This window comes from Haemorhous mexicanus, chromosome 25 (assembly GCF_027477595.1).
Source record: "Haemorhous mexicanus isolate bHaeMex1 chromosome 25, bHaeMex1.pri, whole genome shotgun sequence".
Taxonomy (NCBI): domain Eukaryota; kingdom Metazoa; phylum Chordata; class Aves; order Passeriformes; family Fringillidae; genus Haemorhous; species Haemorhous mexicanus.
Window position 1 is genome coordinate 6,421,317 of NC_082365.1, and position 211,553 is coordinate 6,632,869.

Below are 211,553 nucleotides of genomic sequence, written 5' to 3' on the forward strand. Positions count from 1 at the left end.
GGTCAGTGGGATGGTGCTTTGTCTGTGGATTGTGTTTCCTCTTCACAGCAACTTGTTACAAACTTTGACACAACTGAAGGGCTCTCGATGTTTTAAAGGGAACTGGAGTTCAGCTGGTTTGAATCCCATTCCAGGAATAAGTAGGGTCCCTAACAGAACAGATAAGTTGAATTTCAGGTAAAAGTCAGTGGCCAAGTATGGTTAAAGATGAGGCTTCTTCACATACACTCTTTTCTTAAAAATAACTCCTTGAAAAGTCAGATTTATAAGGGACGAACAGACCCCTTCAGAGCAGCAGTTCACCGTGTTAATGTGAATTTATCTCATAGTGTTAATGTGAATTTGTAGTGTACACTGAGCAGTCTGAGTCTGCACTCTTGTTACACAGACAAGAGCAGCTGCTGTTACCTACAGTCCTTTGTACACTTTTGGATAAAAACAATTTTAAGAGGGAATTAGGAACAAAAAGGTCAGGGTGGAAATGGAGATCAGACACCTCAGCAAACTTGTAGGAGTAATTCTCTGCTGTGAGAATTTATCCAGTTTTCTTGAGTGAGGAAGATAAATCTTGAGAAAAACAAGACGGAGGCTCAAAGTAAAAGACCCCAGGCAGAGAATGGAGAGGTTATAGGCACAATTTCCTCAGCTTGCAGAGAGCAGTGGGCACCCAAGGGTCATCCAAAGGGCTGCAGTTTGCAGATGTTCCAGGTGTTTCCTTGCCCCCATTGCCCATCTCAGGGACAGGGACATACTGGGGGAATGCCAGTCACAGTCATTTCAGAGGCCAATACTTCCTGGTAGACATGAGCACATCAGTGCTTCTAAAAAGCAGATTAGGATAAAGTTCAACTTTCTCTGTCTTGTCCTCTTCAAGGAAGCCAATGTGCCCGTGGGAGAGGCTGTACCTGGAGCTCTTCCAGCCTGGAAGGTGGGCAAACCTGTGTCCCATGAGACGTGCCTGGAACCACACCAGCCTTAGCCCACAGGAGACGCAAGGACCTAAAGCAAACATAATTTCCAAAGGTTTTGCTTCTATGCAGTGAAAGCAATGCCCCCACAGCAGGCAATGGGCCCACTGTGCCCTGGATGTAACTGTACCTCAGGTGCCTTCAAAAGGGCTCATTGTACAAAGGAGCAGCCAAGGCAGGAAGATGCACCAGGAGGACAGCAAGCTTTCCTGTACTTTAATGTACTTTCCAAATGGGAATAGAATTCCCTAATTTTTACTTTAGATTAATCAGATTTTTGAGTTCAGATTCTCAGTCCCTTGATACCACAGAAGCCAGGTGAACTCTGCTCAGGGTTTCCTATCATGCCCCTCCATAGCTAAACATCTTTCCTGTGGAGGAGAGAGCTGGGGCACAAATTGCTGAGCTTGTACTGGAACAGATTTAAGCCAGAAAGTGCAAGTGACACATCCCAAAGGATCACATTTACACACCTTTATGCACCTTTAGAGTCAGCAAAACACAGAAGGTCCCATTTAATACAGTAGAAGAGATAAAACATCTGCTTCAAAAACCAGAGAAGTACTGACACTCAGGAGATGCTGAAATCATTCTGATAGACTTGAAAATATGTCCCAGTTATGAGAACTTAGCATCCAAAAGGGCAGCCTTATGTAATGTGCTTTACTTAGCAATCCTCTGACATGGGCATTCCCAATAAACCAGTGCAAGGATTTGTAAGCCTGAGTATTCCCTTGCCTCTGACAGCCTCATAAAGATTAGTTCATATCAGACATGTGAGAGTCTCCACTGGAAACCCACCAACACTGTGTCTGAGCTGACCTGAGCATTCAAATTCTAATTTCATCCCAAATCAGCAGGTGGTTATTGGTTGTCTCAAAATGGCATTTGTCAGGAATGAAAATTCTTTGCCAAAATAAGCCATTCAGTGTTATTTACGGCACAGACAGATTCTGTTACTCTCCCATAGAGTATTATGCTCAAACACTGTTGACTCAGCCAGCCCTGGCCCTCTCCCCTTTTATGTTTGAATGCAGCCATTAAATTGTCTTTTAGAAGTTGCACTGAGGACACAAAACCCCCCTCACTTCTCCATTAAATGAGTACAAAACACAGAAATGACCCATGAGTGCATGAACACTGAGAGCTCTGAGCGTTTGCTGTGACAGACTAAACACAGAGTCCCTCTGTGCTCTTCTCAAGCTTCGTGCTCAACGTGGAGTCCCTAAGAAGTGGCCATGGACACCAGAGGCAGTTGTACCCATTGTCACAATTGTCACATCCCTGACAGCCTTCTGACCCCAGCATACTGTGTTGACAGAGTGTCCCATGTAGACACCACAGCATTGTTTCAGATCCAAGCACAAGGTCCACACCAACCCAGGATGCAGCTAGTGGCAGAGCACCTCTCTGAGGGGACAAAGATCTGGTTTTGCTGACATTTGCCACCCCTCAAGCAGCCATCCAGTGTGACACATCACAATCCCTTCAGACACCTGAGCTTGTACAATGCACTGTCCCTTTAAAGGCCACACTCCTGCCGGGAGCCCTGGAAGTCTTGGCTATGGAGAGGCTGATCCAGGGGAGATCAGCCCAGCAGCTGAGTGACCTGTCCATAGCCAGGAGCTCAGCACACACCTGGACATGAAGTGAAAGATACTGAAATAGAGAAACTCTTGCAGGGAAAGTGCAGGGGATCCTTCCCCTCCATTACCCTCTCCCAGGGAGGAAAGCCAAACTTCCCTCCCAGCTGTCCTACAGCCTTGGACCAAAGGGCTGGGAGATCTGTGAGGCAGAGAAGTTACTGTAAGGGCTGGGTGTTGGGTAGCTGTTCCCTGGTGGAAGGGGCAGCCCCAGCAGAGGCAGGACAGGAATCTTACTGACCAGGTAAACTCAACCCAACATGTGAAGTGGGTGAGCAGAGAGGGATGGTGACAGGCTCCATCACCTGTCCCCATCAATGGTCCTGTGATCATCAAAGGCCAGGGAAAAAGTCAGGTCCAAGGTCAGCCTGGAAAGATCAAACAACAATTCAAGAAAACCTGAAAACTGGTGCAACTGCAGCAAAGCACAGGAAGGAGGTAAAGGCTCAGGCCTGAGTTTAAACAGAGCCCTTGGCCCTGGGCAGAGGTGTAGGAAGGGATCTCAAGTGAGGTTGCTCAGGGCAATTAGACCCTAATTAGTGCCCTCATAGCCCTATCCCTGGATTCCAGGAGAACATTTCTGTGACACATCAGCTCACCCAAGTCTTGCACAACTGGGGCTCTCAGCACCAGACTTCAAACTCAGCTCCCTCCCTTCCCACTCTCCGTAAACTCTCCTGCCCCTGTGGTGGTTCTGCTCTCCTGCTGGTTTCCAGGCCTGGATGGTGTCTCTATCCCATCTGCCAGTCTGTGCCCTCAGGAACACTGGTGTGCCCATGTGCCCTCCCTGTCCATGGCTGCAGGCAAGGGCAAGAGCAGAGCCCTGGGAGGAGGCAGGGAGCAGGCAGGGAAGGCACCCAGCAATGGACAGACAGTCAAGCAAAGAGGGATTTACCTCCCTCTTCTCTCACTCCCCAGCATGTGACAGGAAAAACTGTACCATTTCATGAATGTGCAATTCCCTAGTTTGGAACTGAAGAGGAAAGTCCTTTTTTGTTGGGAGTTTCTGTTCTGAGAAACCCAAACAGAGATGTTACTCCTTCCATGCTCTCTCAGTCTCTAGAAAGAATCTATGAGATCCCACTGTCTTGACTTTCAAAAGACTTTCAAAAGACCATTGCAAGACTTTTCCCAAGGAATTTAATTTGATTCCTGTGCATATGCAGTGAATTGACCAATGCTCTCCAGCACAAAAGTCCTCATATAGGTTCATCCCTGCAGGTGCAGCTTCTACCCTGCTTTCACAATAATGCTGACTTTCTAAAGTGTCACAGGCAGCAATCCTTATGTTTGGGATCAAAGTTGCAGCAAAGAAGATCTCAGGAGTCTCTGCCAAAGTAGTTCTTTTCTAGGGCTGTGCTGTGAAGCTGAACCAGCTGCGAACCCAACCACAGGAGTCTCCTGCCAGTTATTTCTCTGCCCCAGGGATGAGCCAAGCCCAGAACTGGAGATGCCCGGGAAGATCATGGTCAGATGGCCATGTGGCCTGGCCCAGGCAGCAGGAGAAAATGAAGCCACTTCAAGGCTCTGAAGATGCAAAACTTCATTGTTCAAGTCACCTCAGTTTGAAGCATCCAGACCCAAGAGGTACCGAGTACCTGGAGCCTTCCCTAACATATCTGGGTTCATCTGGATGCACATCTCTTGGTGCCTGCATGCTAGGAAAACCACTGGGATACATCTTGGTGCTAAGGGATACCTGTATTTGATCCTGAGTGAATGAAAACATTCTGTGTTAAAATAAATCACCTTCCCCTCCTTTAATGTCTCACACTGACCTTTGTCAGCTGAGTTTGCAACTGCCTGGGGAAAGCAGAGCCTCTAAGAACAGGCTGATGATCTCGTGTCTGCAGCCCAGTTTACAAACTGTCTTTGGCAGTTTCCAGGAGTTGGTTTTCCTGGATTGCTTTGGTGACCCACAGACACACACACTCCGTGTTTTCCACCCCCAGGCATGTCCTGCTGTTCCCAGACAGACAGGCAGGCTCTGGGCTGGGGAGGGACAAGTGAGCAGGTCACTTTTCAGGTGATGGATGGATGGGGAATGGATAGGTGGATGGATGGATCATTGAAAGGAGCAGGATAATGTCAAGGGTGCTGATCCATCCTGGTCAGACTGGGAGAAGGGAGGAAAGGAGGGGTGGGTGTCAGAGAGGGATCCTGTGTCAGAGCTGTGATGGATGAGGGAGATCTGTGTTCTGGGAAGGGTGGCTGGGGCAGACAATGCCAGTGCCAGGAGCTGAGCAGGAGGAAACCAGACCCACGCAAAGGCCCTGATTAACCCTGCATTGAGACAGACCTGGGCTGCTGCTCTGGGGCAAACTGAAGGGCAAGCAAATTGCTCAAAGTTTGAGCATTTCCAAATCCAGTAGGTCCTTGTCAATCTCTTGGACTGACAGACTGAGTGTCCCAGATGGCTCGGGGCTGTGTGTGACCATGACAGTGAATGGGTCATGCTCTCATTCATGAGCTATTCAGCTTCATTCAGCTTATTTTTCACACATCTCTCATTTTACATTCACCGCTCACTCCTCTCTTTGCACCCAGTTTGAAGGCCTAACCAGAGCAAAGTTTCTTTCCCCACAGTGACCACAGAGGGGCTGAGCTGTCCAGACAGCCCTCAGTGGAGAGGAGAAGGAGAGAAGCCTCACATGTTTCAAACCAGCTGACCTGTACTCCTCAGTTCCACTACCAGTCTGGACTCCCCCTGGCTCCTCAGGCCAGCTGGGTCACACTGACAGTTGCCCAATCCTTGCTGGAAGCAGGAATGCACTGGTGAGATGCTCTCCTGGCTACCCTTCCCACCCCTTTCATGGCAATATTGAGGGACTTGGATCCCACTCCAAGCTGGCAGCAGAGCAGAGAGCGAGTGGCTGATGCAGGAAGGTCAATCCAGCAGAGAACAAGATTCTCAGCAACCCAGAGGAAAACTCTAAGGAGTTCTAAAAAGCAGGGAGCAATCCAATTAACCATAAACTGCTGCTCTCACCTTCTGCAGGTATATGAAGACAAAATTTCTAGGCTTTGTGCATGTTTGTCTTTCAAAGCACAATTTTAGCTCTCTGTCCGATAAATCTACACTAAAAATCCACCTTTCTCTTCCTGATGTTGTATTTTCCCATTTATCCATCATCTTCTAAGTGGCTATCTGATACTCCAGGTGCCTTTCTTGTCCCTGTTCTCCCTCTTTATTTATTCTGTTGGACAATTTTTATCTCCTTTGCAGCTTATGAATATACACCTCATTGATAAGGACATTGAGATCTGCAGTTTGTCTTCTCTGGAATGGTTCTGGCCTCCTTCCTGACTCTCTAGGTATGCCTGCAAATATAGCACAAGTGCATCGCTCACTGCTGACCACAGCCTTGAGAAATAAACTTCCTTAAACAACAAGCCACAGCCGTCTGCGGCAGAAGCCAAGACTCACTGGCCTTGCCACATGCCACAAAGGTCACCAGCCCCAAACTGCCCCAGCAGACAGGACAGAATGCCAGAAGCAAAGGACATATAACTCTAATGACTGTCAGCTTAACCATGTCAGCTGATTGCTGAGCTCAGCCAGAGGGGGAAAAGAGAAGATTGGTCCCAGTTTAACTTTAGAAGTCTCAAGGAATTGGGACCCTTTTCAACACAAGTGGTTTTAGCAATTCCTTAAATGTTTCACTCAGGAAAGGTTCTTTAACCCTCAGCTCTGTGGTGTATCAGTCAAACCATCCACAGGTCCCAGAGCTGGTCAGAGGATGGCAGGAAAGCTGGGAGTCTCCACAGAGCAGCTGAGGCCTGTAGGATTTATTTATCTGCTGTAATTCTTGAAAAGGGTTTATTATTTGCCACTTTGCATTGTCCTAAACATTGTTTCTAGACATGCAAGGACAGAGCACTCCTACCAGGCTCAGGGTCAAACAAAGTCACACAATCACAGAATCATGGAGTCATTTAGGTTTGAAAACACCTCAAAGATCATTGAGTCCAACATTCTCCCAGCATTGCCATGTTCACCACTAGACCTTGCCCCCAAGTGTGCCCACATTTTTTTGGACACTTCCAGGGATGGTGACTCCACCACTGCCCTTGGCAGCCTGGTCAGGCCTAGTGAACCTGAAAGACACCTGGCCTGGCAGGTGACAGAGAGATGCAGCTGATAGCCACTGAACCATGGAGCTGGCAGTGACCGGGGGCTCTGGAGGTCCCCAGTCCATCCTCCCACTCAGAGCAGGACTATCTGGAACACCAGACTGGAGCAGCCAAGGCTTTTCCACTGAGTCTCAGAAAACACCCCAAACTCTCACAAGGATGGAGATTCCCCCTCTCTTGTGACCAGTACCAGGCCTGCAGCAGCTTCCTGGAAAGGCCTTTTCCTAGTACTCAACCTGAACCTCCTGAGATGGAACTTGTGGCAATTTGGAAGCACAAAGAAGGGTTTGTCCCTCTGCCCCCTCTGTGACCACCCTTGCTCTGCTGGTCACATGTCTTTGGATTTAGCCCAGTGTGCAGAACTTTATGATGGGCACACAGAACTGGTTCATCTTCAAGCTGGCACCCACCCAAGGACATCTCCTGTCCAGGTGGAATGGTTGTGCTAACTTTGAGCAGTGAACATGAAATGATAGTGAAGTTTCTGTGAACAAGTACCAGGGCAAAACTGCAGAAACTTGCTTTGTTAAATGTGTGGAAATGGATAAAGGGCTAAAAGGAGGCAAAAAAAAAAAAATAATACAAGAGAGCTCAAGGTGAAGGTTGGAGTGACAGTGCCTGTCAGCAAAGGCATGACATGAAGAAGGGCAAGCACTGCAGAAAGGAGAACTCCTGAGCTGAAAACCATCCTGACAAATCACATCCCATAAGGCAGTTTGGAGATGGAAGCTTCTAAACCTCAGCATGCCATATTCAGGGATTTAGGATTCCTGGCAACATTTCTCTTCTAATGATTTTGCTTACCAGAAAGTCTGTCATTAAGGCCCTGTGAGGAATTGCTGTCATGCTGCAGTCTGGTATCAGCTATCATTAATAACTGAGGAGTCCTGGCTTACGAAAGGAACACATTTGGGTGTGCTCAGAGAAGATCCATGTTGTTTCATCTGCATTCAGTGGGAAGGAAACCATGAGTGATCGGGCTCCTTTGACCTTGTACAGGTGCTCTGAAAATGCCATTCCTGACAGAGAATTGAGTCTATTGCTACACTCAGGGGCCTGACTCTGATCCTCAAGTTTTTTGTCACAGTACAAAGTCAACTTAAGTATAAGACCGCAGTTCAGGTGTTTCATCCCTGAACTGGGGCAGATTTTCATCTCTCTGGTCCATTTTCACATCTCTGTTGAAATCTGCTGGTTTCCTTTATTTCCACATTCCATAGCTTCCTGAGGCTTCAGTCTGAGACTGACTTAAGTGGAGAAACTCACAAATGAGAGACCCAAGCATAGGGACCTCCACACCAAATGCAGATGGAAAAAAATAATAGGTTATTTTTATTTCTACTATGACCTTGATTTCCCCCAAGGTACTCCTTTCACATCTTCCTCACACCTACAGATTCTGTCATGTTTCTTGTCCTGATGAGTCTGAGAAGGGAAGTTTTGCCAGCTTTTATGCCTTTTCCAACCTGGTCTGTTTGCAAAGCCTGGTTAAGTAATTAAGTAAGAATTGAAAAATATCAACCTAGGTAGGACAGCACATATTGCTTAAGACAAGCAGTGAAAAAATCTAGACCAAAAAAAGAAGATGAAATGGGCTGACTCTGCAGCGCTGAGAGTGAGAATATGTGAAGCCTCCATTTTAAATCATAATGATGGCAAAAATGGTGATGACAAAGATGACTGGAGAACAGAAGACACAGGAATGGAAATCACCATGAGAGTGTGGATGGAAAACTCCAAGTGCAACTCCAGCACGAGCTGGTAAGTATTGCTGTTAGGGAAATATCCCAATTTCTGAGGCCTCCACCACAATCCAGAAAACACAGTTGAAAACCAAGTTTCTCCAGCAGGTGGAGGTGGCACCATGGGCTGCTCAGGTAGTGGAGGGCAAGTTGTATTAAAATAGAGTGAATAAGGTTACTTTGTTCAGCCCACAAAAGAGAGAAGGGTGATAAAAATATTAAATATCTTACAAAGGTAAATAACAAAAGGGGACACAAGGTAAGAGAAGGACAAAGAAAATAACTGTCCATAAAGAGGAATATCAGGAGACTTTTAACCACCAGATGTGGTTAGCCCAGCCTCCTGGTTGGAATACCAAGGTGGAATATCTGACAGAGTTACCCCAGATTTATTTTATAATGGGAACTTGGTGTCACAGCTTTCTGCCAGTCAAATTCAGAGGCCTTTTCTAAGGTCAGGAGATCTGGGAGGACAAATGGCCAGGAGAGACTGAGCTCAGAAACTCTTGGCTGCAGTAAATGCCAGATGGGGGTGACTTGCTATACAGCTATTTTGGCAATTTGTTGTCCTGACCCTAGGACATTCTCTTTCAATTGCCAGCCTACAGTGAACTGTGTGCACAGTACGATGACCCCCACGTCCCAGCCCAGCATCAGGGCCATGGGGAGAGCTCTGGGTACCCCAGGGCACTCATTTGTGTGAACAAGGCAGTGTCACAGCAGTCTTACAGGCTGCCAACACCCTGCCAGAGAAGCCCTTGGAACAGGAGGTCTCAATTCTTACCCGCTGTAAGACCTTTAGACAGAAATCCCAGATGGGTGTTTCATCCAAACAGAAATACACCTTTTGTGTGTGTCTGTTCTCTGCTGTGATGGTTCTTCCATCACTTGTGTGTGGGTGCCTCTGACAGCATTTCATGGGACCTGCTGGGGGCTCTGGGACCTCAGAATCACCACAGCTTCCTGGGGTTCCTGACACCGCTGACTTGTGATGGAGAGTGTGGGAAGCTGTGACCAGGGAGTGTCCCCTCCTCCCCCCTGTACACCCAGCTGACAGGAGAGCTCCTGCCCCAGCACCCTGCACCCAGGGGCTGTGTCCATAAATTAACTCACAGCCAGCTTTAACACCTCCACAGAGTTATGCCCCAAAGCTTTCAGTCCCAGAAGCTTGGAAGGGGTCAGTGCCTCTGCATGTCCAAGCAGGTGTTGATAATAAGGAAATGCCCCCCCGCGGTGAGAGGAATTTTAGAAGCTGTGAGGAGAGGTCGCAGGCACAGGGAGGACAGTGCAGGTGGCTGCACCCACTAACTGCCCTGGGCACTTGGCCTCAAGGACAGAGCTCTCTCTGCAAACAGATCCCTGGCAGAGCCTGTGCCAAACACAGCTGCTACAACAGTCTTTGGGCCATGCCTTATGGTTAGGAGCAGTCTGCTGCAGCAAAAAATCCCCAGGCTCTCCCGAGGAGGTGGGAAACGCCGAGCTCTTGCATTGTTTCACTTTCTTGAAGCAAAGGCTAGAAAAATCTTTCTTCAGATTTCAGAAGAAAACACACAAGACACAACCATTCTGCCGTCCACAATCTCTTTTGTAGCTACAGAGAGCACACAGAAGCTCCCAGTCCTTACCCCATGTTTGGTGAGATGCACTGAATAATTTGGTTGTGAATCAAAGTCTCAGTGCCACCTTTCATAAAGAAAATTCTGCATGGAAACAGCAGAAAGCAAGCCAAATAAAAGTATCTTCATACACATAAATGATGTTTTCTCACACTCCACCATTCCCCAGAGGTGAGGAATTGCCTTGCTTTGATTACTCTGGATGAAGCAGCTGAAGGGTGAGGTGCTAAGACCAGCACCATGCTAAGGCAGCACTGGCACAGCCCCATCACCACCTGCAGCATTTGGCTGTTTGTGCTGACTTCCTGTGAGTACTTGGGGTAACCCCTGAGTTCCCAGCATGCCCATTCCAAATGAAATCTTCCAGCAGAGCCTTTATTCCTGCCAGCGCCAGAATCCACCTCCCTTTCATGCCCCATTCCCTTCACGAGATTGCAGGAAAGGTGCTGACCAGGAAAAATTTCTTCACTGAGAGGGTGATCAAGCGCTGGCACACCTGCTTGGGGCAGTGGTGGAGTCACCATCCAGAAAACAAGTGGACGTGGAGTTTGGGGATATGGGTTAGTGGTGGCTTGTGCAGAGCTGCATTAATGGTTGCACTGGATGATCTTGGAGGTCTTTTTGGCATCAATGATTCTGTGATCCTGTGGCTCATGGTCACAGGACCCTCAGCCTGAGTACTGCTGTTCCTTAGAAGATGCCACTCCTGCTCCTGGCTTTTTCTTTGCACTGACATGGCCATAAGGTGCTCTCCAGGTCTCCTATTTTCAACAGTGTAGGACAGTTAACTCCATGTTAAAGTTAAGGATTGACCCTGTAGAGGAAACCCTGGAGCGGGGAAGATGTGAGCCCATCCCAGTCTCCCAGAACAGGCCATTGAAGCAGGTCTCTGTTCCTGTGTCCTACAGTCTGTGTGAGGAGGGCCTCCCCTGAACCATCAATTACAGCACACAGTTCCACTGAGCCAGTCTCCCAGCAGTCTTGGCAAACTGCCCTTCCTCCCACTTCTCCTTCATTAGGCTGCTCCTCCCTTGCTTGGTCTTTAATTAGCTTGTCATCAGCAACTTGGCCTGGACTGAATACCCTGCATTGTCCCAAATGAAACTGTGTAAGACAGATGGGACACCAAAGCAGCAAGAGAAGGCAGCAAGAAGAATTACAAAGCCATCAATACGTGTCTGATTGCAGGGACAGGCTTGCCAGGAGCAGCAGTAAGATTTCATCTGGCCTGGGCAAACTGGGGATGTTCAAACTGTAGATTGGCTGAGACCCAGCAACCTCATTTCAGCAAACCCAACAGAAGTCCAGCACAGGGAGAGACAAACCCCAGCAAAACCAGTGGCCTTAAGGGTTGAGGCTCTTTATTGTGGCATTGAAGTTGTCAAGAAAATTAATCCACAAACACCAGAGGTTTATGTCCAAAATGGAGACAGAGGAGTGCTGTAACCTTATTCAAATAAAGGGAGAGGCCATGGTGCATTTCCCCTGGGGTCTCTCAAATTTTTAGAGGATGCAGCCTCCTAATTTCCCAGCCACATTTCCCTCTCTCTTTCCCCATTGGCTGAGGTACTTAAGAGGTACAGACTTCCCAAATTGCCTCATATAGACCCCTTCTAAAATATATCCCCCCCCTTTTCTTTTCCTGTAGGATTTATGGTTCCTCTCATTGCTTCTTTCATCTCTCAGTATCTAGCTTTACTCACAGTTTGTTTATAAGGGCAGATCCCTCTCATTCCTTTCAAAGTGAAGTGCTCAACTAACCCACCTGGTTTGGAGCAGCTTCACAAGGAAGCATCATGCCCTCGACTACCTTTTTTTCCTAGCTCAGAAGCCACTGGTGGCCTCAGATCCCCTTTTCCCTGCATTCTGCAGGAGTTTTGTTCTCTGTGTGCCACACACAGAGCTCACAGACACTCCTGGCACCGCTGCAGAGCCTGGAGCTAGCACACAGGAGGGGACAGGGCAGCAGCAGTGTGGAAGGGGAGAGCAGCCCAGCAAACTGGCACCTGTTGTCAGGCAGAAGCCAAGGCTTGTGTCAGCCTACTGAAAATGTTTTCCCCTCGACCTTGGAGACCTTTCCCATCACACTTTATGAGGCAGACTGCTCCCATTAAGTGCCACTTGATCCTCTGCTAATGCAGCAGTTATGAAAGGCCGATAGCACTTGTCACTAGGATAAACACCTTCTGAGTGGGAGAAGCTGTGGGGAAAGGGTACATACACCCTCCCCTCTGCTCCCTCACGTCCCTTCCCTGTCTGTCCATCACCACTGGCACAGCCCCTGGTTTGGAGCAGGAAAGCTGAGCCTGGCTGCAGCACTGCCCTGTCTCTGCTGCCAGGGCATGAATGATTACACGGAGAGGGGCTGCTTGGGTTGGTCAGACATTATCCTGCAAGAGAGGGGTTCAGGACACAGACTGGGTGTGAACTGTCCCTTCAATCCTGTAGATCACACAAGCTCAGCCAGCTGTGATGGGGATAGGTCCTGCTGAGGCCATACCTGTCCAGTCAGGGTTCAGAGCCCTCTGCAGCTTCAGCGTGCTCATGAAAAAAGGTTCAAGGTGTGCCAGGGAAGGTTGGAGATTAGGAGGAATTTCTTCACAGAAAGGGTTATTAAACATTGCAAGGGGATGCCAAGAGAGCTTTAAAGTCCCCAGCCCTAGGAACAACTGGATGTGGCACTCAGTGCTCTGGGCTGGTTGATAAGGTGGGAGATGGGCATAGCTTGGGCTCAATGATCTCAAAGGTCTTTTTCAACCTAAGTGATTCTGTGATTTAGTCTCAGGGGAAGCATCAACACACCTTCCCTGCTGGAATGCTCCTTGGCACTGCCCACAGCCTTCACAGGCTAGGCTTTTAGGTAACCTGAGCAGGATCTCCAAGGGGCTGGCACTAATGGGGGGTAGGTGGGCACTACTGCCCTGCAGAACTTGCCCAAAGAAGAGCTTGAGGGCCAGGGCAGCCTGCTCAGAATACAAACAAGCTGCTAATCATGTTCTGCCAGCCAGCCCCTCCAGCTCTTCAGCACGCTCACACGAGTGACCAGCACCAAGGGATTTTGTCAGCCCTTTGAGAAGGGTGACTACCTTGATTCTTCTACCCCAGAACAGAACTGGACACACACAGAATGTGGCTCATCATCCCTGTGGAGAGACCCCCAGAAAAGGGACTGACTTTGGAAGAAATAGCACACGTGAGCAGATTTTAGTGAATTGAAAGGTTTTCAGCATCTGCACGGAAATATTTGTCAAAGGAGAAGAAAAAGCAATCAAATGAAGTCCCTTTCTTTTCCAGAAGCTCTGGTGCTCCAGTCCTGACTCTCTGAACTCCTGAGTCTCAGGGAGCAAGAGAGCTGTCAGCCAGCAGAAGTATCTGAGGTGTTTCCAGTAGCTGTGATGGATGGAGATGGTGGCAGCATTGTTTAGGCTGTGGGTTACCAGGGTGAGGAGTGCTCAAGGTGTACACATTTTCCTTCTCCCTGTCTGACAAGGGCTGCATGGGTTGAGATTGCTTTGGGGCAAACAGGAGGTGAGTTGGCAGAGACACTTTAGTATTATCTGCTCCGGGTTTGAAATAAATCCCTTCTGGACCAGACATCTACAGATGGGGGTTCTGCTGGTCACTAATCCCTGTGCAATGCCTTGAATCATGACTGTATCACAAAACAGAAACACAGAAGGGAAGGAACTTCTGAAGTCTCAAATCCAAGCCCAAACTCCTCAAGAGTTCTACCTGCTCAGGCATTTTTGGCTCTTGTGGGAGCAAACATTAAAAACAGCAGTGGTTTGTAGGATCACAGCTCTCTGCACCAATAAGAGCTGGATATTGTGAACACAGTGGTGATCCTTGTTCCTGGGACACCCTGCAGAGCTGGGACCACTCCTAGGGACTATCTGGTCATTCCTGTATTACCCATCATGAGCATTCCCCCTGGGAAGGAGCTGTGAAATCTGTCTATTGCAGCAAGATCAATTTTCAGGAGAATTTCCCCTATTATCTAGCAGAAATGGAGGCAGTGAAAGAGACTCTCTCTCTCTTTGAATGTCTCCTGTCTTTCCACAGGAGACATTTCTGCCCATCTCACAAATGGCTGAGTGGCTCCCCCCCCCCCCCCCCCCCCAGCTTTCCCTATCATGGAAAAGACAAATTACACAGCTCTGGGAGATCAGACCATTGAAATAAAAAGGAAGTGACATCATCTTAGCCCTCAGGAGAGGTGTTCTGATGTGTGACTGCCCTCCGTGTGGTGATAACGAGGTATAATTTATATGGGTAGAAATCCCTCTTCCCACTCTAACAATGTTTTGTTTGCTTTGTCCTGAATATTGAACCCACTCGTGCCCTGGAAATGATGGTTCAGAACACATGTGCAGAGTTCCTAACCCTGGGCAATGACAAGAAGTTTCATCAGCTCAAATAAATATCCCTGCCTCACCAGGACAGGCCCTCATGCTTCAAATGTCTCACTTCCCTACCTGCCAACATTGGAACTCCATAAATAGGGCCAGCTGGAGGGGAGCTGGGATGTTCACTGCCACCCACGAGATACCTGTGAGGCCAGGCCATGCTTAGAGGAAGCTCAGGGAGTAAAGAGCACAGCACCAGGCAGGAGAGGTCCCCGAGGCTGGAGCAGCCTGGCGGATCACTGAGCAATCCAGAGCTCCCTCTGGACCAGGCTGGCTCTGAGCATTTCACTGCTCTCACAGCACCTCTGCACTGCTCCAACACCTGCAGCAAGGTTCCAGTGGAGACTCCACATCCTTGCAGCAGACTGTGGTTCAGGACATGCTCAGAACATTCAGTGCAGTGCTTGGTGACATTGGTGTCAGTCTTTCCATCCCTGAAAGTGCATTCTGAAGCAGGACGTGACCATCTCCTGCCAGCACCTTCCCATAACCCACCAGTATCTTCCAGTGCAGCACCAGATACCTGCTGGCACAGCAGCTCCCACCCCCTTTCCCGGCACAAAGCCTGCTCTCAGAGGTTTGTGATTCCCAGCACTATAGGTCCTCCACAGGAAGGGCAAGCACAACCCTCCACAGATGTTCTTCACTTCTACAGCCATGGGCTGAATCTTGCTCTGCACTACATCCCCCTCCCTGCATTACACAGCCCTCTGTCACTGAGCCCAGAACAGCAGTGGAAGGAAATGGGACTTTTGGCTCACTCCTAGTGCTCCTGAGCCCATCTGTTCCACAGGGCCAGAACCACCCAGCACAGCATCAGTGATGTGGAAGCACTCACTGGTGATGTGTCCCATCCTAACAGGTCATTCCTGACAAAAAACACCACTTGGAACCAACACTTGAAATAATCCTGCCCAAAGAGAAAGCCAACACAGCAGAAATACAGAGCAGGTTCTGTGTCCAGGCTTTGTCTTCCCTTCCAAGGAGAAAGGTCTTTGACAAGTTGGGAATAACCTCAATCCAATCAGGGCCTGCATGCTGGAGAAGCTGTTAATTGCCTCTTGAGGTTTTCTGTCAGCAACATTATCCTGTCCTGCCCTGCCCAGCCTGGCCAGAGACTGTCCTGGTCAGTGGCTGCAGTGGGACATGGAGAAGGGGAAGGTGAAATATGATATGAGAAATAAACCCTACAGCAGCAAGCAATGCTAATAAAAAAAATCGTGAGAGAAACAGCATTCCAAGGAGGGGGGAATGCTGGGGGAGAAAAAGCATGGACCTCTCTCTTGACAAAGGTCCAGATAATTTTGAAAGGACCCAAGAAATTATATTTTAATGTCTATTTTTAATACAACCTACATGTGTGCTGAGAGCACTGCCTGCCACACCGCTATCTTGTTACTTCCCAAATTAGCAGCAAAAATATTAATTTAGACAGGAGGGAATAATTTTTAACAAAAGTGTCACTGCCTTCTGGGGAAGATGTCTGACCTGGAAAGATCATGTCCAGGGAAACCCCACACTGCAGACAGTCTCTTGGGACTAGGAGCCCTACAGCTGGAAACAACAGTTTGGGGTAGTTTAGCACAGCTGGGTGACTGATGATGATGTCAGATGAGTGTAACAGATCACTTTAATACAACATAAATATAAGTTTGTCACTACAGCTGACAACAAAAGGTGTGGAGATAAAAATGACCAGTGTATTACTGGGAGCCACCTGCATGTCTGTGTTTGCTTTTCTGCTTTACATTTTATTTCATCCAAGCAATGCAGAAATGAAAGGCTTGTACTCATTCCCTGTCCCTTTTCCAAGGGCTGCAGAAGCCCCCAGCCCTCTCTGGGCTGAGCCCTACAGGAGACAACCAGTTACTGTAGCTGGAGCTTCCCTGGCTCTCCACCTCCCTGAGGTCAGCCCTGCAGGGAGAGGCGAAACTCCCACCCGCACTGCTGGATCCACAGGGAGGATCCATCTGTGGCCCCCAAATTAAAGGATGATGGCAGAGCTGAGAAAGTACAACATTAAATTGCACTGAGGGAACCTGCCCACTTAGTAACATTTTGTGTTCTCTTGTGTGCCAGAGGAAATGAGCATATACTTTACTTGCACTGAAGTCACTTCCTCCAAATACAGCTGAGTCACTTCTCCAAGTCTCTGCTAAGGTTTCTGGATAGCATCCTGCTCCAAGGGGGCAAATACAGGTGGGATCTTATAACTACAGTGCCCTCCCAGTCCTACCAAACAGAGAAATTAATCCTGCCTAGGGGTCTCCCCAGGAATTCTTTTATCCTTTCTGAAACAGAGCAGCTGTTTAACAGCAACTCAGCATGGCAGGTCAGAAGATTATGAATTCTGTATCCACTTGGGAATTTTTAGGGAAACAAAATCCTAACTGTGCAAACTGGAAGAAGGCTGAGACATGTGGTCCAATATTGCTCTGAGCAACCCTTCCAAACCACAGGGTCTTGGCTACAAACTGCCCTGAAGGCAGTGACCTCTATTAGCAAAGACTTCCTTGGTCTCACGTGTAGAATTTCCCCCCATTGTTCCTTCTGTTGGGACATGTGAATGAATCTCTTGTTTTACTTTGTTTGTGTGCATGGCTTTTGCTTTACCTAGTTACTGATTTATCTCAACCAGATGTCTTGCTTTCACTCCTCTGACTCTCCGCCCATCACACTGTGAAGGAGTGAGAGAGTGTGGGGCGGCCTTGGTTAAACCAGAACACCCACTGGGAGGCAGGAGGGGTCCCTGACCATCAGCCCAACATCTCCAAGCTGGCCAGGTTTAAGGAGCAGTCACAGCATGAAGTGTACTGGGGTGGCTGCAGCCCCCCTGCACAACCTTAGAAGGCAAAACCAAGCCCCAGAAGGCCTCATGCCAAAAATACACTTAGGCACATTTGTTCATGTAATTCCATCAAAAGTCTTGGAGAAACTTATTTTTGGCTGAATCAGGTGTTGCAGAAAAGGCTGCCAAAGGCAGTGATTCTCTGCCGAGTAAGGAGGAGCCAGACTTCCCAGGACACCCACACAGAACAGGAGTGGATGCAGCACAGAGCAGTCCCCAGAGGCTGCAGCCACTCAGCCTCACAAATAGGATCCATCACAGCCATCCTGATTCTATTCCTTCCCCTTTTTCCTCACATCACACACATGGCAGGGGGAGGACAGCAGGGAGGGTAGCACTGGAACTTCACAGACATCTCTACACCCAAGGAGCTGGAAGCATCCCCGCTGTGGGCACTGCTCTACACCCCTGGCTTGGAAGATGAAAGTATTTTGGGTCTGGCTTTGCCAAGTCTCCACCTGCCTCAGTTCCATCAGAGCACAATACCCTACCCCTTCCCATGGCAGCTCCCTCCCAGGAGGGTGAAGCTTTTGTTTGGTTCACAGCAGGACTGCGCCACCACACAGGATCCCAGGCTCCAGAGAAGAGCATCGGCTCTTGAAAAATACCTCAGGCCACAGAGAAAATCAGGCAGGGGGAAGCAGTGTGGGCCAGAGCACTGCTCTGGGGTGCAGCCACTCTCTCCTTTAGTCTTAGCACTGCAGAAGGCTTGGCTGAACCCAGAGGAGGTCCTATTCCTCAGCCATCCCATTTCACAGAATCACAGAATCACAGAATCACTGAGGCTGAAAAAAACCCCTGAGATCATTGGGTCTAACCTGTGACCAACGCGCACCTTGTCAACAAGACCATGGCACTGTGTGTCACTCCTCTTCTGTGAAGAAATTCTTCCTAATGTCCAATCTGAGCCTTCCCCGGCACAAGGTTTGTGACTGGCAGTGGTCTCCTGTCTAGGGGCAGAAATGATTAAACACAGCACAGGTGGAGAAGCAGGAGTCCCCTCTTTGGGGGTCAGCCATGTGTGGGTTGGTTCCCCATCACCAGCCCAGAGCCATCCCACCACCAACTGTGAGTGTCCTCCCCATCATACCTTCATGGCTGCACAGCTGTGCCCCACAAGAACCAGCTCCAAATACCATTGTCCAGAGTTACCCTTCATGGCTGGACATTAATGGCTGTTCTCTGACTGTCCATGCCATGGGGGGTCATGCTGGACACAGGGTCCTACACAACGCCAGCCTGCATGTGCATGGCCCAAGGGCACACACTGAAACTGGATCTCCCAGGTTATCAGAGCCCAGCCTGCTGGGCAGCCGCATCTTCTGTCAGCTCCCACGCACACAGCAGCTGCTCCTGCCTGGGACTGACACTATTTGTTCATTAATGTGTGCTCAAAAATCTCCATGAGGCTTTTTAAGACCATCAGGTCTTTCAGGGTGAGAGAAGCCCTCAAGAACTGACTGTCACAAGCAGCTCTTGTGACCCTCACGAGCTCTTCAGCCACCCTCACAGAGCCCCTCCCTGTGCTGTGGTACCATTTGACTGAGGAAACTGGGGCACAGCACCACAAACCACTTCCTTGGAGCTGGACGGGAGCTGAAAGCATAAAGAGAAGAAGAACTGCCATTTTTGGGTCCAACCACCCATCCTGCACAAGGAGGAGAGCCCCACAGGTTGGCCCAATGCCCAGGCACCCTGGAGTCTTCTCTTGTTAGCTTACAATTCCCAAAGCATTTCATTTCATAGGCAATAGAAAGACCAAATAATCTTGTTGCAGGTGAAGAATGAAATTTCTTCCCCCAGAATTATAGGATGCTTTTTATAATGGCAGGATGTATTTCTAGAATATTTACAAGTCAATGTATTTGTTCACAATTTAAAATAAACAGCCCTTTAAATATGTGCCAGCTGCTGTGACCCTTGGCGCCGGGCTGGAAGGAGGTTTGTAGTGTTGTCACCAACACCCTTGTCCAGAGAGAACAAGGACAAGCTGTTCCTGTGAGTCCTCAGTTACTGCTGTTGCTAACAAAAATGCCACCTGTCCTTCAGATTGACACCAGCAAGGCCTAATTACGTGGGTAAGGGGAAGGAACAGGGCAGGATATTAACAGCTGATGCACTTCCCCTCTTTTACACATTCCCTCTCCCTCTGTGCCACATGAATTGTGTTCGGCGTCTATTCCCAGAGCACTGACCATGGAAGGTTCCTCTGAGGCACCTCTCACCTAAGTGCTGCCAGCAAAGTGGGAGGCAGAAATCAGGAATGAACAGCCCCACGGTGTCAGTGGGAGTCCCAAGGTCTCCAAGGCCTCTTCCCAGACCCTGTGTGAGTCACAGACCCTTACAGGGTGGTGTCAGTGGCTAAAATCAACACAAATTACTGGGAATTCAGGGCAGGATCTCTATAGGGTTCAAAACCCATTGCTGGTGAGATTTTTGAAGGGACCTGCATTCAGCACACACAGAAATTCAGGAAACATGACCACATCTGTTGGGTGTGTGCAGTGGTGCACTTAGGAATGAGGACAAGACTGAGCAACAGGTAGGAAGAAATAAAGCAGCAAATCCTGCTCCCTTCAGGCAAACCCACTTTTCCCACTGCTGCTTGGCTTTAAACACAGCAACATCCAGGAGATAACTGAGCCTGCTGCATCCCAGTTATCTGGGACAGACAAAAAGGCAGCTTTGCCAGGGGGAAAGTCAGCAAGGAAACAGGAAACAGTCTCCTGGAAGTGTGTGTGAGATCTCCCACTCATCACTGCAAGGAAGTGTACACACAACTCACTCTCCCATCCAAGAATTCTGAAACCAGCCTCTTGGAAAAGGCACTTGAATTGAAATGCAACTTTCAAACTCATCCTGTATTGGGTCAGTCTATTTATAAGGCTCTCAGCCAAAAAACCTGATCCCTGGATGTGGTCTATCCGCTGCCTGGGCCATTCCTTTACTTCCTTCAAGGGCATTTCTAGTGTCTTGTCACCAGTCTAGGCTGCTTCCTCCAAGTGTCTTCTGTAGCCCCACAAGAAGCAGTGGTATGGACCTCTGGGCTGCAAAAGACACAGAAGAACACACTGCTGTGACAACAGGCATGTCAGATATAAAAACATCTCCTCACCAGCCAGGAGAAAGTCAGTCACAGTAAATCCCTGTGGCCATGGGCTTTTAAACCTGAAAAAACTCAGCTGTGTCACAGCACTGAGTATCCCATGAGCAGGCCCAGGATTCTGCTCTGAAGGGAGAGCTCTAATTTAGAACCAAAGAGCTTCTTCCGCTCAGCAACACTGGAGTAGGAGGAAGGAATTAGAAGTCCTTGGTGCATTTCATACCCAGAATTTTTCTCATGGAATGTTTCCTTGGATCAGTCCAGCTGACTTAGACCACTATCTTATACAGACTCCAGTGAGCCGGGGTAGAATGCAGCCATGGCAGGGCCAGGATTTTAAATGTTACAGCAATGGGCTGAGAAAACTCTTTAGAATATTTATGAGACTATGTAAAAGAACATGCAATGATAGAACAAAGGTGAATGGCTTCAAACTGAAAAAGAGTAGGTTTAGATGAAGTAATAGAAAAAAAATCTTCCCTGTGAGGATGGGGAGGCCCTGGCACAGGGTGCCCAGAGAAGCTGTGGCTGCCCCATCCCTGGAGGTGTCCAAGGCCAGGCTGGATGGGGCTTGGAGCAACCTGAGCTAGTGGATAGTATCCCTGCCCAGGGCATGGGGTGGGGTGAGATGAGTTTTGAGGTCCCTCCCAACTGAAACCACCCCATGATTTTATGACTCTATGGAAGCACTTTTGCATCAGTATTTCCTATGCCAGGGGCATGGAACAGTGTGGGACATTTTAAAACCTAGCAGTCTCCACAACTCAGACATTCTACAACCCCTGAAACAAGCAATCTCAATTATTTACTCATTTCTAGAAAGCTAAAACGATTGGAGAGATAGAACAATCTGCCAAACAGACATTTACCCTCTGATCTACACCTATTTCTGACTGAATGTATCTCACCTTATTATTTTCAGTTTTATTTTCATCAAAGGAGCAAACTCTGTCAGGACTGGAAACATCCTCCCACGAGGGGTCCATGGCAGGTGGGTTCAGGAAGGACATCGAGGGGCTGGAGAGAGTCCAGAGCTGGGAATAGAGCTGGGGATGGAGCTTTGGAAGGGACTGGAGCACCAGGAGCAGCTCAGTGAGCTGGGAAAGGGGCTCAGCCTGGAGGAAAGAAGGCCTGGGGGGACCTTCTGGCTCTGCACAACTCCTGACAGGAGGGGGCAGCCAAGGTGGAGGTTGGCCTCTGCTCCCAGGGAACAGGACAGGAGGAAACAGTATGAAATTGTGCCAGGAAAAGTTCAGGTTGGACATCCAAAGGAATTTCTCCATGAAAAGGGTGGTCAGGCATTGGAAGGGACTGCCCAGGGACTCCAGATGGTGGAGTCCCCATTCCTGGAGGTGTCCAAGGAACGCCTGGACATGGCACTGAGTGCTCTGGACTGGATGACAAGGTGGGGGTCAGGCACAGGTTGGACACGATGATCTAGAGGTCTTTCCCAACCTATTTGATTTTGTGGTTCTATTTCTAGAAGTTAAACCAGGGGCTTGGGTCTCTTCTTTTTCCATCAAGGGATTTTTTTTACCTGAAAAAAATTAGGTCCTGACTTTATCCAGCATCACCGACCACGTAAATCTGCACCAGGTAAAGCAGCAAAGTGCCAGAGAAGCAGGTTTAACACAGCTGAGATTTTTCAGGGTTAAAAGTCCATGGCCACAGGGATTTTCTGTGACTGCCTTTTCCTTGAGAGGAAAGCTAATGTCTCTAGAAACAATTTGATGGGTGAAGGTATGGGTGTTAAAGCCTTTGAAATGCGTCTTATTGTATCTACTAACTTTGGACAGGAGTTTTGTTGCAGAGCCCAGACAGCTTGGCTTCTAAAAGAGACAAGTGTCTACACAAGCCTGAACTTTGGGGTAAAATAACGGGTTCAAAGGCGTTCATGTGCTAGGCGGTTCGGGAAGGCTGTACCTTCCCAGTACCTCGGCCAATGGGGAGAGGAAGAGGCAACATGCGGCCGGGACTTTGGGATAAAAGGAGGCTGTGCCCTCCAAAACCTCGGGAGAGGGAGTTTTGTGGGCGTGTGCCCCGGTGAACTCTCTGCCTTTATGCGAATAAAGGTGCAGGACTCCTCTCTCTCCTTTTTGGACATAAATCTCTGGCGTTTGTGGAATTTTCCTGACACCCTCAATCCCTCCAGCTCTGAATGGAACCTCCTGGGAGCTGCCACCGGAGCAAAGCCAAGGCTTGGGAGTATTTGCACACCTGAAGTGTGCAGACACAGAAAGCGGGGCAAACCCGAGGTACTACAAGAACCACATCTGAGGAATGTTCTCTGGGCAAACACCAGACCCTGTGGCCTTGGAAAGTCACAATGTTCCTCTTGGCACAAGGACCAGGCTTTTAAAATGAGTCACAAGTTTCAAATACAAGAGGTTCCCAGCAAGACTGAAGCCTTTGAAATTGAAAGATCGCTGATATCATCTGTAACCACAAATCAGCCAAAAAAAGAAGGAAGGGCACCACTGCGGCCCGAGCTTTTCCCTCTGATAGACACAGGACCACCGTTGGTGTGAGGGGAGAGCAGAGCCATGACGGGAGAGTGGGGTGTGAGAGGGAAACAGAGACTGCGAGAGAAGAGGGGCCGTGAGGGGAGAGCGGGGCCTTTCGTGGGGCGTGAGAGCTGGGAGTGAGGGGAGAACGGGGATGTGAGGTGAGAAGCGGCTGAGAAGGAGCGGGGCTGTTCCGCGCCTCAGCCCCAGGACGGGCGCTGCCCCGGGAAGCCAGGCGGGAGCTGCGCGGGCCACGTCCGCCGAAGGCCCCTCCGGCAGCGGCAGCTGCAACGGCAATGACAACGGCCAGCTCCGCCACCGCGTCCGCCCAGCTCCGCGGGACAGGGGCCGCCCTCAGCACCGGCCGGGCTGCCTGCCCGCCGATTGGTCAGCGGAGCTGTCCGTCACAGGGCGTCATGCTCCAAGTGAGCACGCGGGGAGGGCCTGGCCAAGGCCTGCAGGGCGGGGCCGCGCTCGGGCTGGAGCGAGGGGCAGGTAAGGGGTAGATGTGGGCTGGGTATGTCCGGGGGCTGAGGGGTGTTGGGCCTTGCTCCTGCTCCTGCTCCGCTCCCCGCACTCGGGACGGGACGGGACCGTGTGGGGCTGTGCAGGACCCGGGGCTTGCGGGGCGGCGGTGGCCTGCACTGCCGGAGGCATCCCGGGCGGGACCGGGCGGTGAAAGCCCCTGGAGGGCTGAAGGGGCATCCCGGCGGGAACTGAGCGGTCTGGCCCTGCCCTGGGTTCGGGTAGGGGTCGGGGTCGGGGGGGATGGTTCGAGCACAGGTCCGGGGAGGGAAACGGGCTGGAGTCTTAGAAGTGCTTCATGTGACGTTCAGGGAAACATCTCAGAATGGTTTAAGTGGGAAGGGACCAAAAAGTCCCAACCCCTGCTAGGGGCAAGGACTAATTCCACGAGACCAGGCTGCTCCAAGCCCCGTGCAGCCTGGCCTTGGACACTTACAGAGATGGGGAGGTTAAAGATGAGGTGATTACTGGGCAATCCCAGGGAGAAAAGGGGTGGTTGTGTGCAGCCATGCTCTGGACAGCCTTTTGTGGGGGCTCATCCTGGGAGCTGCCACACTCACAGCCCCCGGGAACTTCACCTCAACCATGCACACTCTCTGCTGTGCTTACTGCGCTGGCGGATTTTGGTCCAGATGCAGCTGGTTTTGCCTGCATGGCTGCTGTGGCCTGGGCTGGTGGTCTGGAAAAAACAGCTCTAAGGCATGTGTGCATGTATCCCTTTGCTGTCAAATATATTGGAGATAAATATACCTTGATTATCCTTTGTGTGGTTGAGGATGTTCTGCAGTTCATGGTGCGTGAACTCTGTCCAGGTTCTAAGTTTTTGTTTATGGTATAATAGATCACGTGTTTTCCCCTCCTATTTTTAAAAGTGGCATTTATGAGTTGTTCAGATATTCTAAACTCAGCTGAGAGTTGGGCACTGCAAGTGCAGCAATGGTACATGCCCCATTGTTGTGTTAAAAATTCAGACAAAAGTCCAGACCCACTTAAAATGGGGAACATGCACTGGGCAGCTCAGATCAGTCCTGTTCCCCAGATCTGTGATGAAGATCTGAACCCCTGATGTACAGGGGAGTCTCGCTGGAAAGGATCATCATTTGAGATTTTTGAAGCTGTGGTGCAAAACCTTAATAAATCATGGGATAGGTGATAGGACTGGAATGCATTTTGGAGGTCTGGCAGTTTGTTAGAAGTTGATGGTGTTTTGTTTAGATAAAGAGGAAAGTAACTTGGTGTTTGTAATGCATTATGTGAATTTAAGGTGTTGACATAAGATAAAGCAAAGGGGACGGAATATTGCAATGGAATCAGGTCAGGTGATGGAGTACAAGTACAAGTACCTGGAGTAAGCTGTGGGATTACCTGGGAGTTGATTAATGAAGGTGTAAATTCCCTTCCCTTTCCTCTGCTGAAACAGCTCTTCCTTGCTGTCCCAAGGTCCCCCAACACCTGCTCCACCTTTTCTCTCTGAGGCTGAATGCCAGCCTGACCAAGGCAAACTTGCCTTTTGTGGCACAGGGAATAAATTCATATTCTTATGGATTTATGGAAGCACACATCTCTGGAACAACTTTATCCACACACGTGAGGGTTGGAAGGAGATAATCTTTAGGGTCCCTTCCAGCCCAAACCATTTTGTGATACGTAGCAAAAGGCTTTAATAAATTCACCAAGCTACCAGCTTGAAGTAATTTTAAAATCAGTATTTACTGAACAGATATCTTGAGATAAAGGAGGTTTAGGAATTGATTTGGAATACTTAGGAATATTCCACCCCTCTCCCATAGCTTCTGACAGGAAAATACATAATTCCCTTCAGCAGCAAGACTTTGAGTGTCAGAAGATGAATGATTTACCACTCATCACAGTGCAGTAGGGAGGCCCCAGTGTACTGCTTTAGGTCACTCTTGCACCTAGTTCTGCATCTTTTAGTGAGAAAAACTGTCAGCACAAAAATATCTGTATCTGGGCTCCGGGGTAGTCAGAGATGAACAGGAGGTTTTCTGCAAGTCCAGTTGTAAGGAAACCAGCAATACTTTTGCAGGGCTGGTGTAATTTAGATGTGGGGTTGTACAGGGTGGAAGCTCTTCTGACAGGAGCGTTGTTGGGATCTGTGTGGTTTCCAAGAGTTTCTGGCTGGCATCAGCTGCGATTCAGGAACAAATTTCTGCATCCTGGGCAAAACAGAGGCAAATGGGCAAAAAAAAAAAAATCTCTTGACTACCTCGTTGTGGCTGCATTCAGCTGAGATGCTCTATCTTGGATGTGAATTTTGTTTCCTCAGGCTCCCAGGATGTTCGCCCAGAGCTCCCGGAACTCTGTGAGCCCTGTGCTGCTGCTGGTGCTGCTGGGCTGTGTCGTGTGTCCCCCAGCACAGGCCAGCAAGGTGGGTGACACCGAGCCATGTGTGGGGCACAGCAGAGGTGGGGTGTGAGGGGACAGAGATGTGTTCCCTCCTTCACATGGCTCCTGTGTCCTGCAGAGCTCTGAGGACATTCGCTGCAAGTGCATCTGCCCCCCATACCGCAACATCAGCGGGCACATCTACAACAAGAATGTGTCCCAGAAGGACTGGTGAGTGAGTGAGCAGCCTCAGGGTCGATCTGTGACAGCCAAGCTCTGGAGTTCCCAGCTGATGCTGAGGAACAGACTCCCTGCTTGTATGTTTGCAGAGGGAGCTGCTTTGGTGGGTGATGTTCAACCCTGGCCAGGGATTTTTTTTAAAACAGAAATTGAGGAATCTGGGATGATACGTGAACCCACCGCTCTTGGCAGATGTAGGGTGTGCCCTCCAATCCTTTCCACCTGGACCAGATCCCTGCCAAAGGTGCTGGGACAACCTATCCCAGCTAGGCTGTGAGGGGAACTCTTAACACCAGATCAGTGTTATCAGCCTGGCCAGAAAGCTGGGACACAAAGTCACCCCAGTGTCCTTACACAGAGCACTGGTTTCACCTTGTGCTGCTGCTGATTGTGGTTGGTTTGTGCTGCAGCAACTGTCTGCACGTGGTGGAGCCCATGCCAGTGCCTGGGAATGACGTGGAGGCCTATTGCCTGCTCTGCGAGTGCAAGTACGAGGAGCGCAGCACCACCACCATCAAGGTACCTGAGCTCAGGCCCCTGCCCGTGTCCTGCCCCCTGCTGTGCCACACAAGCCCAGGGTGACTGCACTCACTGCCTGTGCCCTGCCCCTTGCCCTGCCACAGCACTGCCAGCACTGCCACACTGGGAAGTTCCTGGAGAAGAGCCCAGAAAGTTTTCTTTCAGAAAGGAAACTGTCACAGCGAGTACATGGTGGCAATGCCAGGGGCTCACTCTACAACTCTCTGAAAGAAGGCTGTAGCCAGGTGGGAGTTGGCCTCTTCTCCCAGGCAGCTAGTTACAGGACAAAAACACATGGTCTTAAGCTGCACCAGGGGAGGTTTAGGTTGGACATTAGGAAGAATTTCTTCACAAAAAGGGCATTGGATACTGGAAGAGGCTGCCCAGGGAGTCACTGTCCCTACAGGTGTTCAAGGAACAACTGGATGTGACACTGAGTGCTCTGGGCGGGGTGATAGGGTGGGGATTGGTCACAGGTTGGACTCCATGATCTCAGACATCTTCTCCAATCTCACTCAGTGATTCAGGGATTCTGTGACTTCTGTGATTTCTGTGATTCCCTGTCTGAGACAGGAGCATTCCTGGTAGTGAGGTGCTGTGTGGGAGCCAGTCTTCTTGCTGGGGATGTGGACAAGTGTGACAAGAGTGCCAAGCATCTCTAACCAGGGCCTCATCATGTTGTCCCTTATGTGCAGAACGTGCCCTCAGCTGGCACAGTGAGAGCGTCAGCACAGTTTGTGCAGTGATGGCACAACCTCGGCCTCCTGGCAAGAGCAAGACACTCTTGTGAGCAAAATGAGAACAAGAGATCACACATCAGAGGCAGCTGCAAAGGACCTTCCTGACCTCTGTGGTGCTTATCTCCACTGCTTATCCTTTCCCCCTGTGCTGTCCTCAACTGCAGGTGATCATCATTATCTACCTGTCGGTGGTGGGGGCCCTGCTGCTCTACATGGCGTTCCTGGTGCTCGTGGACCCCCTGATCCGCAAGCCAGACCCCTACACCCAGCCCCTGCACAATGAGGAGGACAGCGAGGTGAGGGGGCAGGGGGTGCAGACAGGGGGACAGGAGAATGGGGGACAGGGAAACAGTGACCTCCTGCTTGTCTCCTCTGATCCACTGAGGGACCAGCACTGCTGCTTTGGGGGCACTTACACAGGTGAACATTTAGATCTCTGCACGTCATGCAGAAGCACAAGGAATATTCAGAGTTCTGTGTAACGACCCCAAGGTAAGCCCTGCCCTCAGAAGCAGAGGGGACTTTGTAGCAGCTGGTCTGAATTTGGTTTGTCCATCTAGAGGGGAAAAAAAAGTCAAACAGATCCCGTTTGTGCAGTGTCCCGGGTGGAGTTTTGTGGTGCTGAGCTTCCAGGGAAGGATGAGCTTAAGTGTTAGCTAAAACATCTTTTAGACACTTAAAACACCAGCCTATGAGGTGCTGTTTGATCCTGCTCTGGGGCTGGGCCCTGGGCTGTATCCAGGCTGTTGTTCCTTGTGCTCCTCTGTTGCAGTTCACCCAGAGCACAATTTCATTCAAACACCATCTTTTTGTGGGACGCTGGTGTACAAACCATGCAAAATGATTAAGACCCAGTAGCAAAGGAAGAGCCACTCTCTCCCTCTTTCTCTTTTTGTCACACACCAGTTTTGGGGGAGGAAGAATTTCTTGCTGCGTAAAATTCATGCAGTTGCAGCACTGGGTTAAATTGTCCTATTTGTACTTTGTTGTGAGTATAAACTATTTGGTCCAATTCTGTCACACTCGGATGTGAGGAGCAGCTGCTCCAGTGTCCACAGTCCATCCATTGGCTCCCTCTGCTGACAAAAGAGGTCCTGCAGGAGGAGATGAATTGTATCCCAAAGTCTGGGGTTTGCACCTCTGCAGCAGTAATTCAGATCCAGATTTAGGTGCACATGGTAAATGCCTGGTGTTAAATGAGGTTTATCTCACTCCAGTATGTTGGACTAAGTCCTCTGGGACTTAGTTCCTGTGCCACGATGGATCTCCATCCATCGTCAGCCTGGTTTTAGTGGGGGGATGTGATTCACCTTGGCACTGTGGCTCCTTGAAGACTCCAAGAGTGGGTTTCCAGCAGAGCTCTATGCCTCGTGCAGTTCCTCTGCTGGGAACTTCTATCTGGAGTTGTGGGTGATCCCCAAGAGCAAGGACTTGGGGGCTGGTGTTGAGGAGCTCTGAAAATGAGGTTTTTCATCAGAACAACTCAAACCTTGAACTGCTCTCTCAGGTGCAGTTTCTCCCCAGGTCAGCTGCCTCCCTCTGTGCTCAGGCTGGGCACTGCCTGGTTTTCAGCCCCATTTCCTTTCCTTGCAGGACACTCACTCCTTGGCCACAGTGCCCACCCTGGCTGGTGCCAGGGCCAACACAGTGCTGGAGCGGGTAGAGGGGGCGCAGCAGCGCTGGAAGCGGCAGGTGCAGGAGCAGAGGAAGACAGTGTTCGACCGGCACAAGATGCTGAGCTAGGCCCTGCTGGGCCCTGCTGCATCAGGACACCCCAGCGTTGGAATGCAACCTCCAGCCCTCCCTGATTCACCATCTCCAGAGGGAGCAGCAGCCCCAAAGGCTTCTCTGGTCGTGTCCCCTGCCCTTCCCCTGCCCAGCCACGCTCGCCCCTGGGCTCTGGCTGCCACGTGGAGCTCAGCTGAACATGAGACTCCATAAGCCCATCCCAGCAGGGACAGGGGCTAGGAGCAGAGCACTGCGAGCTGACTGAGTCCTCCTAGGATAAAAATAGTGGGAGAATTTTGATGTGGGATAAATTATGTGATGTTTGTCCAGAATGCAGCAGCCACCTCCTCCTCCTCCAGTGTGCACTGATGGCCCTTGTGCATTGTGGTGCTGAGCGACACAGGAACAGCACAGGAACAATGGGGAGGGGGTTTCTGCCAGTGTACACTGGTGCTTCTGCTTATCCTGATGTAAATGGAGAGATTTCCATACCTCTGAAATCTGTCCAGGTTTACACCAGCATAACTGAGACTGCAGCTTGCTTCTGGGCATGTGAATATCACAAAACTTGTTAGTACCTACATCAGTAAGAGTCCAACAGGTAAAAAGCTGATTTACATTTCTATCTTTTTGCTCTTTACCAGTAGATAAAAACTTATTGGGGTGAAACCTCTTGATTTGTACCCACACTGGTGACCCTTGGTGTTCTCCCACAGTGGGAAGCAGCATTTGTGTCCAAGAGAACTGGGGCAAAGGCTCTCCTGGAGCACTGGAAACACCTGTCAGGGCCCTGGGAAGTGGACACTTGTGCCACTCAGAACACTCCAAGAGCTCTGACTTGGGCTGTGTGGAAGAAGCTGCTGTGTATTGATCCCACTGAGAACATGTGGAGTTTATGGTGTAGCACCTCCATATTAAATACAAAGATCTACTACCTGAGTGGCTTTTTTTCAGGGGAAAAACCCCATCATGCCAGGTCTGGGGCTCTCCATCTGCCTGCCAGTGCCCAGCAGGTGAGCTGATGCCACCTCAAACCAGAGGTGTGGTTATGGTGCTGCAGGAGTAGCACTGCTCCCTGCTGACAGTGACTGTCCTGCTTCAGGAGAGCCAGACTTGGAACATGGGCAGACCAGAGTCCTGCTTGGCACAGGTTAGTGAGTTCTCTGGGCTATCTTATGGGAATGCTGAGCACACTGGAATTCTTCCTTTGCAGGAAGCTGAGAAATTGTTGCTAAAAGCCTAACTGGGAGAGGTGCCAGTCACTGCCCTGCATGCTGGGTCCCGCAGCTGCTAGTGGAGCATCCAGCCCTCCAAGCTGACCCTGCCAGATGAACCCAAACAGCAACTTTTGGGATCCTTTGCGTACCCCAGTTACCCTTCAGCATCTCAGTGCGCTAAAAAGGACCCAGAGCTTCACATTATGCCGAGGTCACATTTTCCTTGACTTATCTTTGTTCCCTGGTGCTCAATTCTCTTGTCTTCCTCGCCTTTCTAGAAGCCCCATCTTGCCTGTCCTTCCCGCTCCGTGTGAACCTCGCAAAAACACGAGGTGAGGTCCCTGGGAATTGGTTTTTTCCCTTCGAGGGCGGGAACAAGCAGCGCTGGTGGGAGGCGCTGCCCGGGGCCGGGCCGATGGGTCCATCTGGTGGCCACTGCCCTCGATCAGCACCGGGAAATGAAATGGCCGGGCACCAGTGGGAGCTTGCTGCTGCCACGAACCTGCTGAGTCTGCACGATGAAGGGTTTGGTGAGCAGCACCCCCAGACTATCCCCTGACCCCTCCAGGAGCAGCTAGGAAATGGAATCAGAGAGGAGCGAACTAGAAATCGAGAGTTTTGGAAAAAGTTAGAAAATTTACAGGAGGTAAGGTGTGAAGAGGCTCCAAAAAATACCACTACCTGATTTAATTATTTGGTTTGTTAATTAGCTGATCAGTTTTGTACATCATCCTCCCTGGAAGGAAAGGTTTTCTACTGCTCAGCCTTGAATTCCCAAGCCCCTTCCCCTTCCTGTGCTCCCTCCAGGCCTGGCTCCTTGGGGCATCTCCCAGCAGGTGTACATTCTGATGGGCCGTGCTCCTAGACCCATCCTCCACAGCCAACAGCAATGGTTCCCATCTCTCCAGACATGGAGAAGTGAGAATCAGTAACTTAATTTCTTATCCAAAAAGGCAATGTGAAAAATAAAGGAAACAAATCCAGCTGCTTTGACATCCTGCCACAGGTGTTGTGCTCAAGTGCCTGCTGTGGTCCAGATGTCAATGCTCTGGATGATGAGCCACTCACTCTGGTCCTGGGTCACCCGGATCCTCACACACTCCACAGGCCCAGGCAGGACCCTCTCCAGGCCCTGCTGCTCCAGGGTCCCCATCCTGAAGGAGCCCACAGGGATGTAGGAGGAGCAGTCCCGGCTGCGGTCCCGGTGTTGGCCCAGCTCCAGCAGCCCTGCGCGCAGGAAATCGCCCGGGCGCTCCACGGAGCCCGTGCGCACGCGGACACGGCTGACTCGGGCTGGCTGCTGGAACACGATGGAAAAAGTACTGCCAGCTGCTGGGTCTTTGCCCCAAAAGTACCCCTGTGCCAAGCTGTAGGCCTTGAGGGGCTCATAGTTCTCAAAGATGGACATGCTGGTGAACAGGGATGCCGGAGGGTTGTCTGGGAGGTCCAAGGCATCGGCCTGGAAGTCCTCATCCTTCAGCCGGTTGACAGTGCCCTGGAAGGAGGAGTAGAGGCCCATGTGCTGGAAGAGGGATGGCTTGAAGCGGATCACGTCCTTCTGGGTAAGCAGCTGGCGGAAGTGGACCAGCAGCCAGTCACAGGGCATTTCCTGGTAGAAGAGGAGGAGGAAGTGAGCCAGGCGAGGAAGGTCACTGGAGCGGTAGAGTTTTCCGATGTAGCCCAGCTTGGAGAATTCGAGGGTGGCCCAGTTGGAGCCCTCCTGGGAAGCCAGTGCCCTGCGGATGGCTGTCAGGAAGGACCTGGCGCTCCACACATCGTCCTCAATCATCAGGTAGTAGGAAGAGAGGTTGGCGGCGAAGGCGAGCAGGAAGGCATAGTCCACATTCTGCTTGGAGCGGAACTTCACCCGCTCCTCTGCATCGTTGAAGTTCCTCTTCAGGCCTTCCAGGGTGGGGTAGAACTCAGGGGGAGCGTGGATGAGCAGGAGCTGGCCCAGGAGGATATGGCGAGTAAACTTCTGGGCGATGGTGGTGGCAACGCGCACATTCCAGCCAGGATCGGTGTCAGCCAGGTGCACCACCACCACCATCTCCTGCAGCTCCTCCTCCGTGGACTGGCTGAACAGGGACTGGAGTGTGGCCAGGAGGTAGAAACCACGTGGCCTCTGCACGGATGCCATTCCTACTGCCAGGAATTCTGCAAGGCAAAGGAAAGGCATGAACAGGTAGAGGGGTGACCTGGGATCACCACAGTAAAGTTCTTCCCTTCAGGATGTAACGAAAGGGCTCCAAAAACCTCTTCCCAAGGCCAGCCTGCAGGGTCAGTGCTGTTTGTAACCCCATGTCTAAGGCCGGTGTCTCCTTCCTGAAGCTGAAGCCTTCAGCATCTCAGGAGAGGCCCAAAATTGGCCCAAATGGCAGCAAGAGGCAGGCTGAGGAGGCAGGGGCTCCACTGAAGAAATATTCCTGAAAAACACCTTAAAAAAGCCAAATCTAGGCAAGTAACAGTGCAGAGAGAGAGTCTGTAGGGCAGGAATGGCTTATTGGTATGGCTCCACATCCTGGAAGCATTCCCCATTCCACACCTCATGGAGATGCACCCACACTGGGATCAGGCACCTTGTGTCCTCCCCTTGGCCCAGCAGTGGCTGCCTTGATTCAGCCTCTCTTGCTGATGGTTGGGACAACACCATCCCTGTGCTGGTTCCTGTGAGGCTGGTTCCATCCTCACAGGTTGCTCTGGGCTCCTTCCCACAAGGAATGCATGGGAATTGCTTCTTGTGCACCTGTCCAAGAGCTTGGCCCACTCCTCCCACACTGTGGGGTTGTCCCAGTGGTCCAGCTCACCATCTCCACTGGAACCTCAACCCCAGGGAGATGGGATCTCAGCAACCCCCAAAGAGAGGTCTGGGAAGCCCAAAACACCTGCAGTCACCCAGTCCCAAGGTGCAGAAACTTGGATCCTGCATGGAGCATGTGGAGCTTCCCCAACTCTTCCATCCCCAGAGTGAGCAGTGAAGGCTGTGGAGGTTGTGGGCAGGTCCCCACCCAAAAAGACAGGACACAGCCCCTCCCTGCCCCAGCAGCACTCAGGGGGCAGGTCCGTGCTGGCATGTGCACCCGTGCACACCCAGATGTGCATACCCAGAGGGTCCAGGACCACTCACTTTTTCGGGGAGCCAGGGAGCCAGCGAGGAGCTGATAGGAGATATTGTGCAGAGCAGAGAGCTCAGCTGTGTCCCTCAGGATGTGCTGGGCTCCCTCCGGTTGCAGCAGCTGCAGGATCATGTCAGGAGCCAGGCCCCTGAGCTGCACCTGCATGGGAGCCACAGGCAACAGGTCACACCCCAGAGCACCATGCAGCAAGGGGGGATGACAAGAGGGAGACCCAGAAGCGAAGGGGAGCCCCTATCCTGCCCTCCCAACTCCTGAATTCATGGGGGTCCCTCTCCCCAGGGCAACCCAAGGGAGAGGAAAAGGCAGGGGGGTGTTGGGGTGACATGGGGCAGGGAAGAGAGCAGAGCTGAGGTTGGGGTTCATGTGGGGCAGGAAGGGATACAGGATGCTCCACTAGCCTCTCCAGTGGGATGTCTCTGGTTGGGGACTCACCTCCAGGGGATCCTGTTCCTGCTGGCTGCCCCCATGGAGGAGGAGGAGGAGGAGGAGGAGGAAGGAAGCAGCAAGCAGAACCGTGAGGGAACGTTTCAGGGAGCATCGCATGGCCCCTGCTGGCTGAGGCCTGGGGAGAGGGGACATGTCAGGGCACAGCCTGGGGAAAGCTATCACCCCCTGGACGGGACAGTGGGGCAGCACCCGGATATACCCCTGGGACTGACCCCCTGCCCCGAGCACCCACCCAGAGGTGCACACCTGTGAGCAGCCATGGAGCATCAGGGGACACTTGTGCACTGTCCCCTTTGGGCAGGCAGGGACAGGGACACTCCAACCTAACCAGGACAAAATCAGCCAGGTACAAAATCCCCCCAAACCAGCCTCAGGACACCTCGGCTGCCCGGGGACACCCCAAGCAGCACCCTGGATCTGGAAGCAGAAGAAATGCAGGTGACAGGGCCTCAGAAAAAACTTTCAAGTCATGGGGACACCCCACGAGCAGTCACCAACACCCCAGGATGTGTCACCAAGCCCTGGGAAACACTCAGGTCTCAAATGGGCCCAGGCTGTTCTTCCAGCACTGTAAGGAGGAAGCTGCTCCCCACCTTCCTCCAGGTAGGCCCCAGCTCGCCCTGTCCCAGCCCTGTCCCCTGCTTGGTAGGACAAAGAAAAGTGTTCCTAAGGAGACAGGAACGCTTCAAGCCTTGAAGCAAGTTGCAGTAAACTTGAGATAATGTACATTGTAGCAGAGGTGTGGCAGGAGGCTAAAAGGCTCCTGTGTTTGCCTGAGTTTTTTTCCATTATAAATATGACAATGCTGCCCTGGAAGAGAAGCAGCTGAGCATGGGCAAGTGCCCAGCCCGATGGGGCAGACACCCAGAGCCCCATCCAAGCTGTTTACAGTGACTTGGCTTGGTCAAAGCAGCTTTGAATGCAAACGTGGAGGGAAAGCCCTCCTAAGCCCTCCCAAACCAAGGCGGGGCTTCCCAGGACAGCGCCCTGAACACTTTCCTGCCCCAACCACTGCTGTGCAGGGGATGCTCTGAGCCTACCCACAGGTCCCACAGATAGGAGCACAGCACCTCTGGGGCCGCTGCCCTGAAGTGTGTGCTGGGCTTATTTTAAGAGAACCCTCGTTTCTGCACTCAGGAGTCCTTTGGAGGGGCTGTCAGTTCTCCAAGAAGCTGGTGCCTAGCAGGTGCCCCGATCCGATCCGCAGGCACTTCGCCCTTGAAGCACTGACCCCGCCCAGGGACACGGCTGCTCCCTTGGAGACAAACACTCGGAGCCAGAGCCGCGCTCACCCGCAGGGCAGGGCTGACCGGCAGCAGAGGCAGCAGAGATAACCAGCTCCTGGAGCTGCTTAATCTCTCTGTCCAGGTCCCAGCAGAGAGTGTGGCCTCTCGACTCCTTCAGCTCTGGAGACATGAGGGACCTCACCAGCTCAGGGAGGAGCAGCATTAGGGATCTGTCTGAGCCACAGGGACATCACACCCTGATGCCACCCTGGACGTGGATTTCCAAGCCCGGACCTCCAAGATCTACAACCAGGGCCACGGAGTGAGCTAGGAAGGGCGACGCCTGGCCGCATGCCAGGCTGGGCACTTGGCCACTCTGGGTGGCCAAAGGTTTTTCTGGCTGCTGGGGAATGTCGGGCTGCTACGGCCCATCCTGCATAGAAAACAAGATGCTGCTGAGCACCCTCAGCTCTCACAGGCAGCAGCTTCACCCAAGGAGCAGGCAGCTCATGGGGAACAGGGGTCACCAGCACAGAACAGAAAGTAACAAGTGTAGCCCCGTAACTAGCCCCCTAATTGGGCTTTGGATTCCTGCCTCCATGGAGGAACAAAGCAGCCCAGGTAAGCGGGCACAACCAGGGGTGCAGCATCCTCCTGCTCCAGCTCAAAGTGCCTCCAGAGAGTACACCTGTCCCCACACTCTGCTCCAAGCACCTCATGCACCTTCCCCACAGCACCCCACTGCAGATGTCCCCAAAAGCCACCCTGCTGTGGGGACATTAGCCAGGAGGAGCTGAGAGCCACTTGCTTGGAGCCAAACTCCTCCCCAGCCTCAGTCCAGGGCAGGGGGAAGGAACAGTCCATTCCCAGCCTCAGTCCCACGGGGCTCCGAGGAAGCTCCCGGTGTGCAGGCAGCTCCAGCTGCTTCCGCCGGCACTGGGGAGAGCAGGGCTGGTTGCACAAAGAGAAAACAACAGCCAGGGCTCCCTTCCCACTGCCAGAAGTGCCCTTCTATGCTGCAGGAAACTGAGGCACAGACAAAGGCTGTGTCACCCAACAGGGTAAACACCAGCTCTCCTGCAGCACAGCTCAGTACCCCGCCCTGAGGGTCCCTGGGGTGGAAAGGACTGGGATGGAACCCAGCACGGAGTCGGGGACACTGCAAATTGTGGTAGCACGACGTCCCCCACGGGCAATTTGCGGCCATTCCGGGCTGTGGGGGATGGGGGCTCCTGGGCCCCCTGGGAGTCAGGCCAGGGTCTGGCCCCACTGTACCTGAGTGTCTCTGCTGCAGGCGTTGTCCCACAGGAACAAAGGAGGGGAAATGCCCTGTTCTAGTGGCACACAGCTCCGGGGGCCAAAGCTTTCCGTAAACTCAGGTGTCCCACAGTACAGGGAGGTCCCCGCAGGGAGGGACACTTACACCGATCCTGTCCCCACCGCTGACAGCTGGGGAACCCCCAGCCCAGCCCCCTGCCCTCACTCCCGGTCCCCAGGCACCCGCTCCCACGGCAGCAGGAGACGGCTCCTCGCCAGAGTCTCAGCCCCGCTCTGCACGCACCCACCGAGGGCAGAGACTCACGGGTGCGCAGCAGCCTCGCCTCTCCGGGGTGCTCGGCCCTGGAAACTTCCCCAGGCTGACCGGACTCCGGATTCTCGCTCGGCAAAGCCCCACCCCGAGTCCTTGCCTGCCTCCCGCAGAGGAGGAGCGTCCGCCGGCGGCCTCTGTCCCAGGAGCTTCGGAGAGCCGGCCAGGTCGGCGGGGACCCATGTGGGACGGGCCGGGGTCCCCAGCCCGCCGTGGGACCTGCGGCAGCCTCACCGACGGGCAGCCCAGGATGGCATCAGCTGTGTCCCACCAACCCCATCCTCGCAGGCAGCTCCAGTCCCCCGGGCAGCAGCAACCCCCGCTGGGGGCTCTTGCCAAGCCCCAGCATCCCAAACTCTGGCACGAACCTGACACTTCACCGAGCCAGGAGCTGGTGACACGGAGCTGGCACAGCTTTTTCCGCATTTATTTTCCAGCTCTTGTGCTGAGGTGGCAAAAACCTCTGGGGCTGCAGAGCCAGAACAGCATGCTGGGCACCCTGGGCCAGGGCAGAACCTGGATCCCACCCGGGATGTAGCCCCAGGACACCACAGCTTCCCCACACACTCCAGGTCCTCACTGGAGCATTGGGCATCGCAGCTGGCCTGGGAATGAAGCCCATTCTGAAGCCCTTTCATCCCAGTGAACCAATGTGGGCCACATAGGGCCCTTCCATGGCCCGGTTTGTTCCCAGCTCCTCCAACCTCCAAGCCTTTTCTCCCACTGCTTCCTTCCTCCAGACCCAGAGCAGGAACGTGGCTCTGGAGCATCCACAAGTCATCAATGACAGCTCCCAACCAGATCAGCTTCTTCCCACAGCAGCCCAATAGAGGGGAAACCCCTTCCCTTCCCTTCCCTTCCCTTCCCTTCCCTTCCCTTCCCTTCCCTTCCCTTCCCTTCCCTTCCCTTCCCTTCCCTTCCCTTCCCTTCCCTTCCCTTCCCTTCCCTTCCCTTCCCTTCCCTTCCCTTCCCTTCCCTTCCCGAACCTTCCCTTCCCTTCCCGAACCTTCCCTTCCCTTCCCGAACCTTCCCTTCCCTTCCCGAACCTTCCCTTCCCTTCCCGAACCTTCCCTTCCCTTCCCGAACCTTCCCTTCCCTTCCCTTCCCTTCCCTTCCCTTCCCTTCCCTTCCCTTCCCTTCCCTTCCCTTCCCTTCCCTTCCCTTCCCTTCCCTTCCCTTCCCTTCCCTTCCCTTCCCTTCCCTTCCCTTCCCTTCCCTTCCCTTCCCTTCCCTTCCCTTCCCTTCCCTTCCCTTCCCTTCCCTTCCCTTCCCTTCCCTTCCCTTCCCTTCCCTTCCCTTCCCTTCCCTTCCCTTCCCTTCCCGAACCTTCCCTTCCCTTCCCTTCCCGAACCTTCCCTTCCCGAACCTTCCCTTCCCGAACCTTCCCTTCCCCAAACCTTCCCTTCCCCAAACCTTCCCTTCCCCAAACCTTCCCTTCCCCAAACCTTCCCAAAGCTTTCCCGAAACCTTCCCTTCCCCCTGTTTATTCACACAGAAGTGTGGATCCCACTTTCTTTCTCTCTTTGCTGGCCTGGACCTCTCCTACCTTCAGGGAGACCTCGCATCTCTTACCAGGCTCCATCTTCTACAAATCCCCCATGACAACTTCCAGCCCCAGCTGCTCCCATGGGAGCACATGGAGCTTGGAACACCTCTGAGAGAGAGAGAAAGTAGAGCAGGAAGCAGGTGATGGTGCTGGGAAGGCGGAAGAGACATCCCCAGGCTCCCGGATCCGCTGGCTTTTGCTTTTCCTACGTTGTATGGGTTTAAATCCTTACATTCCTATGGTGCGGTAGCAGTGGCTCTGTCCCAGTGGGGTCCTAGTGGGGTCCCAGGGGCTCAGTGGGGATACCCCACCTGCACTGGAGCAAAGACAGTCTGGGATTCCCACCTGGGCAGGGGCTGGAGGACTCCAGGAGGGCCAAGGCAGGTGGGATGGTGCAGCCCAGCAGAGCTTTGCTGCTAGTGGCCCAGGGTGGGAAGGACTGTGGGGCTTGCAGCAGCTGCAGGAGGGGGAAGGCTTTTCTCACAGCTGCCCCTGACCCCCACCCCTGCACAGGAAGGAAATCTGGTCCTTCCTGCCCCCGCAGAAAGGAAGAGGGGGAGGGCTGTGACACCCAGCGCAGCCCTGGGTCCCCAATGCTCGGGGTGTAGCAGCCCTGCCAATAGAACAGCCAGCACTGCCAAGGGGAGCAGGAGAGCCACCAAATTCCATGTTGGTCCTCGCAGGCTGCTTCAGGGTGCAGTGCTAGGGCAGGATTTGACCCTCTCCAGGGACATCCACAAGCAAGCCTGGAGCAGGAAAGGAATCCAGCTAGGACACAGCTCTTGGTGCTCAGGCAAACATCCTGGGTCCTCTTGCCCTCAAAGCAAGTGCCACAAGCCCAGCCTGAGCCACTTCATCCAGTCCCCACTTTGTGCCTTGGATCATGTCCCAAATGGTTTTTGGGTGCTGAAAAAGGGTCCCTCCACCTGCCACCCTGTGAGGGCCAGAGCATAGCCCCAGTGCCCGGGAACCAACCAGAGCCTGGCACCAAAGGCTGCTCTCAAACCTCCCTCTGGCCCCAAACCCAAATATGCTCTGCTCACCAAAATATTTGACCAGGGGAAACAGGGAGGTGGCTGGAATGAGGTAAAAGGCACATTTTTGCTTGCTTTTAGAATAAGCTGAAGAAGAAAGAGAAGCCCCAGGTGCAAAGGCTGCTCTGAGAGGGCCCTGTGGCTGCACAGGTACACCCAGCTCAGAGGGCCAGGGTGGACCAGTTCTCCCAGTTGAGGCCAGAGCGGAGGGACTGGGATGGGACAGGCACAAGGGAATCCACAGCAGGGCCTAGCCCCCTTCCCCAAGCCCCCAGGCCTTGCCTTATCCAGCTCAGCTCCTGTTGGACACCAGATCCCTGACAAGGACAGGAGCAGGGTGAGGGTGGTTACCAGGTCTTCCTGTCTCCCCTAGGAAACCAGAGAGCCAGGTAGGATCAGTTTACAGCCCTTCCATTATTCAGGAGCAGGACAAAGCAAAGGTAGAACAGGGCCTCACACAGCAGGGAGAGCAGAGGGACAGCCACCATGATGCTGATCTGAGGCTCCATTTCCACACCACCGAGGGCCCCTCTGAGCTGTGTCCTATAGAAATGGGTGACACCAAACCACAGCCCCACTCCTGTCGGTGCACTCACTGCATCCCACCCTGGAGGACACTGAAGAGGACTTTTCTGGCAATCAAGCTTCAAGAGAGGCTGGGCTCAGGGTCCAGGATGGAAATCCCCTGCTTGGGGCTGAGCTTTGGTGTCAATCCCTCAGCGAGCAAACCTCAGCCCAGAGTTCAGGGTCTGATGCTCTGGGTAAGGACCAAGGGGAACACCTGCACCTGCAGCTCTACACAGAGGCAGAATCCCCTCTCCACAGCATCCCTGCCACTTCCCATCCTCCCAACATGGATCAGAACAGGTTCCCAATCCTGTCAGCGCTGCTGATCAGCACAGCTCCAGCAGCACGATCACCAGGAGCTTTGTAAAGGAAAAGACTGAGAATTGTTCTTGTACATTTTATACATTACAGCCTACAAAAAGCCTGGTCTGGGAGGGGCACCTCTGGCTTAGGGGCATCTGTATCTAAATATCCATATTTGAATTCAGCAAGTCTGTTGGTAGCAGGAAACATCCCATCCACCTGCTTCCTGCTGTCACAGCCTGTGCCGCCCGCTCCGGCTGCACCGCTCGGGATCAGCCAGGGAATTCTGCCAAGAGCTGCCAAGCACCTTTGCCCCCCGGATTTGCCATATGTCTGATCAGAAAGTATTCCTGCTTTGCCAGATGGCAGGAAAACACAGCCCTAGGAGCTGATCTGTAACTCTGGATAGGAGCCAGAGCAGGGCCCAGGCTGCCGTTCCCAGTCCCACTCAGCCTGAGCAGCTCCCCACAGCTAAGGGCACAGACTCACACGGACACCAGCCTGCTCCATGCTCCTGCCATCAGCCTGAGCCAGGAACCAAACCCTTCTGCTCTCACCCTCCAGATCCTGCATCAACAGCAATCACCAGGCACATAGCCATGGCATCATCATGAGGGAGTTTTCAGGGAACGTAGCAGGAAACAGCCAGAAGCACAGCCAGAACCAGGCTCTGAGTAAGCTGCCACCTCCCTCCAAGACAACCACAAATTGCAGCCTGACCAAGTTTTACTGCCTGAGCTCACCACCTGTCCCCGAGTTCAGCGGTGTTTAACTCCACAGCAAAAGGCAGATTGCTGTCCCCCACTGCCCTGGAGCAGCTTCCGTGTGGATGGAGCCCCTGCAGCCCTTCCACACAGCTCCAGCCCCGACCCTGTCCTGCCTCTCCTGCGCCACAACCTCGACACAGCCCAGGCTCTGCTGTCATGGCAGCCCCAGGTGCACAGGCCAACACATTTTTCTTGCCTTTTATCTCTAATAAACCAACTTCACTTCAAAACTTACCTGTGGCATCAACAGAAGTTCAGCAGTGGTAGAAAGGGGAACTGTGAGGCAGAAGCTGTCCCAAATGTGTTTGAAGTCAACATGAAGAGTCTCCAACAGAGATCCAAGGTCGGGGCAGATGTCCTGAGTGGTGATTTACGGAGTGGCAAGAAACTCCTTCTGGGCAGCTACACCAGGGTCATGTGGTGTTACAGAATCACTGGATATTCTGAGCTGGAAGGGACCCACCAAGAGCTCAGAGACCACCAAGTCCAAACCGAGATGGCAGAACTCCCTCTCCTTTGGGAGCTTCACTGAACATTCTACAAGGACAAGTATTGTTCCTCCTGCTTGGGACCAGATATGGTCTGCAGTAGGACGGAGGAGCTGATATCTGATAAGCAGCAAAGCTCAGTCCAGGGTCTGATCTGCACAGCTGCTCCCCTGCCCTGCAGCACCTCCTCTGCACCTCCCCAGGAAGCCACGTGTTCAATTAAACCTCCAGCCAGGTTCCTTCTGGTCAGACCACACTTATGACAGGCCCAGCCCCTGCACCCCTCACTTCCCAGTCAGCCCAGAACCACAAGAAGTTTCATAGTTGCTTCTTCCTCATATAAGCAGATCAGTGGTTGCTTGGGGGCTTTCAACAGAAACGATTTCCACACTTCTCTTTGAAAAGACAGAGTCGAGTCCTTCATCACTTCATCACTGCTTCAGTTATTTTAGTTTGTCCCCTCCTCTCCCTCCCTGTTTATGTTCCCTGTAAAGCACCTTCTGGTTTTATAAGTTTAGATCTTCCTTTCAAAGTAAAACACCAGTGTGAGAACTTAAGTGCCTTTACATACTTTTGCCTTACAACTCCTCTTTCAAGTAATTCCTCTGCTTGATCATTTATGCCTTTTTCTTTTCTTAAACTGGTATCTGCTGGGCTGGGAATTAAGATTATTGTTGATCACTGCTGGCTTGCTCACTGCTTCTCAGGCACTGAAATATCACACTGTGCATGAACACAATCCTGCTGCAGTAAAACAAACATGGATTTTGTTTGTTGATTATTTCTGGAAAGCAAAAAGGAAAGTTCTTGGAAAGCAAAACCTCCTACTTCTTCCTGAACAAGAGAACACAAGACCACTTTGATTAGCACCAAAAGGATTTTAAATGAACAGTTCCAGGGAGCTCCTTTCAAATCATAAAATGTCAATTTTACATAAAAGTGTGTTTACAAATAGTTTCTGCTTTACACTCAGCTCTGCTCATTACTGACCAGAAGTTATATACATACAAACTAGCTCAGCAGCTTCAACCACTTGCAAGGAGACTGCAGAATTTATTTCAGAAATAAAAATAGGATTTCCTGGTTCCTAGAAATTCTCTTCAGCCTGCCAGATTCAGTCCCCTGTGGGCTCCTGCAGCCTCAGGAGAGCACTAAGCCTTTGGGGAGAAGGGGTACTGTGGGTGCCACCAGTCCAGGAGCCTGACACTGTGCACAGGGTCCAGTACCACCTGCACCCCCTGCTCCATGCGTGGCTTCTTCCCGTTGCGCACGGGTGTGTCCTGGAACACCAGGCGCACGCGGTGGTGCCGCATATCCGTGCTCACCGAGATGGAGAACTGTAAGAGAGGAGACCAGAGCTGCTTCAGAGAGTCACAGTGACCAAGAGAGCTCTCAACACAACACTTCTAGACTTTATAAATTCCTCTGAATTGTACAAGGTGTTTCACAGTCACATTCTCATTCTCATCCAAACCAGCTGTCTAGCTGGCAGCCCCAAATAATCATGCTGGAAACTGGAAGGGTTGTAAAAGAACACTGGAACTGCCTGGGCAGTGGTGGTGTCACCATCCCTTGCAGTGTTCCAAAGGCCTGCGGATGTGGCACTTGGGACATGGGTCAGGGGTGGACAGGACAGTGCTGGGACTTGATTTAAAGGTCTTTTCTAATCTAGGCAATTTTATGACTCTGATTCTAAGTTAACCTGGAAACGCATGGCTGTGAGGAGAAGTCTGGAACTCACTGCCCAACTCCTAAGTGAGGCCAGACTGAACCTCTCCTGAGCACTGGCCACTTCTGAAACCCTGAGTCCCAATCAGGGACCAAACACACAATCAAAGAGTTTGCTCATGTGGGATTTTCCTCTTAGAATTTACTGCCATAAAGAAATATTCCTGTGAGGTGAGGGGCAGACTTCCACCTGTACTGCTCCCTGTCTCCTGTACCTGCTGCAGTTCTGGTAAGTGACCTGCGGCCAGACACAGTGTAACCACAGCTCCTGGCAGATTCTCTACATCCTCTCTATTCACTGCACCAAACAGGGGAAATGGAGAAGTTAAACTGAGATTCTGAGCACTTCCTCTCTTAATTAACCATATGATTCCCAGAACTGGTTTGCTGATAGAGCACTAGGATTTATACAGCCCAAAATAGGCACTGGGTGGGATTCTTGGGGTCACCCTGTGCAGGGCCAGGAGTAGGGGACCCTGTGGGTCTCTTCCAACACAGGAGACTCCAGGTGCCCTCTCATGTCCTTACAGGAACCTCATCTGCAAAGCCTGGCAGCTTTCTCCCACTCACCAAGGTGAAGGTCATGCCCATGACAATTGGCACGAAGATGAAGTTGAAGGTGGTGATCTGCAGCAGGCAGCAATCCTGATCTGGGTTTGTGTGCACTTCCTCATACTGGATTGGGGGCTGGAGACCTTTGCAACACTTGCTCTTAAATCTGGGAGACTTGAAAGAAAGAGAGGCTGATTTAGCAAAGCAGGAACCTCTCTGGGTTTGGCTGCTCCTCCCCAGTGTGGCCTGGCATGGTCTCTCCTCCTCCTCAGGTATTTGGGCAAAGTGTCACAATAACAACAAAATGCCATAACTCAGGATGGGCAAATTTCAGACCCATTTCTTTAGAGGGGAAAGCTGCACAATTCCCAAGGTTGCCTGAAATTACTGGCTTCTCCCAACACCCACTACTGGAGGTTTTCCCTGGCATTGCTGGCCGTCTTCACTTCTCTGAGAAATCTTGGCAATGGCATAACAAGACGTTTCAGATTTTGGTCAACATTGCGACCACTGCAGCCAGACAGTCTGGTTTTTGGTAATAATCAGTAGTGATGATCCACATCTTATAGCAGAGAAAGGATACCAAAGGAAGAAATAAAAATGTGGCATTCTAAATGTCTTGGTAACACAGACTGAAAACTGAGTGTAGCTCCACAATGTGCTTTAGTTAACCATGGGAATCTGTTTGCATTTATTCTCTGAATAGACAAAAAGTTTTCACTTCCCTTCTACCCCCCAGAAAAATAATTTCTGCTTCAAACAAAAGTCACAGCTGATCTGGTTCTTTCATACCTGCTTTTTGAACTTGAAGTTGAATTCCCACATTGCTTCTTGTCTGTTCCCTACAATCTTTTTGCACCAGAAAAGCAGACACTGAGGTGGAAAAAAGAAACACAAAATTATGAAACCCTTAGAAGCACCACTTTAAGTAAGTTTTAACAGATCATAAAGGCTTCCAATTGAAAACACAATTACATAGGAGCAATTAGGAGCCACTTATTCAAATTAATTATATTTAAAGAATACTCTCAGCACTGTAGATCTCCCAGTTTCAAGCTGGCCAACTCCTCATACAACATGTAGCCACTGATGTGCCAAAACAAGCAAAATCCTGATGTGCCATTTGTCCCTTTCCTAGGACAGGTATGAGTGGTGCAGATTCACCCATTCCCTCCATCCACCAGCAACTCCCATTAAACTGGGTTCCAAACAAGGTTAAAGCAAGAAACAACAGAGAACAGAATAAGGACTGAGAAGGAAAGGATCCAGAAGGAAATACAAAGACCACTACATGAGCTATGAGGTGATGAAGAAGTTCCTAAATCATTGTGGTGTCAAATGGAGACCTTGACCTTGCCATTACCAGCACTGTCATCATTTTGAGTCCAAAACCATTGCCAGGACAGCACAGTCTGACCAACCTTTTGTCTCTTTTCAAAAGAAAATGAGAAACCAGCCTCAAACAGCCTCAGAAGTCACCAGCACTGCTCTCTCATGCAGACATACACCAGGGCTGCTCCAATTTCACTTGGTTATCATTGTGTGGGCCACAGGCTCCAGCCCAGGAGCTTGTTCTAGAGCAGAAGGCTCAGAAAAACTGTAGGAGGGAAATCCCTGCCAACCAGTCACAGTGCAAGCCACCAGCCTTCAACAGCCAAGGAAAGAACCTGGCAAGTCAGTCCAACCATCACACAAAGCTTTTCCACACCACAGATGCCAGCCCACCACAGCTGGTCTTATCTTTAATCTGGTCTTATCTGTCAGCAGGTAAAGGAGGAATAATGTGGGTAAAGAGAACTCCCTGAGACTCCACAGTCTCTCCTGAAGAGAGAAGGCCTAACTGGGTTACAGGGCAAAGCACACATTTAACGTCATTCCAGGATGGAGTGATCCTAACAAAACGAAGCCAGAGCCAGCCTCCACAACAGGGGCTCTGAAGAGACCAAGGGGGATACAAGACCCTCTACTTCAACTCTGAGTCACATCCATAAACAAGTCCTTAAAAGACCTTTTTTCTCCACAATCCTTGTGAGGTGAACAACAAAGCTCTGTGGAGTAAAGCTCAGAAACATGTGTGGAATAACCTCCACCTGGGAGGAAGCAGCCCTCAAGTTTTTTTCCAATAAAAATATTCTCCAGATCTTTTAAGTCAGATGAGCAGCAGATGCTGCTGAGTTTAACTCCACTGTCAGTGGCGTTTGTAGTTCACCTGCAGAGGCAGCCTGGTCTAGCAACCTGTTTGGTCATGGCAAGTAGTGAAGCACAAAAGGTCAGTACCTCCTAAGGGGCAGAGGATGTCGTCCTCGGGTCAGCCGTCCTGCCCTTCAGACGCGCCGTGCGGGGCCGCTCCGCCCAAAATAATGGGGTGTCTTTAAAGGGCAAACACCTCTGCTGACACCATAACGGCTCCAGTGTCCCACACAAGCTAGGCTAGGGAAAGAAAAAAGGAAATTAAAGAGGAAAAGCTAGGTTGGATCACACCCGGGGCTGGGCTCTCCTCTAGCCACATGCAGTTTAGGTAGGCATTGCCGTTAGTGTCAGCAACCCACAAAGGTACAACCAAAGCCCGGGAAAGCCAGAACGTGGGGAGGCAGTGCCAGGTCCTCCTCCAAACCCTCTGTGCTGAGGGATTTGTGTGCACAGTCACACAAGCGGAGCTCAGAGTCCTGCAGTGCAGTAGTACAGCAAGACCACACTCAGGGTGGCTCTTTCATGCTGCAAGGGGTTAGGTCAAACTTCTACTGCTCTGACAAAGTCTCATCCCCATTTAATTTCCTTTTTTAAAAGCTGAACAATGAAAGACTGCACTTAAAGGATCCTCCTCCAACTGTTAGTACAGGAGAAGCACTAGCAGTGGGCACCAAAGCCGTTATGATGTCACCAGGAATCCTCCCGAAATGTTGACCCTGCCAGCACCGCCTCGGGGTTCCAGCTCCTACAGCCACGAGCAGTGGGAGCTTGGGCTCAGGACTACTGGAATTTCCTCAAAGTGTCTTGCTTTTTCAGTTGCTAAGAATGAAGATCCCTAGCCTGGGGATTCAGGAAGAGAACAAGGAGCTCTGGAGATAAGACCACACACAGAGCCATGTGTATTTTTTCCTGTGCTGCAGCACCACCTCCTGTGTGCTGCTGGATGCTCCCCAAGCCTATGACAACGAGAGTAAGGAAGAAAGGTGGAATGTCATGTACAGATCATGAGGCTCCTCTATTTCGAATAGAAAAGAAAGAACAACTCCTCAACAAAAACCACTTCAGTTTGGCTCCAAAAAACTCTTCCAACAGGTTTTTGACCTAGGATTTGGAGGGTGGAGAATTCACATTGTTGCTTAAGCTGCTCACAGATTATCAGCCAGTTGCAAGTTAAAACCAAACAAGAGACACAAAAGCATTTCAGAGTTAACGGTCAACAGCAATTAAAAAGGAATGATATGCAAGTGCTCCAAGCTGGGATAGCACAGGAAATTACCTGCCCACACCACAGACAAACCCTTCACAGCCCAACACAAGTGCAGCCCAGTCCCAGAGCAGACACTGGCTCTGCACATTTGCCATGCTCACCCCAGCATCACCATCCTGCCTCACTCACACACCAGACCATGGATGACCTGCAGGAAAGCAGGGTGACACAGCTCCTGGCATCAGTGTCACTCCTGAGCTCTCCAGAGGCCTGTTACAGAGAGAAGATGTACTCTGGCAGACAGTATCAGAATAAAGCAAAACACATAAAAGCTGATCCTACGCAGCCTTGATCAGAGGAAGGGAAGCTGCAAACATCCCTGTCAGTTCTGATATCCAGTGATACCAGGGTCCTTTTGCTGGTTAAAATGGTGTAGTGCAGGACTTAAGCAGAAGTTACTCTTTGGAGTAACTCTTCAGGTACAAGTAACCAGCCCACTTTTACAAATCCCACTGAGAATACCCATCCTACACCAGCTTCACTGGTGACCATCTCCATATCATCTGTTTTTCATCTAGAAAGAAAAAATCAAACCAAACAGAAACAGCAACACCTCAGACAAATCCCAGCTCCTGAGTGATGCCACTTACTCTGGAATTCTTTAAAGTGCTGGGAGTACTGTCTGGGATGGCAGGGTTCCTGGAGAGGCGGGCGGCGAAGGGCTCGTACATGTGGAACAGGGAGCGGATGACGCAGGCGCGCAGGCAGTGCAGCTTCTCCATGGACTCGGGGCGCAGGCGCAGGGGCAGGTACGCGTCCAGGCTGTAGTGCCTGCACAACCCACAGCAATGTGTCAGCTCCAGGGCACAGCAGGGCAGGGATAGAGCCGTGTTGGGGGAAAACTCCACACACACATCTGACTGACCACAGGACTCTGGTCAGCTCTGAGGGCTGTCAGGGGGTTGTGCTGCTGACAGGACACCACATGGCAGCCTCCAAGCCCTGACCTGCACCAGGCAGGCTTCCAGCCCACACATCTACTACAATTCCCAATAATTTCTAGTTTGCCCAGAGACCAGCTGGGGATGTAGCTGCAGGCTGCACAAAGAGCTGCAGGTTGCTACAGGTTCCCAGGGTCTCTCCCAGCTGAGCTGATTGCAGCTCTCAGCACTGTCTGAGCAGCCTGAACACCTGAACTCAAGGGCCGTTACTTGATCACATTCCAAAGGAGCCTTTGTTAGGGAATGTCACACTAAAAACCAGGGGCAAGGATGACCACAACCACTCTCTGTGCCCCTGCTGCTTGTGCCATCTGGGCAACAGGTACACCTGTGTAAAGAAAATGTTCTCTCCTGAAGGAATATCTCAGTGCATGTACTGGGACAGATGGATTTGTATCAAGTTTTGACTATCACTTTGCCCTCCTTGCTTTCACTTACTCCTGTCACTGTACAGCTCCAAAATTCCCAAATTACAGGGAGGTGGCTGTGATTAGAGCTCGAGGCAGGGCAAGTTGTCCATCAGTGATGTTTGCATTTCAGCACCGACCTTGCCATACACACTTGGAGAGGTTGATATATACAACTGTTGGGCCATGGCAAGCAGAAAAGGACAAAAAACTCTGAGATTTTACAGGGAACATACAGGAATACACCCCAAAGATCCATTTCCATACCCAAAGCAGATGTGATATTAGAATCTTATGATGGTTTGGGTTGGAAGGGACCTTAAAGCTCAGTTCATTCCACCCCCTGCCATGGGCAGGGGCACCTTCCACTATCCCAGGGTGCTCCAACCTGGCCTCGGGACACTACCAGGGATGGGACAGCCAGTTTCTCTGGGCAATCTGTGCCAGGACCTCACTGCCTTCACAGTCAAGAATTTTTTCCTAACATCCAATCTAACCCTGCCTTCTGCCCTCAGTTTAAAACCATTACTCCTTGTCCTGTCACCACCCACCCATATAAAAAGTCCCTCTGCCTCCCTTTTATAAGCCCTCTTAAGGTACTGGAAGGTCACCGGGATGTTTTCCCCAAGCCTTCTCTTCTCCATGCTGAACAACCCCAGCTCTCCCAGCTTGTCCTTGAGGGATGAGAATATTCCACAAGAGAGGCCCACACCACCACGTCAAGGTGCAAACACAGGGCCCAGGCCTACAGGGAATTATTCCCTTATTTCCAGCTCTGCAGAGAACTGCTCTCCACTGAAACCTCCCACAACCAGTTTTAAAACCCCCTAGAGTCTCACCTTCTGTAGAGCCTGGTCCAAAAGGCAGCAGTGCAAGTGACAGTCCAGGCTTTCTTGCAGATCAGAGAGAACCGGACGATGTCCTCAGGGCGGATGTAGGAAGCCAGGAGCAGCCAGATGTCGATGGGATATTCCTCTCCTCCTCCCCCTTCGGCATCTTCTAAAGGCAACGAGGGTGGATTAGTGCAGGACATCACATCTGCACCAACTCCCACCCAGAGACACGTGCTGCACACTGGCAGCACACGTGTGCCCCTGACACACACAGGGAAAGCCCAAGCCCCAGTATGCACAGCCTCAGTGGCCCTGCTCCCCGTTCCCCATCAGTGTCCACACAGCCAGACACCTCCCCTAGGCTGGACACCTGCCAATGTCATCCCTGCTGCACAAGTGGGAAAAATGGCAGATTCATAGAGGAATTCAGGCTGAAAGGGTTCTCTGGAGGTTTCTAATCAAGCAGCTCAGCTCCAAGCATACAGAATTACGTAATTTTGTTCAGCATCTAGTCCAAGTGAGTGCTGTGTGCAAGGATGAAAACCAGAAAGCCTTTCTGGACCCTGTTTTGATACTAGACCCTGGCACAACTGAAATATCACACTGTAGTTGAGAAATAAAAATTGGATGTCAAATAAAGAGGCAACTTCAAGTAAAGGAGGGCCAAGTTAGTGCATTTTTAATGAAAAGGGCACATTCAACAGGTGACTGAAATAGTTTCACACATGAAGACCCTGATCACTGGTACTGCCAGGCTTGTCAGGTCTTTGTTCCAGTGGTCACAATATTTTGGTAGGAGCTCTGTCAGGGAGGGAAGTTCTGTTCTGCATCTGGAAATCAGCTTCTTTTCTTAAATCTCCTTATTTCATTAAAACTTCTTGGATAGAACTTTTAATGCAATTCAGATGGAGAGAATGGCCTGTTCCTCTTAGAGGTGTCAGAACTGCTCAGCCAGAACTGAGGGCTCATGCTCCTTTCATTCCTGGAGTGTTCTATAGTTTACACCACATTTTTTTTCACAGACATTGCTCCAACTTTAGGAGTAAAAAATACTTTTAAAGTAGGTGAACAATACTGAGCATTAGGAAGGTTAAGAACAGAGAAGGAAAACACAACTTGTGCACTGTGCTAATAGGAAAAGCTGCTGTGAGGTTTCTGGCATAGAAGAGGTGTTTGGGAACTTGAGGGTGCTAGATCTAACCCTGAGACAGCAGGTTAATACAAAGGGCAGTTCTTTATCCTCATGTGATACTTGCCAAAGAAAGCTCTGGATGTGATCACTTCCCCACAGCACTTCAGTTTTATGGCAGGCACACCCACAATGGGCTGCTACACCAATTTTGCTGGGTCAGCTCTGGCCCAAGAAGCCATCAAACTCTACACTGCCGAACTCAGAGGGCAGCCAGAAGTATCACTGTTCTATCAACGTTTTTTCCTCCCTAAACATGTAGCAGAAACAAGACAAGGCTGTGGTAGAACAGAATACTGTCTTCCCAGACTCATAGCTCCAGACAGTCAGATATTATTTTGCCAGGATTCTGAAGGATGCCTTAATAAAAGAGATTAACCTCTTTTTACTCCCTTCCCAGAGGAAGTGCTGTCCACCCTCAGTCTGGGGTAGATGGATGATCACGTGCTACATAAATTGCTACTAAGCTCAAGAAAACTGGTTAAAATTTGCTTCTCAACCTGAAAGCAACCTGTTACTAGAAACTTCTGCAGGGTTCCCCAGTCCAGCAGAGCTGTTTGATGCTTCCACTGCATTGCCAATTGATTTCTATGGAGTTGCACAAAGTGCAAATGCTGAAGGATACATCTCCCTTGAAATAATATATTAAGGTGCTACCAGGATCAAATGCACTTCCTTGCTGGAAAAAGAGTCCTTTAAACCCATTTATAACAAACTGCAGCCTTGGAAACACTGAAAACAGAGCTTGTGTTTTGCCAACAAATGCATCATGGACAGCAGCATTTCAACCCCAAAGCAAACCCGCTGCCACCAACCCATATTCAGTGAAGCAACACATCCAGTGGTGGAGTTGCACAACTTTGGAATAGCAGTGTTTGTTTTCCAAGGCTGAGGGATATTTGTTAAAAGCAAGGAGCTCTCAGGCTCTGATTTCATGCCCCAGGCTCTGCCTTTGTGCAAATACAGCTCCTGTGACCAAGTGCCAGCAGATTTACAAGTGACTTAACTCTTGGCATTTCTTTGTGCACACACAAATTCCAGAATGCTCCAAGAGCCCTATGACCATCCTCTAGATCCTCAGCATGAGCATCCCCCACGCTGGACACGCAGCAGGAGCCCACAGAGCCCCAGGATGGCAGGTGACCACACCTTTGTGCCTTTTGCTCTTCTTTTTCCTCGAGGCAGCCCTCCCGTTGATGCTCTCCTTGGTATCCATCTCATCACTGCTGTCACAGGACTCTCCTGACACAGAGAGAACTTCCTCAGTAGGGACACAGGAAGCTTCCAAACCGCACAGAGATTTTACTGGAATGAAAAATGACAGTAAGTACAACAGCAGAGAGGAAAAGGTGATCCAAGTTCAGGAGATGCCTCAGTGGAACCACTGCCTTAAAGCTTTCTGGTGAGTGACACAAGCAAGCAAATCCTGAGCTCAAGGATTACCTTGTCAGAGAAAGATTAGCAGGGGTGAGTGAATGGGAAACATAATTATTCAGCTGTTTGTTTTAAGTAATGAACAATGAGGATGATTACCAGCATATTATGCAGATCCCATTGGTTTAGCTGAAGCTATTTACAACTCCAAAAAAAACAACAGGCTTTTTCTAAGGGGTAACTGGTTTCCCAGAACAGCAGAGTTGCCTTGCATGGCCATGTTCAGCCTGGAGCCAGCACCTGCTTTGGAACTGTTTTATGAACATGGAGAAGACTCACTCCCTTTGCAGCAGGACAACCTCCCTGTGGCTGATGACACAATCCCCTGGGGCTGGAACTCAGTGTCAAGTGCACAGGAGTTCCACTTACCCTGGGATTTAGTGAAGGGGAAGGCTCTGGCCTAGTGAGGAAAACAGCCAGTTGAGTCAGCTGGAGCTTGGGGCTGGCTTTTTCCTGTATCTGGGGACAAGTTTAGACATATCTCTGTTCAGGAATATTATTTTTAAAACTCGATCTGTAAACTGAGGGCTCATTAGGGCAGAAAAATCCACATCAGAGTCAGTAATGACAGTCTTGGAAAAAGAAAGGTGTGGTCCTGCATTACAGCTGTGTGAGGCACTGGCACAGAGACCAGCACTGCCACAGCAGCACAAAGGCTAAAAAACAGGCTGCGAAATTCATTCAAGAGCTGAATTTCAACCCAGCAAACTGGGTGAAGTATTCTTCACCCAGTTTGCTGGATTGAACATGACCAGTGAAGTCAGAGGAGGCTTACAGTTTTCAAGCTTTTCTACTCAGCACAAACTGAAGCCCAGGAAAGTTTTATACATCCCAGTTCCAGTCACTGCAGTCACCAGAGCCTCTTAAGAGCAAAATGTGCTGTTTGAATCACAGAGACAGAGTAGCAGAAAAACAAACAACAACAACAAGAAACTGAACATAAACTCAGGTGAAAAATATTCTCATTTCTAACGACCAAACAAGGTTTTAAAACAAAAAGACACCAGATGGAAAGACAGTCTTCAGACAGGGCTTGATTGTACCCACTGACCAGACACACCTCAGTGCTTTGCTAAACCAGTTCTACCTCGCTTTGCAGTTTGTTCTGTAAACTGGATGCTTTCCTGGCACCATATATTCATGGCAGCTGTTTCCCCCTCTGGCCTCTCCCTGCGACCTTTCATAGGTAAAAAGAGAGTGGAATAGGTGGCAACACAAAAGACAGTGAGTTAAGACATCAAATACAGCCAAGCAAGAGAGGACAAAACTGACAGGGACTCAGAGCGGAGTTCAGAAGAAGAGTCCACCCCACTCTGCGAAGGAAAAGTCAACCTCTGAGTCAACAGCATGAGTCCACTGAGCAGTGAATGGCTGCACTGCAATCTTGCAGAGACACCCTCTCTTCATCCCACTGTTGCAATCCTCCCATCCTGGGCACTAGAATGGGGAAGAAAGAAGCCCAGAAAAATTCCCCCTGTCCGTAACTCCCTGTAGGTGAAGCTCCCATGGGAGTCGTGCTGTGGGAGGCGCGCTGTGGGAGGCGCCCCGCCCACTGCAGCCACACCCAGCACGGGCTTTACTATGAGCCGAGTTTCTGGAGGGCAGCAAGACCAAAGGTTGGAGCTCCTGTCCCCACAAGTGGCACCCCGAGACGCACAGATAAGACTGCAGCACGGTCATGGCTGGGCCAGATAAGGCTGGAGCACAGCCCCGGGGAGGGGGAGGAGAGACCCGAGAATCCCTGAAGTCTGAAGGGAAACCCCTGAGACTGCACTGCAAAGACCTGGGAAAGTGGTGGGCACAGAACTGCTGTGACCTGGAGGCACCAGGATGAGGTGAGCCAGAAACACAGCAGGAAAGGGGATAAACTGGATGAAGCAGATGATACTGGGGGCAGGGAGAACAGAACACCAGCAGTTTGCCAGCATGATGCTGAAGTGCTGGACTTTGCCTCAAGGAGACAACACAGATGGGTGAACAGGAGCCGGACTGGGAGGAGGGAAGCTCCAAACAAAGGAGGCCACAAAAGAGGGAGGTGCCCTGATCTTAAAAGCTTGAGAAGTAGCAGCTGAAGAGGATGCATACTGCCTCCAACAATGCAAGGTTTCAGCAGCAAACCAAGAGTTTCCCTTTATGAAAAGTTCAGTCATCACTGTCAACACAACATCCACCTCCAACACCTGTGACAGCTACATTTAAAAGGCCAAAACATCAACATTTCTCAAGCAAGTGGGGTGTGCTAGCTCAGAAAGTTCCCATACAAGGAGGAAGCAGATAACAAAATACTGCACTACCTTTCCAGGAAAACTCCTTCTTTGCAAAGTTCACCAAAAAAACAGCAACAGCTTCCTCGCAGCACACGTTTGACAGACGTATCACAACTTTACTCCCCCAGCAAAGAAGTTTACCTGCTAATAAAGTTATCTACAGTTTTACATGTGGCAATAGAGTAATAAAGATTTTTATAATGCTCTTTTCTGCTTCAAGCAGGAGATGACACCCAAGCCTTTCCATTTCAGGCACTATCAAAGACTCAGCAAGTCTTGCAGAAGGCTTTCTGCAAAACCTCCGAAGTCCTTAACATCTGGTTGTCTACAGAGTAGCAAGGGCTCATTTTCAGCACTAAAGGACAACACATTTTCTCAGTTTAAGGAACAGGAGCTTCCCATGTCATGCAGAGCAAAACCTGAAGGCAGTGTGGGGAAGGCTGGGGCCCCAGGGCAGACTCACCTTCCTGCTGCACTGCGTTGGCCACAGCCTTCTTCACCCGTCCAGACTTCACGATAGCTGGGTCGGAGTTGGCATAATCTGCCACCGTCACTGCAGAGAGGGGGAAACAAGGGTCACAGCGATTAGGGATTATGGGGAGGGGACGAAAGGGCTAAGAGTCACGATGACTAAAGGGAACAGTCCCCAGAGGAGCAGCGGCTCGAGGAGGAGTTGCACAAGCAGGAAAATGAGCCTCAGCAGAGACGTGCAGGCCAGGAGTCCCCAGAAAGTCTCTACTCAGACCATCGGTCTACCAGGCTCAGGGGACCTACGCCGCGCCCAGCACAATTCTCCTTCTCCCACCACCTCAGCCAGTGATAATTCCATTCTCCCTTATACAGCCCAACTCAAGCCTGGCTGATCCTCTAGTCTCAGGCTCCTCCTCCACAGGCAAAGAGGTCTTATTGCCACATATCCCCGCTGGAGGATCCCTCCTGGACGCAGCTCTCTACCTGCACAAACCTGAGAGGGCCCAGCTCATTCCTAGGTGAGACTGGACAGTCCTCCTTCCCCTCATCCCCCCCATCCAGGCCAAGCCCAGGCCTTTTAACTACTTCCTCCCTCAGGCTCTAATGCGGGCCCAGGCCTCCTCTCCGGCGTGCATCAGCAGGGCCAAGCTCGGCCCGGCTCACCTCAGGCCCGCCTTCCCTCACAGTCCCCGCTCCCCTCATCAGCCCCGGCCCCCTCAGCCGCGGCCCAGGCCCTGCCCCGCTGGTCCGGCCCGGCCCGGCTCTCACCCCGCTCGGAGCACACGTCGTCGGCGCGGAATTTGAGGCGTTTGCGGGCGCCCCTGCGGGGCATGGCGGCGGCGGCGGGGCGGCCGCGCGGGGCCATGTCCGGCCGGGCCCCGCGGGGACAGCGGGGACAGCGCCACAGCGCCCGCCCCGCGACGCGTCACCGCCGCGACACCGCGCGCCGCTCTGACGTCACCGGGGCTGTGACATAACACCGCAGTCCTCCCAGTGCTGAGGGGATGCTCGCGCAGCCCTCCCAGTAACGGGCGCCCCTGAGGGGATTCCCCTTCTCCCAATGCTGAGGGTCCCTGAGGGTTTCTCCCTCCCCCCGCAGTCTTATCAGTTACAAGAGCACTTCAGGAGATTCCCTCCGTTCAAATTCAGGAGATTTCCCCCCAGTAAAGGGGATCCCTGGTAATGAAGATCTGTGAAGTAATTGCCCCTCCCGTACTGGGGATGTTTGAGAGATTGCCTCCTCCCAGTTCTTCATTAGCAGGGGCCCTGAGGGGCTTCCAGGCTGCCCCAGTCCGCCCACTAATGGGGATCCTAAGGAGATTCTGTCCAGCACTGCGGGTCTTTGAGGTAACTGCCCCCTCCCAGTAACCAGGGCGCTTGAGGGGATCCCCCACACACCAGTCCTCCCAGTACTCAGGGTGAGGTGAGGAGCACCCCCTTCCCCCCAGTCACAAAGCACCACCTTCCCTTCGCTGAGGTGAAGGGCACCCCCTTCCTCCCAGTCACAAAGGCCTTTAAGGATGCTGACTCCCCAGTGCTCCCAGTAATGAGGGCCTCTGAGTAAGTGGGTCCCCAGTTCTCCCAGAACATTCATCTCTGAGGGAATTGCCCTCAGGTCCTCCCTGTAACAACAGCCCCTGAGGTAACTTTGCTCTCCAGTCATCCCAGTAATGAGGGGCTCTTGGATGATAGCCCTTCCCAGTCATCCCCGTAAGGGGGGACTCTGAGATAATTGCCCTTTCCAGTCATCCCAGTGAAGGAGGGCTCTGAGGGGATTCCCTCCATCCTCCCAGCAGGGAGAGTCTCTGAGGCAATTGGCCCCCCAGTAAAAGGGTTCTATAGTGATTGCAGGACCCCCTAGCACTCCCAGTAAGGAGGAACTGTGAGGTGATTGCCCTAATGCAACCCCTTTTGGAAACCATGGAACTTTTAAATAATAATTTTAGTTAATAGTTTTAATTAACTTTTGAATTAAGTGCTTTAATTAATCATAACCTATATATAAATTATAAACAATGTGTTATTTCTAAATTACCCTTTTCCAGCATTTAGCAAAGTTGCCATGAGCCACTTCTGTAGGACCACAGATTGGGAAAAGTACTGAAATTGAAGTTTTGATAAACTAAGTCTGATATGCTTCAATGAACAGAGCCTGGGAGAGAAGAACATATTGGTGAGGTTGGACATCTGGAATCTTGAATTTATGAACTACAAGGACATTTTGCAGAAACCTGAAGATAAAGAAGAGGCGAACAAAGACTCCATCTATGTGTTAAAAGTTCCTACTTTCCAAAGATACTAAAAAGACTAAAAAGATGGACTAATTAACATAAGAAGTGAGAAATCAGTAACTGGTGGAGGATAGAATACTATTAAATGAAAGAGAATTATAAGAGAATTATGGAATTTAGACCAAATGAAGTTTTTTTTTTGTTTGGTTGGTTTTTTGGGGGGTTTTTGGGTTTGTTTGTTTGTTTTTGTTTGGGTTTTTTGTTTTGGTTTTTTTTATGGTTTTTTTTTTTTTTTTTTTGTTGTTGTTTTTTTTCTTCTAAAAATGTATAAACATGTGGACAGGTTTTGTATTTCTGTCTGTGTGGAGGCTGGAACTCTGTTGGCCACACACCCTGGCCAAGGATAAAGTAATGCCACTGACATTAAAAAACAGTGTTGGTGGGGTTTATCCTGATGATTTCAGAGGATTTGGAACACTCCCAGGAGACACCCACTGAGCAGTGCCCAAGCACACCCCATACCACAGGCTCCCAGTGCCACCCACAGCTCTGTGGTGGGAGCTGTGATGGGTGGCCAGCAGCTGTAAACTGCATTTGCTATTTTTTAGAGCTGAAATGAGTGCTCAGAGCTTGCTAAAGGAGTGATGCCACCCCATGGGGCAGGAATTGGTTCCAGGGGATCTGCAAAGGGAAATCGTGACTGGCAGCCCAGGGGCTGATGGTGATTTTGGGGCCTGTGTCCCCCTGAGGGCTTGTGCCCTGCTCACAAGGGGATTTGGGCACTGCCAGGAGATGGCTGGGAGTCCTGCCCAGTCCTGGAGTAAACTGGGCAGGCTGGTGGAATCCTGCTCCCCTCCTTTGGGGTTTACACAGCAACCAAAGAGCCCAGCCCTGCCCCATTCTCCCTCAATGACTCTGAACACTCCAGACTGCTGCATTCCCACTTGTGCCCCTTTCCTACAAGATTTCAGGAGAGGATTGGAAGGACAGTGAGATGTTTTCACAGCTGTGGTGTCAGCTCTTGGGCCTCCTCAGGGCAGGATAAAGCATGGAATATGGACAAATCCAAGAAATCCACATTCCTTCTGCTTCCCAGGGATGGCCAGGAGCTGGTATGTCCATAACCTCTCTGCCTGACCCTATTTCTCTTGGTGTTTCTTAAATACACAAAGAGCATTTTCTCAGCAAGGAACATATTTGATTGAGAAAACTTTTGATCATCCCAGGCAGGAAAGGCCATTCCTTGACAGAAAGGCTACTCCTAATCCATCTGCTCTTAAGGAAATGGGTACAAATTAATGTGGACGGCAGTCAATAAATCAGATCCTGGTGCTCCTGCTGCACCCACCTCTTTACTTGAAAACGTTTTCCTTGGATTATCCAATTCATCATAGTTATTTGAGAACTGTATTACAGTATTATTTTTAAAAAGTGAAGCTTGTCTTGGCTTAGAAAACTCTGGCATGTGGAAAAGAGATGAAATGTTCTTGGGATAGAAGGCAGTTGTTCCTGAGTCTGGCTGGCGGGAGGATCTAGCACACTCCCTCCTCTGGTGGGTTGGAGGCATTTATGTGAGACCTGCCCAGGGTCCTCCAGGAAAAATCCTGAGGATGAGCTCGATGTCCTTCCTGGAGAGAGGAAGGTGCTGCTCTGTGATGATGCTACTGATCCCAGTTGTTCCCAGGGGGGTCACAGAAAGGAGCTCCTCGTTGGTAGGCTGGGTGAGGACTGCTGGGGGATCGCAAAGGCTGTGCCAGGGGCTGTGCTTCCAAGGGACCCCAAATGAATTGTTTGGGAAGGATAGCTCTGTGCAGGGCAGGATGATGAAGCAGAGTGGGCTTTTGGCTGCTGCCGCGGAAGTTCATGGGCGCCCTCTGTCCCAAATCCCATTTATGATGCTGAAGACATCCTTGAGGGGAGCCCGGGGTGACACATCTCATCCCGCCAGGGCTCAGAACTGAGCCTTGCAGGGTGAGGAGGGGGCTGGGGCAGAGTCCGGGGATCACTCCCTGGCTCCATCGCTGCTCCCCACATGGTGGGGGGAGGGGAGGGGGCACCCAGAGCTTCGGACACCCCAGAGTCCAGGTCTGCTCCTGCCTCCCTCCCTTCGGGGTTGGACAAGACCCCTGGGGAGTCCTGCCCCTGTGGGGACCTATAAACCCAGAAGAGGTTCCGGCCGCCAGGAGAGTTCTATGCCCATTCCAGGGGGATTGCTGTGTCTCCCCCAGGGAGGAACCTTCCCCACAAGAGAGTTTCCTCTTCCCACGGGGGCATTTCTGCCCCACCTCAGAGTCTTCTGTCCTCCCGGGGGAATTCCTGCTCCTAAGGAGGTTTCTGCCCTCCAGGAGAGCTCCCCTGGGGGGATTCCTGTCGCTCCTGAAAGTCTTGTGACGCCCAAAAGGGGGGGTTCCTCCCCTTTCCAGGGGGACCCTGTCCCCAGGTAGGTTCCTGTCCACAGGAGGACCCCCGGTCCCGCCCTGACCCCCGACCTCCGACCCCCTCCCCTAGGGGCGTGGCCGCTCGGGGGCGTGTCGAGGGCGTGGCCAGGCGGGGACGGTGACGCAGTAGGCGGGGCAGGGCGGGGCGGCAGCGGCGGCAGCGGCGGCTTCCAGCGACTTCGGCGGGCGGTGAGTGCGGGCGGGGCCGCGCTGCCCACGGGGGATGCTCAGCCCCGCGCGGGGCCGCCCGGGGCGAGCTCTGTCCCCGTGACCCCCGTGGGGCCGCCGGAAGGTGCTCCGGTCCCCCCTTCCCCCGGTGGGGCCGGATCCGGAGGGCTCTGCCCGTGTTGCCTTCCCCGGGGAAGCTCTGCTGCCACCCGGGAGGATGCTCGGCCCCCCGTCGTGGGTATGCTCAGCCACCCGGTGGGGCTGGACTCGGCGGGCTCTGCCCTTTTTGCCACCTCCCGGGGCTGCTCTGCCCTCTTCCCCCCCCACCCTCCTACTGGGGATGCTCCCCATTGCCCCCCGCGCGGGGCCGCAGTAGGATGTTCAGCCTGCCGTGCACCGGGGGATGCTCTGTCCCCCCGGAAGGGGCTGACTCGCTCCGGTGGTGCTTCATCTCCCACCCCGTTACCCCTTGGAGGGGTGTCTGAGTCAGGGTGTGCTGAGCTCCCTCATTTCCCTTGGGTTGAGTCTGAGCTGGGGAGTGTCATTCTCGCCCCGAGCTGGGTTGGAGGGGGGACTTGCTCTGGCCTGGGTTTACCCGCAGACCGAGCATTTGAGCTAGGGTTGCTCCCCTCAGTGCACTGGCCCCGTACCGAGAGCCGGGGAGATATGCTACTCCATCCCCACTGGGTGTGCAGGCAGGGGGGTGAAGGGTCGGCACGTCCCTCGAGGCCGCATGGTATGGGGGGCAGGGAGGAGGCAGTGATTCCTCAACGCGGGAGAGGGGGCATTGATTTTCAGCTGCTCTCTGCATCTGGCAGCCCCCCATATGCTCCCAAGCTGTCCCTTTGCATCCCCTCCCCTAGACTCTACCTCACACGGAGGGGAGGGCAGGAATGCGGGTGAGCCTCGTCCTCCCATGGCCTTCTCCTAGTCCTCTGATTTCCCAGCGCTGTCTCCTCCCGCCTTCCTCGGTGCTGCCTCCAGCCCCGGAGCATTCACCCAGCGCCGAGCTCTGTGTCAGCCCCACTGAGCATCTGCCTGGCTCTGAGCTCTGGCCTCGACTGGCTTGTGGGGATGCTGCCACACACATGCTCCTGGAGCTCAGCACCAGATGAATGCCTTCCAAGCTGGGCCAGCTCGGAACTGGGAAGATGGTCATGGGATCAGGTTCAGCCAAAACATTGGCCTGTGTGCTTGGGGCCGGACCAGCAGAGCATCCGGCCAGCTTGGCTAGCTCCAGCTGTCCCACGCTACTTCCCAGCCTCTGTTAGCTGTGTTCACGGGGATGCTGCAAGCTGCCTCCAGACAGCACTGTTTGCTCCTGAATAACCAGCCTTGAAGGGCTTGTTTATCCCCTCAATTGCATCATTAGGGCAGCAATTGGCTTAGGGAACTGGGTTTTGTTAAAGCTGTGCAAACCCTTCTGGGGGGGCCCTGGTTTTGGCCAACTCAGGATTGGCAAAGTGTTCATTTTAGCTCATTTGCCACCATCTGCTGGATGCTTTAATAAGGTTCTCCTGGTGGGTTTAATACCACCAAGCCACTGTGTTAGCAGGAGCTGGTCCAGAGGCAAGCGTGAGCTAGAGTTTGGGACCTGGATGAATGTGCCTGTGTGGCTTGGGAGTTTCTTGGTTGTGGTGCTGCCCACACAGCAGGAGGTGGAAAGTTGGGTGTCGTTGTGTCTCTGATGATCAGTCTGAGAGTCTCAGGTACCTGTGCCCTTGGGGCCATCATGGTGTGCTGCTCCCTGCATGTGCTGGTTGGGGAACAGGACTGATCCCTAGGGACTTCCCTGGAGATTTGTCAGGGAGCCATCAGCTCAGGTCCCTGCTGCCATCTTCCTGGCACCCTGTGGTGCTCAGGTGCCTTGCCAGCTTCAGTGCTTGCTCCTCCTGCAGCTCTTTCCCAGGAGTCAGACCAGAGGCTGTCTGAGACCAGTATCACCAGCGCGAGGGCAGGGGTGCCTCTGAACTGGCAGGTTCTTGAGACACCAGTGGTGGGACTGATGGACAGATCTTGCTTTCTGGAGTGGCCAGCTTGGCAAATGTGGGATTAAACATCTCATCTCTGTGCAACTTTGTGTCTTTGTGGTGAGTGGCTCTTGCTCTGTACCGGTCCAGCTGAGCTTGGCAGCAGCTCCAGTGCAGATACAGAGGGACTGGACAGCTGGAGATTTGTGTTCCTGTTTCAGCTGTCTTAGAAGACACCAGGGCTAAAACCCCCACTGAAACCCTTCTCATCTGCATCTTTAGAGGGACGTTTTTGCAAGTCTTGTCCTTTGGGGCAGCTTCCACTGGGGGCTGGGAATGAGAACAGGGATGAAGACGAGGCTGAGTGAGTGTGAGTTGGTGGGTCCCACTGTGCTGGGTGAGGATATGGAGGTCCTGAGTCAGTGCTGGGAAAGAGCCTGAGACTGTGCTGTAGCTGGAAGTTCACACTGGAGCTGAGAGAGTCATTCTTGGAGCCTCAGAGGGAGCTGAACTTGAATTGGGACCCAACTGGGAATACCTTTGGAGGCCTCCACTCTGTGCAACATGGAGAGGCATTGACATGAGTGTCCTTCCTCTGCCTGGGGAGTGCCATTTCAGGGTTTCCAGCAAAGCAGAAAGATACTGTATTATTTATCTAACCTTGAAACCTTAATTCACAATTAATTTCCTCCTAAAGAATGCTTTGGTGAGCCAGAGGTTTCCCAGATGGCTCCCAAAACTGAGCTGTGAGATCTCTGAATATTAACTGGAAGAGAAGGTTGTTGGATCCACTGCCCAGCTGCCCTCCTAGAGAGGTGTGAATGACAGAATGACAGCACCTTCCTTACAGATGATTTCTGGGACATTCCAGGCACCAGGTGTGGATGACAGACCTGACCGAGGCTGAGGGCTCTGCTGTGGGCCCTGCAGGTGGATCCAAGCCTTGGCCAGGCTCCTGGGGGATGTGGTTGGGAGTTTTCAGTGCTTAAAGGCCTCCTCTGTGAGCAGATGAAAGGCTTGGAGGTGGGTGCCTGTGTGGGTGTGCTCACACGGGCTGGCATTTAGCAGGGAGGGGGGAAAATATCACATGGAACAACTGCAGTGTTGGGGGACAGGTCTGTGCTTGGGCCCATCTGGAGCAGAAATTGTGGGAAATTATTCCAGGCTCTTTGCTAAAAGAAGTTGTACTCGTATAATTGGATTTTATTTCTGTTTGTTGTGTGGTCAAGCAGGTTGAAACCCGTGTGGGGACAGTGTAAAAGCCTTGAGTTCATTTGTAGGGTGAGGATCTCCTGAGGAATCAGGCTGAGAAAGCTGGGACAGTTCAGCCTGGAGAGGAGGAGGTTGTGTGGAGACCCCACAGCCCCTTCCATGGTGTGAAGGGGCTACAAACTGGAGAGGGACTCTGCGTAAGGAAATGGAGTGACAGGACAGGAGGGTTCACACTGAAAGAAGAGAGGTTTAGATTAGGTATTGGGAAGGAATTGCTCCCTATGAGGGTGGGGAGGCCCTGGCACACCACCTGGTTCCCCAGAGAAGCTGTGGCTGCCCCTGAATCCCTGGAAGTGTCCATGTCCAGACTGGACAGGGCTTGTTTAGTAGGGGTTAGTAGGAGGTGTTCCTGCCCATGTCAGGAGGTTGGAATGAGCTGACCTTTAAGGTCCCTTCCAGCCCAAGCCATGCTGTGATTCTGTGGTTTTATGAATGAAGTAGCTGCTCATCTCTCTCATTTTTGTGCAAAACTTGCTGCCTCTCAGCCCTGGGCAGCACTGGCAGTGCAGTGATTCCTGCCCCACAGGAGGATCTGGGAGCTGGGTGTCAAACCTTCTCCAAAAGCCGCTGCCCAGGAGGGGACTGACCCTGTGTCCTCCGCATTGCCCTTCCTTAGCTGAATCTTCACCCTGATGTTATAAGCAGCTCGTGGGTTGCTGTCTCCAGCTCTGTAATCCTGCAGGACTGACAAGGCTGGAATTTTTCTGAAATGCAGATTAATTTTTTTTATGCTCCTGGTTTTCAGTTCCTGCCGTGCTTCTCTTAGCAAGTGTGAGGAGGTGCCGGCTGGGTGCCTGCCTTTAATTGCATCCAAACATGAAAAAAAGAAGAAAACAAGTGGCAAATGAGAGCTTGTTTCCCCATCCTCCTGTCTGTGTCGAGCGGTTTCCAGGAGAGGGCAGTTCCCGGGGATTTTTGCTGCATGGTGCCTCTTCCATGCAGCTCCTGCCATGTCCAGCCCCTGGTGTCGCTGGTCCCGGAGGCAGAGCCGTGCCGGGGAACGTGGGCACCTCCTCCGTGGAGCGGCGAGACGTTGGCAGCGGGGCCGAGAGCTTTAAATAACGGGCGCAGGGAAGGAAGGAGGCTCCTCTTGCCCTGACTCCACATCCCGCCTTCCAGAGAGGGCAGCATCCCTCGCCAGGGCAGGATGACACAGCAGGGAAAGGGCCCCCTCCTGGAATTGCTGCCCATACGGCAGGTGCATGCATTTAAACTTCTCATTTCCACCTCTTCCTGGTGGAAATTCGTGGTGGAATTTTCTCTGCAATTCCAAATTCCCTCCTGGCCACATCAAGATGTGATGTGCTGGCACGGGGCAAACACTCTGCAGCTGTGGGGTGCCCAGGACATCCATAGCCCAGAGGAAGGAGCTGGGCTGAACATGGGATGCCTGGTGCCTGGGAGAAGGGGATGTCTGGTGCCAGCCCAACTCTCACCTTTTCAGAGTCTCATTAGTGCAGAGCATCCTCACATGGATTTTCTCCTGCCAAGGCCTGGCCTTTCTGGTTCGAGAGTTGGGAAGGTGTTTATAGCCTCACTGTGGCATTAACACAGGTGTCATAAAGCTGATGGCTCTGGATCATGAGTTAAATAGGCTTGGTGGTGGTGCCTAGAACTGCTCCCCATGCAGACATTCCCAGTGCCAGGGGCTGCGGGCACAGAGGGGAAAGATGGGCTTGTACAAAATCCATAATCCACTTAATCTACCCTGTAATTCATTGTCTGGCAGCTATAACTAAGTAGATCTGGGCTTCTTTCAAGCAGCAGCCCCAAACTGTTTTCCAGGAAAGGGTCAAAAAATGTCCAGAGGTTATTTTTGGTTGTGACTGATTTATTCACACGCTGATCAGCCAGGAGAGGAGTTATTCTGGTCCCACACTGCCCCACATAACACCAAGTGCTGTGTGTAGGTGTGGTTTCCCTGGGAGACATTGGGGGATGACACTCCTGTTTGTGGATGGAGCTCTCAGGAACCACCTTGGACCTTCTGTGTCCTATGAGCACACTCGGGGTCCTCAAATAAGGCCAGAGCCAGGGGACATGGGCTCTGTGCCCTCTCACCCTCTGTCCCTGGGGATGGACCTGAGCCCTGTGTCCTGGGGTGGTGGAAGGCTCTGTGCCTTACAATTCCTGCTCCATCCTGAGCAGTGCCCAGCTCAGTTGGGGTCTCCCTGAGTGACACCTGGATTTGGGGAGTGCAGGGAGTTGTTTCAGGGCTCTTTTGGGCATGGTGTTGTTTCAAGGCTCAGGAAGGGTCTTGCTGTCTGGGATGGTTTCTCTGCAGGATGTAGTGGCTCTGGTGCTCCTGGATTTTTCCCTCCTGTGTTTGCTTTCCCTGGCATGCTGTGAAGCTGAGCTCCTACTCTTGAGAAGGGGTGGTGGGAGTGAAGTGTGAGGGTGGCACAGCCAAATCCTGCTTTTCTCCTGTATCTGCAGAAGAGAATGTTTCTCTGGGGCATTTTGGTGTGGCCACAGCTGGTTTCTGGCTATGGATTGGGATCTGCCAGGATGGGAATCACTGGGATGTAGTGCTGCTGGAGCCTTTGCCATCCCAGTGTGCTGGTGATGTGTCTCCCACTCGGCTGAGGATGGAATCACTCTTGGCTGTGTGCCTGTGCAGAGATGCTGGCAGCAGTAGAGGTCCTGGAGCATCAGTGAAGGCAATGTGTGGCCTGGGTGCACCACTGGGTGGGCAAAGGGGACCCGATCCCCACATCTCCTGCAGCCAGGGTTGTATCTGCCAGCAGTTTGGCCTAAAGCAGGGTGGGGAGGGTTGAGGAGGCCATGTGGGGGTAGAGGAGCAGAAAACCAAAGCATCGGAAGGACCCATGGGGGTGTTGACCAACCCAAATTTTCAAGCATTGCTGCTTGGAAAACGTGGCTGTGCTAGAGAGTGGATGGGTGGAAGTTCTGGAGATTCCCAAGTCTCTGTGGAGAGCTGCTGTCCCTGTTCCTCCCCAGCATCACAGCACCTGGAAGCAGATGTGCCTTTACTGGGACGTGGGGTGGAGTCTCAGGTCACTGCCAGCGTCCCTTGGAGAGCCTCCTCCCAGAACCCTTTTGGGGGCTTGGGCTCTGCATGCACCATGTGCTCAGTAACATGGCTTTACTCATTTTAATCCATCAGATTTTAATTAGAGCCAGAAGGCTCATCTCTCCTGACCTGAGCTGTCTTTCCTTTGATCCCAAATCCAGAAAGGGTTTGCTGTGCTGCTCTTATCTATCTGACATCCAGATGTGCTACCCAGAGAGCATCTTGTGTTTTGGAGAGAGAATCTTCTCCCCAGCATCAAAACCGGGATGATAATCACTTGATTACAGCCTACACTTTGGGCTGCCATATTAAAAAAAAGAGCATTTTTTCCTGCTTTTGATCATCTGCTTCTAGTTCATTTAGTTAGCAGACTTTCACAGTGGCCATTTTTGGAGTTGGCAGCCAGAGCATTCCTGCAAGCAGAAGTGGCTTTTGTTACATGTGTCCTTCATGTTTACACATTTATGGAGAAATTTTGTCCCTTAAACTGAGGCTGCCATGAGCCCCAGCACTGCTGAGCTCTCTGGGAGCACCAGTGTGGCTTTAAAATCACACATTGTCAATAAATCTCGTTCTGAGTGCCCTGCAGCAAATGGCATCAGCCTGCACGGGGAGAGCTCTCCCACACGTCCTCCTGCTGCCTAAAAATACCAGTACTTGAATTCTCCAATGACTTGGCTACTGCACAGCCTCCATTCCTGCCTGAGATCCTGCTCAGGGCTCAGTGCAGGACATCTGCTGTGCTCCCAAAGGTCACACTCTGCCCTCCAGATCTGGCCTTTAGGTAATGCAGCAGCTGCATCATTTTGGGGGTAAAGGACCATTACCTTTACTCTCCGTGCTGTGAAGTGTGATCGTGATCAGGGGTGTGGGATCCAGGAGGGAAATGATGGCACCTTCTCTGGTGGCCACTGAGGGCTCATCTTATTGAGGAAAGGATGAGTTCTGGGGACTTCATGTTGCATCAAGCAAAATACCCTCAAAACCCTCTGTCAACTCTCTGTGTGTCCTGGGAATCTGTTCCATCCTCTTTGTAAATAACAGTTTATCTTTTCACATCTGGCTTTGAGATGTGGAATATAGAAAAGGTGGCCAGCTGTTTTGCTTTGAGAGCCAAGTCTCTGTTCACTGGGTGAATGCAGAGGGCTTGCTGGTGTTTCCAGTTCACACAGGGCACTGGGCAGACTGGTGTGCAGGCAGCAGGCTCTTGTCTCCAGCAGCTTTCAGCCTCCTGACCCTGCTGGCTTGTGGTAGAGCAGGGAGAGCTCATCACTTGAACTATGAATGAAGCCAAGGGCTGATCACATGCTATGATCTTGGGGGAAAAGTGACAAACTGGCCTTGTGGCACCGACAGGGATTTGGGAGCAGAGCTGGGTGTGATGGATGTGCAAACTGAAGTTCAGCGCAGCTGGAAGGTGCTGAGCTGTAAAACAGGAATGATGCTCTAAAGGGATGTGTTTCTTTAGGAGATCTTGGATTGAAGGTATTTGGATTTTCCTGTCTTCATCTCCATGTGATTGCCCTGTTTGCTGCTGGGAAGTTCATGAGGGAGCTGGAATCCAGCCGTGTAGGAGCAGGGGCTCAAGGAACACAGTCACAGGGCTGGCTGCTCCCTGGGAGCCCTACACCCTACTGCAACATGGTCAGGCCATGGACACAGGCATTGATAGTTCCCCCAGTCTTGCAAAGAAAATAGTGTTTATTTTCGAGGCTGGAAAGGTGAGGAAACTAGTCACCAGCCCCACCAGCTAGCAGACTCTGGCTGCTTGATTTCCTCCATTCTCTACTGCAACTTGAAGGAAATCCAACCACTGGAGATGCCAGGGAGGGGCTGTCACTGCCCTGGCCTGGGGACAAGTGTAGTGACCCATCAGGAAGAGCTGTCAGACGAAGGTGTGTCAGGTCCTCCATCACTCAGTGCCTGGACTTTCTCCTTCCAAGGACTCTTGACTCCTCATGGGCTGCCCTGCGGTGCCTCAAATTGCCAAAACCCTGGTGTGGGGAAGGAAGCAGAAGAATTTTCCCATGCTGCTGCTTGCATCTGGAGCTGTCTCTCTTTTCTCTTGGTGCAGGTGGAGAGGAGAGTGACATTGGTCAGCTCCTGTGTGGTCACTCTTGAGCTGGACATTTGTCTGAATGTGTTCTCCCAAAAGTGGGAGAATTTGCAGGATTTATCCCCTAATCATAGAATCAAAGACTCATAGAATCATTAAGGCTGGAAAAGACTTCCAAGATCATCGAGTCCAACTTTTGACTTAATACTACCGTGGCCACTAAACCATGATCAGAAGCTGCTTGTGAGCCCCCAGTTTAACCAGTCCCTGAGGCAGCTGGGACCTCATTGTTTCCTTTTGCCCCTGTCTGTCCCCCTGGCATGAATTGAGGCTTATTATTCTGATGCAGCTGCTGAGTGGAGTGCTTTTGGTGGTACCCAAAACATCTGGAAATATGAGAGGACTTCCAGGCCCAGGGCAGGTGCTGATGATGCCAATAACCAGAGCAGGCTGGCAGGGGAGAGCTGGTCCAGACTGGTGGTGGGAGGAGAATGCTGAAGGTGATGGTGGCAACTGGGATGGCTTTACTGCCTCTATGTTTTCCTCTGAAGGAGACAAGTCTGGGTTTGGAAGAGTCCAACCTCCGTGCAGGCACAGCTCCCAACTCCCTGCTGCCCTCGACCTTACTCTGGGAGCAAATGTGTGAGGTTTTACTCTCACTTCTTGCTTCCCAAAAAGTGAATCTTGTCAGATTCAGAGGGCTCTAGCCACACCGTGGCTGTGAATGTCGGGCAGAGCAAGGCTGGGCTGGGGGAGCCGGGGCCGTGCCTGGGGTTCTGCGGGGGGAGGATGGAGCCGTGTGTCCACAAACGCAGCTCTTGGGAGGCGCTGGAGGCAGACGCCAGGAGAGGGGGCTGCCGCCGGAGATTCGAGCGGCTCCTGCTCCAGAATTCCCGGCACGGCTGCTGCAATTCCGGAGGGATCGGCGGGGTGGGAGTAGGACGGGCTTTGTGTCCGCGCCGGGAGCGCGGGGACAGCGCGGCTCCGGCCCGAGCTCCGGCGGGGATGGAGCTGCCGTGGCTGGAGCGGGAGCGGGCGGTCCCGCAGTGCTGCGTGACGGTGACGGTGACAGTGACACAGCCCCGACACTGCCCTCCCTCTCGGCAGCGCCGGGGCCGTGCGAGGCCGCGGCCGCCCGGCTCAGGGTGGTCTTTGGGGCTCACAGAGACGGGTGTCCCCTCCTGGGTGGTGCCAGCTGCTGTTTCACTCGGGATGCTGGCGGTGCTGTGGCACCGCAGGAGTGTCCCTGTTCCTGTCCTCGAGCAGGCACAGCAGAGAAGAGGTGACGGGAGGGCGGGATCAGCGCCTCTGGGAGGATGTTTCAAAAGCTGGGGGGGTTTTACTGTGTCTCTTTGGGACTCGCTTGTCAGGGGTGGGGGATATCCCGGGGCTGCTGTCACCTGCAGTGCTGTCACCCTCCTGACAGACACGGCCTCTCAGGACCCCAAATTCCTCACAGGTCACCCCAGGCACAGCTCTGGAGGTCAGCCCACCTCTGAAAGCACGTGGCTTTCAGAGCCATTCTCTGGTGGTTACTCCCCCACTTGTTCTCTGTCTGTTCAGCTTCCCCCATCATATCCGTGTTCTCATCACTCATTATTTCTCTCCAGGTGAAGGCTTTTTAATAACAGCTGACATTTCAGCCATTTTTGAGTAATTTCCTTTCTTCTACTCCAATTTTCTTCATCTTCTTCATAACTAGGAAGCCTTTCTTTGTCCTTGGCCAGAGGGGAGATGTCTGTTATTGCCTCTGTTATCATATTCCAGGAGGTTTGATCGGGTTAATGAAAATCCTTCTGGTTTTTTTTTTTTTTTTTTTTTTTTTTTTTTTTTTTTTTGTGTGTGTGTGTGTCACTTCCACTCCCATCTTCTTTACCCTGTTTTTTTAAGGAAATTAAACCAAAAGCCTTGTTCCATTGTGGCCTTTACTCTCCCCCTGCTTGCTCTTGAGTGTGTTGGTCTTTGATGGGGTGGAGAGCTCAGAATGCTCAAAGGTTTGTGATGGTTGTTATAGAGGACAGAGCCAAGGAACACCCCAGAGGGACGTGGGACACGAGGCCAGTGGTGTAGGACCTGGGCTCATTGCCCAGAGAACAGGGCTGTGAATCCAGCCAGGAATATGAAGGACAGCAGGGCTGTATCCCCCAGCCCATGAGCTGGGATAACAGGCCACAGCACCGGACTATTTGTGCTGCACAGCAGCTTTTCCTGAGCTCAGGAAGGGATTCAAAGGAGGATCTAGCCTCACAAATGCAGGGTTAGCCTGGGATTCGGGAGGCCTAGGCTGTGTTTGCAGGTGCAGACTCAAACGTGGCTGTGCTTGAGGGCTTTTCCTGCAGCAGCAGGAGCTGCAACTGCTTTAAGCTGGTCTCCTGGAGTGTAAACTGCAGTGACAGGGGAGCCAGAGGAGATTTTCTGCTCCTGCCCATGTTACATCAGGGAGAAGCAGTAGAGCTTTCCCAGTGGCTGCTGCAAAATCTAGTTCCTTTGGTAGTAATGTGGGTATTGAAGCAGTGCTGGTGAGGGAAATCTTGGGAGTCCTGGGAGAAGCACAATGTGGAGTCAGGAGCTCAGGTGTGTCAGTGGAAAAGGACCAAGGTGCTTGTTGGGGTGTCCTTCGAGCTTGTTACCCTTTGCAGCAAAGGATGGCGCACCTCTTGTGTGTGTCCCCTCCTGTCCCAGCCCAGCCTGGGGACAGGGATCACCCCTTCCAGCTCAGAATATTCTGTGAGTCTGTGCCAGGCTGGGGAGGAGAGTTAGCTGGGAATTCGTGCAGCCTGGAGAAGCTCTGCTCACACCTCACTGCGAGGGAGCAACATGTCTGCCTGGCAGTTCAGCTAGGGACTCCTCTCCTGTGCAGGTGAGTCCCTGCTCCTTGGCACCAAATCTGCTGTGGAGCTGCACTCTGAAGGTTTCCCCCTTCCTTCACTTTGCATTTACCTCTGGTGTTTATTATAGCAGCCTGTTCTGCTGATTTCTCTTCAACCAGGCCTGGCTTAGCCCCAGGCCCTTGCCCAGTCATACTGCTGGAGGAGATTGGATTTGCCATTCCCACCTCCTGGTCCCTGGTCCCTAGTCCCTGGTCCCTGGTCCCTGCCTGGTCCCACCTCCCTGGTCCCTGGTCCCCACCGTGGTCCCTCCCAAGGTGGGGAGCCTACTGGGTGACACCCAGCACAAGGGCACTTGTAGTCTGGCAGTGGGTCCTTACCAGGTCCCCACAGGGTCCCTTCTGCTGGGGGACCCCCAAACTTGTGATCTCAATAGAGGGGGATGCACAGAGGTGGCTCCACATCCCAGCTCATCCCATGTCCTTTTCACCTTGCTTGTGCTCTACTGAGCACAAAGGCCTGGTGGGAAGACAGGCCCATGGTCACACATGAAGCAGCTCTTTGGGCATGGTTTGGAGCAAGGTTTTGTGTCCAGATGTGAGAGAGACCTGGATAAACAGAAAAGGCCTTGGCAGTGACCCCTACTTGTGCAGGTGCTTCCTCTTTACAGGAAGCATTATGGGCTTCCTTTGTTCTCTCCAACCTCTCTTGTGATGGTGGTGAGTTGGGCTCTGTAATTGAGGAGATCTGAATAATCCACTGAGGAAGCTGCTAATTTGAAGACATGTCTGTAATAATTAAATCATTATCTGGAGGGAAGAGAGAGCAGATACCAAAACGGGGCTAATTAAAATCCAAACCCAGGATGACTTGGGCTCTGGGCCAGAGCAGAGCAGAGTCTGTGGGGATGTCTTCATGTGTAATTGCTTTTCAGAGCATCAGTCCCCACCAGAAAACCCATCTGTTTCCCCTCAGGAGACTCAGACTGACCCAGAAACCCTCTTGCCTTGCCCTGTCCCATGTTCCCCCGACCAGACACAGCTGGAGGAGGCCACATACTTTGCAAAGGGCAGAGGAAATGGTGAGACCTAGTTTGGGAGAGTGTTTGGTTCTTGAGCTTCAGGAACTAGATTCCACCTTATCTCATTTCAGCCCTCAGAACTGGCTGATGCTTTTCAGAAATCCCTGAGAGCAAGGAGCAAGGTGGGCTTGGATCCATCCCTGCTCTATGCATGGAAGGATTTGAACTTGCAAAGGTGCAGAAGGGACCCAGTGCCTGGGAGGAAGGTGGCTTTGGCTGTAGGGAGAGATGAATCCTGTTCAGGTTCACTCCACATCTGGGGTGGAAGCACCCTGGAGAGGCTGTATGGCTGTAAGGATGCAGAACACTGCTGGATGTGAGCCCAGCCCTGGAGCTCCCTGTCGGCTCTCCGCAGGTCCATGCGGGTGAAGGTGGCTCTGCTGAGCTGAAGGATGGTGACCAACAACTGTGGTTGTGATGTTGGAGGGGGGAAAGGGCCTTTGGACAGCACCTCATGCTGTGCCATGGGGGTGGGAGATCTGCAGGGTGGGTGTTAATGTACATTCCCAGAGCTTCTGGGAGTGCTTAGCCTGTCAAGCCCAGAGTCCACCACGTTTTCAGAGTCCACCATGCTCTTCATCAGGGCCAAGCACTTTGCAAAGGGCAAGGCACAAAAATCCCACATACCAGTTGGATGCAGGGTAAATTCCATCCTTCTGAGTGCCTGCACTGGGTGCATTCCCAGGGAGCTGCTGCTGCTGTGTCTGCATGGGCTGAAGGTCCTCTCATGGTGGTGGCAAGGTCTGGAATTGCTGTATTTTGGCAGGGCACTGATTGTAGCTGTCCAAATCAGAGCTGGTGAAGATTAATTGGTGCATTTACCCAGAGGAGACAAGGTCAGGGGGCTCTATCAGGTATTCACATGTGAGCATGATTCAGTAAATGTCCCTGGATCAGCATGACAGGAGAAGGTCACCTCAGGTGGGCTGGTGCCTGCAGGCAGCTCTGAACTTGGGGAGGTGGGAGGAGGGCACAGGAGGCTGGGCTGGGAGCCACTTCTGCTTGGGTGAGCATCCCACCAGTCCTGATATGTGCTGGTTTTTCTGCCTGTGCTGCCCTGGGGGGGCTGCAGCTCTGCAGCAGCACAGCCTGGCACTGCTGAGTGCTGGGCTCAGGGAGGGCCTGAACCTCCCCAGCCAGTACTGCTGGAGCTGGGCTCTGCCTGCTGCCACATCTGCAGGAACAGGCACTGGGGGGGTGTGCGAGGTCCAAAAGTGTGTTGTAAAAGAGCCAGAAATTTAAACCTGTCTGTAGAAATGGTCACTAAACCCTCTGGGAAGCGTTGGCTCAGCTGCTGTTCTTGGGTCGTGTGTGGAGAGAGATTCCCAAGCCCCACCTGTGTCCTTTTGCCTTGTGAGCTTTGATATGCTCTTGGCTTTTAACAGAGAGCACACAACATCCTCAGCTCAGGCAGCAGATGTTTTCCAAGGCATTGGGATGTCCCCTTTCCTTCATCTCCCCCCCTCAAGGGAGTTTAAGGTGTCCTGGCCCTCATGTTTTTGAGTGTCCACAGGAGCAAACAGGGGGACCAGGTAGAAAACCACCCCACCTGCAGCTCTTCCCACCAGCGGTGCACCAGTATAATCACCCACATTTCATTCCTTTGAAAGCCTGCTGAGCTGCAGATGTGTCCCTCCTCTCCTGGTGATGTCTCATGGATTGGCCAAATCCTGCTCTAACCTCCTGAGGTGGTTCAGGGGATTGTTCCTGGGGCTGGGTTGGACAGGGATTGGAGCAACCTGGGATAGTGGAGGGTGTCCCTTGGCAGGGGTGGAACAGAATTGGTTTAAATGTCCCTTCCAACCCAAACCAGTCTGGGATCCTGTGAACTCAGTGTATGCAAAAGCCCCCAAAGTACTGGGGGTGGCAGAGTGCCATTCCCAGGGGCTTTGGGCCAAAGGGTGAAATTGGTTCAGTGTTTTTTGGGTTCCCTTTGGGGGTGATGGGTGGAAGCAGGGGTCGGGCTCGATGATGCCATGGTTGGGGCTCCCCTTTGGGTGAGCTGCGATGGCCATGGGAGCCTGTGGGTAGCACAGTGAGGACAAGGGCCGAGCTCCTGGGGCTCCGGTGCCAGGCAGGGCGGTCCATGGGGACACCAAGGATGCTGCAGTAGCTGGGCTCCATGGAGCTGACATTTTGAGAGGAAACAAGTTAAAAATTGAGTTGAACTAGTGCCTGGTGCTGGATTTTGAGGTGATATGTGCCCAGATGAGAGCTCTGCTGCCATGGGGGAGGGCTGCCACCCCTCTGCAAACCACCACACTCTCCACACTTTCTCGAGCAATTTGGTGTTGCTTCAGTTGGAAGGGAAGCAATACCCTTCCCTTTCTCTGTTTTCTCCAATCCCCAAACAAGGGGAGCAGTGGTGGGACATGGTGCTTCCTCTGGTCCCTCCCTCTGCTCATTCCATGCTGGGTGAAGCCCTCAGGGGCTCTGCTTAGAGCTCCCTTCTGGATCCAACACAGCTCTTCACATTCATGCAAACCTTGATTTATTCTTCCTGATCTTTTCCAGTACTTGGGATTTCTGGAGGGAACTGAACTTTTATATCCCGTATATCTTCCTTGTGGCCTATATCCAGGAGGAATGAGCTCCAGATGGAGCTTTTCCTTGGCAGGCTATTTTTGAGGTGCTTTTTGTGGTTCCTCTGATGCTTAATCAGGGCTGAGCTAATCCTACAATTCTCCTAAAGAGGAACAGCTTGAATTTTCCTTCTAAAGCACAGCATCTCCAAGCCCTACGCCTGGCTGGTGCCATGAGTGGGCACATCCTCCCCTGTGTCAGGAGTTGGGATGTGCAGGGCAGAGACTCCCCCAGAAAGTCCTTCTTGCACGAAACAACACTTAAAATGCCAGACAGGAGTAGGATGAGTCCTTCCTGCAGCACTGTGGCTTTGGCTGTGCCAGGTGTACTGGGTGTGCCGAGTGTGCCAGGTGGGCTTTGGCTGGGGCTCATTTTGGGGGCTCACTTTGCACCTGAAGGGTGTGGGTTGAAGATGTGACCCTGCTTGGTGTGGATTTAGACAGAGCAGACAGGGCTCCAGTGCCTGAGCCTTGCCCCCCGCCACCCTGTAATGTCGCTGTCCTCAGCTGTCTCCGCACGGCTGCTCCTGCCGGGCCCTGTAGCTGTCAGGGCTGCGGTGCCGGAGCTGACACCGCCCTGGGCCCTCCCTTCACGGGCACCCTGGGAACAGCACCAGGGCCGTTCCAGCCTGGACTGGGGGGCTGCTTATCTCCATCTCTGCCTGCTCCTTGCTGGGATTCATCCACCCATTCCAAACCAGCCACGGTGCCAAAGGAGCCTGGCTTGGCAAGGGAGGGCTGTGATTATCCATGGTGTGAGGGTGCTTGGGAGGAGGAGCAGTTTTCAGTCAGGCAGGGATTTAACCCCACAGTCCTGCCTTGTCCTACATGGAGCTGAGCACCCACATGTCCCAGGAGGGGTGGAGATGCTTGTGGTAAATCCTGTGAGATTTCCTTGCCAAAAGTTGCAGAGCTGTCCCAGTGCTGGATCTGCTCATGCTCAAAGCCTGTTTGTCCAGAACCGAGAGTTCCACTGATGTTCCACTGCCCACCTCTGGATCTGGGCAAAAGCTCTTCAGGAACTGGCTGTGCTGTCAGCAAAGGGATCAAGTAATTGCTAAAGCCCCTTAGCACAGGAAAGGAGCAACAGAAGGGATGAAAACAAGGGGGAATCTTCCCCACTCCCCATCACCTGAGTTACTGAAACCATCCCAGTCACCTCTGCTTGGGGTCATCCAGTGCCCAAGCCATGATGTCACCACTCTTCTGGAACAGGATGGACTGAAACCTTCCGTGCTTTGGGAGGGTGGAGGAAAGGGGAGCCCTGCCTGGATTGTCTGCAGGTGGCATGGGGAGCACAAGGGGAATTTGGGGCACAGTCTCGCTGCTGTTGCCTCTGTTTGTGTGCTGACATGGTTGGTGGTGTATTGCTGAGCTCTGGAGGCCTCCCCAGGGCCAGGGTCATGCTCCAGGACCATTGGTGTTGGTTGTGGTGCCTGCAAAACCCCAAAGTGTGGTGCAGGGATGTGTTCCTGAGCCTGCTGTGGTCCAACCTGAGGCCAGTAGCACTGGACACATCCCTGGTCTGGCCATTGTGGCTCTGAACACCCTCTAACGCTTCCTAAATTTCACTGAAAGCCCCATCTGCTTCTTCTCTGACTCCAAACTCCCTCCCTGGGCTCTTCCTCAACCCCACCCATAATTTAGAGTCTGGTTAGGGATAGTTGGCCAGGGTGGCCAGGGCTTGGAGCATTCTGGCCTTGTGGACAGTGTCCCTGCCTGTGGCAGGGGTGGAACTGGTTGAGCTTTTAGGGTCCTTTCCAAAATGAACCATTCCATGATTCCTTGGTGGCAGAATGCTGGAGACCTGCTTAAGCAGGGCAGGGAGTGGGATTTCACCGTGAGCCTCAGGGAGCTCACTGAGCCCCTTTCCCTTTCTACCGGGCACGGAGTTGGTGGCTGAATTTTATGCTGGGAATTGGGCAGATGTGCAGCTGATGTGCAGGACTGGTTGTCACTGCTGAGGCTCCTGGCAGGGAGGACCTGCTGAGAGTGTGGAAGGGACTCCAGTGGGATGAGTGGTGAGGGGGAAACCCTGGATCTTGGGCAGACCAGGCATGGCAGCTCCTCAGGTGCACGTGGGGTTTGCCTTGGGGTTTCTCTACAAGCACAGCCTCCCCTGTACCCTGGGCTGGGCACAGGCTGGGTGTGGGTGCCAGGGCTGGGTGAGTGGAGAGGCACCTCCACAGCGTTTGGCAGGGCTCGGGTGTACCCGTGGCGCAGATTTCCTCAGCCCCCCTCGGAGCTGGTGACTCTTCCCTCGTCGCTGAATAAATTAGCACCACAAGTGCTCACGGGGTGTGACTAAAGCAGGGCAGCGCTGCTTTGGCAGCGAGGGGGAGGCCCCCGGCTCCAGCCCGGCAGGCTCCCAGATGAGATAACTCCTCAGCAGAAGTGCCATGGGGGCGGGAGGGATGTACCCGTGGCAAAACCTCCCGTGAAATCATGGAAAATCACCAGCCATGCCTCTGTGTCTCAGCAAGGATTGAAGCTGTGCCCTGCTCGTGGGGAGACTGAGGCACAAAGTCTCACTTTCCCAAAGGTAAGGGGACTTTGCAGTGATGCTCTTTCTGTGACAAGCACAGGATTTTCTCTCAATGGTTGTGGATCACTTCCCTGTGCCTTGTTCTCTGTCAGAGGAGTCTGCATCCACCTTGGGCTGGAAACCAGGCCGATTGCTGGGATGGATCCCAATGCTGCGTTCCCTGGCAGAGTCAGGGGCTGGTTCACCTCGATGTGCTGCTTCTGTAGGGAATGCATTTCCTTCTGCTGCGGTTTGAAGTAACCTTCCTTGAGAGAGAAATCAAAGACTCTCAACACCTCAACACGAGGACTGACTTCTTCCAAAGCACCAGAACAGCTGCCTGGGGAGGGCGTGGAGTCTCCCTCCCTGGAGACATGCCAGACTCACCTGCAAGTGTCCCTGTGTCACCTGCTTGGGGTTTGACCCTGTCTTGAGAGGGCTTTGGACTAGATGGTCTTCAGAGGTCCCTTCCAACCCAACTATTCTCGGCTTCTGGGATTCTATGGCTTCAGCCTAACAGAGCAAAGGATAGGGGGTTTGGTTGCAAACTTATGTAGCAGAAGGATGGATGAGCCATAGGACACACAGCAGAACAGCAGCTGGAAAAGGAAATGGTTGTAACTGGAATTTGTGTTGGTTTGGTGGCTGCTGAAACCCCTCCTTGTCCCTGTGGATGGATCTGAGTGCAGACCACGTCCTGGAAGAGGGATGTGAGCTTGGTCTCATGGATCAGGTGCATCCGTCTCCTCCCTTCCAAGGCACATGGTGTTTTTCCAACCTCTTGTGCACCAAAGGAACTGGGATTTCCACAGCTCTGTCTTCAGTGATGCTGCTGGGTGCAGGTGACTGGATTCAGGTGTGATTACAGGATTTGGGTGTTTGGTTTGTGTTTTTGCTGGTTTAGGTGACCCCCTCGTGCCAACTGGGGCAGCTGTGCCGAAGAGTGAAATCCAGCTCGTGTTCCAGCACCACAGTCTTGTGCTTCTCTAGAACACTCCCTGTGCTTCCACACAGCCCCTGGGATCCTCAGGGCTTCAGCAGCCTCCTCAGACCTGGTGGTCCTCCTTGGAATACCCTGAGATCCCACCTTTCCCTGGGGCCAGGGCAGGACATGTGGCCCGCTTTGGAAACAGGGAAACTGAGTCAGGACCCACAACACGTCCCAAGGTGACAAAGTGCTGTAGATTCCTGTGTGGCTGTGTGACTGTGTTTGGGTGCCAGCCCTGGGGCTTCAGCTCCCTCTTCCCCCCCAGGGCCTGGCGCAGATTTTGGCTCCTTGTCTGACAAGGTTTTGCTGAGGAACAATTGTGTCTCTGCACAATGAGGAGCAGGTGGCTGTCTGAAAATACCCTCTGGAAGTGGTGTGTAATGCCTCCCCTCCCACTGGGAAGTATAAATACCAGTGCAATGCTAGCATTTACTGCTCCCTGCAAAGAAACTGTCAGATCTGGACATTTTTCCTTGTGGATTATCCTCTGGCTTAGCAACTTGAGTGAGCAAGGGTTGAGGTGGGAACTGCTTCATGGTTTTGGAGCAAGTCTTTGGGGCAGAAGTGTGTCCTTTATGGTAAGATATTGGGAGTAGCTGCCTTTTATTGCTTGCAATGTCCCCTGTCCCCACTCTTTAGGGGCACCCAGGGCTTCCCAACACCTGAGACAGCTCCAAACCCTGGAGACGATGCCTGAATGTCCTGTTCTACCACTGCTGCATCTCCAGCAAGGGACAAGTTGGACATTGTCCCACTGGGGGCAAAGGACACACTGCTGCAAGTGTGGGGACCCCGGGAGACCTCCCAGACCTGTATGAGAGAGGAAGCACCTGTGTCTTTCCTCAGGTCTTCACCACGTTCCTAGCCTCGACCTCAAAAAATCCATCTCACCTTTTGGAACAGGAATCCAATCCTCTGCTGCTGAAAAATGGCACCTTATTTCCAGCCAGAATGCCTCATTTCCCTTGTTATCCCTGGGTGTCCTGGCCACGGGCAGCCCCTGGCAGCAGCCAGGGACCATCTGTGCAGTTCCCTGCCAGCGGCGGGGCTGCCTTAGGGGATTTGGGAGCACTGTTACCATATGGGCCCCATGGAAAACTGCATCTTCCTTGTCCTTCTCAGGGGACTGGAGGTCCCAAGAGGCCACAATGTATCCTGGGAATAAATGAGGGGACCTGGGAGAAAAGCTGGGATGAGGCTGTATCTTTTCCCAACCTCTAATTACCACATCTCTCACTGAGGGTTGGAGAAATGGGCTCTGTGGCTTGGTAGGGATGATGAGGAGGTTCCCACTCTGCCATCCCACTGCTCAGAGGGTCACTACTGACCTTCCCTGGAGTAGGCAAGGGTGGGTTGGTGGCTCAATATGTCGTGGCTGCTTCCAAGTGGTATCTGACTTCAGTGAGGGTGGGCAGGACTTGTGCTGGGATGTGGCTCTGTCTGCAGGGGCAGTGTTTAGGATGAGCTTGCTGGGAATGCCAGGATGTGACACTTGCAGCCTGTCCTGGGGTCACAAGTTCCTGAAAGGTAAAACTAACAGCAAAAGGGCATCAGACTCTGGTCCCTCCTGGATCTGGCAGAGACGGGTCAGTGTGGGAGGTCAGTTTGGGTGCTGGACCCCGAGTTTGGCTGGTTGGGCAGAGGGGAGGCTGTTCCTGTGCCAGGGAGCTGGGAGTCAGCGGTGCTGATGTGGGCTCTGCCACCCCGACTCTGTGCTTCCAAGGCCAAGCTGGGAAACTGAGAAGGATTTTCCAGGAGCAGAAAAGATCAGAGTGACATTTTTATGGGATGATCAATCTCTGAGAGCTTGTTACCTCCAAGGAGTGCATTAAAGCCTCTTTGCTAGCTGCCTGCTGGGTGATGGTCCTGCTGACAGAGCCACCAAGGCTTTTCTTTTCCTCTTGTCAGGGCTGGGCTGGGAGTGGAGCTCTTCAGAGAGGAAACACAAGGCTGTCTCTATTCTGTGTGTATGAGTAAAGCTGTGGGTGCTTCTCGCCCTCGTTGGGAAGGGAAAGCCAGGGTGCTCCCTGGGACCCAGCATCCCACGGGCAGCCTGACTCACTGCTGAGCTGTGCTGAGCAAATCATCAGCTCCAGGGCAAAAACCCCTTCTGCTCCCCATCAGCTGCTCCACATCTAGGCACCTTTGTGAGGAAGTGGCCTCACTGAACAGGTAGCATGTGATGGTGCTGTTTTCCATCCCCAGAAGTGGGGAAAGCATTGTTTTGGGGTGGAGGGGGGAGGGATAGTAAAGCAGGCACGTTTTCCATGGCAAGAAAGCTGCTCCCAGCAAGCCTGTGCCTGGCAGCCCCACGGGACTAAAAATACCCAACAAGGGCTGGAGTTGTGCAGTGTGTGCTTGCTCAGCTCCCAGCTGTCTCCTTGCAGCCTCTACCCAATGATTATCCCAGCACTTAAGGCCCTCTAAAGCCAGGCAGGAGCATTTAGGGAGTTCTCCCAGTGACCTGGGAAAGGTTGAGATTTACAGGCACTAATTTGGAGCGAGCTCAGGCCCCTCTGACCTCCAGCAGCAAAGAGCTGCTCTGGGTGTGCCCTTGCTGCTGCTGCAGTCACAGCAGAGTGGGGGGGGTTCTGGGCTGTCACCCACCCTGACGTCCCCAAGGTCCTTCAAAGTGACTGCTGGCATGTGTGGATTTGCCTGGGAGCTGCTGAGCTTTGCTGGGTAGGGACAGAGCCTGGGTGTGCCCCCTTCAGCTGGGCTTCCTGGGAGAGGCACCTGGGAATGGATGAGGTCCTCTTGCTTTTGGAGCATGGAGAAAAGCCCAAGGTTTGAGGTGGGACACAAATGAGGGGAGTTGGCCCTGGAAAGGAACATCCTGAACATTCCTGCTCGTGTGCATATCCCTGGCTGCATGGATGTTGCTGTATCCTTGTCCCTGTGTGCACATCCCTGCACACTCACCTGTGCCTGTTGCTTACTGAACTCACTTCCTGCTCCACAGGCCTTCAAGACAGCAGGGATGAAACCCAGCCTGCTCCTGACTCCTTCATGTGCCATTCCAAATAAACCCTTTGCATCTGCCCTGACTCTGGGTGTTGGCCCTTCCCAGAGTCTGGGCTACTCCTGGGACTCGTGGTGTTGCTGTGAAAGCTGCAGTGATTGAATCCAGAAATTATCGCTCACAAATCCATGGAGTAGGAGGGTTTCTGTGCTTGTTAGAGGAATGGATCCATGATGGGGATGCTGGAGGCAGCTCAGTGTCTGTCCATGGATGTGGATGGTCCCACTGCAGTGCAGGGAATTTTCCACTCTTGGATTTTGCCATGATTCCAGCCAGGATGAGCGCACAGGACTGGATTGTGTCCAGAGCCACACTCAGGGGTGGCAGAGCATCCCCCTGGATTTCCCTGCCAGGGACCCTCTGGCAGAGGGATTCTCAGAGTGCCACAGCATCCTGGGAGGCACAGAGAGCCCCAAGAGCCCTGGGCTGGCTGTTCCCACCAGTCTGAGGGTCTCAGGCCAGGCCAGGGGGGCTTTGACTGCTCTCAGGGGTGGTGGGAGGTCTCACCCTGCTCATAGGGCTGCTCCAGCTGCAGGGGTTTGTAGCAGCTGCCTTACACCTCTGTTTGCGTCCTTGGTGGTCCAGGACGAGTCAGTGTAGGCACCCCCAGACCCTAGGCACAGAGGAGCTCAGGCTCACCAACGTTGCCTTGTCCAGGAGAGTTTGATGCTTCACTGAGCATCCACAGGGGCAGGGCACAGAGGCTTTTGGGGACCAATGGAATGGGGTGAGTCCACCCTGGACCAGCTGTGTAAGATCCCTGTGATTGTGTGATTCTGTGATCACCCTCTCCAGGCTGAGGGACCGGCCTTGCTCATCTCCCCATCTCCCTGCACAAGCACACAGGAATAACAGGATGTGACTGTGGGCAGGAGCAGGTTTGCAGTGAAACAAAACCCCCCCAGAACAACCCATGCACCATGGGGGAAGCAGAAGGAAAATCAGCTCTTGGATGTAAATCTGTGCCTCTTCCTGCACTGTGTGGGTCCAGCCCCATGGGGGTGTGGGAGGCTGCCATAGCCCTGATGGAATTGGAATCTGCAGAGTCTCATCATGGTAAGGGTGTCTCTCCTTTGCAGCTGGAATACATTTCCATCCCATCATCGCTCAGGTCAGATTTATGTCTTGGTCATTCCCTGCAGCATTTCCCTTCCCTAAGGGCTTGCAGGGCTCTTCCCTCTGTGCCTTGATTAATATCTCTTAATTCATCTCCTAATTTCTCCCGGTTCCCAACCAGCAGCTGGCTGGGGCCGTGCCCATGGGGCTCATTTTGCCATTCAAGTCATGCTCAGGAGCTGCCAGACTTTGCCCAGCCTGGGTGTTCCTTCTCCATGCTCGTCCCTCAGGCAGAGGCACAGCAGAGGAGGGGGCATGCAAGTCACCTCATTTAGGCTCTGCACCCAAATTAACAGGCCTTAGCCCTGGGGTAGGACTGGTTTCTGCTCTTCTTGGTCCTGGATCTCCCTGGAGTCTAGGACCTCTTAACCCCAGGAAAGCTGGCAGGGAGCCACATGCCTGTGGGTACCCCTGGGGCTGTTCATTAGGGGCTGTAGAACTGGAAAGCATTTTCCCTGCTTAATTACAGGGATGAGGCTCATGTCCAACTCAACCCAAGGAGAGCAGGGGCTGGAATGGTTCCTCACTCCATGCCTTTTGCTCCACCAGCCTTGTTTTTGTGGGATCCCTCTGGGATGGTGTCCTGGTTTAGGGCAAATGGGGGAGAAAACCTCCAAAAGGGACTCTCCAGAAAGCAAACTCACACAGACCCTCCTCCCACCCGGTTTGGGAAGAATTTCCTTGTAGAGAAGTGGAAAGAATCTGTTTATTTAACAGGCAAAGCACTCCCCAGCACATAAAATGAACAATACCAGGTGACAAAACTCATTGGCCGCTCTGAAGAGATGACAAAGTCTCTCCTGTGGGTGCTCGCTCTGTTAGTAATCCCTCCAGCACTGGGAAAGGCTGCTGCCCAGAGCAGGTCCTGGCAGGTCACAAAGTGCAAGCTCTCAGTACTCCCCAAGTCGCAGTCCAGAGCAGGTTTGAACAGTTCCAAGAAAAGGGAAAGAAAAAAAAAACAGTCCAGGGAAAACTCTGCCTCATCCAGCTAAACCAACTAAAAAGCAAATGAGCGCTCTGTTCTGCTCCGTCAGTGCCCAGACACCACAGTGGAGTTCTGAGTTCCAGCAGCCTGTGGACAGGACAGTGTTACATGTCCACAACAGGTTTTATCCCACTTGAGGATCCCACCAGTGAAGGGAGGGGAGGGCACCACCTGTGGGACAGCCCTGTCCTCTGTCCCCTGAAGCTGGCTCTCAGCATCATGCAGGATGCACAGTGAGGGACTGCTGCTTTTGCCAGAGCCTCTCTATTTTTAGAGAGTTTTTTGTGTCAAACTTCTCTTCAGCTGATGAGCCAATGTCATCCAAAGAGCAGAATTCTGATTCCCCTGCCCTGGCAGTGTCTGGTGTGACAAAGGCACCTCCTCACAAGTGCCACCTTTCATCAGGGCAGGTCCCTGCTCTGTCACTGAGCTGTTGGGCACAAGAGCTTTCATCCCAGCCCAAAGGGCCAGAACAGGCTGCTCTGGCCCAGGCCTGTGCGCAGGTCCTTTTTATCCATGTGTGTGGGGGAGAGTTTGAAGGGGAAGTGACACAGAATCACAGCTGGTTTGGGCTGGAAGGGGCCTTAAGGCTCATCCTGTCCCACCCCCTGCCATGGGCAGGGACACCTCCCACTTTCCCAGGTTGCTCCAAGCCCTGTCCAGCCTGGCCTTAGACCCTTCCAGGGATCCAGGGGCAGCCACAGCTTTAGATGCATCCACAGACTCAGAATATTCAGACCTGTCCTTGAGCATTTCATCTGCAAAGTTTAAAACTGGAGCAGGGCCTGCACTGGAAGCAGCTCTAGACCAGCACTCCTCACCCTGGGCCTGCCATATTGTGTTTTGCTGCTCAGCTTGAGCCCAGCTTATGGTTTGTCCCCTGGCACAGATGGTGACCAGGGTGGGCAGGTCCCCACAGTGGCTGGGGTGGCAGTGTCACACTCACCCTTGCTGCTGGGGACCCTCACCCAGCTGCAGAGGGCTGAAGTTTCCCCCAGGACTGTGAATCCCCACCTGGCACCTTGTCTGGGATGATTTAAGGAAGGTGGGGCTGTGGGCTCCAGCATCAGCCCTGGGCTGGGTTCTCAGGTCCAGCCATGCTTTAATCCAGCCTATATATTGCCCAAATGTCAGCTCTGCCTCTTCCCTCCAGCCTCTCATCAGTGGTGCTTGTGCTTGGGCAGGAATCTGGGGATGCTGCTGCCTTCATCCCCTGGGAGAAGTTTGACCGAGAGAGGATGTGCTGGAATTCAGTTGTCACTGAACAGCTGGGCCCAGCACATCTGTCTAGAGGAGGGGGGAACATTAATCCAATCATTCACCTCATTTGTTGCTGTGACTTCCTGCCAGGTTTGGGCTAAACTCAGGTTGGAGCCTGATTTTCTGCAAATTCCCTGAGGCTGGGGAACAGTGAGGCCACAGGAGTTCCAGCCAGGACTTCCACAGAGGGCATGGGATCCTGGCCCAGGATATGTGAATGCCAAAGACAGTTGCATGATTTTGGGTGCCAGGGTTGCTGTATCCTGCAGCTTGGTACCATCTTGGATTTGGTGTAGTGGCACAGGAGGTACAGCCTGGCACAGCCCATTCACGTGGGTGCTGAGCCCACCTGGTGCAGCTCTCAAGGGTTTGATGGGGGGAAGAGGGGGCTGGGCAGGTCTCTCGGCATTTTGGGGCCAGCAGGAGGGATCTGATCTCTGTCCCCTCTGCCGCAGGTGACTGCTGGGTGTTTGAAGAACTGTGATGCTCAAAGGAGACACGCTTCCACGTCAGCAGTGACACCTTATCCAGCTTTAGGGAAAACAGCCCATCCTCACCAGAGCCCCCCTCAGCACGCCCAGGCAGCCCAAGCATTCCCTGGACACCCTCCCTGTGGCTTGGGCTCTCCACTGGGACAAATCCTCAAGGGTCATTTTGCCCACCTCTGAACAGCCTGTGGGTGACAGACACTGCAGCCCCTTGGAAAGGCATCAGGGAGGTGACACACAGGACCCCAGAGAGGTGACACACGGGACCCAGGAGAGGTGACTCACAGGACCCAGGAGAGCTGGTAGCAGGAGCCGGCAGTGACGAGCAGCGAGCGGGGCGCTGGTGACTGTGAGGACCCTGTTGGTGCCCAGGACATCCCTGCACCCTGCTGGAATGATGCCAGCTGCTGCTTAGCCTGCAGGAGGAAGGGATGGGGAGTCCCCCTCCTTGAACACCCCACTGTCCCCTTCCGTGCTGGCTCCCCTGGCTCCCGGGAGCCCGCAGTGATGTGACCTGCGCTCAGCACACCCTCAGCCCCGTCGGGACCCTCCCCCAGCCAGCCCAGCCATGATGTGCGAGGTGATGCCCACCATCAGCGAGGGGGACCCGCTGGGCCCCCCCCAGGGCTCGGAGGCGGACGCGGACTTCGAGCAGCTGATGGTGAACATGCTGGACGAGAGGGACAAGCTGCTGGACACCCTGCGGGAGACGCGCGAGACGCTCGCTGTCACCCAGAGCCGCCTGCAGGAGACGCTCCGGGAGCGGGACCAGCTCCAGAGGCAGCTGAACTCGGCACTCCCGCAGGTGAGGACCTGCCCGGGCACACGAGCAGAGCCTGCCCTGAGGCACTCGATGGGGGATTGGATGTGGGGTTTAGCTCAGGGCCCTGTGGGGGTGGCTTGCTGTGGCAGTGGTGATGCTGCCATGAGTGTTGCACCTCATGTCGACAGTAAATCCTTTAGGTTCTCTGAGGCCAATCCACAACCAGCTGGGATATCTCTCCTTCTCCTCTGTACCCTTGCTGGTCTTTGAGGAGGGGTAGGAGTGCAATCCCCCTGTCCACAGGGGAATGGATTTGGAGAAGGGGCAAAACCTCCCCAAGGACACCCCAGGGTGAGAGCAAGGCAGATGGAGAGCCTTTTGCTTCCTATGGGGACAGTCAGTCTGCTGGGGGACAGGACCTGGGGAGCAGATAGCTCATTCTGGGCAGCAGATCTGGCTTTCTGCCTCCAGTCAACTTCTTGGGATGTTAGGAAGTGCCTAGCCCACACTGGCACTTTAGATGGGGACATTAGCCATTCATCACTCTCCTTCCTCGCTGTGCAGAGCAGCCCCACTGCTGCCCCTTCCCTCCGCAGAAGGGCTCCTTTCCATCAACCCCATTTCCCAGTGGGGCAATGGGACTTTATGTCTCAGTCTTGGTCCTGAGAGGGGACACTAGAGGCAGAGCTGGTGCAGGGTGGGGACTGGGACATCTCAGGGAGCAGAAAGGCAGAGGACAGAGGCTGCCAGAGGTCCATGCTCTGTGAGCAGCCCGGGGCTTGGGGAATCAGGGCTTGCCTTGGGGCTTCTGCTGGTGCTCTGCGCCTGGTTTCTCCACTTGCAGGACCCTCTCCTGGTACTCCAGCTTTGGTTTTGATTTCCACAAAGATATTCAGTCTAGAAGAGATGAGGTGGATGAATCCAGTGTCACAGGGTTGTGCAGGATGAGTCTGAGCTGCCCACCATCCCTGTGGGGTCTTTTGGGATAGCACAATGTCCCAGGGCCCAGACTTGGGGTAACAGGGATTTTGGGGGGCTGTTGCTCTGCTCTATTGTGGGTATGGTGTGGGAGGAGCCCAACAGCCAAGGGAAGCAGGAGGCTTCAAATGTTTGCATCTGTTCTAACTCTGCAGTGCTGAAACCTGAGATCCTCCTTGTCTGGGTGTTGGGGTTTGGAGCACCTCGGAGAGATGGGAAATGGGTCAAAAATACTGGCATGAGCTAGGACAGAGCTTGGGCTGTTGGCTGGCCAGCTGTCTGCATCCTTACCTTGTCTGGATGGAGGAAAGCAGCTTGGGAGCAGCTGCTCCATACACAGAGCTGGGCTGGTCCTGGCTCTGCCCAAGATGCTGAGAGCAAAACTCCCAACAGTGCTTCCCAGGAGTTCCTGGGGTCCCTATGCATGAGCCCACCTTCCTGAAAGAGTTGCTGAGACGTACCCAGGTGTTGGGTGCATCCAGTCTCACCACCACCTCCCTGTGCTGAGGGATCAGTCCCTCTGCTCCCCGTCCTGGAGAGAGCAAGCCAGGTCACCCTGACGCTCTGCCCGCCCCACCGCAGCATCCCGGATTAAGGGATGCGCGGATTTAGCCTCAGCTCCCGCTCCAGGGACGGGCCTCGGAGCCTCGGGGTGTGCTTGGAGCAATCTGGGTCAGCACTCAGGGACACGCTGGCAGCGCTGTGCCCGCGACCCCCTGCGTGCCTGGCTGGGGCCGCCCTCGACTCCTCTGGTCCCGGGATGTGACTGGGTCGGCTCCCATGGGGAATCCCCCGGAGCTTCTGCTGCCTCCCGCGGTCCCTGCGCGGGCAGGGGGCTCCACGCCCGGGCACGGTGGCCCCCGGTGCCCCCCGTGCTCTCCCCCGGACATGAGGGCTCGGCATGAACACGGGAAGCAAATCCAGAGGCTCTCACCTGCCCAATGGGATTAATGCCAGCATGTGCATGTACCAGGTAAGTGGGACCAGGATGTGCGGGTCTCTCCCCAGGGCACTGGGGAGCATCCTATAGGTCTGTCCCATCCTCTTCCTCCTTCTCTGTGAGCTCTTTTACCCAGGAGCGCCCTGCAATGTCTCAGACCCCATTGGGAATGGGATGCAAGCTGGATTTCTGGAAGAACCCCTTTTTTGAGGGCAGGACTGGGCACTCAGGCTCATCAGTAGTGTCCCCTGGGTGCAGCCAGGCTGGGGGTTGCTCTGCCTGCTGAGGCTGGGACGGGTGGCATCTGGGGATGTGGCACTCTGCACCTTCTCAGGGTACAATGGCAGCTGGATGCTGCTGTGTCGGCATGGGATCCAAAGGCACAGGCTGGGAATGTGCATCTGGTGCAGATCCAGGCGTGGGGCAGGCAGGGGATGTGCCTGTCCAGGGCAAACCCCTTTGCAGGGATGCTCCAGGAATGCTCCTGCCTGTAGCTCCCATTCCCCCTTGCCTGTGCTGCATGGCTGAACCATCCCCACCCCCAGTCCATGGGGGCATCCCTCAGCCCCCAAAAGGCAGAACTCCAGGGTGATTTCCTGGGGAGACTAAGCTTCCTTAATTCTTCTTACATGATTTATTTATTCATGTGGGAGTGCTGAATAGGGCTTAATAGGGCTGAAAGCTCCAGCTCCAGCCCCCCTGTTCTGCAGGGAATTCATGGCTGAGGACCGAGCCCTGAGCAGGTTCTGGGTACTCTCAGCAGTCCCCCAAGGCCCTGGCTTTGCTCCCAGCTGCCTCCTGCCCAGCCCCCAGCTCAGTTTCTCCTGGGGGCAGGTGCCACAAGGGGATGTGACGCTCAGGGCTCCCAGTGCATCCAAATGTGCTTCCAGTTCAGAGTCCTGTGTGGGATGGAGCTCCTCCCTGTCCTGCCATGGCCTGGGGGGTTTGGCAGGAGTCCCCTGTCCCCCCTGTCAGGGGGAGAGCATGCTCCCAGATTTCAACAGGGCTGAGGGCTGCAGGCTGCCAATGGCCATGCAGACCTCCTGCAGTTCCTTTTTCCATGGGGCTCTGCTGCACTTTTGCTGCCTCTTGGGCTGCCTTGAGAGCCGAGGTCTGGCCTGTTTGGGGTGAGCAGACCCCCTGAGACTGCCCAAACTCCTTGGAGGTCCCCCAGGAGCTGGGGCAGGTCCTGACATCAAACAATCACATATAACTTCAAAGTATATCTCGAGTTAACTTGCAAAGACCAGCAGGTAGGTGGGAGCCTCAGGAGCCCCAGGTGGGGGAAAACACCCACTGGGTAAGACCCTTAAAGCATCTCCAGATTTTGGGAAGGATGGAGGGATCTTGCAGCTGTGTTGGTGCTGGTTGTGCTCCTACAAGACTAGAATGCTGAGATGTTGGATTCCTGCTTGCCTGGCTGCACAGTGCTCCTCCCTGAGCAGTCCCAGGTGGAAATACACATCCTGCTGAAGGGAGGACACTGATTCCCCATGGATCTTGCATAGCCCCTGGTGTTGTATCCAGGAGGTCTGGGAGGTGCCGGTGTCCAGCGCTGGGGGTGGGTGATGGTCGAAGCCCTGAGTTTACCCAGCAGGATTTAATCTGTGTAATCCCATGCTACAACTGCTGGGGTCATGTTTAAACCCTCCTCTCTGATTTGGGGCTTTCTCTTCATTCTGCTCCACTCCTGGGACAGAAGAAGTGGGGTGGTGGGGCCACACGGGCAGACCATGGATGGGACTCTCCCTCTTGTGCCAAGTCAGCAGCACTGGTCTCCCGGCATGGGCATCCTTCCCACCGATCCCCTGCTGCTCTGTCAGGAGCAATCTCTCCAATTAGGAGCTTTGAAATGCCATTAATCCTACAGCTGGAGTTGGTTTGTCCCCAGGCTCGGAGGCCTTGGAGCAGCAGCCATGCTCCTGCCACAAACAGGGAATTTTGCTGCCTGTGGTGTGATCCCACTGCATCCCTGTCTGTGCTGCAGACGGCACTGGGAGAGACACAAGGGGGCCCTGGGCTGAGGACTTTGGCATTTCAGCTTTTCCATGCTACAGAAGGCCTTGGAGCCTTCTCTCCCTGAGCTTCCTAAACGTCTCTGTGCTTTTCCAGCCATCTCCATGCTGCTGGTTCCTGGCCCCACTCCAGCTCTTCCCTGTGCCCTCCCCCCTGATGCAGCCATGGAGGAAAACCCCAAACCCCCAATATGCCTGGTGCTGACTAAAGATCTGAGTTCCAGTCCACAGCATCCCACTTCAACACCTTATGTGATGCTCCAGGTCTCCCTCCCTGCTCCAAAAACAGCATCTCTACATCCTGCTCCATCCCTCCATCCTGCTCCTTCCCTCCATCCTGCTCCTTTCCTCCATCCTGCTCCCTCTCACCCCAGGACTTGGGACCAAGCCCAGTCAATCACTTGGTGGAGGTTTGGTTTTAATCCAAACTGGCCCCTCCCCAAACTGCTGGGCTTGCAGGGCTCCTGGGGACTCCCAGGCTGTGTTTGTCCACTCTTGGACTGGAGATCAGGCACCTCTCCTTCACTTTCTATTCTGTTTATAGGTGTCCCTGCTTAGTCCCAGAGCTTATCAGAGCTGGGCAGGTACTTCTGCCTTGCCTGGGAGACTCCTGGCCATGGCCAGGGCAGAGGAAAATCATCTGGATCCTCTTTATCTCCACTTTGCTGGGATGGAGGGCCATGGCACACCTGTGGATGGGGGTGGAGGCTGCACTCTACAGTGCAGCACGGCAGCCGTGAGCTGGGACAGCTTGTCATGGTCCCCAACTTGCCTGGTGCCCACCAGTGACCCAGAGCAAGGTGGCAACATTGGCATCTGGCACAGCCAGGGCTGAGGGAGGTGGCTGCAAGCGGGAGCTGCAGTGGTTTATTGCTATTTTTTATTCCCAAGGCATCATACTCAGGCCCTGTGTACTTGGCTGACCTCACTGCTGGCCTGGCTTGCCGCAGGGCTCTTGCTATTTTTGATGTAAATGTTCATTTTTGCAGCTTTCCCTGAGGGGGGACAGTGACCGAGGGCTCTTTGATTTGCCATGGGGTGCTCCAGGCCTGGAGCAGGATGTGGGACAGAAAGCACAGGATGCAGCCCTTCATCCCAGCATTCCTGTCGGGATGAAGGGCTCGGAGAGGAGCAGCCCTGGGGAAGGGCTGGCAGGAGCTCTGTGCTGTGCCCACCCTGCCTGTGACCCGCTGACCACTGTGCGCCAGGCTGGCAGGGCAGGGGCTGCCTCTCTCTCCAGAGGATTTGCTCCCTTTTAATCCCCTCTTTCAGGATGAAATCCTGATTGCAGGAGCATCTGTACAGCCTGGCCACCACAGCGAGGGAATGCAGGAAAGGAGGCTGGGTGCTGGTGATTGCTGTCCCCAGCACTGGCCGTCCCTGTCCTCTCGCTGCCTCCAATGCCTTGTCCCACCCATCCCGCGCTGCCCTGCCCTGTTCACTCCCGTGGGAAGAGCATCCGTGTACACAGCCGGTGTCCCCTTCCAGCCACAGGGCAGAAGAGAGGCTTTGGATCCGCAGGGTCCTGGCCTGGTGCTGGAAAAGCACAAAGCTGATGCGTCCCCCACGTTTAGAGCTTGGGCTGCTGGAAGCCATTGCTGGGGCCATCCCGGTGCCAGGATGCTTTTCCCAAGCTCCTGGAGCCCTGCTGCCTGTCTCCTGGCGTGTTGAGGGACTGGGGGAGTGACAGATCCCTGAATCTCTGGCGATGCACAGGCACCTCTGGCAACTCTCCCTGCTGCTTCCTGCTCGCCGGCATTCCCGGCCCGGCTCTAATCCGCGGGGATGCTCGGGAGCTGCTGGCAACGCTTGCATAACGCACGGAACGCACACGTGTGCCTGCGGCCAGGCCTGAGCCCGCGGGGACCGGGATCGGGATCGGGACCAGGATCGGGATCGCACCGGGATCCCAGCGGCAGGCAGGGCACAGCTCCGGGAAGGGCTGGACTGGCACAGCGGGATCGATCTCACTGGAGCTGAGTCTGCCGAGGGTTCACTGTGCTCTGGGGGCTCTGGGATGGTCCTAGAGCAAGGATGGGATGGGGCATGGCAGAGGTTTGTGACGAGGATTGGGTTATTGTGACAGATCTGGGGGAGAACTGGTGGGGAGAAGGGTGATCCCAGGGCTGGAGGGATCCCCGAGGAAGGGATGGGGCCAGGGGTGATCCCAGATTGGAGTGCTCCCTAAGAAGGGATGGGAAGAGGGGAAAATGCAGGGGTTGAGTGGTCCCTGGGGAATGGATGGGGCAGGAAGTGATCTGGGAAGGAAGTGGGGACCTCAGGCACTGGGGCAATGCCAGAGCAGGGATGTGGAACAGGGGTGTGGGGTGAGGCAGGTGACAGGCAGGAAAGCAGCTGTTCATGGGGACAGTGATTCTTTCCCTTTCCCCTCACTGCGACCTGCTCAGGTCCTGTCCCACTGTGGGAGTCTCAACTGCACCAGTGGCACCACCATCTCCACCAATCCCAGGCTACAAACCCCAGCAGTGGGACAGGTTTGGGGAGAGGAGGGAGAAGGATAACCTGGCTGGGGCAAACAGATGTATAAGTTCTGGATTTCTCAGAGCTTCAGCTGTCACAGGAGGTTTCACTTGGAGTTGAGCAGAGCATTTGGTTCAGCCTAAGCCTCAATGCTTTGCTTCGGTTTGAAGGGGTTTTATTTGGTAAACCTGAAAATTAAAGTGAAAAAGAATTTCATGCTGTAAAGCAGTTCTCAGCCCCCTCTTGAAATTTGGTTTGTTAATGCTCCATCAAATCCTTCTTGGCTGCTTCTGAAATCCTTTGCCTTTTAAAATTCTTTCCAACAACACTGAACATGGTGTGAATTCATGGCACGTTCCTGCATTTGCATTTCTCACCCTAAGAAATCCCAGCTGCAAAATCTCACTTAGGCCTGGCACCACTGAAGAGACACTGGGAGCAATGGGAGGTGCTCCTGGGCTCACCCAGGTGCTTGGGTTTCATTTTCTATGGGAAAGGGAACCCTCCTGCATCCAAGGGACTTCAAAGTGAGTTTCCCTTCCAACACAGCCACAAGAGTGATTGTGGCTTTCATCCTGTCTTGAGGGATGTGCTGGGTGTGCAGCATTCCTTTGGCATTGATCTGGGCATGGCTCTTCCTTGCTGGCTGTCACATCCCTGGAGGAAGCAGTGGCAGCAGCAAGAGCTGGTGGCACCTGGCTGTCTCCTGCTGTGCCCCATCCCTCTCAGCTGGGACTTGCAACCTGGCGGTGCCCCATATGGAGCTCTCTGGGGCTCCACATGCAGCAACCTCTTTCTATTGCAAGGAAGTTTTGAATGATTCCAGGTCCTGAGGCCATGGCAGAGGGCCAGGGGACTCATCCTGACTGCCTGTGGCTTTGTGGTGAGTTTTAGCCTGATGGGATGCTCCAAGGTGGGAGCTGCATCCAGGGGACAGTGGGAATGGGAACGTGCTGGTGGTCTTGACTAGGGTGCTCTAAATGCTGTCGACCACCTCTGCAGCTGTAGAACAGTTTCTTGTGCCATTGGGCATCAAACCAAGTGGGATAAATCTTGAGCTACTGTGTTCTCCTTGTGCAGAGCATGAGGGAAGCCAGGAATAAATCCCCTCCTGGCCTGGCTGTGCCTCCCCACTGGTTTCTCCACATTCCCTCAGTGTTACCCTGGTTGGGTTTGGATGAGAAATGCTGTGCTGGAGGTCCAGCAGTGGGGCTGGAATGCTGACTCCACCATCCTCTGTCCCTGCTCTCCGCAGGAGTTTGCGACGCTGACGCGGGAGCTCAGCGCCTGCCGGGAGCAGCTCCTGGAGAGGGAGGAGGAGATCTCAGAGCTGAAAGCCGAGCGCAACAACACCCGGGTAAGCCTGGAGACCCTGCTGGCAGGCCCTCAGTCCTGGGACTGTGGGAGCCCAGGGGCTGCTGGGCCCATCCTGGCAGTGACAGCCCCTCTGTCATCCCCCTGCAGCTCCTGCTGGAGCACCTGGAGTGCCTGGTGTCACGGCATGAGCGCTCCCTCAGGATGACCGTGGTCAAGCGGCAGGCCCAGTCGCCATCAGGGGTCTCCAGTGAGGTCGAGGTGCTCAAAGCACTCAAGTCACTCTTTGAGCATCACAAGGCACTGGATGAAAAGGTAGGAAAGCTGCTGGGACCTCTGCTGCTCTGAGTTCCTTCTCCCACCCCTCCACTCCCTCCCCTCTACTTTGTGTTGTTTAGGCGACATGGGGGCACTCAGCAGGAAAGTCTTGGATATCCCAAAGCTGCAGTGAGGAGCTGCTGGGGCTGCCCAGTGTATCCTCTGGGTTTGAGGCTGTTGGGGACAGGGAACTCTCCCAGGTCACTCTCAGGGTGGTGGCATTTGACACCCTGGATCAGTCTTCGTTGTCCCTCCTCATTCATTCACCTCAAGCATCTCCTTCCTCTGCTAGGAAACCTCTCCAGGCTATTCTGGCCATAGATCTCCAAGAACTGGCCCAGCCTGTTTTCTCCAGCACAATTTAACCCCCTGTGATGGGCTGGATGATTCTGAACCTTTGAATCCACCTGAGCCTGGCTGTCAGCCTAACAAACAGGCCTGTGAGCGTGTCTAAATCCCAGACACCCTCATCCTGGATCAATAACAGCCTTTCCTGTTGTTTCACTCACCTGCAGGTGAGGGAACGCCTGCGAGCAGCCTTGGAGCGCGTGGCCACCTTGGAGGAGCAGCTCGTGGATGCCCATCGGCAGGTAAGGGGTACCTGGGCACCTACTGGGCTGGGAACGCTCCCCATTACCTTTGAGAGTTCGTGTGGTATTTGCATTTGGTCAGGTTTGATATAAGGTTTTTGTTACTAAAATTGCTGTTTACTTGAAGGTTTGTCTGTGTTTAAGGAAACCTTGTAAAGATTCTGAGAACTGTTTGTCTCACAGGTGACATTTCCCTGTTGTTTGCTGTTTGGAATTCATGTCACTGACAAAAAAAGTCTGAATCTGAATCATTCCAGGGGGCTGAGGGTGACGTGGGATTTGCCCTGATTTGGCAGAGACCCAAACCACACTGCTTCAAGCACGTCATCTTGCATCTCCCATCTTCTTCCCTGCTGGAGTCCTGGGGTTAGGACTTCGCTGTCCCCAACCTCCAGCCATGGTCATCTCAGAATCCCAGACTCATTTGGGTGGGAAGGAAACTTAAAGCTCATCTCATTCCACCCCCTGCCATGGGCAGGTATGTCTTCCATTACCCCAGGTTACCCCAAGCTCTTTCCAACCTGGCCTTGGACACTTCCGGGGATAAAGTGTTCTTGAAGAGATATGAACTCTGTTTTCCCTCCTGGAGTTTGTGCCCAGTCACTAGCCCCAAAAGGAAGGAGCCATTCCTACAGCCTCTGCTGGCCAAATTTTGCTCCTCTGTCCAGTTCCCAGGATAAGTCTCACGGTATTTCCCAGGCTCTCAGGCCCCTCTCCTTTCAGGGACCATTCCCCATCTTCCCCTATCAGAGCAGGACATGGTGTTTATCCCCTTCTCCTGCTACACTGGCTTCAGAATCTGTTTGGCTGTAAACCAGTGAAATAAGCTGGGAGGGAGCCTGGGGTCTCAGGCTCACCAGGAAAATCTCCCTCAGTGCTGAGCCTTCCCAGCACCTCTGGCTTCCTTTGTCTTAGAATCATGGAATCATTAAAGCTGGAAAAGCCTCCAACCTTTGACCAAACACTCCCATGCCCACTGAACAATATTGTGAAGTTCCACGTCCACTTGTGTTTTGAACACTTCTAGTGATGGTGACTCCATCACTGCCCCGGGTGGTTGTGCCAGGGCCTGACCACCCTTTCAGGGAAAAAGTTTTTCCTGATGTCCATCCTGACCCTCCCCTGGCATAGCTCGAGGCCATTTCTTCTTGTCCTGTCCCTTTGTTCCCTGAAAGCAGAGCCTGACCACCCCCCACCCCGGCTGCCCCCTCCTGTCAGGGAGTTGTGCAGAGCCACAAGGTCCCCCTGAGCCTCCTTTTTTCCAGGCTGAGCCCCTCCAGCCCCCTGAGCCACTCCTGGTGCTCCAAACCCTTCCCCAGTTCTGTTCCCTTCCCTAAACATGCTCCAGCCCCTCAGTGTCCTTCCTGAACTGAGAGGCCCAGAGCTGCCCCCAGGATTCAAGGTGTGACCCCAGCAGTGCCAGCTCAGGGCTGTTCCTCACCCACTCCCTCTGGTCCTCCCCAGCCACAAGCAGAATTCTGGCAGGAAGCTGGTGCAGCCCTGGCTGCAGCAGGACTAGCCTCAGCTCCTGCTGTCCCCACTGCTGAGTTCCTGTTCCCATGCAGGTAGCAGCTCTGCAGCAAGGCTCTGCCCGGGAGCCTGTGGCAGGCGAGCGCGATGAGAGGGAACCCAAGGAACCAGCACCCAAACTTCCATGGAAGGTGAGAGCCCAGGAAACCCCTGCCCTGACCCTGCTCATTTCTCCCACCTCCCTGGCCCTGGCTCCAGGGTGCTGAAAACCATTTTCCCTCTCCTCTGGGTCCAGCCCCATGGGAAATGCCCTTCCTGGTGGATACAAGCCATTTCTGAGCAGGGTGCACTGAATTTGTGCTTGGGTGTTCCAAGGGGTTCTACTTCCTAGAGATCACAGAATGGTTTGTATGGGAAGAGACCTTAAAGGCCATCTTGTTCCAACCCCCACCATGGGCAGGCACATCTTCCACCAGATGCTCTGGTAAGCCCTCAGCCATCCCTATTCCATCATCCCTGTAAGAAGCACCATCCCTGGCTTGTGGAGGCTGTTGATGGAGGCCCCAGAGCCCCCTGTCTCCACTGAGTCCCTGCAGGGCCACGTTCCCACTTTGGGTAGCTGCAGGCAATGCCACATCCTGGGAGCTTTGGAGCATCCCAATATCCACCTCCCTCTCTGGTGCCTTGCAGCGTCTCTCCAATGGCTCCGTCCACCCAGACGACGAGGCCGGGCGGGTGGTGGAGCTGCAGGAGCTCCTGGAGAAGCAGAATTTTGAAGTGGTCCAGGCCAAGGAACGCATCTCTGCCTTGGCTGCCAGTGTGGCTGAGCTGGAGGAGGATCTGGGCACTGCCAGGAAGGATTTGATCAAATCTGAGGAGATGAGCAGCAAGTACCAGAGAGACCTCCGAGAGGTGAGTCCCTGTCCCCCTGCACTGCTCAGCCTTGGGCAGAGACCTCACAGCTGCTTCCACTGGGCTGGGAGGGGATTGGAACTCCTGTTGTGTGCAGTATGTTCTTCAAAAGAGGCCACTGCCTTTGGGAAATTGGACTTCCCTGAGGTTACAGACAGGCTCTCAGGTGTGCAGCACACCTGGGGCAGTGACCTGTGTCCTCGCTAGAAGGTTTTCCTGTGATTGTTTGACTCTCCCTTTATCACTGTCCCATTCTGTTGTCCCTCATCCCCGTGTCAAGAGGGGTTTTCACACCCCTTAGACTCAGGGTGTCCCAGGCTTGAAGGAGCTGGATGGCCCTGCTAGTCCCAAAATGTTGGCACAGAGCAGGATGTGACAGCCCCATCGCTTCCCCAGGCCCTGGCACAGAAGGAGGACATGGAGGAGAGGATCACCACGCTGGAGAAACGGTACCTGGCAGCCCAACGAGAGGCCACCTCCATCCATGACCTCAATGACAAACTGGAGAATGAGTTGGCCAACAAGGAGTCCCTGCACCGCCAGGTACTGACACTGGGCTCTGAGTGTCCCCTAGCCCCGGGAGGGGGTGCTGGGGGTGGGACATGCCGGGGTGGCAGACAACCTGCTGTCCCGCAGTGCGAGGAGAAGGCGCGGCACCTGCAGGAGCTGCTGGAGCTGGCCGAGCAGAAGCTGCAGCAGACAATGAGAAAGGCAGAGACGCTGCCCGAGGTGGAAGCAGAGCTGGCCCAGCGCATTGCTGCGCTCACCAAGGCAAGGGGCAGGGGTGGGGCTGGGGCTGGAGGGGCCGGACTTGAGCTGGAGGGGACGTCAGAAACCGGGGGGGACTGGAGGAAAGGGATTGGAGCGGGAGGGCAGTGCTGGGACGAGGGGAGGAGCTGGGTCTGGCCGCCCCCTGCAGCGATGGAGCCCTTGGCAGCCCAAGGCATCCCACTCTCCTTCCCAGCTGTGGCCTCTCTGTCCCCTGCCATCCCCACTGCTGCAGGGGCAAGGTACTGCCTTTAAAGGACACCTCAATGTGTCCTGCACATGAGGGGTTTACTCCCTTCCCTCAGCCCCTTTCTCCAAGGCAGGGATGACCCTGTCGGTGTGGATGCCCTTTGGGTTGGGTGAGACCACTCTAAAATGAGGAGAAAGAAGAAGCACCAAACTGGATTTTGGAGGGTGCAGGCCTGGAGGGAGGAATGGGTGCGGCCATCCCTGAACTTCCTGGGTTCTGGAATGGTGTTTGGGCCCTCACAGAGCACCTCCAACTCCTGTCACCATGCCAGCAGGGCTGGTTTGGGCTCACAGGGAGCCCTGGCAGGATTGCAGGCAGTGGGAGAGAGCCCTGCATCCCAGGAAGGACTCAGATGCAGAGATGGACACCAGGATGAAGCAGGGCCCCCATGGCTTTGGGGAGCATCACCTGAGAAGGCTGCTCTGCTTTTCCCAGGCAGAAGAGAGGCACGGGAGCATCGAGGAGCACCTCCGGCAGCTGGAGACTCAGCTGGAGGAGAAGAACCAGGAGCTGGCCAGGGTAAGTCCTGATCCTTGCCTTGGTGCCTGAGTACTTGGGCACACCTGGATTTTAGTTTGGGAGCAGCTTGGGAGAACAGCCCGGTTAATCCTTTCCCGTCTGGGATCACTTAAACTTGAGCCACACAGGAGCTCATGGCACTCTCTGCTGTGATTTCCCATCTCCCAGGCATCCAAGACTTGCTGTTAATATTCCACACCCACTCCTCTCTCAGCATCACTCCCTGGGGCAAGCTGGAACCCCAAAGGGTGGGAGGGGGGACTTCAGCAGCTCTTCCCCGAGCCTGGATCAGCAGAATGAAAAGGGCAGGGAAGCTGAGCTGCTGTGCCCTAGGCTGCACAGTCCATTCTTCAGCTTCTGTGCTTTTCAGCTGGGGCTGGGCTGTCCATGCAGGAGGCTGTGATGCCCATTTCTCACCCAGGTGACATTACAAATGTGGCCCTGGGGAAGCCCCCAGATGTTTTGCCTTAAGACAGATACTTGAAATTCCAGAGTTGCTGTATCCAGTGGGGTCTGGAAGGTGCCTCCACTGTGGGTATTCCTGGCAGACACACAGGAGAAGCTTTCTTGAGGGGCAGGCAGGCATGGTCTCCTTAAATCCTTTTCTCTCCTATTCACCCCTGGCTGGGAGGTGGCAGAGAGCAGCAGGGCTAGCACAGAAGGTCCAACCAGTGCTGTAAGAGGTGGATTTGTCCCCAGACACTGGGCCTGGTGGGCCAGCTCTGACACCACAGCAGGCACAGGAAGGCAGGAGGGCACTGAGCCCCTCTGGATGTGACACAGGTGTCGCTGTGTCTGTCCCAGGCGCGGCAGAGGGAGAAGATGAACGAGGAGCACAACAAGCGGCTCTCGGACACCGTGGATCGGCTGCTGAGCGAGTCCAATGAGCGGCTGCAGCTGCACCTCAAGGAGAGGATGGCAGCCTTGGAGGAGAAGGTACTGCCTGGGGCAGGGCTCCTCTGGGGGTTGAGGAGTCTGCAGCCACTCTGTGCCTCATCCAGCCATGGCCCAGGACTGGAAGTGCCTGTGCAGGGCTGGAGAAATGGTAACATGCAAGACATGGCTGTGCTGGAGCTGGTGGAGCATAGGGAACTGCTCTGGTCACCTCAACCAGGGACACCCCCTCTCCACCACCTCCCTCCTCCCACAGCTGCAGGATTTGTCCTGCTCCTTTTCCTCACCTCCCTGTCTCTGCTGGTGCAGCCCCTCTGCCAGCTGTCAGAGCAAATCCCAACTGCATTTTGCAGGAAAAATTGCAGTGTTCATCCTGTCCCAGTGCCCACTCCTCCACGTGCTGCCTTAAAACTTTCCTGCCCCCAGGTGCAGAATGATTTCCCTTTTCCAAGCCAGGGCAGTGTCCATGAACTTCTCACACCTGACTCCCGGGGAACTGGGTTTCCTTGGAGGAGCTGGTTGGAGCTGTGGCTGCCTCAGTGTGAAGGGAATTAACTGGGAGCAGCTGGCTCCAAGCAAGGATCACCCAGTGGGAGGTCAGACCTTGGTGATTCAGCTGTCTCAGGGTTCCTGCCTTCAGCAAGTTGGAGCACACAGGTGCATCCCCCAGCTGATGCCTCCAGGGCTGGCTCTGTCCCCCCTCCCTCGTTGCTCTGCTCCTCCTGTCTTCAACCAAATGTGGCTATGCCAGCATGTCCAGTTATTCAGCAGATTTGTCTGGATAAAGAGCAGGACCCAGCCTGCAGGGATGAGTCCAAATCCTACCCCAGCGAGCAGCAGGGACCGGAGTGGTGACACATTTTGAAGGGCATTGCCTGCTCCCCAGTCTGGTGCCAGCACTTGCCCACCCCGAGAGTTCATCCAGGTCTTTCATGCATAAAAATGATCCTGTTTGGCTGCCAGCACTTACCAAAAGTGAGCACTGGTTCAGGCAGTTACAAACTCTCCAGGGGAGGTTTAGACAGATATTAGGGGGGAAAAAAAAAATCAAGGAAATAATTATAGCATTAGAATAGACTGCCCAGATCAGTGGTGGAGTCACCATCCCTGGAAATGTTCCAAAAACATGGATGTGACACTTGGGGTCATGTTTTAGCTATGAACACAGCAGTGCTGAGAAGAATGGTTGGGCTCAATCTTAGAGGGCTTTTCCAATCTTAACAATCCCATGTTTCTGTGATTTCTATAAGCACATCTCCTTTTCCCCCTGCTTACTCCCTAGCTTAGATATAAGGGACATTTTTCCCTTTGATCTAGCTGCTCGAGGAGTTGTTCTTCTCTCAGACATATTTCCTAATCTTCAAGCCCTGTCCACCAAGTCCATCATTACCCTCCATGGCCATGCTCAGCTCCAGAGTGGGGCAGGACTTGAGGTATGGCCACCCTGCTTGAGAGGCAGGAGCTTTGCAGAGGAGACCTGTGCACAGGCAGGTGAGGAATAGCCCAGGGAGCCTTTTCCAGGTGTTCACTACACAGGAATTCCACACTGGCCATTCCTGGGAGGTCACGTTTCCTAAATGGTCTCTCTTTTTCTTTCCTGTTTTTGTTCCCTTTTATTTTATTTTTGGTTTTTCTTAAAGAATACATTGTTACAAGAGTTGGAAAATACCCAAAAGCAGATAGAGGAACACCAGCATGACAAGGTAAATGCGGCTGCAGGGACCTCACCCACTGATGGCATTGCCTCACTCCCAACCCCCAGCTAGGGGCACATGCTTCTCCTAAAATGCCCCAGTTTGTGGGGAGCAGAGCACCCAGCAGCAGGAGGCCACACACCCACCCACGCAGTGGCTGCCACCCCCCTTCCTGAAGAGCCCCGGGTCCGTTCCCTACCATCCACGTTCCTGTCACACTCATCCATCCCTGGATGCAGTGCTGAGACCAGGCTGCCTTCACCCATGCCTGGAGGAGGGCTCAGGCAGCCACATCCCCTGGCCCCTGAGGCTTTCTCACACTGGGGGTGATCTGCCCCTGCCCAGCTTGCAGAGGCCCCATAGGTCTTCACACCCTGCTCTCAGATGAAGCATCTCAGCAGCATCTGCATGAACCCCTAGTGGCCTTGCTAGAGAGCTGGAGGGACATGGCTTTTTGGAGCAGTGTGAGCTTTTGGGATGTGCTACATGTCTCATGCATGGTTTGGGGGATCAGGGGGCTACCTTTCCCCTTGCCTGCAGGGAGCATGTGTGCTTATCCCTTGTGCTTCCCAGCCATGGCTGCTCAGGTCTGGGCAGGGCAGACCTTGGGGACTCGCATGGCACTGCTGCCACTTTGCCCACCCTGGCTCAGCCTGTTTGTCTCCCAGACTGGATCCTGCTGTGCCTGGGAGATCCCTTCTCCCCTCCCTCCCTGTCCATCTGCAGCCTCCCCCTGGCATCCCCCAGCACTGGGTGCAGGCACAGCTTCCCCATGGGGATGGGACTGGGAGCAGGAGGGACAGGGCCAGCAGCAAGTTTGGCTGGGGGGTCCCTCACTGCCAGTCCCTTGCCAAGGGAACACACATGTGCAGTCTGGAGAAGAACCAGAGCATCCAAGGGCGACCTGTTTTCCTTCATCTCCCAAAGCAGCATTCCTTGAGCACCTGTGCCTGTCTGTCCTGATCCTCCCACCTCAGCACCCTCATTCCTTCTGCCTGCATGAGCTGTTTCTCTGCTGATGTGTCCAAGATGCTTTAAACCTGGGGTAGGGATCTGTAAAGGGAATGTAAGCATGGCAATAGCCAAGGATGTGGATTGCCCCAAACCTGGCAGCTCTCCAGTGCAAAGCCAAGCCCTGCCTGTCTCATCCCCCCAAACAGCGGCGTTTGTCTGACGAGATCGACAAGCTGAGGCTGGAGGTGGATCAGCTCAAGACCAGGAGTGGGACGTTTGTGGAAAGTGTGCACACCAGGTAAGTGCCATGGCAAACCCCTGCACCCCTGGCTCTGGGGGCAGTTTGCTTTGGGGGCCCCAAAGTGGTGCTGGCATTGGGTGATTCTGGTGCCTTCAAGCTTCAGCGCTGGCTGACCCTGTGATGGGTCCTCACAACAGGGTCAGCTCCAGCTGTGCTGTCCCACCATGGATCTGTCCTGGGGTGGGACATGGACTCTTGAGAATAGCCCAGCTGAATGGCCCCAAATTTGCTCTTGTTTTTCTGCACAAGTGGCTTAGGACTTACTTTGCTCTGAAAGCTGGATATTCACCAGAGGACTTTTCCCCTATGGAGTACAGGGGATGGGCTGGTGCAGAGGGAGGAATTGCTTTGGAGCTGTTGCAGACAAAGGAGAATGAAGCCCCTCTTTCTCCAATGCAATGGTCCTCCCACACCCTTTCATTTAAAGTCAGCTGGGATGTGGGGATGTCCCAGCCCAGGGCACCAGGAGCAGAGGTGAGTCCATCAGGTCTCAGCCTCCAGCACTGACCAGAATACCCAGAGCTACTCCAGGAAAATGGAGGTGGTAAAGGAGGGTGACAGCACAACAACCCCATCTGGGATGCCACACCCTACCCTGAGCACTTCCAGGATGGGTTCAAGGCAGCAAGGGGTCAGTGGGAGCAACCAATGAAGAAAATTCCCCTCTTAGCAAGACTGGAAAAGATGGGGAGGAGCTGATGTAAACAGCCTTGGACCTGTCAGCAGGAAGGAGAAGAAGGCCTGGAGACCCTGTGTCTGTCATGGAGAGAAAAAATGGGGAGGGTGAGGAAGTGCCTGTGAGGATGAAGGAGAGCTGGGTGCTCTAGCAGAGTCTGGAGCATGTGTGGGACCTCTTTGCATGGGTCTGTAAGAGCAGGATGGACAATCTGGTGATTTTTTATATTTCTCAGGTGAAAAATCGGCCAAAATCTTGAGTTGCAGAATGATCCCCCAGCCGAAATGTCATCTTTTGTCTAAGGTGTTTTTATCTGGTTTTAGCTGGGCGGCAGCTTGTCAGCAGCTCTGAAATCCCTGGAACTTGGCTTGTGTCTTTGTCTGACACACCAGGCTGGCCCAGCCTTGCTGCTTATGGTGCTGATTTGTCTCCAGGCCTGTATCTGCCTGACCTCCAGGCCTGAACTGATTCTGTATCCAGGCCTTCAAACCAGGCCCACTATGGTGGAAAACCACCATCTGCCTGGGGCTGCTGCTTTTGTCATCTTAAATTCACCTTAAATTAAACAAACCTCGAGTCTCCAGTGACACTGTGTGTGGGGATTAATCACCCTGTGCCCAGGAATGTGCCTTGCTCACCTCCATGGTTGGGTCTTCAGGGCCAAGAGGAACAACTGGGCAAAGTGGAGACATGGCATGAGCACCACAAGTGGCTCAAAGTGCCCTCCTATCAAGCTGCTGCCTTGCACTGCCTGGTGTGGGACTCACCAGGGCCTGGTCCCAAGCACCAACCCTGGCAAGGAGGAGGAGGGTGAAGAAGTCCCAGCTGGTTCCTGCTAGGAGGTCCCAACAATGCTCATGTCCTCACACCTGGAAGATGTTGCAGGTGGAATTTTATTCATTGAAATCACAGAATCATTAAGGTTGGAAGTGTCCTCCAAGGTCATCAAGTCCAACCTTCACCCAAATACCAGCATTTCCACTAAATCACATCACTAAGTGCCTCATCTACCATTTTTTTGAACGCTTCCAGGAGTGGGAACTCCACCACTGCCCTGGGCAGCCTGTGCCGGGGCCTGACCACCCTTTCCATTAAGAAATTTTTCCTGATATCCAACCTGAACCTTCCTTTGAGGCCATTTCCCCTCATCCTGTCACTCGCTGCCTGGGAGAAGAGACTGACCCTCATCAGGGTATTTCTCATGAAAATGTTGGAATAAACATAAAAAGGACAAGAGCTTCCTGGCTGGCTCTTGCTGGGTACATGGGGATGGAGAAGACACAAGCTGTGTTGGGACATTCCAGCTGCTCTGGAGAGGGAGGGGCAGGAGGGGCCTGTTCAGCCCTGGCTCCACAGCAGTCCCCCAGTGCAGCAGCTTTTGGGCAGAGCTGGCTGGATGCCCTGATGGGTGCATAGAGAAGGGGGAGGGAGCAGCAGGGGAAGGCCCAGGGCCGAACTTCTGACAGTCTGGGAAAGTTGGGAGTCTCCAGAGGTCAGAGATCATCAGAGGCTGCAGATTCCTCAGAAGAGGCAGCTCCAATCTCTGATCTCTGTGAGCAGGGACAGGACCCCCGGAGCAGCTGGAGCTGTGTCAGGGGAGATTTAGGCTGCACATCAGGGAAAGGTTCTTCCCCAGAGAGTGCTGGCACTGCCCAGGCTCCCCAGGGAATGGACATAGCCCTGAGGCTGCCAGAGCTTCAGGAGTGTTTGGACAGCGCTGCCAGTGATGCCCAGGGTGGGATTGTTGGGGTGTCTGTGCAGGGGCAGGAGCTGGACTTGATTGTTGTGGGTCCCTTCCAGCTCAGGATATTCTGTGATTCTGTAAGAGATTCTGTGAGTGCATTTCCATGTCCCCTGTGGGGGAATGGGGCACCTTTTTTGAGAGCCTGGTTTTGCATCCTTTCATGCCAAGCAGGCAAACATTGCTGGGATGGGCATCCTTCAGTGGTCTCTTCCTCCTCCTCCTCCTGCTCTTCCTTCTGCTCTGTCCCTGATGAAGAAGCCTGGGCTGCAAGGGGAGCAGCCTGAGGGTGAGGGTGTCTTGCACAGAGCAATGTCCCCCACAAGACTCTTTCTTCCCAGGTCCCACATGGGCAGTGCCACTGACCTGCGCTTCCCGCTGGGAGCTGTGGTCCATGCCCCGGCCGAGCCCTTTGGGGCAGCTCCGGGGCTGCCCCGTGCACAGAAAGGACGATTCAGTGCCCGGAGAGAGGAGCCAGCCAAGGTAAAGCCTGTGCACCCCAGAGTTAGAGTCTGCTCCTGCCCTGCATCCTGGGATTAGGGTCACATCTGGACACCTGGGGCAGTTTCCTTCTCCTGGTGCTTTGATGGGGGAACATTGGAAGGGTTTCTCGATGGGGTCACATTAAGATAGAATTCCTGCATGGAGATCACCAGTCTGGCTTTTGGAGACATGGGAATGCTGTGTAGGACTGTGGCCCATGTTCCCCCAGGACTGGGAGCAGGCTCAGGCAGGTGGGGTCCTGGCCACGGGGCCTCACACCTTCGACAGCGACCCTGACATCTCCGACGTGGACGAGGATGACCGTGAGACACTGTTCAGCTCCATGGATGTGCTCTCTCCTGGTGGGCACTCAGACGCCCAGACATTGGCCATGATGCTTCAGGAGCAGCTGGATGCCATCAACGAAGAGATCAGGTATGACCATGGCCAAAACCCACCACTGCCTTGTGCTCCAGGGGAACAACTAATAGCCAGGAGGCACTGCTGGCCTAAAATTGGGGCCTTGATGTGTCTTCAGCCAGGGAAGTGAATCCAGGACATCCAGCCACAGGGCTTGGTCCTTCCTGACGAGTCTCCCTGTCCCTCAGCTGCACCAGTGCTGGCTCAGAGGGTCATTCTTTCAAACAATCATATTTCATATCTTCCATGGCTATTAAAAGGAATCAGGGTGTGTCTCAGCTCTGGTTTTTATGGATCCTGATGGATCTTGTTGCCATTCTTGGAGACTGGGGGTTGAGGAACAGGACCAAGGTGCATTTCCCCAGGATAGAGGTCCTGTGTCCCTGGGAAGGTGGGGAGCCAGGAGCCCTGAGCCCTGCTGCTCCTCCAGGATGATCCAGGAGGAGAAGGAGTCCACGGAGCTCCGAGCAGAGGAGCTGGAGACGCGGGTCACGAGCGGCAGCATGGAGGGCCTGAACCTCACCCAGCTGTGCAAGAGGGCCTCCATCCCCACCTCGCTGACGGCCCTGTCCCTGGCCAGCTCGTCCCCCCCGCTTAGCGGCCGCTCCACGCCCAAGCTCAGCTCCCGCAGCGCCGCGCAGGACCTGGACCGCATGGGGATCATGACGTTGGTGAGGAGCCGGGAGGGGCCAGGGCTGACGCGGGTCCAGCTGTGAGGTGGGAGTGATGCCCGGTGTCCACACGGGCCTGTGGGGGTGTGGGATGAAAGGGTTTGCTGTCTCCAGGCTGGCAGCCTGGCCCCGGGACTGCTCTGGGGGGGTGCTCCATTAACTGCCCCCCTTTCTGTGTCTCTCTCGCTTTCCCCCTTGCAATCAGCCCAGCGACTTGAGGAAGCACCGGAGGAAACTGCTAGTGAGTGGCTCCCATCCCGTTGGTTTTTGTCCAAGCACTTTTTCCAGCCTGCTCCTGGCTTTGTCCACACCAGGTCAGGGTGCAGCAGGCGCGGGATGGAGCTGGGGACCCCAGGGATTCAGCAGGAGGATCATGGGGATCCCGAAAGGTGCTTGGACATGTTCCCACTGGCAGCCTGGGGGGTCTGGCAGGAAATGGGGAGGTTCAGAAAGCCACTGGGTCCTTAAATGTTGTGTCCCCTCTGGCAACAGGGTGTCCCTTGGGACATTCCCATCTGTGCTCCTCAGAGCCCTCTGATGAGGGTCAGCAGCTTCTGTCCCTACACCCTGACCTGGACCATGGGGCTGCATCCTCTCACCCCCCATTATCAGGATCTCAGCCATACTGCCACATCCTCCCCATCTACTTGGGCATCTGGAACCATTGCCAGAGCTCTCATTCAGGCCATTCCTGGAGCGTGGCAAAACCCCAGGGCTCTGGTGGCTCTTTTGGCCTTGCCTCCATGGAGCAAGAGAGAGGCAGGCAGCAGGGCAAGGATGGAGCTGGGGTCTGGCCTCCCACCCTCACAGCCTCTCCGCTTCTTCAGTCACCTGCAGCTCGGGATGAGAGCCGGGAGGACAAAACCACCATCAAGTGTGAGACATCCCCGCCCTCTTCACCCAGAACACTGCGGCTGGAGAAGCTGGGTCACCCTGCTCTGAGTCAGGAGGATGGCAGGAGGTATGTGGAGACCCTTGGCATCTCTGTTGGTTTGAGGATACACCTGGGGCACACATGAGATGGGTGGGCTGTGGTTTGCCATGTGCCCTTCTCAATAATAACCTAAAGGCTTTGCTGTTCCTCTCCCTCTTCCATCCCCAGCTCACTGGAGGACCAGGCTAGCAATCCCAGCAGCAGCCAGGACTCCTTGCACAAGGGTTCCAAGAGGAAGGGGATCAAATCCTCCATCGGGCGCCTGTTTGGGAAGAAGGAGAAGGGTCGTTTTAACCAGCTGAGCAGAGAAGGGGCCACAGGGCAGGGTCCGTGAGCAGCCCTGTCCCTGTCTGTGCCAGGCCCTCCATGCCCTCTGGCTCTGTCTGCCAGTGGGGTGCTGTTGGGGTGACAGGGAGGGCCACCTGCTGGTGTGGGGATGCTGGGGCCATGGCAGCTTCAGGGAAGTTGAGCTTGGTGTATTCTCCCCTTGGCCTTTCTGGCTTAAGCATTGTGTCACCTTAATGCTCTGTCAGAGCTGGGGTGTGGACAGTGCCCTCCTGTCCCTGTATCTCATCTTTAATGTCCCCAAATCTACTTCCCTCCCCATGGATTTTGCAGAGCCCTTTGGCAGGAGCTGCTTTTCCACTCTCAAACCCTTTACTACTTCCATGTTGAGCATTGTTGGACTCACTGATCTTTCTGGGTCCCTTCCAGAAGGGACTATTCTGTGATTTTGGGATTCTGGGATTTGGAAAGGAGGGATGGCAGGAGGGGGTCCACTTGGGCTTCCCAGGGGTGCTAGGAGGCCATGGGGTAGGTTGCAAAGGGACACTGTCACCTCCTGTGCTGCCACTGTGTGTCCCCCTGGCATAGGGATGGTGACAATGCCCGCACTGGCCCTGTGAGAGGTCACACTGACCCAGGGACATCACACTGACCTGAGGGTGTCTTGCTTGCCCAACAGTGCTGCTGGCTGACGTGGAGGGGGGCATCCAGGACCCCCTGGGACTGGGCAAGCTGGGGGCTCAGGCTGAGAAGGATCGGCGCCTACGGAAAAAGTGAGTGAACTTCCTTCCCTACCCCAGCAAGAAACTGATCTGCTGGGAAGCCATGGCACAGGACCAGGAATTGCTGGGAAATCTCATCTTCACCCTCCCTTGGGCTTTACTTCCTTCACAAATTTTTATTCCTGCTGCTCGGGGTGTGTTCCTTTCAAGGAACTCTCCCTTCCACACAAGTCCCCCATAAATCACTCTTCTGCTTCTGTTCCTGCCAGGCATGAGCTCCTGGAGGAGGCTCGGAGGAAAGGATTGCCCTTTGCCCACTGGGACGGCCCCACTGTTGTGTCCTGGCTGGAGGTGCGTGCCCATGGATTGTCCCCATGCTGTCCCCACAGGTCCGTGTGTGCCACCATGTCCCACCATGCTCAGTCCATGTGCGTGGTTGGGGCCTGCAAATCCTGGGAGAGCAGAGGAGATCCCTGCATCCCTCACAGGGCCTGTTGAATTATGGTTTGAGTAGAGCTTTGGGTTTGAGCATAAGTCTGATGAGGAGTGGCTGAGGGAGCAGGGAGAGGCTCAGCCTGGAGAAAAGGAGGTTGAGGGGGGACCTTGTGGCTCTGCACAACTTCTGACAGGAGGGGACAGCCGGGAAGGGTCAAGCTCTGCTGCCAGGGAACAGGGACAGGAGGAGAAGAAATGGCCTCAGGCTGTGCCAGGGGATGTTCAGGCTGGATATTGGGAAAAAGGTCTTCAGTGAAAGGATGGTCAGGCCTTGGCACAACTGCCCAGGGCAGTGATGGGGTCACCATCACTGGAAGGGTTTGAAAGATGTGTGGATGTGGCACCTGGAACATGGGTAAGTGGTGAATGTAGCAGTGCTTGGGGAATGGTTGGAACTGATCTTAAAGGGCTTTTCTAACCTTAATGATTCTGTGAAAAGCTCTGTGGGTGCTCCCTCCCTGTGCTGTGCCCATCGGGCACAGGGATGCTGGGCCGCCCACAGGCCACCTCTGCGAGGTACAACCAAGCCAAGAATCCCACATGGACGTTCAGCTTTGATATTGGGTTCTGGGGAGGGTGGCCTTGTCCCTGGCACGGGAGCCAGGGTGGCAGTGCCAAGCAGTCACCACTGTCCCTGTCCCCAGCTCTGGGTGGGAATGCCAGCCTGGTACGTGGCCGCGTGCCGGGCCAACGTCAAGAGCGGGGCCATCATGTCAGCCCTGTCGGACACCGAGATCCAGCGCGAGATCGGCATCAGCAACGCCCTGCACCGCCTCAAGCTGCGCCTGGCCATCCAGGAGATGGTGTCCCTCACCAGCCCCTCAGCACCACCCACCTCCCGCACGGTGAGTGCTCCCTGCTCACCCAGACCTCTGTGGGCCACACAGCACGCTCCTTGCCCTCCTTGCCCTCCTTGCCTGTTGCTGTTTTTTTGTGGTCCCCGGGGTCCCCTTAAGCTGTGTGTTCCCTGGTAGCAGCAGGCAGGCAAGGAGACTCCACATGGCTTCTGAGGGTGCTAATTAGATGAGGGTGCTAATTATTGGGGCTCCCAGCCCCAGGAGCAGCATTGTTTCTGAGGGAGAATGGGAGAGGGGGGAGGGAGGGGGAGAGAGGGAGAGCCTAAGGGGAAAAGGGTTAAGAGAGAGCCTGGTCTCCCCCCACAACTTAACAGGGAGATTCAAAGTGGGCCTTGAATAAGACTTGGGCCAGTGGGATTACAGATCCATGATACTGCAGGGGAGGATCACAGGCTTGGAATAAACCCTACATTTTCAAGGGGTGAGACAGAGCATATCATTTAACTAAAATGTAACACCGCACTTGCCCTCCTTTCCTTGGGACCACTGTGGCAAACTTGGCCATGGAGGGGTGATGTCCCCTCATGGACTGGTCAAACCACTGGGCACTCATCCCCCAGCACAAATGGGGGATTCCCAGCTGGAAGCATGAAGCTCTTTTCAGCTTCAAGGCTCCTACCACTCACATGGGGTTCTCAACAGGAGGCCAATCCTGCAAAGAGTAGAACTCAAGGCCTGGCTGCCCCAGACAGGATAAAATTCCATCCAAAGAGCAGAAATCTAAACATTCCTGGTGTTCAGGGCCAGCTTGGTTGCACAAGCCTCTTTCCCAATCATTTCAACACAAGACTTTTCCATCTGAAATTCCTGGGGCAACTCAGAGCAACTGCAGATCCCTGCCCTTGGTAGGATGGAGGGATTGTGTCTTTTGCTGGTCCCAAAGGCCTTGAGGGGTTAGTGGTGCCAAGTAATGACAAGACATATCTGTAGACTTGCAGCTGGCAGAGGAAAGGCTGCTATGTCCCCCTCAGATGGCTGTGTCTGGGGTTACAGTTGATGGGGACAGGCCTGCAGGCTCCCTGAGCATCACACTAAAGTGGAATGGGAGATCAATGAAGGACCTTGGTCTGCTCTGTGTGTCTGCATGGACAGCCCAGGGTCCTCTTGGGCATTGGGGTGTCACCAGGTTGAGCTGCAAGGATGTGGGGTGTCCCCAGGACAGCTTCAGCGCATGGTGGTCTGATCATCCACCAGCCTGAGCCAGGCTTGGTTCCAGCACAGTTGGTGCTGACAGAGGCTGGACATGAACCCAGGTGTGTTCAGGTGGGCAGAAAGGCCAAGGGCACTTGGCCTTTCCCAGCACTGTGGTGGCAGCAGGCCCAGGGCAGTCCCCATCCCCTGTGCTGGCACTGCTGGGGTCACACCTGGAATCCTGGGAGACTTCTGGGCATTTGATGACAACAGAGACCTGGAGGGGCTGGAATGTGTCCCGGGAAGGGAACAGAGCTGGGGAAGGGGCTGGAGCACTAGGAGTGGCTGAGGGAGCTGGGAAAGGGGCTCAGCCTGGAGAAAAGGAGGCTCAGGGGGGACCTTGTGACTCTGCACAACTCCTGACAGGAGGGGACAGCCGGGGGGAAGCTGGGCTCTGCTGCCAGGGAACAGGGACAGGAGGAGAGGGAACGGCCTCAAACTGTGCCAGGGGAGGTTCAGGTTGGATACTGGGGAAAGTTCTTCAGTGAAAGGGTGTTGAGGCCCTGGCTCAACTGCCCAGGGCAGTGATGGGGTCGCCATCCCTGGAAGTGTTCAAAAAATGAGTGGATGTGGCACTTGAGGACGTGGTTTAGTGCTGAACATGCTGGTGGTGCTGACTTGGGGGTTGGACTTGATGATATTTTAGCCTTAATAATTCTGTGATTCCATGACTCCATGGTGGTTGTGAACTGAGGCCATGTTTCTGTGGTGGTTTGCTCTGACCCCTCTGCTCTCTTCCCTGCAGTCCTCTGGAAATGTCTGGGTCACCCATGAGGAGATGGAGAACATGGCAACTTCCACCAAGACGGTGAGGCTGGGCAGCCCCCAGGGTGTTGGGGGAAGCCCCCGGGGTGTCGGGGTCTGAGCAGCTCCAGGTGTGTTAACCCAGAAGGAAGGGGATCCCTCACATGTCAGCTCTTGGACAGCACCCTGCAGCTCTTTAGAAACCCTCTGTCAACCTTTATGTCCCAGCAATTTCTAAAACCCCATTAGATTTTTTTTCCCTTGTGGATATACCTGGGTTTCCAGAGCAGCCTGGCTGTTCGGGAGTTAAAGACAAAACCCAGGAGTGATCTCAAGACACATGAGATTCCCAAGCCATTCTGCACCCAAGTCATGGTCCAATCGCCCACTGACCTCAGCATACCCAAATATTTTCCCCATCATGTGTCCCTGCCACCCTGCCACTGCCTGACAGCTTGGGGTCCCTTGCAGGGATGTGTCCATGCTCCCAAAAGCTCTGGCTCCTTTGGAGAGATGGAGCCACACTCCCTTCCCTGCAATCTGATCACCCCCTGTGTGTGTCTCAGAGCAGGGCAGCATTTCAGATTTGGGTGGGAATTGTGTGTCCAAGGCCAGGTTGGCACACCCTGGGATAGTGGAAGGTGTCCCTGCCCATGGCAGGGGTGGAATAGGATGAGCCCTTTAAATCCAAACACGTTTGGGGTTCTCTGAAATATGTATTTTCTTGAAGCTTTTGTTGAGTAGCAGGGATGTGCCACTGTCCCTTGTCAGGTTTTGTGAGCTCTTTTCTGGGGAAAACCAGCATAAGTTGGCAACAGAGGAAATAGCTACAAAATCAGCAAATTGGCTTGGGCAGCCCCCTGTGAGTCATGACAGATGTACTGAAGCTTAATTCTCTTTCATCCATCTGACCTGGGGGGACCTAAGAACTCTCTATGTTTCCCAGGGAAGATGAACAAGCCCCAGGGTCGGTGCCATCTCCAGCCCAAGCCTCATCCCATCTTCTCTTCTTTTTCCTCCTTCTTCTCCTTCTCCTTCTCCTTCTCCTTCTCCTTCTCCTTCTCCTTCTCCTTCTCCTTCTCCTTCTCCTTCTCCTTCTCCTTCTCCTCTTCTCCATCCTGTATTCTTGGTTAGAGAAGGGGTGGGAACCAGGCCCAGCAGGGTCGGGGTGTCCCCAGCACCCTGTGGACAAGGCTGAGGTCCCCAAGCCATAAGAGTGAGCCCTGTCCCTGTGTCCCTCTGTGCTGAGGGGTGCCAGGCTCAGTGTGCATGGCAGGCCCTGTCCCTGTGCAGGGCCACCAGGTACTGACTGCACTGTCCTTTCTGTTGTCATGCTGCGTGTGTCACACTTAGGACACAGAGGAAGGCAGCTGGGCACAGGTGAGGTCCCCGGGTCACTCCTATCTGTGGGTGGTGCATGGGGTGGTTGGGGGTAAGCTGGACATCCCAGGGGATGTTTGGGGCATTGATGTTCACCAAGACTTTGGAGGCTTTACCTACACCCCCTGGCTGCTCTTCTGGGCCATCTCTCAGGTACAGGATGTCCTCCTGGGCCCTTCTCTGCTCCAGGCAGTGGCTTTTCCTGGGACCTCTGTGAGATCCAGAGCCTGTGTTAAGAGCTCCCGCCTGTGTGATCACTCTGCGCTGCAGGCAGGATTCAAGCTGCACACTTGCTTTTCACTTGTTTTGTAGCCCCAAGTCCATATAGATGATTTTTATGAACCAAAAAGGTGGGGGGAAAGAGTCCTGCTTGGATCCACCTTTTCTGGTTTTATCCCTCTCAAATGTTTCCTTCTGATGGATTTTAATTCATTTTTGGACCCAAAATCAATTTGCAGTAGAAGTGAATGGGTGGGGTTTTTTCCCAGAACTGACTTTTTTTTTTTTTGTTTTGAAGTCATAAAACAGAGATTCTTAAAGTAGAGATTCTTAAAAATGGGTTGGGAATGCACTGGAACCTGTTTCTCAGTTGTTTGTCTTTCAGTGAGTGTGTTTTTTCCAGAGGCAGCTGCTCATTAAGTCCAATTATCCCTTGTCATTGCTTTTGGCTATGCTTTGCCTCCTGGGGGGACATGAGTAGGTCATAGACCATGGCCAACAGGACTGTTCCCTCTAGCGCCTTCAGTATCACCCAGGGCTGACTCCTCTAGCCTGGCTTTAGCCTCAGGACAGTGACCCTCCTGGGCTGTCACTGATCTGGGATTCTGCAGCTCCACCAAGCCCTGGGTTCTCCCCAGCTTCTTCATGTGCTTCTGTGCAGACCTTGGCCTATGGGGACATGAACCACGAGTGGATTGGGAACGAGTGGCTGCCCAGCCTGGGTCTGCCCCAGTACCGCAGCTACTTCATGGAATGCCTGGTGGACGCGCGCATGCTGGACCACCTCACCAAGAAGGACCTGAGGGTGCACCTGAAGATGGTGGACAGCTTCCACCGGTGAGTACAAGCCCTCAGAGCTTCCCAGTGTGCACATGGAGCAGAGGAGAGGGGGATTGAGGGATTCTCCCCTGTCTTGTGCAGCCCTGGATGGCTCTTCCAGGCTGGACTCACTGCCCTGAGCTGTGGCAGCTCTTAAGGGCAGTTGTTCTCCTTCACCTCACTCCCTGCTGCAGAATTGCAGAGGACCAGGCCTTCCCCTGGCTGTGAAGCAAACCATGGGCAAAACTTCAGGTTCATCCCAACTGGTGCTCTACTGCTGCCTGCCAGCAGCCCAGTGGGCTGAAGGAGAAGGCTTGTGCCATCCAAGCCATGGCTCCAACATCAGGATCCAACCCTGCCATGGGGTTCCCACTGCCCACCCTGAGCCATGGGTCACCTCCAGGGGTGAGCCCTTCAGCCTGGAGCAGCCCCCATGGGCTGGTTCCCCCTTCCCTCTCCAGCCACCACGTGTGAACATTGTTTGGATATTTACGCTCTCAGAAACAGCTGGAACAGGCTCAAACTGATGGAGTGGGGAATTGCCATGCAAGGGAGGGACATTCCCCATTGTCCAGTTTTGGGTTCTGTCTGTCCCAACCCATCCCTGGCCTGAAGCATCCTTTGGGCATGTGGGAGCACACAGAAAGGGGGGTTCCTACCTGGGTCCCTCACAGCCAGGTGTCCTGGAGGGCTGGGTGACCCCTTGTGTCCCTTGTGTCCCCTTGTGTTGTTGCAGCACCAGCCTCCAGTACGGCATCATGTGCCTCAAGAGGCTCAACTACGACCGAAAAGAGCTCGAAAGGAGGCGAGAGGAGACCCAGCATGAAATCAAAGGTCAGCACCCCCTGTCCAGCTCCAGAATAGGACAGAAACCTCCCAGGAGATATCCAGGGCTGGTCTCTCTTCTATCTCTTATTTTTAACCCATTATTTCTGAGCCCCCAATCCAGTTCTCCTCAGGCACCTTCCTGCTGCTCCAAGTGCCATTATCAGCTGGCCCCAGGCAGGCATGAGGAGGGAGGAGGGGAAGGCAAAGATGCAGCCTGAGCATCCCATGATCTTCTCTGCCCATTTCACTACTCAGGACATCCCTAGCTTGCTCAGCCTCCCCTTCCTCGTCACTGTTGTGACATTCCCTGCGCATCTGGCTGCTGCTTGGATTACATCTCATTATTGATAATGCCCCTAATTACATCAGCAGTCGTTGGTTCTTAGGATTAATTTTCACAGTTGTTTTCTGCCTGTTATTTCAGCTTTGAGCTTGGTAAATTGAATTGAGCTGGTTTTGGCACTTGAGCTCCCAGTTTTGCTGCTGGCTTGGGAAGGAGAGTCCCAGGATCATCCCGGAGCAAAGGGAAAGGGCCTCAGGACATCCCCAGAGCTCCTCAGAGCCACAAGTGTGGTGTGAGGTGGCCCTGAGGCATGCTCTTGCTGTCCTGCAGATGTGTTGGTGTGGACCAATGACCAGGTCATTCACTGGATCCAGTCCATCGGGCTGCGCGAGTATGGGAACAACCTGGTGGAGAGTGGTGTGCACGGGGCCCTGCTGGCCCTCGATGAAAACTTTGACCACAACAGCCTGGCCCTTGTGCTGCAGATTCCCACTCAGAACACACAGGTAGGAGCAGCATCCTTGGGGGATTTTGGAGGAGAGTGGCCAGTGGGGACATGGCTGTGGTGTGACCACACCTGTGTCACCAACTCAGCTCTGCCTTTCAAAGCAGAGCTCTCCTGTGGCATGGGGGCTCTTTCTGTCACACTCAGGCTTTCCTAGAATGGAAGTCTGGGCTGGAAGCACATTCCCCATTGATGGGGGATCATAATTTTTTGGTTAATTGCAGGCTCGACAAGTGCTGGAGAGGGAGTTCAACAACCTGCTCGCCTTGGGCACAGACCGGAGGCTGGATGATGTGAGTGCCAAACCTCTCCATGTCCTGTGTGACTGGGGAAGGACTTGGGGGTGTTGGTGGATGAGAAGCTCAGTGTGCCCTAGCCCCGTGCTCCGGCAGCCCAGAACCCCCCTGTGCTGGGCTGATCCCCCAGCGTGGGCAGGGAGGAAATTTGCCCCTGGGCCCCGGTGAGGTGAGACCCCACCTGCAGAGCTGCCTCTAGCCCCAGGCTCCAATATCAGAAGGACATGGAGCTATTGGGGTGAGTCCAGAGGAAGAGCTCTGAGGGCTGGAGCTCCTCTGCCATGAGTTCAGCATCCCTTGGAGTCTTTACTGGGACTTTTGTGTTGATGTCTCCAAGGCATCTTTGCAGGCAGGCTACAGAGACGATCTGTCCCTTCTTTACAGGGTGCTGTAGAGAGACAGATGAGCTGGAAAGGATAAAGCCAATGCCATGGGATCCTAGCAAGATGTCCTATGTCCTTTGATCCCACACTTTTCTAGATGGTCACCAAGAGCTGGTCACCAAGGATGGGCATACCCTTGTTGTCTCACAGGCCCAGGAGGTGCTGCTGGCACTTACCCCAGCCTGTTACACGCTGTTCCCTGTAGGGCGATGACAAAACCTTCCGTCGGACGCCGTCTTGGCGCAAGCGCTTCCGCCCGCGGGATGTGCACAGCATCAACCTCCTGAGTGGCTCTGCTGAAACCCTCCCCGCCGGCTTCCGTGTCACCAGCCTTGTGCCACTGCCCCCTCCAGCTGCTCCAGCCAAGAAAATGCCCCCGGAAGGTGGGTCAGCCCTTCTCCAGGGGGTCCTCTCCCACCCCTGCTCAGAGTCTTAGGGAATGTGGGGAAGGATGTGCCACCAGGAAAGGAAAGGGGTGGAGGGGAGAGGGAGGAGAAGGAGAAGGAGAAGGAGAAGGAGAAGGAGAAGGACAAGGACAAGGACAAGGACAAGGACAAGGACAAGGACAAGGACAAGGAGGACAAGGAGGACAAGGAGGACAAGGAGGACAAGGAGATGGAAGAGGAGGAGGGGGAGAGGGAGAGGGAGAGGGAGAGGGAGAGGGAGAGGGAGAGGGAGAGGGAGAGGGAGAGGGAGAGGGAGAGGGAGAGGGAGAGGGAGAGGGAGAGGGAGTGACTTGCTGGTCAACCAAGATGCTCAATCCATATGATCCTAAAGGGGTGGCCTGCTGGAAATGTTTTTCTGAAAGGATTACTTCAGACCTGTGTGTGAGTTCTTGGTTATGAACTACAAGAACCACTTAGGGGCCAGGATTGTGGCATGTAGTGGGAATATGTCACCCAGGGGCTGCCAGGATGCAGGAGTCCAGTCTGGGCCAGTTTTCTCCATTCTGGTTTTGGGAACCACCTCCAAAGGGGTGTATTAACTGGCTCCATTTGCCTGAGCTCTCCCAGGGCTGTCAGGACCTGCTGGGACACCCTGCCTGCCCTGCCCGTGGTACTGGCTGTCCTGTTTTATGTCCCAGGATCTGCCCCCACCACACAACTCCTTTCTTCAAGGTGTCTTGGTCCCTTCAAAAGCCATAGGTAGGCAGAAGCTCCAGCCAGGTCACCCCAATCTGTCCCCTGGACCAGGCACTCTGGTCACACTATCCCAAGGCAGCAGCTGCTCCCCACTGGAGCAAAGCTGGCTTAAGCAGACTCAGAAATGAGGATGGGAATGAGAATTAAAAAGCATCTCCAAACCCCAGATTCATCTCTTCTCCTGCCTCCAGTTTTGCTCAGATGTTCCAGCTTTCCATCCAGCAGTTTGGGTCAAGCTTTTGTTTGACCTTTTCCACCCCATTCCTGGAAGCTGCAGTTTCTCTCTGGCTGAAGACAGTGAAACCTGGGACAGAATCCCACCCAGACAGAGAGCAGGGTGCTCACTGCCCAGGAGTGGGGATGGCAAGGGGCAATTTCCCAAATACCCTGGAGCCTCAGGAGCATCTGAGCTGGCCAAACGTGGCTCTTCCTCTGACCCTCATCTTCACATGGCTGCAGTGCCCAGTTGCTGCTCAATAAACACAGGATTTGGGGATGCTGGGGGCTAACTGGAGCACTCACTAATTGCTTTGCTCTTTGGTTCCCTTCCAGTCAGTGCCTCCGGGTCCCCAAGGCTGGAGACCTCCACGGTCCGGACGTACTCGTGCTGAGGGTCAGCGAGATGGGAGCCAAGCCCTGGGTAAGTGCAAGGCCCTGGAGCTGGCTGGGGACCAAGGGCAGAGCAGCAGTCCCAGCAGCACCAAGGCAGGGGGCTGCCCTCACCCAGGTTTGGCCAGGACCAGGGAGACCTCAGTGGTGGGGGAGCTGCTCCTGCCCCAGACTCACAGAGATGATGCAGGAGGGATGCTCAGCGTTCCAGCACGTGTGGTTTGTCTGCTCTTGGACAGACGGCTCCACTGGGGACCCCAGGATGCCATTCCCACTTGGGTGAGGGAAGGATAGTCAAGCACTTCAGGGAGGCTCCTGCTGTGCCTTGGGCCATGGTTGCCCTGTGCCAGGAGGATCCAATGCTGATTCCATCTGGGTTTGTTGGCCGGTGGGTGCACAGGTGGACCTGAGCCAGCATCCTCACAGGGCCTTTCCCACTTTGCTCCTCAGCAAATCCCCATGTCTGTACGCCACGTGCTGGCTGCCTTCCAGGACAAGAGCCCAGCCTGTGCCTGTTACTCGGCCCTGACCCACAGACTGTCACTGCTGTGGACCAACAAGATCTGTCCCTCCTGCTCATGTACCCCTTGCTTCCCCCGGCTCCCGTGGCTCCCACTGTGGCCTGTCCCCCACTTTTCCTGCGCTGGCTGGGCCATGGATATGCTCTGGATGCTGTCCTGGCATGGTTCAATCTGGGGAGCAGCACAGACACCCCCAGAATGTCTGCGATATTTGGAAACCTCTCTCCTGCCTGGTTCACGTTGCCAATCTGCCACGGGGCTGCACTCACTCGCCTGACCCCTGGGCATCGGGGATGCTGCTGGCCACAGGACTTGAAGCCAAGGAAGATTCAGGCTTGTGAAAATCCTCCCTCCAGGGTGGCTGGGCAAGGAGCTGCCCTTGGGGGGGCCGGGGCAGTGCCAGGGCTGGTGCTGGGTGGGGTGAAGGGGGCCCAGCGTGAGGCGAAGAGGGCGGTGTCTGCCCAGGGCTGGGTGGGCAAGGTGCTGATTTTGGTGCTGTCAGGTGCCCTGTTCAGGGGGGCTGTGCCTGGGACCGCCCCACATGGCTCATGGGGACGGTGTCCGGCACCCACAGGAGAGGGGACCCTCCTTGGGTGCCCAGGGAGACAACGGGAGCCCCCTCAACCCCCAGGATGTGCCCACCCTTCCCCTCTGGGTGCAGAGGAGATGCTCTCCCCTCCTGCCTCCTGGCAGGGGTCAATCCAGGAGGCTCTTAACTCTTCCCATTTCTTCCATAGGGTAGGATCTCTTTGTCTCCTCATGCCACGTTTGCCTTGTGTGGCCCCTATTTCTGATGTGATATTTATTGATGGCTGGAATGACCTTATACTTATCATGTGCTGTCTGGAAGTGCAATATCTGAGAGACTCTACAGTCACAGCGTCTTTTTGGTGTATCATTTGCCTAATACAGTACTAAATATTTTTTTAATTTGAAGAGTCAGTGAGCCCTTTATATCAATGCCCTATTTCTTTCATCATATTACTGGTACTGCATGGACTCTAAACCCTTGATCGGGTCAGGAAAGGATGTATGTGTGTTCCAATAAACAGGATTTTAAAACAGTGCTGGCTTTGAGCCTCCTTTGTAGAGCCCAAATTAAAAATATCATTAATCTCTAGCTCTCTCAAGATTTTTGGGGTGCAAGGCTGAACCCCAGTTAAACACTAGTGAAATCAGTGGTCAGTGTAGTGCTAATTGAAGTGTGGCACATCACTTCCCAACTGAGTGAATGTGCTGAGATCCAGCTGGATTTACTGATATGAAAATCTCCAACCTGGATTTGGGAGGAGACCTACACAGGGCAGGACAACAGTAAAGGAAACCCCAAGCTGTCCAAACAAGAATGCCTTTATTTAAAAAAGAATCCAAATAAGTTAGCAAAAATAATAATTAAAAAAACCCTAAATGGCAACTGCACACAGCGTTCAGTAGAAAAGACAGGTGGGCTCTGGGTCAGCACCACCGGACACCGGCTGGACAGAGACCTTGGTCAAGGAGCACCTGGAAAACTCAGCAAAGCGAACCCAGCACACACATTGGCCCTAAACCCGCCCATCCCTGGCTGAGCAGTGGAGCAGGGCCTGGCCCTGGGAAGCCCCTCCAGGACCTGCGGCTGCTGCCCCACCCCACCTCTGCCTGTTCTTCTTGCAACCTGGCAGGAGCGCTCCGAGGAGCAGGGAGGGAGCCGAGTGGTGTCAGCCGTGCAGCCCACAGCTGGAGGGGTGGATGTGATTTCCAGCAGCTGGACCCTTCTGGCATCTCATTCCCACCCCGTTACCATTTCAAGGAGACGCCGGGGTTTGCACCAGCTCAGTTTTGACCCCCCTCCTCCGGGAACGTCACAGCCACGTCCTCCACAGCAATGCTCTCCACGATGGAGGACAGCGAGTGCAGATTGCGCTCCTCGGCTGCCTCATCGGCCAGGAGGTGATCTGGGGAGACAGAGGGGTGAAGACACTGCTGGGAATGGGACCTGTGGGCGCAAGGTATAAGGACACTGCTGGGAATGGGGACTATGGGCTGGAGATGGCTCCTGGTTCTGCTCAAGGGGATGTAGATTAGTGGTGAACATGGCTGAGGGTCAGACTTGATGATCTTTTGCATCCATAACAATTTGTTGATTCTTTTCTACAATTCTATGGCCCCATGATCCTCCACATGGCCAGAAGGACTTAGGGACCTGCTGCCAGCCCCCACCCTGGGGAAGGATGAGAGAGCAACAGGGAGTGGGACTTATAGATCCTTTATAGGTTTTAATCTCCACTGGAAAATGAGATTTAAGTTTCTGCCTTCTGGGGAAAATAACAGGTGGATTTGGCAGGGGTGGGGATAATGGCAAGCATGGAAAAAAAAATCAGCAGCTGCTGAGGGGGTGTAGGGAGGGAAGGGGGGCTGGGGCAGCGCTGGCCAGCCATGCTCAGCTATACCCAGCTGTGCCCAGTGATGCCCAGCCAAGCATGCCAAGCTAAGGGATGGCAACAGATGAAACCCTTGCTGGGGATGAAGGCACCAGGGCTCCAGGCTGCTGCAGCTCCCAGGGGTTGGTGTTTTGGTGAAATCAGGGCTCGGAGAACCCTGAATTGCTGAGAATTGAGCCAAGAAGGTTCTGTAGGATTTCTGAGCTCATCACTCTGCAGCAGTGGAATGGGGAGAGAAGGGCAAGGTTCCTTCTCACTCCCTGCAAAGCCCAGCGAGGCCGTGGGATGCCCCAGGGGCACAAGGAGGGCATTACCTGCAGGGTTGGTGCTGAACTCCAGCTGGCTGCTCCAGTCGGGGCTGCAGGAGGAGCTGCTGGACCCACAGTCGCTGGCTGCCTGCAGGAGCCCAGAGCAACCGTGTGTCACCTCCTCTGGCACAGCCAAACCCCACCAGCATCCCCAAAAACCACCCAGGAGCCCATCCTACAGCACGAAACCTCTGTGGAGGGGGGCATGTCCCTCCCCACCTGGAGGAGCCAACAGCATATGGGGTCCCATAGAACCCATCAGGGCCAGCTTCTTCCTTAACCATAAAGGCTGGAAAAACCTCCTTTTTTTGGGACACTGGCCACAGAGAAATGGGGCTCCCAGCTCACTGCATGCTAAAAGGTGTCTCTTTCCCCACTGATTATGAAAAAGGGCTGGAGACGAACAAATATCCTTGGGCAAAACACCTTTTTACTAAAAATCACCTAATCAGGCTTGTAAAAAATGATACATGGGCTGGATGCCCTCAGGCCATCCTGAAGGGGGGGATTGGGAAAAGCTTTTGGCAGTTTGATTTGTGGATTTGGTGCTGAGTAGTTTTGGAGAAAAGAGCTGACAGCATGAAAAATGAGGGCATTATTCAGCCAGCTCAGAATTCACTTTTTTTGGGTGTGTCTTTGTCTGTGAATGGGTGTCAGCTCAGTTAAAACCCCAAAAGTGATTTATATGAGCAACCCCACAGAACCAACTCTTTGTAGCAGACTAGTATGGCACTTTGGCTCTACAAGCTCATGGCAACACAGGATAATTAATTAACACTTGGACTTATTTCCCATTAGAGCAGGAAATTCTTCCAGGTACGATCATTTTTTTCCCGCAAAATATTGGCTTCTGCATCAGTATGTGGACCCCTGGCTGCACCTGGGAGAAGGGGCAGCTCAGAACAGAAGAGACAAAGGGACAGCTCAGCACAGTTTTGGGCACATTTGCAAATCTAAGTGGATTCTGGGAAGTGGATATTGGATTCTGGTATCCAAGTGGATTCTGGCATTAAAGTGGATACTGGGAAGTCCCACAAATATGTAGGATGGAGCCTAAATACTTTTTCATTCCTTTATTCAGCATTAAATTGGACTACCTGGATACCTACTGGTTTGGTCCTTAAAATCCCTCAGTCTGGAAGGAGATGAGGGATTCCCTCTTCTGGGCCTCTGATAAAGTCCTTCCATATCTGTATCTGTACCTGTATCTGTATCTATACCTATATATATATATATATATCTGTATCTGTATCTATCTGAATCTATATCTGTACGGATCTCTCTCTCTCTCTCTCTCTCTATATATATATATATCTCTATATATCTATGTGTCATATTTATATCCATATCTACATTACCTATTTCTGTATCTATATCATCCATATCTACATTATCTATATCTCCATAATCTGTATCTATAGATATACCTGTATATCATTTATATATAAATGTTTATAGATAATCTATATAATCTTTATCACTGTCTAAATTACCTCTATATAATCTATCTCTATAATTTGTATCTATCTCTATAGCTATCATATCCATATCAATTTCATCTCTAATTTGTCTATATGATCTCTGGATCTATAGAACCAATATCATCAATGCCTCTACCAATACATACCCCTACATCTATGTTTTTCATCTCTCCTGAGACCTGTGGCTGTAGTTTCAGCTCTCTGTGCATTCACAGATCCAAACCTCAGAGCAGCAGGGAAGCACACGCCCAGCCACCCACAGGAATCAGGGGGCAGGTGAAAATACCTCTCAAAAACTTGGTTAAATGACTAAACTCTTGTGGAGTGACAGGTCCTGGCTCTCTGGGGGTGGTGGCAGGACATAGCTACTGAGTGTCCTTAGCCAATGCCCAAATGGGCCCCTTTGGTCCTAGAAACCAGAGCTGTCCCTATGCCATCCCTCTCATCCCTTCCTCTGCCTGGGTGTGAACAGGGAGTGTTAATTTTATTTTATATTTTAGGCTTTATATTTTTTGTATATTTCATTTTTGTATTTCTATTTTTGTGTTTAGTATTTATTATTATTAATTGTTATGTTGTATTTTCATTTAGTTTAGTTCTATGTTGTTTCCTTCATTTTCACCATTCCCACCCCTCCCCAGCCCAGGCCCACGTGTCACTCACATGCACGGCCCCAGTGCAGCCATTCTCAGGGACAGAGTGGCAGTGGCCCCTTTCCCACAGGGATGTGAGCACTCAGCAGGGTTGGATCATTGTCTCCGTGCCCCCATGCAGGACACATATCCACCAGTGTCCCAAAATGGCAATGTCTGTTCACCCCCAGCAGGACCCAGGGCCCAGAGCCTCTGCTTGGGGTTACCGCCACAGGGCATCACCCCACAGAGCCATGTCCCCATAGAGAATCCCTCCCCTATGGTATCACTCCTATAGGCCTTAACCCTGAAATGGCATCAACCCCTTAAAGCATCATCCCATAATGCATCACCTGTGTAGAATGGACACCCCAAAATGACATCACCCCCACAGAACCTCATTCCCATATGGCATCAACCCCATAGAGTGTCACCCCCATATGGCATAACCTCCATAGGGCATTGTCCCCTTATAGCATCTCTGCCATAGAATGGCACTCCAAAATGACCCCAGGCATCACTCCCATAGAGCATCACCCCTAAATGGCATCCCGTACAGAGCCTCATCCCATAGAGTATCACCCCATAGAAAGTCACCTTCATAAGGCATTGTCCCCACAGAGCATCAGCCCCATATGGCCCCCCTCCCATGGAGTGTCACCCCGAAATGGCATCACGCCCGTAGAGCGTCACCCCCACAGCCATCACCCCACGGGGCACCCCCTCCCTCAGCTGCTGCCAACCCCGGTCGGGGAGCCGGGGCCAGCCGGGGGCACTCACGGCGGGCTGGGGCCGGAAGCGCAGCTCCCGCTGGTCCCGCTCCTGCTGGTTGAGGGAGCTGAGCAGGCTCTGCAGCCGCTCGATGTACTGGATGGCGCTGCGCAGGATCTCCACCTTGGGCAGCCGCTGGTTGGGGTTCAGGAGGGTGCTGCGCTTCAGAGCCTCGAACGCCTCGTTCACCTTCTTGAGCCGCCGCTTCTCCCGCAGCGTGGCCGCGCGCCGCCGGTCCATGGACACGGATTTCCTCTTGCACACCTTGCAGGCCCAGGGCAGGCACTGCCCGGGACAGTGCTCGGCCAGCGCCTCCTTGTCCTCCAGAGCCGCCCTGCCCTCGGCGCACAGGGCCGCCTCGGCGCGCTCGGGGAACGCCGCGGGCTCGTAGGCCTGCAAGCGGGAGCCCAGAAAGTTTTCCCCATCGTAAAACCTCTGCTCCGGGAAGAAATACGGGTTGGTCTCGAAGAGCTCCATAGGCGGCTCGGGGACGTGTGCGCAGCTCGGCGACGGCTGCTCCCTCTCCCCGCGCCAACTGCTTGGTGCCATTTAAACCCCGGCGCTGGCATTAAATCACAAGGATAAATATAGAAAACCCAAAGGAAACCTGACCCCCCCCTAAGCTGCTGCCTCACATCAAAACTTGTCCGCCTGATTCTATGTGCTCTCCCCACGGGGATTACAGTGCCCGGCCCGGCGGGGCTGGGGGGGCTGGCACAGCTCGGCTGGACCCGAACAAGGGCTTTGTGTGAGCCCCGAGGTGTCACTGGGGATGGCGGGCGGCTGCCAGCTCCCCCCCGGCATTCCTGCCTCATCTTGTCCCTTCACTTATGGCTGGGCTGGGGGAACAGTGGTGGCCTCGTGGCCGGTCTGCCTGACCAGGGCAACCCCATCCCTTCAGGCTGCCCTCCTGGATCCCTCGGTATCCCAAATCTGTACCTTCCCTGCAGTGGGATTCAACACCAGCATAGCATCGTCCCCTTTGCAGCCCTTCCCACCGCCCGATCCCGCTCTGCCCCATATTCCCCATGGTCCCATCCTGCCGGTCCATGTTGCACTGATCCCACTTCTGCTGGAGCCTCGGGAAAGCCTTGGAATCCAGCCCCGGGCGGGATATCCCAATGCAGGGAGCACCCCGGGCTCCAGTCCCGTCTCTGTGGACACCCCTCTCCATGCTCACCAGTCCTGGTCCCAGCTGCTGTGCCTGCTGCCTGTCCCTCAGGAACAAAGAAAGCAGAAGCAGGCAGGACAGAGCCAAAGCCCAACCTTTCCTCTGCCGTGGGTGCCCAGTCAAGTTCCTTATCACATTTGTGTCACAAAATCCACGTTTCTGGCTAGTCCCATGCACCGAACCCAAAGGACACCTTCTCCCACGTGTCTCCAGGTTCCAGCAGAGCCAGGCTGGGCTCAGCCCTCTCCCAGCTGGCACTACCTCATTCCACCTGCTCTCCTGTGCTGGCCTCTGTACCTGTGGATAACCAAAGCCCCAAGTGCCATCCTGATGCACACCTCTCCCAGAAAGGACACATTGCTCTCGCATTCCTGATAGGGAAACTGAGGCTCACCCAGTAGCAGCAGCATGAGGTGAATTTTAACTCATCCCTATCCTTTCCCTGCTGACTCCAATGGCTTGGCTACATCTCTCCAGCTTTGCCTTTAATTCAGAGGTGATTTTTTTTCCATCTGAAACATCAAAAACCATCTCCCATCTCCTCCTATTCCTGCTCCAGGCCAGATTCCAGCTGAGGGATCGGTCAGTGGAAAGAATGTCAGCAAAGTGCAGGGCCAACCCTGCTGGGATTCTCCTTCCCCAAATTCCCCTCCTTGGAGAGGCTGTGCTGTGGCACATTCCCTGTGCCCACTATCAGCACCCTTGCTCACTTGGGATTCCTTTTTGGCCTTGCTGGAACCTGCCATGATGCTCTTCTCGCCTTGTGATTTCTTTGCGGTCAGGAGTTTTCCAACACCTCCTCACCCCAATTCCTGCTCTTCCGGGGTCCCAGCCCTGTGGATTTGCTGTCCCCATGGCTTTAACATCTATGAAAGTCTGCACTAAGGAAAGCAGGACCTGCAGCCTTGAGGTTCACACTCAGCACAGCCCCTGTGCTCCCCACAATCAGTCAAACTGCAAAATACTCAAGAAGGAAAAAAATCAGAGCATCAGCTTGGCCCTTGCCTAAAAGCACTAAAAGGGTTGGGAAGAGGCAGGATTCATCCCTCAGGTGTGCACAGGTGCCAATGGCAGGAGTGAAGGCTGTAGGAGTGGATAACCTGAGGCTGAGGTCTTCAGGTCAGCCTCACACCATCACATGAATCAGCCTGAGTCACTCAGGGGGACTTTCATCAGTGGCACTTGGTGGACATGACCCCAGTGAACCTCTTGAGCTGCAGCCACATCCCTGGGTGAGACGTGTCAGGTATAAATGTGTGTTTTGGAATTGTGGGAGCATGTTTGGAGGGTGAGAGACACAGTGGTGATAATGGGCCATAATGGACATAAAGGGTTCCAGGGGCACGTGGCTGACCTGTGCAGGAGAGCGGTCAAGCATTTGTCAGTTCATAAACAGGGGCAGCACTGGTGGGGCAGCACCAGCCACATGTCCTCAGCTGGAGAAGTGGCACAAGCCAGCCCCAACAGGGCCACCAAGGCCAGTATGTACCCATGGCTGAACTGGCAAGGGAGGCAGAAGGCAGCCTAAAGAGATGGGGAGGAAAGGGCACTCAGTGCCAGCGTGCGGTGGACACTGGGAAGAGGGATCCCACTGGCAGCTGCACTGCTACAGCAGCCGCACTCTTCCAGCTCCATTTGGGGGTCTTATACAGTGATGTGGGAGCAGGGATAATGCTGTACCCACCCAACTGCAGCTCTGCCGCTCCTTCAGCCCCTCCATGTTGTGGATGATCCCACAGAGGAGGGACACAGCAGGGTCTGGGGGTCCGTAGGTCCAGCGGTCTCATCCTGGTGAATATCAAATCACAGATAATGAATCCCATTGGACACGTAGCCATCATCAAGGCACCCCGTGTCTGGGCTACAGGGGGGCTCCTATCATGGCTACCCCCCGCCCCCCTGCGAAGGCACCTGCTGGGGGACGGGTGAGTGGGGTTTTTCCCGGTCCCGTGGGTGCCCACGGCGGCCGAGGCTGCGCCCCGGGTAATTCGGAGCCAAAGGGGGATTAGGGCTCTGCTGCCGGCTGTCAGGTTATCCCGTGATGGATGGTGGCGGCTGGGAAGCAACACAAAGTGACGCTGTGTGAGCCCCGGGCAGAACGTGCTGCGATCCGTCACGGAGTGACCTTTTCCCGGCCGGCAGGGGCCTCGCGGGGACGGCTCACCCCGACACAGCTGGCGGGGAGGGCAGCCACGAGCCCAGAGCTAAAAATACCCATTGAGAAAATCCCAGAGAGGAGGGTTTGTCCTTGCTCCTCCGGGGCAGCTTCCCAAGCTGGTGGCCAGGTCCACGGAGCAGGGTCACGGAGAGACACCCAGGGGCTGCCTCGGCTATTTTGCTTTCCCACCACGTCTGATGGTCTGGATTTGCTGAGTTTTGAGGATACACGTAAGCGTGTTGCAGCCTGGGGAGTGTCCCTCCCAGTGTACAGAGCCTTAACCAGTGCATGTCCCTGTTCCCTGCTCAGAGCTGTACACACGGGTTGCACATCCCTGCCTGAGGCGTGGAGCTGCACCGTGCCCATGCTGGAGCAGCGATGGTGGGGATGGTGCCAGCCAGCTCCTACTGGAAAGGGCAGAAAAACCTGGGTTTGTGGGCTGGTGAAGAGATTTGGATGCCCCAAGCAGCATCTACAACCCGGGATACCAGACCATCCCACTGATGGGGAAAAAGGGGGAAGCCAGGGCTCAGCAGATATCATCCCTCTGGGATTTCAGTACAGGAAGCAGACTCACCAAGATGCGACTTCCAGTAGGACCCACCTTCCCACTCCCACCGGGCACCCCACTGGGCACCCCACTGTCCCCCATCCCCTCTCACTTTCCAGGCTCATCGACTTCCCTTCCTGCCGCCATGACAAGTTGTAACATATTTGGGAGCAGCTGCAGGCAGTGGGGAGATGCTTGGCCCTGTCCCCATGCTCGGCCGAGGAATGTGGAGCAGACCTCTCCTCCGACACCCGGGATTTCCGACATGCCTGCTCACCAGAGATTTGGGACGGCGACAGCTGCTCGGCCTGGATGGGGCTTGGCAGAGCCTTGCCGTTCAGCCCCAGCCCGAGGCTTTGCACATCCACATCTCATGCTGCTGGGGATTTGGGGTTAGATTGGGGTCCAGCCCATGAGGAGCGATGGGGAATGATGTCCTGCTGTCTGTCCTGGTAGGGGTGGCAGCAGTGGTGACAGCACCAGCAGACAATCCCTCCCTCACCTGTAAGTGCCAACTGGTCCAGCTTCAGTTCCCTGGTGGGACAGGGCTGCTCCTGCAGCTCTTGGGTCCCCATGGGGCTCAGCACCCTTGATGCCCCCTCACTCCCCTGCACTCTAGGTGCCCCAGTTTCCCCGTCAGGAAATAAGGGATCATGATGGAGGTCTAAAATCTCTCTGGAGAACAGTTTTCTTTCAGTTATTAACTGTCTTTGTCGATCCCTCACCTCCCTCCCAGGTCAAACCTACAGAGAGGTGCTGGTGGCTGAGTAGCCCCCAGCTCACTGTATCCCAGTTTGGGGACAATACTGGTTCCTCCAACATACCAAGCCACTGGGTCCTGTCTTTGAATTTCAGTGGGTGACCTGCTGCAATCACCCTGTGTGCCCTGACCCACCAGGATCCCCATTTGGGGACAAAACCAGGTACCCTGAACCGCGAGTCTGCTGGTTCCCAGCCCAGTGACCACACTGGGTGCCCTCACCTCCCTCCTTGCTCACACTGATCAGGGGATGCTCTGCCCCACTGCAGCACTAAACTTCCAGTGCTTCTGCCCCTCCATGGCCTCCCTTGCTCCATTACCCCATGGCCTGGACATGACCCTTCCCCTTCACAGGCCCTAGCCCCACATTACAGCTAGAGGAGGGATTCACCCAGCAGGACCCCCACTAGTGAACCCCACAGTAGGCTTTCCCTTCTAGACCCGCCCTGCTACCAGGCCAGGGGCATCACCCGCTGCTCCATCCCCTGCAGGGTGGCACTGGCCGGGCTGTCCCCACATGGGTCACCAAGGGAGGAGCGGGGGGGACTTGAGTTGTCAACAAGGGGTTGTTTTCCCTGGAGTGGGACACTGTGGCAGGAGCAAGCTGCAGGACAGGTGGGGGTTCAGAGGAAGACCCATGAATGGGAGGGATTCAGCAGTGGCATGTGGCGGCTGTTTGACCCCAAGAGGGGACAGCTGTCCACGCAGGGGAGGGTGTGAGGCCCGGGGATGGAACCTGGGGACAGCAGTGTCCCTTGGCAAGGACAGCAGCGTGCCTCAGCAGGAACAGCCCTGACACGGGACACCTGGAACCAGCAGGGAGGGCAGGGAGGGATCTGGGTGACTGCCAGCCAGGTGTCCTGGGTGGGTGACCATCTGTGGTGGGCATGTTCCCTTCCCTTCCCTTCCCTTCCCTTCCCTTCCCTTCCCTTCCCTTCCCTTCCCTTCCCTTCCCTTCCCTTCCCTTCCCTTCCCTTCCCTTCCCTTCCCTTCCCTTCCCTTCCCTTCCCTTCCCTTCCCTTCCCTTCCCTTCCCTTCCCTTCCCTTCCCTTCCCTTCCCTTCCCTTCCCTTCCCTTCCCTTCCCTTCCCTTCCCTTCCCTAACCTTCCCTAACCTTCCCTTCCCTTCCCTTCCCTTCCCTTCCCTTCCCTTCCCTTCCCTTCCCTTCCCTTCCCGAACCTTCCCTTCCCGAACCTTCCCTTCCCTTCCCTTCCCTTCCCTTCCCTTCCCTTCCCTTCCCTTCCCTTCCCTTCCCTTCCCTTCCCTTCCCTTCCCTTCCCTTCCCTTCCCTTCCCTTCCCTTCCCTTCCCTTCCCTTCCCTTCCCTTCCCTTCCCTTCCCTTCCCTTCCCTTCCCTTCCCTTCCCTTCCCTTCCCTTCCCTTCCCTTCCCTTCCCTTCCCGAACCTTCCCTTCCCGAACCTTCCCTTCCCTTCCCTTCCCGAACCTTCCCTTCCCGAACCTTCCCTTCCCGAACCTTCCCGAACCTTCCCTTCCCTTCCCGAACCTTCCCTTCCCGAACCTTCCCTTCCCTTCCCTTCCCTTCCCGAACCTTCCCTTCCCGAACCTTCCCTTCCCTTCCCTTCCCGAACCTTCCCTTCCCTTCCCGAACCTTCCCTTCCCTTCCCTTCCCTTCCCGAACCTTCCCTTCCCTTCCCGAACCTTCCCTTCCCTTCCCTTCCCTTCCCTTCCCTTCCCTTCCCTTCCCTTCCCTTCCCTTCCCTTCCCTTCCCTTCCCTTCCCTTCCCTTCCCTTCCCTTCCCTTCCCTTCCCTTCCCTTCCCTTCCCTTCCCTTCCCTTCCCTTCCCTTCCCTTCCCTTCCCTTCCCTTCCCTTCCCTTCCCTTCCCTTCCCTTCCCTTCCCTTCCCTTCCCTTCCCTTCCCGAACCTTCCCGAACCTTCCCTTCCCTTCCCGAACCTTCCCTTCCCGAACCTTCCCTTCCCTTCCCGAACCTTCCCTTCCCTTCCCTTCCCTTCCCTTCCCTTCCCTTCCCTTCCCTTCCCTTCCCTTCCCTTCCCTTCCCTTCCCTTCCCTTCCCTTCCCTTCCCTTCCCTTCCCTTCCCTTCCCTTCCCTTCCCTTCCCTTCCCTTCCCTTCCCTTCCCTTCCCTTCCCTTCCCTTCCCTTCCCTTCCCTTCCCTTCCCTTCCCGAACCTTCCCTTCCCGAACCTTCCCTTCCCTTCCCTTCCCTTCCCTTCCCTTCCCTTCCCTTCCCTTCCCGAACCTTCCCTTCCCTTCCCTTCCCTTCCCTTCCCTTCCCTTCCCTTCCCTTCCCTTCCCTTCCCTTCCCTTCCCTTCCCTTCCCTTCCCTTCCCTTCCCTTCCCTTCCCTTCCCTTCCCTTCCCTTCCCTTCCCTTCCCTTCCCTTCCCTTCCCTTCCCTTCCCTTCCCTTCCCTTCCCTTCCCTTCCCTTCCCTTCCCTTCCCTTCCCTTCCCTTCCCTTCCCTTCCCTTCCCGAACCTTCCCTTCCCGAACCTTCCCTTCCCGAACCTTCCCTTCCCGAACCTTCCCTTCCCGAACCTTCCCGAACCTTCCCGAACCTTCCCGAACCTTCCCTTCCCTCCCCTCCATGGCCCGACTGGGGCTGATGCTGCAGGACAAAGATCTGGTGAGTAGAGAAAAAAAGCTTGTGATGCTCATGTCGAGCTTTCATACACCAGTGAGTCCTGTATTTTTCTGCTCCCACCCCAAGTGACAGCAAATTTTGGCACAAAGAGAGGTGACACTTAGCCTCCTCTCCCCACCATGAAGGGCACCCCGTGGTAACTCGGAGAGACAGGGAAGGGAGGGTTGTGACGATTTTGTGGCTTCAGCGTGGGATTCCCCGGGGGACAAGGGTCAACAGACTCCCCCCCCCGCCCCCCGACATGCCAGCAGTGATGCCAGACGCGCCGGTCCCCAGGGAGGGGCCCCCAGCCCTTCCGGAGGGGCCCCACCCTGAAAATTCCCCTGGCAGGGGCAGAGCTTTCCGTGCCCCCCTCCCCGATTCCCCCCTGTCCGGGGCGCCGAGCCTCAGCAAACTCCGACCCCCTCTCGCATTCCCAGCTGTCGCCGCTCGGGCATCGCTCCGGGGATGGAGGAGAATCCCGGCCCGGGGCCGGGCAGAGCTGCACCCCGGGGGGGTCCCTGGGCCAGCCTCGCCCGGGGATGTCCCGCTCCCAAAGAGCACAGGCGGGGTGGGGAGAGCCGGGAAGATGAGGAGGGGTTGGGAGGGGTGAGAACGCCTGGTGGGTTTTGGTGCAGGGAGCAGAAACGGGGTAGGTGTTTTTGGGGTGCTCCCCGTGCCCCATTTCAGGGAATCAAGCTCCTCCCAGACCATCCCAGCCACTGAGGAAGTGCAACCCCTGGCTGCCTGCTAGGAAAAATGCCTTGAAAGGCAAAATTGTGGAATCATGAGGTTGTGCCCGAGGATAAACCCTCCGTTCCTTGGTCAGGTCGCCCGAGGGTCCCATGACACCTGGGGGGCTCAAGGTCTACTGCTCCGTGCAGGAGGAACGGCAGAAGGAGGGAGGAGGGATGCGGGAGGGGTAGAGGAGGGATGGAGGAGGGATGAAGGAGGGATGGCGGGAGGGATGGCAGGAGGCATCAGCCACCGCAGCTGGACGGGAGAGGGCACCAACAGCCCGGTTATCCACAGCCGAGTCCGGATTTAGGGATGCCAGAGCCCAAAAGCATTTCAGACCCCTTTGAATTCCCCCTTTTTAGGAACCCGCCCTTCTCCCACAGGAGAAGGCTGCTGAGAGGGGACCAGGATTTGGAAACCGTGGAGTGTTTCCCTTGTATCCAGATCCAGTTCTCCAGCAGGATAGATCCCAGCTATTTATTTCCAACCCCCCCATGGGAGAAAATCTCGAGGTTTGTTTTTTCCCGCGGCGTAATAATGACCCCAACAGGTGCTTTTCCTGCCTGATGGCCGAAAATAGCTCCCAGGGTTTGGCTTCCTGCGGTTCCTGCTCCAGTCCCAGTTCCCTCATTCATCTTTTGGGCCAAAACATCCTAATCCGGGAGGGGGAGGTTCCAGGAAAGTGGAGTGACTCCCTAGAAACACTTTCCTTTGCGTTTTTCTGCTCATTTGTGGATGAAATTGTCCTGGAGAAGGAATTTTTTGCCTCAGCTGAAGCAGACATATTTGCCCCCAAATCTGTTTTGGGGAGAAGCTGGCTTTCATCCCATAGGGAGAGACAAGAGTGTGATTTGAGGGGTTCCCTTCTCTATTTCTTCTGCAGCAGAAATATAAAATAATATCAATGATATTAATAATAAAAATCAAATATTAATAATTATTTAATATAATATACAAACATTATAATATTATAGGTTTTATTGTTTGTATTATTGTTATTGTTATTATTAATATTACTATTATTACTATTATATCTTTTTCTATTTATTCTCTTTCTCCTCTGTCTCTCACAAGATGCTCTTTCCCAGTGCCCATGTCCCATCTGGTCCCTTTGGCTCCATGGATTTAATTGCTTTTGGGAAGTGCAATGTCTGGAGTAGGGGGGAGTTCACGTTTGTCTCTGCCCTTTCAAAAGCATTTCTTTAGGGATGTGAAACTGGGAGCCCCAGTTGCCCTGGGGATGGGGAGGTCCCTTGGCCCCAGGAGAGGACCCTGGGCTTCTTTCCCAGTTTCCCAGTTTCCAGTGCCTGGGTGTCTTTTAATCCCAGAGGATCCCCAGAGGTGCAACATCCAACCTCCCGCCCCCTTGGAATGTTTTGGGGAGGGTGAGCTGGTGTGGGTGTCATGGGCACACAGCGGGAGGCTCCTTCCCTGCTCCATCCCGACCTGCCCAGCCCGGATGGAGGAGACGGACACAGATGGCAAACACTGCTCCAGCCAAAGGTTTTCGTGGGAAGGGCTGCTTCTGTGGTGGGGAGAGGAAATTTGGGGTTACTGCCTTCACAACGCCTGTCTGGGTCTCTGCCTTTCAGCCCGGTGCTTCTCCCAGCTTTTCCCAGCAAGGGATATGCAGTGCCTGCATTCCCCCCCGCCCCACCGTCTGCTCCCCCAGATCTCGGAGACAATCCGGGGGATGTCAGCCCCCAAAAACTGCAGCAGCCCAGCTGACACCCCTCGGCCTGTGCAGCACTGATGGACCCCCCTTTTCCCTCGTCTCCAGCCCCCGGAGCCGTGCTGGGGCACCATTGTGGCAGCAGGTCCGGGGCACCACCGAGTGCCCTCCAGGGGTGAGGCTGGAGGGGGTCACCCAGCCTCGGGTGAGGCTGGGTGACCCCCCCCAGCCCTGCCCCGGCGCCCCAAGCCTGGCCAGGAGGGGGGACAGGCAGCAGAAGCCTCCGCGCCCAAGGGAGCCGATGCACCCCGAGTCGTGGCAGGGACTTGTGGCCCCGCGTTCCCGAGGAGGGCTCCCGGCTGTGGGAACGCCTCCCCGCTGGTCCCGGCTGCGGGGGCACTGTGGAATGTCCCATGTCCCGCTGCAGCGTCACCGTCCTGGACGAGCCGTTCCCCGGGGGTCGGCCGGGCCGCTGCTCTGGCCGCGCTGGGGCTGCTCCAGCGTTTGTGAGCTCCAGGGCCGCGGGGGAAACGATTACAGATGGAAGAGGAGAAGTGGAACAAGGCAGGAGGCGGATCCCCTGTGCTGATAAGAAAATTTTCCAGATCTTCCATAGGAATCTGCAGGTTTAGGCATGTGGGAAGGGTTTGAACAGCTTTTCCTACAACACAGAGAACCTACTCAGTGAATCGCTGTCCTGAATTAATTTCTGGATACAAAAGAATTTGCCTTAAATTGGTTGGAAAGCAATAATTTTGGCAGCAGCAGGGTGCAGGGCTCAGAGGCTGCAGGGGCTGGGTGGAAGAAGAGCTTTCCTCTTGGAGGGTGGTGAGATGGTTACAGTCTGAGTGGGGGAAAAGCTCCGTTACCAAACCCAAGAGCTGTAAGTGACAGCTGGAAGCTAAAAGCAAGGAATTTAAAAATAGAAATATGGGACAAAATGCTGAAGTGAGAGATATGGGCTTGGGGAGCAGCAATCATGGTTTCTTTTTTGCCACCTCTCCCTCCTCACTCAGAGCCACCGATCCAGCCCAGCCTGGTCCTCCTTGGGCATTCCCAGTGTGGCTGTCACTGCTTCATCCTGTTTTTTTCCTTCACCCCAAATCCTCATTTTCCATTACCCCTATGGTGTCCCCACATGTCCCCAGGCCATCACAGGCCCAGGGCTGGGAGTGAGCCTGGGCTTTTCCAGCCACAACACCTACTCAAATCTTCATCCCCTCCCCAATATTTCCCCAAAGATCAAACAGAAAATTATTTCACTGTGTCTGAGATCCGTCAAGGGAAGTGGTTCCCCTCATTCAGCCCTTGTAGCAAACCAGAACTCACATTTTTCCTTTTACGTCCCTCACAGCCTTTTTTTCCCCTTTCTTGAGCAGCCACTGTTTCACGCCAGTCTTTGCCCCAGAAGGATCTGTCATCACTGCTGGGTGTTCCAGAGCCCGCACGCACCCTCCCTCCCCACAACACCATCCTGCCCTTCCACGGGCTACTGCAACTGAAACCAGAGGCCAAACAGCACTGGGTTAGGTCCAGGGGTGGCCCTGGAGAGGGGGCAAAGGGTTTGAAACGTCCTCGAAACTGCTTGTCAGGATTGGAAAGGTTTAACCCCGTCCTGCCCTGCAGAGACAGCTGGAAGCGGTGGCAGGAATAGCTCCTGGCCCTCAGCCTGGCTTGGTAACACTCCCGAGGCTCCCTGGGGAGTAAAATTACTCCAGTGTGGTGAGGAAGAGGCAGCAGTGCCGAGGCAAAGGGCCCAGACTGGGGTGTGGGGGCAGACCTTGGGACAGACCTCTGCCCTACCCCACTGCCCTGGCAGAGACAGGGCTGCCACAGCTCCCTGGGCTCGGATCAGTTTTCTCTTCCACCCGGTGATGTCTCAGCAGTTCCTCCCTGACAAGGCAGCACAAAAGCCTGGCAATATCCTGTTGTGCCAAGGCACAGTGACCCAGCTGCCTGTGGGCAGCATCTGGCTGGCATCTGGCAGGGATCCAAGTGGGGCCTGACCCATTTGGCTGCTGAGGCAATCTGCAGCATCGTGGATGTGACATCTCCCCGGGCCAGAGGGAACTGGGGCACATCCTTATGCCAGCATGGGGCTGATGGATCACAGGCACCTCTCAGGACTCATTTTGTCCCTATGTGCACTGGTAGCACTGCCAGCCCCCTTCCCAACCTGCTCTGAGTGACAGGGGTGGGATGTGCTCTGTGGGAATGGGCAGTCCACAGGGAAACAGCCTTTCCTTCATCCACTTTCTGGGATTTGCCCATTTAAGTTATCTTCTGGGGTATTTTCTGTGCTGTGTCATTGCTGCTGAGCATCTCCTGCCAAGTCCAGATAGGGATGGACCACCCTGCAGAAGTCTGGGGCTCCTTGCTCCCCAGATGGGTTCCCAGGGCTGTGTGTCCCATAAATGGGAGAGAAACTGAGCACAAGTCATAGGCCAGCCGTGTCCTGAGTGAGGTCCCCAGGGCTCTGTGTCACTGGCACACACAGATTGGTGGCCCCAAAGGTATAGGGTGACCATCACTCCAAAACATCTCAACACAGTGGAGGCCTCCTTGGAAAAGCTCCAGGGCTTCCCTTTTTTTGCTGCTTCTCTCTTTGTCTTGTGCCATCCTGAGTGGACCCACCAGACCATGGCACTCAGAGGGTCACTCATCCTAATTAATGTCTCTCAGAGCCATCAGTCCCCCAAGCATACATCCCTCTGCTGGCACCAGCCACACTCCTAATTAACTTTCCTAGCTAAGAGGCCCCTTTCCATGACCAGAAGTGCTGTGGGATGATCACCACGATGGAAGAGGTGGAGAAATCCTCAATTTCTCCTGCCCTGACCACCCAGAATGGCACCACGGAGCTGCACTTTCTGCAGGTAAGCTAAGGCAGGAGAGGGCAGCTCACACCCCAGAGAAAAGCTGAAGAAAGGATGGGCAGAAATGAGCTCCCCATGCCCTGACTTGTCTCCCTGGAAAAGCATTTCTTGGCTGCTGCCAAACCCTGGGGATTCAGTCAGGGTTCGGTCTCATCAACCAGCCCCGACACGCCACAGCCTCAGGTGCATCCCGCTGGCATCAAGCCAGACACCAACCCTCCCCTCCTGCCACGGCCACAGGCTGCTCACATCCCCAGCTCACAGGAGCTGGTGCAGGAAGCCACACCATGGCCCTTGTTTGTCCCACTTCATCCCATCTCTCCCTGTGTGCAAAGGATATTTATCCATAGCAGCATCATCCAACACTTTGGGATCTTCACAACCCATTGCAGCTCTCAGGACATTTTCTCCTTAAAACCCCCAGAAAGAGCCTGGAAGACCTGAATAACTTTCCCAGTGTTTGATACTCACCAGAAAATTCTTTGTCATGGGTTTTTAAGGAATCCCTGACACTCTTTGGACACATCCCTAGCTTGGTGTCAGGAGAATGAGCTGATGATCCCTCTCTGTCAGGAATGGGCTTTGTATCCATTTGGTCATCCCACCCCTGCAGCCTTTACCCGTGCCCTGGGCTGGTGAGAGAGCTCAGACCCCCTCTGGCAGGTTCACAGCCAGCAGATAATTTTTGGCATAACATGGGGGGTTTTAAGGGTGGTGTTAAAATTGAGCATTCAGGGGAACAAATCCAGGGAGGGAGAACAAACTGCAAATCCACAAAGGAAAAGGAGTGGCTTTAATCTCTGTTTGGGCAATTTGCATACAATTAGGCCAGGCCCTGCCTGCGTTTGCTTCCGCATTGCACTCCCGTGAGGAACCTGCTGGCTTTTCTTGCCCTGCTCCCCGCCAGAGGTTGATTGCAAGGACACTCCCCCTGGGAAGGTGGTGGGCGAGGGGTTTCGGGCTCTCTGGGAATGCCCTTTTCACTCTCAGTAGCCCATCCTGAGCACCCCCATGCCACCCCCTACCTCTGGATTTATGCTCAGCCATAGGGGGCATCACTTTCCCCGCAGTGGAGGAGGTGTGAGGAGGTGCTGCAGGATGCCAACACTCCATAAATAGTGCTGTGTTTACAGGAGCCCACGAGCCTCGGTTTATTTTTCTCTCTGCACAGCAAACAGATCAGACCAATCTGAGCTCACCTCACCCTGCTGCTGGCACAGCCCAGTCCCCAGAGAGCCCTGGGAGTCTGGGACCCCCAGCTCTTTGCTGGCCACTTGCCCAAGGGGGAGAGCAGGCGCCCCAGGGGACAGCAGCTGATGGAAAATCAGCCCTGGACTGGAATGGTGCCACAGCTGATCCCACCCTTGCTGTGGGGTGGGCAGACTCTGATGAAGAGAGGGATGAGGGGCAGCCGCAAGGGGCAGATTCAAGGGCTGGGACATCTCTCACGAGGCAGAACAGAGCAGGGGACAACTCCAGTCCCGAGTCTCACTAGAGGAGGGAGAAAGGACTGGGAGAGGTGCAGATGGGGGTCGGGAGAGTCTCCTTGTCCCACGTCTGAGGTCATGTTCCTTGCAGCATTTGGATAAACCAGCCGCAGTCCTGGGAAATGATTTATGTAAGATGAACCTTGCAGGTGCCTGGGGCACATCCGGAGGTCTCTGGAGGGATGGGGGGGGTTCAACTCCATCAGTGAGATTGAGCCCCCAGACTCATTTTCTCCGTACTGCCTGGCCCGGAGAGGGGTATTGGGGGGTGACCATATTCCAGCACCAGTTCGGGGCCACCATTCCTCCACACGCCTTGTGCGGACAGACCCCTTCCCTTGCCCCGGGGACACAGCCCCGCCCCAGCCCATGGGTGCAGTTCTGGGATGAAGGGCTCTTTCGGGGTCTTACCCCCGCCCACCCCAGCAGTGATTTTGGGTGAGGCAGTGCCAGCCAGAGCCCAGGGGAGCACCAGAGTTCCTTGGGGCCGTTCGGGTCTCACTTGGGGTCCCGACGGCGTCCTGGGGCACAGTCCCAAACAGCGCTGCCCGTGCCGGGGACGGGCCGGGTCCTCGCCCACCCCAGCTCAGGCTCTGCCTCCGCGCTCCCCTCCCCGTCCCGGTCCTCTGCTCACACCCGACCTCAAAAACCGGTTTTAGCGTTAAATCCGGAGCCCGACTGGTGGCCGCAGCGTTGGGGCTGGGACTGGCTCGTCTGCTCCCCCCGCTGCCGCCTCTCCCCGCTCCGCCCGGTCCCGCCGCCTCCGCCCGGCCCCCGCGCACCCCCTCCCGCGGTCCTTCCCGGTGCCGGCGAGCCCCGAATCGGGTCAGTCGCTCTTTAAAGGCTGGAAGGCGGCACCATGTGATGCTTCGGCTCCGGCGGGGAGGGGGCAGCGCCTGCGGGAGCCGAGCGGCGTCGGGCACCGGGGACCGAGCGCAGCCCCAGCGGCCGCGGCCAGCCCGGTCCCCGGCGGCCGCAGGGTCCCCCCGGTCGCCCCCGGCATGAGCCCCGCCTTGCCCTGCGGGGGGACAGCCCTGGCCCTCTGGGGGTGAGAGCTCCCCAAAACAAGCTCTGGATTTGCAGGACAAGGTGAGAGGGGTCGGCTGCTGGGACTCGAGACTTCGGCGGCTGCAGGAGGCAGTGCGGAGCAGGGCGGGGATCTAGCGAGGGGACAGAGGGAGCCCCCAAAAGCTCCGACACAGAGCCCCGGGGCGGCCCAAGGGGCGGGGGTCTCTGCCGCTCTCCCGGGACTGACCGGCGGCTCCCTCTCCCTCTTCAACGCCGGGAGCCGTCGCGCTGCGGGATGGAGGTGGGTGCGGGATGGAGATGGGTGCGGGATCAGCTCGGGGTTGGGGGGGGGGGGGGGGGAGGGTGGTAAGAGGATCGGGGGGGCCCGGAGCCCCGGGGGACGGCAGAGACGGGAGGGGGTTTTCCCACCCCCTCGCAAAGGCTCCATCCCGCTCGCAGCTCCGGCAGGGATGCCACTCTCTCACCGCCTCCCTGTGCGTTTGCAGGTGACCCACGGGAGCGGGGCGGACCGGAGAGTCATGGCACACCCCATCTCAGCCTTCCAGGCTGCCTACATCTCCATCGAAGTGCTCATCGCTTTGGTGTCCGTGCCGGGCAATATCCTGGTCATCTGGGCTGTGAAGATGAACCAGGCACTGCGGGATGCCACCTTCTGCTTCATCGTCTCGCTGGCGGTGGCCGACGTGGCCGTGGGGGCTCTGGTCATCCCCCTGGCCATCATCATCAACATCGGACCCCAGACGGAGTTTTACACCTGCCTCATGGTGGCCTGTCCCGTCCTCATCCTCACGGAGAGCTCCATCCTGGCGCTTCTGGCCATCGCCGTGGATCGGTACCTGCGGGTGAAAATCCCTGTCAGGTAGGAAAAGGCGTCAGAACCAGCTCTGCTGTGGAGGTTAAAAGGGAGTGAGGAAACCCCAAATTCTTGGAGAAACACTGGGAGAAAGGACTTTCTTCCACGCTGCTATCCCAGACACATCTGGCTGCAGCAGCAGCCAGGGCAGGCTGGGCAGGGGGCTGTGGGGGTGGGTGTCCTGGAGCCTCCAGCAGATTCTTTTGGGGGCTCAGGGGGTGCTGGGTGTGCAGGCAGAGATCACATTGTGGCAGCTAGCTGGCAGTGAGGAACAGCCACGGGATTCCCATGGCCAGGACAAACTGTGTCCCCATACATGGGACAGCCCCAGCCGGGGGCTCCGGGAGGAAAGCGGATGACAGCTTTGCCTTTCACCCCAGCTTTTCCCTTGCTGTGGGGAGCACGGTGGTGCCTTGCTGTGGGATACAGCTTTGACAGTTTGAGGGACCAGAGGTGACAGCCTGGCATGTTTCATGGAGCAGCCTCACCCAGGAGAGACCCCTGCTATGGGGTACCCCACAAATTAGTCCTTTCCCTGTTTTGCCCCTTCACTATCTGTTGCCATTCCAAGCCCAGAGCAAGTGCCTTGTGGCGTAAGGGAGGGGGACACTTTATCTGAGCACTTTATTCAAACTCTGCCGCTCCAGAAGATAGTTAACCCTTTATGCCCTACTCCCTTCCCATGCTGAGGCCATGCTGGTTTGGGGAAGCATTTCTGGGGTGCCACGGTGGGACTGGGGGCTGTGAGTGGGGCTAGAAGGGGACAAGACACCTGAGCTCAGTGCCCCTGAGCAGAGCCAGGCTCAGTCCCTTGCTGTGAGCCCCCCTCGCTCTGTGGGGATGCCTTTGCCAGCCTCATCTGCCCTGCAAGGCTCTGGATGTAGGACCATTGCTGAAAAACAGCCCAACCCAGCTGAGCATTGGTGTCACCCCATTACCCCTTAGCAGCTGAGGCAGTTCACTGGAGGGGTCCCAGACACTCCATCAGCATAAACACCCCAGAAAGGCACCCCTTGTGTTGGTGCTGCCCAGACCCCAGCAGGTGTAGGACCCTTCCTGGAGCAAGAATTGCCTTCCCATACAGGAAGACAGGGACAGGAGGCACCCCAGGTGTAGGGGATCACCTGACTGCTCTAGAGTGCTCCGTGTTCCCAGATCCATGGGATCAGGCCAGAGATGTGCTCCTTTGGACTTCACAGCCACCACCAGCAGAGGTGGGGAGGAGAAGGAGTGTAAGACAGAGTAGGGGGCCCAGGATAAATCCACAATCCCTGCCCACTCCCTCCCTGCCACACATGATTTTCACAGACTGTTCCTGACTTCCTCCCTAGGTGTGATTTTCCCAGTCACTGTCTCCCAGCCCGCCGGTGTCACCAGAGTGATTCCCACCCTGTCACTGCTCTTGGAGCTTTTTTGGGCTTTGCACATCTCCTGCATGTGGGGAAGGCTCTGGTGTGGGAGTTCTGTAGCTCTACAGGAGCAGCACAGCCTGTCAGGCATTTTCCTAACAAACCAGTCCATTTTTAACTCCTTGTCTGCCTCTGAGTGTCAGATGGGCCTTTCAGGGGAGATTCCTGCCCTGATCCCAGGAGCTTTCCTAGGAGCAATATTAATATTAATATTATGCTGTACACAGTTTGGGTGGGTTTTCTTATGAAATTTCCACCCTGAATTTTGTGATCCCATTGTGTGCCCAAGCACTCAGCAGCAAGAGATTTTCCTCTGTCTTTCTAGAGCCTATTTTAATATTGAAAAGCTTTGTAACCTCAACAACTTAATAGATGCACTCAAGTATCTCAGAGATCTTTCCCAAACCTAAAGATCCTACAACTTCATGAATTCCTGGCAGTTGGTACATGTGGAGATTTTAGGAGATGTAATTCCCTGTATATAGCACACAGGACAGGAAACACCACTAAGGAATATTTTCTAAATCTGAAATACCTCAAGTTTCTTCCAGTCTGTTGGAGGATGCTAAGGATGACAGTGACAGTTTTGCAGCGCTCTTGTGGTGTCATTCCTGACTGTGACACTGAACCCAGCAACAGCAAAGCGAGAGCCCAGAGCACCTGGCAGGACTCAAGGCTCTGGTGAAACACGTGTGGCCACTGTGCTGGGAGAGCTCTAGGAGCGCTCCAAGCATCCCTGGAGGGCCATAGGCAATGATGGCAGCCAGACCCGAGCAGAGATTTGCAGGCAGGGGGGAGGCACGTGGAGGATATCTGCCTCAGGCTCATCCCTAGGGTATTCAGGACACTGAGCAAGGACAGCCCCTCCAGCCCAGACATGGACAGTGTGCTCACTGGAGCCCATTCCTGTGCCAACAGGATTCCTCAGACAAGCCTGGCACAGGGTGGATCCTCACCAGTGTAACCTGCATGAGGCTGAGGGGATCTTGGGGGCATCCCCAACATTCCAGCCCTGCCCCCCGCCCACAGGCAGCCCTGGTGCTGCCAAGGCTCAGGGAGAGAGAAATGCATTTCACAGAACCACAGAACCCCTAAAAGGTTTGTGTGTGAAGGGATCTTACCCTGCCATGGGCTGGGACACCTTCCACTAGCCCAGGTTGCTCCAAGCCCCTTGCAGCCTGGCTTTGGGCTCTTTCAGGGATGGGGCAGTCACAGCTTCTCTGGGCAACCTGTGCCTTCCTCACAGGAAAGAATGGCAGGGAATGGGGAACATGGTGCATGACAGCCTGGTTCCAACTCTAGGCTCCCCATGGACACCCTGGCCCTTGGGCTGTGAGTTTGGGAATTTGGTGTCCCCAGGAGTGGATTTCTTCTGGAAGAAATGGTGCCCTTAGACATTTGGGGTGTCTCTGCATGGCAGTGGAAGATGCCAAAGCAGCATCCAATGCTGCATTGCTCCAGTGGCCACTTCCCATGGACACAGAATCACAGAGGGATGTGGGCCACCCCTGCAAGGTGAAGGCAGATTTTATCAGATGGAGAGGGGTCTTGCTTGGATTTGAGTTGGCACCTCTTGTTCTTCCTTCTTCACCCAGCATGGTCAAGGGACTGGGATATCCCACCAAACTCTCTCCATTTGCTCCAGCCCCTGGGTATGATCCCTCCTGGCTGCTGGGCCCTGAGTGATGCTGCCTCCCCCTTGAGGGGCCTTGCCTTGACTTTGGAGGGATGCAGGAGCATCACTTGGGCTGAGCAGGCTAGAGCAGAGGGTCCCCCACTTCCCAGCCTCCACAGAAACAGCTGGAAACCACCTAAAATAGATTTGCTGGTGGAAAACTCCCCCTCCTCTCTCACATCCTTCCTCCCTGCCTGGCAGCCAGGCAGGACCCCCAGCCTGTGATCCCCCCGTCTGGGCACAGCGGGGTCCCTCAGCCCAGCCCAAACTTCCCTCTCACAGCTGTGCTTGGGGAAATGAAAGGAGTTCAAAGGGAGGGTTAACAGCCAGCTGGGGGTGTCTGGCAGGAACCAGCCCCTCGGCATCCCGGGAGAGGAAGGATGCTGGAGGAGACGGTGCTGCAGGGATGTTTGGGGAGGATGGTGCTGAAAGGATGTTTGGGGGGATGCAGCTCCTTTAGCACCAGCCTCTGCTGCCTCGGGGACCCTGTCTCTGCTCTGTGTTTTGGGCCTTTTGGAAAGGGCCATAGCAAAAGGAGCTGCTGTCCTTGGGATGTGCTAAACCACCCTTTGGCTGGGGATGCTGAATATGTGGATGCAGCCCAAGCCTATCTTGGAATGTCCCTGGGGGTCCTCACCTTGTGACCTCACCCCAAACACTTTGAAACATGCCAGGAAGGGAAAACCCGCAGGAATCTGATGTTTGCAGGAGCCCTCGTGTTGGAGTCTCTCTGTCAGACAGCCAGGACTTCCCCCTTTGTGCCTGGGCCTCAGCACTGGGATCTCCTCCTAGCCCTGCCCTTCCCAGCCTGCAGCATCCCAAGGAGCATCCCGCCAGGGAGAGCTGCCTTTGGTGTTGCTGAAGGTACAGAATGCACACCTGTGAGGCTGCAGAGCCATGGAAGTTTGATCAGAATGGTTGGAGCTCTCTAGGAGATGGGGGGCAGGAGGCTGGAGCACGGCAGGGGTAGAGCCCAGGGTAAAAGCAGTGTCAGGGGCTGGCTCTGTGGACAGCACTGGCATGGTCTGGTGGTTCAAGAGTGCCTGTCTGGAATGAGATAAAACAGCTCAGGGATGGTAGGAACATCCCTCAGCCCTGGAGTGCAGCAGCGCTTGCAAGGCAGGAAGTGAGGGGGGTGTGCAGGGGACCTGTGAGCTCCTGGATGGACATGGAGGGGGAAGCTTCCCCCTGGACTCCCTGTTTTCCAGGCTCCTGCCTGAGCTCAGGCTCTTCCTGGGATTGTAGTGCTCTTTCCCCTTGTCTCCAGTCCTGCCAAGGACCACAGGCATGGGGCCAGCTAGGACTAGGTCATGGTAAGCCTGGGAAGTCTTTTTGCCCTCAGCCAGCTGGGTGCTGGAGCAGGACATATCTGAGTGGCTTTTCCCCATTGCAGGGTGCCCAGAGCAGCTGTGGCTGCCCCATCCCTGGAAGTGTCCAAGGCCAGGTTGGACAGGGCATGGAGCAACCTGGGATAGTGAAAGGTGTCCCTGCCCATGAGTGGAACGAGACGGGCTTTAAGGTCTCTTCCAACCAAACCATTCCATGATTCCTCCACCAAGGGTTCATGGAGGAGAGTGATGGGCATCCACTGCCACGGGGTGGGGGATGAGAAAAACATTGGGATGGTTAGGTAAAAATTCCCAGCTCCCAAAACATCAAAGGGCCCATGGGACATCTTTCCAGCACTCTCAATGCTTAATGCCAGGAAACCTTCCTGTCCAGCCAGGCCAGTGAACAAGCCAAACCGCAGCTCTTCTAAGGCCTGTTTTACATTCAGAGAAATTTCAGAAGCATCCAGGTGACTCAGAGCTCTCACCCTGGAACTCATCTATTTTCATTCACCCTCCACTAGTCAGTGAAAAGATGCCATCCATCCATACAGACCCAGCCCCTGAGAAAGCACATTTCATTTCCAAGGAGAATACTTCCATTTTCCCTAACCTGGAGGAATTTTGGGGACTGGTAAGTCTTTGCAGCCACCTCTTTTGTTTCTTCCCTTGCTGCCCTCCTCCAGGTATATTTTTAGCAAGTGGGAGTGATCTGTAGAGACCTTCATTCTATGGAGCAGGCAGCTCTGAACCAAGGATGGAGATTAAAATGCAGGAATTACAGTCCAGGGAGGTTTCTGCAGACTTGAGGCTGTTTCCAAGCCACAGTTTCCAGCACACTGCACCATCTCAGCATGTGGGTGCTACATCAGAGCCAGCATTTCCCACCGAGCTCTACTCCAGCCAGATTTGGCTGCAGGGACGAGCTGTGCCAGTGCAGCACCAGGAGATCAATTCCAGTATCACCAAAATCCCAGAGCCCTTGAGATGGGCAGGGATTTACCAGCAGGTTATGTTGGTTTGAGATCCTGGTAAAGACCTGTAAATACCCAGGTGAGCTGGTGTTCAGCCCTACTCTCTGATCCACAGAATAATTTTCAGACATGAACAGGCTAAGTCAGGGATCAAAGCCATGAGGGCTCTTTCCTCAGTGAGGAGATGCCTGGATTAGGCTCACTGGGAGCTCACACAGCTGCTGCAGCAGTGCCACGAGATCTTGGCTGGCAGATGCAAAATCAGGTCACTCCCAAAAGCTCCAGACACTGCTGTGAATCTGCAGGGAGGCAAGTGGGGCTGTCTAAAGCATTCCCAGCTCCTGGAACACCAGGAAAAATCCTGGGGCTTGGGGGTGTCAACTGGGGATGCAGTGAGGGACTGAGTTTGGGATGCTCCATGCCCAGTAGAGCAGAGGGAAGGGGAGGAGACCCCTGAATCCTGTGTGGGGATGCTCAGAGCCTGATATTCGGAGTCATTCACAAATTCTCTGAATAAAAGGGCAAGACAAAGTAAATGGCCTCAAGAGACCCTGTGTGGGCTCCCTGAGCAGCAGGACCCCGTCCCCTTTTGGTCCTTGTGTGTCCCAGGAGGGCGAGGTGTGGTCCCTGTGCCAGGTAATTGCTCTGACCCCAATAGCAGTGTCACATCTGTCCCTTCACAGAGCTCACGTCTGCCAGGGCTGTGCTGCAGGGCCATGAATGAAAACCTATTCCTTCCTGCTGCTGCACCCCAAACCCCTGCTCTGGCAATGTTTTTATTGGGTTTTTTAACCTATTTCTATTGATTTTCAGGGTAAGGAATTGACCCTTGCAATATCTCACCAGTAAATCTGAGGGCATGTTCCCAGCAAGGGCACATCTGCAGAAGGGGAAACTGAGGCACTGAGCTGCACCATGGCTAGCTCAGGGTGATCTCATGGGTGAGCGATAGAGGCTGGGAACAGGGAATGTGTGGAAGCTGAGATTTCTGGGACAACATGGTCTGTCTGTCTGTTCCTGCAGTGGAGTCCTGCCATGGATGTGCCCAGGGCTCTGGAGCCAGGCTCCTCCCGGGTCCAGTCCCAGCCCTGCTGATCACTGCAGGAGTAACCCCATGAAATTAAATTGTTTCTCTTTCACAGCCCAGGGAGCACCACAGCTTGGGTTTGTGGTATTAAAATAGACTGAATGTGTCTTCAATGGGCCAGGTTGGCTCAACTGTAGGACAGAACAAGGAGCAATGGGTTCAAACTGAAAAACCAGAAATTTAGTTTTAATACTGGGAAGGATTAAAGTTCCCTGTCAGGGTGGTGAGGCCCTGGCACAGGTTGCCCAGAGAAGCAACCTGGGGGAAGAAATCTCTCCTCCCCATGTGTCTGCCCCATGCCTGGAAGTGTCCATGGCCAGGTTGGACAGGGCTTGGAGCAACCTGGGCTAGTGAAAAGTGTCCCTGCCATGGCAAGGGGTGGGACTGGATGAGCTTTAAGGTCTCTTCCCACCCAAACCACTCTGGGATTCTGTGGCTCCCGACGAACTCATCCTACACGGAGCAGACACCAGACCAGGTGGGGATGTGTGGATAGAACCCAGCAAGGCTCTGGTACCTCCATGGCCATGGTTCAGGTGTGGTACCATCAATCCAAAAGGATCTACTCTGCCAAGCTGGTGAGACACAGCCAGACTGTGTTCCCTCATCCCATGGCAGCAGAGAGAGTCCATGAGCAGAAAGTGAGGACCACCCACAACCAGGACCACCCAGGCATGGTGGGACAAAGAGCAGGTCCCTCACTGGAGCTGAGAGATGCTCCTGTGTCTAGGGCACAGGCCTGTGGATGAGCTGCAGGGCCCCAGAACTGCCTGGGAACACCCAGACATGCTGTCACACTTCCAGGAGATGGATGACATCTGACATTTCCCTTTCCTGGAGCGGCTGGGCTATGTCCCAGGGCACTGGGCTGGTGGAGGTGACAGTGATGTCCCTCAGGGCTGCATGTCTGAGGGCCCTGTGCAGCTGCTGGCAGAGAGACAAGGCACACACCCCAGGAAGGAGGCTCTGCCAAAGCAAAAGCTGCTGATTCAGCTGCCCTGGCCTTGCAGGCTGGGTGTGGGGGTGAGTCAGGCCCAGCTCCCCATGCTCTGTGCTGAGCTGGCTCAGGGCATGCAGAAGCCCTTTGATGGGGTCCCAGATCTTCCCCCACCCCCGAGATGTAGGAATGTGGGAATGTGACTCCATCCAGGGGAGGTGCCATTATCACCTGACCTTTACTAAGCCAGTCCCACCTCTGGTCTCACCTTCGCTCCACGTCAGCCAGAGCAGGTGACAGAGCAGGAATAAGTGACTCACAGGGGGTGCAGAGAAGCTCAGACACCATTCTTGGATGCAGGCTGGTGGTGCAGAGGGGCTCAGGTGCTCCTCTTGACCTGGAGCCTTTCCCACTGGGCATCTCTCGGGTCTGGGCTGGTGTCCGGGCCCTTGCCCAGCCCTTGGCACAGGCATGTGGCCTCTGTCGTGCTCTTGTTGGACATCTCCCATGTGGCCACCAACAGCCAAAGCGCCCTCAGCTGCTCTTGCACTCCTAGGTCAATCACACCAGGGTTTTTTAGTCTATTTGTGGTGTCAGAATAGCTTAACTGTGTCATTAAAGGGCCAGATTTGCTCTGTTGACCAGGAAGGGGATTTTGGCTATGAGCTCAGGTGGGAGACATCTGGGACAAAGCCCACCAGCCTCCACTTCCAAACTCGGATCTGGAGGGACCCCTGTGAGGCCAGACCCGATGAAATCTCCTGTCTGGCAAACCTCAGAGCAGCTTGTACCCAACACCAGCCACTGTTGGCCGTGGGGATCTGCTCTGAGGGTACCTGTCTGGGTGGCCTGGGACATGCAGGTCCATGGATCTCCAAGTCAGAACAGGCAGGGCTGGACAAAGGATCAGGGATGGGGACAATGGAGCTGCTGTATCCCAATGACTGTGCTTGAAATCAGCCTGACAGCAGGGAATGGCTCATCCAAGGGGTCACAGTGCTGCACTGGCAGGTCTGTGTCCTGGGGTGGAGGCAGGGGGGAGAGAAAGGTAATAGCAACACAAAGAAGGATGGAAAAAAAGAGGAAAATGTGTGGGAGGTACCACAGTGAAAGAACCTGGGAGGTGAGTTTCATTGTGACACACACCAGAGTCATTTCAGACTGGACAGGAACTGATGGGCTGGAAGAAAATCTCTGTCTGGAAGAATAGGGAAAAACCCTGAAGGATCTTGCCCACAGGGGTGTGAGGAAAGCCCAGACACAGCTCGGGGAGGGTTGTGGTCTCTGCAGACAGCAGGACATGGAGCATGGAGGGGACCACAGGAGCAAGAGATTTCTGGGAGGGATGGGGACAGCTTGAGAGGCTCAACCCCTTGGGGACAACAGTAGTGTCTCAGCCTGGGGAAATGACAGCCAGCACAGCTGAGCTGATAGGAACAGCATTAGATTATCCTGGAGATCAGTGAATGATTTTTCATGGTGATCCTGCCAAAGCAGCAGGGATGGACACAGCAGCAGAGCCCAGCTCTGGGGCTGCCAGTGGGCTGGGAGGAGTGTCCCAAGGGGCTGGTCCTTTTGGGACACCTCTCACCCAAGGTGATCTGAACTGTCAAGGCCATGGAATGGGAAAGGTGCTGTCCCAGAGGCTGCCTGGGCTCTAGCAGGGAGTTCGTGTTCTGGAAGTGCAGCCACCCAGCTGCTGGGGCTGGCTCCTGCATGGGCTGCTCAGTGGCAAGAAAGAACAATTGATGCTCTCTCAGTCAGCCACAAAAAGCCCACAGAGGCAGCAGGCTGGCTTGCAGAATAGCAATGAGCTGAGCACCCTGGCCACTCCCCCAGCACCTCTGGCCCTGCATGGAGATGCTGTTCCCACGGGTGGCTGGATGGGTAGGGCAGGGGGAAGGGGAGACATCACTGGTTATGCCACCAGCGAGAGAGGATGAAATAACCCTGAAAGACTGAGATCCTCCTCCTAACAGAGTCCTGTGAGCTGAGGGCTGGTGGGCAATGGGGACAAATAGAGGAGGAAGGGCTGCATTTGGTGATATAGGGAGGAGCAGAGCAGGATCAGACACTGGAAAGATTTGGAGCATCTGGGTTTGCCCTTCTCTGTACTGTGGGACCCAACACCTCCCCTGTGCACCCTCACCGTCTCTCTCACTGCATTTCCCATTGTTCCCTCATCCCTTCCTTGCTTGGGCTTTGCCCTGAGAACTGAGCAGGCGACTATGATCAGCAGCTGTCCTAGTCTTGGGTGGTTTAGTTGGGTTTTTGTCCGGTACCAAAGCCTCTGATCACAAAAAAGAGCTGGAGGAGGACAAGAGATTTCTTCCCCAGCCTCTTTCCTGTGTGTCCCTTGCCAGCCTCCCTCTGTGCTGTCCCTGGCACTGGCCCTGGTCCTTTTGCACACAGATCCCAGGTACCAGCCCAGCAGAACTGGTACACAGGATGTACACATAAGTGACATCCCCCTGTCCCACCCCCTGCCTGGGGTGGCAATATCACCTCTCCATCATTCCTCTAAGGAAGGCACAGAAGGCTGGGACATTGCTACCACAACAGTTTGTCCACCTTCTCCAGGCCATTTCTCTCCCTGCAACCAGAGATGGGGATGTTTTTCTTTGGCCTCCTTCAAAGAAGGGAAGTGCCAGCCCCTGGCACAAGGCATGTCTTCTCATTCAGATTGGTCCATCTTGGCAGATCATAGCTCCCCTCTGCGACTCAGTCTCCCCATCTGTTCACAGAGGGAGTGATGCTCTCTCTGACAGCAGTGAGGGGCCGATGCTGAGAAATGCTGTCTCAGACATGCCAGAATTAGCACAGTCCTACAGATTAAATTATTCCTCCTTTTTTTCTGCTCTGGTTATAACACTCAGTGCCTTTACCCATGGAATACACAAATAAAACACTCATTTCTCTCAGTGTGAAGGCTCCATTCTCCACTGAGTGCTCCTGACTGGGAGAGCCAAGGACTCAACCTGGGTCCAGATGGACCCGGCAAAGCCTGAGCAGAACCAGCATGGGTGCAGCTCAGTTGGGTCTAATCTCAGGGAGCTCATTCCCCACATTCAACACTGCTGGGACACAGGTTTTTTATGGGCTCAATGAGGTTTGTCTGCTCTAAGGAGCTGAAAGTGCTCCAATAGCAGAAAACCTGGAATCCCAGAATCCAGGAGATGCTGCAGTCAAATTTTCTTGGGTTGAGGATGGAGCAGTCACTGTCACCCCTTTTCTCCAGGGGATCATGAGATCCTAGAATGGTTTGGATTGGAAGGGTCCTTAAAGATCATTCCACCCTCTGTGTGACCCATACATGAGGGGGTCTTGTGGGGATCCTCCACATTCCAGCCCTGCTCCCCACCCACAGCCCGCCCTGGCTCTGCTGAGGCTCAGGGAGAGGGAAATGCATTTCCTAGAGTGCCAGAACCCCAGACAGGTTTGGGTAGGAAGGGACCTCAAAGCTCACCCAGTCCTACCCCTGCCATGACACCTTCCACTATCCCAGGTTGCTCTAAGCCCTGTCCAACCTCTGTCTTGGACACTTCCAGGCATGGGGCAGCCACAGCTTCTCTGGGCAACCTGTGCCAGGGCCTCACCACCTTCACAGGGAAAAATTCTTTCCCAGTATCCCATCTATCCCTGCCCTCTGGCAGTGGGAAGCCATTCCCCCTTGTCCTGTCCCTCCATCCCTTGTCCCAAATCCCTCTTCAGTCCTCTTAGGGCCCCTTCAGGCACTAGAAGGTGGTCTAAGTTCTCCCCAGACCTTTTTCCTCTCCAGGTGAGCACCCCCAGCCCTCCCGGTCTGGCTCCAGAGCAGAGGAGCTCCAGCCCTTGGGATGATCCATGACCTCCATCCTGCCTGGTCCATGTGTCCCCCATCTTCATGAGCCAGCCAGGCTGCCTTGGCAGCCTCTGGCTGTGTCTGCCCATTGTTCCTTGCTGGAATTAAGACCAGAGTAATTAGGAACATGCACAGGCTGTAATTTAGGCCCAGCTGAGGCATTTCCCTGCAATACCTGATCTTGGGTCTCAGATCTCTCCACCATCCTGATGGAAATACTGAGCTGCTTCCTCCCAGGGAACAAGGCCACTCAGTTTTCTTCCAAGTGAATAAATAATCTTTTAATTTAAATGAGAAAACAGAGTGCAAATAAACTTCAAGTTTGCTTTGCATTTGCACTTTTTATTTGTTTTACTGTTTTCTCAGAGGTGAGGGAACATTTAATTGTGGTGCTAACTGGAGCCTTCACTTCCAAATTGGTATTTCATTTGACTGACTGAGATATGGATTCACTGTTCAGATTCATTCCAAGATAAACAACTCAATGGCTTTACACTCATGTCCTCTGATCATTACCTCTTCCATCTTTATGGTGTGTGAAGGGTGTAATTACACACGTTTTACTTAAACTTTGTGGGGAGTTGTGTTTGGACAGAAGTTGGAAGCCAACTGTAGCCCAAATTGGTACCTCCAAAATTATTTCCACCAGTTGAAACTACATATAACCAACTCATTAAAAAAACCTTAAATGAATCCAGCTGCTTTTGCATTGAAATTGATCTTTTAATCAGGGGAAATATGCATTGGACAGAAGGTGCTGGACTGGTTGTTTTGGGTTACTGTGTCCTCTGAGGTTTAGAAACAGTAGATCTCATCAGCCCTGCTAATTCTCCTCTAGGCATTGGGTGGAGAAAACAACCTCCCTCGTTTTGGGAACCTCCAGCCAATTTTTCAGCCTTGAACATCCTAATCTTTGAACTGGGTTAAGTGAAAGAAAGGAAATGTTCCCTTTGCAGTGACAAATTGTGCTATGGGGATCGCGATCCAATAACAAGTTGCAGCCTAAGGAAATGAGGAGTTTAGTTGTCAACTGCAAAATCGGGAGTCAGGTTAGCAAGAGAAGTGTAAAACTCAAGAAATTAAAAGGCAGCCAATACCAATCTCATGTTCCAAATGTAATTTAGGATATCTCTTTTTTTCTGATGAGTCCTTCTGCACTGGAGAGATTAAAACTCACCTCAGCCCTGCTCTGAGGCTTTCTTGGTGCTTTTCTTAATCGAGATTCTATCTCCAGTTTCCTGCCTCCTATTTATCAGGGGAACAGATCTCAATGTCCTGTTGAATGCAAATACAACGACAACAGCAGCTCTCAGGACCCGCCTCATTTCACTTCTCCTTGGGTCCCTGATCTGCTCCTAACTTTTAAAGGCTTTTGATGCTTTCCAGACCCTTCTGGCTGGGGCCCTCCCCTGGAGACCCAGCTGCCCTTTGCATGGCAGTGGTGGTGACAGGCAGGGAAGGGTGGTGGCACCAGGCACTTCCTCAGCTGGCACCTTCCTCCCAGCCCAGCCGTTTTCCCTCTGCAGCTCAGTGTTTTGTGGGATGGACTCTGAGGCACAGAGGCTTAGGGAGCCCAGTCATATCAGGTACTTTTTATCTGCTGTCCCAATTCCATTTCTCAGAGCTGTATTTGTCGCATCTAGCATTTAAAGTGGGTTTTAGAGCTACTTTCTTTCTTATGTCCTCCCCTCTTCCCCCTCCCTTCTAAATTTTGATGGCTGACTTTCAGAGGCCTCTTTTCAAAGAGGTTCTTTTGCATAAAGAACCAAAGCATGCAATGCATAGAAAAACCAAGTGCAATACAAGAAACTATTAAAAACCCACTGCTTTTATCCAGCCAAGCCCTGCATTTGCACTGAAGATTGGCAAAAACTGCCTTTTATCCCTTCTCCTTTGTACTCAGGGAATGCCTCACCCTCACTTATCCAATCACACAGATATTCTGCTGAATTGGGTCTGGACAATCAGCTCCTGGCTAATTGCTATGGCAGGGGCCGGGCTGTTGTGTGGCACCCCTGGAGGTACCAAATGCAAAGGGAGATGGCCCAGCACAGCAAGGGAAGATGACCTGAGACTCCTGGCCAAGCAGGTTGATATCCTACCACAGCACTGGGTGAGAAACAGCTCCAGTCCTGTCATAGAATCATGGGACGGTTAGGTGGGAAGGGGCCCAAAAGCTCATCCTGCTCCATCCCCTGCCATGGGCAGGGATACCTTCCCTAGACCAGGTTGCTCCAAGCCCTGGCCAGCCTGGCCAGAGAGATGCACATGGGTGGCTGCACCTGAAATTGTCTTCTGCTGGAGGTGGGGTGGCTCCTACATCACAGGGGGCTCATCCCTGTGATGCAGTTGTGTGGGAGCCACCCTCCAAGGTGATGCTCACAAAATGAATCCCTATTTTTACAGTACTGTTTAGACACTAAAAATGTCCAGGAAGTATATTGCACAAGGGCAGGACCAGACACAAGCCCATGGTGCTCATCACACTCTCCTGCAGCTTTCACAACCTCATCCCCATCTCTTGGGGACCAAGCTGTCCTTCTCTGTGTGTCCTTGTTCCCAAATTCCTGGGTCTATAAAAGAATCTCAGCTACTACTTCTTCTTTTTTTTTTTTTTTTTTGAGCACCATTTCTCACACTTTGCTTTGCTCAAAATGTTGTTGCCTGAAAGCAGCAGCCAAAAGACAAGAACATCACATTTTTTCAGAGAACATCACCAGTTCTGAGATTCTGCAGGTCGTTTCATGATTTTGCAGCCATTGCCAATAGCATTAAATCACTTCCCTCCTACCTCCCTCAGGGTCCTGGAGGAAGAAGCCAGAGCTTCAGGAAAATTCAGGGGTCCTGACCTGGAGGGTCCTGACCACACATGGTAGAGCTGGGAGGGAGCCCCAGAACTGCCTGGGTGCAAAAGTTGTGGGACTTGTGCCCCACTGTCCAGGGCCATTGGGTGCACCCTCACACTGTCACATGGCAGCAGGAGGGTGACATGTCCAGAGCAGGGCCACCCACTCAGCACCCTTGGAAGGACTTGGTGCTGCCCATGGCACCAGGGGTCTCACAGCCCCTGTTTTGGGCATGAAGGGTCTGCCTGGGGTTGGAGGGTAGGGCTCACTCATAGACACAAACTAAATTGTCGTTTCCCTCAGGCATTGGATGGCCTGGGCATCCCAGCTCCCTGCTTAACCTCCACAAACACATTTGGGATGAGGGGCTGAGCACGGGGTGAGTGGTCCTTGCTGAGAATCTGCTTGTGCAGTGATAGAGACCATCAGGATGCAGCCTCAGGCTGAAAACCAAGCTCAGTTTGGAAACAAGGTTAGTTCTCTGAGCAGAAAGGATTGATATTGGCTGCTGGGGTGAGGGATGATGCTGGAGAATGCAGGAGAATCCTCTCTGAGCAGAGTGGGTGACTGGCACTCCTTCACCTTCCTTGGACAGCAGCCACACCTCCTCCACACCAGGGCAGAACCTGAAGGAAGGATCCTTCAGTGTGAGCTCTCCTTGCTTTCCATCCTCCCTCCCAGAGATGTCCAGCCCTCCTGTGCTCCCCCTTCCCCTGCAGCACCTGGACACAGTGGGAGCCACTGGGATACCCCAGGGGATCTGTGGGTGCTGCTCCGGGGTGGAATGCTGTGGTTACTCACCCCGCACCTCTGAGCTAAGGACAGCTGGGCAAGGGATCCTGAAGCAGTTCTGCAGTTACTGGAAGACTGAGGTTTGTTCCCAAGGCTGTGACTCAGTGCCAGAGCTGGGGCAGTGCAGTGGCACAGACATCCAGGAGAGGCTGGATCCAGCTCCAGCGGGAGCAGTCGCAGGAGGGGCGTGGGGAGCCCAGCCAGCCTGGCGGGATCTTGTGGCTGCTCCCAGGGACCAGAGGTGTAAGAGGATAAATCTCCTTGGCTCTGCAGGAAAAGATGTGATCCTATCACTAGAACCTGAAATATTGCAGGTTTAGCTCAGAACCAGCTGAGCACTGTGGGGTGTGTGGGGATATGGGGGAGCAGGGAAACCTCCTGAGGCTCTGGGTGATGCCCACATGGGAGGTGCCAAGCTCAGAGTGGGCTGATCTCGGGGTGTGCTGTGCTTTGAAGTTTGGTCCTACTGAGACTGTGGCATCAGGGGAGTGGCAGAGTTGGAGGGAAGTGGCTCTGTGTTGATATAGGTACTGCTGGAGCTGGGGGGTCACCTTTTCCCACACCCCTAACCACCATTTGGATGGGCGTCCCCGATGGACTCTCATTTTGGTACTGCCAGTCTGGGCTGAAGATAACCTGGCATGGCCAGGCTGCCCCATGGAGGCATCATTCCCACTTCCAACCATCTCAGCACATTAAGGTCTTTTCTACCTTATCCCCTCAGCTTCTTGTGGGGATGTTTGTGTCCCTGGGGCTGCTTTTGGATGTGCCCACATCCCTCTGCAGTCCTCAAGGATTCCAGGATGCCTCCAAGGTCCTGAGAGCTGTGTCAGGGCAGGCTGAGCCCACATCAAGGCTGAACCACACCAAGGCAGCAGCATTTCCCCAGTCTCTGTTTGGAACCCAATACATCTACAAATGTTCCAGGTCTCTCCACAACCTTCTCTGACAAAGCTCAAAGCACGAAATCCCCTTTTTGTGTTGTTCTCTTGCCATTTGCTGGAACTGTGACCAGCTCCAGCTTCTCCCACCACTGAATGAAGCCCTCACCAAAGCCCTGGGGGCTCCATGTTTTGATGTGTGGGGAACAATCAATTTTGGCAGCATGAATTTGTTCTCCTCAGCCTCATAATCACCCTCACCCACATCCATTAGTGAATTACTGGCTATTAGAGGCGATTGCAAACATCCAGAGGTCTTGCCAGATGCTTTACCCGGCTGGAATAGTTTGTGCTTTGCAGGCACTTGTTGCAGAATGATTCCTACGCAGAATCACCTTTTTGGGATGGTAAAACCAAACCCTGAACACGGATGGACCAGGATGGTCAGCAGTGGGATGCACACATCCACCCTTTCCCAGGCTTTTGGGGTTTCTCCTTGTGGCTTTGAGGGGGGTGTTTGCATCAAGAAGCCTCCTGGTGTGGAACCATCTCCTCATGCTGCAGTGGAGGAGACCCAAAGAGTTTTGGGAGCAGAGATCCTCAAAGAAGACACTTCTCATGCCCAGGTGCTCTCTGGGGAGGCAGGAGTGGCGGCAGCTCCAGGTCACCACGTGTGGGCTGAGCTCCCAGTTTAGGAAGGTGCCAGCTGCTCCCAGAGCTGGGCCAAGCAGAAAAGACACCATACAGTGAGAAAATCCTTCCCTGTCTCTCAGTGGGGTGGTCCTATCTGGGCTTGGGTGCCCTGCAGGACCGAGTAACAGCTAAGAGTGCTCCAGTGACAGCCACGACCTCTGGAATCACAGCTCAGAGCGCACAGGGACAGAGGTGTGGGTGGGAGGACCCAGCAACCGTGGGGAACATCCATCCCTGGATTCTTTCTCACCTTTGGACCTCATATGCCCTCCTCTCCTTGCAGCACATGGCCCAGGGAGCACCAGGCACCCATGGCCCCTGGGCTGTCCCAGTGGCAGCTCCAGACTGGGGCAGCTGGTGGTAATGGGAGCAGGGCAGCCCTGACCTGGGCTCAGTGGTTGCTAGAGAGGTTCCAGGTGTAGGTTTGGGATGCAGACACACCCATGTGAGTGGTGGGTAAAAGGTGCCTGTTGCCATTGCTGCCTCTCCTCCCTTGGGAACTCTTCAAAAGTGACACCTGTTAGAAAGGGATCATTGTCCTCATCCAACTGTCCCTCACCCTGAGCAGACAGACACGGGTGAGGTACCAGGGAGAGATTTTCCTTCTCAGCTTCTTTTAAAGCAGGTCCTCAAGGCAGAGTCTGAGGCCAAGATTCCATGTCCTGACCACCTGGCCATGCCCTCCCACCATGTTTCCCACTCCCTCTTGTCCCAGGATCTGCTGGCACTTCTCAGGTTTCTTCCACAGCTCAAATCTCTTGCAGACCAACCAGCCAGAGGTGCTGGGAAGAGACACACACAGGGTGCTCCAGGTCCCTTTGGAGCCCTGGGAAGTGGCTCTGTGGCAGGACGAAGGTGTCAGGCTGGAAATGCTGTGCTGATGGAGACTGCTGGGCTACTGTGGTGCAGGACCTGGGCTCCAGCACCAACAAACACCAGTGTCCTTGCTGCATGTGCTCTTCTGGCTTGCCTGAAAGACCAGACCATTTTTTTATGCCTTTACTTGCCACCTGGGTTTTGACAAGCAATCAGTCTGGGATTTGGGGATCAGGACAGTCCCCCGTGTATCCTAAGGAGGTGTTGATAGGACCAGTCTCTCCATTCCAAGCATTTGTGGGAACAAGCTATAATGTCCATCCAAATACCAGCTTTGACTGATATTGGTTGACTTTTATCCCTCCCAAGGCCACCTCTCACGTGTTGAGACACCCACCTGTGGCCACACACCCACATTTGCTACCATTCTGTGATTCCATAAGGAAGGAACCAACCTTTCACTTCCAGGATCATGGTGACAAAGGCTCTACGAGCAGAGTTCCTTCTGCAACACTTCCCACTTTGTGTGAGTACCCAGGGACCCCCTTGTCCCAGCCCTGAGCTGTGGCTGACCTCGCCCTTGCAGAACCCAGACACCACTTTGCATTTCTCAGGCTCTTATTTTGCAGCAATGCTCCGAAAATGCAAAAGCAAAGCTTTGAACATCAACAACCTGAGTTTTCCCACCCAGCAGCCTCCAAAACACTGAAAGATCTGAAGGGACGATACAGCCAGGAGAAAGGAGCGGGAATCCAAGTCCTCTGAGATCAAAGCACTTTTGTCTAGAGACTTTCAATTAGATCAGGACATGGTCTGGCTGCTTTTTCTTACTGTGTTCATCGTGCAGATGAGCTTCATGTCAGCTTGGCCTCCTTTCTGCCTGCAACGTTGGCTCCAGATTCTTTTCATTAGTAATGGTCTGTCTTCATTAGTGAATTAATTCCCCAGGAATTGCGCTGCAATAAACTCTCAAGAGCAAAGACCAGCAAAGCAATATCTTGCCACTGGCTGGACAACAGCAAGTGTTTTGTGGACAGAAAATCTAATCACAGAATTGCTAAAAACCTTCACATTTAATTCAAACCAGGCCTAGAGCTGTTGAAGCTTTTTCAAACAAAACAAGAGATATTTGGTGAGTGTTGGGTTTGGCTTGACTTCTGGGTTGGGGTCTTGGAAATGAGCCCTCATCTCTCTCTTGGGGACAGACCGCAAGGCAAAGGTGAAATCCATGAAAGCAATGAATGTTCTGTTCTCCAGGTTAACACTCTGTTCTCCAGGTGCTTTCAGACACGCCCTAATATCTGAAATGGTCACAGGGCCTTTGCCCACCCAGGGGCACCTCCAGAGCAGGGCCTGGGCTGACCTGGGCTCCCTGGGCTGCAGCAGAGAGGGTTGCAGAGGTCTGGACACATCAAGATGTGGCAGAAGAAGTTGAATTTAGTCTGGGAATGAGGAGCAAAGGGAAAGGAGGGTGGATGGTGTCTTCAGAATGATGGCCAGGGGGCCATTACAAAGGTCTGGAGGGACAGGACAAGGGGGAATGGCTTCCCGCTGCTGGAAGACAGGGTTAGATGGGATATTGGGAAGGAATTGTTCCCTCTGAGGGTGGTGAGGCCCTGACACAAGTTGCCCGGAGAAGCTGTGGCTGCTCCATGGCTGGAAGTGTCCAAGACCAGGCTGGATGGGGCTTGGAGCAACCTGGGCTAGTGGAAGGTGTCCCTGCCCATGGCAGGGGTGGAAGGAGCTGGGATTTAAATCCCTTCCCTACCAAACCATTCTAGGATCCTATGATCTTCATGCGAAAAAGGGTCTCAGTGTCTGCTCCATCCTCAGCCTCTCCTGGAGACAGCATCTTGCCCTGAAGAGCTGCTCCCTGTCTCCCTGTCAGCTCTGTGCAGCCCCTGGGGACAATTTGTAGGCTTCTGCCTCCACCCATCACCTATTCCCTTTTCCTAGGGAGCAAACAGCTCTATCAATAATTGCCTTTTTGCCTCTTGGCATTATCTTCCAAACCCTCAAAGGCAATTTTGTTCCACAACACAGTTCCTGCCCATCACATCTCGTGATTAGTCTGGATGGTCATTGGTCATTTCTTCTAGACTTTGCATCCAGGAGGGTCAATGCCCATCCCTGCGGGGAAGGGATTGTGCAAAAACCACCACTCAGGGAGAGCAAGGGGAACATCTACCAATTATAGTCAGGCTCAAACCCCCAGGAGGAAAAGGAAACAAACCCAAAGTGGATGAGGATGGGAGTGATGATTACCATGGATGTTTTAGTCACAGCTGTTAATAAAAATAACAGCAGTAATAAAATTGCAATGATGCTGCTAATTGCTCTGGTGCTGATGAGAATAATAAGATTATTTATTAACTATGAGCCATTATCAGCATTTTCTAGTGCTTCTCCCTCCCATACCATCCCAAACTCCAGTCCTATCATATTAATGCAAAATGAGACAAATGAGAAAATATTTTCTTTATGGCATAACCAAGAATAATGCTGGGAACAGCAAGATCTATCCCTGTCCCTCTGCTAACTGTCCTTCCACCATGTGGCAGGGGTTGAGAATTAGGTTGGATCTTGCATTTCCACCCTTTACAGAATCACAGAATCAATTAGGTTGGAAAAGGCCTCTGAGACCATCAATTCCAACCTTGTCATTCAGCCCAGAGCACTGAGGGCCACATCCAGGAATTCCTTGGACATCTCCAAGGAAAATAAAGTGTAAAAGGAATTGAAGTTGGACTTGTGGCGTTTGGACCAGCTGAGCCCCATGAGAGCTCCATGAGAGCTCCAGTGGATGGATGGGCCTGTTGAGCTGGAGGAAGGAGGAACCTGGAGCAATTTTATAGCTTTTGTCATTCCCCATGTGCAGCTGATGGAGACAGTGGACACGGGTCCCTGGAAGCACATTTCCTGCAGCTGCCTCTGCCCTTGGTTTGTTGCTTGAAGAAGAAAATGTGGCTGTTTTCTATGGGTTTTTGGTTCACCCATTGTCTGTGACCATGTCACACACAGGCTGGAGGAGGATGTCCTGGTTTCCCCCGGCTATTCTGCAGGTGCACCTTTAAACCTTGTGGGGCAAAGTGAAGGCAGGAGCAGGGAGAGCCAGGTCCTGCTCCCAAAAAATGTCAGACCAGTCACTGCAGCAAGGGGATCTGGACTATGGCAGAGAGATGGATCTGCAGGCAGGAGGGGTGGATATGGACCATGGAGAGAGAGGGGTGTGCAGTGAGGAAAGATGGACCCTGTGTCTGGGTGGTGACTGCAAGCCCTGGGATCATGTCTGGGGACTGTGGTGACACTGCTGCTGCTCAGCAGTTTTGTCTGTTGGGCAATGGCTCCCACACAACTCTGCAGGTTAGGGAGCACCCAGAGTGGGCTCATGTCCAGTAGAAGACCCCAGAAACCCCCAGTAGTGAGAAATGGGGCACAGCTTACAGGGGTTGCAAAGAGGGAAGGAGCTGGGGCAGGGGGGTGGTGCTGCTATTTCTGGTGTCACTACTCAAGCTGTTCAAGCCTGGGGAGGAGGCAGTGGGGTTTCAGAGCTGGAGAGCACATCAGCCCCCCAAAGGACCTGCAGCCAGGCATGGGGTGCAGGGGTCAGCACACAGCCCACGGGAGTCTCTGGCATCCCTCTGCCACCCCCTGCTTCCTTGGACCCTCCTCGCCATTCCCTTCACTTGACCCCCAGTGCTGGTTCTTTCCCACCGCCCCTTGCCCTCCCTGTGCCCCAGTTCTCCCTGCCCTGAGCCTTTCTCAGGGTCTCCTGCCCACTCTCCTCCCCACAAGGAATAAATCACCCTCCAAAGCCAGCCTTGGCTGTCAGCGGAAACAGCTGCCCACACTATCACCTCTTTCCCACAGGACCTGGCTGCCACAAGGATGTTGTGAAGCTTTTCCCAGAGCACAGGAGGTTCATTCAGGAAAGCTGTCAGGGGCCAATGGCTCTGGACCCTCTAGACTCACAGGGACTGATGTCCTCTCCTCCAGCCTGTGCCACTCCAAGCACTCACCTTGATGCCTTGCCCATGAGAGGGGTCTTGAGAAAGGAGAGTGGGTTTGGATCCTTGGCTGTACAAAAAAGGCCCAAAATGATCAATCTCCATCACATGTAAAGGCTGCATACCTGCAGTAGGGAGTCCTGAGCAGCAGGATTGGGAAACAAGGTTTGCCAGCCACCTCCACATGGTCCCCATGGTTGGGTTAACACCAGCAGCACTGAGAGACCCAGCAAACAGCCAGGAAAACATTTTTTATTCAATCCCCTTTGGTGGAAAGCAATAACTCTTGGGCTGAGAATCTTCTCAGCCTCCAAAGAAAAGCTTTTTGGAGAGCCAGGGGGAAAATCAATCCAGCAGACTGCACTTCCCGCTTGCAGAGCTCTGGAGAGATGAGCCCAGCCCTGGTGGCTCCCCAGGGGCATCAGGGAGGAAGCAGAGTCTAGCCAGAGTACAGCTTTCCTCCTCCTCCTCCTCCTCCTCCTCCTCCTACCCCTGGCATCAGCCCATCAAGAAAGAGGGTTTCATCAGTCCAAGCACATTAGGAGAGGAACAGGCTGTGCCCAAAGCTTCCCCAGGGGTCCATTAGCACCCGCAGATCTTTCCTCCACCCCAGCACATCCCAGGGGATGCTTTTGCTGGTGATTTCCTCCCCAGGCACAGGGCAATTGTCTGGGACCATGAGCTGGTGGGGTTGGTGCGTGGCGGGAGGAGAGGGCAACCTCATGCTCTGGGTGCAGGTGCTTGGATGGGAGCATATGGACTCCCTCCAATCATGAGGGTTGTACACTCAGACCCACTCCAGGTGCTAATGCATTCCCTGGCTTGGCATTATGCCCGGAGCTCATGGATCATGTCTGGGGTCTCTGCCATCCCAGGACAAAGGCAGGGAAACCAGTCTGTGAACACAATTTTCAGAACAGGCCGTTAGCCACTTCCAGGGAAGGGAAGGAGGAACATCCTCCTACCTCAGCACGGGCACTACCACCCCACTGCTGCCACTCCACCTGGAGCTACACAACCCCCAAGCAGAGCATCCCACCCATGTCTAACTTCTTCCGGTGGCTGTTGTCTCTCCCACAGGTATAAGAGCATGGTTACACCACGGCGGGCAGCCGTGGCCATCGCCTGCTGTTGGATAGTCTCTTTTCTGGTGGGACTTACCCCCATGTTTGGGTGGAACAACCTCAACAAGATGCGAAGGACTCAGGAGCTGAACAGCAGCCACACGGAGTTTGTCATCACGTGCCAGTTTGAGACAGTCATCAGCATGGAGTACATGGTGTACTTCAACTTCTTCGTCTGGGTCCTGCCTCCCCTGCTGCTGATGCTGCTCATCTACCTGGAGGTCTTCAACCTCATCCGCAAGCAGCTCAACAAGAAGGTGTCTTCCAGCTCCAATGACCCCCAGAAGTACTACGGCAAGGAGCTGAAGATCGCCAAGTCCTTGGCACTGGTTCTTTTCCTGTTTGCACTCAGCTGGCTGCCTCTGCATGTCCTCAACTGCATCACCCTGTTCTGCCCGTCCTGCCAGACCCCGCACATCCTCACCTACATTGCCATCTTCCTCACCCATGGCAACTCGGCCATGAACCCCATTGTCTACGCCTTCCGCATCAAGAAGTTCCGTACAGCCTTCCTGCAGATCTGGAACCAGTACTTCTGCTGCAAAACCAACAAAAATGCCACCAGCACCACCACAGCTGAGACAGGCAACTAGGAACTGGGAGAGGGCAGGGAGGGGCATCTGTGCCCAGCCAGTCCCCCCCGGACACTGTTCCTGCTGTCTCAGGAAGGGGTAGCAAGGACCCAATGGGTTCTGAGTTCAGCAGCCCCCTGCAGTCCCCACAGCCACCCCAGGGGGTTATTTATTCACAAGCATTGTACTGTTTGGATATTGTAGCCTGCACTGTTCCTTTCTGGTTTAGGATTTTTTTCTCCCTGATTGTTTTTGTTTTTCATTTTTTAAGCATTGCCAAGTATTTAAGGAGAAATTGTACAGACAAATGCGCAGTTTATCTTCATGCAAATAAAGTCCAGTGATCCAAACCACCCAGGAGGTGCCCTGCCATTGATGGAGATCCTCAGCTCCATGGCGTTGGTGGTTCTGGGGGCACCTCACGCTCTGGCCCCATGTCCATGGAGCCATGGGGGTACCTGGGCATTGGGACAAAGGGGTGCCCTGTGGGAGTGAAGATGCCGAGAACCAGAGAGGAGAATCCAGGGCACTGGGATTTCTGAAGGAATTAATCTTGAAAGCCCTTTCTTTCTCCCTTTCTGCAATCAGGGAGAGGTGAGCTGGGCTGAGACATGGGAGGAGATAGGAAAAGTCTTCCCTTGGTATTGCCAGATCCACAGGGTAATGAACCCATTACCCCACAGTCTCCAGCTCTCAGTACTACCAGAGAGGTAGGCAGAGGTAGGTATTGGTGAAACGCTTAAGCATAATCCCAGAGAACTCTGCAGAAACTGCTTTTGCTTCTCTGATGGCTCCCCATGGGTCCCAGCAGCACCCACTACCCCTGCGAGCTGTGCCCAGGGGAGTGTGTCCTCTCCACTTGTCTTCTCTCTCCCTTTTCTCTGGTTTTGAGTAATTTTCCCTCCTTTCTCCTGGATGCTTTCTGTGAAAAGCAGTAGCAAATTTCCTCCAGGCTGCTCATCTCACACCTCCCCTGTTGTTCCCTCCCACTCTTTCTGTGCAGCCAAACTCTTTTGACCCAAACATTGTGGGTTAATGCAGCCACCTCCACAGCCCAGGAGGCAGGGGGGAACATGGACTCCTCTGAGAGCAAGTGGGGGACAGCTACAGGCCACCGTGTGGGTGCTGATGTTGCCACAGGTACTTTGCCACCACTAAAGTTCAGCTGTGGGTAGATTTGAAGAGGGGTTGGCTGGATGGACTATATCCCTCATCAGCTCTGGTCCTTCTGGATGCTGGAAGTGCCAGTCCCTCCTCCAGGGCTGAAGCAGTAGTGGAAAAATTTGAGTAGATTTGGATTCTTTTCTTATCAGCGTCCCTTGTTCACCAGGCTCCCATTGGAAGCAGGTCCTGTGGCCCTGTCCTGCCCCAGCAGGGTCGTGCTCCTCAGAGGGGACGTCAGCAATGAGCAAAGTGACTGCAGCAAGTTCCCACAGAGACTGGGGGTGCGGAGAGGAGAAGGACCTTGCATGGGTGAGATTTATGGGTGATTTTTGGCAATGTTGGGAGTGTGCAGCACAGGCATTGGGTCAGTCAGGAGTCCCTTCTTCCACTGCTGCAGCCAGCACTATTTAGCTCAGAGGGATGAGGAGGGCAGAAAGGAAGAGAGACGAAAGGCTCAGCAACCCACATTTTATAGGGGCCTTGATGTATTTCCAGGCTCCTGGCTCAGACAGCACTGGGAACAACTGGAGCAAAGCAGAAAAACAATGGCAAGGACAGGAGAAAATCCTTCCCTTATTCCTTATCACAGTAGAGGGATCCTGAACACCCTCCCAACCTTCCCATGGTGTAGATGGTGCTGTGCTGGTGCTGAGCCCTTGGGAACAGCAATTCCCCACAGACTTCAGCCTGCACCCCAATTATAGGCATCACCAGGTGCCCTGGAGCCAGCACTGAACCTCTCACATGAGGGTTAGCCAAAGGCTCACCCCACATCTGCCCAATGCTCCTCTGCCCAGGGCAGTGACCCCTGTGCCCCCACTTTGCCATGTCCTGTGCCAGCTCTGGCCAGAGCCAGCATCTCCTGGAACGGGCAGAGGGAAGAGCCTCAAGTCTCATGGAGCACCAATATCAGTGGTACCTGAGGATGCTGCAACCCCAGGTTAGTGAGGATGAGAGAGGACCCCAAGCCGAGGCTGTGGTCCCCTGGCTCTGCAGCACCTTGCCTTCAGATTAGTGCTGCTGGTTGCCCAGCTCTGACTCCCACTTGCATCTTATTTCTGCTGCTTTTCTGGAACTGACCCTTTGGCCTGATCCTTGCTAAGGTAACCAGGAACCTGGCAACTGGGATGCCCATAAATTAAAGGGCATGTGAATTATTGCTTCATTAAAAATAGCATGAAGTGGATTTTTCCACTCTGTGCTCTCCAGACCTGTCCCTGAGGGGGAGCCCTCACTAAAAGTGGATGTTGTCATCCACCTCCGTCCCCTGTGGGGTTACAAACACAGTCTGTGCTCTGTAGGACTGAAATAAGGGCCTGAAAAGGGCACAGCATGCAGCATGACAGAGTCCTGGAGATCAACTCACAGCCTGCTTCCAGACCCTGTCTCTGAAAGAATCCCACTGGCCAAGGCCATATGCCCAGGTACCAGGGACACCAAGGGGGACAGGACACCCCCAGCAGTGTCTAGGGCTGGGAAGGAGCATGCTGGGGAAAACAAGCTCTGCACTTGCCAGCTGGGACTGCAACCTCTGCTCTGCGGCATTACCACCAGTACCAACCACCTCAAAATCCATCCTGACCAGCAGTAGGATAAAATTAATCCGACAATGCCCTCTGATGGTGGAAACAACCCTGGTGTGGACGGTGCTGCACCTGGCATTACTGAGCCTCATGGGACCAGTAACACTCCCTGGACTTCATCTTGGCTGTAGGTGCCTGGGGACAGGTGGGGACAAAGCAAAAGGGCTGCAGGAGAGATGGTGCAGAGAGGGGTTTGATTAATCACAGGTGCTGCCCAGCTTTGCTCTCCATGGCACCAATGGTGGGATGGGCTCTGATCTGTGGATGTCAGGCTGGATTTGCATCTACACTGGCAATTCCAGGGCTAGCCAGGACATAGGCAGGATGTGGGTCTGGCCCCATGACAGAGCTGCCACTTAGCTGGGAGAGCTCCTACCCTCGTGCCCCCAGACTGAGGGGGGAGGCAGTGCTGGTGGAGAGATCACCCCACGCTGCTGGCCCCAAGTAACTACGTGTTCCATGGGTCCCTCTGGGCTCTGGTGACACCCAGTGTCTGCCCCGAGCTGGCTCAGAACTCAAACGATAACTCACCCTGCACATGAGCCACCAGTTCACAGGGATGAGTCCTCTCCTCTGGATAAAACATGAACATGTCCTATACCCACCATGGGGAGGTGACAGCTCCTGGCTGGATCATTACCTCTCTGGCATGGATAAAAAAACTGTGCTTCAATAGAGAAGCATTAAGATGCTGCAACATTGATGTGACATTTCTTTTTCCCCAGCCAGAATAATTCCCCTGCTCCAGAAGGAAATCTTTCCACATTCTCTTTCTCCTTGTTGGGTTCCTTCTGGTTCATTAATCTCTCTGTGTGTTTCATAAAGCTGGTCCTTCCTTTCCAAGCTCAAAACTCCTCCTCTACCCTTGGTTGGGTGGGATCCTACGTTGACTCCAACAGCAGCCCTGGCACCTCTCCACATCTCCCCACCAAAGCCAACCCCACTATAAGCAGGACAGAGGCATTTGATGGCTTTTATTAGGACCAAAGCCCCTCAGCTGGGCTTGTTTTATTGTCACAGCTAATGACAGGTTCAGAGAGGGTCATGCCATGGCAGGTTGAGGTGCAGCCCCCAAAGCACTGCCAGGGAAGGGCAGTGCAGCAAGCAGCAGAGACCATGACCAGAGGCACAGCGCCTGCCCCACCACCGCCTGGCACCTGCAGGATCCGCCTGGGAAAAGCAATGAGATCCGAGTCCTGCAAGGGCACCAAGAGAGCCCTGGTCAGGGATGGGTGGGAAACATGTCCCTGAAACTGCTCTAATGCAAGACAAACCCAGCCACATTTACAGCCCTCCCTCCATCTCACCAAGGGACAGGTTTCCCTCAGGTTCATCATCCCACCCCACCCATGCATCTCCAGCCGTGGGAAAAGGAAGACCTGAGCTGGGACTCCATCAGCAGGTGACAAGGGTTAATCCAGGACACTCAGCCCACTCCAGCCCAATGAAGTGTTCCACCTTCCCTCCATCGTGGTGCCCCAACCCAGACCTACCTTGCTCTTTGTCTTGTCCTCCAATCTGTCCTCACTTGGGCACTGTATAGGAGAGCACAGGAGACAAAACCCCCTTGACTCCCCTTGTCTTACTCCCCTTTTGACTCTCAAAAGTGCTGTGTGCTCATCCCAATTTGCAGCACGTGCACATCTCAACCCTGCACACCCCATTCCTGCACACACCTACTCCAAGAATCCCACACTCCACCATCACTGCCTGCTCCTGCCCAGTGTCCCCTGAGGTCCCAGCCTGGGTGACTCCCAGGTGCTCTGTGTCCCCAGCACAATGCCCAGCTCACCCTCCTTGGCCAGCTGGTCTGGTTCCCCAGTGTGGGCAGAGGGGACGGGGAATTCTGCCCCTGTGCCCCACTCAGGTGAGAGCCCACCTGCAGAGCTGCCCCAGCCCTGGGCTTCCAGCACAGGAAGGACTTGGAGCTGCTGGAGCAAGCCCAGAGGAGGCCACGGAGCTGCTCTGAGGCCTGGAGCCCCTCTGGGAGAGCTGGGGGTGTTCCCCTGGAGAAGGGAAGGCTCTGGGGGAGACCTCAAAGCCCCTTCTAGGGCCTAAAGGGTCTCCAGGAGAGCTGGAGAGGGACTTACAAGGCATGGCATGCCAAGGACAAGAGGAATGGCTTCCCACTACCAGAGGGCAGGGATAGATGGGGTATGAGGAAGGAATTGCTCCCTGTGAGGGTGGGGAGGCCCTTGCCCAGGTTACCCAGAGAAGCTGTGACTGCCCCTGGATCCCTGGAAATGTTCAGGGCCAGGTTGGACAGGGCTTGGAGCAATCTGGGATAGTGTAAGGTGTCCCTGCCCTTACACTATCCCAGGGGGTGGGACTGGGTGAGCTTTAAGGCCCCTTCCCACCCAGACCTGTGCTCTGTTGAGAGCCCCTGCTCAGCTGCACTGAGGATGTCCCTGTGGGGCCATGGGACTGGGGCCAGTGGGGTCAGTGCTCCTGGAAAGTCCAGCAGCAGCTCCCACAGAGCTGAGCACTGACCCTGTGCCACGTACCCCATGCCAGACCAACAGCCTTGGGGCTTCCACAGGGACTGGGGTGTGGGGGTTGCCAGATTGGAACCCTGCCTGTGTGAGAAGTGGGGCAGAGTGTGTCTGGGGAGAAGAGTGTGCTTGGAAGCCACAGGAGAGGAAATATAAGTGTTTAAGGACATTGGCCAGTGCAGAAACACACAGAGGGTGTGTGGGCAGTGATCCTCCCATGGGCCGAGCAGGGGCTGTGGGGAGCAACACAGGGCAGGTCTGCTCTGGATGCTCTGCTGAGGCAGGGAAATGTGAGTAGGAAATGTGGGCAGGATGCCAAGACATAAATCAGAGCAGCCCAGATGCAGGGGAGGGGGTTAACATCCGGCCCCCCCCCCCCCCCACCACCACCACCACTCTTGGGACAAGAGCAGGGGCAACCAGTGCTGGGCCAGGCCTCCAGCAGCTCCTCTGGCTCTCCCATTTCTGGTTTCCTCCCCATTTTTTTCCCCATGAATAAGGAAAGGTGATTTCAAGATGCTTCAAGACCATAAACCCAAGCAGCCCAAAGGTGCAGCTCCACAGGGCTGCCCAGTGTCCTTAGACTCCCTTAAAACCAGGATCAACCCAAAACAGGGACAAACCTCAGCACTGGGAAAGTGAGATCTGGAAAAGGCAGGCAAGGGTTCCTGCTCCTCCTTTCCTAAGCCACTCTCACCTTTCACATCCAGTCTGCAGTCTACTGAGGCTTCCCCCAGGGGGTTCACAGCCTTGCAGGTGTAGACACCCCCATCAAAAGGGCCAGGCTTGCGGATTTCCAGGGAGCATACACCCTGATCAATCAGTGCTATGTATTTGGGATCTTCCCGGATCTCCATCTGATTTTTCAACCAGATGATTTTGGGCTGAAAGTTTAAAGCAGGGAGAGAATGAGAAATCTAATTGTCCCCAAAATGCAGCCACCTCTCTCTGCCTTTGCCTTGGCCCTGCCTGAAACTTGTGGACATGGTGGGATTCACAGTCAGAAGTATTTTGAAGATCCAAATCTCCCGCTTGTGAGCCCTAACCACTGCTCCACCCTTCCTCCCCCAGCACAGAGGAAACAGGACATGGCTTGGTTTAAGACCAGTCTCCCATCTCCATGCAAAACCACCCCAAACATGCCCCAGTTTGACTCTGAGGGCACCTTCAGCCCCTTAAAATCACCCAGCCCTATTCCAACAGCACCAACCATCTCCCAGATGGTCTCCCACCTCCAGTCACCTTGCAAAAAACCCCCACCAGGTGTCCCCAGGAGAGGTTCAAGTGTCCCTGGAGGAGGCACTGACCTGGGGGAAACCCCGGACAGAGCAGAAGAGGTGGGTGCTGTAGCCCCGTGTGGTTGTTCGGTCTGTCAGGGGCTGTGTAAACTTTGGAGGCTCCATCATGTCCCGCTGGGGGATCTTCTCTGGCTGGTAAGTGGTTTCTAAGGAAATAATTAATTCTAGCTGAGGCAGGTCTCAGGTTCCCAGGCTGACCAGCACAGGAATTCAGCACAAGGTACCCAAACCCACTTCTGTTCCCTCTTGTAAGAAGCCAGATGTCACCTGGCCTGACCCAAGGACTTGGCCCTCAGCTCAGAGCAGCCCTGTTTCCTCATCCAGTCATGACATGGTAGTGCCCAGGCCCTGCAAGGAACAGATGGGATGCCACCCCACTGTGACACATCCTGTGTGCAGCAGGTCAGACCCAGGGCACACTCTGAATCTCCCACTTCATCCCCAAATCTCATCCACAGAAATAAGAGCTGAGGGAAGCTCTGCAGATGGCAGAGACCCTAGGTCACTGTGTGCTGCCATGGAGCAGGACAGATATAGATGGAAGGAGAGCAGGGCTGGTTGGAGATTTGGCCCTGAGCTGTGGGCACAAAGCCAGGGCTGTTCTGACCCTTCCCAGCTCCTGCTTCCATCTCATTCCAGGGATGGTCCTCTCAGGGGGCTGAGCATGGCACAAGCTTTCCCCAGAGGAGAAATGAGGTGCAGAGAGGGGGCAGGGGACCTCTGGACCTTGGGGGTGCTCAGCTTCACCCTTGCTGGTCTTGTCCTGGGGACCAGCCCAGCAGCATCAACACAATGCCAAGGAAGCCCCACTGGCCCATTGGTCAGGACCACTCTTGGATAGCACCCTCCCCAGCCCTTCAGCCAGGGATGTATCCCCACTTGTCTTCTCAATGTGGGCCACCCCAGAGGCCACAGCAGAGCTGTCGCTGAGCCCACAGATGTTCTCGGAGAACACTCGGAAGGAGTAGGTGTTGCCAATGATGAGGTCGGAGATGGTGCAGCTGGTGCGGGTGCAGCGCTCCAGCACCGTGAACCATTTCTGGAAGGAAAAAAGGAGGAAAGAATACAGCAGTGAGGAAAGACAGGCTGTGACAAGGATGGAGAAGGTGTGGGGTGGGGCAGGGAGTGCAGCAGTCCCTCTCCCATCAGGGCATCACCAGCAGCAGGAGTGCCAAGGCTCACCCCACTCTTCTTGTCTGACTTCTGCACCCTGTAGCCCTTGATCTCAGCGTTCCCATTGTCTGCAGGGGGGGTCCACTCCAGGGCCACATTAAAGCCCCATACATCCACCAGCTTCAGGCTCTGAGGAGGGCCGGGTGGCTCTGCAAACACAAACACCGTCAGGGTGACATCCCAGTTTGCTCCCCCCACATTCTGTACCTTGACCATCCCTTGACCTTGCTTTTAATCTCTTCTCACCCTGGTGCAGCACACAAGGGATGAGGAGCTGCGAGGGGTAAGGCTGGCAGAAACTCTGCGTCTCCAACCAGAGAAGTTCATATGCATGATCCTGTTGAGGATCCCACTGGAACAGGGACTCCAGAGTCCTTTGCCTTGTTGCTGTCAAATCACATCCCACCCAGAACAAGACCTACCCAACTAAGGAGGAGAAAAGAGCTCCAGAGTGATCCTGCAGGGTCCCATCCTCAGCTTACCAACCACCTGAATGTCCAGGGTAGCCTTGTCCTCAGCACCGTTGATGTGCACGGTGAGCTCGTACTTGCCCGAGTCACCGCGCTGGGCCTGGCGGATGTAGAAGATGGTGTCACGGGCTGTGGTGCGGATGTTGATGCGGTTGGTGTCCAGGGGCTGCCCTCCCTTGCTCCAGCTCACCTCGGGCTGGGGCTTTCCCTGCAGCAACAGGCACATCAGGAGCCACTGGGGCATGGTCCCAGCAGGTCCTGCTGGGAAGGACAGGTGGCAGAGCCATCCCACTGTGTCCAGGCAGCAGCAGCCCGAGTGCTGCCTCTCCCATCCAGCAGTCCCTGGGAAAGAAGCTACAGCTGATTCCTGTCAGACTCACTAATGGGAAGCCATCAGGCTCCAGGGATGAGGTGGGAACATGTTGGCTCCCCAAGGTCCTCATGGAGCAAGCCCAGCTGTACTTGCAAGGGCACAGCTGTGCTCTCACAGGGCCCAGGTGCTGAGCCCAGGCTCCAGCTTAGCACCAGAGCTTGAACTCAGCCTACAGGGAAAATTCATGTCTGGAGCATGGCCAGCACAGAGTCCAAACTGTCTGTGAGACATGGCATGGACAAGCCGCTCAGCTCAGGGGCCTCTCACTCCCTCTGCTTGCCCAACATGTTTCAGAGCCAGCTGCCACGTGGAGATGCTCTGGTGATGTCCCAGACATGATGAAAGAGATAGCTGACAACCTCCAGCCTAGCCCACCAGTGTCAGCATTGCTCCACTATCACACAGCCCTGGGCCTGGCCTCCTCCAAAGGCAGCTGGTCCCCTCTAGGGACCCCAGTGCTGTACTGTGGGGTCCCAAGGCACGTGGCTAGATCCTGGCCAGGAGCACTAGCTGAACTGGACTTCTTGGCTGAGACAGCAGCAAAAACAAGTCCATGTCCTGCTGTGTTTGGGTTTGTCCCACTGCAGCATCATCAACAAAGATGTAGCAGGGAAAAAATGGTATCTGGGCAGGAAGGGGAGAGAGATTCCCAGCCCATCACCCACCCTTGGCCCATAAGACACAGCGGCCAGGCCAGGCCAGAGCACAGTTGGACCCGTAAGCTAACCTGCAGGAGCTAATCTGGAGTAAAATGCCCAGTAGATTAAAGCCCAAATCACCCAGGTACCTGAAAGGGGATCATGATGTTCACAGCGTCCCCCACACGCCTGATGTAAGTTTCCCGCAGGTGCCGAGGCATGCGGATCTTTGGGAGCTCTGGGGACGGAATTCTCATTGTGAGACAAGGAACTCCCATTCCTCAGCTGGCTGGCCCTCCCCATTCCCACCCCTGCTTCGCCACCAAGAAAATCCACCCCAACACTGCCAGCTTCCCCCTCTCATCTCCTGGACAGCTCTGCTCCCCTGCAGGGCTGTGCTAGCCTATCCCACTGTCTGTTCCCCAGAGTGACAGCCATCCCTGAGATCCCAGGTCACCAACCCAGGGGCAGCATTCTGATGGAGCATTCGCCCCTCTTCATTACTTCCTGGTCATGGAGACAGCCTGGCCTCAACCAGAAGAGCCACAACACAACTTATATGGCAACAAGGCAGGGAACAGCATCTCCCAGTTGGGAAATATCTCTCCCCCTGACTTTCCAGAGGCTTACAGCCCAACCTTCAGCAAGGACAAGGCTCGACCTCCACCTTCCCTGTGCAGTCCAGGCCTCTGAAACACCAAGGAGGTGCCTGGTCATATAGAGTTGTGACAGCCTAAGGCTCGTGACAAAGGCAAACATCCCCAAGGAAACATAACAAAGAAAAGCAAAATGCCCACTGGAGAATGCTCATGGAGCGTGTCCCCTTCCCAGGGCAGGACAGAAGCTGAACAACTGCTGCTCAGTGACAGCCAGGGATCCCTCTGGAGCTCCTCGAAAAGAGCTGGGAGTCTCTGCTTGGGTTGAATGTGCACAAGCTGAACCCTAGGGAGGGGGCCTGGCCAGAATAAACCAGACCTGAGCCAAACAGCTGTGAGGGTTGGGGAGAGCAGGAACAGGCCCTCCCTGACAGCTGAGACCATCCCTACTCTGCTCGTGCTGCCATTTCTGCAGGGATCCATCCCCGTGCTGCCACTTGGGCTCATCAGTCTCAGCAGGGCAGGGAAACCTGACCTCAAGGAGGAATGTTAATTCATGGATGTTTTCCCCAGCTCCCCAATACTTCTCTCAGAGGGACTGGGCTGGCCAAGGTCAGTTGCCACAGTGACAAAGTGCCATGATGGGAAGACCTTTTTTCCTGCCTTTGTTCCCTGCAAAATGTGACTCCCATACTGATCCTTCATTTGGTTTCTCCTTGTCTCTCTCCACCTCCCAAGCCCACTCATCCCACCTGTTGTTAAGCTCCGGGCTGTCCCATTGCTGCTATTTAAAATCCCCTGGGGTACTATAAATGAACTGGTGAGATGGACAAAATGCAGGTGGAGAGAAAATGTGAAGGCCAGGAGGCAATAGATGGGAAGGTTTCGGGAAGGTTTCGGGAAGGTTTCGGGAAGGTTTCGGGAAGGGCAGGGGAGGGGAGGGGAGGGGAGGGGAGGGGAGGGGAGGGGAGGGGAGGGGAGGGGAGGGGAGGGGAGGGGAGGGGAGGGAAGGTTCGGGAAGGGAAGGTTCGGGAAGGGAAGGGAAGGTTCGGGAAGGGAAGGCTCGGGAAGGGAAGGTTCGGGAAGGGAAGGGAAGGTTCGGGAAGGGAAGGTTCGGGAAGGGAAGGGAAGGGAAGGTTCGGGAAGGGAAGGGAAGGTTCGGGAAGGGAAGGTTCGGGAAGGGAAGGTTCGGGAAGGGAAGGTTCGGGAAGGGAAGGTTCGGGAAGGGAAGGGAAGGGAAGGGAAGGGAAGGGAAGGGAAGGGAAGGGAAGGGAAGGGAAGGGAAGGGAAGGGAAGGGAAGGGAAGGGAAGGGAAGGGAAGGGAAGGGAAGGGAAGGGAAGGGAAGGGAAGGGAAGGGAAGGGAAGGGAAGGGAAGGGAAGGGAAGGGAAGGGAAGGGAAGGGAAGGGAAGGGAAGGGAAGGGAAGGGAAGGGAAGGGAAGGGAAGGGAAGGGAAGGGAAGGGAAGGGAAGGGAAGGGAAGGGAAGGGAAGGGAAGGGAAGGGAAGGGAAGGGAAGGGAAGGGAAGGGAAGGGAAGGTTCGGGAAGGGAAGGGAAGGTTCGGGAAGGGAAGGGAAGGGAAGGGAAGGGAAGGTTCGGGAAGGGAAGGGTCGAGAAGGGAAGGGAAGGTTCGGGAAGGGAAGGGAAGGTTCGGGAAGGGAAGGTTCGGGAAGGGAAGGTTCGGGAAGGTTCGGGAAGGGAAGGTTCGGGAAGGGAAGGGAAGGGAAGGTTCGGGAAGGGAAGGGAAGGTTCGGGAAGGGAAGGGAAGGGAAGGTTCGGGAAGGGAAGGGAAGGGAAGGTTCGGGAAGGGAAGGGAAGGGAAGGTTCGGGAAGGGAAGGTTCGGGAAGGGAAGGTTCGGGAAGGGAAGGGAAGGGAAGGGAAGGGAAGGGAAGGGAAGGGAAGGGAAGGGAAGGGAAGGGAAGGGAAGGGAAGGGAAGGGAAGGGAAGGGAAGGGAAGGGAAGGGAAGGGAAGGGAAGGGAAGGGAAGGGAAGGGAAGGGAAGGGAAGGGAAGGGAAGGGAAGGGAAGGGAAGGGAAGGGAAGGGAAGGGAAGGGAAGGGAAGGGAAGGGAAGGGAAGGGAAGGGAAGGGAAGGGAAGGGAAGGGAAGGGAAGGGAAGGGAAGGGAAGGGAAGGGAAGGGAAGGGAAGGGAAGGGAAGGGAAGGGAAGGGAAGGGAAGGGAAGGGAAGGGAAGGGAAGGGAAGGGAAGGGAAGGGAAGGGAAGGGAAGGGAAGGGAAGGGAAGGGAAGGGAAGGGAAGGTTCGGGAAGGGAAGGGAAGGTTCGGGAAGGGAAGGGAAGGTTCGGGAAGGGAAGGTTCGGGAAGGGAAGGTTCGGGAAGGGAAGGTTCGGGAAGGGAAGGTTCGGGAAGGGAAGGGAAGGTTCGGGAAGGGAAGGGAAGGTTCGGGAAGGGAAGGGAAGGGAAGGGAAGGGAAGGGAAGGGAAGGGAAGGGAAGGGAAGGGAAGGGAAGGGAAGGGAAGGGAAGGGAAGGGAAGGGAAGGGAAGGGAAGGGAAGGGAAGGGAAGGGAAGGGAAGGGAAGGGAAGGGAAGGGAAGGGAAGGGAAGGGAAGGGAAGGGAAGGGAAGGGAAGGGAAGGGAAGGGAAGGGAAGGGAAGGGAAGGGAAGGGAAGGGAAGGGAAGGGAAGGGAAGGGAAGGGAAGGGAAGGGAAGGGAAGGGAAGGGAAGGGAAGGGAAGGGAAGGGAAGGGAAGGGAAGGGAAGGGAAGGGAAGGGAAGGGAAGGTTCGGGAAGGGAAGGGAAGGTTCGGGAAGGGAAGGGAAGGGAAGGGAAGGTTCGGGAAGGGAAGGTTCGGGAAGGGAAGGTTCGGGAAGGGAAGGGAAGGGAAGGGAAGGGAAGGGAAGGGAAGGGAAGGGAAGGGAAGGGAAGGGAAGGGAAGGGAAGGGAAGGGAAGGGAAGGGAAGGGAAGGGAAGGGAAGGGAAGGGAAGGGAAGGGAAGGGAAGGGAAGGGAAGGGAAGGGAAGGGAAGGGAAGGGAAGGGAAGGGAAGGGAAGGGAAGGGAAGGGAAGGGAAGGGAAGGGAAGGGAAGGTTCGGGAAGGGAAGGTTCGGGAAGGGAAGGGAAGGTTCGGGAAGGTTCGGGAAGGTTCGGGAAGGGAAGGGAAGGGAAGGGAAGGGAAGGGAAGGGAAGGGAAGGGAAGGGAAGGGAAGGGAAGGGAAGGGAAGGGAAGGGAAGGGAAGGGAAGGGAAGGGAAGGGAAGGGAAGGGAAGGGAAGGGAAGGGAAGGGAAGGGAAGGGAAGGGAAGGGAAGGGAAGGGAAGGGAAGGGAAGGGAAGGGAAGGGAAGGGAAGGGAAGGGAAGGGAAGGGAAGGGAAGGGAAGGGAAGGGAAGGGAAGGGAAGGGAAGGGAAGGGAAGGGAAGGGAAGGGAAGGGAAGGTTCGGGAAGGGAAGGGAAGGTTCGGGAAGGGAAGGGAAGGGAAGGGAAGGGAAGGTTCGGGAAGGTTCGGGAAGGGAAGGGAAGGGAAGGGAAGGGAAGGGAAGGGAAGGGAAGGGAAGGGAAGGGAAGGGAAGGGAAGGGAAGGGAAGGGAAGGGAAGGGAAGGGAAGGGAAGGGAAGGGAAGGGAAGGGAAGGGAAGGGAAGGGAAGGGAAGGGAAGGGAAGGGAAGGGAAGGGAAGGGAAGGGAAGGGAAGGGAAGGGAAGGGAAGGGAAGGGAAGGGAAGGGAAGGGAAGGGAAGGGAAGGGAAGGGAAGGGAAGGGAAGGGAAGGGAAGGGAAGGGAAGGGAAGGGAAGGGAAGGGAAGGGAAGGGAAGGGAAGGGAAGGGAAGGGAAGGGAAGGGAAGGGAAGGGAAGGGAAGGGAAGGGAAGGGAAGGGAAGGGAAGGGAAGGGAAGGGAAGGGAAGGGAAGGGAAGGTTCGGGAAGGGAAGGGAAGGTTCGGGAAGGGAAGGGAAGGGAAGGGAAGGGAAGGGAAGGGAAGGGAAGGGAAGGGAAGGGAAGGGAAGGGAAGGGAAGGGAAGGGAAGGGAAGGGAAGGGAAGGGAAGGGAAGGGAAGGGAAGGGAAGGGAAGGGAAGGGAAGGGAAGGGAAGGGAAGGGAAGGGAAGGGAAGGGAAGGGAAGGGAAGGGAAGGGAAGGGAAGGGAAGGGAAGGGAAGGGAAGGGAAGGTTCGGGAAGGGAAGGTTCGGGAAGGGAAGGTTCGGGAAGGGAAGGTTCGGGAAGGGAAGGTTCGGGAAGGGAAGGTTCGGGAAGGTTCGGGAAGGGAAGGGAAGGTTCGGGAAGGGAAGGGAAGGTTCGGGAAGGTTCGGGAAGGTTCGGGAAGGTTCGGGAAGGGAAGGGAAGGTTCGGGAAGGGAAGGGAAGGTTCGGGAAGGGAAGGGAAGGGAAGGGAAGGGAAGGGAAGGGAAGGGAAGGGAAGGGAAGGGAAGGGAAGGGAAGGGAAGGGAAGGGAAGGGAAGGGAAGGGAAGGGAAGGGAAGGGAAGGGAAGGGAAGGGAAGGGAAGGGAAGGGAAGGGAAGGGAAGGGAAGGGAAGGGAAGGGAAGGGAAGGGAAGGGAAGGGAAGGGAAGGGAAGGGAAGGGAAGGGAAGGGAAGGGAAGGGAAGGGAAGGGAAGGGAAGGGAAGGGAAGGGAAGGGAAGGGAAGGGAAGGGAAGGGAAGGGAAGGGAAGGGAAGGGAAGGGAAGGGAAGGGAAGGGAAGGGAAGGGAAGGGAAGGGAAGGGAAGGGAAGGGAAGGGAAGGGAAGGGAAGGGAAGGGAAGGGAAGGGAAGGGAAGGGAAGGGAAGGTTCGGGAAGGGAAGGGAAGGTTCGGGAAGGGAAGGGAAGGTTCGGGAAGGGAAGGTTCGGGAAGGGAAGGTTCGGGAAGGGAAGGTTCGGGAAGGTTCGGGAAGGGAAGGGAAGGTTCGGGAAGGTTCGGGAAGGTTCGGGAAGGTTCGGGAAGGTTCGGGAAGGTTCGGGAAGGGAAGGGAAGGGAAGGGAAGGGAAGGGAAGGGAAGGGAAGGGAAGGGAAGGGAAGGGAAGGGAAGGGAAGGGAAGGGAAGGGAAGGGAAGGGAAGGGAAGGGAAGGGAAGGGAAGGGAAGGGAAGGGAAGGGAAGGGAAGGGAAGGGAAGGGAAGGGAAGGGAAGGGAAGGGAAGGTTCGGGAAGGGAAGGTTCGGGAAGGGAAGGTTCGGGAAGGGAAGGTTCGGGAAGGTTCGGGAAGGGAAGGTTCGGGAAGGGAAGGGAAGGGAAGGGAAGGGAAGGGAAGGGAAGGGAAGGGAAGGGAAGGGAAGGGGAAGGGAAGGGAAGGGAAGGGAAGGGAAGGGAAGGGAAGGGAAGGGAAGGGAAGGGAAGGGAAGGGAAGGGAAGGGAAGGGAAGGGAAGGGAAGGGAAGGGAAGGGAAGGGAAGGGAAGGGAAGGGAAGGGAAGGGAAGGGAAGGGAAGGGAAGGGAAGGGAAGGGAAGGGAAGGGAAGGGAAGGGAAGGGAAGGGAAGGGAAGGGAAGGGAAGGGAAGGGAAGGGAAGGGAAGGGAAGGGAAGGGAAGGGAAGGGAAGGGAAGGGAAGGGAAGGGAAGGGAAGGGAAGGGAAGGGAAGGTTCGGGAAGGGAAGGGAAGGTTCGGGAAGGGAAGGGAAGGGAAGGGAAGGGAAGGTTCGGGAAGGGAAGGGAAGGGAAGGGAAGGGAAGGGAAGGGAAGGGAAGGGAAGGGAAGGGAAGGGAAGGGAAGGGAAGGGAAGGGAAGGGAAGGGAAGGGAAGGGAAGGGAAGGGAAGGGAAGGGAAGGGAAGGGAAGGGAAGGGAAGGGAAGGGAAGGGAAGGGAAGGGAAGGGAAGGGAAGGGAAGGGAAGGGAAGGGAAGGGAAGGTTCGGGAAGGGAAGGGAAGGGAAGGGAAGGGAAGGGAAGGGAAGGAAGGGAAGGGAAGGGAAGGGAAGGGAAGGGAAGGGAAGGGAAGGGAAGGGAAGGGAAGGGAAGGGAAGGGAAGGGAAGGGAAGGGAAGGGAAGGGAAGGGAAGGGAAGGGAAGGGAAGGGAAGGGAAGGGAAGGGAAGGGAAGGGAAGGGAAGGGAAGGGAAGGGAAGGGAAGGGAAGGGAAGGGAAGGGAAGGGAAGGGAAGGGAAGGGAAGGGAAGGGAAGGGAAGGGAAGGGAAGGGAAGGGAAGGGAAGGGAAGGGAAGGGAAGGGAAGGGAAGGGAAGGGAAGGGAAGGGAAGGGAAGGGAAGGGAAGGGAAGGGAAGGGAAGGGAAGGGAAGGGAAGGGAAGGGAAGGGAAGGGAAGGGAAGGGAAGGGAAGGGAAGGGAAGGGAAGGGAAGGGAAGGGAAGGGAAGGGAAGGGAAGGAAGGGAAGGGAAGGGAAGGGAAGGGAAGGGAAGGGAAGGGAAGGGAAGGGAAGGGAAGGGAAGGTTCGGGAAGGGAAGGTTCGGGAAGGGAAGGTTCGGGAAGGGAAGGTTCGGGAAGGGAAGGTTCGGGAAGGTTCGGGAAGGGAAGGGAAGGTTCGGGAAGGTTCGGGAAGGGAAGGGAAGGTTCGGGAAGGGAAGGGAAGGGAAGGGAAGGGAAGGGAAGGGAAGGGAAGGGAAGGGAAGGGAAGGGAAGGGAAGGGAAGGGAAGGGAAGGGAAGGGAAGGGAAGGGAAGGGAAGGGAAGGGAAGGGAAGGGAAGGGAAGGGAAGGGAAGGGAAGGGAAGGGAAGGGAAGGGAAGGGAAGGGAAGGGAAGGGAAGGGAAGGGAAGGGAAGGGAAGGGAAGGGAAGGGAAGGGAAGGGAAGGGAAGGGAAGGGAAGGTTCGGGAAGGGAAGGGAAGGTTCGGGAAGGGAAGGGAAGGGAAGGGAAGGTTCGGGAAGGGAAGGGAAGGTTCGGGAAGGGAAGGGAAGGGAAGGTTCGGGAAGGGAAGGTTCGGGAAGGGAAGGGAAGGGAAGGGAAGGTTCGGGAAGGGAAGGTTCGGGAAGGGAAGGGAAGGTTCGGGAAGGTTCGGGAAGGGAAGGTTCGGGAAGGGAAGGTTCGGGAAGGGAAGGGAAGGGAAGGTTCGGGAAGGGAAGGGAAGGGAAGGGAAGGGAAGGGAAGGGAAGGGAAGGGAAGGGAAGGTTCGGGAAGGTTCGGGAAGGTTCGGGAAGGTTCGGGAAGGGAAGGGAAGGGAAGGGAAAGGGAAGGGAAGGAAGGGAAGGGAAGGGAAGGGAAGGGAAGGGAAGGGAAGGGAAGGGAAGGGAAGGGAAGGGAAGGGAAGGGAAGGGAAGGGAAGGGAAGGGAAGGGAAGGGAAGGGAAGGGAAGGGAAGGGAAGGGAAGGGAAGGGAAGGGAGAAGGGAAGGGAAGGGAAGGGAAGGGAAGGGAAGGGAAGGGAAGGGAAGGGAAGGGAAGGGAAGGGAAGGGAAGGAAGGGAAGGGAAGGAAGGGAAGGGAAGGGAAGGGAAGGGAAGGAAGGGAAGGGAAGGGAAGGGAAGGGAAGGGAAGGTTCGGGAAGGGAAGGAAGGGAAGGTTCGGGAAGGGAAGGAAGGGAAGGGAAGGGAAGGGAAGGGAGAAGGGAAGGGAAGGGAAGGGAGGAAGGGAAGGGAAGGGAAGGGAAGGGATGGGAAGGGAAGGGAAGGGAAGGGAAGGGAAGGGAAGGGAAGGGAAGGGAAGGGAAGGGAAGGGAAGGGAAGGGAAGGGAAGGGAAGGGAAGGGAAGGGAAGGGAAGGGAAGGGAAGGGAAGGGAAGGGAAGGAAGGGAAGGGAAGGGAAGGGAAGGAAGGGGAAGGGAAGGGAAGGAAGGGAAGGGAAGGGAAGGGAAGGGAAGGGAAGGGAAGGGAAGGGAAGGAAGGGAAGGGAAGGAAGGGAAGGGAAGGGAAGGGAAGGGAAGGGAGGGAAGGGAAGGAAGGGAAGGGAAGGGAAGGAAGGGAAGGGAAGGGAAGGGGAAAGAAAGACCCAGTAGATCAAGTTGTGTGGGGGTCTCTCAGCTCTTTGAGTTTTACACCTGTACATGTGCCTGGACAAAGCTCAGGTAGCAGGTACAGGGTATGGAAAGCATGAGCTGTACATTGACCATCTCATGCCAGTCCCTCACACCCTCGTTTTCCCAGTCCTATGAGGTCTGGTGGGATGGTTTTGAGATCAGAGGTGAGCAGGCGCAGCCACCACCCCAAAGCCAAATTCACCTCCTCCAAGCACACTGAGAAGATGGACCCTGCAGGACCCTTTCCATGGGCTGATAGTTTTCTCCAGGCCTTTTCCTATGAAAAGCTGGTGGTTCCTGGAATAACTTTATTTAGTATTACTATTTTTAAGCAGCTGAAAAATCTGATGTGCTGAATAACAAGAAAACCTGAGCAATAATAATTTCTTCTAGAGGGAAAATGACTCTGTATTTGCTGTTTGCTGAGTGCAAACAGGCCATGCCCTCCTGCATCAGGCTCTGCACATTGCAGCACCCCGAGAGGAATGTGAGTCTTGCTAAGCATGGGAGCAACTCATTCATTAGCGAGTTCAGCATGAATAAAGTTCCCATGCTCCAGACAACCAGCTCTTGACTTCCTGAGCTAAATAAACAAAGCTGTCCAATGTGTGCCGTGGCATATTCAGGATATGACACTGCCAAGGGGAGGAGACGTGCTCAAGGGAGGTGGATTCTGAGTTCTTGCCATTAAATGGGAAAATGTGGCTCTGCCTTTTGAGTCCTTCACCCCCAAAATTTCAACATCAGCAAGATTGGAGAGGTCAGGAAACTTCTGCCAAGGGAATTGGACACAGTCACTGAGAATAACATCTGTCACTGCAGGGATGGAGAGAGTTTTCACTCAGAAATTCTGCCCTCAGGAGCAGTACTCACGGAGGATCTCCCTGATGAGCACGGGCTGCTCCAGGGTGGCCGGGACGCTGGTTCCGCTGGCACTGACAGCCACCACCCGCACATGGATCTTGTCCCCAGAGCTGAGGTCTGGGACTGTGCAGCGGGTGGAAAGAAAAGGCTCCTGGTTCACAGCTTTCCAGTCTGAACCTGCAACAGACCCAGCACAGCACTTTGGATGTGCCGTGGATAGACAGACACACCCTGAGCAGCAGGATCAAGGCCCAGAAGGTGAGAAGCAGAGGCAATGAATCCTTTCCTTGGAAATGGGGAAGGATTTGGGGCACCAGCAGAAAAAGGAACTTTGGCAGGGAGGTTGGCCACCACTGCCAAGGAGTGTGGGGTATGAAGTGCTGGCAGGAGCTCAGCACTGGAGCACAAGGACATTTGCAAGCAAGAAAAGGCATCGGGCCAGCAAACACGTCCCTGCTGACCAGGTGCATTTCTGAAATGAAAGACCCTTGGAGCTCCCTGCCAGCCACTCTGCTCCTGTCACTGCCCCAGGACAACACTGGGGCTCACCATGGCCTCCACAAACCCCTCCACACTGAGCAAGGTCTGCTCAGGACCTGCCCCTGGTCGGATGGACCTCTCCAAGTGTTCTTCCTGCTTGTAAGGGATGTCTCAAACTCAACCCAGAGCCCAGCCCTCCCCCAGCCCCAGCTAACCTGGCTTTGCCATGTGCCAAATCTCTCAAGATGTTTCTCACTTAGAAAATAAACTGTGCCAGTCCCCCAGAGAGTGAGTGTCCCAGGTGGGCAATGAGAGTGACCCATATATGCCAGGGTGTGCCAAGCCCCCATGTTAGGGGCTTCTTCAGAACAAGAAGGTTTTCTTGTCATTGCCACTGGAGCAGCCAAATCCCATCAGATCCTCTTTCCCTTCACCACTGGCATAGCCCAAATCAGCCCTCACTCAAATCTCACCATATTTTAGCCAACCAGAGTCTTGTACGAGCCCAAATACACCAGTCCCATGGCCCCTGGGTGATGACAGAGGGACTGGAGTTCTCCTGTCCTGCAGCAGACCCCGAGCAAGCCAGGAGAGCATCCAGATTGGGCCCTTTGGATGGTTGTTAGACAGATCCCTCCAGGAATGGCTGCATCTTTCCTTGTCCCATGCAAGGACCTTTTCACGCATCCTACCCAGTCGTGGTAACCCCTCCACCCACAGCTCAACCATGGAAGCCTCCCATAGCCAAGAATGTGTCCATCATGTGTGCCACAAGCTAAACAGCTGAGGATCAAATTCCCTGAGGTCCATGGGCCACCTGGGTCTCCCAGACCACTCCAGCCCAGCCTCCCTTTGCAGATCCCCCCAGCCACAAAGACCCTTCACTCTCACCCCAAAGCCCAGCAGGGCTTCAAGAGAGTGCCTAAAACACAAATCTTATCCACTCACCTCGTTCCACCTCCCAGCAATACAATTGGAGAACCATGGACAATTGCTGAACAACTCCTGTCACCTCCCAGCCCACCTCCATCCACCAGGGTCACCCTCCTTCCAGACATAATCAAGTCTGCTGATACATGCCCAGGACCCTTCCCTTCCTGATCCTCCCATTTTATCCCCATTCCTTCCATGCTTCATTTTGGGCATACATGGGAGGGTTGAACTTTTTCCTCCTGTTTTCTTGAAATACCATCCCAGCCCCGGGTCTCTGCAGCTCTGGAGTTCATCAGAGACTATCCCCAGAGGGTGTGTTGGTCTCTACTCCTCCCTAGAGCTGGACATAGCCATGACTCCAAATCTGTCTGAAGGCAATGGGATTCCCTGCTCCTTCATGGAAAAGAAATAACCATTCAAAATGGATCCATTTGGGCAAAGAAAGGGAATTGTTGCTGGAAGAAATGCTCTGCCGGGATCCATCCAGCTCCATCCACAACCATGCACCACCTCTTCATGCTTGTGAGGCAGGAAAGACCAAACCTACTTCCATCTTTGCAGATCTCCACCACATATCCATCCAGGCCTGCTCGGCCCATCTGCTCCGGGGCTTTCCAGGTCAGCGTGAATGAGTTTTCACTCACTTCTTCCACAGCCAAGGACAAGGGGCAGCTGGGTGGCTCTGTAACAAACCCACAGTGGTGACAGCAGGGCTCGAGTACCAGGGCTCTTGGCACTCAACCTCCAGGTCTGTCTTCAGTCCATCTAATCCCCAGCCCTATCCCACTGCAAAAATATCCTTGATGACTTCATCTCCCCATCCCTTCTCCCTGGCATATGCCCCCTCCAAGCCTTGCTTATGTCCCCTCCGCACTCCAGTGTTCCCCACTCACCTTCATTTGGTTTCTCCAGTTTAGGTTCAGGGTCTGGGGGTTCAGCTGGGGGAGCTGAGGAACCTTCTGCAGGCACTGGAGTCGCTTCTGCTCCAGCTTCCGTGGGGATGGGAGCAGATTCATCTGTGGGGGCTGGGGGCTGCTCCGGGGGATGCTCAGGGGCTGGGGGCTCTTCAGTAGTTGCTGCTGGGGCTGGGGCTGCTTCTTCCTTTGGAGCTGCTCCTTCCTTTGGGGCTGCTCCTTCCTTCAGGGCTGGCGCTGACTTTTTCTTGGCCACTGCTGGTGCTGATTTTTTGGCTGGCGGTGCAGTTTTGCCAGTCATCGCTGCAAAATGTAGGGGCTGGGCAAGGGGATGTCCTGGGGTCTCTGCTCCGGGGTGTCTGCTCTGTTTTGGGGTTCCTGCTCCAGACAAAAGATCTCTCCTCCAGATCTGGGGTCTGGACTCTGAGGTTGTGGGGTCTCAGCTCAGGACCAGGTGTCTCCACTCTGGACCAATGGTCTCTGCTCTCAGGACGGCAGTGCTGGGAGAGGGGAACCACGTCACTGAGCCAGAACAGGGGCTGGGTGACTTTTATAGGCTTTGGCTGGCACTTGTCACGTCCCTGCAAACCAATCTGCCTGCACAGGCGGGACTGCCAGGAATAGCCACCCGGGACCTGCACATTCAGCAGCCCCAGCTGCCCCCTCCTATGGGATGGCAGCACATGGGCCCGGCCCCCCCCAGCGGCCCCCTTGGGCTCACTCACGACCAGGAAGGGCAGGGCCAGGTCACCTTTCTTTAGGGACATGGCTCCTGTCCCCAGCATCAGCACCCCTCTGGCTAAGGGCTTCCCCACCCCCACTGCCACCTCCTCAGCCACCCACTGCCTCCCAGGCCCCATAGACTCTCCCTGGATCCCCTCAGCCCCTTTGCCTTCCTTAGCCCCTGCATTAACATCAGAACCACCCCCCCACCAAGCCCTCCCTGCTAATCCCGCATTGACCTCCCACCAACCCACCTGCTCCCCCTCAGATCCTCACACAGTCCCTGTAACCCCAGACCCCTCTGGTTCCTCTGTCATTCTTCAGCCTCATCCCCAATCCCACTGGGCTGGAAGAGGCTGGAAGACAACCTTTGTGTCACCTGGACCAACCCAGCTGCTCATATCCCTAACCCACATTTCTGGGGAAGATAGATCACTCACCAGCCCCCTGCCATGTTCTCCAGCCTTTGTTCTGCTCAATCAGTCATCCTTGTCCATGGAGACAAGGTGTGTCATGTCACCCCAGAACTCGTGACTAGCCACCCTACTGTTACCGCAAACTCAGACTCACCCCAAATCCCCCCAATGACCCAGGAAAGCCCCATTAATTCTATGGGTCATAAACCACTCACCCTCTCCTTGCTCCTGTTCCCTTACTTGCCCTCATGCTGCGCATGAGACACTACTAGAAGTGCCTCTGTATCCCAAACCTTCCTGCAATTAGAGTTGAGAGAGTGTTTTCCCCATTTTCCAGCTAATTCCCTGTCTCCAGGGATGCTGCTCTGAAGTAGCCAAGCAAGCCTCGCTCTCCTGGGTGCTGGTCCACAGGCTCACAGTTCTGGGGTCCCTAGGAAGCATCTCCAGACATGGACATGAGGGTCAAGAGGTATCTCCAAGACAGCCAAAGCATGAGGCACGTTCTCTGCCAGGGCCAGATAATCCCAGTTTTCCTAATAAGGGGCTGGTTTCCCAGGTGAGGGGAGCTGTGATCACCCAGGAATGGGAGGGAGAGAAATAAGAGCAAAGCCCCATTGGCCAGGCTGGGCGTGGTGGAATTCCAAAAAAGAGCCTGAGGTGTGCACCCCAACTGGAGCAGCATGACCCTCCTGCTCCAGGAGGGATATTTTTTGTCTCCTGATTATTTGGCAGCAGGACAAAGCCAGGGTACCGTGAGATAATGTTGGTGTCTCAGGGAGGGTCTGTTTACCCCAAACCGTGTGATAACCCAGATGTTCCTTGATTATTTCCCCAGTGAGGAGGAATATGAGTAATAAAATTATTCATTACCCAAAATTCCTTTGAAATGCCTGAGGGATGAGATCCTTGAGGCAGGAGAGAGTGATATGGGGCTCCCAGGCATTTCTGCTGCCTGCATAGATAGGTACTGGCAGTTCCTTTTCTGCCCAGAGCACCTTGGAGTGGCCCAAAATTGCCAAGTCGGTCATGAACCAGAAAATTCCCTGCAGCTGCTCTAGCCAGAGAGAGGACAAGTCCTGCTGCCCAGCAGGGCAAGGAAGGGCTGGAGAGGATCATCCATCCATCCTGCTCCAGCTGTCTTTGGCTCCCGGGGGCCAATTGGAGAAACTCTGGTTTCTCCACACCTTGGCCCACCAGGATTTCATTGTGCCTTGGATGACCTTGGCCCCCTTGGCCCCCCTTGACTCCTCCACTTGACCTCTCCACATAGGCCATGCCTTGATGACTCTTTCCATCAGCTCACACGTGATCAGTTCCAGACTCCCACAAACATCTGCTCAGGCATCTTCCCTGTGTCTTTCTCAATCATGATGTCTAATCTGTCTATTCTGAAAAAAAACCCTACTTCATTGCAAAAAAAAAAAAAGGGGGGGGGGGCTTGTTTTGATTATATGTTAAGAGAAGCAATTTACAGAGTTCAGAAAGAAAAATATATCAATACCAAAACTCCAATTCATAGGGAAAAGAGCACTCAGATTTCTCTCTGATTTCAGTTTGAGGGAGTGCAGCTGAAAATTAAATACTTTCCCCAGGAAAAATAAAGAACATCAATGCAATAATTTCACTTGAAGTTCTCAATTTGAAAGAAACTTGGGTCTGTCAACCTGCTCCATGATGTTTGCATGCTTTTGCTCTGTTGACTCAGTGGGTGACTAATAGGTTATGAGCAGATGAATCAACATGGTTTATCATCCACTCTTATCTAGGCCACATTACTAGAGTTTATTGGCATCGTGTTTATTCACATATTGGGCAAGTGCTGGGTGTTGAGCAAACCCCAGCAGGGAAACTCTGAGGAGCTGCTGCTGTTGATGGCAATAGCACCACAGGAAGTTGTCCCAATTCCAAGGCTCCAGAGGTGGGACTTGACCTTTCCTTACCCACCACGATGGCTTCACTTGTGGATTCACAGTGGGGATGGAGAAACTGCTGCCAGGAGGTGATTTCAACTCAGGACAGAAGTGGGCTGTCTCAGGCCCCAGTATTGGGTGAGGAAGCTCAAATTAGTCTGGTGATGGAAATGAAAATCATATGGAGAGGGCAGTTCCTACAGGCAGCTGGGAGGGTTGAATATTAAAAATTTAGTGATAATTTAAATATCAGCACATTTTTGCCTGAAACTCCAAGTATTTCAGGATTTAGCTGAAATACAGGTTATCCATGTTTTCCAGTGAGAAAAAATTTCTTTCTACAAAAACTGATACTTTTATAAATTGGCTTTGACCCACATTCCAGCCCACCAAGACACTGACACATTTACTTACTTATTTTCTGAGTGAGTATAGGTCTAAATATAGGAAATATAATTTATGCCAAAAAGGATCAGATCCTCCTCATGCCACTGTTATTCCAAATCCCCCTGATGATGCAGCACAGTGGTAGATCATTTTCCCACTGTGTTTGTTTGACAGGATCCCATTGCAAAGAGGTGAAATTGTTCCCCCAAAACATCAGATCGGCCCATCCAGCCAGACTCCCAGTTCAGGAAAGCAGATGGGGTGGGGGAGGCCTCGGGAGTGCCTTCCCCGCCACAACAGCTGATGTGTCGGTGCAGGGAGAGAGAAGATGCTTCCGACAGCTGGGGCAAATCATGGAGGCTTCCAGAGATTAGGACCATCCCCTAAACAGGGCTCCAGGATTAGACAGGAGGTGGTGAGACCTTCCCACTTGCACATCGTAAAGCAAAGGGAAGATGCCAAAGGCCTGGAATAAACAAGGAGCTCATCAGGTGAGAAGGGCTCCCTGAAGCTGTTGCATCTTCCGTGCTCATCCCCTCCTGTCCCTGTCCCCATGAACATCTCTGGAGATTCTGGTGGGCTCTTTGCACCCCAGCAAGACTGTGAAAGCAGCAGGTGGATGCCACACCTGGGCCACCACAGGCTCTGGGCACGGGTCCTTGGCACAGCCATGGGTTTGGCCAGGGCAGAGGACAGAGCACCAGGGTATCAGCATGGGTTTCAACAAGGAGAGCCACCCACAGCCTGTATCAGGATATACCCGAGACTGACAGGGTCCTCACTGCCAACTCAGTGAAATAAATTCAAAGTCACCCAACAGGACAGAGAAGGAACTATGCCCACCTTCCTTTGGCCACATCCAACCCTGAACACATTGTGTGGACTGTGAGTCCATGGGAGACATCACAGAAGGCCAGAAAAATGCCCAAATCTCCTGAATTTCAGCAGAAAGGAGGTGTCCAAGCCCCTTCAGGGAGGCTATTACTGGTGGTTACTGGTGCTGATTCCTGTGTGGGTCTGTGCCCTCCCTTCAACTGCTGTTCCTGCCTTTGCCTGTCCCCTTTCCAGGGTTAATTCAGATCTCCAGAAAACTAGGGAGCTCATCTGGAAAGCACACAGTGGTCAAACACAAATGCCAGCAGGTTGTTTAGGTAAGCAGGCTCAGTGCCCTACCTACCACCTCCCAAATCCCACATCCCTGCTCAGCATTTCCAGCCTTGCTGTCACTGTGATATTCACAGAGCACTGAGTCAAGCAGTTGGGGCAGGCAGCAGGTGGGCTGGGACCAGGCTAGATTTCCATTTGTCTGTCACACACAAGTGGACACTTACTTCATCCCAAAGCAATGACTGCAGGCAGGGGCTCCAGCCCGGAGCTGGGACATGGCCCCAGTTGCCCTCCCAAAGCCCCCCAGGAAAGGAACTCTCTAGGTGTCACCCTGGGAAAATAATTTTGAGTATTGCTTTAAAATATCCCTGTCTGGTCCAGAAAAGCCAACCAGGTAATAAAGAGACATCAACAGGAGCATCTCTGAGGTGCTGAGGGGCATTTCTTGCCTGGTAGACATACCTTGGTAAGCTCAGGGTTCTAACAGCCCCTGCCTCCAGAGTTGTCCCTGTCGCTGGGTGCAGCCCAGCTCACCCCAGCAGCACTCAGCAGCACCAGTTTGATTCACTCACTCTCCAGTAACCCTTTCTTCAGGGAAAAAGTTCTTCAGCCCTGACACAAGCTGCCCAGGGCAGTGGCAGTGCCCAGTCCCCTGCCCTGGAAGGGTTCAAAAGCCATGTGGACATGGCAGCTGAGGACAGGCATCTGGGTTAGTGGTGGCCTTGGCAGTGCTGGGTTGAGGGTTGGACTTGATAACCTTAAGGGTCTTTTCCAACCCAAGTGATTGTCTAATTCCATGATCAGTCAGGGTTCACTCACCTCCAGGTCCCCCAACATCAGCTCATGGAGCAGTAGGGTGGGTGCCCAGACCTGCGCTTCCCCTGCTGAGATCAGGAGCTGCCAGAGGCAGGCAGGGGATGCAAACACCCAGAACCAGCTTTTGGGCTGCTATTTTGGGGGTGTAATGGGATAATTCTCCTCCAAGATGGATGAGGTAGAAAAATAGGAAAACCCATGCAGAGATGTCCTGATTTTGCCCTGTGACTTGCTGGGAGCTGAGCCAGGGAGCTCCGTGTTCCCTCCAGACTGTGACAGCACTGCAGTGGAAAAACCATCACAGAGAGGCATCAGCTGCTGCCCACAGCCAAAAAGGATCCCCCAGGGCCATCTGCGCGGCCACCACAATTACAGTCATCGTAGGAGGGGACAGCACAGCCTGAGCAGGAGCTGCAGGGCAGGAGCTGCAGGGCAGTGATCTGCAGCACCTGCACCCAGGGCCAGCTGGGCCTGAGCGTGCCAGGCCAGCAGGAACCCTCATGCACCTTGGCACCACAGCTGTCACCTGCAGTGCTCCCAGGAGCAATGCCAGTCCTGGGGCACTGCTCTGCCTGGGATGGGTTTTTTCCAGTCCTGCCCAACTTCTGGGGCTGCCAGCAGGAGCTCACCTAGGACAGAGAGCCTGCAGGGACAGGGCTGTGTCAGCCCTGGTCTCTTCAGTCTGTGCAGAGTCACCTCTACCAAGGCTTGGGAACGGCAGGTGGAGATGCCAATAAGGCTCTGTCACCACCTGTCAGGGCTGGCCCTCTCCTGTGTCAGGGAGAAACTGCAATTAGCAGCTCAGATTTTCCTTCTTCATTAAAACTAGGAGCTCAGGAAGGCCTGAATTGTTCCAAAGCTCCTTTGCTAGTTTATTCTGAGCATTTGCACCCAGGGACCAGAGCCACACCAGCTGCTTCTCTCCCCTGAGCAAGGAGCTGGGAGGCTCTGCAGGAGAAGGGGGAGGGAACAGCTCAGCCCCAGGCTCCACCAGCACAAAGGGCAAATTTCAGTATGGATTAGGACCAGCAGGGAGCTCAGTGTTTGCACAAGGACAGGCACCACTTCTCAGAGCCTGCTTGCTCCTCTCCTCACCTGCAGTCCCAGGCAGGACCAGGCACTGCTACTCCCCAGGAGGGTATCCGGCCCTGCCCTAAGGACTTTGAGAGACTGAAACCCCCTGCCAAGGTTCACGGTGACATTGGCCAGAAACAGCCCAGAGTTAGACTCTCATTTGACCTTCAGCATCCCCTTCATCAGGTCCCTGTTTCTCCATCAAGGACTTAGGGCCACCTTGAGTGTCTTCAAGGTCATTGCTCCTACCTAGTCCCTCCTGTAGGACCAACACCGGTGTTTCCACTTCCCCTCACAGCTTTTCCCATATTTCCTCACATCCAACACCTCCTTTCCTTGCCTTACATACTTTGACTGGCACTCTCACCTTCCCTGCACTCTCCCCATCCCCTCCTCCCCCCTGCTCCCTTCAACCCACTACTGGTCCCTGCAGGACTCTGCCAAGCTCCATCCTGGAGCATCCCTGTTCAGCTGAGAGCAGATAGGACCAGCAGGATTTGCTGCAGCCAGACCTGTCCCAGCCCTGGGGACACTGGTGCTACTGGGACCAGCCATGTGAAAGATGGGGCACTGATATCCCAAGGAAGTCCTTGAGGCCAGTGTGGTCATGGCCACAAGGGCTGCCTGCGCCTTGCCATGTCCAGGGTGTTTGGGAAGGGCTGTCCCTTCCCAGGATTCTTGGAAGCAAATGGGATCTGCTCCCTTGTTGGGACAGCATGTCCTGGCCCCTCCCACAACCTTCTCTAACCCAAAGACTTTTATTTGAGAACTTCCCTACTGTTTCCCCCTCCCGGGAAAGTTTGCTGGGTTGGAGGGGCTATGAGAGGGTTTGGAGTGTCCCCAAATCCCAGGGACTTCCACCAGGTCCCAGTAAACTGGGAATGCACACCAGTTTGGGTTGTCCAACAGGGCCCAGCTGCATCCTTTCCCTACTGCCACCAGGGAGCATCATGGGGACATTCAATCCAGATGTCCCTGTGCTGGGTGCCAAAATCCTCCAGACAGTGAAATCCTCCCAGCCAAGCTTTGTAAATGCCTGGTCCTTGGAGCGCCTGGTATACCCAGAGCCAGCTGTGGCTCAGCCCTGTTCCAGATGCAGGGGCTTGCACCAGAAGTTTCTCCCTGCCCCGTTCAGCACAGCGTGACAGTCCCGTGCCATCCCTGGGGGAAGCATGTCCCCAAAACACCTCCAGAGCAGCTGGGCCAAGACATGGTGCTCAGAGAACAATGGGGGGTTGATCTGTTGATACAATAACCTGCAAAGAAACAGCCATGGAAGATGTTCCAATCTCATCCTCCTTGTCCATGAGCAAGTCAGTGCCAAGAGGACACTTAGATATTTGCAGGGAAAGGCCAAAACCTTCAGCTGGACATGACCAAGGACAGTGAGAACCAGGGATGAGGCTGGAGGTGGCTTTGACTCTTACCCATCTCCTGGGGGGTTAGGAGGTGGCAGAAATCCCAAGGGATTCAGAGACAAGAGGAAGAGATGGGGGGGTCTTCTGCCTCCCAAGTGCTGACTCTTAAGAAGGAGGAGAAATTCTCAGTCACATAAAATCTGAGAGCAACCCTGGGAGAAGGGCTTGGGGTGTTGGTGCTCAACATGCCCCAGGCATGTGCGCTGGGTCTCAGAAATCCCCCAAAGCCCTGGGTGGATCCCCCAGCATGGGCAGCAGGGGACGGGGAATTCTGCCCCTGTGCCCCACTCAGGTGAGACTCCACCTGCAGAGCTGCCTCCAGCTCTGGGCTTCCAGCACAGGAAGGACCTGGAGCTGCTGGAGCAAGCCCAGAGGAGGCCAGAGGAGCTGCTCCAAGGCCTGGAGTCCCTCTGCTCCGGAGCCAGGCTGGCAGAGCTGGGGGTGTTCCCCTGGAGAAGAGAAGGCTCTGGGAAGAACCCTAGAGCCCCTTCCAGTGTCTAACGGGGCTCCAGAAGAGCTGGAGAGGGACTTGGGACAAGGCATGGAGGGACAGGACAAGGGGAATGCAGGGCAGAGTGAGATGGAGTATTGAGAAGGAATAGGGATTCCACCTGTGAGGGTGGGGAGGCCCTTCCCCAGGCTACCCAGAGAAGCTGTTGCTGCTCCATCCCTGGAAGTGTCCAAGGCCCGGTTGGCTGGGGCTTGGAGGAACCCGGAATAGTGGAAGGTGTCCCTGCCCATGGCAGAGGGTGGGAATGGGATGAGCTTTGGGGTCCCTTCCAATGCAAACCTGTCTGGATTCTGTGGCACAGGGAGCAGGATGCAGGGACCCAGCCCTTGCTCTGTGACACAGCGGACATGCCAAGGGAGCCCATCCTTTCTGCAGGCTGGAAATGCCCCAGGATCCCACTGGGCAGTGGTGGCTGGAGGCATCATTTCTGCCCAGCACATGTAAAGCCCTTGGGATCTCTTGGGGTGCTCTAACGTTGCAGGAATGCCAGACAATGTGCAGGGCTGTCACCCGCCCCTGCTGGCGCTGAAGGTGAGAAGCTGATTTATTTTCACAGCCTGCAAAGCCCTGTGGAAGTGGACATGGCCCGGCTCAGCACCAGGGTTGGCTCTTTTCTGTACCTGGCACTGTGACTTCAAAGTAAAGCGTTGGGACTCTCCAAAAGTTCACATCTTCCTGCAAGCCAGGACATGATCCAGTCCCATCCCACCACCTGCACAAGGAAAAACACCTTTGTGGATCCCTTTTTTAATGCTGCTTGTGACCATGGTTAGCTCTTTTTGTGGGGTGCAGGAGAAGTTGTGCTGTCCTTTTGCACCCCAGCACGGCAACCAGGAGGGATGGGGGGGACAAGGAGGGAGCTGCCAGGACCAGTTATCTGATCCCAGCAACTCCAGTGTAAACTTAGCATGGCCTTTTGGAAAATACTTGCTGTGGCAAAACACACAGTAAATCACTGCTCTGAGTGCCAACAATTCTTTGAGATTAGCAAATCTTAAAGCTCACTTTAGGGTCGTGGGTTGGAGCCCTGCCAGTGTAACTGGGGGCAGGGAGGTCTTCCTCACCTCACACCCTCCAGCTCTCAGGGATTGCACCAAGCTGCAAATCCTTGCTTTTTGAAGAAGATGGGATAAAGTCCAGGGTCAGCAGTGGATGTGGGGTCCTGCAACCCACTCCTGTGGATTCCCACCCTTTGCTCCCAAGGAGCAGGACTGACCCTCTGATTTCTTTGCCTTTTCCTTTCCAGACTACCTTGGAAAATCCCCAATTTCTTCTCTTATTTCATCAAACAAACCCAGCTCCCACCAGTTGCCCCAACCCTTTCCAGCATCATCCTGTATTCCCTGGGACAAATCACTGTGACCTCCAGCCCCATCACCCTCCTCCTCCCTCCCCAGCATCCCCAGAGCCCCCAGCATCCCAGCACTGGGCTTTCCACAGTGCTTCGGGGTAAGAATGCCTAGGATTTAAAAGCCACCCAGGAGGTGGGACCTTGGTGCTTCCAGACATGCCACAAATTGTCCAATTTCAGCTGAGGGCTCATTCAGCCTGTGAGACAAAAAGAAGGGCAAAGCCCTTGGAACTGAGCAGGAAAAGGGGCATCAAATACCTGGGAGTCCCAACCAGGTGCATTCCAATGGAAATTCACCACAGGCTCTGCATCCTGCAGGAGATTGACCCCTGAAACACCTTCTCAAGGACAAAATATCCTGGAGATAGCATTTTAACCCAGGATAAATCACTGGGTCATCACAGGAGTTCCTAGGGAAATCCCAGGCTACACCTGAGAGTTCTGTGGCTCGACCCTTTCCAGGCCATTTTGTAGTTTGGATGCAGATGTCTGTGTTGAGAATGCCACGGAGGAAACCACTTCAAACCAGAGCAGCATTCCATCAAAGTTCTGGAGGAATGTGGGACTGAAACCCCAATTGCTGCTGTTCTTCCATCCATGCTGTTTGAGTGAACATCCTGATTTATTTCAGGTTTAGAGCTCCTGTCACTGAGTTCTCAAAAAGATTTGTGTTGGCCACAGGTCATTCCTATTTGTATCAGGGAGAGCAGAAAAAGTTGCTTGTCAGAAGAACATTGTCAGTGTAGCTGAGCTCCCATTCCTCGTGGAAATATTACAGAATAAAAAGCTGCCAAGGTCAAGTGCAACAGGAACATAGGCTGGTATTAAAAATAATGTTCCTGCTTATTGGCATTGTGGAACAGCTCCCACCTGTGATGCTGTATGGAGCTGTCCTCAGAGTGCAGGGAAAATAATTCAGCAAAAGCAGCACAGAGCTGTGTCAGGGGAGGCTCAGGCTGGAGATCAGGGAAAGGTTCTTCCCCCAGAGGATGCTGGGCACTGCCCAGGCTCCCCAGGGAATGGGCATGGCCCCAAGGTTGCCAGAGCTTCAGGGGTGTTTGGACAGCGCTGCCAGGGATGCCCAGAGTGGGATTGTTGGGGTGTCTGTGCAGGGCAAGGGTTGGACTGGATGATCCCTGACAGTGCCTCCCTATTCAGGGGTTCCTGTGATTCTGTGATCTGTGGTTGCCCATGTGCCAGCAGCAATGTCAGCCCAGCTGGAAGCCTGTAAGCTGAGATGTCCCCTGGCCAGAAAACAGCCTTGGAGCACTTGCCCTGCCCTGTATTTGCAGAGGGGCTGCAGCCCAGCATGAACATTCCCTGCCCACCCAGCACTGCACAAGCCCATCTGCTCATCACCACATCCATGAAATCCCAAAGGTGGTTTGAAATATTTGGGGTTAAAACCATGAGGTGCAAGGAAAAGTGGCCAGATTGTCTTTGTTTTCCAGTGCCTGGGAGCTATGGAGCCTCAACTGCAACCACCATGGAAAAATTGTGCCCAAATCTTTTTCCATGCAAAACCAGGCCATTTTTGGGTGTGTGACTTTGACATGGGGGTCTCTGCACCCCAGCAATTGTAACATGGAGGGCTTTGGGCAGATAAGGGATGTGCCTTACTAAGAAATTGTGATTTTGGTATACCATGAGGGCTGACATCTCTTTTCCTTGCCCAGTCTGGGTCTGCCTTGGTCCTGGTCGTGACTCAAAGTGCCCCAGCTGAGCCCCCAGCAGGTTCCTCTGCATCCACAGGGAAGAGGAGCCAGCAGAGGATGTTCCATGGCTCCCCATTTTGGGATGCTGGAAGGGACCATGGAGCAGGGAACAGGGCAGAGAGCTAAGCACCAGTGGCAGGAACAGTGCAAACAAGAGTGTGCTGAACCCACACATCCTCAGCCCAAGGACAAACGTCCCGGGAGCCAGAAAACCAGGGGGGGAAAGTCCCTCCAGTGAAGGTCCCCTCTCCCGGAGAGATTTCTTTGCTCTAATGCCGCCATCCAGTGGGAGAAACTCCCCGACATGGGAAAGGCTGGAAAAGAGGGCGTTGGGTTCCCCACCATCCTCGGGCTGCCCTCGGTGGCCTCCCTGCCAGGGATGCTGCGGCTGCACGCCACCCTCCGTTTCTAAGCCCCGATCCCAGCCTGGGTGCAAAGTGGAAACAGCTCAGGCGGCACCGGAGCTCCTCCGGCACCCAGCGAGGGGATGGGGAAGGAGGGAAGATGCACCGGGGTCAGGAGAGGGCTGCAAGCCCAGAGAAGGAAGAGGAAGCTGAGGTGCAAGCCGGGTCCTAGCGATGAGGCCACCGCGGTCCCAGGGCGATGCCGGGCACCCTCCCAGCGCTCCCCTCCCGCTCCTGCGGGATATTTGCAGTCTGAGCACACCGTGCCTGCAGAAAGCCGAATACGAGCGCGTATTCAGCAGCACTGGGACTTCAAGGAGGGAAAAGCAGCCAAATACAAAACTCCCTGGGGTTGATCAGGGAAGCGAAATGACTTTGGCAGCGGCCACAGAGCAGCGCGACGGCCAGCGGGGGAAGCGCGCTGGCCAGCGGCCCCCAGGATCCCACAATGCGCCCGTTTGTTGCCCCCACGGGCGGCCGGACTCCCCCAGAAAGGAGCTTTCAGTGGGAATATTCAAAAGTTCAACCTCTCTCAGCAACGCAAGGTTTATTGGATTGTGCAATGGCACAAAGGCACAGTGTTTCCTCAGGAGCAAGAAGTTCTGCGGCTGGAACACGGCGCTTTTACTCCCGCACAGAAGCCGCCTGAGCGGAATCGCGGCGTTATCGAGGCGGGATCGCAGTCAGAGACTTCCCTTCAAGGGAGAAAGCAGGAAAAAAAAAAATCTGTTTATGGGTATAAAATGAAAGCATTTCGGGGGTTTTCTTCTGGCTGAAAGCAGCAGCTGTTTTCCTAAGGTGGCGCCAGTTTCCAGGAAGCAGGCGTATTTCTCCAAAGTCGAGGGGAAAACCCCTAACTTTTTCTTTTCCCTTTGTGCCAAGAGGAAATTTGTCCTGGGAACAAGCCCTGTGCACAAACGAACACACTGTCCTCTCCTCCGAGAAGCACAAATGCTTTCCCACCCACTCAAAATTAGACAGAAAAATGACTCCTGGACCAGCAATTCCCTGATAAGCCCAATGAGGAGGCAGCATCCTGGTTGAATCAGAGGCACGTGTCCCGGTGGGTATGAATTTTGGAAGCATCCACCACCTCTGCAAGCTGGCAAAGGCCATTCCTGGCGGCTGTAAACCTATCCTCAAGCTCCAGCCCACACTCAGGAAAGGGAGAGGAAGGGGAGATGTTGCAAAATAAAAGAGATGAGGACATTTGGTGTAAAGAATCTGCTCTACAGCTGCAAACAGCCTCATGCTGGCACTGGGGCTGAGAACTGTGCACAGCTCATCACACCTGGAGTCTGATAACCCATAGCTGTGCCCAAGGTCCTTCTGTATGTTTAATTAGAATCATAGACGATATTAATTATTTCAATTTTTGGATCAGATAATTGTTTGGTTTGGAATGGATCTTGGTTACTGCAGAGAAAATACTGGTGGACAGGCTGAGAATGGGAAAGGGGGATTTTTTTTTTTAAGATATCATTGTTTTTTAAGGGACTGTTGGTATGTGCGGAGCAGTGAAACCACCCGGCAAAGCCGAGCAGCTCCACAGTGTCCCAGCATGCCCAAGACAGGGAAACCCCCGGATCGAAGCACCAGGACACTGCTCTTCCTTCCTGCAAAAAAAGGCGGATGGCAACCGGGCTCCAGCCCCAGACCTGGACAAAGCACCTCTCAGTACCTCAGGAAGGGAGGATAAATCTCTGACCAGTGAGGAAACACCAGCCAGAGGTAAAGCATACCCCAGCCGGCGTGCCTGAGGGGTCAGGACGAGCTCGCAGCCCACGACAGGGGAATAAAGCACAGTGGAGTCACGGGAGCAGGTGATGGGCTGACTGCAGAGCAAGAGACACCAAAACTTTGTACTCTGGAGATACATCTGAGATGTATCTGTACTCTGGAGACACATCTGAGATACGTCTGTACGCTGGAGGGGACAGGTCAGTGCCATCTCCAACCCCGCAGAGGCTGTGCTGGCACTGGTGGGGTCCCAGGGAAGAATGGCTTGGAGGAGGCCACGATGCTGGAGCAGGATTTGGGCAATGCTGTAGCACTGGGGAATGAGTGTTCTGTCCCCTGTGATGCAGGGCAAACCTTGTTCCAGGAGTCCATGCCCTGATTCCCACCCTGTGCCCCAGCCTAGGCCGGCTTCCCACTAGGATGCCCAGCCCCGTTTGAGGGGATGCTCAACTCCCTTTATGTCCGGTGCTTCGGGTGTCCCTATGCCTGATCCTCCTGGATATCCCATGTCTGGCTCCTCCTGGCATCCTTATAACTCGGAGTGTTCCCAGCTCTCCCATTCCCGCTGCCTCCACGACCATCACGCCCGCGCAGACCCAGATCCCAGTGCTTCCTGTACCCCCGTGCCCAGTGCTCCTGCTCTTCAGCAAGCAGATCTTCCCGCCTCCCCCATTCCCGAGGCTGCCAGGATGCCCGCATCCAGGTTCCTCCCAGGACCTCCGTGCCAGGTGCTCCCGACTCCTTCTCCCCAAGGACTCCCATTCGCAGTTCTTCCCTTACCCCCATGTGTTGTACTACCGGATCCCGCATCCCCAGTTCCCTGCTCCCCTCACTCACTATGCTCCCGGGCCCCCATGCCCATTTCTCGGGTTTCCCGGGCTACCCCGTGCCCCGGTGCCCCCTCTCCCCGGACGAGTCTCCCGTGCCTGGCCGGTGCCAGGTGTTGCCCGGTTCCCCGCTCCTCCTCCTCTCCGCCCCTTGCCGTCCCTCCTCCCCCGGGAAAGCGAAAGCGCGGCGGGCGGAAGCCGAGCCCTCCCCGCCGGGCCGGGCCGGGCTGGGGCCGCACCGGGACCGCGCCGGGGCCACCATGGCTTCCATCGGCAACTTCTTGCGACGGAGCCTGCGGCGCGCCGGCCGCAGAGGTGAGGTCATGGGAGGGGTCCGGGAGGTGCCGGTGCCGGTGTCGGTGTCAGTTTCGGTGTTAGGACAGGTCCATCCCCGGTGCCGCGGCTGCGGGAGTCGACGGCTGCCGGCGGAGCGGGGACGGTCCCGGGCAGCGCAGCGCGACCGCGCCGGGTGAACGGCGGCAGCGGCTCGGTCCCTCCAGCCCGGCCCGTTCGCACCCCACCCCAGGGAGCCCAGCTCGGGCCGGCCGCCCCGGGACTCACCGCATCTCTTGCTCCGTTCTCGGGGGTTCAGCCCATCCCGAGAACTGCACCACATCTCCCGGGAGCCCACCCCTTCCCAGATGAGCCCACCCCAGCCCCAGGGGCGGCCCCGCAGATCCCCTGTCTCCCCACATCCCCGCTGAACGAGGCATCGTAGAGCATGCCGTGGCATCTGGGACAGCCATGAGAGTGTCCGTGGGGGGGACCCACGAGGGAGACGGTGCCCCTCAGGACAGCTGGGTGTTGCAGAGCCTTCAGAAGGCGCTGCAGAAATTGGTCCTTTGGGATTTGTGATCTTTTCCGAGATATCGAAAGGATCATCAGAGTTTTCTGGCTGCCGTATCTCAAGGCAGAACAAAGAAGGTTGGAGCAATCTATGGACTGGGGGGGCTTCTGCGCTCCCCTCCCCGTCTGTTTTGTGCTGGCTCTGGCTCCCCAAGAGCTCGGTGTTGCCGAGGTTTAATAAAGCCAAAGCCATTTCCTCTCCGCTGGGGCAGATGGGCTGCTGGGCGGCACGGGAAGCTGAGCTCCCCCGCAAACCAGGTCGGAAAACCTTGGCACACCAGAGGTCGGGAGTTTTCTAAGGGGAAAGAAACCGGTTGTGCCACAGGCAGAGTGGGGCTGAGTGCAGCCCTCGGCGATAAGAAAAGCCCGCAGCAGCCTTTGCCCTCTCCGTGTCCGGTGGATGGAAGGGTGAAGATCCACGTGACTAGTAGCCACTCTCCATCTGGGAGTTGCGAGAGCACCCCTGGCCACCCACCTTCTTCCCTTCCTCGCAGGGGATGCTCCCACCCACTGCTGGGGGGCTGGGGGTGCTCCCGAATTTCCTGACACGGGCTATGGATGGGAGAGTCATTGGCTCTTGTGACCCTTTCTTGTGTCCCCGGGAGACGGGGCACTGTGAGCCCTGCCGATCTGGGCCAGCGCTGGGATCTCAGCCTGCCACATTCAGCCTGCCTGACGGTTCACTCCTTATATCCCTGGAGCTCATCTTCCAGCCCAGGGATGGGACTTGTGGTCTTTGAGGGATTTAGGCTCTGCCAGTGAGGGCTTTGCAACCAGACCCAGCACTGCTGGGGGATCCACACTTCCACGTGAGAGAGGCAGAGCTGTAGCCTGGCAAGGCCAGGCTCTCCAGAGCAGCAGGTTTGGCTTGTTTGCTTGTAAACCCCATGGACAAAATGCAAATGCAGTCCTTGCTGAAGACCTGAAGATCTGTTGTTCTCTGAAATGCAGAATGGGACTTCATAGGCAGGATTTAACTGCACTTCCATCTTGCACTGTGATGGGAAAACAGCCAATGCCAGTGTCCAGTGTGGATGGGGGACACCACCAGCCCTCCCAAGCCTTCTTCCCTGGGGTCCTCCCAACAACAACCCCCTGCCTGGGTCAGAGGTGGGAGCAGACCAAAGCCTTTGCTGGAGCATCCCAAGGAACAGCAGGAGAAGCAATGCACATCTTGTGAACCTTTTTCCTGGTCTGGAGCACCTCATTGGGCAGGTCCAGGATGATCCCCAATGAGGATAAACCAGAGGTATCCTCAGCCAGGTCTCATCCTTCACCTGCTGCAAAGGGTCCCCTTTGGGATGAATTTCACCTTGCCACTGAGGAAGGACTTTGTATGTGGAAGTGGGGCAGCCCCAGGTGCACAAAGGGGTGGCTTTGAGCATCTCCCCACCCCAAGATGGGAAAGGAATTTCTGGTCCCTGGGAAGGAACATCCTGTGATGGGACCATGAGTGTCACCTCCTCCTATGAGCCTTCTGTTCCCATCAGCTCCCAGTGACCTGGAACAAAAGCTGGAGAGGTGTTTCCAGACTAAAGGAGGCAGCTCTGGAACTGGAGGGACATGTAGGCAGGGTGTCCACCAGCACTGCTTTTGGAGGAGAAGGATAATGGGAATAGCTGATCATAGCCATGCCTTGCTCTAATCAGCTGTGGCACAACTAGAAGAGCTCAGGGACATACTTTGGGGTCTGGGGACAAACTGCAAGAGCCAGTTTCTGGCTGCCGTATCTCAAGGCAGAACAAAGAAGGTTGGAGCAATCTATGGACTGGGGGGGCTTCTGCGCTCCCCTCCCCATCTGTTTTGTGCTGGCTCTGGCTCCCCAAGAGCTCGGTGTTGCCGAGGTTTAATAAAGCCAAAGCCATTTAATCCAGCCACATATTTATTTTCCTTGCTGTTCCTGAAAGAGCAGCTCAACTTTTCTGCTCCAGCTCCCCACAATAATCAGAGATGGGGCAGTTTCTGTATCAAGAACAAGGGAACAAGGATAAAGGAAGGCAGAAGTGGCCTCTGGCAGAGGGAAGAGCTGTGGCCTGGCCTGGCTGCAGTCTCTGTCCAGCATTTAACTCCTCTCCATTCCAGCCCTCGGCTCTCACTGTCCCACTGTGGTCATCCCAGGGCCATTGGAGATGCTGGATGGGGCTCTTTTCCCTCCTATTCCTGGTTGTTCAGGGTGTGACTGCTGATGCTTCCCAGTTGCCCTCCCCAACCAGCCCAACAAGAACTGGGGTGTAATCTCCAGGAACTGCTTTGCTTTGGTTTAGGAAAAACCCTTGAGTAGCTCATTTGCAATCAGCAGTTCCCAGGACACCTGGCAGGGAGAGGCTGGGGTTCATCTGACTGGAGCTTTAGGAGATGCTCAAACAAGATCTGGGCTGGTTTGTTGCTGTTTGCTTCTCCTAAGAGAATAAAATTACCTGCTGTAACACATTCCCATACCTCCCTGCAGATGTTTAATATAGAGCCCATCTGCTCTCCTCATTCCATGTGTCTGCTTTGCTCTGGGCATCCTTCTGCCCTCACTGGGCTGGGGCAAAGGAAGGCTGGAGGTGTCAGGATTTTCCCTAAAAGACTCATAAAAGCAATTTCTCTTTCCTTTTCATGTCCCCACTTTTGGGGGCCAAAAGTCCTGGGCACCAGGACCTGGTTCCCTTCAGCCAGTTCACATGTAACTCTGCAACTCCTCCCTTGCCCTCAGACCTTTCATTGCACTCTGATCAGATTTTTTTGGGATCTTTTTGGCTTCAGAAGGAAAAGATGGGGCCTCTGCTGCGGAAAACACCCCCCCACAGGTACCACAGGGGAAGCAGGGGGAGCGGAGCTCAGTCTTCTACTCTGCTGGACAGTTCTTCTTTGAGTACCTGGTGGTGGTGTCGCTGAAGAAGATGCCAGATGGACGTTATGAACCCAAGATAACCTACCAATTCCCAAAGGTATTTAGTCTTGTGTTTCTGGTAAGATTAGTTTTCCACATTTAGAGAAGAAAGGGATATTGTTCCTTCCCCATCATTAAAGCTATGGAAGGAGAAAGCTGCCCCATGCTCTTGAGTCACAGTCCCAGACCCCAGGCTTTGCCTGCCCTGAGTTGGGGTTGCTGGGACCATCTGTCCCTCCCCGTGATCCCAGCCCAGGGCCACAAACCCCAGGAGGAAACTCCAGGCCTCCTGTCGCAAAAAGGAAGACCACGGTGGGGAAACCACATCTCAGGGAGGTGGCACAGGAAGAGATCACATTTGCAGAGGATCCCTCTGCTTTGCCTCACTGTCCATGGGGTGAAAGTCAAAATTTGGATTTTTGGGAGGTGCTTGTCCAGACATGTGCAAGCCCCTTCTGCATCATTCAGAGGCAGGGGTCGCTTTGGGACAGACTTCATTCCACTGAATCCCACCCCATTCCTGGTGACAATGGGGACCCTCCATCTCCCTGACTCTTGACATCACTTCCATCCAGCGTGAGAACTTGCTGAAGGGCCAGAAGGAGGAGGAGGAACGTCTCCTTCAAGCTATCCCCCTCTTCTGCTTCCCTGATGGCAACAACTGGGCACCTATCACTGAGTTCACCAGGTACCTGCCCTATGGCAGGGTCTGGGCTGGGGTCCCCACCCCTGTTGGACTCCTGAGGGCTGGAAGTCCAGCCCAGTCCAGCCCAGCCCAGTCCATCCCAGCTCATTCCAGCCCCACATTTTCTCTTCTTGCAGCGAAACCTTTTCCTTTGTCCTGACAAACGTGGATGGCAGCAGGAAGATTGGCTACTGCAGGCGGCTGCTGGTGAGCCCTCCCCACACCACACCCAGTGGGGGTGTCACTGTCACCCCCTACCCACGGGGGGACACATTACCTCCTGCCAGGCCCAGAGTTCAGCTCCTGGGGCTGTGCCTCAGAAACCCACTGGCCTTGACCACAGTGATGAGGAGCAGCAAGAGGGTACCCAGAGGGGGTTTTTAAAGCTCTCTGCTGAGGCATAACTCATATGTTGGATGGAGAAAACAATGAGTGTTCACAAAGCCTGTGGGTGAGGCACTTGGGGATATGCTTTAGGCGTGGATATGGTGGTGCTGGGCTGCTTTTGAACTTGGAGATCTTGGAGGGCTTTTCCAAACTTAACAGTTCTGTGATTCCCCACTGGCTTCCACAGCTTCCCTGGCTCCTTTCCCATGTCTGGAGTGGTCAGGACGGCTGCAAATCCCACTTGGAATCAGGATGGGAATGTCAGTGCACCCATCCAGGTACCAAGGAGCTAGGAGCCCTCAGCCCCATACCCAAAAGCTGCATCTGAGCAGTGGCTGTTTCTCAGCTCATGGGTTTGACCAGCTCAGGGGCTCTGAGATGCAATGGTCTTCCCTGGCTACTGCTTTGAACCAGGACATAAATCCAGGAGGACATCCCTGTGCCACAGCATGGGCAACAGCTGGATCCACCACCCCTTCATCCTCGTGCACCTTCCCATTTCAGCATCCAGGGATGAGCTCAGGCTGTTGGAACTGCATATCTGGAGGGCAGAAAAGAGCAAACAGACCCAGGATAGTCCAGTTGGAAAGGGAAGAATAAAGCCAAAGAAGTCATCCCAAAGGCTCCTGTTGTAGCAGGAGGCAGGGTTAACTCCAAGGATGGTGGGGCAGGTTGTCTTGGAGAATGTGTGCCTGGGTGGAAGGAGAGTTTGCAAATATGCCAAAGGACTTTGCACCAAATTAATTAACAGCTTAGACACCCAAATCACCTTCTCTGGGCACCTTCTGCTTTTCCAGCATCAGCTGCATCATTGGCCTTGGCCCTAGCTTTGAAAACCTCCCAATGAGTGACTGGGAATTTGAGGGGAGCAAGTGAGGATCCCTTTGGAGAGTGTGGAGCTGGTGCAGGGGGCTGGGAGATGCTCAGATCCTTTTCCCACACTCTTCCAGCCATCCGGGCGTGGTGTCCGACTCCCCGAGGTTTTCTGCATCATCAGCTGCCTGGGCTGCTTTGGGCTCTTCTCCAAGGTAGGGACATGGTGGCTCCGGCCCAGTGGCGACCCTGGCAACTGCTCCCTTATCTGCTCGGGATTCCCATCTTACATCTTTCTCACCCAGATCCTGGACGAGGTGGAGAAGAGGCGCCAGATCTCCATGGCAGTGATCTACCCCTTCATGCAGGGCCTCCGGGAGTCGCCCTTCCCTGCGCCAGGGAAAACTGTCACCATCAAAAGCTTCATCCCCGAGTCGGGCACAGAGGTTGGTGGGGGACCCAGGGGCACCTCCTGGTCTACATCTGGGAGCATCCTCCACCCCTGCAGCACCCAAGGATGCTGACCATAGCAGGGCTGGGTGGGTCAGGCTGCCAGGGGCCTCATTGCTTGGGAAGATGGGTGTCATCTCTCTCCTGATCCAGGAGGAGAGCAGTGAGGATGAGGATGGAGCCCATCCCCAGAGGATGCAACCTCTGCAGCTCCCCCAGCCTGAAGCTGGAACTGCTGCACAAAAACCTCTCCATACACTATGTTGGGACTTGCCTTGCCCTGATGCCAGAGTAGGATGCCAGGGGCTGGGAGGGGCCTCCTCTGCCAGGGGCTGGGAGCTGCTCCTGAGCCAGCGCCTGCTCCTCAGGCAGGTTGGGGAGCACAGTGGTGCAAGGGCTGTCATGGGCTGCAAATTTCTTCCCAAAAGAGGTGGTCAGGGACTGGCACCACCTGTCCAACTGCAGTGGTGGAATCACCATCCCTAGAAGTGTTCAAAACACACGTGAATGTGGCACTTAGGGATGGGTGTTAGTGGTGAACATACAGTTCATGATCTTAGAGGGCTTTTCCAGCCCGATGATTCCATGATTGCATCATTATGCTCTTCTCCATACCACTGTACTCAGCTCCCAGTCTTGATTCCTGCCTGATTTAGCCCCCCAGGCAGGTGCGGGTGTGTGACAAGCCCAGTCTTCTCATGTAGAGAAAAGATCTGATCCAGGCATGGATGAGATGATCTCACTGCGCCCACACAAAGCCCAGACTCACACCGGCAGGGCTTTTTAATTTGCTTTTTCTTTCTCTTGCGGCAAAGCCAAGCTGGAAAAATGGGTACGATCCACTCTGGCACTGGGCAAAATGTCCCCAATACTGAGCATCCCATGGATGTGCCAAGGGAGGGCCTGAAAGCAGGATCCTTGCTCCATAGAGCAATTTAGCAGCTGGTGATCTAAGCGATTTCTTAATCCAGGGAGCTTGTGCAAGACTTTGCAGGTTGCTCAATGCTCTGTCCCAGGGCCATGGTCGGAAGCACAGCCTGGGCTGCCAGAGGGAGGAGGAATGAGGATGTTCTTCGAAAGAGCTGCACTCTGGGGCTCTGGGCAGGGTCTGGAGCAAGGAGATCACTGAGACCAGGAAAGGAGGGGAAATAAATTCTGGGTACTGCATGGGTTGAGGTGGGGATGGAGCAGGATTTGTGCTGGAAAGGGGCTGTGGAGCCTAGCCAAGCCTGATGTTGCTGGCTGGGAAGATGCTGCTTTGGTGGAAAAGCATGTGGAGAAGGGGATTTTCTTCCTGAAGTATTGGGAGAAGGGCCAGGACTGTGTCATGAGCTGCACAGTCCTGTTAACCCTTCAGTACTCACCATGTCTGGCTTCCATGGGGATTGATGGAATGAGGAGACTTGTGGGCATATGCAGCTGAGTAGCCAGCCTGCCTGCAAATTTCTATTATTTCCCTCACTTCTGGGGCATCTTAGCCAGGAATTGCCAGGCTGACCCTGCCAGAGAGACTTTAGAGGAAGGTTTTGTGGCATTTGTAGGAGTCATGCGCTCCCCACTCCTCCCTTTCCTGGCAGCTCACAGATGACCTCTCAGAAACTGAGATGGGACATGTCCCTGCCACCCTCTGCCAGGGACTTGGGAGCACTGGAGAAAAGAGGCATTTGGGTTAAAAATCCAGTGCCCAAATAAAGAGCCCCACAGTGCTCATCACTGATAGCTTCCCTGAGCTCTCAGTGCTGCACAGGCTGAATCTCCTGGCAGGATGAAATGGAGTTTGTCCCTTCTACATGGACACGGTGCAGATGCTGCAATGCTGGGTCATTAACTGCTTCCAAATCACCTTCTCAGGAAGCCAGGGCAGGATGGGGGGAGTGTTGCCCCTCCTAAGCTGGGGTTCCATGGCTCTTCCTTGGCAGCTCATCGAGCTCACACGGCCTGTGGATGCCCACCTGGAGCACGTGGAGTTCCAGGCTCTGCTCCAGCGACTCAGCCCTCACCTCATCCTGCACATCTTTGCCTCTGCCATGTTGGAGCGACGGCTCATTTTCCTGGCTGAGGAGCTGAGGTGAGTCCTGATCTCTTGATTATAAAAATGCCCCAAAAAAATGCCCTTGAAGTGGCACAGGACACTACAGAGCTCGAGATGGGATATTCCCTACTCCCTGCCATGGTATCACTGCTGGCTGCCTGTCCCACAGTGTCCTGTCCCAGTGTATCCACGCTGTGGCTGCTCTCCTGTACCCCTTCACCTGGGCTCACACCTACATCCCTGTGGTCCCTGAGTGCCTGCTGGACACTGTGTGCTGCCCAACACCCTTCATGGTCGGCATCCAGATACGGCACCTGGAGCGGGTCCTGGAGCAGCCAATGGAGGAGGTATTTCATCTGAAGGGGAGGGCAGCTGGGTGGAGCCATCAGTTAATCCATGTCCCCAGGTCTGGCTTGGCCCTGGAGTTCTGATCATACCCTTTTCCCATCCAGGGAGGCTGGAAATTAGGGTGTCCTCCATGTCCCCTCCTGTTGGCACCTGGGGTGTTACCTCCACATTCCCCTGGGAGTTGCCCTGCCCCTGTGCTCCAGGAGCTGCTGTTGGGGTCATCCCAGTCTTGAAGCAGAGGAAAGCTGTGTGGGGACAAGCCACCAAACCTGCAGCAAAAATTGTCCTTGTGGGAAATGCCCTGGTCCCCCTGCCCAGGTCCTTCCTGCAGAGAGGGGCTGATCTCTCTTGTGCCACCCTCACAGGCTGGTGACACACCAGTCCCATCCCAAAATGGGTGGGAGGAAGCCCAGGTGCCTGCTCACTCCCTTCTCTTTTTCAGGCTCTGATAGTTGATCTCTGTGAAGGGAAGATCATCCGGGCGGTAGGTCCTCCCTGTGTGGGTGTGGGGCTGGGGTGGCCTGGATAACCCCAGGAAGGGCCTTTCCTCCTTTGTGTCAGCTACCTGGCAGCTTCCACATTTTTAAATGGGTTCAAACTGCCAGAGGGCAGGGTTAGACGAGATTTTGGGAAGGTGGTGAAGCCCTGGCCCAGATTGCCCACAAAGCTGTGGCTGCCCCTGGATCCCTGAAATTGTCCAAGCCTAAGATGGCTAGAGTTTGGAGCAATGTAGTCTAGTGGAAAATGTCCCTGCACATGGCAGAGGGTGGAATGGGATGAACTTTAAGGTCCCTTCTAACCCAAACCCATCTGGGATTTTGTGGTTCTATGATTTTGGGGGCAGAGCCATCTTCAGTGGCACCCTCCCAGGGGGAACATCCCATGTGGGGATGTCTACAGCCACTGCTCCTGGCTTTTGAGCCAGAACAGCAGGGTCCATGCACTGGGTATTGCACACCCACATCTCTGCAGGACATTGTGATGATGATTAATTGATGAGCTTTGAGAGCCCCACTGATGGGCTGCACCAACCCATGACCCCCTGAGCTGGATTCTCTCCAGTGCTTCATGGCCCCATTGTCTTCCAGGTGGGGGATGAGGAGGAGATCCTGCCTGGAAAGCTGCAAAACGAGATGCTGATATCTCTGAACAGGCACAACAACAACAACAACGTGCACAGTAAGGATGTCTGTGATGGTAAAAGAGCCCCGATCTGCCCTCTCCATGGCCAGAGACTTCAGCCAGGGGGTTTTCCTAAAGTCACCTGGTCTGGGATATTTCTCCCCCTATTTGCAGGGATAATCCCTTGGGTTTTCCTCCGTCCTTTGAAACACGAGATCAGGAACAGATAATTCTGCTGGAAGAATTGATATTTGCTAATATTTAGAACATTAAGATGCTGCCACCCTGAAAAGCAACACCCTGGAAAGCCAGGGTTCCCTCAGCAAAATTAATCTGATCCTTGATTAGTGGCAGAGGAAGGCTCTAAGCAAGTAATTCCTTGGGATGCAAACACAGACCAGGTTAATGTAGGCCCATGCTGTCTGTGTTCAGAGGTTTCATCCCCACCTCTCGTGCTCCGTTTCCCCCCCAGGCTCAGAGCAGGTGAACACCCTGGTGTCAGAGGCCTTCGTGCAGTTCTTTGTGCGCCTGGTGGGGCACTACGGCTCCCACATCAAGTGGGGCAGGAGCGGCTCTGGCAGCTTCCAGGAACGAGCCTTCTGCAAGGCCATCGCCTCCAGGAGCTGCCGCCGGCTCGTGAAGAAGTTTGTGAAGACAAACATGTTTTCCTTATTTATTGAGGAAGCGGAGAAGAGCAGGATCCCCCAGGAAGGTAATGGTCCCATTTCTCATCCCTCCCCTGCTGGGTGGGCTCTGTGGAACCCTGGGCTGGTTGGTTTAGGGGCAGATGCCACGTGCCTGGTGAGGGGTTGGATGCAGCCCAAGCTGAGGGTGCTCAGGGCACTGAGCAGACCCTGTTTGCTCTCAATGGCCTCATTTCTCCATACCTGTCTAGCAACCAAAAAAAAAAAAAAAAATCCTCATTTGTGACTCCCCATCCCTGGAAGTGTCTAAGGCCACTTTGGATGGGGCTCGGAGCAAACTGGTCTGGTGGAAGGTGTCTCTGCCTAGGGCAGACTTTGGAACTGGCTTAGCTTTAAGGTCCCTTCCAACTCAAATCAGCGTGGGATTCTGGACTCTCTGATTCATTTTAGATCTTGTCACTCACCTGGAGCTGGGGCCAGCTCACTGGGAGCTATGTGTTGAGGCAAACAAGCAGCAGCAGCAGAAACATTTGGCTTGGGCACATCAGCAACTGCCAGGAACCTGACTCAGCTCAGCCCTTAACTCTGTGGCAGCAGGGCTGGTCCTTCCCCCTTCCTGGGGATTTACAGGGCACAGGGCAGAGCTGAGCCTCCTCCCAGCCTGGCACAGGGACAAATGGGCAGTGGAGGTGGAGAAAACTACCCAAAAGCTGTATTTCTGGATGGAGGCATCCTGGGCTGGGATCTGCCACCCCACCCGGGGGACTCCTGCTGGCACTGCCTCGGGTGCTGCTTCTCCACCCTTTTATGTGAGACCTTATAGGGCAAACCTGTGGAGAAGGAGAGGGATGGCACAGTCCCTGTTTTCTTATTGTATTCCCAGTCTACATCATCATTCTGGTGTTTAGCTGGGTCTGCTGCTTTCTCCCTTCCTTGCTGGTGGGAAACACAAAACTGAACAGGAGTGAACACATGGGTTAAAACCATGGGCTAACCCAGCACAATAAAGCCTCTTTTGGGTGAGAGGGATGGGTGGCATTGCAACCACGCCCATTTCATAGACTTTTGGAATCCCAAAATTCCAACAAATTGGGTTGGAGGGACCTTTAAAGGGCATCTCATTCCACCCCCTGCCATGGGTAGGGACACCTTCCACTAGCCCAGGTTGCTCCAAGCCCCATCCAACCTGCCTTGGACATGTCATTTCCACATTTCTCCGGGTCCTCTGTGGGTGCAAGTGTCCATACCCAGGATGGTATGGGACACAAACACTTTGCAGGATTCAGGCTGGACAGCCCTGTATCTCCCATTCCAAACACCAGCACCTCACCCATGACCTTTTTTCTTCCATAGCATATTTCCAGCAGAAAATAATAGAGTACCATGAACAGAAGAAGCACAGAAGGGACTCCTGAAGCCCAGCGTGGGAGCAGGGGAGCAGGACTGGGATTGACATATCCCTGCCAGCAGCACCATACTGGACTCTGTTCCTGCACCTGGGACTCCTGAGCTGCCTGGGCAGCACTGAGCACCCTTTCTTTCTCAGGGCATCATTGCACTGGAGAAATCTTTGCACAGAACCAGCGCCAGGCTGGGATTTCCCTCCTGCTCATGGTCGCTCCAGGGACAGACTCTGACTCCCAGTGCTTGGCCCTGCACGGTTCTTGTCCCCCCAACACCTCACACAGAGGGAGGGCAGCCAGGGCTGGCTGCAGGACAGCAGGGGTTTAGAGTAATTATTAGAAGGGAGGAAAAAAAAAGGGATGAGTAGGAAATAGTTTTACTTCTCATTAAAACAAACCAGGGGTTTGCAAATAAGGAACATCCCATTGCACGGTTCCTGAGGTTTTGTTATTAACAACTGGTTTATATTGTTTTAATTTATATTGTTTTATTAAGCCATTGTTGAACACCAGCAGGAGCAGGTGGCGAGGGGGTGGTGTTAGTGGTTTCCTCTCTCACAGCTGCTGCATCACTGGTGCCACATAGAGCCAAGTTTGGCTTTCCAAGGAAACAAAAATACTCATTTCCAGCAGGTTATTTATTTGTGCTGGAGCAAACTGTGAAGGCCACATGGCTGTGGGGTGTCAAAGGGAAACAGCTGATCAACAGCTTCAGGGAGGATTTGTTCCATTCCAGAGTAAAATGTGTCACCATCCTCCTTGGGTCTGATTTTGGTGCCAACTTCTCTTAAAACCTCTTAATTCCTCTCTGAAATATGAGGCCAGCAGCAGATTAAAGCTAAATGATAGTTCTTCTTTCTGAACACACTCATCTGGGAAATAAATATTGCAGCAGAGAGGCTGGGCTGAGGCTGCAGTTCTGACTGGTCCCATCCACAGAAACCCAACTCGGGTACTTCTCCCAGCAAAGGCTGGGAATGAAGGCAGAGCTTCCTTCTTCTCCTCTCTGGGATGTTACAGCCAGGCTGTCACGTCACTTGGTACCCACCAGGCATCAAAATACCAAAAGTATCCTGGAATCATGAAATCTCAGACTCTTTTGGGATGGAAGGGATGTTAATGATCACCCAGTTCCACCCCCTGCCATGAGCACACCTTCCACTATCCCAGGCTGCTCCAAGCCCCATCCAACCTGGCCTTGGACACTTCCAGAGATCCAGGGGCAGCCACATCTTCTCTGTTGTGCCAGGGCCTCCCCACCCTCACAGGGAACAATTTCTCCCCAATATCCCATCTAACCCTGCCCTCTGCCAATGGGAATCCATTCCCCCTTGTCCTGTCACTCCAGGCCCTTGTCCACAGTCTCTCTCCATCTTTCTTGTGGTTCCTTCAGGTACTGAAAGCACACAATTAGGTCACCTCAAAAGTTCTCTTCTCCAAACTGAACAACACCAATTCTCAGCCTCTCCTCACAGCAGAGCTGCTTCATCCCTCTGACCACCTGGATGCCTCCTCCCCGGCTCCAAATCAGTTTAACACAACTTCTGCAGTGCTACTGGAAGCCCCAGCAGGGGATTTAGCACAAGAACTGAAATTCACAGGCTGCTAGTTGGCTTTTACTCTCAGAGCTGGGCAACATCCACCCAAACAAGAGAGATAAAGGATATTTATTTTTGAACCTTTTGTCCAGTCAGGCACAAATGTGACAGAAACACGGCTGGGCATAAGGCACAAACAGCAGTGAAAATCTCCAGCCCCACTGAAAGAAAATTGTCAATTTGTTGTTCAGCCTCCACAAGTGTTTGGAGAGGGAACAGGAATTATTTGTTAGGAAACAAGGGGATTTTGGCACTGGGGGTGTCTCCTCTGGCTCCACAAGTTCTCCCTCATGGGTAGAGAGAGTACAGGGTTAACTACAAGAAATTAAAGGTTAGTGGTATTTTTCTGGGGGGCTTTTATCATATTTATTTTTCAAAGTTCAATTGACAGCAGAAAATGGTGTGGAAAATCAAGGCCACATATCACAAACAATCTGTTTGAAAAAGGCCACTTGCCTCACTCTTCTCCTGCTTGTTCATTATGTTGTGAGGAGATGCCAAACCTTTTGGTTGTGAAGCCAAACACCATCTCATTGAGAAATTGGGAAGTGGTCATCATTTTGAGAGTAATTCTTTTGGAAACAATTACAA

General features: G+C 54.2%; 8 protein-coding genes and 1 long non-coding RNA gene across 37 annotated transcripts; 4 read left to right on the top strand and 5 right to left on the bottom strand.

Moving 5' to 3' along the window:
* Positions 1-23,363: 23,363 nt before the first annotated feature.
* On the top strand, positions 23,364-29,996 carry TMEM9 (transmembrane protein 9). Its single transcript, XM_059867978.1, has 6 exons — positions 23,364-23,459; positions 25,777-25,878; positions 25,975-26,066; positions 26,486-26,594; positions 27,499-27,630; positions 28,928-29,996. Exons 2-6 carry the CDS (start codon positions 25,786-25,788, stop codon positions 29,075-29,077), a joined length of 576 nt encoding a protein of 191 aa, XP_059723961.1. The 5' UTR covers positions 23,364-23,459; positions 25,777-25,785; the 3' UTR covers positions 29,078-29,996.
* A 955-nt stretch (positions 29,997-30,951) lies between these two features.
* LOC132338450 (alpha-1,6-mannosyl-glycoprotein 4-beta-N-acetylglucosaminyltransferase-like) lies at positions 30,952-42,260 on the bottom strand. 24 transcript variants are annotated; one of them, XM_059867950.1, is made up of 6 exons: positions 41,130-42,260; positions 38,224-38,331; positions 34,110-34,280; positions 33,849-33,978; positions 33,407-33,554; positions 30,952-32,436 (listed from the first exon to the last, which is right to left on the bottom strand). In XM_059867950.1, exons 3-6 carry the CDS (start codon positions 34,121-34,123, stop codon positions 31,295-31,297), a joined length of 1,434 nt encoding a protein of 477 aa, XP_059723933.1. In that variant the 5' UTR covers positions 34,124-34,280; positions 38,224-38,331; positions 41,130-42,260; the 3' UTR covers positions 30,952-31,294. The 24 variants fall into 24 exon arrangements, with proteins under 24 accessions (XP_059723933.1, XP_059723947.1, XP_059723944.1 ...); XM_059867964.1 differs by lacking the exon at positions 34,110-34,280 and adding an exon at positions 37,046-37,146; XM_059867961.1 differs by lacking the exon at positions 34,110-34,280 and adding an exon at positions 37,046-37,282.
* A 155-nt stretch (positions 42,261-42,415) lies between these two features.
* TMEM183A (transmembrane protein 183A) lies at positions 42,416-55,573 on the bottom strand. 4 transcript variants are annotated; one of them, XM_059867975.1, is made up of 9 exons: positions 55,430-55,573; positions 54,654-54,743; positions 54,218-54,334; positions 51,639-51,794; positions 49,307-49,463; positions 47,710-47,890; positions 44,455-44,535; positions 43,681-43,836; positions 42,416-42,719 (listed from the first exon to the last, which is right to left on the bottom strand). In XM_059867975.1, exons 1-9 carry the CDS (start codon positions 55,524-55,526, stop codon positions 42,534-42,536), a joined length of 1,221 nt encoding a protein of 406 aa, XP_059723958.1. In that variant the 5' UTR covers positions 55,527-55,573; the 3' UTR covers positions 42,416-42,533. The 4 variants fall into 4 exon arrangements, with proteins under 4 accessions (XP_059723958.1, XP_059723957.1, XP_059723960.1 ...); XM_059867974.1 differs by having other exon boundaries at positions 49,307-49,466; XM_059867977.1 differs by lacking the exon at positions 54,218-54,334.
* Positions 55,574-59,455: 3,882 nt separating this feature from the next.
* On the top strand, positions 59,456-119,133 carry PPFIA4 (PTPRF interacting protein alpha 4). Of its 3 annotated transcripts, XM_059867669.1 has the most exons (31): positions 59,456-59,519; positions 84,672-85,509; positions 93,137-93,238; positions 93,346-93,510; positions 94,029-94,103; positions 95,669-95,764; positions 96,264-96,485; positions 96,882-97,028; positions 97,122-97,256; positions 97,939-98,022; positions 98,827-98,958; positions 100,557-100,619; positions 101,771-101,862; positions 104,624-104,765; positions 104,995-105,200; positions 105,616-105,856; positions 106,062-106,097; positions 106,684-106,817; positions 106,959-107,116; positions 107,755-107,848; positions 108,067-108,148; positions 108,937-109,137; positions 111,086-111,148; positions 112,438-112,464; positions 113,345-113,520; positions 114,239-114,336; positions 114,944-115,119; positions 115,343-115,411; positions 116,003-116,180; positions 117,492-117,579; positions 117,999-119,133. In XM_059867669.1, the coding sequence occupies exons 2-30, from the start codon at positions 85,273-85,275 to the stop codon at positions 117,548-117,550; spliced, it is 3,690 nt and encodes a 1,229-aa protein (XP_059723652.1). In that variant the 5' UTR covers positions 59,456-59,519; positions 84,672-85,272; the 3' UTR covers positions 117,551-117,579; positions 117,999-119,133. The 3 variants fall into 3 exon arrangements, with proteins under 3 accessions (XP_059723652.1, XP_059723653.1, XP_059723654.1); XM_059867670.1 differs by lacking the exon at positions 112,438-112,464; XM_059867671.1 differs by lacking the exons at positions 100,557-100,619; positions 112,438-112,464.
* Positions 119,134-119,409: 276 nt separating this feature from the next.
* MYOG (myogenin) lies at positions 119,410-124,215 on the bottom strand. The gene is made up of 3 exons (XM_059867608.1): positions 123,691-124,215; positions 120,804-120,885; positions 119,410-120,003 (listed from the first exon to the last, which is right to left on the bottom strand). The coding sequence occupies exons 1-3, from the start codon at positions 124,156-124,158 to the stop codon at positions 119,882-119,884; spliced, it is 672 nt and encodes a 223-aa protein (XP_059723591.1). The 5' UTR covers positions 124,159-124,215; the 3' UTR covers positions 119,410-119,881.
* A 14,265-nt stretch (positions 124,216-138,480) lies between these two features.
* Positions 138,481-162,909, top strand: ADORA1 (adenosine A1 receptor). The gene is made up of 3 exons (XM_059867810.1): positions 138,481-138,781; positions 139,207-139,580; positions 161,941-162,909. The coding sequence occupies exons 2-3, from the start codon at positions 139,240-139,242 to the stop codon at positions 162,575-162,577; spliced, it is 978 nt and encodes a 325-aa protein (XP_059723793.1). The 5' UTR covers positions 138,481-138,781; positions 139,207-139,239; the 3' UTR covers positions 162,578-162,909.
* Positions 162,910-166,266: 3,357 nt separating this feature from the next.
* Positions 166,267-183,886, bottom strand: MYBPH (myosin binding protein H). The gene is made up of 11 exons (XM_059867854.1): positions 183,340-183,886; positions 182,994-183,128; positions 181,043-181,210; positions 171,897-171,985; positions 170,749-170,944; positions 170,276-170,415; positions 169,973-170,132; positions 169,103-169,239; positions 168,493-168,679; positions 166,797-166,838; positions 166,267-166,499 (listed from the first exon to the last, which is right to left on the bottom strand). Exons 1-10 carry the CDS (start codon positions 183,659-183,661, stop codon positions 166,828-166,830), a joined length of 1,545 nt encoding a protein of 514 aa, XP_059723837.1. The 5' UTR covers positions 183,662-183,886; the 3' UTR covers positions 166,267-166,499; positions 166,797-166,827.
* Positions 183,887-195,724: 11,838 nt separating this feature from the next.
* On the bottom strand, positions 195,725-197,139 carry LOC132338337 (uncharacterized). The gene is made up of 2 exons (XR_009489432.1): positions 196,935-197,139; positions 195,725-195,887 (listed from the first exon to the last, which is right to left on the bottom strand). It is a non-coding gene; the product is annotated as an uncharacterized LOC132338337 (long non-coding RNA).
* Positions 197,140-197,390: 251 nt separating this feature from the next.
* DENND2D (DENN domain containing 2D) lies at positions 197,391-210,262 on the top strand. The gene is given in 17 exon segments (XM_059867724.1): positions 197,391-197,496; positions 197,499-197,557; positions 197,559-197,683; positions 197,685-197,713; positions 197,716-197,751; positions 197,754-198,074; positions 201,354-201,538; positions 202,056-202,168; positions 202,303-202,372; positions 203,503-203,580; positions 203,671-203,811; positions 205,735-205,883; positions 206,017-206,194; positions 206,638-206,679; positions 207,284-207,374; positions 207,790-208,029; positions 209,315-210,262. Coding segments are annotated over 17 exon segments (2,025 nt in total). The 3' UTR covers positions 209,377-210,262.
* Positions 210,263-211,553: the final 1,291 nt, after the last annotated feature.

Coding starts and splice junctions, on each gene's coding strand:
- LOC132338450 (XM_059867948.1), bottom strand. CDS start 36,860: ATGGGTCCCCGCCGACCTGGCCGGCTCTCCGAAGCTCCTGGGACAGAG. Junction 33,555..33,848: donor AGGAACAGGATCCCCTGGAG/GTGAGTCCCCAA, acceptor GCTCCCATGCAG/GTGCAGCTCAGGGGCCTGGC. Junction 32,437..33,406: donor CTCCCTGGCTCCCCGAAAAA/GTGAGTGGTCCT, acceptor TTTGCCTTGCAG/AATTCCTGGCAGTAGGAATG.
- PPFIA4 (XM_059867669.1), top strand. CDS start 85,273: ATGATGTGCGAGGTGATGCCCACCATCAGCGAGGGGGACCCGCTGGGC. Junction 95,765..96,263: donor CACCCAAACTTCCATGGAAG/GTGAGAGCCCAG, acceptor GGTGCCTTGCAG/CGTCTCTCCAATGGCTCCGT. Junction 116,181..117,491: donor CAAGAAAATGCCCCCGGAAG/GTGGGTCAGCCC, acceptor GTTCCCTTCCAG/TCAGTGCCTCCGGGTCCCCA.
- ADORA1 (XM_059867810.1), top strand. CDS start 139,240: ATGGCACACCCCATCTCAGCCTTCCAGGCTGCCTACATCTCCATCGAA. Junction 139,581..161,940: donor CGGGTGAAAATCCCTGTCAG/GTAGGAAAAGGC, acceptor TCTCTCCCACAG/GTATAAGAGCATGGTTACAC.
- TMEM9 (XM_059867978.1), top strand. CDS start 25,786: ATGTTCGCCCAGAGCTCCCGGAACTCTGTGAGCCCTGTGCTGCTGCTG. Junction 25,879..25,974: donor CCCCAGCACAGGCCAGCAAG/GTGGGTGACACC, acceptor TGTGTCCTGCAG/AGCTCTGAGGACATTCGCTG. Junction 26,067..26,485: donor AATGTGTCCCAGAAGGACTG/GTGAGTGAGTGA, acceptor TTTGTGCTGCAG/CAACTGTCTGCACGTGGTGG.
- MYOG (XM_059867608.1), bottom strand. CDS start 124,158: ATGGAGCTCTTCGAGACCAACCCGTATTTCTTCCCGGAGCAGAGGTTT. Junction 120,886..123,690: donor GCTTCCGGCCCCAGCCCGCC/GTGAGTGCCCCC, acceptor GGGCTCCTGCAG/GCAGCCAGCGACTGTGGGTC. Junction 120,004..120,803: donor GTTCAGCACCAACCCTGCAG/GTAATGCCCTCC, acceptor CTGTCTCCCCAG/ATCACCTCCTGGCCGATGAG.
- MYBPH (XM_059867854.1), bottom strand. CDS start 183,661: ATGACTGGCAAAACTGCACCGCCAGCCAAAAAATCAGCACCAGCAGTG. Junction 183,129..183,339: donor ACTGGAGAAACCAAATGAAG/GTGAGTGGGGAA, acceptor GGTTTGTTACAG/AGCCACCCAGCTGCCCCTTG. Junction 171,986..181,042: donor GCTCATCAGGGAGATCCTCC/GTGAGTACTGCT, acceptor TTCCGTCCCCAG/AGCTCCCAAAGATCCGCATG.
- TMEM183A (XM_059867974.1), bottom strand. CDS start 55,526: ATGGCCCCGCGCGGCCGCCCCGCCGCCGCCGCCATGCCCCGCAGGGGC. Junction 44,536..47,709: donor GCACTTTAAAGAATTCCAGA/GTAAGTGGCATC, acceptor TTTCCACCTCAG/TGTCTGCTTTTCTGGTGCAA. Junction 42,720..43,680: donor TGGGCATGACCTTCACCTTG/GTGAGTGGGAGA, acceptor CCTCTCTTACAG/TTCTCCATCTCGGTGAGCAC.